At 41.3% G+C, this 234,814-nt stretch overlaps 1 protein-coding gene across 3 annotated transcripts; it reads right to left on the bottom strand.

Moving 5' to 3' along the window:
• Positions 1-9,922: 9,922 nt before the first annotated feature.
• On the bottom strand, positions 9,923-221,932 carry tcf4 (transcription factor 4). 3 transcript variants are annotated; one of them, XM_084572010.1, is made up of 20 exons: positions 221,385-221,932; positions 220,979-221,017; positions 217,114-217,186; positions 162,471-162,526; positions 161,455-161,530; positions 121,131-121,189; positions 99,455-99,581; positions 97,554-97,603; positions 48,862-48,967; positions 47,432-47,580; positions 47,021-47,168; positions 42,716-42,786; positions 42,472-42,550; positions 38,276-38,355; positions 37,696-37,905; positions 24,580-24,718; positions 21,557-21,710; positions 19,975-20,204; positions 17,915-18,099; positions 9,923-15,208 (listed from the first exon to the last, which is right to left on the bottom strand). In XM_084572010.1, exons 1-19 carry the CDS (start codon positions 221,484-221,486, stop codon positions 17,945-17,947), a joined length of 2,103 nt encoding a protein of 700 aa, XP_084428136.1. In that variant the 5' UTR covers positions 221,487-221,932; the 3' UTR covers positions 9,923-15,208; positions 17,915-17,944. The 3 variants fall into 3 exon arrangements, with proteins under 3 accessions (XP_084428136.1, XP_084428135.1, XP_084428137.1); XM_084572009.1 differs by having other exon boundaries at positions 17,949-18,099; XM_084572011.1 differs by lacking the exons at positions 97,554-97,603; positions 99,455-99,581; positions 121,131-121,189; ... (3 more) ...; positions 220,979-221,017; positions 221,385-221,932 and adding an exon at positions 76,724-77,169 and having other exon boundaries at positions 17,949-18,099.
• Between the last annotated feature and the right edge of the window lie 12,882 nt (positions 221,933-234,814).

Genomic DNA, 234,814 nt, shown 5'->3' with positions numbered 1-234,814 from the left:
ATTGTTCCGTATGCTTGAGAGCACTGACTGTTGGTTAAACAGCCACTGGTTGCTATAGGTGTCAGACTGATCACTGAGCTGCTTTGTGTTGAGCAACACTCACAACCACGCCTCACATTCCTCTGGAGCTGGAGCCAGGAACACACCCATCAGCAGGTTATACTATGGACCCAGACGCACATGCTCAAATGTACTCATGGCCTCAAATGGCACTCAGTAATCCCCTTTGTTCTTCTAGAAGCAACTTGTTGTGACGACGTGTTTGTGAAAAGACTTCAGTGAATACATTTGAGTGTCTGTCTGAAAGTTTTAGCGTCAGGTGTTGGCACGGTCAGACTCACCTGAGGAAGGTTTCAGGACATCTTCCAGTCAATCTGGACTAACAGAAGTGTGTGCGCTAACCGATGAACATGCCCACTCCTGATTTTGGTGGATGAAAATTCAGACAGAGGAGGATATAGTTTAGAAAACCAAATATAGCTGAAATGATTAGGCTAAATGTTAAAAGAGAGACACACATTTGGACAAAACTAGGACTGTCACTTTTTCCAAAATCTCAACATATTCCCATGGTTTCAAATAAAAGCATTAAGTAAATGACTTAACTTAATAGAAAGAACTATGTTCATTGTATTAATAACAGGAAATCAGGGTATAAAAGACTCTAGCAGTTTGACGGATCGGTTTCATAACTCCTACATTTCCCGTAAGGCCTCTCAGTAGTTTTTCTTGTTAGACCATTCCCTCATCTTTCATCTTTCCAGCTCCTAGCTGAGGTATTCGGGTTACAAATCAGAAGTCTAATTTAAATCGGATTTTAGCTCATTATTACTGACTCCTCGCATTTTGAGGAATAATCGCCCTGAAATGCCATTTTGTACTGTATCATGGAAGAATGTGTCCCGCTGTGTTGTCCTTGAGCAAGAAATAGACTGTGATAAGCATGTGATAAGCAAGATGTAGTTCTCTGAGTGTGGTCAGAGAACTACAAACTGGGAAAGTTATTACATAGTTTACATATTTCCGATATGTAGGAGACACTTAGGAAACCAATTATCAGAGATCTATCATGGGGAACAATGTTCTTTACTTGAATGATTGTAATGTTTGTGTGTCTTTTCCTAAAAGCAGTCTTTGTTGGAGTCTTGGGTTAAAAGACTTCAGTAACATACATAACATGATATGTCCAGGCGGTTCGGAATATGATGTTTTTTCCAGAGCTGCGGGGAAAATAAAAAGGAAAACTCAATGTTAAGGTTAATTTTATCATCATGTCAAGTGTCAGTCCTGCCCCTCACCCAACAGGCAGCTGTTCATGGCGTGTGTTGTGTCACTTGGTCGTCCAGGGTGTGGCTGCCGACGGGAGAGTCCCTGTGAACCAACCTTTACTCACACGCTGATAACTCCTTCTGCTGCAACAGCTTACATAAGACCTCTGAGGTGATGTGCTTCCTCGGTCATAGGTGCTAAGTCAGCATTACCCTCAGAGCTGTGTCTCAATCCTCTAGATCTGTGACATTTTTCTTCTTTTTAAGTCTTGCAGTTGGCTCCGGTTGCGTCTGTTGATCAGCACCTTTAAAACCATTGCGGTGTGCCAATAAATACAGTGCATTTCAAAGGTGGGAACGTCATTGTTTCTTTTGAATTGTCAAGAGAAAAGAAGAATGACGGATGGTTAAATGTTTTCAGAAATCTCTTTTTAAACACGCCTGATTTCTGATTGGATGGTTGGACATTGTAAGAAGCAGCCCCAAGAATTTTGCTAAATGCTCACATAAGCCTAATAACATACTAACATGCTAGCCTGTTGATGAGTAGCCGGTGTAACATCTACCATCCTCTCTGTGTTGTTTAGGGGTTTAGTACGTAACCATGCCAACATTTGCTAATTAGCTCGACAGAGCAAAGCTGAATGTATAACTGAGGCGGATAGAGATGTTAATGGTGAGCAGACTAATTACCACTTATCCTCTGGAGACAATGATTTTAGCAAGTGTCTGAGCAAACTATGCAAACCTCCTTATTATCAGAGTCGTGATGGGAACCATGAACCAAATTTTGTATCAACCGATCCATTAGACTTTGAGATATTTCACATGAGTGCATAATTTGATGCGCTGGTAGAGCTAGAAGTCACAGAATCACCGGAATCTGTAGGATTCAACTCGTGGGCAAATGTCTATTCCAGAATTTTCCAAGATATTTACGTCTGGAACAAAGCAGTAAAGCCTTTCTGCTGTGTTCAAACCGAAACCAACCTTTCTCTAGAGGGACATTCCATCTCCCACCTTTATTTAACCAGGTGGCTGAGCTGAAAACAGATTCCTCATCAGTGATGAAAGGTAAAACAAGACATAATCTAAGACCGATGTCAAGACTTACAAAATAGTCCATTCAAGCTATGTAAGAGAGCAAAATTACTATCATAAATAAATAAGAGGGTAGTGTTACTGTGAAGCAGCCGGGTCAGTCAGAAAGATGATTTGCTCTGGGTTTATTCTTATCTGATGGTGTAGCAGATGCACAATCTCTTTGCAAAGGTCACAGACCAGAGGTTTAATGGTTTGAACTCTGGTGAACCACATACCAGTGTCCTTAAGCAATGCACTTAATGTTAAGCTGCGCCCAGTGCCTGGTGCTGGTGCGTAAATGTGGGTGCATTTGTGTGAACGAATGGGTGGATTCATCATTGTGAATGTAATGATTTGAGTACCAACAGGAAGAAAGGTGCTGTATAAATACAAGACCTTTTACATGAAGGGCTGTGGTCCAGCGTTTCTTTTCCGTGACGTCACTATAACTACAGAGCTGAATGCTGCTCATACTTCTACATCATTTAATTCTCCCTAATACTCCAGCCTTTTCTGGAACAGGTCCTACAGCTGCTGTTTCTATTGTATCTAGAATACAATAGAAATCTAGAATAACAACACAGTAAAGCTTCTTTTCAGACCAGAGATCTCATGTAAACACCAGAGATTAGCCCCACTCTCAGTCAACACTTCCTGTAACCATGGGCATGAGTTTTCTCACAGCAGCTTTATTTTCCTGAGCATTTCTATACTATTGATGCTATCTAAACAACAACACAGGCCATATTATGCTTGTCAGCGCCCGTTCCACAGTGACTCACTTGTTCTGATCTGGTGCATCCATCAGTGGGACGCTGGCATGCCTCTACTTAGTAGCTCAGGTGAGATGATAATTCTTATCTGAACTATGTGCAGACCCCCGCCTCTCGCCCGATGACAGCTGGATAGGCTCCAGCAGACCCCGTGACCCTTAACAGGAACAAGCGGTTACAGAAGATGAATGAATGAATGAATGAATGAATGAATGAATGAATGAACTATGTGCAGGCAAAGATTTGAAAACGTGAATGAAACGTCAATTCAAGGTCATAACATTTTGTCCAGTACTTAGTTTGTAAACCAGACTACGGGGCAACTAAAACTAACCTGACCTGACGAGTTTGATACAGGAAAAAATCACAGGTTTAAGTTGCTGATATTCGTCATCTGGCCACCATGAGCACCCGTACCAAGAATAATAGCAGCCCACTTGATAGCGCTCGACATTTTTTTGCTTAAAACCAGACTTGTTTACATTTTGGTGACACTGGAGTAAAAGTCAGTGGATCTCAAATTCCCCACATTAGCATACATCATCCGGGAACCATTAACAATAATCCATCAAACAGCTGTTAACATATTTCCGCTTGTTTCACAGTGGTTCACAGACGGATGTTATCAAAGCCAGCTGGCCAAAAAACAAAAACAACAAAAAAAATGTTGTTAGCTTCATTCAGGTTAATCAGGTTATTGCCAACAAGATACCCCACCAACCAGGAAACCTTGTAATTCTGGTGAGTTAAGATGAAAAAATAAATAAAACATTTGGCTTAAAGTAAGGAGGGTAAAAATGTTGCAGTGGAACCACTTTTAGATGACCAGCTGCAGAGTCCTGGTCAGTGTTTACAAGGTGGGTGAGGTCAGATCTCTGCCTTGGATTCTTTTTTCCTCTCCAGCCTTACTGTATTGAGATACTTTCTAGTGTTGCTGAAGAGCCACCCTAACATTTAAACCTAAAATAGGACATTTTAGGTTTAAATGAGCACTTTGTCGTTTAATGAAAAAGTCAAGGACTTCAATTTTAACTCACTGTTGGTGAGAAAAAAATATTCCACTATCCTCCTCTGCAAGATGAAATTTACAAATTTTATTGGACTTGACTGATTTCTAAAGTACTTTCTCTTCAGCCCCGGGTAAAGTGACGTAATTCCCGGCAACAGATGAAAGCACCTCGATGACGCAAAACAACAAGTGTCATCCTGACATGAAAAGGCAATTTATTGCTATGACAATCATCATGTAAGAATGCGCGGCCTTTAATAGAGAATCTGATACAGAATCTGTCCGGGCTTGTTACACTAGACTGCTAGCACAAAGCCTGTAACACACAAGATTAACAGCAAGTGGAAACTTCATGTAGTCTGAGAATCAACAGAAATCAACTGAGGAAGCCCAATAAAATAAACTGGGAAGGTGGACATATTCGCTTCAGTTATTTGTAGACCACTGGATATTTTATTTTTGTTTCAAAACTGCAATATCTTCAATTACATACCCGGATTATATGTTACATATGCCAGGATGGACTGGGTGAACTGTTCTCATGGTGAAGCCAGGACAGACACTTTCATACTCAAAGGTATGAGAGTGACTGTATCGTTACAGTCTTTGGAATTCGGAGATAGAGAGAAAATACAGAAATAATTTTAAACTTCAATCTTATGTTGTTGTTCCCACAACATGAATTCATTTGTAGAATTTAGAATAAGGAGTGAAAGGTGGCAGTAGCTTATTTGGTCCTGTCGGAGAAATGCTCTGACAGAGAAGTATGAAGCTCACATTTTGAATTTATGATGTCTAGTCATTTATGATGTCTAGTCATTTATGATGTCATGTCAAGGTGGAAGATCCATGTATAACCGGCTAAAAGGCAGCCAGCAGAGACAAATTACTGATCATCACGCAGAGCTGGATTATATCATGTTACAATCATTTGTGTAATCTGTGGCATTAACTGTGCAATGAGACTTTTGTTCCCGAATTTAGCCTTTAAGGCATCACCTTCCTGGCTGGGGAAGGCACTATTACACAAACTCCTCTTCCTGTCATTTCATTCCATGAGCTGTTTTCTTTGTAAGAGATAGATAGATAGATAGATAGATAGATAGATAGATAGTTGGAAGGTAGGAAGGTAGTTACGTAGGTAGTTGGTGTATAGGTAGGTAGGTATTTGGTAGGTAGTTGGGAGGTAGTTCATAGTTAGGTAGTCGGTAGGTAGGTTGGTAGGTAGGTAGTTACATGATCAATAAAAAAAATATCGAAAAAGAAGAAAACTGTCCGCGACCCTTCACAGGACAAGCAGTTACAGAAGATGAATGAATGAGAACACTGTGTAAGACCGCATCAACAGTGGTTCTATGGAGGAACACACATCCACAGAATGAGAGAATGACTCTGACATAACGTTAGTAAAAAAAGATAGAGACACTGAAAACACTGTGTTTTAAAAATGGCACATTTATTGCTACAGAACGGTCATGAACATGAACCTCAGCGAACCACGATAAGAGGAGAACTAACCTTCAGCAGCAACAGTCAACTGCTGGGCTGCTAAGAAGAAGAATAAAACCCTCAGCACAGACGTCCAAAAGAACCTGTTACCCCCACCTCACCACCCATCTGGAATAAAACCAACATGTGACAATAACCTGGACAGAAAGAACAAACGGAAGGAAGTGAAGTAAGTAAAATGATGTATCGTCAATCAGAGAAGACTAAGAACATGTGTGATTCAAAAAATGTAGTGACACTCACTGGGAAGAAATCTGTATTTGCTGGGGCTTTTAAAAAAATGTTTTTGCATTTTAATTTTTTTCCATTGCTGTTGTGCTCGACGGCTGGTCAGTTGAAAATGAAAACTGTGTAGATGCTGATGAAGAGGTGGACGCAGCTGAACATGTTGTGTTAACCCTAAAATCAATGTACAGTTTGACAAGAAGCCTGTGAGGATGTGGACAGTCTGGTTATCAGGATGGCTAGACCATGACTCAAGATTTTTATGATGTTCTGCCTGTCAACAAAAATAAATGGCACAAATATACACAACTCAGTCTAAACTAGCCTAAATCCAGGGATGTACTCTATGTCCGCTGGAAGGCGAAAATTTACCACTGTTTATTAGCGGAAATGATTCATTGTTTAGTACGTCAATAGCACAAATCAACTCTTGGTGTCCTTGATGTTCTAAGTATCCCTGCACCCATCACCCAAATCATAACATTATTCCTGTGCAGGCCTGGTGGTACCTTCATGGTCACACCTCCAACACAGTGACGTGCGGTGAGGTTCGTGCAGATTTACAATTATGAACCCAGTGGAATAACTTAAATTTGCCATTCCACGCTAACTGGTTAAGTTTCATATCCACATGTGCATTCTTTACGCACATATTTGGCCAAAGGAACAATGTCAGTGTTATTTAGCCAATAGTAACACTGAGTTGTTAAATCTTTATAGTCTGATGATTTGATCCATTTTTATACAGACTGTCCAACAAAATGTCTTGTATCATTTACCACTTCCTGTTTTGACTGAGATTAGAGATTAGATATACAATCTTACATAACGAAAAGATCCCAATAAATGTGCCGCTGCCGTCCAGTTGACTCAGCGTAGAAGAAGAGCAGCAGCACGAAGACCGTGGCTGCTCGCTAGCGCCCTCTTCCATGAGGCAGAAGTACTGGCTGCCTCGCCTCGTGCCTTTTCAGCGCGCTTTAACGTCAGCTCAGTGAGGCTAAATGTGTTACACTCGTGAAGTACATTACCTAGGCTATGGAAAATGATGACTCATGACAAAAGTGTGCACAACCGTTATATTGGTGACATACAGAGAGTTAGCCACAGGCACGCGTCAAGAACACGAGCCTAACCCACTTTATGAGAGATTGCACAATCCAAGTTAAGGCTCAGCTGCCTGCTGCCTCAACTCCTGTCTCTCCCTGTATTTACACAGAATATACGTAATTCAGTGATTTTGACTATAGAAATGATTGAAATGACTGGAATCATTCATCAATCATCTGGAAATCACATTTATATCACAGACCAGTGGGCACGTAGTATGATTTATTTAGGTGAACAGCATCATTTATTTTATCGTTATTACTTCTCATGATGACAGGTGAGGTGCTGCCTCACCTGTCTCCCCTGACCACACCTCACTGTTTCAACACTTCAACACAATGGGGACTGCATCTCTGCGCTGTGTCATTGAGCAGGTTTTGAAAATAGAAAAGTAAAAATTCTGTGTGATTTCAGTAGCTTTTTCAGTTGGAGATATTTGTTGACCTGAAGCCGCATTCAGCTGTGATGCCAAAAGTCCTGTCCTTGTAGTTAGGTTACCAGGTTAGAGCTCTGTCTGTTATCAGCAAACCAAAGAATAAAAGATTTAGTTTCTGTGCTAAACTTGCCTAAATGTGTCCTAGACCTATTTCTGGCCTACTAGTCCCAGATGACACAAGCCAGTTAACTCTAGTCAAAGGCTGGGCTCTACACGGTCTTAACTTTTTACCGAGAAAACACCGATCTGTATATTTTACCTTTTATAAAAGTGTATTGTTTTGTACATCGATGAGGCATAACATTATGACCACCTTCCTAATATTGTGTAGGTCTCCCTTGTGCCTCCAAAACAGTTGGGACTCATCAGAGAATGGACATGGGCCTTCCGAGGGTGTCCTTTGGTGTCTGGCAACAGAATGTTGTTAGTGGGGGCCTTTGGGGGGAGGGGCCTCTGTGGATCATCCCACAGGTACTTGATCAGTTTGGGATCTAGTCAGTTTGGAGGCCAGGTCAACACAGGTTAATTACTTCTTCTGTCAGTGGTTTTAATGTTACGCCTGATCAGTGTATTTGTGCTGTTTACTGCTGACTGTATTCTGTTCTGCAATTTCCCCATTGCGGGACTAATAAAGGTTTTTCTTATTCTTATTTTTCTTATTCTTCATGCAACCTCTGGCACACGAATATCATTGGAGACCAATAAAGTTCTTAAGTTCTTTCTCATCTTGTCCTCTCAGTCATCAAGGTCATGGTTCAAAACTGAACAAACCACTTGGATGAGTAGCGAAAAGTTATCAGGAAACCCCACAAATCAACTTGCCTTGGTTTCAGCTTAGGTTTATGAATATACTCTAGAAATTATTGAAATTAAATGGACTTTTGTAAATTATAACCCAGCTCCAAATGTTTAATTTTAACTAATCTGCATTATGAAGTTAAACATAGGCTTTGGCTGTGATGAGTCCATAGGTTAACAACTACAGTTGTAATTCTTTAGGCCAGAGACAAATAAGATATGTGTAATCATTTTAGCATCATAAACCAAACTGAGCTGAGGACTGTCATTTCAGTCAATACTTTAAACGCAAATAACTTGTGGAAAACAATAATTGGGAATTTAAGAGAGGTTGTAAGTGGAGACAGTGGTGAGATGTCATAAAGTCAGCTTTGCCATCAATGGTTGGCATAAGACCAACACTTAGGATTGCCCCAAATAAGCTCTACACCATGTCCTTCGTCTGGAAAAAATAAAATAAAATTGTGCATTTACGCGCTTTTACTGTTTTTCAGTTGAGAAATTCAGTAATCTGGAATTTACTGAAATTCTTCTTCTGCTTGTTTTGATTTGATTGAATAATTAACAGCTAACACCACATTTACTAATCACCATCTCTACTATTACAACTTTCAATTTCACTTCGTAGAAAGTGCCAAGTTGATCTGATGAAAATGATTTAGCTTCGTTTAATTTATTTAATGGCTTTGTCAAACTTAATAAAAGTTGATACTAGTGTGGTTTAATAATAAATAAATGTGGTTTAATTTTGAAGATACTGATTTATGGTGCTGACATATTAATGCCTTAAGAAAAATACTCACCAAGACAGATTATAAATACTGAGGAGAATTATTATTATTATTTTTTTTCTGACAGTGGATATTTGTCTGAGATAAAGTTGTAGAGCTTAAAGGCTTCTCATTCTAAAATTATTTTCAGAAAACAAATGCTACATTTCAGATGCGTGCATCAGGTGTTGTGCTTGTGACACTGTTTGGTGCCCTTCTCATTGTTCTAACCAAATGTTAATTCAAGTTAGTAGATGTAAGAAAACTGAAAAAGTTTCTACAGGCTCATTTCCACCACTGGAGTTTTTCCACAGGGACCAGGAACCAGGAACCTTTGGAGGTAGTCAGTGTGATTCCACTGCAAGGACCGCTGTCTAAATTAAGTTTGTAAAGTAAATTCGTAAGTAAAATATTTGTAACCCCCAAAATGTCTCTGGTCAAGGGGTGGAACTTTCGAAATGGACAGGAACTTTATGTGTGGGGCATTTCTGATAGGTGCAGAACTCAGTTTATCTCATGTCAGTCTTTGCATCTTATTTTCAGATTAGCATGTGAGCTGCTATACAACTACTGCAACAAATAACAGGAGCTTGGAGCTACTGTTGTTGTGAGCCTCGTTATATTATATGTTCATATTGTATTGTTATATATCTTTTTTATGTAGTCTTCTGCTTTACCACTGCCTTCCTGGCTAGTGTGGAGTACTATCAGATGATTTTTTTTATTCTTCAGCAGATACATTTGCTAATCTGCGTTAGACTGCGTTGCAAATGCAGAAAACCAATGGTCTCGGGAAATCAAGTTCCTGGGGCTAAAAGTTCCACCAGACTGGGTGGGAATATGGCTCAGTACTGCTGGGAAAACAAAGGACAGGAGTGGCCATTTTGAATTCAACTCATTATTGCAGTAAAACTGGTACAGAGTAACAGATTACAAAGCTCATGGCACAGTCACTGAAAAAGAGAAATGAGGTGTGTATGTACAACAAGGAGGAAAAAGAAAAAAAAAGAGTTAACATTTTGGCTAATAGAAACACCAGGGGTAACATAAAAATGGAGATACTGAAATTCGGGAGATGACTTGATTATACAACAAAGAGAAAAATATGAAATAAAGCATCGCAAAAATAACATTACTTAAAAAATACATTTAGCACTTACACCGACAGATTCAATCCTAGTGTTTGACCTAGGTCCGATTCAGAGCAGCTTTTCCTTTTGACAAAAAGCTAAATTTTAATGGCAAACACTAAAAACGAATGACTGAAACTGCCTTGTTGCACACGATCTGATTCATTTTTGGGGAAATAGCTGATAAGATTGTTGCTGACGAGTCTGCTTCTTCTTTTTTTTCTTCATATATTAATCTTGAATCAGGTGCTGAGGGTCTTTCATTGAGTCAACATTTACAACCCATTGGAAAGAAAATAAATGCACAGGAGGCAGAGCCGGCCCACGGCCACCAGGGGCGCCAAAGTCAACTGCATTGGAGAACACTTTGGATTCCTCAGTCAGGATTTTGTTATAATTTACTAACGACTCTATGACGCATGTTGTTATCACCAGAAATGTTCAAATATTATAAGAAATTTTTATTATTGCAAAAAAAAAGAATAATGTCTTTTTTTAAATCAATTTTTTGAAAGTTAAAAATGACTTCCTCACATGGTGCAGAAAAATGGCTCAAATCGGCTCTGATACACGTGACTCTTGGTGCAAGCGAAGACAACAGTTTGACTTACACTTCAGATGGTTGGGCAACCAAAACCACAAACAGTACTTGAGCACCACTGATCGAAACTAAAAAGTTGGCACCTGGCTACTGTAACCGGACAAATACAACCTCACTAGAAATCAAAAACAAGCTCATCATCGCGATCGTCGTCCTTCAATGGCAAATCTCCACCCCACAGAAACCCCACAGAAAATGGTCAATGACTATTTACACAGATCTCTGCGAAAAATACAATTAAAAATGGTAATGTCATGAGGCATGGAGAATTAAACAAATAGCACGTCATCTCTTACGACGTCCGATTCCTCCCTCCAACCCTCAAAAATGTCCCCCACAGATATAAACATAATAATGAAAAAAACAAAACAAAAAAAAAATGAAAGAAAAGGATTTCTGAACTTTTGACCTCACTACATTTTCAATGTGACACATTTTTTCAACACACACTGAATTTTACTTTTTCATCTTTTAACGAAAAAACCGATACAACATATTTCTAAAACACAAAATAACAACAGTCTACATGTAAAAATATAACTTTTACATACACAATTTCAAAATAATGGTAAAGTTTGCCATTTTGTTGCATACAATTTACAAACGTCTGTGTGTTGTTGCCTTGGATAGAGAGCAGTAAAGTGGAGCCGATGGAACTCCGGTCCCATTTTGTCCTGCGCAGGGTGCCGTACTAGCGAGAGGGTGTTGTCATGGCAACAACAGAGAATACAATGAAGTCAGTTGAAAATTTATAACACTGAGGGGCCTCGCCAACTTCTGCCAGTTCAGTCTTTGAGAAAATAACTCCTCCCCAAGAAAACACTCGTTGCAAAGGAAAATAAAAAATAACAGAAAATGGCACCCTCATAATATACTGTATATATTTTTTTTGTACATTTATATATAGATTGATTTATTCAAATAGATTCTTTTCCAGTTTCCGTGCCTTCCTGTTGAGTGGATAGGATTTTAACCGCGTCAGAATGACCACCGACAGAGAACAATGCTGTCGGATAGCGAATTGTGTTGTTTTTTTTAATTTTTTTTTTAATTTTATTTTTTATTTATTTGTTTTTTTTTTGTTTTTTTTACATTTTCTGTAATAGACATGTAAACCAGAACAGACAAAAAAGTAATCAGAGAAAAGATTCTTCTTATAAAAGAGAGCGCGCGAGAGAGAGAGAGGGGGGAAAAAAAAGAAGAAAAAAAAAAGAAAATTTGTTTTACAACATACAACCACACACTTTGTACTGAAGACTACATTGGCTTACGGACAAGCCGATCAAATATTGATAAAAAGCTGATAAGCTATAATACAAGAAGAGACGCGTTGTTCACCATGGAAACAGGGGTGGGGCTTGAGACAGGAAAGTGGGGCTGGGGGGTTATGGAGGACTTTGGGGGATGGGGAGGACCGGGATAGGGGCTAGTCTTGCTAAGTCAAGCGTCTGTCCCATTGGCTTAAAGCCAGAACACGCTGTCTACTTACATATAAGCGTACAGTACATTAAATACAGTTTAGTTTTTTTTTTCTTTTTTTTATCCAAAAAATACTTTTTTTTCCTTTTTAGCTTTTTTTAAATTCCCAGGTCTGGTAAAAAACCTGACTGCATAGAACCTAACGACTAAGAACAGGTTTCCCTAAGCTTGCATCCTATTAAAAGACCAGGTAAATGTCCTCCTCTGGCAACTTGAATGATATGAACTCTAAAAAGGCACATTGGTAGAAGTGTGAATGTTCAAATTGCATCTGTGGGACCACTTAGGCAGGGCAAGAGGTTGGAGAGAGGGGCTAGGATTCTGTTTCAGGGCTCATAAGGCTAGGGTCAGCAGAGCACTGGGGATTAAACATTGGCATTGATTTAGACGACTTCCAAATGGAAGAAGAGGGGACTTCCAGACTGACGTGTTCTTGCGGATATTCCAGTTAGCGCTGCTTGTTAGTGGAGGGTAGAACTTGCTGTATAGCAACATGATGATTATCGAAGTTTCTTCCTGACATATTCACTCCCAATTTATTTATTCTCATTCTCAGTAATGATATGCGCTGATCCTTTGAGTCTTGCACCACTGCCAAGTCATTGTTGATGATTGCAAACCTGGCAGTACAAGACACACATGTCTGTTTGCTGGACATGATGTGTTTCTGGGGTCAACTCTGGCCCATAGCTAATTGCAGCTAATCGCAGCTGATGCTAAGGCCAAAACAGCCAAGACTGGAAACCCTAAAACCCTGCTCATCCTTGTAGTCATGTATGAGCCATCACATTTGGTCCTCTGACACAAAAGTCACTCAGCGAGTCTGACTCATTTAGCTATCTGGTAACCGATGTTTAAACTGAGGTGGCACGTGAAACCTTTCAGTAACAATCCTCGCCACTCCAGTTCACTACTGGTGTCTAGACGGTGCTCCTCCCTGACAAGAACCCGTTTAGAACTGCAGGATTCTTGACCAGATTTGAGTGCCTACAAGGAAATGCAGTACACTGAAAATGCAAAAGTTGTTGAAAGTTTTGCCGAGCACCACTGGAACACCATCAGACAGAGCATTGCAAGAGAACCAACTAAAAGAGACGTAGCTCATAGACCAAGGCAGCAGGTGTCAATCTGAAAGCCTCCTAAGACCCAATTATGGCACACTGAGGAGGGGAGAGGTCTGAGGCTGGGGTTAGAGGTTTAGGGTTATGAACAGCCAGACACTAAACCAGGAAATGACAGAATCTATTGAATCCGACGCAATGCTTTGACTACTGCTGCTTGCCCCACAGAGGAGAACTGTCTCCCCTCACCCTGATGATTGTTCCCTTGCTTCCCCTGCAGTGTCATAATCAGTTACACCTCTGGATTCAGTTTTTTTTTTGTCTCTCTTGAGCTTTAGTACCTTGGGAAGTTTAACCCCTTCTGTTCAGGCCTTTCCTCAATTCAAGAAGCGTAATCACAAATTCAGGGAATGTAGTAACGTGGAATAGAATTCGCTCTGATGCTCAGCTCAGCTGTGATCCACTCATCAATAGGTGTCCAGCAGTTGTTTGATTTCAGTGACAGTTGCCACTAGACCTCTGGCTGCTCTACCGTTGCTATCAAATATCGGAAGGACTCCTTACTTTACAAGTATACTTTGTCATCACCACATCATTCGTCCTTTCTGTCTTTCTACTGTCATACCTCCACCTTAAATAATTGAAACACCCCAGTCTCTCTGAAGTCACCCACTGATTGATTGATTGACTGATTGGCTGATTGATTGATTCCTCCCAGTAGATGCACATGGAGCCATCCGGGTTCAAATATCCAGGCTTGTTGTATTTGTGTTCAAACTAACAACATATCAGTTTGTACAAGTTTGCAGTCTGAAGAAAGTCTATGTGGCTATCAGCACGAAGCACTAATAAATACATAAACGTTAAAGTTCAGATTTGTTTTACACTGGCGGTCTAAAGGTTTGCACTTCAGGAGGGAATGCATTTGAAACGGAAGAACAAATGACCCCTTTCTCGTTTAGCCCTGCTTCCTTCTAGACATCTATGATAGTCAAGCATTTGTGAAGTTTCTAATCAGATCACTCTGCAATGCAAGCGCCTCCCAAAAGCAGTTGCAACAGATTTTGCTTCCTAATCTCTCCTTCGTTTCACTTTATACATGAAAATGTGTGTAAGGGGATGTCTGAGTGTGTAGCTTTCCTGGAATTTTCCTGTCCCTTCTTTTTTTTTTTTTTGTTTTGTTTGCTTTGCTTCTCTGTGTCTATCAATCTGACTGGTTTGCATCCAAGAGGAGATCAGGCACAGCTTCATCCACAGTGTGGCGTTAGATTGCCATTCAGTCAGAGATGCGCTGGAGCTGCATTCAACGACAGCTGCGCAAGGTTGCTTTAAAAAAATCTCTTTAAACACTTTGTGATATGTTTTGTTCCATTCTGAACATCCCTCCCCAAACCCTACTCTCCTCGCTGCCCGCGTCCAGTTGCACTTTTTAAACAAGTTTTAGTCATTTTTCTTTTCTCATATATATATATATATATATATATATACTATATATATTTATATAGAACACTTTTGTTCTTTGAAATTGGGAATGCTGATAAAACACGTAGTACAAGAAGAATTTCTTGGATGCTGTAATTCCAAAGACCTTTGTCCGTTGCTGTCACTTTGTGTCAAAAGCTGCCACTTTGTAGCAGCCTTGTTACGGCGGCCATTTTAATGTCTCCACAAAGAAGCATCCAGTTCACTTCAGCTGGAAATGCAAAGTGACGAAAGCATCTAATGTGACTCTGTAGTTCATGTTCTTGACAGAAGGAGGAGACGATGGCGAAGAGGAGGATCAGAGACAACAGACGAGAGGAGAGAAAGAGGCAGATCGGATTGGTCGAGCCGAAGTTCCAGAGAAACTGATTGGTCAGGCTGAAGAAACGATGGGTTTGATCGATTGCCTTGTTGTCGTGGAAATGCCGTCAGAGGAAGTGGTCACTCATCATCTTGATGAACTCTGGCACCTTGGACCTGGAGAGAACGAAAGAAAAAATTTTGGAAAGGAGGATTAGGGAGCCCTTTAACATACAAACTCAAACTCACCATGGAAATGTAGTGTCGTCCATAGTGGTTGACCCACGGTGAGTTCACTATTAAATACATGCCTCAGCAATAAAAGCTGGTCTAAAATATCTCAAATAAACTCTGACAGGGAACGTTTCCTTTTGCATTAGTGAACAGGCTGTCCTGGCGATAGCACCCGAGGAAAGGATCAACAAATAATTACTACTCATTCTTGGTGACTGTGGCTATTTTTATGAATATATCTTGATATATCTTTCCTTGGACTGGGCCTAACGTAACTAAGTCATAAAAGTGTCCTCATAAAAATAATTTGAATGACCAAAGGCACCGGTCAGACACCTTAAATACGACAGCCAAAAGGGTGTCACATGAATGTTTTTCATCCATCTAGAAGTCAACTTTGGATGTCAAGAGATAGACGAAAGTACCAACAATAAGAATTCTCAAGTTCCTATATCATGTCTGACTAGAATGTCACTGACAAAACATAAATGCTTATTCATGCAAATCAACTGAATATAAAATAGTTATAATAAAGGTTTTACAGAACATTACAAATTTGACACTAGTGTACATTTGTGACAAATATGAAGAAATTCCCTCAGGCAGGGTGGAACATGTGGACAGACATTCAGTATGTATGTACATACAATACATACATCATGCAAAAATCTGTAAATCTGTAGCATGGGCAGCAGAGGTGTATAGTAACGAAGTAGATGTACTTCGTTACACTACTTAAGTAGTTTTTTGAAGATCTGTACTTTACTTGAGTTTTTTTTTAATCAGGACTTTTACTTTTACTCTAGTACATTTAAAAGTTAAAAAATATACTTTTACTCTGTTACTGTGACATTTGCCACCTCGTTACTCATTACAAATTAAAATAGAAACATGATTAATCATCGAAGGATTATCTGGAATGGGCGTCTCTGAGAGGATGAGAGGAACAACGTACGCTACTTTCACGAGGTTAAGAGGTAAGGGCGGGATGCGCGGGGCGGTGGACATCAACATGGCTACCTCCGCAGTTAACGCTGATGAGGAAGACGCGGAAGGCGTTACCACACTGACAGCATCTCCTTCAGTAGAAGACGACAGTCACCCGTGACTAGGAGATAGGAGGCACTTTTTTGTGTTCTTAGGCAGACACGAGACACTTGATTCACTCACTCTACAAGTGTTTTTTTGTTTTATCAAACCACATCTATTTCATTCACCTGAAAGTGAAATAAAGAGAAAAAGGGGAGAACCATTTTTGGTTGTTTTGCTTCTTTTTACGCGTACTATAAAAATACTTTGTACTTTACTTGTACTTATGATACTTGAGTATATTTTTTCACAAGATACTTAAGTACATTTAATGTGAGCTACTTTAAGACTTTTACTCAAGTGATTTTCTTATGGGTGACTTTAACTTTTACCAAAGTCATTTTCAGTTATGGTATTTGTACTTTTACTTAGTTATTTTTTTCAAGTACTTTATACGCCTCTGATGGGCAGTGAGACAAATAAAATGTTTTGGTGTGTTTGGTCCTCTTCCTGGCACTTAATGTTAAATGTGCACCATTAAATAGTTCCCTTCACTGTAAAGGTGTAACAGAGAATACATTCTGCGTGACGGCTGGACAAACACTCTGTATCAAACACCTTTGATACTTCAAGGTGACAGGACAGCAACAACACAAATGCAGTTTGATTACAGGTGAACAGAAACAACACTACAGTACAAAACAGTAACAAACACACACAGTCACACATTAAAATCACACTTACTGCCAATCTGTTGTTAAAATGTACCCAGACCAGACAGAAACTAACTTATGTTGTTGGCTTTTTTGAAATTTAGAAAGCCTGCCAGACTTTAATGGTCAGGAAGGACGCACATCTACAAATGAATTCAAATGCTGGGAGAACTTTCTACCCAAACGGCATTTGATGTAAATGTGGTCTGTGTAAGTTTTAACCTTTTATTCCTGCATAAGGATGAAAGACAATACAACTGGAGGAACAATAAAGTGTAAGCTCTGTTTGTTTTGATTTAGTTAACTAAAGATCCAGAGAATAACTCCTTCTCATAAAAGAAGTTAAGAATTTATTTACAACAAACTGAGACACAAAAATGAAATCTCAGCTCTTACTTTTTTAACACAATCGGCACATGCCTTTTTTGGTATCCGTTTTAGTATCCAAAGAGTTCTATTCTATTCTGTTTTGTCTTATTTTATTAAGTTGGATGTGAAACGTGTGCTGGCGTTTTCTAGCTAGCTTAGAGTAGCTATCCACTATAAAAAAAACGTTAATTATATTTAAGTTTTGTGAGTCTCAATGAGATTTAAAATTATCCAGTTGTATTGTCATTCAAAATGGTCAAAAAATACATAGAGAACAAATGAATGAATATTTGATGGTTGATGGACAAATAAACTGTCCATCATTTCAGAAAATTTGGGACCCTGAGAACAGGAATGCCTTTTTCAAAACATGAAAATGAACTAGATTTATTCGGCTCTTGTTTGGAGCCCTTTTGTTTGCTTCTCATTGGCGATGGGATTTTTAAACTGGCTACAAAAGTTTCTGTACTGGTTTTTGAATTACTGGTTTAAGCTAAAGGTACAACAGCAGATTAGTTTATAAGTGAAATCTTCTGACCATTCAGGGGGGAGGAGATGTTGCTGCATTTTACATTTGTCCCAAGGGATTCGGCCCGTCGCCCATGGCGGCGGCGGCGACGTGGTGTGCTGCAGCCAGTGAGAGGGGAGTCCCGTCTGACGCCACGGTGACCTTCTCCTCCTCACGACGCTTCAGGCAGGCCGCCTTTGGGTTCAGGTTTCGCTCTGGACACAGGAAGAAAGGTCATTAATATTTCCTTGCGTTTCTTGTGTCTCTTTTACTCAGTGAGAGTAAAAGAGACACTAAAGCCTTGACACTTTAGCCTTGGAGAACACAATGAACAGACACTACTGCTGCCCCCTCCTGGAGACCCTGATTCATTACATATATAGACAAACTAATTTAGCACATCTACTTTCCTCCTTAAATTGTGATTATTTAAAAGCACATTGACCATCTGGATCTAGAATAGTTAATAAAAATGAATCCTGACATTCTGGATTTCAAAAGACTATAGGAGATTAAAGTGTAAATAATTGCTAAATGTATATTTTCTTTAATTTCTATATATTTCTTGGAATCAACACATTTCTTTTGGGAACTATTTTCAGCAGCAGATTAATGTACATTTTGTGTTTCCAGCAGAGGGAAAGGCTGATAAACCTCAGTGTATGTGTTCATGGGAAGGGAGATGTACTTCGTTACACTACTTAAGTAGTTTTTTGAGGATCTGTACTTTACTTGAGTTTTTTTTTAATCAGGACTTTTACTTTTACTCTAGTACATTTAAAAGTTAAAAAATATACTTTCACTCTGTTACTGTGACATTTGCCACCTCGTTACTCATTACAAATTAAAACAGAAATATAATTAATCATCGAAGGATTATCTGGAATGGGCGTCTCCGAGAGGACGAGAGGAACAACGTACGCTACTTTCACGAGGTTTAGAGGTAAGGGCGGGATGCGCGGGGCGGAGGACATCAACATGGCTACCTCCGCAGTTAACGCTGATGAGGAAGACACGGAAGGCGTTACCACACTGACAGCATCTCCTTTGGTAGAAGACGACAGTCACCCGTGACTAGGAGATAGGAGGCACTTTTTTGTGTTCTTAGGCAGACACGAGACACTTGATTCACTCACTCTACAAGTGTTTTTTTGTTTTTGTTTTATCATACCACATCTATTTCATTCACCTGAAAGTGAAATAAAGAGAACAAGGGGAGAACCATTTTTGGTTGTTTTGCTTCTTTTTATGCGTAGTATAAAAATACTTTGTACTTTACTTGTACTTATGATACTTGAGTATATTTTTTCACAAGATACTTAAGTACATTTAATGTGAGCTACTTTAAGACTTTTACTCAAGTGATTTTCTTATGGGTGACTTTAACTTTTACCAAAGTCATTTTCAGTTATGGTATTTGTACTTTTACTTAGTTATTTTTTTGAAGTACTTTATATGCCTCTGATGGGCAGTGAGACAAATAAAATGTTTTGGTGTGTTTGGTCCTCTTCCTGGCACTTAATGTTAAATGTGCACCATTAAATAGTTCCCTTCACTGTAAAATAGAATAGTTCATAAAAATGAATCCTGACATTCTGGATTTCGAAAGACTATAGGAGATTAAAGTGTAAATAATTGCTCAATGTATATTTTCTTTAATTTCTATATATTTCTTAGAATCAACACATTTCTTTTGGGAACTATTTTCAGCAGCAGATTAACGTACATTTTGTGTTTCCAGCAGAGGGAAAGGCTGATAAACCTCAGTGTATGTGTTCATGGGAAGGGAGGCTATGTAACACAGTGACTCACTGATGGGTTATTCATCGTTTTTGATCAAATATGACATTTGAGGCTTTGATATACATACATAACACCTCTTAGTTCAATACATTGTCTGTTGGCTTTGGTCTTTTTATGGAATTTACCCCCAATAAGAAAAAATATTAAATTAAACCAAAATCATTTATAATCAGATCTGTACAAACATTAATACATTCAAAGGCATAATGGAACTCTGTATAATGATTTTTTGTCCACAAACTAATGAGCAAATGAATGAATAAATGTAGTGAGTGCGTGAAACTAACCTCGGACTTGTTGCTCCAGACTGAGAATGACCGCCACGGCCTGGTGCAGGATTAGTAACTTGGTCTGAGGTTTGTCGCTCTTCAAGTGCAGCTGGACCATCCTGCCCAGCTCCTTGAACGCCTCGTTGATGTCGCGCACACGCAGGCGCTCCCGCGCGTTGTTGGCCATCCTCCGCTCCCTCTCTCTCTCCATCTTCTGCTCCGGAGACAGGTCCTCGTCGTCTTGGTTGCTACAGTGACGAACAACAAGCGCGGGGAGGAAACGAGGGAAGAGGAAGAAGGGGAATGGGAAGAGTTGATGATGAAGGGCCGAGGTTGCACTCCTCTGCATTAAGGCTCCTTTTAATACAAACTTGCTGCTGATGCAGCAGGTTCGCACGAGCAGACCTTCACAAGTTGAAGTGGGAAAATGTTTACACGGTCACAGAACAAGCTAGCTGAGCTCATTCTGAGCAAATGTTGGTATGTTTCGCATATGAGAATTTCTAAACCCTGTAATGCAGCATATATATATGCTTATCTCCAGCTTCAAAAGTTTTTGCATCATCATCATCATCATCATCATCGTCATAAACATCATCAATAACATGACCGCCATCATGTACATATTCTGGGTTTGGGGTCCAAATGTTTCTGATTTCATTCATCCTCCAGGTAAAATCTAACCATGATAAACAACCTGTTTATCTTTAGAGGGGTGAAGACTGCTTAGCTGCATCCGGGCCAGGAAAAACCAACAGTTTTCTGTCACTTCAAATTTAACCTGCTTCAGTGTCCATATTCAGTGGCTTTCAGCAAGAATATTCATCAAAAGATGAATGTTGTTGGTGTTGATTCCTGCACCCGAGGCAGCAAGGCAGCACTTCTTTGATAATATTGATCATGGGCCCTACTCTGTTGTGTGAGAAACAGTTAAAACCAGGCTCAAGACCATGGAGAGACTGACGGGATCAACCAGGAGCTGCGTGTCCGCTGGGAATCTCTGTACCTCTCTCAATAGAGCTGAGAAAAAGAAAAAGAGATACCTGGTGGACACAGAGACTCTGTATTAACTGATGTATTTAACTGCTTCTCATCACACTTGGTCACTTCATCAAAGTCCAGAGGCTGGTTCCCAAAACACTCACAGCTGTAAGTCCTTCCTCGTGATCTCTCTCTCCGAAAACTTTTTGTGTTTGTGGTCCTGTTCTTGAACGCACATTATGCGTTACCTGGGCTTGGATGTTGGCCATGGCTCAGTATGTTAATTAAGTCACATTAGATATACCATAATGTCATATAGTGTGACAAGAAATCATAATTCTTGTTGTAGTTTGTTTTTTCATGTAAATATGTATCTAGGTTTCTACTGAAAACTGAATTCAGTGAAAATGTTGGACACATGTTTGTCTACAGGCCAATTCAAGTCTGACATCTTGAGTTGTTCGTAAATCCTGGAGAGGTTTTTTTTATCAGTCACAAGTGGAACCAGGAAGGTCTTTAAGCAATTGAGGCATTTTGGGAATACGCGTGTCGCAGCTCAGCTGAGGGGTTTGATGGAAGCGAACGTCTGAGCGCTTGGCGGGGTTACCTAGATCTTGACCTCTCAATTGATTTTAGGTCCTTGCTGTCTATGTCCTCCTTCTTGGCGTCCAGGGATTTTGAGTCCTGCAGGAGGTTCTCGTCCCCCTCGTCCTCAGACTTGATCTCTGAGCTGACGGAGGAGGTGCTCTGGCCCTGAAGACCTCCGGACAGAGCTGCAAGAGAAGAAAGGAGGGGGTTTCAACACATAACCTATGCCTGCAGCATCCTCTGTTGTGTGGACGCTCACGTCATCGCACCAAAACTTTACAATTTATTACACACACAGAGGTCTCATAAATATTGGCAACTCTAAAGCTACCAATATTTGTTATTAATTTATAGGTTTTAACCCCTGTGAGGTTTTGCAATTGATAGAACCTTTTTTTTATTTTTTTATTATTAAGTGCACCATGTGTAATTCACTGGAAAAAGTCAAGTGTGTTTAAACTGCAGGAAATGAAGCATTACCCACGGCTAATGTAGCAATGGCAATTCTGAAAACAAAAAAAAAAGGTTCAGGATTTTTGTGACAGAAATACAAATGATTAAAATGAAAAGCTACTATTAGAAATGACCTACCCATGACCTTCATTCACATTTTATTGCATATTAAAGACCATCAAATGAAAACATCTAATTCGAGCTAGGACTACTGGAATCGCGTATGAATGTGCCAAAGTCAGAATGTAAGATTTTCCCCCTTCTTCCCGTTCTGCCAACATGTCATGAAAGCAGCATCAGGTCTGGCTGAACGCAGCTAATTCTCCGGTCGACCCCCAAGATGGCGGCATGCGGGAGCCATGGTGCAGCCTTAAAGCCTCTCTACCCTCTGACTGTCTCCCTCCTCTGCTGAACAGTGCGGTCTTTATTTGACGTCTGTATGGATCTGTCACTGGGACGCTGCCAGCCATCTCAGTCAACACAAAACACTCGAGCGCTGTGTTCCACCAGCACAGGCGCACACAAGCACACGCGGCCAACTGTCGGCCATTTTGAATCCCCTTCTGCCTGACTGGAGGCATTTTGTGTGCGGCTTTGAGCGACGGCTTGTGTTTGGTTTGCGTGTTTGCGTGTGCGCGTCTCTTTGTGGACAATCGGCTGTGTGTTTGCGCATTTTAAATTCCGGCGGTGAAATAGACGTTAAACTGTGAAAAGTGACTCTGTGCTTCTGAATGTCCGACTGATACCAGACGCAGAAAGACACTGGTGGAAACAAATACGAAATAGGGTGATGCACCTCCATTGTTTTTTAAACTCTCTGTTTTTGTCTTACTCACTCCCCTCCCTAAGGTTCTATGCTTCTTTACCTGCTGGCTTTCACCATAGCTGTGATCTCAGAGCCTGACGCACGCACATTTTAAGTTGGAAGAGTGTTCAAACTGGAATAGTGACATGCTGAATAGTCCTAGTACATCAGTAGATATCTTTCTCTGTATCTTTGTAGTTATTTTGGACCTTTTTGCCGTCTTGTTCCATTTTTTTGTGGTCCTTTGGTTTCGATTTGTTGCCACTGATAGTGGGTACACACTGTTGCATGTTATATGTCCCTTTGTGGCTGTTTTGTCTCAATTTGTGGTAATTTTGCATTTCTTTGGAGTTGATTTGAGTGTCTTTGGTTGTGTGCGTCTAGTAACTGTGACCTTAAAGCCAGAAATACAAGCAATCACTTCCTACAGAAACTCCAGAGGCCCCTTTGCTTGTTGGGCCCCTGGACCTATGACCTGTAGGCCTGTTTAGTGACCTCTAAATCTTCCATGATTTAGTCACTTGTAGTCACAGTAGAATATAATCACAATTATGTTGCAGTGGAGAATATATGAAATAATATAGAAAGAGAACATAAAAGATGTAAATAATTGAATCAATATGGACATAATATATTGCTGATATTAATATAAAAGTTGAAAGTTCAGAATTACTTTGAAATTTAGAGAGCGAGAGATAGAGGAAACCACAGCTTAGCCACTATAACCGTGTGTTTGCTGCCAACAATATTTTACTACTCTTTATTTACAGCTTCTACACACCCTCAGCTCTCTCTCTCTCTCTATGTGTGTGAGTTATGAACTGATGCAGGAGTAAGGAACAGCTTCTTTTTCTTCTGCCAGGCCGAGTGTGTTTCTTCCTCTCTCACCTCATTACACACTTGGCTGTGGCCGCCACTGGCTGAACTTTGCTGCCAGCAGAGTCATTTTCAGCCTTTAAAAGCGAGCTCAGGGCTAATTTGCTCCGCGGCGCGCTCATATACACGTTTCCTCCTCCATATTCATGTCGCACGCACCGTATAGCTGTTTACCCTCCTCATTAAGTTTTTTGCTGCTCGGGTGGTGAAGTGACTCTCAACTTCTTGAACTGGATTCAGAGGCAGCTTCCTCAAGCATTTCTATTAAATGCTTTTCATTGCTACTGCTCCAACATCATTTTGTATCTTCTCCCTAATATTCTGTCTGGATTCCTCATCTTTTTTTCATTCAGTCATCTTCAGTCATTTGTTATCTTTTATCTGGTGAGCTTCATTTTCCTCTTTTTCGGCTTCTATGTATTTGTTCTGGCATTTGACAAGCTTTTTTCTTTTCCTATTTTGTTCTCCTAGTTCATCTCGTCTCATCTTTACTTATTTTCAGCTCTTCTTCTTCCTAGCGTCGTGTTCAGTTAGAAATGTGCATTTTGAGTGTTTGTGTGTGCATGCACAAGTGCATGCTGGGACACCAGTCGGACGCCTGCGCCTACATGGAAACACGCGCAAAAACAACAGATGCTGATAGAGTTTGTCCATCCCAGCATCTTTGTTTCTTTGTCTGGTGCAAAGCAAAGACACATGTATGAATCAGAGAACTTTTGTTTGCTTCTTGTTTTTTTTCCTTCTGCATATGTGACTATGACCACAATCCCACACTGTTGATGCTGAGATACAGGAACTGATCTGGCGAGCTTCACCTTCCTCTTCTTCTTCCACTGTTGTTGTTTGCTTCTGTTCATTCCCATTTTCTTTCCCTTCAGAACACTGAGTCACTGTGAATGATGTGGCGGGGTGGTTCTTACCGCGGTACGGGTCGGGCTGGCTGAGGTCCGGCGAGGTGGCCGACTGAACTGGCAGCTGAGGCACCGGCACCTGGCCCGCCATCGAGTGTCCTGCGCGCAAACTGCTTACGCTGCCGCCATCTTCTCTGTGAGAGCCCACCTATGAAACAGAGGAGAGAGAAAGATGTAAGACAGATGTTCATACAAACAAATAGATGCTTCTAGGTCGGTCTGCAACTGGAAACAGCACAGAGACACATCTACTAACATCTTCAAAGTCCAGTTGTGGTCTAAACCTGCTTCATGTCTTATCCTCTCTGGGTTCTCTTTCTTTTACACAGTATTAGCTTTGATCTCTTCTGGGTATTTTCTCCTCTGACTGAGAATTGTAGGCCTTTCCTTTGTTTAAACTTCAATTTGGCATGTTCATCTTTCACTATTTCCCTACAGATTCTACTGAAAAAAGTGCAGTTTAGCAGTTAAGTTTTTACCAAGCATTACTCAAACAGAAGGAAGTGCTTTCATAGGGGACTATTTTCAGTAGCGGATTTGGGGCTCTGGTGAGTATTCACGGCAGCAGGATGGAGTTTGTTAAACTGAGTCAGAATAAACTACAGTCTGCACTCATTATTATTAGTTTCTGGACAACAACGGAGCTCAGTGACTGGATTGCACACAGCCTTCTTTAATGCGATCAGTTCACTGACGGTTTAGTTTTTTTCATGGCGCAACAAAAAGCACAGAAGCCGCCCTCAGTCAGAATTTTAAATTGCTCAGTCTAGCTTTTTTCTCACCGAGTATCTGGTTTTCAATATGCACTAATTCTGTCAACTTCTCCCACGGGTGTTTAAAATGTGATTCGAACTATTTCTGATCAGAGCTCTAACGGTTCTCTAGTGGGGCTGAGCAGATGATATCATACTGTTTGTAGTGAGGCTGCTTCTGAAAACTGCAGTAAGTGTATATCTTGTAGCTTTCAGGTGATCTGAACTTAGATTGCTACTCTGTAGCCTGATATTTGACATTTTACATAGATATTTGGCTAGATAAATACAAGTAACGTACCTTTTGTCCTGCACTTAACAGTGGTATCACACACATAATCCCCTAAATTAAGAATTTAAATCATTTATTTATGTATTTTACTATCATATTTGTAGATGATTCTTGTAAAAGAAAGGTATAATTTGAATATTACATTAGCCAGTCAAGGATTATGCTAAATTAATTTAGAGCAATTCAGTTTGAGGACAGTGGAGGACAGAAACTGTCTCATGACATCAAAAAAATAAATAAATAAATCAAATACAATGTTCTTGGGAAAGTAAAAACCTTCTTTCTTTCTTTCATTCATTCATTCTGTCTTTCTTTCTTGCCCCTCCAGATGTTGCAGTTCAGTCTTTGCCCTGTTGAGGGCATACTCTGCTTTTCTAAGACACTGATGATCTCCATCTGTCTCCCTCTCTCGCTCACACACACACACACACACACATCATTCCTCCCAATGTTTTTTTTTTTTTTTTTTAAATTCCAAATTTTCCAGACTGAGTGTGTATATGTGTGTGTGTCTCCATACAGGTTCATATCTGCATGTCTGACATGTATATTTACATTTTCTTTCATTCTTTTTTTCTTCTTCTTTTTTGGGGGGGAACTTAAGTGTGTCTCCTTGCTTTTAACGTGTTTTCATGGAAATACTGTACGTTTGCATGTGTGTGCTTTGCTGAATCCGATCCATCTGTCTACCGCACACACACACACACACTATCACGCACACATGACAGCACAACAACTGACAATTATCTTAATGCCCATATGTTTAATTGTGGGATTTCTAATTCCCAGAGCACCGAGCAGCTTCCAGCAGGGACTCACTGTTTTGGCACGAGATGGGCTCTCTTTGTGTGTGTGATGCCAGCTTCCTCATGTCATCCTGTCGTTCATAATGGTCTCTCTGTCACCCTCCCTTCCCTGAGCTTTGTTTTACTTTCAACATATCAGCAGCGCACTGATAGATACGAATCATGATAGATGTGCATACTGTAAAAAGGGTCTATATAAATGCTGGGATCAAAGCCGATTGGTAGCTGACGGGCAGTGTGGACGCAGAGTGGAGGGTCTTTCACAGTGTGATCATTTATTTTATATTACCTCACATGGTGCTCATGTTCTGTTTTGGGGGGTGGATTATTGACCAATTAGCAGCCTGTGACATATCCATTTGGCTGATGTCATTTTCGGTTAAAACAGAAGCATGGGGTGCTGAGAGGAGAAATCAATCTTTGTCACAGAATGAGGTGTTTTAATGCACAGTATATATTATTAGTTTTATTCCAACTTGTTTTTTAAGATCTATCACTTTTATCCAAATCTGTTTTTATAGTTCATAAGTTTATTGGCAAAATGGCTTCATTCTATCGTAGAAATCTGGTGAGTTCCCTTCTTTGTGACGCTACATACCTAGACTTTTTTTTTCTTTTTCAAACTTTTCAAATGCTGACTCAGGTGATGTCGCGTGAGGCAGTTTGTCATTCAGTTCCCCCTGGGCTTTACACATTTCTGTTCACATACGTAGTCCTCCCCGAGACCTGGAAACAAATGCTTGATGTGTAAAATCCCCCGTGTGGATCTATGAGCCGCCGATATGCTCAAAATAAGCAAGAACAACACTTTTCTGGCCCCAGTGTTGTTTTCCTTAGTGTTTGTCATTACACAGCAGTGTGACTTAGTTGGGTGACAGATCAACTGACACACACACTGCTTTTCAACCAGGATTGTTCTGGTTCTAGAAAGCAGGAAAGCAGGCTGACCCGTTGTGAACCAGCCTCTAATGACAAATGTGTATTCCAGTCTAAGTTACGCAAGTCAATTATGTATAAATGTACATTTTCTATCAGGTCTTCCTGTTAAACAAGCACCCACTGATGTTGTTGTCGCCATCAGTGATTCGGGTTCTGCTACTTTGTGGTTTTCCAACAAGAACCACATTTTTCCCTCCTGAACCTCTTTCTGGTGGGAGTGCGCTTGGAAATTTGGGGTTCCACGGGGTTCTAGGCCGATCAGAAATACATGCGACGGATTAAGTGTAAAAGAAGAAAAGAATGATGGGATTCTTCAGGAGTTGGCAAATCACAGGATTGTCATTGTTTCAGGAGCAGTGGGATAAGGTTGCAGATTACTACTTGTATTGTAGGAGAGGCTTTGTTAAAGCAGAGAGAATCAGATGAGATGGATATCACGTGTCTGTTATGTTGAGGTGCAAGCTATAGTCTATATAGACTTAGGAAACAGGACCTGCTGTTACTATTCTGGATAGAAACTTAAGGTAAGTTTAAAATGATATCTGGTCATGTTTTGACACGTACATTTAATATCCTATATACTGTATATGTGTTGCATGATGTGTGGATAAAGTTGTTTTGAAAATCAAATCCCCCTGTCTGTCTGTTAATCCAGCTGGCTGACAGCGAGATCTTGCCTGCCACATGCCAAACTCCCCTCTCGCTCCATGCAAATATCACAAAATGTCGACCGGCTTGCCAGCATGCACGCGTGTTTGTGTGTGCGCGTTTTTTTTTTTTTTTTTTTAACTGAGCCACCTCGGTCGATCCATCAACACGTCTGCTTGCTCCCTTATTTATTATTTGTCTTTCGCCTTTCTTTCTGTCTTTTCTTTCCGTTCCCTGCCTTTCATCACTGCCTCGACTCCCAAATGCAAAATGGCAGCAGAGTGGGAGACAGAGAGGGTGGCGTACATTTTTAATGGAGGGCTTTTATATTTTAACAAGCCTTCCTTCTCTCTTCCTTAATTTTGTTCAATGAGGAGTGAAGATGAGGAGGCAGACGGAGGAGAAAATATAAATAAATTACACATAAACTAATCTGCTGCTGGTGTAAACCCAATAGTTGCCATGAGGTGCAGTCACGCCCACTTTTCCACCATCCCTTAGGTTTAACACATCTGATTGGATGACAGATAGACCTGATCGTGCAGCCAATAATAACATAAAATAACGAAATATGCTTGTTTAGCTAATTTTGCCAGGCACTGCCACAAACTACAACTGATAGCTGTGAAAAAAGCTAGTAAGTGGACCATGAATTAGGAGTGTTTTGAGTAAGTGTTCACATTTGTTTTGGTTTGTTCTGCTTTTTGTGAGAGTTGAGATGAAAGACGCTCTGACATCTGCGATTTGATTCTTGGCCACTGGAAAGCACTCATGTGACGTGTGGTCTGAAAATCAAACCCAGTGTACAAACAACATTCATACATGGATGCCGTTAAAAGTGTGAAGCTAACATTGTTTTCTTCCTTTAAAAAGAAAACAGCTGTTCAACAGTCAACTCTCAAACCTCAGATGTCAAAATGTCCTTGAAAGCACCAGCCAAAGGAACGCTTTTCAAACAGCCACTGCGCTCAACTTCACCATCATGTCACATGACATGTTTTCAAAATGCCCCCTGTTTGTGTGTTCAAGAACCTTGCAAAATCTGAGAGTTGGGTGCTGTGTGCAGGACAAATTCATCCTCTGAACTACTCTGTCTGGAATACAAATGTTCACAAATCTTTTTTAACAACATATATTTACAAAAAATTTTTTTTACTGAAAAAATCCAACAAGTTTGGAACCACTTTCTTCAGTGTTGATTTTCCTATGCAGCATCAGTAAATGTAGGGCTTAAATGTGCAGATTTTGATAGCGACAAAGGAAGTGCAGACAGTTTATGAGAAACCAAATGTTGTTAGGGTGGGGGGCGGTGAACACTAACCTGAATGTACTGGGAGGTTGTCCGTTTAAAACTTTGAGAAACACTGTTGCAGACAAGTAAAAAAAAAGAAGCTATATTTAAGCTGTGTCCATTCTCTTATTACGCTTACATACACTGACCAGGCACAACACTACGACCACCTTCCTAATATTGTGTAGGTCTCCCTTGTGCCTCCAAAACAGTTGTGACTCATCAGAGAATGGACATGGGCCTTCTTAGGATGTCCTGTGGTGTCTGGCAACACAATGTTGCAGATACTTGATCAGTTTGGGATCTAGTGAATTTGGAGGCCAGGTCAACACCTTGTGCTGTTCTTCATGTTTTTGTAGTTGTTCCTAAAGCGTTTTTGTGTGTGTGTCTGTGTCAGGCTGCATCCTGCTGAGGATGGCTGCTGCCATCAAGGAGTGTCATTGCTATGGGGTGGGGGTGCCTGGTCTGGTCTAGGTGGGTGGTACATGTCTAAGTAACATCCATCATGAATGCCAGGTCCAAAAGTTTCCACTAACTAGTCTGCCGGTAGGTGATATCATTATTTTCCAATTAAGTATAAAAAAAACTGGTTTACACAGTATGATTCACAAGAGTGTGCTTTCAAACAGTAACGATAGCACGGGCTGATAGCATTCACATTACATGAGCAGATTGCTGTTCGTATTTGATCTGGTGAGTGTTAAGCTGATAAGGGTGAGAAAGGTTTCCTGGTTTAAATGGAAATATAATGAAAGGTGTGAAAATCTAATCAGATAGTTGTTCTTCAAAGGTTTTGACACAATACCGCTGTGGTAATACTTAGAAAGTACAGAGGTTGGATTTCCAGTCCTGGACACAACATTACGTGTAAATAATGTTGCAAATGCAAATAATGTAAATAATGTCATATAACTGAGAATATGAATTATTCTCAAGTTTTGTTTTAACAGTGGCATTTTATTAGCAGATTGATATATTAACAGATCACCTTTGTACACTATTTGAATTCTTTATAGACTATTATTGTTTCTTTCTTAGGGGAAAAATATAAATGTTATTCCGATAAAGCGGATTGAAATAGAAAAGAGTCATGCAGAAACAAAGGTAGAGGTGCTGAGTAGCTGTCATCCATAATGTTGTCGTTCAGCAGGAAGTGTGTTCTTTTAAAATGAGTGTGTGAGTGCAATGATTAACACAGGAAGATGAAAGAGAGGAGGAAAAAAAGGAATTTGTGGGTCAAGAGACGACACGCACACAGACGCACACAATTTGTCATGTAGTTGTAAACAGTAGGGACAAGCCTGCCTCCGCTGCTGCAGTAACACGTCAGCGGGAAGAAAAATAAACTGTCAATTTACAGACTCTGTAAATTTTAATATTTCACCCCGTATTAGTAGGAATTTTGCAATTTCCATTTGTCGCTTTCAATTACTGTTGCAAAAGAACCGCACCTTTGCAAAAAGAAATTCAGAGCTGGCTAGAAGGAGGTAGCGTGAAGCAGGGAGTCCACTTTGAAGCTAACCCAAAGACACCACACATCCAGATTTTATAACTCTAGAGCGGGCGCCATGAGGACTGTTATTAATGACGGCTCATCGTCATTGGTTGTCATAGTACCAGCGCCACCTAGTGGCCAAAGTGATGTTAAAGGAGCCAAATGAGGAAATGATGACACACTGAACCTACGCCAAATGTAAGAAGTTAGTCAGGTGGATGGATAGCTCAACCAAATGTTTCCAACCAATGCACATCTCATATGTATTTGATACAGAACATTCCATGGCTACTACTCAGTGTTTGTTACCATAACCACAATGGCAAAGCAGCGCTGTTTGTTTTCATCTCCAGACCAAAAGTCATCTTTTTGTGTTCTTTCTGTAACGTTTTAGTTCAAATTTGATTAAGATTAATCTAATCAAGATGTTTCTTATTAAAAGTCTTAACAAACAAAGGCAGAAAATATCTGCTATACTTCATAAAACATTATTTCTTCATACTTCATAAGCAGACACTTAAAATTTCTTTGCCTAAATGAGAAAAAACCAGGGGCATTTTCATACTTCAAGAAAGGTTCCTCTAATTAGCCGGCTTGTGTGTCATATGGATCTCATAATGACATGTAGGGGACACATAATCATTAAAAGATTCAATTTCAGAAGACCGTATGTCTCTGACATACAATTGCAACTGAAACAGATTATTAACAAGACTGGAGTCTACGCTGGTCTAAACTTTACACACACACATGCACACAGTGGAACATTCTCCAAACTGTACAGTCTCTTCTCTGTGCAAACTGCCTGAACACTTGACAGAAAGCACCTGCTGTAGCTATGTCAACACACACACGCGCGCACACAAGCACACACACACAGAGCTTAATGTTGAGGTTGGACTTCCATCATGGGCGAGAGGAAAAGTACAGCAACATTTTCCAATGGCGTAACATATACGTTGATTTATTTTTTTCTTCCGTATGATGAACAGAATGAAGGATGACAGAGTAGGGAATGTGTCACATGGAAAAAGACGATGGAAATATTTTACTGAAGCCAACACAGACGATCTGTAATAGCAGCAGTGAGAAGTATCCACAAATCGACACAGAAATTTGATATTTAATGCTGCCAGGTTGTAGCATCACAACTCTAAAGCAAATTCCTTTTTTTTTTTTTCTGTTTTTTCCCCATTCAGTAGGTTTTTCCAGAACATCATGTAATCAATGTAAGGCCTAGGTGGAAGCTTGGAAAAAAAAAGCTAGCAAATGATTGCTAGTCTCGATGTAGATTTGAAAGGCAATGGACATTCACGAACTGTTTCTGTACTTCACAGTCATATGACTTAATATATTATAAACACTTTGTTTGTGTGACAATGGGTCTTCTGCAGAATTTGAGCTGTTATTTGTATTTTTTTCACATCATATTCAACATTTTTGCAGCTTCACTGCTTTCAAGCACATTTTTAATTTTATTTATTGTTGTATTATGTTTAACACGATCCTATTGATGATGTCCAGATCATGTGTATGCCACGAATACGTTTATTGTTTTAAATTAAGCTCCCACCTATTACCCTAAATGAATTATTAATGTTATAATGTTTTCCTTTATATAAATACAATTACACTTTCGGTCACACTTTTCTGTACAAAAAGGTTAAGTTTAGCGTATTTTCACTCCTCGACCTGAGACTCAAAGCCATGTTGTATTAAACAATTATCAAGGTTGTTAAAGTTTATTTATCTAATTATATTCACGAACAAGAGGCTAAGCACGAATGTCCAGCGATCATAACCTCTTTTTCCCGCCATGAATATTCATACCACACTATGCAGCGTTAGAATAAAGAGCAGGCGAACGCTGAAACAACAGTATTACCATATTTCAGCGCCACATATTAGCATACAATGCTGTAATTTATTCCATCAGGAACGTATATGTTTAAAAGAAACATAGCAGGCCACATACTTTCGAATGAAATGCAAACATTTGAGGATGCTAGAGATTAAAAATAGAAACGAATGCTTTTCAACTGTCTTTTTTTTTTAATATGTTTTGGTTGATTACTTTAGAGTGATTGCCAGCTGAAGGTATGGGTTTATGCGTGATTTTATTTAGCATCACACGCTGAATAAATTAGCAAATAGAAGTCAAACCACACCTACTACCACGCTGAATGCTGTATATGGAATTTAAATAAATACATAATTTTGCTATTTTGGTGTTGATAGGGTTAGGACCATAACGCTGCATGACTATATGTATGTGGACAACTGCACATTACAGTATGTTATTACTGAAAATGTCATTCCACAACCATGGACATGAAAATGCTCTGGAGGGGTTTTCCATAAGATCTTTAGGGATTTAGGGATTTTGCAGAGAAGCAAACTATTGTCTAAAACTTTGTTTCCCTTCATTTGAACGGCAACTATTGTACAGAAGGTAAATGGGGGGAAGTAGATGTCCATTTGCTCAGAGAAGTGAATTAAGGGTGGGCAGAGTATTAAAAGGCATTAGTGTGTTTTACAGCAAAGTGATGCAGATTATGATCCATTTCACTTACTGTAACACTGCTTAATGGAGAGAGTGAAAGAGGGAGATGGAGAGAGAGCGAGCGAGCGAGAGAGAGAGAGAGAGAGAGAGAGAGAGATTCCTCGCTCTAAATCTCTGCCCTCCTTTTAAAGTCTCCCTCCCAACTGAGCCAGGATGTAGTAAAATTACAAGCGTGACTTAAACACATCATCAGCGGGCACACGGCGGAAAAGAAAACACATTCTCGGAGACTCTGAAGAGCTGCGCATTTTCATCCCCTTCAGTTTGTTTTAAACCAGATCGCATTCAGTCAGCTGTCACGTCACTCGCCGTCTCCGCTGCTCGACTGTTTTCAGGCAGGCTACTTTGATATCAGCCCAACGATAGCCCAAAATCACTTAGTGTCATATGAACATGCAGCGTGCCTAAATGAAAAAAACAAAGAGGCTATTCGAACATATGCATCTACTTCTGTGTTTACATACTTTAATGTGTGTTTATGATGCACTCATCTCTGTGTACTGGATCTGTCTCCCTCCCTCTCTCTCTCAACCACATCAGTCTGCCACCTGTTTTCCCAGAGTTATGACCTCAGCCTGCAGGCACTGCCAAACTACATACAGCTGTGTGGATGTATGTGTGCAGAGGGAGAAACGGAGCGAGAGAGTGAACTAAGTGTATCTATAGGAGGACGAAAACAGAAGTGACGGGAGATATGGGACAGCGTAAATATGTAGAAAAACAAGACAAACGAGCGTGTGTGTGTGTGAGTGAGTGTGAGAGAGCATAAAAAACACAGGAGGAGAGAGAGTTGTCGCATCTTCAAGGGGTTAAGTGAAACGGTGAAAACATCAGGAGGATAGATAGAGGAAAGCTAAAGAAAGAAAGAAAGAAAGAAATGTATGAACTTTATGAGAAAAACAGCCTCGGTGCAAACACAATGGCATCATTTTAGAGATGACTTCACTCCTTCCTCTCACTCTATTATTTCTAGTTTCCACTCGTTTCTTTTTTTTTTCTATAATTCTATGCAGTCTCTTCCTTTCAAACTTCCTGTTTATGTCGTGGAAACACTTTGCGTGCATACATGTGTGTGTGTGTGAACTACAAAGTACACACAGTACATGAGACACACTGTCTGAGGATGGAATTGTATCCTGGATAAAAAAAAAGTTTTTTTATCCAGCTTTTTATTTATCAAGTTTTGTTTGTCTACTCTAACATGAGGCACTAGCTCAACCTGGCCCATTTTCTTGCTAAGTTTTCACTTGCTACCTTTATTCTAGAGGTTCAGGAAGCTAGGAGTCATGCAAAACAGGCCGCAGGCAGCGTATTTTCCATCTGGAAAACCTGGACCAAAAAGCAGATGCACGCATTCTTTAAATCGTCTGGCTTCTCTCATTATCATGAAATAGGAAAGAATTGGATTCAAGTTTATTAAGAAATATGTAACTGAAACAAATGAAATATGGGATCCTTCACCTTCTACATAGTTTGGGGGTTCGGGTTCCCGAGATGTGATGTTAACCAGCCTCATGCACTCCTGCTGGCTATTTCGAAGTCTCAGCGTGTAGCTATAGAGCTGCTGTGTTTTCACCCCCTTTCGGTAATGAGTCTGTTTTTCTATGAGCCAATAATCCAGAGCCTGAATAAACACGCACACACACGGGTCCTAATGACAACACATGGGGCCATTTATGAGCTCCTGTATGTGTGTGTGTGTGTGTGTGTGTGTGCGCTATGTGCGTTTTAAAGAGTTCATAAGTAAACTGTGTTTTTCAGCACTCGTCTTTCACCTCGCTTTATTCTCTTTTTACGCTGCTTGCATACGTATAAAAACAGGTCTGGGATGTGTTTGGACTGAATTCAAGATTAGACCCAGATTAAAGAAGTTTGTAAAAATATTAAATCTCAACGAGAAGTAAACTAGAAATGTTTCCTTGGGCTAGACCTCAACATCACTTCATAAAAACAAATGCCAAATTTGTAGTCCAAAAAGCAGAGGAGGGCTTAGTTTAAAAAAAACAATAGTTACTCATGTATCCAAATACACTGTTCTCTTCTTTTCACTTCTTTAAAGTCTTAACAAATTCTACTGATGTTTCTCACAATGTAAAAATGATGGAACTGTAGCTTTATTTATATTCTGCAAACATGTTCTATCGGACTTTCATCAAGCTTACAGCAGTGTCAACAGTCTCATTGCTGCTCAATCTGAACAGCACATCTTATAAAGCAGACATGCCTTATGAAGTTACTCAAAACTGTCAAAAACTAAACTAAACAAATTATGGGTTCTTTCTTCTTCCACAGATGCCTTCTCCAAACATAGATGTCCCAAGTAGACGTCTAGGATTTGTGTGAATGAAACCGGCCACTGTGTCTGTCTGCATGTTGGCTCTGAGCAGGTAGTGTGCAATGGGTTTATCTGAGCTTGTTTGCTGAAAGCAGCAGTCTGCTGCTGTTAGGAACATGATTGCTGAAAGTGATGAGAGAGCCAGGCACCAAGTGGGCCTTTAAACCAAGAGCTAAAGCCGGCTACAGTGCTCCGCGGACCTGGAGGGTCGGTAAAGATTCTTTCGCTGAGTCTGGCGATTTTCTGTGCAGTTTCCGCCTCTGTTTTATTTTGAAACCCCTTTCTTCACATGTCAGTGAATATCTGTCTGAATCAGCCATCTGTGTATACAGTAAATAGTGTTTCCCCCTTCCAGTCACCAGATTGTTGCAGTTTCCTTGTTTTCTCTGTGCCACTGCTTCCTTATACCATGCCAGATTTTTGACTCCCGTGTTTAGCTTTAGATGATGTAATCTTGCATCAGCAAAGTAAAGCTTGTTTTGCTTTTCCAGGCCACTTCCTGTGTCCTGCATTTGGATGCTCTCTGGACTCAACTTTAGCCCACAGCTCAAACATTACACGTCATGATTCAATTCATTAGTATAAACTCACTGAGCACCTACCCTGTGTAATACAATAAAGGGGCTTAGCAATATCCCCCACCCCCCCAACTGTGTGGACAAAATATTAGGAACACCTTTCATTATAATGCAGCCAAGCATACCACCCCCTCATCAAAGACTGAAAACTTGTCAGGCTCGTAAAAGTGGATTGTTGCATTGAATTGAAGTACATTTCCTTGGTGTGTTGTCTAATGCTATGTATTTTATCTATTGTTGTACTAGATGAGCGCGGTTCTGGGAAGAAAGTAGCAGGAAAGACAAGATAGAACACACATGTGGACAGAGAAAGAGACAAAGGTGAGAGGACAGTGATGCAGCCCGGAGCTGCAGGAGAGGAAGACAGCTGGACAGACATGCGTGAGAAGAAGATAATCTCTGTGGGAGCTGGCCAGCACACACACAAACACACACACATGCAGATACACACACACAAACACTCCTCGATCACAGATGCTCTCCATAAACCAGAAAACAACACATCAAAGTAAATACTTTAACAAAGAACAGAGATGAGGGCCAAAGCTCCTGTACTACTGTAGAGGGAACACGGTAAAGCGCGCTTGCATCGCTGCAGACAGCTGCACTCATTAAAGCCACGTCGTGATTCACAACACTGTTGACCATACACATAGTGTCTAACAGGGATAATGACAACGTACCACCAAGCTAAGGGTTGAACATTGATTGTTTAGCCGATGAAATGTTGATTTTTCAGCATAAAATTAATTAATCAGCTTCTCCATTCGGCCCTAATCTAAGCCTAAAATGTGTCAAATGAGACAATTTCTACAAACCGCGGCAATTACCTTTTTTCTTTTATTAATTTCCATAAAATAAATAGGCCTCAAAAACTTCACAACGTAGGTCTGACTGAACATGATCGGGCATCAGGATTAGTCTCTCTCTCTGTCTTTCTCTCACTCTCTTTGTCTCTCTCTCTCTCTCTCTCCTCCTACATCTCCTTATGTCTCACAGCTGTTTGGTTCTTTATGTTTATTGTTTCAAGTTGACAAAAAAAAGCCCCCAGTCTTAAATATGGAAACCATTATAGCTGTCCCACTTCATGTTTTCCATTTAAACCTCCTCTCCTCTCACCTTTTTTCACTCAAACTATCTGGTAAAGTATTATTTGGCTTACAGTAAGTGACCTTGATTTTCCAATCAGTTCCATAACTGAGGATCAAAAACTTCACAAAGTATTTTTTTTGTTTGACTCCAGCCAAACTACAGAGAATGGCTTGTAACAACATCAGTATTTCATCTTAAAAATGTGTATGAACCTAATTTAACCAAATCGTACCAAATTGAATCGTACCTAACCTAACCTAACAACATTGCTCTACAACTACTGCTACTTAACCACGGCATCACCACAATATTATACCAAAAACTCCAGTCCTACCATGAGGGAGTGTCTGTTGGCTGATAGCAGTCCCGACCCGTAGCCGCTGCCCAGAGCACCCATGGCGCCGTTGTGCGTGTGTGCTGCCCCGATGAGGCTGTGCATGTCACCGTGACCGCTGGTCATACCCGTCGACGGTCCCACCGCGTGGCTCCGCAGTACATGGATGGCATCATCCAAACGCTCCAGACGGTCCTCAATACGACTTTGCTACAAGACGAAAGCACAAAAAAAGAGATAAGACACTCTCTAAATGTTCCTTCTACCCTGCGTTTGTCGGCCCAACCAGCTCTGACTCTTAACATTCAGCCAGGGATGAGGTTTTCATGAAACTGAAATGTCAATTGGTCAGGTAAAAACAATACTGGTTTTCAAATATAATAGGCGGTTGAATTGGAACCATTCGGAACCATTGGGAAAGTAAGAATAGGTAAGTAATGTATGCAAGTGAGAAAACTTTAAACGCTTATCCATCTCCACAGTATTGTGATGACATAAGTTTCAATGAATGGAACTTTAAAAAAATAAAATAACAAAATACAGATAACAACATCAGATTTTACAGCCGATGTGTGCATACCAGAGAGTGCAGCGGAGCCTCGTAGTTTGGCGATGATGCTCCCTGTCCGCCATTCCTCGACCAGACGGCTGAACTGGCAGCTAGGAGAAAGGAGACAAGGAAACATAACTTCTTAGTGTTTCTGCTTTTATTTATCTCGTTTAGTTCCAACTGACATCCCTTCATGTGCGTGTGGTCTGCGACAGACCCAGTGCATGCTGGGAAAGACTCCAGCCCCCTGTGACCTTGCAGAAAATAGCTAGATGTCTCTGTGTGGATTAGAGCCAAATCATCCTTTGCTTTTATACGTCAAAGAAAGAGGCCACTCGATGTGCAGCACCAAACACCAGACAAAACGTCTTTACACACGAGGAGACTCTCGTTGTATCCACTCGTGGTGCTCGGACATAATAGACACAAAGACGTGAAAGAGAAGACAAAAACAAACCAACTCATATCTCGGAACAAAAATGCTAATATCAGGCTTTTGTCTTTGAAAAGGTACAAGTGGCTGATTAGCATAAACTCTCCGCAGAATAAACAAGCTTTGTGTCGCCGTTCACCGCTGCTTTTGTGCCGGTCGCCGCTCAGAAGGGTCACATCTGAGTCGACAGGTCTCATTAGCTGGTAGGAAGAGGAGAGACAGCGACCTGTGTGGATTCACATTCATATGAGGCTCTGAGAGATGATGGTATGGTGGGGGTGGGAGTATTTTCAACAGATTTCAGAGGAAACAAGAATGGAACACTGGGACTACTCAAAGGGGTCATTGGTAAGCAGCTGCAGCTGATGAGCTAACAGCTGACATGCTAGCAAGCCATGGAGATGCTAGTGCAAGACAGCTATTGACATCAAAGGGTGTCAAAACTTTCTTGTTTTTTTTTTTTTTTTATTCCTTTTTATGCTGGGTATAATTTTTATTGTGTTTTAGTGTTCACAAGTAAACCATTTTGTGTTTTTGACTTTCCATGTTTTAACCACAAGCTAATAAGTTCCAACTGAAGGCAGCATTACCCCCTACTGACATTTTGGTCTCAGAAATGTACTTTACATTATTTCTTACTGAAGATCGCGAGCAATCCTTACTGATAACAGTAAGTTCAAATGTATGTACCATACTCCATCTGGAAACCATTCTTCTTTTGTGAAGCTGTTTACAGTGTCACAGCGAGAAGCGGTCTGAGTAAAAGTGACACACAGAGCTAATAAGCTAACAGGATAGCTCCCTCCGCTTCTGCTATCAAGAATCGGGTAGCGGATTACAAGATGGCGCTTCTTTCACTCAGTGAAAGCTGCTCAGTGGCACCCAATAAATCTCCAAAGCTCCCTCTGTACCCAGATGTTCGAGCACATTTTTTAAGTCAATAAAGCATGTGCTAGCGTCCCTCTCAGTCAAACTAGTAGACTTGCTGAATTCCTGCTGTCCCCACACACATATTCCTACAGCTTTCGCCACTTTGTAAATGCTGTTTGACCAAAGGATAAAATTTGCATAAAATAGATGATAGATGATAAAATATGCTCCATCTCCAGTGCTTACATTATACTTGGAAATATACTGTTTAGGCCAGTCAGTCACGCGGAAGTTGTAGTAATACAGTTTGGCCACTATGCCAAAATTGGCACACAACCCAGCGTAACAACAGCATAAAAGTAAGTTGAACTTGAGATAGAAATTTCATGCAGATTTACACTTTGTTGCAAACACCAGTGCAATCTAATGTGATACAACACATGAGATATAAATTCTACTTTAACAAAGCTTATATATCAGTTATTTCTGACACCGTCACACAGGTGATAATTCTACGTAAAGTGTACAAGTGTGTTCCTGTCTGTTTAAAATGCACATGAAGTAGATTTATCACTTTGTTATTATTATTACCATGTCCAGGCTTTCAGTCAACATAAGCTCCAGCAAATGTTCCACTACTGATCCTCACAGAGATTACAGCTTACAGCCTTTCATGCTAAATAGCACATCAGGCACTAACTTTGATGCACTTTGTACAGCAAACATTTCATCGCTAAATGACTTGAAAGTCGTGGACCTAATTAAAACTGATCAAAATGTAATGCTTAGTATCCATGGCCCATTAAATATTCAAAACCTTACCTGAAAACCATTTATTTTATTGGCGAGTTAAGGGGAGATTTGATTTAGCAAAAAAAAAAAAAAAAAAAAAAAAAAAAAAATGTCACCATGTCTCACCATGAAAATTACAAGCAATAACTAGCGTGTTCACGATGCTGTGCGAGGGTTAGGTTGTAATCCCAGCAGTGCTGGGAAGCACGGAACAGGTGAAGCACTTCAGATTCCTCCTCCCTTTTCCACCACTCCCGCTTCTCTCCCTTTGTTTCGTCTACTTTCCTTTATTCTCCTCTTTCTGTCCTCTCCACTTCTGTCTTTTCTTAACCTTCCGTTGCTCTCTCTGCCCTCACAGCTGATCTTTTCCTTGTAACTCTGATCCCATCTCATTAGCACATGTTTCTCTTTTTTATTGTCTTCCCATTTTGTCTTGCAGTCTTTTTTCTCCCCTCTCCTTTATTCATATTACATGCTCATTTCCATATGCTAATTAATGAATAATCACCTGGGTACATTCATGTGCAAATACAAATATATGTATTAAACGGCAGGGTAAATTAGTCCAACGCTGTAAAACACCCTCACAGAATTAGCCTTGGATATCAATTTGCATGAAGTTTGCTCTAATAAGCTTCATCTCTAATTTGTAAAAAGTAGAGTAACTCTGACACAATGATAAACACCAATTATGGTTTAGCAGGCAATATCCTAGGCAGCTATAATGACGAGAAGGAGGAGGAGGAGGAGGAGGAGGGGGAGGAACGGGGGCTTGTGTTTGCAGAGCTGGTAGGAAAGTGCAAAGTGGTGCTCGTAATTAAAGCTATCAGTCACAAGGCGCGGCAAAGAAATATCAAACGGTGTGTAGCAGCCACAATTAGAGACAAATTCGACACAACTATTATTAGGAAAAGTCATTTTTCACTTTAAGGAGCGGCTGGAGTTTACAGCATCAGCTGAGAGGAGGAATAATTGGTGGGAATAAGTGTTGGAGGGGTGTGGGGAGGAGACACAGCCGTTGTTAGTAGTTTTTTAAGGTCTGGCTTTATGTCAAGCTATTTCACCTGATTTCAACGAAAAGAACTCAAAAAGAATTATTTTTTAATGTCTATAAATAACCTTTTATTTTTAACATAATACTCTTATTCTTCCCAGAGCTGTATTTAAGTCAAGTCAAGTCAAGTCAAGTTTGAAAAAAAGCTGATGTCAAGTCTCAAGGTATTTGACAAGGGTTTAAATTAAGTTAGTTTTCATTTGGAACCAGGTTGAGTCATGTCTCACATCATTTTAGACAAGTTCAAGCTTAGTCTCAAGAGAAAAAAGTCCAACTCAAAAGTCAAAAGTCATTTTACACAGATATGTTAAAAGTCCAACGTTTTTAAACAAGGTCCAATCATGTCAGCTTCCAAGACATCTGAGAGCAGTTAAACTCACGTCATTTCAAAGGCTGAGGTCATTTGAGAAAAGAAAAAAAGTAATTGAAAACATGTTCAGGTCAAGTCTTAAGTTGTTTAAGACAAGTCATTTGAAAGTCAAGGGCCATTTTGGGTTAAAACTGAAAAAAACTAAACAAAAGTAACCTTAGAGGTTCATAGTCAAGTCCATTTTTAACGGGGTCAGTTCAAGTTCAGGTCAAGTCTTGAGTCATTTATAACAAGGTCAAGTCCCAGGTCGGGTCAAGTCAAGAGCAATCTGAGTCAAGATTAAGTCAAGTATTCTCTATTCATTTGTAACCACTCAAGCCCAATTCAAAAGAAAGAGTATGTTAAGCTGTTTGAAAGAAGAAGAATCTTTTAAAACAAGACTCAAGTCAAGTCATTTTGAGTCTTAAGGCATTTGAGTAAAAGTAAAAGTCAGCATTCTGGTCATTTGAAAGTCGTGTCTCAAGTCATCTGAAACAAGGTTATATTGCCTTAAGTCATTCAAAGGTAAGTCATTCTAGATAAGTTAAAAGTCAAGGCTCAAGTCATTTAAACCGAGTTGATGTCAAGTCTCAGGTCGTTTAAAACAAGTCCAAGTCCTCACATCTGTGATTTAGCTCTGCTTCTTCCACAGTGTTGGTTTAGTTCTGGTTTTTGTGAAAATGTGGCCGGTGTGTGGTGACTGGACCGTGCATGGTCCATGTGATTACCTGTGAGGGAGGGCGGGGAGCCGACTGGGGTGGAGGGATTAGATGAGAAGCTGTTGTTCGTGTGATCTGGAGAGTAGATCTGTGGGAAAGAAAAAAAAATAATAACTGTCAGATAGGCAAGAGTGGGGAAACAATGTGCCAATATAATTACAGATATCACAAAACACTTGAATAGAAGTTAAAAAATGTATTACAAAATGTGTGTGTGTGCATAGAAATGTGTGTGTGTATGTGCTGTACTTACCGATGCGAGTGCTTTCCCTAAGGCGTCTCCTGTCTGAGAGCTGCTGGCTGCTCCGCTTGGTGCTCGGTTAGCTGTGACACACACACACGTACATACACACACATACATAAACAGGGGAAAAGATGGATGTATCCGTGTGAATAGGGATATGTTAACTACATATTTAATTATTCAGCCCATCCATGGTGCACTTAAAGCAGCAAATATGTTCATTAGGACGGGAAACTGCACCATCAGTGTGAAAAGGAGAGAGAATGGAATGCTATCTTCAACCTAAACCTCCAACACACGGACTTTCATGAATTATTTTGCCCTCTTTGTCCACAGATTTTTGTCCGGTCTACATTTTAGCCTTTGTTTGTTCCTTTTTTCAGTGAGAAAAGAGGAGTGGAAGTTTTTTTTCCATTTCATGTTCAGTCGCTAACTGGACAAGAGCAGTCCGTTGAGTGACTGCAGGCTGTGCTGGATCTTTCACGAGGTTTCTGCTTAATGATTAAAAGTGGATAATGTGACAAAGCTAATATAATAGCTTCTCCTCGGCTCTGCTACCTCAAAGGTCAGCGCTGCCAAAGCGGTTTCTGAGCGGAGCAACTTCTCCGATGAAAGTTCACTGCAGCTGAACTCGCTAAAAGCTCTGCGGAGATTTTCTTTTTTTGGCCCCGCGAGGAAATCCGCTGATCACACAGCTGACTTCGCTCCGAAATTTATTTGCTGTTATAAATGGTTGCACAACCAGATCCTTATTCAAATAATGTGACAAGAATCAGAAACAGACTTTAATGGGGACCGACGTTCAACATCTATTCAAGTTTCAAATGTCTGACAGCATGTGTTTGTGTGGACTTTAAATACAACTAAATCTGTTTCACACACTTGAAGAGCGCTGAGGCCAGAGAGGAGGGAAGTGACCTCAAAGGACCAGATGAGCGCCCACACACACACACACACACACACACAAACTCTGACATGCTCACTGCACATCTCTCCCAACAGCAGATCCCAGATGGAAAGTTTACGCTCGCACACACAAGTTAGACATGCACGCGGGCACACACTGAGCACAGCAAAAACATATCCTTTCACGGCAAATGAATCCATTACAGTGATTGGCAGAACTGGACTTCTTTAAGCTGTTAGAAAGAAGAGAGAGACAGGTAGAGAGACAGACAGACAGACAGACAGGAGGCAGCATATGTTGTTGGGTTAAAGCCTCATGTCTCACTCATGCCACACCACTGGCGTAGTAAACCATCTGAGGGATTACAGCTACACACGCGCGCACGTACGCGCAAACACACACGCACAAACTCAGATCCTCGCTTGATGCATAATTTAGAACATATGCAGGAGAGGATCTTTTTTCATAAATGAGAGCTTACGGCCAGAAAGGAGGAGAGTTTTCAGCGGATGAAACTGGATTTCGTGTTTTTTTTTTTTTTGTCTGTGTCCATCACATCTTCAAAGAGAAAAATCTCCTTTTAATTTATGAATGAGAACAATATTTAGTTTTTCCTCAGTGTTTAATGTCCAGCACGCGCCATTCCACATGTTAATTGTTTACAGTGTGTGCTGTTTCATCAGAGTGCCATTACTGCAGTTAAAAGACTTTAACCTACTTTAATCATAATGGTACTTTTACCATGTACTCTTCTCCTCTCTGAGAATACCTCATTTATTTCCACATTGTAAAAAGACAATGAATCTAGCATTTCAGTGTGCATTCTGACTTTTTGAGCATATCTATGTCTGTAAATATTCCAGTGTGAGCACAACATATAGTAAAACCTGAGACGATCTCTCTCCAGCAATGCACCAAACGTGTAAGACCAAACTGGAGACCGAAACATACACTGGAGTATCAAGGCTTAATACGCAATGCTGCTTAAAAGCATTTCTGCATAATAGTGACTCTAAACTGTAGCCCATTTTCCACACAAGTTGTGACAGTAGACAAAGAGAATCTAATCAAACAAATGAAACAGAACTATTATACTTTTCTATTTATTTATGCAAGAAAACGGAATCATTTGTACATACCTATGAGGTGCTAAAGTAAGTGAACCCCTTGTTTTCAGTATCTGCTGTGACCCCCTGATGCAATTCAGAATTCATTGGTCCATCAACGATGGTAAGCTGTTCCTGGTCTAGATGCAGCAAACAGGCCCAAACAAGGACGCTAGCTAGCTTCTGACTTCGCCACATGATGTTAAGTAGACTGCAGGTGGGCACAGTTGTGTTTTTTTTGAAGAGCACTGACTTCATCCTTGTCATTCTGCCATGCACCTCATGATTGTTCAGTGTTCTTCTGATAGTGGATTCATGAACAGTAACTTTAGCTGATGTGAGAGAGGCCTTTAGCTGCTTAGAAGTTCCTCTGGGTTCCTTTGTGACCTTAACTGTGATCTTGCTTTTGGAGTGATCTTCGTTGGTCAACCACTCATACGAAGGGTAACAGTTGTCTTGACTCTCCATTTGTTCAGTCTGTCCGACCGTGGATTTGTGGATTCCAAACTCTTTAGAGATGTTTTTGTGACATTTTCCAGCCTGATGAGTAACAGCAACTCTTTTTCTGAGCTCCTCAGAAAGCTCTGCTCTCCGTGCCATCGTACACTTCCGCAAACATGTGTTGTGAAGACCAGTGACAAATCCCAGATTCTTTAAAACAAACAGGGCACTGAACAATCCTGAGTCTCATTACGCTGATCGGAAATACTGCTGAACAGATGGGACTCTATAGTTTGGCCGTGAAATTGACGTAGAGTTGCACTAACTTTTGCACCTCACTGATATGTAATATTGGCTCATTTTCCTGAATAAACAAATATCAAAGCATAATATTACTGTTTCATTTGTTTGATTGGGTTCTCTTCATCTACTTTAAGGACTTGTGTGAAAGTTTCCTGATGTTTTGAGTATGCAAATGCTTTTTAACAGCATTTAGTTTATTAGAATGAAACACACACATTTGGAAATATGTCCTTTCGATTAGAGACGGTCCCTTTCTTTTTCACCAGACAAATCTTCTGTGCCTGTCCTTACATCCAGTGCTCTCCAGCCTAAATGTAGGTATGTGACTTGGTTTGAAAGAAACAGAACATACCGATTATGCAGATGGACAGATGGGAATTACGCTGGAGGTGGTTTGTGAGGTTTCTATGGACATTTTCCATAGTGACCAGAGCTCTTGGTCTCTGTGAAGGAAGCTCACTTGTTTACTAGAACAAAATCAGAGCGATGCAGAGAAGCGGCTGTAAACACACTCACGAAGGCCGTGTTTAAGCCTTCATATGTGTGCACATGTGTCATATGCTTACATTTAAACAACAGCGTCATGTTTTTTATTAGGCTCATCTTGTGTTTACACTCATATGCTCTGGCTCGTGTGCGCGTGTGATATCTGTGCGGAATGTTGGAGATGTCTTTCCATGAAAACAAACTTTCAATCTGTTTCTTATTGCTGTCCCATTTGTTCTGCGGGACTCCAAGCAAGGGGCCCATATGGCAAGCTGTGTGTGCGTGCATGCATGAAGGTGTGTGTAAGTGATGCCAAGGTCGAGCCAAAATGGAGTTTAGGTGTTTATTTCAGTTTGGTTATATTCTGATTGGGACTGCCCAATCCTGATCAAGAAGTTTACTTTCTAAGTGGTTTAAATCCTATGAGTCTCATCACTCATCCTCACTGCAAGATGAAAATGATAAAAATGTTATGATAAGAGTAAGAAGTCTTATAAGATCATAAGGGATATGTCAACAGTTTACCCACAGCAGAGCTTTCAGAAGTTTTTTTTTATTTCTCCTGTCACGGGTCAACGTTGTTTAGTTCAGTCCAGGTTGCAAAGTCAGCCTCTAAATCACAGGTCGTACGAATGTTTTCAATTTAAAGTCAGGGGATCAAGTCTCTCAGTCAAGTCCAAGCAGTCAGCAGTCAGGTCAAGTCAGGTCTGAAGTCTGAGGTTTACAGCTCTGGTACTCATAAGCAAAAAAGTCAGTGAAATGCACCTTGCAACTTCACGTCATCACTTACTTTGAGAACGCAGAATTGCTTTGAGTTAAACATAACGCCATATTAGCGTGCTGATTGGCACTGAACACAGGCTCATGTTAAAATGGATGCTTTGATTTCCATTTAATTGATAACATGAAGCTTTTCTATTCTTTCATTCAACAGGTGTGCACTTTACAGTGACCTACTCCTAGTATGTCCTGTCAACAAGCGTTCATCATTCTCTTAGTTCTAAAGTAGCATTTGAAGCTCAGCGGTGACCTTGTGACTTCTATGCTTTGCTTCAAGAGCACAGGTCTTACCCATGGTGCTCTCTGTGCCGTTCGTGGGGGCGGTGCAAGAGGCGGTGCTGTAGTGACTGGCCCCGCTCCCGCCACCTCCCCCTCTGTGGAAGCTGGACATCGGGGGAAGGCTGGAGCTGATGTCTGCAGACGAGTGTGACGGGTAGCTCTGCAGCGAAACGGACGGAGCAAGATGCAACTTTAACATGATGACTGCTGTGATGACTACTTTCAGCTTACAGACAATAAAACACAACATAGCCAGATAAAGATAACTGGATAAATACAACATGTTGACTTTGGTGTTTAATATATTTGTCTTTACTGATAGATTTAAGTGATGGTTGTTGCTCTTGACAACTCCAAATTACAACCTTCATTCACTGTCAGATGCCGGTGTTTGTATAGGCTACGACTGACAGCTCTACTCACCAGTCTGTCGTGAGGATGAATCCCGCAGTAGGATGAGCTCTGTGCAGGGCCATGGGTTGAGTTCCCGCCCGCCAGCATGCTGCTGTGGTAACCTTGCTGGCTCATACTGCTACTACTGCTGCTCCAGGGATCACCACTGTGGTGACCATCTGACAGAGAGACACAGACATACACAGAGAGGAGAGGTTAGAGCTAAAGCAAGACAAGACATAACACAAAAAGAGCTTCCTCTCTTCTTGTGTGAAAATAGGTATTTACTAAGTAACTAAGGCTTTATGTGCAATAAATAATACATGTTTATGTGTTAATTCATAATTTTTTTTTTAAAATAAAGCACAGCTAGGGGGTAATTCCTACAGAAAACTAACATTCTAAGTGTTTGAGCTGGTAGTAGCCTTAATGTTGCTATGCTATCATGATTACGTTCAAGTCCGTTCGCAGTGTCTTTCTCAGAATCATTCTGCCCTAAAAGCGACACATAGCCTGTGTGCTCACATGCAGGTTAGTAATCTGACCCACTTTATGCAGTAACCTGATTTCAGAAGACATCCATGTAAATGGGACACCTGGTTTTCTTCTCGAGGTAAAAGGACAATAACCCTTTTAACACAGATCTGTGGTGGACGAACCTGACTTGCCATCACTTGCCTATCGATAGGTAGGAAAAAATGCTCCCGCAGTCCAATTAGTGTCGTTAAAAGAAAGAAGAAATTCACCTTTCTTTCAGTCTGAACGCAAATTTAAACAAAAGCATGCAACGACAGCATTTAACTTTAAATGAACATCTTCAAAACCTTTGATAGCACGATGTAACTCTGGTTGATTGAGTATGATCGTCTGCAAGAGGTAGGTAACGCTTTACAGTGCTGTCACGCAACACCAATTATGGGCCTTCAGCTATCCTACAGCTACCCTAGAGAAGGCTGGACTGGCATTTAGTCACTGGTTAGAGCTTTGAGAAATAAAAGGCTGAAAGTCAGACACTGTGTTGACCTCCTCGCCCTTGTAAGTAAAATTAGGTGGTTTGCTTTGCCTTGTGTTGCTCGACTTGCTTTATGTTTGGCTGTGTTGGTTAAGTTGTTTCCAAGGATGACTTCTGATTTTCTTCTCTGTAACAAACTATCTGGTGTGTCACCTTTATGTCTTTTAAAAACAGGGATAAAGGTGCATATTTTCAAACAGTCTCAGATATTTATGATGTTGCACACTCGTAAACAGGAAGCGCTCTGGAGATGCTCAAAATCACACTGGTACCATCCTATCATTAGTTCATTTGTTGACCCCAGTGTCCTGCAAAAGTTCAGTATAATAAAGTATTTATTTCAACAACTATTTATTTGTCTGCTACTCAGTATCCACAGTTACGGACACTGGTTGAGGAACCAAGCGGGAGGATTGACAAGGGACACATTTGTGTGTGCATGCGATACCTGGCATGAAGAAAGAGCTTGGGAAGCCAGTACTGGGAGGTTTGGACGAAGGATAACCCGGTGAGTCCCTGTTGTAGTCGGCTGTACTGGCAGACGGAGCGTACACCTGCAACGAACACAGAGACACGACGTTAAGAAAAAAAATCACAACTTCCATTCTCTCATCTTCCTCTCGGCAGGAATCAGTTTCAGGCAGACGTAGTTTCCAGTAAGGATGACTGACTGATGATGAAGTGACCGTCTGATACTTCAGCATCAAGCCTTCCAACACCTGATTGAACAAACGCACCACTTCCTTGATCTGTTGTTGGTCTTTTAGATTTTCCAAGTGGAAAAAAAACATGACAGCTACTCTAAAAAATCCTTGTCCAACTTCCATAGAGATACATTTCTGAATAATACACGGAGAGGTCTGGCAAGTTTTTATACTACATTTGTGAAAAAAACTATTTTATTTTCCCTTCTAATGTGTGTAGAGAATATATATTTATACATACAGAGTATATAGCCTATAGATTTAAACTTTTAAATAAAAAAGCAGCACAGCAAAAATGTGGCAACACAAGAGACAGCAAGCATAAACCAGCAGCCTGTCCTCACACAAAACAGGTGATGTTTTTTTTTTTGTTTTTTTTTCTCAGCAACACGGCGGCAGCATGAGAACACAATGTCTGAGTTTGGTCATGCCTTCGACTGGGGGTCCCCACAGCATGCCTCTGTGCATGTGTGTGAGTGCATAGCGTGCGAACACTCAGCCATGACGCTAGCTAGGGCTGCATGACGCAAACTCTGGAACAGCTGTTGGAAGTGCTCTTCTTTCTCTCTCTCTCCGTGTCCCCCACTGACTCACATTAAAATGAAAAGCCCCGCTCCACAGCTACACCTAATCTATCTCGATCCTCCACTAAAAGGCATAGATCGTTTCGTTAACTCCGGAGTATTTGCATACGGATGCAACACAGATGTGGTGAAAACAAGTCCGATGATAAAACACAGATGAAATGAAAGGAAAATGAAAAAAAAAAATATTACTTGGGGGTATTATAAAAAGAACATCATCTCACTTCCCACACTCCCTGAGAGAAAAAATTAAAAACAGAAAACAGCTTAAAACTGTTTGTCAGGCAAAAAAAAATTAAATTAAAGAAATAATACACAATTTCTGCACTAAGATCACCAAGCTGAAACACTCTGCATTTACTTCAAATGATCTTTAACAGAATACATCCTATACTCAGACAGATAAAGAGCCTTAAAGGCAGGCCTACAAACTACACAAAGAATTGTGTCCATTTTTTTTTTTTCCAGCAACTACCCAAGTATGCACAGCTGTGAAAAGTATGCAGCTAGAAGAGCTAGACGTTGAAGGAGAGTGGTGGCATTCAGCTCCACATTAGCATAATGTCTTTCCTTAAGCAAGTTCAGTTAGTTCCCTGCTAGTGAATTTTCATCATACGAGAAATGAGCCAAATAAGGGATGGACTGAGGATGGGATGGCCCTTCTTCTTTGACCTCCAACATCTTTCACTTCTGAATACATTCTAGCCTGACGCAGCCAGACTCAGTCTTATCAGAATGCGAGTCTGGTAATACTCCCTTTTGGATTTCCTTACGAGTCAATCAGCAGATACAGGGAAAATCTGAGCCATTTAGCTGTAAACAACTCCACGGTGCTCGGATGACATGTGTTGCTCGTCTGTCCGTCACCACGTGAAGCCCGTCAAAACGGTCTGATTGAGCCAGCGGATCTTTGCTAAAGTATGATCGGTTCCCAACTTTGTGTCGCAAACCAGCTGAGTTGGCAGTACGTCCTTACAGGAGCTAAAACGACCGATCACTGCCAGTTATGCACAGCTAGCTGCTGAAATCTGGGCGCTTCACCTCGACTATGAGCCTTTGCATCCTACAGATTAACATAACAACCTTGTTTGCATAGGGCTATGGAGATGTTTACACAAGGAAAGCATAAATCCCGCTAAATGTATAATGCATGGTTTGATTCCCACCCATCTCAGATGATGATAAATTAACTTGCCATGCAAGAGTGTAACTCCCATTGGCACACTGGAGATTAAATAAAGGAAAGGAAAAATTTATATATTGTTTTAAAGTGTTACAGAATTATCCAACAGATCAGGCATGCATTGGTTTCCATATGACACAGTCTGTTAGATTCCCATTGATATATTACTTGTTATTATATACGGTAACTTAACTGTGAAGGAACACTCCAGTGAGTTTCAAGGGTTTTTCGAATGAATGAATAGCTGCCAGAAATGACTTCCATAAGGAGCAAAAGCTTGCAGGCACACATGCACAGTGCACTGATCAAGGTTTCGGCTCTGTTTACTCCCTGAAAACAAGCACTCACGGAAAGACAACAACAACAACAACAAGCAGTACAACTGAGGAGCAGGGAACACTGGGAACTGTGGGAATCAAATGTTAAGGTCAGGAAACACCCGCCCACATGCACACGGACACAAACACACAACTGCAAGGTGGTCAGATTAGAGAGGTCGGTACCTTCCCACAATGCACCTCCATGAGTTTTAGCACTCACATGCTCCAGTTTCCACACGCACACACACACAGACACACACATAAAGCCACAGTCTGTAGATGTCATTAGAGCTCGACTTCCTCCTCCTCCTCTTCCCCTATGAGAACTGAGTTTGTGCTGTGATCATAAAACCACAGTTATTGACCCAAGACTACACACACACACACACATAGTGAAACACACGCACACACAGAGGCGCACGCAAACACACATGCTTGTTTTGTTCCTGTTGAAAATATTTAGATTTATGTCCCATGCGGTGCAGGCATATTTTCCCACTGAATGTGTTGTTAGACTGGTGACGAAAGGCTGCGATTTGTATGCGTGCATGCCTGTGTGTGTTTGTCTTAGTGTGTGTTACAGACAGACAGGAACAGGTGCAGAGTGTGTTCAAGTCTGAGGAATGCACAGAGACACAATAACAACCTCACTTCCTGCAGTCCGCAACACACACACACACACACAGACACACAGAGACACACAGAAGTATGAGGATTCCCACAGTTAGCTGGCAGTCCTTGAGCCAACGAAAGGAAACATCAACTGTGTAATTGTATCGAAAGTGGACACACCACAATCCCCAGAAAGTATTACCGTCCACAACAGAAGTCAGCGTATGTCTAATCAATAACCTTCATATGAAGATTTCTTTCTCATGGCTCATTTGTATATCTACACAAAAACCAATTACATATCATTATGTGTAATTGGTTGAAGAGTGTGTTCACAATATTTCTAAAAGAGTTTATATAATGAAAATATTTAAGAAGATCAGTGCCCTGATATGAAGAGCCAACGAGCAATCTGTCTCTCTGTGTACATAATATAACCAGCACTGTAGAGTTATGACCTGGACCGCAGCAGAAACAGCAATCAGTCAAATGTTTTAGCGCCGTGATGGAAGCAGCTGAGCTGGATCGCCTTCGCTATGCGACAAGAGGAATCCTCCTCTTGAGTCCTGTTAGTTTGAGTTGCGCTAGAACTCAGCTGAAACATTTCTGTTGTGTACACTCACTTGAAAACTGATACAACATTCTAATGTAACAGCTGAGCACTAAATCTTAGCTTCACGAAGGTTTTTTAGCAGTTGTTTTAAAAAAACAACGAGCTGTTGATTCAACTGTGTTTTCATTGTGGAGGCTGTGGTTTGTAGTGCTATTGAACTGTACTGCGTTGATTATTATTCAGTTTTAGTCAATGGGCTAGGTTACAGTTTAACAGCACCACGAGCTACATCCTCCAATATGATCATCCAGTTGGAATACCACCGTTCTGACGCTGTTTCAACGAAAACATTAGCACAGTCATAAAGGGGGATTTAGTGCAAGATTGTTATATTAGAATGTGTTTGTTTTCACCGGTGTAGCCAATGAACTGGCAAGTAGTGGCTGTACATGATCCAAATCGGTATTGTAAAACTACAATCTGTGTGGAAACATCAAATCAGAGCCCCAATAAACCACAATGAAACACCTACTTTATCAGATCCTGACAGAAATCAATCAAACAAACTCAATGCCATTACCGTTATACCGCTACAGAAACAAAAGACACCGGTGTACCCACTTGTTGTGCTCTGTGACAGAGAATAGAACCAGTGGTTATCTGTGCAATGGCAGAATTACAATATAACGGGAATCTAGTTATAATTAGCATGTTGAGTTAAGGACAGAAATTTTGTGAGTGACCACCAAAATCTAATTAATTCATCCTTGAGTTCAAACGAACTCTTCTGCCAAACGTTCCCAAGATAAAACATACTCAAAAAATGCACAAGGATGTACACATTTCTACATGCATCCAACCTAAACACATAATGCCTCTGACCACAAAAAACAACACAATCAGTGTGGGGGAGACTGGGCGCCCCCCTAATATAATGCTAAATCTCTGACAACACCAGATCTCTGTACCACAGTAAGAAGACAATCTGGATTTGCTGAAAAAACAAAAAACAAAACAATAAAACCAATTCATAGTATTAAAGACACAAACTAGTTCAACCTGCCTAGTTTTATGACAAGGACAGATACTCCTAACAGAAACCAGTTGAGCACATCGTGTAAAATCATGATCTATGGCACAGACGAGCTCCTGATAGAATTCAGTAGAAGTGGTTTAGTAATGCCCGACAGATTCGGAGAATCTTCACAGGACACGAAACATCGCAGATTTCATCAAAGCCCCCTTCTGAGTCGCTCCCGGCAACAGCGGCAGAAAATAAAGCCACATTCCACTGAAAACCGGTTCCTCATGGAGCTGACAACACGTGCTCACATGCAGAAAATGTATCGAGAGCGACCAGCTGTGCAACTCGCTGACCTGAAGTGAAGGTGGGAGGACGACGGAGACAATGTTTAAACTCGTAATTAGCGTTTGAACTCGGCGCACTGATGAATCTCAACACATCTAATCGAACAGAGAAAAAGGGGCTTCCTCAGCAGCACATTGTTACATCGAAGTAGATGGAAAAATGAAACCAATAAAGCTACTTAATTCATTTCTAATTCAATGTAATGTAAAGCCAGTTACTAGAAGCAAAGTAATAGCATATAATAAATAACAATAAGTGTTGTTTTTCTTTCTAATGTGCAGATAACGGAAGATGCAACGTAAGAAGCAGCGTTGTGACTGAGGGTTAAGAACAGAACTTTCTCCACTGCGTTTCAGTTCTAACTTGCTGACAGTGACGGGAATGCTGGTGGGCCCTGCAGGATATTCTTAGAAAGACAGAGTGGAAAAACAATAAACAGGACCAAATGAAAGGGAGAAAGTTGGATGCAGATTAAAACAAAAGGGCAAGCGGAAACAAGAGAGAGATATTTGCAGGGAGGGTAAAGAGAAAGGAAGAAAATGGAGGCTTTCTGTCTTTGCTCCGTGTTTGCTTCTTCTGCCAGTTATTGTCTCCAAATGTGGGGAGCATCTGTTCCACCTCCCCGCTTCAACCTCTGACTGTGACTGAAAAAGGAGAGAAGGCTGAAAAAGCTCCTCCTGCTCTTCCTCATCTTCTTCCTCGTTGTTTTTGGTAAAAGTCAAGTCGGTCGTTGTAAATCATCTGGAGAGCCGAAATGGACACACCTAAACTTGCTGTGCCACAGTAGATTCTCGTATATAGTTGATATATATATAAGTAAGTACGGTGGACTAGCGGCGGTGCTAGATGAAAAGTCAGTGGATCACCAGATCACAAATCCTTCAAATTCCTCCTCCGGGGACTTTGAACATCAGCGGTAAATTCCACGGCCATCCATCAGAGAGATGTTAACAGTTGTCAGACTAAGTGGTGGACTGAAAGTGTCCATGTGGATGAGCGTGACATACAATCTCCCCATGTCTGTAAGAGCCAGTGCAGACACCTGTGTGGACGTCCACGTGCGACTAAAAACGCAACACCATGCGGTCTGTCAGCACCAGGAAGGTAAACTTGATGTTTCCATTCCCTGGCTCTTCTTTCAGTAAGCACACAGGCACAATTTTTACTTATTTGACTTTCTGAAGTTTAGCCATAATAAAGGAGATGTTCTTCTGAAGGTTGCCTCCATGCTCTCCAGTCAATGAATGCATATTGTTGTAGTATGTATAGAGGATAAATAGCCAAAGGCAGGAATAATGAGTTGGCCAAGAACATCAATCACAAAATTAGGAAAGAAATAATAATAATAATGTTATTTTTTTTTGTCTCCATCTTCCATATGTGCACATCTTTATCATCCTTGTTGAAGATGATGTTTAGCAGCGAACTACCAACAACATTTGACCTAACAGCCGGGTCCTCTCAAGGCGTTCAGATCAATAAAGTTGTCTGAAGCAGCCTCATATTAAAAGACAGAGCCACAAAACGGCACAATGTACACAAGAGGTAAAAGGGGATGACGTTTGGAGACAGAAACAAAGGAAAGTCAAGAGTTAGCTGAGGAGGACGCCTTCTTATTTAGCGCTCCAAGCCTGAACTACACTGATGATTCTGTCCTCAGCGAGACACAAGACAAAACAAATTAGCATTTTGCTAAGTAAAAAACTATGTTCCTGGCTAGTTTCACTCCTCTCTCTCTCTCTCTGTGTCACACACATACACACACACACAGTTAACCATGCTTCATCCAAAGCAGATGTGCTGGAATGTGAACACTCAAAGGAGCAGTCACGAAACCTCTTGACAGACACACACACACACACAGAGTGCAGATATTCTCTCTCACACACACCCTCTCTGCTTCGCAAAAAAATGCACACATGCAAACACACACAAACACACACACACACACAGTCGGCTGCACCTGTGCCTTTCCAGTATTTTTTTCTCTCTCTCTCTCTCTCTCTCTCTCTTTGTTTCACTCTCTCCCTCCTCCTCACTGCCCTCTGCCTCTCATTTCTAACAGGCTGGTTTCACTTTCATCCCTTCTTTATTCACCTTCACACAAACAGTTTAACGCTGCAGGAACCGGGACCAAGGGAGGAGATATGAAGAGAAAGCAACAAATAAAAAACAATCCAAACTACATGAACAGTCAGTGAAGTCTCTCATCATTTCCCAAAGTCAAGATTTGCTGTTTTTTTAAGAGTGGGATTACTTCAAACAAAGCACCAGGCACATACATCCATCTATACCTCTACTGTACCTATTTCCTCATCCCGTCACCCCCACCTTCATTTACCACTCACGCCACTGCGCTCTGAGCCCATCCAGAGGCAGACGTGGGAAAAGGAATCAAACGCACCGCGGACGGATCAAACATTATTTTTTTTTTTTGGATAGGTGGGGGTCTGTTTTTTAGATGTATTTTTATAGCGGAGATCTGAGCCGCGGCCTCGGAATCCTCTGAAGGTTAATTATGTTCCTGATTCAAAACACATGGAGGGAAAAATTGTGTGTGTGTGTGTGTGTGTGAGTGAGAAAGCGGAAGGAAATCCCACCCACCACCTCCGAGCCGAGCCCTTTATTCTACCAACCTGCAATTGCACTAATGCGAACCAGATGCACACACACGCATGCACACGCGCGCGCGGAGTTTTGAGCACGGCCGCCTAATTGACTCCATATGATGCAGTGTGGAGGGAGGGAGAGAGAGAGAGAGAGATGATGAAAGAGAGAGAGATGAACAGAGAAAGTAAGGAAAGAAAGAGTAGAAAAGGATAATGGAAAAATACAAATTGAAATAAAAAAATAAACGAATAAGAAAAATGAATGACGGATACTAAAATAAAACAGAAAGATATTAAAAAAGAGAAATAAATTAGGAAAGACTAAATGCAAGACGGAGAACTGAAATTCAATTTGACAGCACAGCAAAGGAAAGAAAAACAGAATAAATGAGAATAAGGAGGAAAAAGATTTTCAAAACTTTTTTAATATTTTGAAAGCCATCAAAAAACAATTGCAATTTCACAGGCGCGGGCAGAAAGAGAGAAAGGATTGATCGGAGGAGGACTGCCTTAAAGAGAGAGAGCGAGAGAGAGAGAGAGAAAGAGCGCGCACACACACATCTGCAAAAATACTTGGGTGTAATTGAAAACATGCAGAGCCTCCACACACTCGCAGCGAGTTTCATGGACCAAAACACATTCTTCAACTCGCTTGTAACACACACACACTAACACACACACACACACCCGCTCACTCATTCACAATCTCACACGCTCCCTGCGGAGCTCCGGCTTCCTGTGGCTTGATTAGAGCCCCCTATGTGAAGACAAGTGGACTCAGCGTGTGTGTGTGTGTGTGTGAGCTTTAGCGTGGTGCACCTGTGACTGAAGGGGGGGTCGGGTTACTCAGACAGAAAACACTAGGGGGCCGGACAAGAGACAGGGAGCGAGAGAGGTGTGTGACACATGAGCGAGCGTGAGCGGCTGTGAAATATTTTTTTTGCATTCCAAAAAAGTGTGTGTGTGTGACCGGAGAATGAGGAGTGCGTAAGTGAGAACAGGAAACGGATAAATTGGCGAGTGTGTGTGTAGAACACTTCAAGGAGGAAAATGGCAATTCATGGTTTCCTCTCTCTCTCTCTCTCTCACACACACACACACACACACACACACACACACATTAGTTTTTCTTTGATTCTAACACAATCTATTGCTCCTCTCCTCTCCTCTCTCAGGCGGCAGACTGTTTATCTATTATTTACTGGCGTTCTCCCTCAGCAGTAACCCAGTTAGCAGCTCTTCTCCTCTTCAGCTTCAGTCGCAGGAGCTTCGCTGCAGCGACGCGGCGGCCGCATTTCCCCGAGCTTTCCTTCGCACTCGAGTTGTTGACCCCGGCCTGCAACTGTCGGATGGTGAGTCAAACTGCTGAATCAGCCCCTCCGCATCACATCCAACGGACAGGGTGTTTACGCTTCTGTTCGCCACTCCTAGTCACAGGCTTGTTTGGAAAAAAGAAAACTAGGTAAAGACAAAAAAAAAAAAAGGACAGAGGGGGGAAAAAGAGCTGGAAATAAGCAAAACGCCAAATAAACAAATCAGTAAAAAGAAAATCAAATAAACTGAAAAAGAGAAAGAAAAAGAGAAGCAGACTGTCCGGTTGTGTGGCATGTTTACACTGTGGCCGGTAGATGAATTCAACATGGCGCCTGGTCTTGCCAGGAGCCACAGCATCAAAGAGTCAGACAGCCAGTGAAATCACAGCGCTTTAATTGACCACTAATTACACCCAATTAGCTCCGAGACTGTGCGTGTGTGTCGTCAGGGCTCTTGTCGATACGCAGTATCAATATAGGCCGAGTGTATATACAGTATATGAGTCTATATTCAACTATAGCGTATCTTTTCATCAGAATCGAAAATAGGTTTTCGGCAGATGTGAAATGACTTTAACCCGTTCAAGTTTCCCCTTTCATTTTCCAAACATTTCCGCTTCCTCCCAAGTCCATCCATTCATTCTAACAAACGGCGCGTTGGCTTCATGGCCAAGTGCCCCCGCAACCATGCCTGGTCTGTACTGACCTGCAGTCCACACGAAAATCATTTATTAAGACGAGAAACATCTAAAAGCACCAAGTCTTATAAATTTTTTTTGGCTTTTTTGTTTTGACGAGAACTTACAAAGCCCCTCCCATCACACCTGCTGAAGCTTTTAACTCCTTCAGAATGGTCCTAGGTGTGTTGGGAGCCTCCATCACTGGTCTCTGATTCACACATCTGCCTTCCTTCTGTAATGATGGATTTAACTGAACTCTAGGGCTAGGGTTATTATTTTTTTCTTCTTATTACCCCTGACTTCAACTTTTGAACAACATGTTCTCTACGTTGCTGTGTTCTTTCGTCTTCATGGTGCAATCGTAGCCAGGAATACCGATTAACCAGCGGCTGGACGCAGGTGTCTTCATACTACAACCACACATTCACTGCACTTAGGTTCACTAACTGTGAGACTGTTATTCTTATGCAGTCACTTATTCTACATTCAATACTTTTAATTCATTGACATAACATTGTAGCAGTCAGTTTTCATCTAGATAGTAAGTAGTTTTTTAAGAGCTTTCGTTTTTCTTTTTGTAAAATCTAAACTGCATTGGCCGTGACTCTTTTATAAAGCAATGAAAGGGGAAGAACACCTTCTATAGGCGCTGTACAGTTTATCTTTTGCTTAATAATTGTTGAAATGGATTAATCAACTAACAGTTTCAGCTCTGGAGTCAATACACAGATCCTACGCCTCCTAGACACTGTCTAACAACCACAGGAGACGACAGAGGGCTAAAACAAATTCAGAAAGTGATCATCTGAACCTAACTCCATAAATCAATAGTTTCCTGATCTAAGCTCAACACTGCTGCTCATCAGTTTACTGATCTGTTTGTTTCAGTTTCACATTTCCTCCATACTGATGAGTCCCTGAAATGCATTACGTTAATCTTCTGTGTGTGTATGTGTGTGTATGATAGCACAACCTTTCACATCTCCTTTCCCAGGAAATTGAGTAGGCTCTTCTCATCTCTCTCTCTCTCTCACACACACACACACACACACACGCAGGATGATTTCAGTGATGAGGGAATATGGAAGCTCAAAGCAAACATAATGTGGCTTTATAATGTCCCCCCTGACACAGGAAATAGCCAGAGGTCTGGGAGTGAGTGTGTGAGTGTGACTGAATGGAGAAATACCCATCAGAGGGAGGAAATAACGAATCGCACTGCGGCTTTTCGGCGCACAGAGGGCTCCATGGCGACGCACGCGCGCTCCTGCACACATGCGCACACATACACACGTCGGCATGCTATGAAAACGACATATTTTTCAACAATTTCCCAGTGAGAGCAATGTCTTTCAGTAGGAAGGTTTCGAAGTTAAGGTAAGGGAAGCGATTAAATAAACGTCTCTGATAAATTTCTGTTCAGTTTAAAACTAAAATCTTTTGGCCGCATGTTGCCAGAAGACAAAACTTAGTTCAAGGCTTAAAAAGGAGCATTTCTATGCACAGTCTTGAACGCTTAATCACTGACCTCCTTTGCTCTGAAAACAGCAAAAGCAACATGACACACACGTCTAACAAAAGAAACGTGATGTGGAGTTTCCAGCTTTCAGACTGCTGACACTTAGCATCCACGTCAAAGGAACTATGATTAATCCAGCTGCTTTTTCAGGTAGGTGCCACTCATTTACGTACGTACCAATGCCAAAGATCCGGCAGTTACAGGTTGTTGATTCTAGATTACGCGTGTCGTCTGTGGTGGACGTCATTCTGCTTTTATGTCGGATACGCTTTAGTCAAATGTGTAGCATACATGACGGACACCACGGATCAAAACAAAAGAGAAGACATGGGCACTAAAACCAACACAATGTGGCTGATGAATTATATTTACCTTATCTATATAATATAGATAGACCTTCATGGTTGACATGGAGCATGATAAAAGACTCACTCCACTACAACCCTTTGCTTTTCTTAATCATCTTATTTAATTAGCATGCTTTAAGGAAATACCTCCTAATCTTTCTTTTTCACATGGTTATAGGAATCAGAGTTGAGTATTCAAGGCTAGAAGAATACTGCCTGACACACAGAGCATCTGTGTGTCAGCTTTGTGCAGATTCTGTCTTGGTTGAAATATACTTGGAATTGCAAAATACTTTTCAAGTTTCGCAATTTTGCACAACCACTTGTTGAGCAGTGAACCGAGGACCTTTGGGCCCCTGGGGGTCTGACGCTGTTGTCTGGGCCCTTTTTAGGTTCAGGATTTCACTCACTTTACTGTAAAATCCACCCAGGTCTGACAGTGTCGGGCCCAATTTATGATTTTTATTCTTTTAAAGATTTAAATATTATCTATAAATGGTCAAAAGGATTGTTAGAAGATCATTCAAAATGACATTTCTAGATGTTCCTAACTTTGCTGCTACTTTATTAATAACACTAATAATGGTTGCATATGCCACGGCAGAGATGTTGTTTTTCCTCAAACTTTATTTTGCGCATAAATGTGTGTGTGTGTGTGTGTGTGTGTCTGCATGCTTTCTCCATCTGTTTAAGTGACTAACAAGGCGGTTTGCATGTGTGTACACAAAGTTTCTGTGGGTGTATTTGTGTGTGTGTGTGTGTGTGTGCGTTGGCATGCAAGTTTTCAGTCCGGAGAACAAAAACATTTCTCCACAGGTGTCTGCTCTTTACAAGGCTCTTCCACACTCATTTTATTAGCCGCCCATTTTCCTTTCAACCACCGGGATGCTTTTTTTTTTTTTTTTTTCTTCACCACACCAACGTTTTTTTTTTTCCCCCTTCTCTTTTTTCGCCAATTTCCTTTGATTTAATTACTGCCACATGCTGCCGACTGCCAGTGATAGTTAGCGAGAGAGCCGCCTCGACCCCATTCAGCCTGTCATGGCAGAGTCTTGAAGACACAGAAAACACATGGAAATAACACACACACACACACACACACACACGACGGCCCGGTTAAGATGACAGATGCACAAACAGCTCTGGATTTATATACATCTAAGAAGTCAAAGTGAATTCTATTTTGAGTCCTAAAACCAAGCGCAGTCACCGGTCAATAAACAGCTCTGACGCCAAGCTGCTGCTAAAACCACAACGCTTCATTTTACAGTTTTATTTCTGCACCATTGCAATGATTCTGAAAGCCCACGGAGGGTAAGACAAAACGCCACCGAGCGTAAATAATCTCTTTATCCAACATGTCAACCTCCTCGAGCTGATTCACAGCCTTGTTTAAAGGCGCTAGAGCAGGGTGGATGACGGGCGAAGCAAGGAGCAGAATCCTTCGCGGCTTGTGCGACTTCGTACGTCTTGCTGTTAAATATGAGGAAAACGTGGTGTACTAAGTGAGAACGAAAACTAAGAAAGAAAGAAGGAGAGGAAAACGAAAGAAGCCATTCTCTTTGTTTCAGGAGGTAACAGGAAGGTAGAGGAGATGACAAGAACTTGGTGTTGAGCCATTTGGCTGTCTGACAGCTCATTAAGAGGTTTTATAAATAATCAATTGATGAAGTAATTAACAGCAGACTCTAAAGTTTCACTCGCACACTTACATACACAGACTCACAAAAAAAAAGGGGGGGGGGGGAGTGTGTACACCTACTATATTTATGACAGCGGAACGCATCCCTGAGAGACTGTGGGACTACATATTCTATTTATTTTACCCAAAGCAGTTTACAGTGTGCCTCTCTGCGATTAATGGACAACATACTCCACCTCCTGAGCCTCAGTTGCCCCGACCTCATTACCTCGGCTACGCTGTAAGGCGAAGCAAAATCAAATCTCATTTTTTTTTTAATGCTTAGGGATGATTCGCAATTTTAATAGCTATATTTCTGCAAAATAAAGAGGGCAAAACATTTTATAGGGCTTTAACTTGAAGTAGCTGAGCAAGCACTGAACAAAAATAGATACAGATAGATATATAATAAGAGCGTTGTAATCAGTTTGAGCAGAAGAGTCCGTGTATTTATTTGTTATTTCCTGCTGCTGCGTCAAAGCTTAGCTTTGCAGACAGCTGGTTGGCATGAAGAACTGTAGCTACACTGTTTGATAATTGGCAAGGACAGACTAAGAAGAGTCTCCCCTAACCAGTCACTGCCTCATCCTTAGGCACGATCTATTTTCTTTCAGTTTGACATATATTTGCAAAAATCCAATTCAACGTGTCAAGCAGGACGCTTATCTGAACTAGTACCAACCTGTTGCCTAACAGGACACAGCACTGGAGTTCATTACACCAGGAGAATGTCAAATTATAATATTTGCCAGTTAAACATCAACCGCAATTCAGACCGTAAGCTGTCTATTCAACACTGATTGGTAATTGATCCCTGATGTGGTTCCATCTTTCCATATCAACAACTCCGAAAATCCAATGAGTAAATGGAACATCAAAAAACGAGTGCGAGCAATCAGCTCGTCTTTCTTTCTTGGCACTTTGCTGTAAATAAACCGCTGCGAGGAGAAATCCAGCCTCACGCCAGTCCATGTGCCATCTCCGGGGAGCAGTTTGCAGGTTATCTCATTAAGCACTTCAACCAGAATGCCGCTTCACTTATCGGAATTAATAGTTTTTAAAGGTTAAAAAATGTGATGGGATTCCAAGCAGAGAAGACACAAGTTGTTGTGTTGTAACCACCGAACATCAGGTTTCTTTACAAAGGCCAACCAAAAACCTGCTATTAATAAGAAAATAATATGCAGATGAAGAAAACTGAGAAAACGCCAAAACAAAAGCTCAGAACTAAAGAAGAAGAAAAAAGAAGGTGACAAAGACGGACATATAGAGAGTGGCGAGCGTTTTCATTGGTTGTTTGCTGCCACCATGACAAACGCGCTCGTCACACGCACACATACAAACGTGTTCCCTCAGCTGGCACGGTGGCAGCTAGCCTGACAGCCAATCAAAATGCCCGTTGCAGGGCATGCGGCCAATAAGACCTCTGCTCTTCGCGGCAGCCAAGCTGTCAGGGTGAGAACGAGTGTGTAGGAGGCGGAGAGAGCGTGTGTGTAACTACACACACACGCGCGCTTATACCTCTGATCACGCTGTCAGTCACTCCTCTGTGCTGTTTAGAATGTCGTTTTACTCATTTAATCCATTCAGTTCTGTTTCTATTTCATATACAAAAGATGGCTTTTGCATTTATAGATGCAGAGGATTCGTTTGCTGTGAAGTGTATTTCTGTATCTTATTTTTTTCCTGTTGAACTTCTGTGCAGATCCAGTTTGGTTTTTTGTTACTTGGTGTTGATGAACACTGAACCCGCTCCCACAAATAAAGCTCCATAAATAAATAATCACTGAGTAAATAAATGGAACCGATGACACACACGAAGGTCATGAGCTAAACACATGTGCGTCACCTTGGATACACTCGGGACGTCCGGCCTGCTGAGATGCGGTAAACAACAAACTCTGCTGCAAAATACTGACAGATGTACAAAAACGGAACAGAAAAAAAAGCTTATTTGAGTTTTCTTTTAAAACTGCACTCTGTTGTGAAACAAATAAAATCTAAACATATGTGGTGAAACTTTGCATGGCTATGGTGTGTGTGTTTTTTATCCTGGTCTGTCCTGACTGTCTGCTTTACCTCCTCTAAAATGGCTGCCGTGGCATTTTAATCAGATCTGTGTATTCCAAGTCAGAAAGTTGGGAGCGCTGCAACACGACCAACGTCACCAGAGCGCTAGGTCGCGGGGACTTGGTTGCCGAGGCAACGTGCCGGCAGGCACCTTAGCCGAGCCAAAAGCTAAGATGGCTGCCATGGCATGTTAATTATTGAAGAGGGTGCAGAAGGAGAGTCGGGAGCAGCGAGCGCGGCTGTCGGTGGGATGCTGGGTCACAGCGATCCCGTCGCCATGGCGATGCAAGCTGGCGACGGGCACCTAGGTCTTGTTTCGACGAAGCATGGTAACGGAGCGTCGCGCGCATGCACCGACCCGAACCCACCTCTAAGATGGCGGCCGCAGGAAGTGAGTGACAACCGTACACACTAGAGTCAGGACTCAGGACTCACTTAAAACCAAACTGCAGTTAATCCAATTACTCTGATTGGTCAAAATGATAACAATTGCTGAAAGTTTGAGTTTCCAACATTTCCAACAACAGAATCAATCATATGTAAGTTTAATATTGGGAGGCAGTAAATCCTAAGTACATTCAGTATGTTAGATTTAGAGAATTCTCCACATTGCCAGTGCAAAATGATGACACCTATTGATAACCTATGATGATATGGATGAGGCTAACTCAGCGTGCTTTAAATTCAGCCATTCCCTCACTTAGCTTGACTCATTTACATTCTGCAGACGCTCCCGCAGCCTTTTAAAACAAACAACAGAGTGAGCTTCAGCTACTAATGTAGTCCTTAAGGGTCAGAGAGCCATTTTCATTTTTAATCATCCAAATAAAAACATGTCCGGCTCAGAGTCAGCGCGTGCTTAAAATCTGTAAAATACACCTGTTCCCGTTTTTTTTTTCTTCTCGTCATTATTATTTTACAGTAAAAGCTCCACGCAGCAGCACTGACAGTGAGAGAGCGGCAGAGCACTAAACACAGCAACATACATTACCACACTTAATCCTTCATCTTTGTCATTTTGGGTTTGCAGGGATTTTAACCCTTGACCTTTTCATGTTGAAAGAGGCTGCACAGCCATTAGACCATCCAGCTGCAGAGTTACATTACCGGATCTCTTCATACCATGCTTATAGCATGTTCATGAATAATTTTGAAGGTTTTTTTTTTATGGGTTTCATGGTGCTGAAGGAGACCAAAGACAGAAAAAAACCCAAGGACTGCCGGCTGCAAGTCTGGTGAGCTGATGACCTCTTATCTCATGAAGTAAGTGTTAAAAACTGTGCTATTTTTTAAGTCCAAAAACCCATACAGATGGTAAGATCTCCTAACACAATAACTATGATAAATGAACTGTGACAGCAAGTTTATGCTGAATAAATCACAAAAGATAAGCCTTATCTTTCTGCATGGATAGGATTGGATTATTTGTTTTATATAACACTCTCTGTCATTAAGCTACAAAGAATACCCTTTAAAATCTAATTAAGAGAGCTGAAAACATGAAAATGAAATGATCCACCACAATACAATTATGAGTAATGCAGTCAAGAAAAGTGAACACAGAGAACACAGTGTCCCACAGACGGTACGGTTGGTAAATGGAAAATGCTTTCTGAATTTGTTTCTATCATCTGATCTAAATTTGTACATCCTTTTTAGCAAACTTTTTTTTATCACAATCCAGCAGTTTCGACCACTTTACTTCTGTTTGATCCTGCTTCAAAGCCAGAAAGACGGAAATTCGAGCCGATGTAAAGAATATTTCGGGGGGGGGGGGAAGTAGCAACACTAAATCAGTAAATAGAAGCCAGAGGATGCGGAGCGCCCGCCGCTCGTTTCTCCAGCGATGTTGCGGCGTCAGAGGCCGTTCCAAGAGCCTGACAGCTTAAATCAAGCGCACCTTAAGCGGTTCAAATGAAGCGGACGGTCCCTCTGAACATCTGATTCTGATCCCGCTCAGCCTGGTGATCCATAAAAATGTTAATAAGGATTAGAGTACCGGGCCTCCTGTGTGGACTGACTCACCGCACTCAGGTCCTGTCTCTGCGGGGCTTGAAAACCTGCCTGTCTGCTGAGAGTCATCTTATTTATCCATCCATCTGGGGCTAAAGATATACTGGAAAATTACAGCCGCAATATAATAATAGGCTGTTGACAGAACAAACAGCACACTCATGCTTTAGTTGCTCTCAGCTTCGGCGGTGAAGGTAAACAATGTTTTTCTTTAGGGTGGTACTAGTAGAAAGGTCATTAATATAGAAGTGTTTTCTTTGGGGAAGCAGTGCGATCAGTCACTTATTGTACGTGTAAGCCCAAAGTGATGGCCGAATAATGGTCCCTTCAGTTTGACGAGAGGCAAAGTGAGGGGACACATGCAGTTACTGGGAACCAGCCTCTGGAGTGCAGGGGTTTTCTTGTTTAAGAATGAACAAGTGTTACAGTTCTCTGTCACAATGAGCGACACCAAATGATCTTAATCTGACAGATGCTTTTGTGCAAAACAATCCACGATAGGGGCATTAAAATCAGCTACCTTGCTCCCCGACTCACTGCCACACTGAACTGAACTGTAAAATGGAAAGTGACCACGAGTGAGAATCAAACGTCCCCTGTTGGTATCAGACTATTTAAAAGTTTTCAAACATCCCGGAGTCACTTTTACCAGGAGAGGGCATCCAGCTCTAGTTCTCACTCTTATACTCCAGCTGAGAACTGGAAAAGAACTACCAATAATTTCCATCATTGATTAATCTGTCACTTTAATCTCGTGTGTGACAAAGAATATCAGACAATCCTGCACACACAAAGGAAGGTACAGACAGCATATGTTTAGCATTCACGCCTAATGAATTTAATAACTAAAATAATTTGCAGATCAATACGCCTTTCATCCACTGATTAACTAATCGGCACCGTTTATACTGTACGACCTGAACCCGCGACCCCTCGAAAACTATCACAGGAGAAGAAGTTTTCAGCAGCAGTGTGGAGACACAGCCGGTAAGAGCCTCTAATAGCCAACATATGGAAGCTTGCTGGTTGCCAGCAACACAATCAGGACTGCATTATTTGGTCCACACTGGAGTAATAAAGGAGCCAGATCAAAGAGCTGATTACTTCAGCACTCCGGAGCTGCGGGATTCTTTTCTGTTTGTTCTTTCTTTATGTTGCCCTGTACTTCTCTTTGTTGTCTTTGACTCACTCTTGCTTTCTTTCTTTACTTCAGTTGTTTTGTACAGCCAGGTAATGCTCCCATTTTATGAAACACAGAGCACATGGGAGCTGGAAAGCGTCTATCACTGTGTGTGTTTCTTTATGTGTGTGTGTGTGTGTGTGTGTGTGAGCGGTGATGCCGTTGGATCGAGACGCATCTGAGTACAAACAGCAGCATAAAACAACTCTGAATGTTTGAGAGAGTGAAAACAGACCTAGTCCTAATGACTACCAGATATAGATAGATACATAGATAGATAGATAGATAGATAGATAGATAGATATTATTGTGTCACTGCCGTCATCTTCCTAAGGTTTGAAAAGCTTGACCTTTTTGTTCAGTGCAGAACCAAGCGTTAAAGCAGCGACAGCAGGGGTTGGATCTCCAAACTGCAGGCTTAGTTATTGTGTGTGTGTGTGTGTGTGTGTGTGTGTGTGTGTGTGTGTGTGTGTGTGACCTATTTGCATGCAGCCTACTAGTGCCAGCGCAGGACAGAATGGGCACCAAACCAACGGTCCTCTCAGCGTGGTACACCGACGATCACTACAATGCCCCAGTGTGTGTGCGTGTGTGTGAGTGTGTGTGCGCGCGCGTGTGAGATTGGCTGTTAAATTGCATGCCCTGCACAGATTGGAGCCCGCTACAATATAAATATATTCGCCGTTCAAAAATATAAAAAGATCATGTTGTGTTTTTCTGTTTTTCTTTTATCCGTCGTCAGTCTTGCGCGGAGCAAGGCACTGACACCGGAGCAGTAGGGGGGTGCAATTCTCCTCTCCCCTCATGAAACATGAAAACAAACAACACAACGTCGCAAACCCCTGAATGCTTACTTGTGTAGCGACTTTACAGTTATAGGAGACAGAAATTGATGATGCATTTGTAGACACGCATGAAGGAGATTTTAAGGTTGGAGGATTGACAGGGATGTTGAGAGGAGGTCACTGAAAACCATACTCCAGTGTTCAGCACCACAGAGGCTGCTTCAACGTAACTGTATCATACAGGCTGCTAAACAGACAACTGACTGGTTCAGGTTTTGGACTGGAGATCGAACCACCAGTCCAGTAACCAGTGGATGGCATCCTCTACCTTTTAAGTCTAACAAAAAAAGAACTCGAATACAAAGTGATGAATTGACGATGCTAAAACCTAAGATCAAATAAAAGATGCATGTTAATCCAGGACAATGTATGTCGATTAAGGGCCTTCACATATCCTGCACACTGCACTGTGGTTAAAGTTGGAGAAGATCAGTGGAAAATATTTAAGTCTGACTCAGAATGCTGCATTCAAAGGTACTTGTGAGGTTTAGCAGAGAGGACGAGCACATGCACTTGCAGCAAAAACTAAAATGGAAGCTTAATTTGCTTTTGCTGCCATTGTGTGTGAAAAAGACACAACAACAAAATAACAGTACATAATAAAAAAAAAATAACCTATAATATGCTGTGATATAGGATGTCTGAACAATCTAAGGAATGTTTCACATGATATGTTGAATGCGACGATGGTCACCTGAATGCACCATGTCAAAGACGCAAAAACACTCATCCATCTCTCTGACTGCACTCGGTATCGTAGCTATGATCCTCCTACAAAGCATTTCTGCCGCTGAAGCTAAACTGCTCACAGAGTGTACGTTAGCCGCCTGAGCTAAAACACACCGCTAAATGCCTTTCAGCATTACCGAGCCACATTGTGTTGCAGTTTTGTTGTCTTGTTGTTTAAAGTGTGACAGCTGTCCGGTGTTTATCAGCGAGTCCATGCAGCCTCCCTAAAAGCTCGCCACAGCATGACTGACCCACTAAAAACACACACACACACACCCACATGCGCGCACACACATGCTTAACAAAACGACAACAGCCCCATTTTCCACTTTGATAATGAAGACTGGGTGGGTTTTGTGTGTGCGTGTGTGTGTGTGTGCGGAGGGGCTCTACACTGTGAACAAGCGTGACAGCCGTGGTTTAAAGGCCTTACACACACACACGGGCGCGCGCACACGCACAGCTTTGCTTTATTCTCCGGCCAAAAATGTTAACTCACTTAAGCTTGCATTTCTGCTGTGAAGCCTGTTCTTAGTACATGAGAATAGGCTCGAACACACACACACACACACGTAAACACACGGAAAACTGCAGACACTGAAAATCACCAGCATTCCCAACTAAAAGTAACAGGAGTGAAGGTCTGAGTGACGGCAGCCAAACAGAAACCAAATACGCCTGATCACAGACCAAGCATGCAGGATACACCTACCCAGCACGGAGACTAAGTGTGCAGTGATAACGTAACACATACAGTGTCTAACAGCAGCGCGGGACATAAAACCCCAGCTGGGCTTTTGTTATGCTTTATGAAATTCAAGTTGAGTGAGTAAAACCCAATCCAAAGCACAGAATAAACCGTGTTGCAGTTCTTCTATTTATATACTTCTTCCAAAACACTCAAAGGAATAGGTTCAGCTTCTATTTAAGCCTTTCTTCAAATACGGTGAACCCACCTGCTAATTGTTGTCACATTTATTAACAGTAGCCACATGTATTTATGTTGTTTCACAGCCTGCACAATGTCATACATAAAAGAACTGAGATATATATATTTTTTTCCATTTGTTACAACATACACACAAGCAAAAATGCTCCGGCCCGTGCCATTCATTCATTCAAACCGAGCCAAAATGGCATCTGGTCACTGGTGGCAGACGAATTTTTATGTTCATCTGTAAAAATACTCAATTACAAATGTAATTATTACAGAAAGCATTACTCAACTATGTTCTAATCCCGTGTGGCTAGAAGACAAATCAGGGACTGAGTTATCAACTCCCATTTAGAAGAGGATATACATGATCCTCCTCGCGGTCCAACATGGCTGCTGGGTTGCTGGTTACTATACGTCCAGTTAAAAAGGCTTCTGTAGCCCGGCGGCCTGTGTCGACCCACAGCCAGCCGACCAGACGCGCACACACCATCGTCCGCTGCCGCCGCCGCCGCCGCCTGTGCCCGTCTGCCAGCTGACCACCTTGATGTTCAGAGGCTCGATCAGGCTGGCAGACGCTCAGTCAGACGCGGGGAATCAAACCTGCGACTCCGACACAAAGAGCTTCTCTTCCCGCGGACGGGTCGGCGTGGAAATTCCCAGCTATTTGAGGAATGCCGACGCATTCAGTCCACCTTCCCATATGGGACACGCGCACACACAGAGATGACTCAGTCTCTGAGTGTGTATGTGTGGACACTCATGCACATTACTTTGGCAGCTGCGACCTTGTACGTTTAAGTCAAGGGTTTATAGAGACAGTGGGAGAATATTCTGACCAGAGCCTCTGTTACAGAACCTGCGTACCATCAATGAAATACAGCAGACCTTTGAGTGTATTTATATTCCAGTTGCATTAAGACGCATTATCACTGGTCAGAAGTGTAATCTTCGCATTACAAATAAATTATGGGCCCATGTTGTGGATACAGAGATACGTATTAGATAGAATTGAGATTAACTGCAGAGCAGCTTCTGTGGACCTGGGTAAAGACACTAGCTTAGTCTATTGTGGATTCCTTTTTAGATATTTTGTTTTAGTTTGCATTGAATTTGTAAAGACATATGTATATATATTCCATATATATAGGATAAAAGTGAGAAAATTATGTATATTTTATCTTATAAATAATGGTGATAATGGTCAAATATATTCAATATCACACATGTGATTTGTTCTTGAACAAAATGTGTTTAAATAAATACCCAGGTATCTTGAAAAAAACTATGAGCGTCGAGTTTGTACGGATACAACCTGAAAATGAATTTACACCTCCAAAAACAGCACAAAACCGCCACATGTTGTTGATGCTGCAGCTCAAGCCCTTCTTCATACAGGCTGCGTGTCGCGTCCCACTGCCTGCAAACAAGGCGCCGCGGAGCCATTCAAAATAATGCAAATAGTAAAACAAACCTGGCTCTGCGTGATTTCGTTCTTTAACCTCTGAAACCCAATAACATCACGCATCATTTAAATCCCACAGACGCGACGTAATACATTAGCTCGCCGACCTGAAACCACATTAGAAAAACGCCCCAAAAATGGGAAGTCAGGGAGTAAATCTAAAGTTAATTCCGGAGCTTTGTAACAGATTTAAATTTGCTGCAAATTAACCAGGATGTACCAAATTACATTCAAAACACAAACACACACACACACACAAGGCAAGCCCTGCATATGCAAAGCGGGTATACAACAATGAACATACACCTTTATGCAAGATTAAACAAGAAAGCGTCTCATTATCGCCGATGCATCAGCAGCCAATCTGACATTTATATTTCCAACATGTGACAGCTATGACATCACTTACGGCCTGCTAATTACCCCCCCCCCCCCCCACCCTACATTAGTAATGAAGAGCAGAAAAATGCCAGGAGACAAGAAGAGTCTCCTCCTTCTCTGTTAAATATTTAAATCAAGAAATGTCTCGCACCCAAAAAACAGAAGAGGCTGGAAGAGAAAAAAAAAATCAACAGCCCTTTTTGTTTTAAACATGGAAAACGGATAAAGGAGGATGTTTTCGCGTGATTTCTAATAACTTCTTTCCACTGAACATTTCTCAATATTTTGAATAAAAAGTTACAGGACACTAGAACCATCTGATGACACTAAAACAAATTTTTTTTCTTTGTTATCTGACCAAAGGGCTTGACTTATGTGTGATTCAAATTTATTAAAACTAAAGGCAGAGATTTCCCAGAGTGGCGATCAGAGGCGCTTTCAAAAGTGTCGCATTTGTTAAGAGTACTTAGAGGTGCTTATATGACTATATGGGTTTTAAGTTTCTGTTCAATTCATAAAAAAAAAAAAAAAAAAAAAAAGCATGCCGTGTAAAGACAGCACCGTGTGTGTGTGTGTGTGTCCGTAAGCACTGCTTTGTGTATCAGTGTGTGTATCAGCAGCATCAGTGTCAGATAATCTGATGCAGAAGGATTAAATTTAAGCCTGAACGGTGTGTCAGGCTTTAACCGACAGGAGAGAACACACAAGCGCACAATGTGCACACACACACACACACACACACAAACACACGCAGACCTTAAAGCGACTGGAGGAAAACCGAGTGACCCTGCAGTGCTTACACAGACGCACACTCACTGAATGACATAAATGCGGCTTGGCTGCATGCAAAGAAAGGTCCCGGAGAGCGCAGGAGAGCGGGAGCACTTTAAACGAAACGCACTTTAAAACAGACACACGGATTACACACACGGTAAAAAAGTAACACACTTTTATTTTGGAATGATTTCATTTTAAATTGGTGTATGAGGGGAAAATTAGACCAAAAAGCAACAGACTGTAATAAACTACAAACACACACACTCATCAAAGACTGAGACAGATGTTTTCAGCATTTCCTAAAAAAAAAATCAGGAAGAAGAGGAGAAACACACACACACACACATCAAAACATAAATAACTAAGCTTAGGCATATGAGCGCACACGTACGCAGAAAAACTACAAAAACCCGCAATAAAATCATCTTTTTTGTTCAGACCGAATGACTCAAGCAGATGGAGACAGAGGCCTGAACACACACTCTCACACACACACACACACACACATACACAAAGCATCTATTTATAAAGTTATAATTGCATAACACGCTGTGCTCTAATTCCAGCCTACTGAGCACACAGGATGTCCACACACACTGCTGGCTTCACAAAGGCACGCGCTCATTGGTACATACGCCGCAGATACATACGTGAAGATCACACACTCACACTGTGCATTGTGTGTTAAAGAAAACCAAATGTATATAAAAAAAATAAATAATTGAACGCAGATATTATTTCTTTCTTTTTTTTTTTTTTTTTAAATGTGTGCCAAATATGTTCACGGCTCCAGGTGTGAGAAACTGAAAATGTTTCTGTGGGTCACAGCAGATTCGTTAAACTAACTAAATGAGTAACCGTGTAAGTATTTTACTATTTCAGTCTTTTTCCTTTCTTCTTTTTGTGACGTGAAAGGTGTGAAATAGATCATGAAACCATTCTGGTTTTGTTTATCTTGTGTGCGGAGCGATCAGATCACGTCCACACAAATTTAATTTACCAGATTTAGAAAAAAAAAATGAGATCGACATTTACGTTGGTTCATGAAAACAAGAATTTTATCAGCACTGTTCTGTTCTGAGCTCTTGACAGGCTGAGCTTTTAAACTTCTCTTTGTGTGAAAGGAGTCAAATTTCCCAATAAACGAAGGGACACATTCTCATGAAACATAAATGTATTCAAGGGAAATGTCATTAGCTAAATCTGAAAATATTTGAAAAAAAGCAAATAAGCTTTTGAATGTTTCTGTAAATTCCAAACAATCAAATATTATTTTTGCATTTATCTAAAATTGGAGTGTGTTCACAAAAACATTCAAAATCGAATTTACAAATTCATCCCAGTGAGTCGCATTCAGTGTTGTTTTTACCAGAAAAAAAAAAAGAAACTGCAGATGCTGAATAAATTGCAGACAAACCGAGTCGTCAGTTTAAATTGTTTAAAGTGTGTGTTTCCTGTAGCTGCACACTGAGACTGGACTGCAGGATTTTGGCAGGCTGCTTCAGGACTCTCCTAATTAAAACTTACTGAATATTCAAATGCTGTGTTAGCATAACAATAGCCGGCTGGCCGGGCTGCCTTTAAATGAGGCCTTTTGTTTTAAGCCGAGCTTTCTGCTGCCTCATTAAGCCGCCGGAGCTTAAGTTAGAGAGCCGACAGCCGCTATCCGAAGCTCGGGCCTCGGTCCTCTCCCCGCCTCCACCCCTTCCACCCACCCACCCACACACCCACTCCCAAATCCTCCATTCAGCCTCTGCACTGTTTGGTCTCGCCGGGCCGGGGTTGCAGCAGATACGTCCGTGCCTCTTCTCTCATACCCTAGCCACTCTGCCCCAGTTTCCCCTCGCTCCACTTTTCTGCCTCCGTAACACAGCAGCAGGGGCGAATCTGCTTTCACACAGCCACAGGTTCACCAAGACGACTCAAAGCCAGACGCAAAAATCCTCACAAGCAGACAAATATTACTTTATGTCAGCAATTGCCTTATTTGTGTGTTTTCTCTTTCTGCCAGCGGACAGCGGGCGTAAACAAGCTGTGACACATACAGACAGAGGGAGACAGGGGGTAAAGCGAAGATAGAAAGGAGCTTGGCACCGGATCAAGACCGTCGGCACAATGTGCCATCCAGCAGCCAGTTGCCAAACAAAGCAGTGATGCCATGCCGGGTGGCATCGCCAAACTAAAGCTCTCCGGCACCGAGATACAAAGAAGGCCCAAAGCTATGGCGAGACAGCAGGTACAAAAAGGCCCCCCGACCCGGTAGCCGAAAAGACCGGCGTGGCCATCGCCCGGACGGAACGAAGGCCGAAGTGCCGACAGGCGACGAGAAGACAGAGCACAACTGTTGGGTTTGCGGCGCGGTTCAAACAACTGCGGCTCTGTCTAAAATCATCTGATCGCAGATTACTGTCAGCTCGCGTCTTAAATCCACCAAATTGAAGGATTTTAACCACATAAAAACCAAATCAAAACAAGAGTCAATTTTGAACATTTCCACATAATTACCAACAAAACTAACCACATAAATACAGAGGATGCAAAAAACAGAAGAAGAATTCCATCAAGAAACTTTTATTAAATTATTTACTAAATTGAAATAATCTAATTCCTAAATTAGATAAAAGCCAGATCCGGGATATCATGGGAAAAAATGCATCATTAATTCAACATTTTCGGCCTAAAACCAATCACATGTATTTTACTACGAGGCAAACCAAACTATTAAATGCATCTTTGCTATTCTATAATAACTAGTCAATTTTGTATGAACAAATGTCCACAGCAACTGTTCAGAATGTGACTGATTAATGACCTCAGTGGGCCTTTAAGCTGCAACTTCCAACTCATTCATCTATTTTGCTGATGAGATGAGAAAGTAAAAAAAAATAAAAAATAATTGAGCACAGAAATTGTTTTTGTCTTTCTAAACTGAGTGTCCCCGTTTTCCCCTCATCCTCGCCGTCGTTTGCTCTTCATGTTCTCCCCCCCTCTGCTTTGAGGCTGATGCAAAGCAGCAGCTAAATAGTCGCGGCTGAGGAGAAGTCAGACAGACAGTCCGCTGACAGGTGGATCTGTAGGAAATCCTAGCCGTCCGTCTTCATTTGCACCTGCGACTCGCAGACATTCCTGCTTTTTACGGGAGAGAACCTGTGAAATTCATTCACCTCCGCTTCACTTTACACCCTGCTTCACCTACTGCCCCCCACCCTCCCCCACCACCTCTCTAAATCACTTCACCCTGTTACTGGTGTTTTACAGGTGGGGGTTACTGGGAGACAGACAGGTTCACAGGAGGTCAGACAGCGGCGTACCTGCTGGATGACTTTCTCAGATGGCATTTTCTTTCATTTCCAGTCAGCGGTTTTAGGACTTTCATACACTGGAGTATTTTTTTTTGGTGGAAAATGACGTTCATATGTATCATATCTATACACACACACACATACACATATATATAGCTAGATGTGTATGCCTCAATTTTCCATTTTCTGTCAAAATTAACATTAAAAAAAATCAGATCCTTTGCCTTTGAGCCATAGATTATGAGTAAATTTACAAATATAATGTTAGGCACAAAACATATGGAGTTCTGAGTTAAATAAATATATATATAAATATATATGAGATTCCTGAATGAAAACACAACCAAACCCCTCAAAGCCAAGCGTGTCTCACTCCACTCAAGAGCAACAAAAACATAAAGTCAGTTCAGTAATAATGCTCTTATTTTGCTGCATTTACGTCGATTAAAAAAAAAAAAAAAAAGAAGAAGAAGAAAGAAAGAAAGAAAGCTGCGTGGAGGATTATTTCAAGCTGAGCCTGGAAGCGCCGGATGCGCAATGACCGGGGACTTTTTTTTTTAATAGGTTCTGTAGGTTTGCAGTGTTTATTTATTTATTTTTATATGTATTTTTAAAAATATATCTATTAGCTAATATGGAACACACACTTTAAACACACAGTATGTAGGAGTCTGCACAAAAAGCCGTTTATCCAGGATGCTTCGCAGCACCTACTGTCACTCACTGTCCCCGCTAAACGCACACATTCACACACACACACACTTTCATATATTCCTCCTGATAAACAACGGCCACCCCTGTCTTTTCCAAAAAAAAAACATAAACCGCGACATCAGTCCGGACGCGCTTTGACGCGCGGCGGCAAACCGAATGCGCTGTCAAGTTGGTGCACAAATAAAAAAAAAAGAAAAAACCCCGACTCTCTTCACACCTCTCTCTAACTCCCTCACTCACACACTCTCTTACTCTCCCCTCTCTCTCCCCCTCTCTCTCCCTCTCTCTCTCTTTCTCTGTCATCTTTTCTTTCCTCTCTCTCCTCCTCCCTCCCTCGCTCACTATCCCTCCGTCTGACTCCCAAACCCTGGCGGAGGACGGGGTGAGGAACGGCGGAAAGGAAGGAGATGGAGGAGTGTGCCTTACCGCTTTGCCGTTGTAGTAGTACATGAGTGAGCTGCCTGTCATCCCGGGGATGGTGTACGCACAATACATCGTTCCTCTCCTCCGCAGAAAGAAGAAAAAAAGCCCTCTTTATTTCTCCCTTTTCTGTCTCTCCGCGTCACGCTCTCTTTTTGGTTTCTTTAGCCTACACTCCCCCGCCCCTTCTCTTTTCGTCTTCTCCACCTTTTCTTCTTCTTTTCCTTCCTCTGTTTGAACTTTTCTGGGGTTTGTTATGATCTCAAACTCTCGCCGCTCCGCTCGCGTGCTCCTGCCTGCGCGTTTTTTTCCCCGCCGACAATTCCTTCAGTTGCATTTTCCCATATGGCCGAGCCGAGGCACGCGGAATATGCAAAGTAGGCAGAGAGAGAGAGGGAGGGAGGTAGAGAGAGAGGTAGGGAGAGAGAGAGCGCGCGAGAGAAGTGCCCCTCCCCTTAATTCCCTCTCGCTGTCGGTGTGTGTCGCCGCACAGACACGCGCACACGCGTCAGCGCGCGAAAGGAAAGTGCGTTAGGAAACGGGGAGGTTGAAACGCGACACATAGACACGCGCAGACGCTCGCGGGCGCGCGCACGGTCGCCGACACTCTTTCAACTTTCCACAGTAGGCCTAAATCTGGAAGTGCACCCCCCCTCCCACCCCCCCATATCACCCCCCCTCCCTCGCGTGGAGCTGCAGTTCGCGGCGTCTTTGAACTCGCCGTATATTCACTTTTTCCATCGCTTCCAGACTGCTTCTTTCCGCATCTCCTCCTTTTTTACTCCGTTTTCTTCTCCTTTCCTTTCACAGTTCTGTTCCTTTCTTTGCCCCCTTGCCTCCTTTCTCATCTCTTGTTTACACCTTGACTAAAATTAGCCTAGGCCACCTTCACTGCTTTCTTTTCCCCTTGTTACCTCCACTGTTTTCTTGTTTCCTCCCTTTCCTATTTCCTCTCCTCCTCCTTCACTTGTTTCCTACCCCACCTTTCCTCCAATCTTCACTTGTTTCATCCGCCCTCCCACCACCTTCTCATTTCCTCCTATCCTCCCTTGTTTTCTCCTTTCATCTCCTTCTTCATCACTCGTCTCCTCTCATCTGGTTTCCTACTTACTCACCTCCTTCTCCCACGGTTTCCTTCCTACTAGTTTCCTCTTCTTACCTGTTGTTTCCACCTCCCTTAATCCCACTTTTTTTCCTCCCCTCTTGTTTCTTCCTTTCCCCTCATTTCCCCCTCTCCTGTTTATTGTGGTTTACCCATTCTTTCTTTGCATCCTTCTTTCTCATTCCATTCTCTCCACTCTTTCATGTCTTTTTTACTTACTCCTCCATTCTTGCCTTGTTTCCTCCAATTTCACCTTGCTTACTCCTTCATTTCCCCTCCACTTCCTACCCTTTTACTTCCTTCTCTCCTCCCTTGTTTTTCCCCCCTGTCATTTCCTTTTTTTCTCTCCTTACATGGAAAGGAACAATAATAATAATAATAATAACTGAAAAGAATTTTATTCCTACTTTATTTTCTTTATGTAAAAGTTACTGTAAGGAAATTGTACTCAAGTTGTGCTCCAATCGTCCTATGGGGGGCGCCACAAACACCCAAAAGCTGCTCATCTGACTGAATGTTAGAATTTTTTCTGGCACACAAAGTTACTTATAATATAGACAACTGGCGGTGATTGTTTTATGCAGCTCTTTATCTAAATATGAGTTTGTGTTCAAACAAATATTTTGTGTGAGGAGCTGCTCAACTGTTTGTTTGCAACATGATCACAAAGTTTCATTCAAACTTGTCAGATGGTACCCTGGAAATTAAAGGTAAACTTTACAATACCACGGTTAAGTCTGAGTGACATTCGCTTCTGGGGCACCGACTCCTCCCCAGACGGAGCGAAGGAAGGGCTGTGATATTTCAGGTCGCTAGAAATCGCGTCGCGGTAAGCCCTCACAAAATCCGTCCACGCCGAGAGGGGAAGAGAGATTAAAATAGATACTTCTCTTCCAAAAAAAAAAAAGAAGAAAAGTTTGGCGAACACGCAGGCTTGTTTACCACCCATCTACTGTACAATGACACTGTTGGTGTTCGCACTTTTACTTCGCAACATGCTTTGGTTAAAGGTGTCATTTAGTATTGCACTTCTATAAATTTGGCACGGTCACAATAGACAGATTGAAAAAAAAAAATGGTCAAAATCAGCCAGAATATTAGATATCTTAACTTTCTGTCGACCCGATTTGGTCAAGCTCCAAAGAAACTACATCATACATTTCCCATAATCCACATCTCATGAGGCTGCTTCCTCCTCGTATTGTTTGAACTCTGGCTCATCACACACAGTTATATTATAGCCTAGAGTCTCGGAGCACAGGTCAAGGTAACCGTGATGATATAACTATGACATTGTTGATTATTTTCTCAGAATTGACAAAGCTCCTCCAGAGCCAGGCGCGGCATTACATAACTATTTTCACAGCCTGAGCCGTCCTACAGCTGACAAGTAAACTGAGCCTTGGGTGTAAAATTGGGGAAGTGCCCTTAGAAAATACAGGAAGAAAGAGAGAGCAACATAGGCAATACAATGAGGAGAGGAGAGGAGAGAGAGGAAGAGAGAGAGGAAGAGAGAGAGAAGGTTACAGGCAGTCAACAAAACAGTAGAACAGAGTGATTCAGTCTTCCAAATTTCATATTAACATCGTCATCATTCATCCTATTCAAACAAATAATAGACTCCAAAACAAGCGAACAGACCTCCCAAACCTCTCTCTCTCTTCCTCTTTTGCCCACACTCTCTCTATCCCTCTCTCTCTCCTCTTCTTTCAGCTTTAATTTGATTAAAAAGCGAGCTGCAGGAAGGGGAGGGAGGGCTGATGCACATCTAATAAGTGGACCATCTGTCTGCAGCGCTGGCTGGCTCCCAGCATTGTACCCAACCAGACTGCATGGGAAATGAAGGGAGAGATGGAGGGAGGGATGGAGAGATGAAGGGAGAGGAGAGAAAAAGAGTCCAGGGGAGAAAAAAAATCCATAGAACCCCCTACCCAAAAAAAAAAAAAAAAAAAAAAAAAAAAAGAGTGACCCGGTTGAGGAAAAGAAGCAGAGGCAGCGTTTTTAATTTTGTCTGACGCTTGCTTGGTCAACAAACCTGCAGAGGAGGCGAAGAAGAATGAAGAGCAGAGGAAAGAGGGTGGAGGAGAGGAAGAAAGACAGGAGGGGTGAAGGAGGGGTGGAGGGATGAAGGGGAGCAAGGGAAAAGGGAAGGGAGAAGGGTGAGGAGAAAGGAAAGGGGTAAGTGGAGGAACCAGAAAAGACGAGAGAGGGAGAAGGACGATGAGAGAAGAAGAAAAAATGAGAGGAGAAGCAAAATAAGAGAGAGAGCAAACAGACAAGAAGCCAGGTGAGGAAAAGGGGAGGAAAGGAAGAAGAAGAGAACATGGGATTAGTAAATAAAAATGAGACAGAAACTGAATGGAGGAAAGAAATAAGCAAAGGAGTAAGGTGGAGAAAGGGAGGAAAGAAAAAACACAAAAAGGAAAGAGAAGAAGATGGCAAAAGGTTAAGCGAAGGGAAGAAGTAGAGGAGATGAGAAAGGATGGGGGATAAAGGATTGATTGGGGTTCCGAATCAGAAAAAACAGGCACATTGTGGATGTGGAGGGGAAAGAAGGGATGAGATTAGAAGGTAAGAGAGAAGGACAGACATCGAGCTGAGTGGTCATTTCTGTTTTAACCCCTTCAAGTGACCATTATTATAATATTACGCTGATACCATCACTATTTAAGGTGGACTGAAGATGTAAACTTGTAACACACCACCATCATCAAACCACCTGAAAGACTTCGATATTTCCCTTAACCTACCATGTTGGTTTTGTACCTAAATCTTCCAGAGGTTGTATTCAAAGGTTGGAACACAGGTTGGATGGCTTGTTGATTTTTTTTTAAATAGAACCATAGCGTAATAGTGTGGTAATGACCATCTGCAGAGGTTCTGCCAAACTGGCAAATTCCTGAATGATGAAATGAATCCAGCTTTTCAGTACTTGAACTTCCTCTCGTGTGTGTTGATTATCGTAGCTCCTAAAGCGAGCCGATGGAGCAGATGGAATTGTGGGATAGGTCTAAAGTCAGAGTAGACTTCCTCCTCCCCTTCCTCATCCTACCTCCGACCACAAAGAAGGAGAGTGATGAACAGGGAGGAACCTGTTCATCCTCCCTCCTTCCCTCCCTACCTTCTTTTCCAAACTTCCTCCCAGTCTCTCTCTCAACCATTTCCCTCCTCTTTTTCCTTCTTTCTGTCATGCCTCAAACTCCCTTTCCAGCTCCTTAAACCCATCTTTTTCTCCCTCTGTCCAATCCAATCACACCTCCATTCCCCATCCTCAATCCTACCTAGTTTTCTTCTCCTCCTCCCTCTCTCCTCTGCCCTCACACTCACCCCTCCCATTCTCCCTCTCATTTAAAATTGAAAGCCCCCTCTCGTTTTCCTCCTCTTCACCCTCTTTTTCCATCTTCCTCCTTTGCTTCTTCTCCTCCTACTCCTCCTCCTCGTCTCCACCTCCTTCCTCTCTGGTGGTGAGATCACGGTTAATCCCTGGTTGAATTATAATCTCACATTTCATTCCGATTTCACACTGACGGGATTTTCCTTCACATTACTGTATCCAGTCTGCCTCTCCGTCTCCTCCATTGTCTCTCTCGATATCTCTTGCCCTCTCTTAATATCCCGAGTTTACTTGTTTCCACCTGTTTCATGTTTCCCCTCGTCCTTTTCCTTTCGTCTTTGCTTTTTCTTCCCCTCTAATTTCATTATCTTTACCTTCTTTCATTCCTCTCTCCCTCCACTCTACATTTCTTTTGTTCTTTTTTTTTTTTTTTTAGCAATATCTCCCTTTATTTGTCTTTCTCCCTCACACTGAGCAGCACACTGGCCTCCAGGCTTGGGAACACTCTCTTGCTCTGTCTTTCTCTCTTTCCCTCAAACACACACACACACGCACGCACTCAGCACGACTGCACTTTGTTCTCTCCATACAGCCACTTCCTACCATAATCCTTTGATTTGAGTCTTTTTATGCTGCAGGTCTGAATTCACAAACAGCGAAGTTATCGGCAGGTTTGAAGAGTCGAGAGCAGGCGGCTGCACGCACGCACACAAGAAAGAAAACACAGAGATGCTTTGAAACAGAGGTATGTGTGCGTGACAAGCGCTAGCAAGCAGACTGATTCCGAGTGAGAGGCATTTTTTTTGGTTTCTAATGTCCATCGTGGATATTAAAGTATGTCCACATGACTGCTGTCTGCACCAGTGCAAAGTGCTAGGAGGCAAGCCATGACTCTTCATGCTGCAGAGCCACCATAATGTACAATATTAGTGACAACAAACAAGGCTCATGCCCACAGCTGGCTCACTGACACGACGCCATTAAATCACGTCGATTAAGATCAATGCTAAATGCAACAAAATGTCAAACAAAAAATTACAAAAATGAGTGCCTTAATGCATTTTTTGACATAATGCCTTCTAGTATCACTGGCAGCACCCTCCTTGCTACAGATATCTGTACTGTTGAAATCTATTTCAAATGATGTGTTGAAATGTTAAAGTCTTCTAAAGTTTCAAGTCTGTTTCACATCTAATAACAACAACAAGAGAAGATAATCTGAGGAGAAAAGATACTGCAAATCTTCCAGAAGGAAATTCACAGAACAGTTTGTGGGTCAGCAGCAAGAAGGAAGCATAGCGACCTGTTGGAGCCTTTAATTTATTGATGTATTCATTCATGTATTTGTTCTAATATGTTATTACTATTAATCACCACTTAATAAATAATATTAATTAATTTTCTTTAAATGGTTTTTGCCATACACACTGTATTTTCTGTGTGTGCATGTGCATGTGCGTGTGTGTGTGTGTGTGCAGGGAGGCAAATAGAATGTCTGAGAGAAGAGCGAGGAAAGACTTTCCCTCTTTGGTGTAATCAGGATCAAAAACCTGACGTGGCCTCAATTCTGACAGAGAAAATCAGACGCTAATTTTCCTCTAAAACAGAAAAAAAAAAAAAACTCATAGAGTTGCAGAGAAAGAAGGAGAGACTCCCAAAAGTGTTTGTTGAGGGTGTGTAAGTGTGTCTGTGATGTGAGTGTTTTAGTGTCTGAAGAAGGTGTGTGTGTGTGTGTGCGTGTGTGTGTGTCTGGCATCCATCAGAACCACAGCTTGCCAAAAAAGCAGTAAGCACAGTGCAGAGAGAGCAAGCAGGAGAGAGAGAGAGAGAGAGAGAGAGAGAGAGAGAGAGAGAGAGAGGCAAACAGGAGTGCATGCTAATTATGTATGCATGATTTAATCTGCAACTCAATAATATGCAAATATATTCATATGTTAGTTTCTTAATTAAAAATGCAAAGCAGCCCTTATGGTGATTTTTCTGTGATTTTTCTTTTCAGCCTCACAAACGGAACATTTTGAGAAATTCTACAAATTGGAGGGAAGCTCTTCAGCGGGGGGTTAGCAAAAAAAACAGAAAATAAGAAAAACTTCCCACTTCAACTTCCTGTATTTAGAGAATAGAGGTGGGGCTAGCGGTGCGCAACTGTTGAATGGCAGCGAACTTCACGACGCCACCAAGATATTTTAAACACTGTTCTGCTTGGTGGACGTTTGAGAAGTTACTTTGAAATTCTTCTGCAAGAAATATGGATATCTTATCTGAGCCAAAGTATTGGTCAAGATAACCAACATTCATTTCATGGATATAGCGTCAAGTTGAAATATGACTGCTTTGAGTCATTTTTGTGATGTACTGACCTACTGGAGTCAACAATGTGGAGTTATCGCTCATGCTGAGATAGCACTAGCTAAATTCTTGACTGAATAGCCATACAGCTCTGTGAGACTGACCTTCAGAAGGAAGCCAAAGTCCACAGAGACTCTTCTGTACAGCAATAACTTCCCATTATCAAACATGAATCTTAGCTTTGCCTGCAGCCAAACCAATTTCACAGTAAGAAACCCCCTTATATCCTATTATTTAGCCATGCTAGGAATGGTAGTGTCGGTTGGTCTATGTCCTCGAAGGATTGACGTGAAATATGGTAGACATTTATGAGCCCCAGAAGTTGAGGCCTACTGACTTTGGCGATCCTACTGAATGTAATATCTCCATCCAGCTATTATCTGTGCAGACATTTACAATAAGTCCCCCTCAATGTGAAGAGCAACAGAAATCCCCAGGCATAGCATCACATCTGGACTACATTCCGGCATTGCAGACATGACGGAGCTAGTCGTGACCTATTGACTCATTCATGGACTCGACACTTCTCTCAGGCCGTGACATTTAATCTACAACCGTGGACCGTTTATGAGAAACTGAAGATGATGTCCTTACCTAAACTTTTGAAGTGAGCCACGTGGTGTGCTGTTGAGGAAGACTCAACTAAAGCTGTGTGTTTAAACGTCAGAAAGAGTTCATTTCGGGTTTTATAAAAACCAAATGATAGCGTATGTCATTTCAAGATATTACGATACTATGGAGAGAAACTCAAAACCTCTTAACAAACCACGCCGATGGTCAACGTTGACCAAGGTCAGGCTGTTGGTAGGCATCCATGGCCTGATCTTAAATCTGCGGTGGAGTGCTTTGGTGAGAGAAATCCCTTTGATTGGTTGCTTGGTTTAGAGAACCTTCAACCTTAGAGAATACAACATGATTATCTAGAATGAATAAAGTTTAGACCAACTGATCATGATTAGAGAGAGGACAGCTCTGTACAACATTTTGTAGTTCTCCCTAGCCTCCTAACTCTAGTAACTCTTCCAGTTTCCTAAAGGTTATTTCCTCTCATCAAAGGTATGTGGATTTAGTACCGCACACCTGCAAAACAAATACTGCTATTGAACTGATTTTAGTTTAATCCCTCAACTGACCTTGTGTTTTGGATGCTTGCGGCCCATCAAAGCTCAGACCAGTTTCTAGCGCCTGACTTGGTGTGAAACCTGCTGCCCGCCTGCTGAGAGGTCCATCCAGCGCGGGAGTGCAACCTGCTGCTGAGAGAAAGCCCGCTCAGCACTTTGTGTCGAGGTATGCCTTACACAGAGCGTGCTCAGAATGAAAACAATGATTAAGGATGAAGTTAATCCACACCACCAGCACGCATTACAGCCACGCGTCAGGGTGTGTGTTTCGCGTGTGCAGCGAGGCTGATGTTCAGATCACTAAGACACAGGCTTTGTTGAGCCGGCGCTCTCACCAGAGCAGCCCGTTGTTTCCTTTATGCCTGCTCTTTCCTTTCTACAGCAACTCTTGAAAGAAACAGACAACTGTGATCACAGCTCTCTTGAGGAGTCATTTTTAGATCTAAAAGAGCCGATAATGACACATACCAGTTCATGATAATGTTTATCATGGTCAAAAACAATACAAGACACTTAACACAAAACCTCCTTCACCATTGTGCACAGTATATTAAGGCAGACTTTATCAAAATCAGATACCTGCATCCTAGTTTTCTGTGGACATAAATGGATTTTTCCAAACACTACTTAGTGGTGCATTCAAGGAAGCTTTGACTTCTAAGAACGGATAAGCAGCTGGGTGAAAAAGGACAGTATTTATGAGCAATTCTGTCAGAAACACAAACCCAGATGAAACAATTTCTGTGAAAATGCCAATGTAAATGGTTTCTTCTGCCATGTTAGAACAGACGTCAGAATGCCTTTGAACATGCCTTGTTCCACTGTGGGGGGTGACCATCTTGTTCCTGTCCACATTAAGTTATGTTTTGCAATCACTTAAAAGCAAAAAAATAAAAAACACACAGTAGATGCTTTCACTCCCTTAAAAAAAGAACAAAAGCTGGCATAAATTGTATCTTGGTGCTGCTGAGAATGGCAACAGTGAACTATTTAACACATTATCAACAACTTACAGCAGTTTTGTCACCACAAATGCAAACTGGTGTGTGCGTTTGTGACAACATGTGATTTCCATCACAGCCTTGGAGCAAATCAGAGCGCCGCTCTCTGCTCCCCGTTACGGCAGCCAAATATTTGGGCTCAGGAATGCACCAGGGAACGTTCACATCTGCAGCAGGCACTTGTGCGTGTGTTTGTGAAAGAGCGGGAGGGAGAGGTCTCTGTAAAAGCCAAACGTCGTTAGAAGGACAGAGAGACGGCAGACATCCTCAGGCCAAGGTTACTTCATTGAAAGGGAACCTTTGAAGCCGTGAGGCAGTAGTGCAAGAAAAACTGTAATCCTTTCTCGAAAGTAAAGGTCAGATGGTGCTATCAGCAACTAACTGGGAAACCTGGCGACTGCCAAGGATGTGTCCAGACCAGTTTGTTTGGGGGCCTATAGGAGCTGGGGATATTAATCCATTCAGATTTTTGCCTAATTTGTTCTGTCAGCTAACAGGGTAAGCAGTAAGCCTCCAGTAGACCACGATAAACATAAAGCCATCTAGCACACTTGGGCAAACATGTAACCTTTGTGATATGGCCTATGAAGAGGATTCCACTTTGGGCCCACTGCACGTTTTGGCAAAGCATTTGAAGAATTTTGCGAGTCAAAAGTTTAAAATCTGTTGAGATGGTTAGGGTTAAAGCTAACGTGCTAGGTGGTCTGTCATTGCAATTACCTACTAGTATGAAACTCAACACATTCATACCAATAGACAGCAGTGTTACTTGGCGTGTTATTCGTGCACTTGGGACGTTATGATAAAGATCCAAAGTCAGGTAACAAGACACGGAGCTAACATTAAATGAGCAGACTAGACTTAACCCTAACTTTGCTAAATGTGAGTGAGGCTAGGTTTCCACTGATCCAACAGCAAAGAGCTATTTTGCTTTCTTTATTTTGTAGTTACCTGGCTGTGGTTTCCTTCCTGGTGAACAAAAGCCTTAGATGAGTGTGGAGCCTGCATATGGCATGATATGGCATGGCACGGGGTGAAATTCAGTTGTAGTACATACAATGATGGATACCAGTCTGAGTCATTTGACTGCCCATGTGTGGGGTAGTAGCAGTAGTTAGCCTTCCAATTTACTGTATACTGACTAAAGAAGGGCTACACCATCAGCCTAGTAACTAGTAAACACTAAGACAATGTTGTCAAGTAAGTCAAAACTATATTATCTGACACAAAATGGCGGCTTTGGTGCAGAAGCGTGGGACATTTCGGGGATGAAAGTCAAGCAAACAGCTCATAGACACATGCGATGCACAACACTTGCACACAGACTTTTTTTTCTCAATTTAGCTATTTGTTTATCAGTATTAAATGTCATGCGAGAAGTTATAGACGAGAACAACAGACAAACAGACTCAGACTCTAATGGCCTTTCTGTAGCTTTTTCAAGTGGAATGAGTCACTGAAGCATCCGCAAAACATAACTGAACACACAGCTGCCTGTCGGCATGTGTGTGTGTGTGTGTGTGTGTGTGCGTGTGTGTTTGGAGCAGTTAAGCCATGAGGTCATCCCTGGCTGAAGCTGCCCTCTGGGTTTCTTCACAGTGAAGCGGCTGCTGTAGGACAACGGTAGCATTCACACCTAAGCTCAAGCCACTGCTTTATTTCTACTGACTGCATTACGTTTTTAAATCGGAGCCGTGTTTAAATCCCTGGCGACGCAAAATCGCACGCGCGCACACACACACTTCCAAAAAGAGGAGGTGAGGTCATTGCACGTTGCTGTCTCTGTGTGTGACACTCCATTTAGTTGGAGGCATAATCCCACTCTCTATGACTATGGTTTCAAATGTGGTTAAAGAATACAATTTAAAATATATACTACGCCTAGTGCAACTGAAAAATAACCAAAAATATGTGGACACAGATGTGTTTTCTGCACCTCTTAGTTTTAGTGAAGGAAAATCTTCACGTTACAGGATGCGGCGATGTTTTAGACAACAATGCGCGGTTCCAAGACTCTTTCCTGTATCAGCAGGACAACGTCCGCATGAACAAAGGCCAGGTCTATGAAAAAAATAAATAAAAAAAGGCTTCCCCCAGCTTGGTGTGGAAGAACTGACCTCAGCTCCATCCAACACCGCCGGGATTAGCTGGAACACGGAGTGTGAGCCAGGTCTTATCACCTAACATCAGTGCTGGACCTCAGTAATGCTCTTGAGGCTGAAAGGGAGCATATCCCTGCATCCAGGTTACATATTATGGTGGAAAGCCTAAAACTGAGACGAGTAGACAGCTGTGTTAGCGGCATAGAGTTCAGATGTTCTTATGCTTTTAGAAGAACCTGGAGAATGTTCTCTAAAAGCAATCATAGATCACTTGAATAGTACTTTTTACAACACATTATTTAAGGGAAACACGGCAGAAAGTGTGATCAGTCCAACATTATAATGTATCTGCTGTCACATGATACAGGAAACAGTTAACAGACAATGGAGTAATTGACTGATAGGGTCTGATACCTCCCTGTTGAGCCTGGGGCTGTCTGAAGGGGGCAGTATGGCTCACCAAACCACTTCCCTGTACCCCCTTCCAACCACCACTACCACCACCACCACCACATCCCTCCTACAGCACCCCCCATCCCTCCTCCACCCGCGGCCCACCGGGAACTGCCGGCTCTCCTACTGTGCCTTCTGCAAGACCTGGCTTAATTTAATTAACGCTGTCGACTTTAAACAAAACCACATCTGAGCCGAGGAGAGAGCGAGCGAGCGAGAGAAAAGAGAGAAGGAGAGAGAAGCCGGAGATAGGGGCAGATCTCCCCAGTCACCTCGCCGAGGAGGACTAAATAGAGAAGTCCGGGCTTAAAAAACGAGTCCTAAAAATGTTGACAATCCGGGATTCATTTTTTTCAAATCGAAAGGAAGTCAAGGTCTGTTTTCAAAGGCTGGTGCTGGTAGGGAGCCAAAGATGAGACTCTTCACACTCTGGATACTGTCATTTAAACCAAAATATTGAATACTGAACCTTCAGGTAAAAAAAATAAAAATAAAAATATGCAATTTCATGGCTGCTTTTTGGAAATCAAATCTTTAGCCTTGATCCTGAGTATCATCACAGGCTTTCTCTGTGTCCTAGTGATAGTGACCAATGATATACTGACACTGGGTGGATGAAATAAATTTTGGATTACTATCACAATGCACAAAATACCAAATGATGACTTTGCTTTCTTTCTCCCTCTATCATTGTGCATTTGTTTTTAAGTAGACTCAACACAACCACACAACATGGCACAGCCTTATACACACACGAAAAATAACCCCCTATGTTTCGTAGATGTACTGTTGCAATTATTTTGTCACTGTCCCTAAGAATTTGTGTTCAATTAAAAAAAATTAAAATAAAAAAAATAAAAAATTCTTAGAGACACTTTTGTGTTGTGCTTCCAGAATATATCGTAAAAAGAAAGAAACTTAATAACAAGTTAAACTCTTGGGAAATACTGATATATTCATATATACAGATTGATATATTTAACTTAAAGCACACGAGTGACCTCAATAAATAAAATAAAAGTGTGGTATGGTAAAATCTGAATCTGATTTTAAAAAAAAGAAAGAAAAAAAAGACAACTAATCAGAATAAACTGTGTATTCATTTGTTTCAATGTTACGAACCAAAAATAAAAATGAACAACACTAGCCTTTGAAAAAACAACATTTAATTATCTACTTTTGAAAAGATTTAAAATAAATAAATGTAATTCCTGTATGAGGCGATTTCAAGTTGTTAAAATTGAAAAAAATAATAACAAATCAACCATTTTAACATATAAACCCTGAATACAATCATGCTGAATTTCGTCCTGTGTGTGTGCATAAGTGTTTGTGTGTGTGCGTGTGTGTGTGAAGAATTCCTGAAAAAAAGGGGAAAAAAAGCAACAAATGGACTAAAACTGAACATTAAACAAGCACAGCCGGCCACGTACAATCCATCAGTTCATTTCTGTTCCGCTTTATGGGTTCATTAGAGTCATTTTTAGAGATAATGTTGACATATATGTGTGTTTTATTGTTCATTCAGTCAGCATTAGCAAAGCTCTGAGGACGAGCCGGAGACTTTATCAGCCCAAACAACAAATTAACTAAAACAATGATATCTAAAGGAAAAAAAAATAAAAAAAAATAAATAAATAAAAATAGCTGTTTTACTCCCAACACCAACAAAGAAAAACAGCAGCGAGACGGCACTCTGCAACCTGCTAATGTTAGCAACTGATGCCTAATTTCCTTTTGATTACAAAGACGTCCCACGCTCTCCTCTCAAGCGACGTTTAATTGTTTCTCAAAGTAAATCATCAACTCAGCAAACTAAATTTGACAAACAACAATAACAAACTTGCGGCGCGGGGAGATACACAAAAAAAAAGAAGGAGAAGAAAAAAAAAAAGAGGAGAAATGAATTAATTAAAAGAAAAAGAGCCATCGCCCGCAGTGGATGTGTAACAGAGATGAGAGAAAACAGATAAGACTTTTTTTTTTGCCTTAAATGATGTGCGCTCACGAGCCGGAGCATATGGGAGGGCAGCGACAAAACAGCAAGGGAAATAAGTTGAAGCACACTAAAATGACACTTGTCTATAATTGTATAAATTACTGTGGATGTGCACTAGCTGAAAATCAGTGTGTTTGAATTCTATTTAATATGATTTCAGATGGTAAATACGAAGCTCAGCGTGATCAGAAGGCTCTTAAAGACGGAGAAAAATGTCACGTTAAGATAAAATAAAATGATGAGAGAAAGCGGGCAAGTGTATAAGGGGTTGTCAAGTATCACTAACACTAACGTGACTCTTGAAACCGACAGCTGAAGTATGACGGAAGGTCAGATTAAGTTCAGTATATCGCAGGCTAAAATTTTAGCGCTCCTGAAGTCATCAGACAAAAGTGTACAGGTAAGCTGTCATCTGAAAAGTTGTGCAGTGCACAGATACATCTAATCTAGAGGAATAATCAGCCTGGAAAGCTGCTGCTCCTGATCCTAGGGGCCAAAAATAGATATCTGCAGGTTTCACGCAGCTGAAGTGTCGCTAAAATGATCGCACGGAGCACTTGTAAGGCGGCACTAAAACAATAGGAGACCGTGTGAAAAAAAGTCATGACAGACAGGGGCGATACTAGGTTCTGGGGGAAGAGGTATGTCTTCTTCAGTCCAAACTAGTGATCGGGCAGATAGAAAAGGGTCCCCTAGGTGGGGTTGTGGAGTATTGTTGATGCATTGCAGGGCCTAGGTTTTGTCATTGCTAAATATGCTAAAAGGCAGCCATCTGGGGGCCCCTTCCCTCATTGTTTTCAGCGGGCCCCAAGCGATTGCTAGATTTGCCTGTCCCAATGATGCGCTCATGATGACAGCGTATTTGAGCTCAAATGTTCACACAGCTTTATCCGTGTTTGATTATGAAGGAACACCCATGCAATACAGCCATACGAAGTCAAATGCGCGGTAAATATGTAGCTAGCTCACATGATTGGTCAAAATCAGATGTTTGATCATGTCATGAAAAATACACGTCCACCGTAGAAATGTACCATTTCTGAGGAGACTTCTAAAGGCATCACTTGCTAACAAGCTAACAGCTAATAAACAAACACAGCTATTTAAGGCTAGCTGGTGAGATATACCTGTATGTGAGAAGCTGAAAGCTAACTAGGCGACGTCTCTGTATGTTTTAGAACAGCTGGTCAAAACATGGTGACCAAATATGTCCGCAACAAAGATAACAGCACTCCAGCTTTAAATTTCTTTCACAATTTAACTGTAGTTCCTGTTTGAACAATGTGTCGTGTCACTACAGCTTTGGGAAGTGATGACATTTTTTTCTGGTCCTCACTTCTTCTAAGGACTTCTTCTAGGACTGATGTAACCCGATGTAACCCCTAATCCCGTGGCAGATTATTCTTCGGTTGTAAGATTCCACAATCCTTATTTGTGAAAAAGATAAATAAAATCATCTCCTAAATTGAGTCAAGGCTCATTCAAGCCAAATCAAGAGAGCGTCTTCGCTGCTGAGGTCACATGTAGGTTAACTGTTTTGTGTTTTGTCCCAGCAATGTAACAAGGTAGCTCTGTGACAGCATCAGACTACTGTACCAAGACAGGCCTCAGAAAAATCGACGCTTTTAAATTGGTTTTGATGGTCAAACGTGCGTGCTGTTTCCTCACAAAGACAACTTTTGTTTTTGGCCTTTCTGTGTTGCCATAGAATTACACACACACACGCACGCATTACAGGCGTTTCTCTGTTAAGTCGTGTTTGTAGTCAGAGCAGGTGCAGCCATTTCGTGGCTGTAGTCCATGTCTAGCATCATCATTCAGACGATGGTGTGAAATGTTGTATATTTGACAATTGTGTTTTTCTCGTTGAGCCATCTTCTTCATGCAAAAAAAATTAATAAATAAAATTCCTGCAGGAGGCTGCAAGTGCTGTTGTGGTATTATGGTATGGTATCTATAAATGTACAACACGTATTAATCTATAACATCGCCAACAAAGACACAAAGAATCCAGTTGCATTTATTAAAAAAAAGATACTGATCGGATAATCTTTAATCCTGTGATATTTTGTTCTGTTAATCTGCATTCTGTGTTAAAAAGATGTATTTTCAGAATATGTTTCCAAACATTCCATGATATATTTTACATTCTAACCACTAGCATACTCAATACTTATCCAATCATATGATTTAAATGCATTGTAAATGTAACAGATGTTTTTTTTTTAAGTGGATTTTAAATTTAAGTGACTATGTGCTGTTAAGATTGCGTTTATTATAATACCACACTTAATATTTACATACTTTTGCGAAATTTTAAATTTTAAACTATAATGTGATTTAGAAAGTTTCCTACATTACATTACATATGTCAGGAATGCAGAATCCACATTACTGACGAATATCATTTATCATATTCAACAAGCTTAATAGAAAATAAATATTCAGATAGGGATTTGAGCAAATCTTAACTGATGTTTAACTGACACAAGTGTCTCCTGCAGAATCAGCACACGCAAAACGGTTTCTGTTGATGTCAGAAAAATTACACAAATTATTAAAAAGAAAGAGAAAATCTGGAACTCCAGTGTGACAACTAAATACAAAAAAAAAAAGAAATCATCATCAAATCATTAAAGAGTTCAGTTTTCTGCATCGGAGAGATAGCGACAAACAGCTTTCTGTCTGCTGCTGGAAGCAGGAATGAAAACACATTTCATCCTCCTCGCCGTGCCGTTGCTGTTGGCAGCAGGTTTGGAGGCCGGACCATTCAGGAAAAAAATAAATAAATCGGAGAGAAGCAGGGAAAAAAAATAAAAAATCTCTGAACAGACACCCGAATGCTGAGCTTTAAAAATCAAATGGGGGAAACTCGCAGCAAATTCTTTGCGACTGATCCGAGTCAAAAACAAGCAGCTGACAAGCTTATAGGTTCAATCCCCGCAGCAAGACACCAACTATGAAATTCATATGAAATGTTTTGTAAGCTTTTGAGTACCAACAAGAGACAGTCTGTAATAAAACAAAAATATATCTGCACCCCCTGATGGATTTGTGCAACTTTAGCAAAAATAAACTGCTCTGGCTCGACAAATGGATCAGTTACTGCATGCAAACCAGAAATCTATGTATTGTCGCTCAAACAAAATAGGATATTAAATACGCAGACTTACAGGATAATTATGTGTTTCAGCTAAACATGTCCTATATGATTCCTTTCAGGGTAAGTTAGACTACTCAGAAATGCCATCAGTGCTCATGTGAGTCGTACTACACTTGTTCTGGGAGTTTTTATGTGGAAAACTTCATAAGCGTACCTGTGCAGGTGAAAGAACTGTATTAAATGTGGATCGAGATGAATATAAATTGAATTGTTCTACAATTCTAAAGAAAAGTTATATATATATATATATATATATATTAAATTTTGATGAATTTACATGATAAACTGTCCTGCAGAAATAGCAACTAGCCATTCCTCTTTGAGCTGCAACCACGAATACAAAAGAGAACACCCAGCTCAGATGACGTTGCTGCATTTAGTGTCAGTCCTAAAACATGGCGTCTGGTTCTTCAGTGTTTTGGTAGCAAACTTTAGAGCTCTTTTTTCCCCTCACTAAAATCTCCAAAACACTGTTGAACCCCAAACAGAAGTGAATATGAAAATGAACACCTGTCATCAATTGCACGCCTTTTCAGAATAAAAGCCAGCGCAAAGGCAATCCATTTCTCTGCAGTGGAACCGACGCTCTCTTTCACAGGCAGCAGGTCCTCTCCTTGTTCGTTCTCTCTTGATGTGAACGGGAGGAGAGGGTGGGATTACTCACATCACAGAGGTGGAAACAGAGAGGGTTACAGCAGAGAGAGGAGATGGCTCAGAGTGCCACAGACGTGAAGACAAAGAGAGAGATCCAATACCTGGATCACATGACTGTCGACTAAAGGCTTTACAATTGTACTTGTGCGTCAGACAGGATTGTGAGGTTATTGTGCAGCGCACAAATCATAGGGACGGTAGTCAGGAGTTTGCAAAGCTAAACACAATACTGAAGACGTCGCCGGTGGAAAAGTTTGAGCTGACAATAGAGTAACTCAACAGAATTATCAGAAACAAGCCATGAGACTTCAAATGGTTTGTGACAAAACCCTATTCATCAGATGACTGAGAACCAAAAAAAAAGTATTTTAGTTTAAGACCACAAACAACTGCGACACATGCAGATGAAAGAAAACATCTTTATTCTCCTTGACCTTTACTGAACATTCCTCTTCTTTGCCAGTCTGGTACAATGCCAGGCCTGAAACCACATGACTATAAGCCCAACTGTCACTTTTAGTTGTCTCCTGGCTGGTATGTGGATGTATGTGATTGGTTGGCCTGATATCACGTGATCAAGCCCACTTCTCAGGTTGCCCCATTGTTTCATATGAGCATGCATATGACTGTTTTCATTTAAAATAACATTTGTTTTTACTCCGTATAATATTTAAATTGCTGTTTGCAGTCTTTCTTGATAGCCGCCATCAAATGAAGGCCACAAGCTGAAACGCGCCGGTCTATTAAAGTTGGAAAGTGCTGCTGGAGTCTTGACCTTTTTATATTTCTTTTCCTCTTCCAAATGTCCTGGTAGAATGTGAAGCTGCACCAGGAATACAATTTCTACTCTTACATTTATGCCTCCAAATTGCTATGCAATACGTTTTGAGAGGAACATAACAGCACATCTTGGTTAAGTGGGGGCACTCATGATGAGGGATGAGCCTGGCGTGAAATGGATAAAGCTTGGTCAAGCTGGACGGAGTCTTTTCTGCTTTGGGTCGGTTTGTGCTGAAGGTCAGGACCAACTTTCTACCACAAAAAATGTTGGTAATTTGGACTGGCTTTCAGGCTTTAGAAGTTCTAAAAACTGCTGGTTGACATCCATGTTTTTTTTTCAGAACAAGAGCAGAATGTGGATTCTCATAGTATTAGGAAGTCATCTACCACCGAAACTTCCGGGCATTATTTTTCAGTACTTAAGTGTGTTGACTAAAATGTTTACTCAGTCATAACATATAAGCTCCTTCCAAGTATCAAAGAGACTGAAAACATGACCAAGTTGGGAAAAAAAGTCCATTTGTGGGGTTCAGGCTGAGTTTTATCAACACAATAATCACCAAACCAACCACCACCACTGTTTACTTTCTTTAGCCCAAATATAAATTTAAATTAGGAAAAAGATTGGGTTTCATTTGATACAAGAAACTCATTGCCAACTTCAAACCCCAATCAAAACTACCATCTTTCACACAAGTGTGGAATGCAGGACACAATGTCCTTGTCCAGTATTTAGTATGCCCACCATAAAAATCCTGACAGCATTGAAGACGTAAGGTCCTGGCTGTTTAAAGGTCCTGTGTGTAGGATTTCGGAGGTCCATCATATTATCATATTTATGTCTTTATTATTATGTAATATATGTGATATGTTGTTTTTTATGTTGGGTTTTTACTTCTATTCTATTCTAGTGGAGGAGCAGGTTCTCTTCCATGGAGTCTGCCATTTTTTTCCAGTAGCTCAGGATGGTCAAACCAAATAGTGACTCTAGAAAACTCTTTTATTTTTTTTATTTTTTTATTATACATGGAAAGGAAGAGTAAGGCGAAATGTAGTCAACTGGTTGCGGTCTGTGATCTCACCTCTAGATGGCACTAAATCGTATACAAGGGACCTTTAAAATTTTCACCGCTGCAAGTTAGACCGTCTTAGAATTTTGCCAGTTTTCATTAACTGAATAAATGCTTTTCTTCCTTTTTTTTTTTAATGCCTTTCCTCGCCTCTCCTGGCTTTCCGGTTTCCTCCTTCCTCTCTCTCCTCCTTCCCTTCCTTCACCCGGCTGGTGCAGGCTGATGCAGACACAGAGAGGTGGAGGAAAGAGGGCAGGAAGCGGGAACAAAGCGGGCCGAGGCCAGAGAAAGGCGGACTCCCGCCGAGCCAAAGAGGCGGCTGACACGCTGTACATTCAGCCGTCGTTAACTGGCCATTAATGAGGTCAAGACTGAGAGAAAAAAAAAAAACTGTCCACACGTTCAACACTTTGGAGTCAAAATTAGAAATAAATCTAATGAAGCTGCGATAGATCTATAAAACGCAAAAGGACATCTGCTCCATTTACAGACCAAGGAAATAGCAAATCATCACAGAATCAAAACATGCTAGATAAAAGTGAAATTCATTCCCATTAAAAACAAATGAAACGCGGAATAAATAAGAGCATATGATAACTGAATTTTTCTCACAGTCCAGCTAAGTCCAACATAAGCAACCGTTTAAGTCCACAAATATCCACACACTATCTCTTATTAATGACAGTAAAACCCCTAAAAGAGAATACTTTTGCCATAGTGTAGAACAGAAGGCCAGGAAGTCCTCAGAAATGTTTGGTAAATTGCTTAATCAAATGACTGATTAGCACAATTGTTGGCTATTTTCTATTTTCTTCAATTGATGGATGACTGTTCCTGCCGATTAGATCCAGCGCTAAGAGTTTCATTCAATAATTCCGACTCACTATCGCCCAAATAATAACCAATATTTTATCATCAGCATGAGAAATGAAACGTGGGCCTCTTTTTGCCAAAGACTGTGCTCCGATGCCGTTCATCCCGCAGATTGAAATGCAGAAGAGGAGACTCTTTGTCTGCTTTGTTGGATTATTTATTCTTAGAATTAAAGTCCTCGTCATCTGAGCTCCAAAAGCATCATCATCGTCAGCTACACGAATTCACAAGACAGGGTGACACGTGCCGTTTTTCTTTCTTTTTCTGCGACTCCTGTCCTTTCAGAGCAGCTAAAATACCACATCATCAGTGACGATCTTTAAATACAAAGGAAACTAAACATTTCCAACAAATATTGCCTGCTTACATATACGTAGTGTGTATTTACATTACCAGTTACTTCAGTTTTCAGTCAAAATTTAGTTTTAATATCTGCTACGAATCAAAAATACAATAAATATATTGCTACAAATGAACATTATTCCATCATTCCCGTGTTTCAGTACACTTAGATTTAAAAGGTATTTCTTCTGGCATGAAACCAATTCAAACCAGCCAATTCAACCCAAAATAGAAAGCGATAACAAAAAGGCCAGCAGCTGTTTGCGTCCGGTTCGGCTTCCAACTGCATCATCATCATCTTCATCTTCCTCAGATTCACAAAGCCAGGCTTTTTCCACACTACACAGCTTTTTCTGTCCAGCCACAAAACCAGCTTGGCGATTCTGAGGAGCATCGGCCGCCTTTTCTTCCCACTCACACACTCGAAGCAGCAATAGCAATACATATACACATACACATAGTGATTACAAAAAAAGGGCATGTTATCACTTACTGAAGATGGCAAGCCAGGAGGCACCTTCCGCACTTTTTTTGGGTGAATTTCTGAAAGAGAAAAAAAAAAAACTGTAAAACAATACGTGAGGGTTTACCAGGCCGGCTTTTATTTGCCTTTTTGAAAAGGAGGTCCTTGTTGGATTTGTTTGAATATAATCGATCAGCCAGGGAGGAAGGAGAGAGGCCGCCTCACCTTTCCCACCGCCGTCGATTTATTTACAAAGGAGGCTTTCACCGCAAACAAGCGCGACACAATGCAGATGCAGAAAATAAAAAGGCAGGACACAAAAAGGACAGGGCCGGGAGCTTTTTTTTTTCTTTCTCCCCCTTTTTTCTTTTTGGCTTGATAAAAGGAAGTAAGGCAGCTTTTGACATGTTTATATTATTTTTCAGGGTTTCTCTCAAGGGGAGCGAGAGAGCAGTCTATTAACTTGGAAGGTGAGACTTTGATAGAAAAATGAAAGAGAGTCTTTTTTGGAAATTGGCCCGGAGTTGTTGTACGCGTGTGTTTGTGTCCTCTCAAGGCTAACGCTACCAAGGCTACACCCCGGCCACTATTGTCCTGCTCTTTAAAAGCCTGCCCTGTATTTTCTTTTCTTAAACACCTCTTTGAAAACACACACACACACACACGCACAAAGACAGGACAGTCACGCAATTCTCGGCCTTCTACCATGTTACGGAAAAGCGAGGTTAAAATGTTTCTCACGCACCTCTGCAAATAGATTTAGAATGTAAATGAAGATGTATGATTATTTGACATTCTGCTTTATTTTCTTCTCTTTCCATTTAGTCATATGATGTTTGCAGGGAATGAAAGATCCATTCTTTAAAAGCCCAAAAAGCAGAGGGTAAGTACTTGCACAAGCACTGTCGCTGTAAGAAATGATCCAAACGTCTCAGTGTGTTTCATATTTTTAAGCCACCATTCACAAGAAAGAATTTAAAGACAAAGTTTCCGTTGTTTCGGGAATTTGTATCATTCAAATGTGTGTGTGTTTTTTTAAATTTATTGTGAGAGGCAAAAGGTTCTCCCAGTTTAACGCAACCTAATATAACCTAATGTGCTGACAGCTTTTAAATCTTTAAATTAAATACCCAAAGACAGAGTTTTGCCCAACTGATATGACTTTTATAAATAAAAGGATAAATTATGATTTTATTTCTCATCCAAAACAACAAAACCAGAGCAGTTTCCTCTGCCACAAGACGCTTCTGCTTTCTGATTGGTTCACGTGTGTCCACCGAAATCGTATGACAGCACACCTCAAGCTTAGTTCTGACCACTGTGTTTGCTTAGTTTCTCAAGCTAAGTTAACCCCTATACACCCGACGGCCTGAATAAAGGCTGAGCGGCAGTTCATACATGATGGCGACCGCTTCGGAAACAAATGTTACGAACAATCGCGTAAACGCGCATCCTTGCAATTCATACAGTAAATAAATAAGAGTTTCTTATTTTGCAAAAGGAGTTATTTTATTTTATTTTCTGGGCCTCATTTAAAGATTCCCCAAAGACTGATAAAATAAATACTTTCAAGATATAAGTCTGCTTTACTAAAAAGAGAGTGTAACGGTAACAAAAGTACTGACACTTCATGTTCTGGTAGTTAACTGAACGGTTAAACTATGGGTTAAATTGACTACAGACAGACTTGGGGCCCCAAGTGGGGGGTCACTTTGTATGCCGACAGTGTTGATGGAGATGGAGTGTGTGTGTGTGTGTGTGTGTGTGTGAGACCTCATTAGGTTTACCTCTAAACTAGTGACTGAGCGTGTGAATTTGTTTGTGATATCTTTATTGTAGGTTTAGCCTGTTATGTCTCTTCCGATGCATTCACTGGAGACAGAGAAAGCAGTGTAGTCTCTCGTGTATCTATGTCGTGTGCAGCCTCTCACCCATGGAGTCCATGTGCAGCGCTCTCCTCCGCGGGTTGGCGCCGTAGTGCTGGTAGTACTGACCGGCCGGCTTGGTGGGCGACGCCGCGCCGGGGCTCCCCAAACCCAACTCGCCACCCAGTATCGACTGGCGACGAGACATCGAGAGAGACAGTGACAGGAACAGAGAGAGAGAGAGACAGAGAGCGTCAATCTGACTGATGATCGGGCAGAGTCATGTGATCTTGTTGACCCCCCCACCAAGACAAAGAGGAAAATGGAGGTTGTGAAGATTGTAACACAAAGATGAAGCCACTCATAAATATATGTGGGTATAATATAGCATTCCTGAGGGAAAAAAAAAAAAAAGGGAATATAAACAGTACAAGAGTGAGGCAAAAAAACTCAAATATGTCTTTTTTAAATCCTCAGTAATTCCCTAAAAGATTTCTCAAACAGGAGCATAGAGTGCATTAGTTGGGGACTATTTTTAGTTGCAAATCAATACACACCAGTGGTCTTTAAATGGAGTCTGCAAAAGTCCAAATGTTGAGGTTAAATGTTACTAATGATGATCTGATAGCACGCTAAAGCTCAGCATATGCGAGCGGTTTCATCTGTGCTGGAATAACAAAACAATAAATAATTAATTATCTGAACTATTCAAATCTGAAAATGCATGAGAATTGTTTGACAATAAGGCACGCAACAAAAAAATTAAAAAGAACACAAGAATGTCTTGAGTTCTTAAGTGTCGGAATGATTGTGTGTTTGAACACAATGGCAGTACTGATGGAAGCTGCGTGGCTGTCAGCAGTGTTGAAGAACGTCCGAATGCTGATGTGAAGATATGGCACAGTAGATATGTGGAGATAGTCAGGATATCAAATTAAATATTAATCACTTGAATCTCGACAACAAACTGAGTGCTGTGGATCTTCAGTTGTATATAGTAGAAGTAGTCAGAATTTAAGTCCTATTCATTTGAAATTTAGATCAGAAAAAAAACAAAAAAACATTGAGATTGGATCCACAGCTGTAGATCCAAAATCAATCCAATCCACAAACAGGTTAATGAAAAGCAGTTAATGTGCAGCTTTGTAATAATGACTTAATAAACACTTCTCAACTAAAAGTCCACCAAATTTGAAGCAACAGAAGTGAATCACAGCAATGCTGCGGCCTTTTCACTGAAAGTGAGACGCTCTGCAACCTTAGAGAAAAGATGGCATAGTGTCCAGGTACAGGGATTATCTGGGATGGAATTAAAGGAGAGTTGAAGAAAGCTTCCATGTAGTGCAAAGGTTAGGGTAAATACCATTTTCAGTCTTTATGTACTAGGAGTTACGTCAACATCAAAATCAAAATTGCACCTGCAACCTCCAGTGTATATGGAATGACGCTAAATAATAAGAAAGTGTGTGCATGCTTCTCGTCACCTCTCGAAAAATCTGACATTCAAGTTAATGACAGTCATCTTACCACCGTGCAGCTCTTATATGTGGCAGTGTTTCTCACATCTACTATCACTCCCATGTCACAAGATGGTTGAAACACCATTTAGTTCATATTTGTGCGTGTGTGTGTGAGAGTGTGTGTGCATGTCCATGCATTACTACCTTAAGTAGTAGGTATATTAAGAAAGTAAAGTCAGTAATTATTTAGTGGTATCAGATACGGTAGTCCATGTGTGCTACTATTTAACAAATAAATGAATAAATTAAAATATTAAAATTCAGTTTTCATTTTGAAAATATACAACATATAAACTGACACATTTAAACCGCATTGACAAAAAGATACCAGCTTCTTTTCATTCTCAAAATTGACCCCTCAAAATATCGCACAGCAAAACTTCAACAAGAAGACAAAAACCAAATCAAAAGCGTCCCGGTTTGATTCTCAAGCCCTCTGACTTCCAGGAACAAAGCCTACCTCAGGCACCTCAAACCAAGCTGACGATGACAAATGAAACCGTGGCTGTGATGGCATTTACCTCCGTGGGAGTGACCTCATGCTGCTCGCCGTGGAGACGTTCACCTCACAGCTCAGAGCCTAACTTCTCCACTCTGCTGCCGTTTTCCCCTTCCTCCAGATCTGCGACTCTGTTTACGGCTCAGACTTAGCAAACCGCGCGCACATTGTCCCGCTAATTAAGTTCAATGATTTTGGCAGCAACAAGTGGTGTCTGGGCTGTTTCGGAGAGAACTCGAGAATAAAAGACAGAGAGACGGATGGAGAAGAGTTTTTTTTTTTTTTTTAAAGAGGCACAAAAAAGTTAGAGAGGAGGAAAGAGGTGAAAGAGAACCTGCCTCCCCTCCCCCCCGTCCTTTAAATAGACTCTACCGCTACTCCGTTAAAAGTGTGGATTTTTTTTTTTTTTCCCAGCTTTCTCGTTAAGTAATTAGTGTGCAGTGTATTTAAAGCAGAGGGTGGAGGAGTGTGTTTAGAGTGGGGGGTGGTGGTGTTTTTCAGCCTAATCTGAATTCTGATCAGCGAGTCCGTCCTTCTCTGCGGCTGAAAACAAGAGTTAGCTTGGCACTGGCGGGCCAAGGATGGCTTTTCTCATGCTAAACAGGGCCTAAGTAGGCCAATTACAGGGCCAGCCTCGGTCTCAGAGCCATTCTCCGGCTTAAAACAAAAGGACCCTTGTCTTAAATAAAGTCAGTCACACACACAGAGAGGGAGAGGGGAGTCAGACACAAAGGCACGCAGTCACACACCGTTTCAGTCATCCCGTTCCTCACTCCGTGCGCGCTTCAATGTGTGTGTGTCGTCGGGGGGTAAAAGGAGGTTCCCACTGAAACAAAAAGGGTCTCATTGATTGTAGTCGCTTTTTCATTCTTTTCTGTTCTTTTCATTCCTTCTTCTTCTTCTTTTTTTTTCTTTTTTTCCTTGTACTCGAGCATCGAGCCAGGCCGGACGGTCACCCCGGCAACTAGACAAGCTGGAGGAGAGCGAAAATACACTTCTGTCTCGCTGTCCCGGTCTCACTGTCTCTTTACCTGTTTGTTTTCCTGTCTCCGTTTTACTGCGCATGCTATCCGCTTATCAAGGCGGAGTGTTTCATTTTCATGAAGGCGAGTGACACGAATGACATCGAACATCGGAACATGGAAAGATGCTTTGACCTTTGACCCTACAGTATGGGTCGAGCCCCAACAAAATGCTGAATCCTTTGTCACCAATAATGAAACACAAGTGACAGCGGCTACTTCAGAACAAACACAGGACAAACCGAGGCATTCAAAAAGGCTTTTCAAAGACAGGAGATGTGTCTTAAATGGGTTAGGGTTAGTAGCATAATGGTGCGTTCACACTACAAGCAACGCAAGCTACAATTCAAGGAAGGGGCAGCTTAGAACGGAGGAGTGACGTCAGGTTGTTGCTCCGTATCTGGCTCCCCTTAAAAAAAATGTGCTGTAGCTTGTCACCCTCTCTGCGCTTAGCGTGAACGCACTATTCGGTGCTTAAGGACAGTCGTTGCACGTCTAAACACGCCCAAGCTAAACAGACCACCAAATACAAGGTTTCCTTGGTTAAAGGCGTGGATATGAGTGTAAAGGGTTGTCTGTCTCTCTGTGTTAGCCCTGTGATACACGGGTGATCTGTCCAGTGTTTAGCCCGCCTCTCGCCCACTGAGAGCAGAGACAGTCCCCCCACAACCCTCTAGAGCAGGCGTGCCCACACATGTGTTGGCTTGCGAACTACTTTAACAATGACCAAGTCAAAATGCTGGGAGAACGTGCATAACTCCTGTTCATAGCCCTTCTGTCGTCGATGTAAATTGGAAGGACTTAGCTCGCTAGTATTTTGCAGCAGCTTGTGTGTTTTACGCATGCATGACTGGCCGCCCATCAATCCATCATTGTATTGTACGTTAACCAGGTGTCAAATTTTGCAATTATTTAATTATAAACTTGACGGATTAAAACTACCAGAGAAAAAGTCAGAGGATCACCAAAGCTGCTAGGATTCAACCCCTGGGAATCGGGCATATCTTTACCACGTGTCAGTCCATCCATCAGTCATGAATGTAAGCATTAGATTCTTCACTGCCTTCTTCACAGCCAATCCGTGAGCTGTGTTGGTTTTTGTTTTTTTACATTATGTCAAATGATGTAGAAGGTGTCCATGGACAGAGTCAGCACACATTTGTTCGGTCAATCAGCTTACTCGTCGCGGGTGGCCACACAATGCTGTTGACATTTGGGAGGTGCTTGCGTCTGCTCTTCTGCGACCTGCAATTGCCAATTACTCCCCACTCAGAGTAGATCCACAGAGATTTATGTATATCTTCATAGTGTTTTAATTCCAGCCGTACGCTCCTGTATAAATCGCCAGGTTCCCTCCTCGTCGCTTTGTCTCTTTTGCTTCTGTTTTACTTTCTACTTTACCGTGTTTCCTCTCTGTCATTATCTTTCTCTATGTGTGTGTGTGCCTCTCGCTCCCTCTCTCCCTCTCTCTCACGCTCACACCAACAGAGGTCTGTTTCTCACAGAGCTGACTGGGCTCCGGTACCCAGCTGCTCGCAAAGACGATATTAACTAAGATAGATTACCAGAGAGAGAGAGAGAAAGGGGAGAAAGAGATGCATAGACACGTACCGAAAGACAAACTGTGGTACAGCAAGAGAAAGAGAGACCAGACTAAAATGCAGAACAGGAAAGGGAGGTTAAGCTCAAAGGAAGACGGAGATGGAAAGAGAGAACGCAATCTAAAAATAGAAGATGAGCCAAAGAAGGTAGAGAGACACAGAAGAGCATGACAATCGTGAAAAGTAATTGAGTAAAGTAGCCGTTAAGATCGATGACGACTGACTTGGCTCAATAAAAGTGGCATTTCTTATAAATACAATGCAAATGTTTTCCACCTCCCTCCTCCCTTCCTCACTCAGTCTCCTCCTCGCCCACTCAAGCCTCTGTCCTCGTGTGACTGAAAAAGCAAATGCTCACATGTCATCAATTTTCACCATTGCAACCATGAGAGACACACAGAGAGAGAGAGAGAGAGATATGGAGAGAGAGAGAGAGAGAGAGAGAGAGAGAGAGGCAGGAAGAAGTCATTAATTACCAGGAAGTGCTGGCGAGGCATTGGCGCACCTGTACGCCAGCTTTGCTCCAGCTGACGCGCACACGCACACAAGTACACACACATCCAGACACACATCCAACACACACTCCTCTGGGAGGGAGGCTCCGAGGCTGCTACCAGATAGTTAAACCACAATAAAATAATAAAAGCGGACTGGTACAGTCTGAGCGCTTAAAGCACGCAGCCAGTGACACAACCTGTAAATCAGTCCATCATTTGTTCGATTAAACACCTTAAACAGTGCAAGCATTAGTGTCCATCATGCATATTCCATTTACAGTCATAAAACATATTTATTTATTACATCTATGGTGACGTGGTCTTATTATTTATCCTATCATCTATTCTAATCTACGATACTCCACACTGACCTATTCAAACTGTCAGTAATTCACATTCTTAATTCTGTATACTATACATCGATCAGCCACAACATTAAAACTACTGACAGGAGAAGTAAACAACATGGATCATCAATGTTCTGCTGGGAAACTTTAAGACCTGACATTCATGTGGATGTTACTTAGACATGTAGCACCCACCTAGACCAGACCAGACACCCCCACCCCACCCCCAATGACACTCCTTGATGGCAGCAGCCATCCCCAGCAGGATGCAGCCTGACACAGACACACACACATACACACACAAAAACGTTACAAATGTTATGCCTGATCTAATCTATTTAGAAGCTACTCCCACTGTCAACGATGTACGTGCTGTCCTTATTCACAAATGTAAAATGGACATATACATAAACATTCTGGACATAACACAACTATACATTCTCCAGCCAGCCCTAGTACTGCAACCTCTGCATACGTGCACTTTATTATTATATCTTATAATAATCTTATGTAGTTTATATTATTTTGCGAGTACTTTATTCAGACTACTTTTCAGCACCTTTTTCTACTAGTGTGTTGAGGTAATAATTCCATGCTTCGATGCCAACTACATGATTTAATTGAAATAACAGTCGATGTGGTTTGCCAGCTTTATGGTTTAATGCAGCAAAAATAGCGAGCACAAGAAATAAATTAGCCTCAGAAGAGGCTTTATGCACAATTGAAAACACAGTATCAGTTGTGGCGAATGATGAATCTAGATAAATACCTTTCACATGGAAATGTGAAACACTCATTGATAGTTTTTTTTGGTACGTGAATCCCCAACAAGACTATTATGATAGAAGCTAATTATTCATTCATTCATTCATTTTCTGCAACCACTTGTCCTCTGGAGGGTCTCAGGGGGGCTGGAGCCTATCTATCGCAGGGCTAACACAGAGAGACAGACAACCATTCACACTCACACCTACGGCCAGCATGTCTTTGGACGGTGGGAGGAAGCAGGAGAACCTGGAGAGAACCCACGCAGACACAGGGAGAACATGGCAACTCCACACAGAAAGGCCCAGTCGGCCCATGGATTCAAACCCAGAACCTTCTTGCTGCGAGGCATCCCCGCTAACCACCGCACCACTGTGCCGCCCAAGACGCTAACTGTAAATACAAACTTTTCACACTTGAGAACGAAGACACTTTGACCAGCTCTTTATTTCCTGTTTGCGTCTCCTTGTTTTACGTCTGTTGAGGTGGCAGAAACAAATGCTCATTTGGGTTATTTTAGTGGTAAATTAGAAGCACTCTGTTGTTTAATTTGCGCGTGCTCTGCTGTAGCTGTAACCACACTCAACACCACACCCTGTGTACACTTGTACATCACTGCACCACACTGACAACTTAATCTCTTTGAGTGGGTGTTAGATTTCTGTGTAAATTACACCGAACAGAAGTTGAAATGGACTTTGGTCTCGGCTACAGGATGGCCCCTATGGATTAAAGACTGTATCAGGGGGCCGTATTCATATGGGGCAGTGTTACCTTTACAGTCAGTAATTCAGGAAATGACCACCTCAGACCCTGAAGTGTTTGGGCTTCCCTCGAGGCCTAGATTGGACAATACGTTAACAATATGGCAAAGACAAACAGCATTACCTCGTCCACAAAGAAGAAAAGTTATTGCAAGTTTTAACAGCCAGCTGCATCCAAGTTAGAGCCTGAGCCAATCATGTTGCAGAACCCCCATGACCGCAGAGATTTCCGAAAACACCTCGAGCTATGTGTGTCTTTGTTTGTGTGTGTTTAGAAGGATGCGAGAGCAAGAAAAAAAAAAAAAAAAACCTCCGGGACGGATCACTGCAAACACACACATCTGCACTAGCACTGGCAGCAGGGAGGGATCCACTCGCCAGTGACAAGTTCCTCCATCTTCCTACCGCTTCACACGCTAGCACACACCGGATAGCACACCCTCCGCTCAAACACACCAGTCTCACACACACACACACACACACACACACACACACACACACACAGAAGAAGCAGTTCAAAGCATTTCTCCTTAATTAGCGTTCAACGCTTGGCTTGACAAATAAATAGCGATCATTTAAGAACACTTAGAGAGGAATCAGACAGCACATTACACCTCACAATATCTGGCAGCTTCCTGAACGCAATTAGAAGGACGGGGTGGGGGCTGGAGGGGGGGTAAGAGACAGCGGTGAGGACAAAGTGAGGAAGAAGAGGCATGTAGGAAGGATGCAAGTAAAGTTGGGGACGCGAGTATGTGGCGTTCAAAGGAGATGAAAAGAAAGGAGGAGAGAATAGGAGAGGAGAAGAAGGTGAAAGACATTAGAGAAACAGAAGATAATGGAAAAGAAGGAGAAAGTATTAACTAAAAAATGGAAGTACGGAAGAGTTTGAAGCAGAGACGTTGAGGAAAGGTGAAATAAAGACGGCCTGCACGGGGAGAGGCTAGGACAGCGAGGGAGACAAAGATAAAAAATGAGGGAGGAAGAATGGAAGGTGGGAACCATGGAGGGAGTAAGGGGAGGAGACAGGAAGTGAATAAATGATAGATGGAGAGACAGATTTATATTTAGAGATGAAAAGAGAGATGAAAAGAAAATGAGAAATAGGCTTCCCTGCGGTGCCATCTTGAACTGATCACTCCCATCATGCCTCGGTCCCAGCTGCCTTCACTTTGTAGTTGTGGAGACATTCTAAGTCATTAGAACCAGGAGCAAACACAGACATGAGCGTGGAAACGAAAGGCTCAGGGAACGTACTGTATGTCCTCTTTTTCTGCCTCTGTTCTAACTGTACCTGTTAGGATGTAGAGGGAAGACGACAAGAAGGTAAAGCAGGCTCACCTGCAGTTTCTGAATCAGGCACAGTGCGACCGACTGCACTGATAGGCACTGGGAAAGCCTCAGAGTTTACTTTTATCATATCAATAAGTTCTTTCCACAGTTGGACTGTTATTTCAAAAACTAATCTTCTAATACTCATCTTAAAAACGAGCGCTACGTGGTGGCTATGCTAAGGACTTGAAAAATGGTGTAGTGGTGTGTGGTAAGAGACATACTGCGCAGTTTGGTATAGCTTTGTATCTATAGCTCCTTAAAAGACTGATATGATGAGATATTAAGCACCAATAATCAGACTGGTGCGTAACATATCAGTTATCATGACGTGCTATTTAGCACCAAGCTGATTATCAAAGCTCTCAGCTTCAGAGCTTTTCCCAGTCTTAATTATGACTTCAGTTTCGACGTGAAGTTATTTAAAGGAGTAAAAATTGATTTATGTGAAATAAGTAAAGTCGTCCTTTATGTTCTTTTTGCTCCGCCCTTCAGCAAAAGTAGGATTTCAGGACGCTTGAATGACTTAGACAGCTGCTGAGTTGGAAATGCACACAGTTCTTGTACATCCATGTTGTCCTTGCTTTTAGCGAGCTTACATATACCTAAATCGTGTTATACCATTCATAAATATATTCTTTGATAATCTCAATAATACTGAGATGTTCAAAAGAACAGGTTTTCACTGACTGACATTTATATTTATATTTGACAGGGGTTGGCAGTAAAATATCGTTCCCTTTGCTTCCATTGCTTTGCTTAGATTATACGGCTTCATTCAGTCATTCATCTTCTGTAACTGCTTGTTCCCGTTAAGGGTCACGGGGTCTGCTGGAGCCTATCCCAGCTTTCTTTAAATAAAATATGCATGGGAATATAGAACTAAACATGCACATCTGCACAAACCTGCAAATGTAACAAATGTATTTATCATCTGCTGTCTTTATTCAAGCAATAGAAACAGTCAGGGGAAGAAAGCAGGGGGGTGACATCCAGCAAAGACCCAGTCAGCTTGGATTCGAATCGGGAGCTGGTAACACCCATCCCTCTCTGCTATCAAGTTGCCCAACCTTCTGTAATCTTATCAAATGTAAACTGCCATAAACTGGCTGCAGCCTCATATAATACAATCTATTGATGGATATAGCCCCTTGAAACGGGGTCGTCAGTTGATGTGATGGGGGAATATGCCTTAAAAAAATAAATAAAAATAACAGCACCGGTGTGGTTGGAGTTCCAGGAAGATAAGAACGTGTTAAGCCTTTTTGGTGTTGTGCTTTCTTTTAACTTTTAAATCCATGCATACATTCCTTTGAAATATCCAAGGCCTGGGTTGCATTTCTTTCTCATTTAAAGGAAGTTCAAGGCCTGTGGGATTCAGGAAGTTCTTCCTTCATCTGTCACAGATAAGAATCCAAAAGGAGTCCTGCAGAACTGAACGCTGATGAAGGGAGCACACGTGAAAAATAGCAGCAAGCTTCCTCGCATCTCGTGTGGATCAAGACTAGATTGCCTGTCTGTGTGTGTGTGTGTGTGTGTGTGTGTGTATGTGAGAATTAGCACATCATTTGTTAGTGTATGTATGTCAGTGTGTGTGTGTGTACTAAAGTTCTGGCAGTATTTTGCACGCATGTGTGTGTGCGTGTGTCAGCTCTGTAGTGTAGCTGTGACAGCTCAGTTCTGTTCTGTGTCTGTTACCAGCTGTTGTACCTCAAGTGCAATTTCTGTGCGTGCGTGCGTCTAGGTGTGTGTATATGTGTGTGACAGCACATTGTTTGATGTTAGACACATCAGAGGGGGGAGAGGGTTAACATTACTGACATAGATGGAGAGTAGTCTCCTGCTTTGACTCCGCGATGCCTGACGAAAACTTGTTCAATACACAAGTCGACTGCCGCATGACTAAATCAGACAATATGATCACAACCAAGTACACCCACCAAAATAATAAGCAGGCATTGGGTTGCCTCCCAATGTTCTGTTTTAAAATACACAGCGGCAGTGATTGAATAAGTCACTAAGGGAGACCTGGAAGCCAGCCGGAACCTCTCCTGCCCACAAAGCATTTTTGGGGGAAAGTTGATTTGTTCTGTTCGGGGCTGACTATGCTCTGATCTGCTGGGCCAGTCAAATAATTTATTCAGGCTTTATGCAGAGATGGACAGAGCAGTAACAGTGATGTAAACATAAACGTCACCTACAACTAAATGCCTCTGATTGGTTGTAGGACTATCCAATTACAAGCAGAAGCATATATTTTTTTTCTCTGTGTAAACGCCCCGTAATGGAATCCAAATGGAGTGTTACCAGACTCATATTCAGATAAGGATCAAGTCTGGCTACTCCAGGCAAACCTGGAAGTACCATCATGTGGAAATACAGTCTTGCCATCAGAACTTTTTCAGAATCTCACCATAATTGATTTTGTCTGCAAACTGCACCTGGGCAGACGGGCAACACGACTTGCTGTGAAAAAGAATAAGAAAAAAAAATCATAACTGCTGTCCAGTTCCAATGGTTGTGTAACTATGGTGTTGGATATGCAGCAGAAACCTTTCTAATGTTTAACTATTGCTAACAGAATCCAAACATGTCACTGCCTTCTTATAGATTTTACTGACCTTATACCGTAATACATCTATAAGAGAGAAGTGACATGTTTAAATTCTATTAGCAGTAGTTTAACATTAGAAATGTGTCTGCAGCCACATTACCAGTCCTGTTGATGATGTACTTGGGCACAGAGCTATTTTAAACAAAAGACAATGCTAACATGATCGGAGTGATAATGCTAATATGCTATTTATTAGCAGGTATAATGTTTACAAAGTTTACCAGACAAGATAGCATGCAAACACAGCCTACTTTGCACCGAACAAAGGGAAAACTAGTGGGAACAGCAGCAGAACAAGTAGCAGCACACAGGAATGTGAATACCTTTACTGTACAGGTGATTAGTCGTCAATTATTGGTATTAGTACTGTTATTAGCCCAACTTTAGTTTTTACTGCAATCTAGCCACCAAGCTATTTTTTTTCTAAAAACACAGATATCTGATTCTGAGCATGCATCAGCTCTCAAACAAACAATAAACACATGAGTAATGTCGAGGACACGTGCTGGATGACGTCCGTAGAATCCATTCATGTCAGCGTGGCACTGTAAAGGAAATCACAGGCAAACCGAACGTCGCACGAGACTGGAACACCGGTTTGTCTTCAGCCAGCACTTTTGCGAATGGGTTTAACTGTTTAGCCAGCACTGAAACGAAATTAAACATCTCAGTTCGGTTTGATTAAAAACAGTTGATGATTGTCTTCAACGGCAACAGCAGGAACACAGCCGCTGCATCCCGTCATACCCACTCTGGGTGGTCCTGACACTCAGAACGCCCATGTAATGGATCGCACACGCATACGCGGAAAACTTTCAGCAGTCGTAGCTGACTGTCGGGGCTCACGGAGAGTGCACGGCGGCCCGACACCGCGTGTGTGTACGTATATGTTTGCGAGATCGATAGTAAAAATTCAATAATGTGTCGATCTGTGTGGCCGGCAGATGAGACTAAATGACAGCTGAGAGTCTCCAGAGGGGGGGGGGGGGGGGGGGAAGCAGCTGGATCCCTCTGTGTGAGTGTGTCGTGTGTGTGTGTATGAGTGTGTGTGTGTTCAGACCTGGAGAGCAGCTGTAAGTGGAACATAGCATAGATAGATAGACGGATAGACATATAGATAGATAGATTGATAGATAGATAGATAGATAGATAGATAGATGTTGTCTGTTGCTATGGTGACAAAGAGGAGGATGCAACAAGGCTGTCTGTCTGTCTCTGATTTGGAATCACCCAATCAGTATTCACTATCACTATTAGCATGTTGTTTGAATTGAATTACAGGTGCACATTATAAACTGTCTATTAAACAGCACAAACAGTGTTTTTCTTCCAGAATGTCGTGACACTAAAAGATTAGGCCAATCAGGACCAACTACGGCCCGCACATGTTTATTAATATTTCCCTGCATGTAACAGTCTTTGACTCGCCCTTGTTTTTTTTCTTCGTGGACCAGCTGTTGGGGGCTTGTACTTCCTGCTGCTACGCCATTGGTCCGAAAGCAGCCAATGGCGAGGGACTCGGAGGACAGACTGAATGAAGTGATGGTGAACACACACATACACCCTCGGCAACCGCATTCCACTGTAGGGCCCACGCACAGGAACTGTCGGCCTTCCAGAGGGAACGAACGCACACACACGCACGCATTCCACATATCTGCAGGAGTATTAGATCTTGAAAACAGACAGCAAATGTGAAACAGAGTCTCAGAAAGAGGGATGAATGCGGAAACGTTACAGAAATGACGCTTTAAATGGCCTATAATTTATTCTACACTTTTGGTGTGAAGCAACACCTTAAAGGCTCTCGCATTAGTCATGTTAAACCGCTCTTTCTTTACTTGTCACAGTGCAGCTCTGCTCTGAGAACACAACTTTGGCAGCTTTATTATTTTCTAGTTGCATCAGATCCTCCAAAATAACCGCGGACCATGCTAAATGTGTCACTTAATCTCCAAAAGCAAGGCTCAAAGCTTCAGTGTGTACAAGTCCTCTTTGTTCTCTTTGGTCACATTTTTTGTGAATGAAACTCGCCCACAAGCGAGCAGAGCAGAACCAGTGGCCTTACACAGCAATTTAAGAGACACAGATCATGGAAGTGATGAGATGCTGCCTCGTGATCACGCTGAAGCTAGTGAATCGCATTAAGAGAGCTCTGTTAAGCCAAAACAATCATCTGAGCAAGCCTCACAGAAAAACTAATAGAAGATGCATGAGTTCCCATGAGGTCCGTGGAAACAAAAAATGGAACTGGGAACAGTAAATTTCATAGGTACACATTTCATTTGTCTGACTCAGGCTGCTGGAGCCCGAATAACTCAAGATTTGCGAAGCGAAGCAGCAAACCAGTGCATGCAGTCTTCACACAACCTCAAGTCGCCTCTACTGGATGATCAAACACTACCATGTAAACATTCAGACACTTTAAAACTAAAGAGGAAATACTGGAAAGCAGAGCCTCAAACGTGGTTCCATACCTCAAAGATAGTAGGGCTGGGTGTTAAAAAATACATTTTTCGATTCAAGTCAATCGATTTATAAAATCCTTGGATCAGTTTTTTTTTTTAAATACACACCATACTCTGCATCCTCTCATCAACGAAATTAGATCCAAACCGTGACAGAAGCTACAACCCTGAAAGCTTGTCATGAGTTGTCATGATGTGCCATCCAAAGGTGGAATATTAGAGAAATATGACAAATATCTGGAAGCAATGACAACATTAACTTTGTGAATCTAAGTAAAAATGTTTTGAAACTGAAAGATCTCAAAATGAAGTGATAATTAATCAAATCAATTCAGGAAATCAGCAGCCGAGCCCTCTGTCATTTATAATACAGTGATTTGAGTACAGTTTCATGTTTTTTGAGTTGTTCCTGATGGCTGCTGCCGTCAAGGAGTGTCATCGCTATGGGGTGGGGGTTCCTGGTCTGGTCTAGGTGGGTGCTACACATCCACATGAATGCCAGGTCCAAAAGTTTCCCAGCAGAACATTGTATTATCACAAGATAGCCAATGTTATTCACTTCACCTGTCAGTGGTTTTAATATTAAGGCTGATCGGTGCATATAGGACCGAAAGCAGGGACAAAAAGAGAGTGACAGGGGGCAAATGAGAAGACGGACAGAGATGTGCAGAGACCACAGGGCTAAGTTGTGTTCAGTAATAATGAGACTCCCACTCTGCAGTCTCTTGACCCATCAGATTAGCGTGGAGGTCAGAGGTCAGCTTGTTTGAAGAGCCCTTGGAGTGTTTAAAAGATCAGATTACTGAGGATTGTGGAGGACTGCATTAAGAAGATGACAACAAGATGACTGCTGTTTCTGTAGGTGATTGGAAACTAATTCAGAATTGTCAGATTTTTAATATTATTAATCTCTCATGCATGTATGCATGAGAGTGTGTGTGTTTGAGGGAATAAATGTACGGCTAAGGAGCGCTCTGCATGTCTATGTATGTATGTGCTTTAATATAAGTGCATGTGTGTGCACCTGGTTTAATAGGTAAATGCAGCTTCTAAATGCTTTTTGAAACCTTGCAGAGCTTCAAAACTGAGCCTTCAGCACTTTTCACTGACTGATGTGAGATGTGTGCATTTGTGTGTGTGAAGGGTTAAAAGCTTGATTTTTTTTTTTCTGCATTCCACCAAGACCTCACATTCAAACTGCTGCTGCCTCAGCTCTAGCTGCTGGCCCAGGACTAACCTACTGATATGCGAGGCGATAACTGAATGACAGGCATGCTTTGGTGTGGGTGTGTGTGTGTGTGTGTGTGTGTGTGTGTGTGTAAGCATCCGACGGAGTTGCTTTGGCTCGAATGAACGACAGGGTGAAGGAGGAGGGAAAACCTGAAAGGGGGAGATGGTCACTGAAAAAACAGCAGGATAAGAAACATATAAAATGTGAGAGAATGGATGAAACAATAAAAGATGTAGAGAGGTGGCTACCTTCCGTGAATTTTGATAAACCCCCATAAGTCTACGAGGCCATCAATAATACAAAGGTCAATCATAGCATCAAGACGCCACAACTCTCTGTAAAGTTCCAAGATATGGGAATCACAGCCAAACTCTGAATCCTGATAAATAATGGAATGTGATCAGAACCTGCTGTAAACGGAACTTGAGACAATATTGTTTCGTCAACCGTTATTACAAATGTCTTTGGAACTGGAGGTTTCTTGAACATGAATTCAAATGACGAGAAATACAACAGCTGTCACATGCTACGACGTTGCGGTGAACTATCGATAATTAACAGCCTGATTTCACCTTAACAGACAAAAGACGCCTTCCACCAGGGTCTTTGGAGGTTGTTCATGCCACCTTCTGCCAACAGATCTTTTTCAGGGTGTTCGGAAGTTCTAAGGGGAGCAGAGCTCACTGTTGAGGGGTTGTACCTTGGCAGGAGGCCATGTTTCCCAACCCCCTGGCACCCATTCACAGCTTGCAGAAAGTTTCTATGACCCTGTCAATTTCCCAGTTCACTCTTGTTCAGTCTCTTCAGTGGATGCTTGTATCAAACAAACAACAAAAAATGATTGAAGACTGAGTTGAAGAAGAGCATTGGACTACGCTTCCCCAAATGGGCTGTCCACCTGTCTGTTTTTCTACACAAGGACTTGTGAGGTCTTACATTGTAATTGAAAACCGACAGCTTTACCCTAAAACTTGAAACGCAGTGCAAACTATCATCACAGCATTATATCTGAGTTCGTATGGAGTCCTTCCATTGGGAACTGATTATGCCCCATCATTGGATGGGCCAATCAAATCATCTGGGCTGGCTTTATGTGGTGATGGACAAAAGAGTAGGAGAAGCCAAGTGGTCATACACTGTAAGTCATCCAAGTGCCATGGAGTTCAATTTGTTTACAACAAATGGCTCTTGGATTGGTTGTTGGACTGAGATTATTTGAAACATCAGCGAAACAAACTGTCACATCGAGAGAACTTGAAATCTATTCTAAAAAAATAATAAAATAAAATCAGAACAGATCAGTATCACATTTATATTTTACAACCAAGACATTTTTTATTTATTTTTTTTTTTTTTGCATCAAGCAGCCCATGACAAATAAGATGTGTCTAATTAAGAATGCTTGCTTTGTTATCATAATTTACCCCAAACATCTTTGCGTATTTGTCTGTGCATGAAGCACTAATACATCTCACAGAAATTCTGAACTTTTCTTGAGAATTAGGAGTTGAAATTCGGTGCAAACGTTTATGGTCCCCACAGGATAAACCCTAATGGCTGACACTGGATGTACTGTACGCCAGCATCTGGTTAAAAGGGTAATATTTCCATTTTCTGATTTGGTTTACTGCTAAAATTCTTTCTTCCTCACCTATGAATCAAACCCACAATTCATTTTTATTTTAGAAAATCAAACACGGATGTACAGGGTCATGGATTAAGGCAAGATAATCCATTCTCCCAAACAGAAATTGGCTTACATGAACATAATGTCAAACTAAATAATGAAGTAAAAATGAAACGGCAGACCAGTCTTATCATCAAGTGCTTTTGAACTCAGCTGGAGGAAATTTGCTGCAATGGGCTTGTTAGTGAATGAACAAACAAAATTATAAAGTTTACATTTATGACTTCCATAAAAACTGGAGCCAACACCAGAAACTAAATTACAGCAAATCTCTGATGGTTGAAATCTATTTGGTTTGGTCAGAGATTGGTGAAATAAACTGGGGTCACTGGAAACCTTCCTGCTGTTATACAGTGTGAGCTCATCCTCCCCTCTAAGTGTTCTCTCTCTCTCTCTCGCTCTCTCTCTCTCTCGCTCTCTCTCTCTCTCTTTCACTAACAGCTGAGGATGAAGCCAGAGGATTTTGGACTTCAGCCCAGCATGTAAATTTATCTGCCATTTCCAAACAATTTCCATCAGGAGCCATTCAGACTGTGTAGCAGGATAATTTGACAGCAACCCAGTAGGAAAATGGCCAGTGAGGCAGTAATGTTTGATTTATTTCGTATTTTTGTCCTCTATGGTTTGCTGTAGCCGCGTACAAAGGCCACAGCTGGATATAAGAGGTGGTTATAAATAAAAGTTTGGCGAGTCTGTGATAAATGGAAAGGATGGATGGATGGATGAATCAAAGAGTGATCAAGTTAACAAACTGACTGTTGGGTGAACAAATGAATAGTAACCGGATGAATGAGTAATCAGACATATAAATGGATGGTTTTAACAAAAATGATCAGAGCAACATGTGGACAACTACAAAAAAAAAAATGAAAGCAACTACTGTATGAATGAATAAATGAATTAGTGTTCAGTTTGAGGGATGAAAAGAAGGCAGGCTGATTGTTTTTAAACCTTACAATGGTGAATAAATGAATGACCAGATGTAAAAGTGAACAAATGAGTGAACTAATGAGGGAGCCGATGGATTAACAGAGGCATGAGCGTGAACTATGTAAATGTGACTATGTAGATGCGAAACGAATAGATCAGTGAGTGAGGCAATCAGCGAATACATGCATGGACCAGTGGATGGATGACTTAATGATGAATTAACATAGACCCTTATATATGCCCAAGAAGTTATGTGTGAATTTATAAACGAAGATATTTAAGCACATCAAACTGATAAATGAACCATCTAAACCGAGCTGTCTAAATTATACATGAATGTTTGTGAGCATGAGTGAATGGATGACGAGGTGAACCAATGGAATTATGGTTAAACAAGTCAAAATAATAAAAAAATATACTACCAACTACCTAAAGGATATATGGGTTAATGAATGAATGAATGATCACATGGATAAATAAAGGGATGAACGCAGTAAATTATTAATTAACTATGTCTAATGAATGTAAACACAGATAACTTAAAGGGGAACTACTGTTTTTTACAACCAGGACCTTATTTCTGGCATAAAATCCGATCGTTTACTCACCTATATAACTTCTGTGTCATTTGTAGTCAATCGTGAGTGACTGGGGCACCGAAACACAGCCTTTAAATAACGCATTATCTGCCGCGAATCCCGTTCATTTCACCAATATTTTGTTATCGTACGCTAGTGCTATTCCCCGTTGAGTCTGGAGTTACCTGTTATCATCATCTGGGGTCTGTAGATTGACCTACAGACCCCAGATGATGTCTTCTGACCTGGATGATGTCATCTCTGACCCGCGACGGTCGGCTTGTTTACCTGTAATTTGCTACTGCTATTTTTTTGCAAAATGTCTGAATATTTTCAATCTACAGACCCCGGATGATGATAACAGGTAACTCTGGACTCAACGGGGAATAGCACTAGCGTACAATGACAAAATATTGGTGAAATGAACAAGTTTTGCTTTAGAGGCTGCGTTTCGGTGCCCCAGTCACTCCCATCAAATATCACATATCTCCCGATTGACTACAAATGACACCAAAGTTATATGGGTGAGTAAACGATTGTATTTTATGCCAGAAATAAGGTCCAGGTTTTAAAAAACGGTAGTTCCCCTTTAAGGTATAACAAAAATGGCGAGTGGCTGACAGCACACATTATTAAATTAAATATCTGATCAAACTCAGGAAACAGACAGAGAATAACTTGAATGCGTGAACACATGATTAGGTCAATCATTTGTATCTTGTGTATGAATTAATACATTAACAAATGGCTACGATAACAAGAATAAATGAAGGTTTGTAATAGAAAAAAATCTATTTAAAACAATTCAAGACTAATTTGGATTTCACAGCTGACCAGCTGATAACAAATTATTGAAAGCAAACAGGTGAATGAGTGCATGAACTACCTGAAGAAATTAATGCTCAGAGGACAATTCAAACATACTCCATCCACCAGCCATATTCAACCACATTCAATTCCACTTGCAGAAAGACATCTGCATGAAAACTATCCCACTTCAACGACACGTTTGGCACGAAGGAGGTATGATTTGCATCTTGTTTTATGCATGTGCGTGCGCGCGTCTTTGTTCGCGAGGTTGTCATGGCCAAATGCTGTCCTCATGACAGAAAGGCAAGTATCAAAAGGCATGAAGGCCTTTCTGAAGTCTGAAAACTAGCACGAGACCTTCAAATGCCACACTGAGATTTTTTTGCTTTCTTTTTTGCTTTTCCTTTACTAACGTTCACTCTGCTTTCAGTATCATTCACATTCAACCCGAACAGTTGCCCAGTTGCCCCGGGCAACCAGTTTTGGACTGACGTCAATGACTTAGTTTGGTTTGATCGGCCCTGTTGGCAGCCGCCTCTCCTGTTATTAGACAGATTTTCTGTATCCCCCAAACCAAGGTGTGGATAATATGGGTATTCCATTTATATTTACACCAAAAATCCGAAAACTACAAATATATATATATATAATTTCTATTTCCTTTCAAATCTATAGACAGAGAGTATGGGTGTACATTATATTTGTGCAGTGTGCGCTAAACCACCCATAGAAATCCCAGATGTCTATAACAAATTTCCAATGTCAGATAGCGGTTGTGCCGTATCAACCAGTCTCTGTAATATTCCAAGCACAACACGATCGCCGCACAATTTGAATACCGAACAGTCTTTGTTTCACTCCACCTGTCAGTGTGGCCGTTCACACACTTCAGAGTTAGAAGTGATTTGGCGAGCACGCGTAAAGAACTACTTCTGAGAAACAAAAACCCATCTCTCGTGCTCTTGACCCAAGCCTTAAAGTCAAATGGTTACATGGCTGACTGATAATAAGTCATTCCAGTTTACCGTGTTCCCATTCGCCAATATCAAAAAGAAGTTGTGCACTTGTTAAATTAGGTGAAAGAAGGCACAAAATTCAGACTCCCAGGTGTCTCAGATGCTGCATTGCTTGTGTTCCCCAATGCTACTACGAGACACATAACACTCAAACAAGCAATAAACAAGTTTGTCTTCGTCTAAAATTCATCTTTAAGAGCACAGCCATCATCAGTCTAAGTTGAAGTGATCCTGACCACACTTACATTAGGCTTACATTTGGGAGTTAGCATGCTAACATTTGCAAGCTAGCACAGAAGGCACAGCTGAGGCTAATGGGGATGTTTTTTTGTTTTCATTTTGTAGTTAATGAATTTCATCATAAATGAAAAGTCAGATACTGTCATTCACCGTTGTCCAATGGCTTACTGAGATACTCGATTGAATTGACCCATCATATGGGTTCCTCCTCTGGGAATGTTTGTATAAAGGTTGGCATGATGTTAGATGCAGAGAAATATTTTACAGTTTAAGTTGCTGGGGGAGCTAAAATGTAGGGGATCATCAGAAACAACCCTGGAGGATTTATGGCTCCTATGGCCCTCCATTCATTACTGCAGGCCGTAGAGGCAAGGGTAAAGATGAATGAAGCCCATGTCTTCTATATCTCCAAAGCCTATTACAAATGTTAGTTTCTAAATGTTAACACCAACACTATCATATCTGATGAGTTCCACAGCAACTTCAAAAACCAGAAGCTAAATAACGTGATCTAATTTCCCACAGTGATCCATCAGCTTTCATTGCATCTGAAACTTCAACGCCTTCAAAAGAAAATCCAGCATATCTCGTGTATTCAGAAAAATCTGTTACACGTTTTAGCACTGCTTTGGCTTTTTATTAACTAAATGCACTTCTTTGATAAGCTTTAATTGATAGATGTTTCAGATGAAAAGAAAAATAAATCCGTAACACCAGACTCAACACATCCAACAGCCTGCCCTGGAATGGATCATATGTGATTTTCTTCTTCTTTTTTTTTTTTCTCCCCCATCAAAATAGAGCGAGCACATCAAGCCTCTGTCTCTGTTTCCACGGGAAGAATCAAACCCCAACATCTGTATATCTTCTTAATTATCAACGTGCATCTTCTCATGGATGCATATGGTCCGTAAGATTATAGAGCAGATTCTAAACCGGAGCTACCACCAAAGTCCTCACAACACCTGCCACTACGGTCGCCGTTGCATTTTTCTTTGAAAAACAATAATCCTCAAAGTTAAGATGAATAATCATTTGCTTTCTGACACCGGGAATATGTGAAGAAGTAAGGCATCGCAATGGAAAGCATAAAAACATGTAACAGCTGTTGTTTATAATAGACCGAAGATTGACAAATAGCAAGATGAGAGTGGTCTATGAGAACTTTAAATGGTGGTGGATAAATACAGCATATGCACGCATTTAAAGAACCTGGAAAGTTAGAGGAGCTTAACTTTTCTGGGGATGAGCGCAGGTGTATTTCATAAACCTGGACCGAATGTGAAACAATAAACAAAAAAAAAGCTACAGAAAATCAACAAACACAAAATGATCCCTCAAAAATCCTAATGCTTTTAGGTACGTTAGCATTTGAAGCTGGCAGTTTACTTTATACCAATAACGAAATGAACAGAAAGACAAAATTAGCTGAAATACAGGCAGTGATTCCATAACTGTAAAGGGTCAGCACGTAGGATCTGGGGGCATCTATCAGCAGAAATGAAATAATTATGTTTTATTAATATATAATCACCTGCCACTGCAACTATTGTCTTTTTGTTAGCTTAGCATTATCACATCAGTCCTACATAGGGCACCGGTTCTCTGCTGCTGTATCTGCAACATTGCACCATCATCTGTCTACAAGATCTGTCCCAGAACAGAAAAACAAAGCAATGGCTCTGGAGAGGGCCTTACCTGCCATCATAAATTAGAATACAAAAAGACAACAAGAAAGGAAACCAAGAAAGAAAAAGTTGTAAAGCTGAGTGACATAAACAGTCTGCTTTAACAAAACAAGAAATTTGCAGTAAGGCTGACCTGATGGCAGTGTGGGTTGGATTCTCTGCCGTACGAGTACGAACTCCTCTCTGTTTTACCTGCGGAGGAAGAAGCAGAAGGCGGTTAGACACTAGAATCATCTTAACATCACAAATTAAACTACAATTAAAGAGCTCATTCACTACTTCATCTGTGAACCTGGCAGATCTACAAACCAAGCTATAGTTAGGAGAACTTTAATACACTGCACAGGCTCCATGGACCATTCAAATGGTTACACATTCATTACTACTCAGAATGATAGAAAATAATTAATAATGCACGTTTATGTTTTCATTTGTCAACCCATCCACCAATCACATTTTTTAACATTCATTTTTCAGTTAACCATGCTGACAACTAAAAGTTTTCAGAAAAAATTCAGACTTTTTCTTTTTTCACTTAATCATGTGGATTTCACCTCTAAGGTTAACAGTGTATAAACAATAAGCAGACATCATTTATTCATCACTTACATAAGCTGAATACTAAAAATTACATTTAATCCACTGTCAAGTTTACGCTTTGGAAAATTATGTTTGGAAAATTGTGGTAACATTACTTTCATTCATTCATTCATTCATATTTCACTTAATCACACAGACTGGCAGAAAGTTCAGTCTAATTTTAAACAGTTTCCACCGGTTATAATAGAGCTAAATCAAATAAGCACTCATCACCTATTCATTCATTCATTCATTCCTTAAACCCTCTGTTTACCTACAGTGACATGCACATGTAATGAACTGCTGATGGAACTCATGGCTAAATAACATAAGCAGGTTTCCTAACATTCATCCATTCATCACTTTAATAAGATGAATAGTAAAAGTTACATTTAATCCACTTTTGATGTAAATCTTGGCTAAGTTACATTAACAGGATAAGGTAACAGCCCAGACATAACACTCCCTTTGGATTTCATTATGGGGCATGTTTCAGCCACTACAGAGAAACAATTGGACAGTCTTAAAACCAATCAGAGTTGTCATAAACCAATTTAACTCTATTGTTGTTCAGAACGTGTATTACTACTCATCTGTCTATTACCGTCCACAAAAACGTTTTGATTGGCCCAGCAGATCTTGGCTGCGGCATAATGAGTTCCCAATGGAGAAACTCCGGTTGGGAACTGGATCATAGTTGACTTTTCAAAGTCAACTATGATCCATAGCTGTGGCTAAATTAAATTACCGGGGTAAGATACTATCAAATTCATTCATTCAATGACTTTTCTTACAATGGATAACACCAGAACCACTTTTGTGGTACTTCCTGTTACTGTAGGAAGGTGTTTCAGGACCACATTTTGAGAGAGACTAAGCTACTGCAGCACTTTTACTCTGGTAAACGTTCTTCCTCCCCAATAAAATGTTCACAGTTGTGCTATTTGTTAGTAACAGTATGAATTTTTATGCCACTCTTAGGCCAACAAGAACGCATGAACTTGAACAATATATTTGGGCCTTTCATCCATTCCTATGAAGGATAATTTATTCACATGTTGCTTAGGAAACACAGTGAGGATTTTCAGAAGACGACAGCCAAAGCTAGTTTTCTTGATCAGAGACAGAGTGTGTGTTCTGTATGTTTTCTCGACTGCAGATCCCCCAGCACAACAAAACAGACATCTGCTATGCCAGCAATGCATAGATCCATATACAGAGAGATGAGGCTTTATGCTACAAAAACCAAAACAGCACTTTCATTCTCCACTTTCTTCTAGGGGTGGATTTAGTTTCTTTGCGTGCCCAGACAAAACAAACTCAATATGAGACTAAACATACAGTCTTCAGGAGCCATACAGAAACACTCAGAAAAGATAAAAAAAAAAAAAAAAGGAAAGCTGCTTCATATCAGATTCAGTATGTGATGCTGTGCAGAACATTCACCTCAACTGGTAAATTTGTTGAATAATATCACAAATTCAGAAGGTTTGACATATATGGGACTAGTCTTCTCTGTCCTACGTTTGTCCCATTGGACAAGTGTCAGTCCTTAGAGACTCATTACTGTACTTGCTAGGCAACAAACACTGCTAAAGCACCAAAAGATGTACAGTATACTCTCCCAATATGTAACGGCCAATTCTTGAACAATGAATACTACTGATTCTGATACATGTTATGCAGACAATTTTCTCTGTTTTAGCTTGAACTTCACCAATAAAATTGATAAAGCTGAATATCAAGTGTATTCCAAGAGACAAAAAAAAAAAGAAAAACTTCCACATCAAGGAAAACTATTTTTCTTGTTGTTCTCCTTGATTTGTAGGACCTTCAACGACTTTTACATTTTTCAGGGTACCCTAGCAAGCGGCTTCAACATTTAAGAAAGTGTCCCACAGCATCCTTGAAGCCGCCTTGCAACCACCTGCCAATATGTCTTTCACTTAAATAGGATTCTTGGTGTTCCAGAAAGCGTCCTGCAACGTCAGGGCTCAGGTAATGTAGCTTTCTGATTGAGCACCTGCACCATTTGTGATGACTTTCACACAGTTTCAAAACCACATATGGAAATGTTTTATTTATTTTGTCCTCGGCCATTGCTTACGTTCGGAGTTGCTGGTGTGCAAATTTAAAGTCAAGTTTAAAGTTCTGTTGCATGAGTAGGATTCTGTACCACAAAAGGGGTTAGGGTTAGGGTGAGGCCTAGCTACCACCTGCCAACAGCTTTAGAGACACTTCACTACGGAAAACTTGTGAGACACCATGCGCCCATTGTTTTCTTCAAGAAACAATAGTTTCTCTAATTTTTAATACCAAAAATTAGAGAAACAAAGAACTGCGGATGATCTTTAAACACAGGTTGTTCTGTATGTGTAGGTAAACTCAACTGCTGAAGCCCTAACAAACATCTGATACGCGTTTTATAGACGTGAGAAAAAAGGCACCGTCACCTACAGTCAATGGAACATCTTTGGTCAGACATGTTGAAACATGTGTTGACTGAAATCAAACATCAGAGGACTTCTAATTGCAGGCAGAGGACTAATCAGCACACAACAAGAAGGTGAAGCCACCTTGGCAAGTAACCGACCTTCGTTTTAATACACAAAACCGAGTGTGTCTGGCTGTAAAAAAAGGTGTCTAATGAATTTTGAAAAGGCACCGACTACTGCTCGCCGCTGCGAGTAGACAACAAAGCTAATTTCCACTTCTAAACTGGCTTTCCTCTCCTGCGAGCTGCAGGACCACTTCGATGCCTATTTTTACCACACAGACCTTCTTTCTGGATAAAACCTTAAATCTTCAGCCAGTCTAAATATCAAACCACAGTTAGTGTGTAATTACATTCTGCTGTCGGTGCAGCCGTACGAGATGAAATGGAGGGGTTTTATAGCGAGCATGTGTGGAGGAAAATGAAGCGTGTACGTAGTGAAGGGTTGGAATCAGGCATGTATAGACCACCGCTGAATACGCGCCAACATGGTAGTCGATGCAGAAGAGGTTGATAATTACAGGCGTACAGAATAGGAATGCGGTCTACTGTGCATGTGTGAGAGTGAGTGTGTTTTTGTGTGTGACCGATACAGCGGCTTCGGCTTCAGCTACGACTGATGCCAGCTGGACTGGTTTGGCACGTATACAAAGGCTCCCACACACACACACACACCACACCACACACACAAAGTACTAGAAATCACTGGCGCAGATGCACGCAAACACACACACACGCACTTGTAATGTGTATGTTACAAAGTACATAAATTTAGCCTCCTATACACATATGTACACACGTGCAAATGCACTTTTGCATGGTACGGAAATATATCCATACACAGAAACACATGCATTTAGAAATACTATTCCAGTATCCCACCACTACACACACACACACACACACAGATCTTTTTAGATTTGACATTGCCTAAACCTCTGCAGAACACCACATCCTGCAATGAATCCAAAAATCTTTCAAGCGCTGCAAAATTAAAACGGGTCATTTCTCATGAAAATTCTACAAATAAGTCTAAATACGAATGGGCGCATAATTCGCAAGCTTATAATCCATAATAAAAGCACCCCAAATTTGTATATCTGTCAACACAATTTAAAAATAAACTTTGGATTTTTTTTTTTTTTCACTCTGTCACTCGTTGCTCGACGTTAAATTATTTAGCTGTCAGCTGAAAATGCGGCTACATAATAGGCCGCAGCTGCCTCCCAAAACGAAGGTCCCGAAATTCCGTCCAACATAAACACAAACACACGCGGCAAGGCAAATAAAAGAGGTAACAAATGATCACAAATCAAAAGATGCCTGACTGGCAAGAAGAAGAAGAAGAAGAAGAAGGAGAAACACGTGGCGCGTAGCAGTGATCGGCCCCCTCAGTCCACACTTCACATCACCTTTGTCTGGTTGTGGGACCTTAAAATGGAGGAGGGCCACTGTTGGCACGAGTTTCGTCCCTTCTGGTACAGCAGCCGCAAATAAAATGTCCAGTATGCCGCACTATACGTATTATTTACCACCTATAAATATGTGCAGCCTGTGACACATCTATGAATACACATGCACAGACACAAATGATGCTAAAGATTTGATAATCACTAAAGGACTGATACATAAATATTCATACACATATTAATAATATATATAATTTTGAATTCTATTTACACAATCCTTACATTTATGTTAGGACTGTAATCTATATATATAATTATGCTATTTAAAAATGCTCACACTCACACCTTTGCCTCAGAAAGGCTATTTGTGGTTGAATCATGCACAGAAAAATAATTGGCAGCATTATCGTGGGGATTTTTTTTTTTAATTATTATCATCATTTCTTTTTTTGTGTGTGTTTTTGTAAATCAGCACCTGCAAAAAATGTATGTGTTTATGTATGTATTTATTTGTCACCCCTGAGATTTTAAATTTTTTCCTTGAAAACAGTTCATCAAGAATTTATGTTAGATTTATTTTTGTTACAGTCATGAAAAGCAAAGAGTACATTTTTGATAGAATGTATACAATTTGTTGTAAAGTACGTCTTTGCACTAATAAAATATCAATTCAGTATATCAACAATATTATAGTGATATTCACTTCCAGAGTAAATCTGTAATGTTGATGTAAATTATTGAAATTTAGAACTGCGCCGCTTTCTTGTATTTTTGCAAGAATTGAAATATACAGTATCAGTTAAACTAGCAGTGACCTCTCTGCAGGCCCCCGTGCAAATATTACAAAAATAGATCCTGAAACGACTCTCTAACAACTACACAGGCATGGTTCTTTACTTTTGTTTCAACACGCCGACCTTTTCACCTCCACCCTCTGTGCAGGCTGAGCTCATGTATTACACACACAAACAAAAATCCCTGGTATTTTAATTTGCCTGTTAAAGAAAGAGAAGCATTAAGAGAGAGAGAGAGAGAGAGGGAGAGAGAGAGAGAGAGAGAGAGAGAGAGGCAGAGATGGACTACAGCAGGATGGGAAGGGTCAGCCACAAGATCACACACCCTGTCACAGTATGCTGTGAATGGACACACACACACACACCATCACACACACACACAGAGGGAAGCATTTCATTTCAGTGTCTCAAACCGGAAAAAGCATTTGGAATCAAATAATTTATTACAATAAAAAAATGAGAGTTAATAAAAAAAGTCAACAAAAATTATGTCTGAGAGTTGTAGTAAGAGGCCTTTGACAAATAATTGGTATTAAATCTGTTCTCAATTAATGTTCATAATTAAGTGATCTTTTCTCCTGATATTAATATTTTTTGTGCGTAAAAATAAATCAAACTATAAAATTTCCCAAAGAAAAAAATACATAAAATAGAAACATCAGAATTGTAGTACATATTATTAGTAGTAGTTTTTATTTTAGATTTCTTGTAAATGTATTAATAAAACAGATTAGGTTAAAGACTGCCATTAATTCCTGTACTGTATTTTGTCAATTGATCATACAGAAAATCCAGTTACATTCACAGTTACAACATACACTTAACAATGCATGTGCAGTATTTTGTTTTTTTCTGAATTAATTTCATTTTTATTTTTATTCTTCAGTCTGTTTCACACATAACGCTCACAGATGCTATCAGACTTCGTTGGATCAACTGCCAGCAGAACCTCCTTTCTTCTAGCCTCTAGTTTGTTTCAACCTCTTTGCTCTTCAGAATCAAAACACAACAACGGACCTCACTGGATTCCGTCTGATTGCGCTGAAGCTAATTTAGACAAAAAAAATAAATATATATATATATATATTTAAAATGTGAAAGTACTTTAAGGAGCTTTGTCAGCCTCTGAAAGTTATTCAGCAAACTCACTTTTTCCAAACTGTTCATCTGATCTGTTGATACTTCGTGGACTTCTTGGCAAGATCTTAAACATCATGGACCACCCTCTTGAATGAAACCATTTCAACCGTTAACAATAATGTTGGGAGCAGGAGATCCAGGGCATTCATCAAAAGCCTATAACGAACGTATACGCCTAGATAAATACAACAAATGCTTTTAGAACTATTTTTTAATTGCAAGGTCTTGTAAATAAGGAGACTGTTGATGTACCGGATAAATAATCCCACATTCCAAAATGATTGTGCCATGGCAGTAAATAAAGTAACTCAAAGTATGTAAAAGACAAGGCTAATATAGCCAGTGAAATAAAGCAGAAACAGAGCGCAGTATCAGGCCAGTACTCAACTTCCCCCCGCCTCAAAGCTGAAGAGCCTAATGACTCTGGGGACAAAGGATTTCCTAAGTATATCCATTGAGCAGCTATGTGACAGCAACCTTCTCCTGACAATACTCTTCTGCTTCATTGTGGAGGTGTGCAGTGGCTGCGTTTCATGGTCCATAATAGACAGCAGTTTGGTTCTTCTCTCTGAGTGTCCAGCTCCGTGCCAACCAAAGAGCCAGCTTGCCTGAATGGCCTGGAGAGCTCTTCTTAATGCTGAGATGTTAAAGGGACCCTGGCTTTTCCTCCCTCCTGTATGTCCTTTTACCAGCCCCATGGTCATCTAACTGCAGCACAAGGTACTTATAATTCCTGAACACCTCAATTTCAACTACCTCAATGGAAACTGGTGAGGTAATGACCTACAGACCTCTGACTGTGTGCCACCATCTCTTTGGTCTTGGATCTATACAGTGGCTTTGACAATGAAAAGTAGTCAGACAACTTCTGCATGTGACACATGTCGAGGGGCTGTATGGTGTTTTCATTATGCAGCATGTCCAGTGAAAACAGCATGAACCGGTGCACCCCTTAGTAACAGGGATGAGGCATAATGTGGGCATCCTATCAAGTTGTAGGCTTCAACCAACAGGAATCCTGCAGTCGCTGGCACAAAGTCTCTCCTCTGAGTAGGGGTTATGGTAGGGTATTTAGAGTGGTCAACAAGTGCAGGAAGGGGGGTAAATTGTTGCATTTGCAGTCCAGCAATGGTTGCCGTCACATCTATTCCTGCATCTGCTCATGGTGGACGATAAACACAAACAGCTTTGGCGTGCAAGAACTCACTTCGAAAGTAGTTTGGTCAGAGACGCACTGCCAGCAACTCAATAAAAACCTATTAGACACTCATAAGCCTAGATAAAGAGATTGGTACACCCAATAAAATGATTGTAATACAAGATAGTTAAAACGCTTTTTGAACTATTTTTGAACTGCAAAGTCTTGTAAATATGGAGATCGTTGTTGCAGCAGATAAATAATCCCAATGATGGCAGTAAATAAAGTGTCTAGAAGTGTGTAATAAACAAGGCTAATATAACCAGTGAAATGTAGTTTGGTCAGAGACCCACTGCCAACAATACAAGGTGTCATGCCCTGGGTTTAGCATCCCAGTATTAGCATCCCACATTAGTGTACCTTGATAGTTTTTCAAGGAAAACAGCATGTACACAACTAAAATCTGAAATTAGCATTGGAGACACCTATTTGATGATCAGTAACAAAACTTTCAGTGTACTCAGTCCTGGTCCTTTTTTGAGGTAACAGATTAACAGGTTCATTTTACAGCTTTGTTTCTAAATTCGCCCTTTTTACCTCCACGATTAGCTGTTACATAAATGTAAAAAAGCAAACACTGACGTGTCAAGTCTCAAAAGAGCCACATCAAAGACGATTCTAGGGGTCGGCTGTACTCCGTCATCCGCTATATTGTCTAAGGGGAACCCCACAGTGACATTTTTTTCCAGGACAACAAACCTAAAGAGGCTCATTGGCTGTGAAGAGCAGCTAAAGACGAACTGCCGCTCGTTAGAGTGTGCTGGCTGCAGAGGTACAAAAGGTGGAGGAGGGGAGGTCAGGCATGTCTGCTGTATAATGCCCACTGAGAAGTCGGTGAGCCACGAGAACCAAACCCCTGCTAATCCACAATGCCGAGACAAAGAGGGAACACAAATCAGCTCCATTACAAACTGAGCACTAATAGGAACCAGGAAGCCCAGGCTGCGCATTCTGATACAATAGTCCTGTATAAAAATTATACCTATTTTCAATGGCACTGAGATCACATCACATGTGATCCAAAGACAAGTGAACACATGGAGTTGAGGTATAATTATGTTATTGATTCTAGTTTTTAGTAACAAATTACTAATATATAAACCAGAACAAAGAACAAGGATACCTGACAAGTTTTAATTAAAGCTTCCATCCCAAGGGCATGCCAGTTGTTTAGCCAAATGCAAAAATCGATCAAATCAACACCAGACGAGGACACTGACACACCAGGAATGGCTCAGAAATGTCAGAGCAGCAGTTTTGGCGTATTCATTGTGTTTGTAATGTCCATCATGCAAAGCACACTGACCAGAAAAGCATTCTTCCTTCAAATGATCACTGGAAAAGGGAAAAGGGAGTCAGCAGTAGGCTGTGGATCTGGGTGGCACATGCAGGCCCAGAGTTGAGGAAAAGTACAGAACATCTGTTTACCTCATGGAGGAAGCTCGGAACTACTTTTCTGTGAATGTGACACTAGTTTTATTGTATTCAACCCCTTCACTCCTGCTGTGAGATTTCGCCACCTAAAAAAAAAAATTGCAAATGCAAATGGTGTCTTCTTTGCCTGAATACAGTTAAAGTGAACAGGGAGGAAGCTCCTTTTCTCCCAGCTAGAGAATCACACTCAGTCCAACACCAAACAATGCAGTGATACCTTCAGATCACTACAAAGCCTCCGTGTAAATAAAGGTTTGGTATTTTCTTCTTCATTAATTGGCCCTGCTACGATAATGTTAATCTTAATTAGTTTAATGAAGTTTCATTAACTGCAACACAACAAACAAGAGATTACATCAGCTACAGTGTAAACAGTAGTAACTGCAACCTCGACACAGGCCAGTTCGCCTGTCAATCATTCGTCAATCAGGAGCAGAGAAGAGAAGAGAAGAGAACAGAGGAAGAGTCACAAAAGTTGGGCTTCCTTATGTAATTGTTTAATTTAATTAATTTCAAGTGCAGTAAGTAAGGAAACGGTTGTTTTAACATGTTCTAAAGATCGATTGATTGATTGATTGATTGATTGATTGGTTGGTTGGTTGGTTGGTTGGTGGATTGGTTGGTGGATTGGTTTATTGGTTGATTGACTGATTGATTGATTGATTGATTGATTGATTGACTGATCAGCTAATTGATCGACTGATTGATTGATAGATTAGTTGATTGACTGATTGAGTGATTAATCGTTTGATCGATTAATTGATCGACTGTTTGAGTGATTGAAAATATGAGTATTTTTCCATTGATTCATCCTGTCAGATTTAGTTTAAACTCATTCTTTCATTTCAACCTTCTTATCGTTGTTTTTGTGGTTTTATAATCCAGCCTCTTTTCTATCCATCACATTTGACACCTGTCAGTTACTAGTTGTGTGTCCAGTTCATCAGACGCAAAAGAAGATAACGAGATGGAGTTGTTTCAGGAGTCAACGTCAGCGTCTAGACCCTTTCTTCTCAGAGGCTGAGAGACATGTTGAGTCTTTCTCGTCGCGAAAGGAAACACTCAGAAGACGTGATCTCCTCTGACACCCGTATAATGGGTCCATTTTAATAAAGTATGTGACTAATAGCGCGATTTGATGAGGATGGCAAAGATGAGATGAGAGGAAAGAAAGACGAGAGAAAGGAAAGCAGGAGAGGCGGGGAGGGGGGGGAGAAAGATGGATAGAAGAAGGGTTAAACACCCTCTTCCAACACGCTGTGCATGTGTGGATGTGAGTGTGTGCCATGGGGGGAGGGTTGGACTGCGCAGACATGAATCATTCTGAGCGATTCAAGCGTTTCCATGACACCGCCGGGCACCGGTCCAGAAGTTTCTACAAAGTCTGAAAGGTAGCAACACACACACACACACACTCTAACGCAAACACTCTGAAACCATCCCACCAGCGCTGAATTTGAAGCGATCTATATATTTATTCATGGCGTTGTCTTCCTGTGTAGAGAGTAGCAATTTTTGGGGGGAGGATCAACATTAATTTAACAGACGATGGTCGATGAGTAACCGTCGTCTAACAGACAACCCTCCCACCCCACACACACCACCACCACCACCACCACAACCACGACAGCCCCCTCTCAATCCCAGCAGGCATTGATTCCTTGGCACCGGAGCGAGTGAATACATCAAACAACAGATGAACGTATACGAGCGACGAGAACGACTTGAGAGGCGCAGCATCCAGCTCACATCTGTCGACTTGTACCTTCAGCCATATAAGAGCAGATCAGAGTGCTGATTGGACCACAACTCTTGGATTCTTCTGTTTAATATGCCTCTATTTATTTAATGTAGGAGGAGAGACAGTTAGATTGTGTCAAACACCAAAAAATTACTTAAATAACTTATTTAATACTGTCAATGGAGGATGAAAGTTACCTACAGAGGGGAGAGGTTATATTTTGATTTAATTTTTTTAAGTCAGGCCAAAATGAAACTTGTTTTTGTGATTGTTGTTTGTGATTCATGATATTTCCTGGAATGCTCCTAATATGAAATGCACCTGCTGTTTTTTTTTTTTTTTTTTCCTATTCAATTATTAAAAGTCGTATATTGAGGAAAGTAATGATTGTTGATTTCTGTGTACAACACACAATTTGAAATAACTAGCCTACGCGTGCAGCCCACGCAGGGCTTTTTCAAAGAAGTCAGACGCACAGTTTCAACACTGAAACCAAACTTATCCAAAAAATTACGAGTGATAGAAACACAGGAGTCTGAAAGCACAACAGCATTGTGTGTTTGCATGTCTTGCAGCATCCAAGAACAACATCTGCCACGAAAAACTTTCAGCAAGAGAGGACCCACACACACACACACACAAAAAAACATTAAGGGAACTGATAGACATCTGATCTTATAAACAGTAAACCATCAGTTTGTTTTCACTCCCATTTCTTCCTATTACAAGGCATCAATTAAGCCTTTAATGCTTCTAGAGCTAATGTCGCTAATGCTAACATGCCTCAATGTGTGCCACTTCCAGACTTCATCATAATTCATGCACTATTACCTGCACAATAAACACTAAGTAGTGTTTTACTATATACTAACTAATACCATTGAGATTCCTGGCAGTAAGGAATCGTCAACACAAACTGCCTTGATTGGTTTTATGCAAATAAGTAATACTGCCTTCTATATTCTATAAATACTAGATTAATTATTATGGGTATTGTATAACGGATTTATCCAGTCCAGACCAGTCGAGACTAGAAAAAAACATAGGGTATACAGTATATCATGCACAAGTTGAGAAACAAGAAGGTATATTAGACACACACCCCTTGACTCTGAATGCGACTTATTCCCAAAACGCACAAAAGAAAACGGAGAAGCTACTTGCAGATGGGGCCTGTTAAAAGCAAATGGTACGGTGATGGCAATGAGGCAGCAAACAAAATATAAGCCTTAAGTTCAGTGAAATGAAGTCAAGTCAGTCATGTATGGCCCAATACCACAAACTGTCTCCAAGGCAATCTGCAGAGCACACAAGGGCCTCCATCTGTACGCTGTCAATCAATTTTGTGTACTTGCTGTAAAAACGCTGTAAAATGAACTATTATTCAATCCACACAGCACACTGTTCCTGTGTAGCATGGCATTGAGTCTCTGTTGGGAACTATTTAGATTAATTCATTTTGGTGGCAATGGATCTTTGAGAAAGACTGACCCTTGTTATGTGGTCAAAATGTAAGAGTTAACACAATTTACAGCTTTAATTAGATTTTTCTATACACACTACACGTATAGATGTTTTCAAAAACAGGGTCGCTGTCTTTGTGTGGCAGCGACGCCTCAGACAGACTGAAAATTCAGCTGCAGCCATCACACTTGCTCCCTGTTCATGTGAATGAGACCGAGAGAGTTGGCCCCCCTCCCTCGTTACCAAACAGCCTTCATTATCCAAAGCCCCCCTTCCACCCCACACACACACTACCATCGGCACATCCCCAATACGCGCGCACACACACACACACTCATTCACCCCTCCTCCACCCTGGAATCAATAGACAAACAACACAAACAACAACGAGACCGCAAACAGGGCGACACCACCTAACCGTCCAAACAGCAGGACTTTTACACAACTGTTCAGACAAATGCTTAAAAAAATCACCGTGCTGGCTTTATGCTAGTGCAAAAATAATTTTTAAAAAAATTATAAAATAGTCATTACTATTATTTAACTTTACCTGAATTTCAAAATTTTCTTTCATAATCTTCGCGTCTGTCAAGGAAATCGATGTCGATTTGCACCACATAGTGTGTATGCAGTGCGAGCGTGTCACGGCGTGTTATCTGACTGTGTGTGTGTGTTGGTCTCAAACAATTCAGCTGCTGAAATGCGGCAGGCACTGCAGATTTTTGTTGGCTGGCTGACAGCACCGTGTCGGTGCCAAGCCCCGACGGCGGAAACGACTAAAAGACGCATAAGGCTGGCATTAGAGCCCCAAATCTTCTCTCCCCCCGCCCCGCCATCCCTCCTTCTCTTTTCTCCTTCCCTTTTTTCGCTCTGTGGCACGGCGTTTACTTTGGTCGGGGTCTTACTCGATTTGGCAATGTTCACTTCGCCGTCCACGAATTTACCAGTCGGTCTTTATTTCGCTCTGATCGGGTGGGAGGCGGGCGGGGTGTAGAAAACATGGCACCTGAAATGCAGCAGGAGGTGTAGGTAGGCTATCCCGTTGATGTGCTTTCCTTTTTTTTTTTTTGGACACGACCTCGTTCCCGACTGAACCCCCTTCTTGAGTGTCACCGAATGAGAATTTCGTAGGATTTGATTCTTTCCAGGGTTTATAGTTTCCCCGCTATATCTGCCGTCTTTGTCTTGAGGATTTCGGGCAGCACTTCCACAAATGCCTCGGACACAAAAGCATCTGGAGTTACATCCATGAGGCACCGAGCCCATGTTCCTGCTAAAACCTAAAACAAACAAAGAAAACAACACACTCCAATTATGCTCCCAAGACAATAAAACACAGCAGAAAGAAGACAAAAAATCTACTGTAACACATTTAGGATTACCTACAACTAAAAGCCTGATTCTGTGTTCAGAGTCCATTATTGATGGAACAATATTTAGCTGCAGAATAAACAAAGGCGGGATGCTCCAGTTGTAGCTGTAAATTGTGTCTGAGCATTGTTCAGCCGACAGATGACGACTGCTAATGTTGAATTAAAAAGGTTCTTAGAGGTGGATTTAGCACGTTTTCCTCTTGTCTTTAGGGTTGAGACGGAAGGCGAGCGACGCGGGGAGACAAAGAGCGAGGTAGCAATGAGAGAAAAGGTGTGAAATTCCGAATTAGCAGCACAATATGGAAGTATTAAAGTGCAGCACAATGAGCAGCGAGAGCTAGATGGCAGAGTGTTGTTCGCCGACACTGCCTAACTAAATAAAGACGGCACATTCAGGCTCACAAGGTTTCCATGTGTCAAACGGGAACAGGCCAAGTAAAGGAGTGGATGTTGGACGCGGACGCGGGTGATTTTATCGGTATAAAAATACACGTGTGCGTTTGCTGACATGACACTTCACTCTCACACTGCAGTATTCTAAAGTATCACCTACTTATGTTCAAGAGGATGACACCTTTTTCAGCTCCCACTCCCTTTATTTACAGTACCTTTTATGCAGACGTGCCATATATTGTTATGTTTTACTGGACGAAGTAAAAGGTTTTAACACAAGACAACAGTCTGTATATAAATGGAAAGATCAGAGTTTAAGTGTATTAAGTATCAAGTGTTTTAAGAGTCAGGGGTACAACCCTGTTGTCAGGGTGTGCTACTGTCAAACATTCCCAAACAAGTGAAATGTTGTCATGCTTATTCTTTTTCTTATGAGTGCTTAAAATTACATTTTAAGAAAAAAAAAAAAAAAAAGCCACTCCTATTATGACCGGGAAGCCAGACAAACTTCCACGCACCCATTTGTTTTGCTCACGAATCTAGTGATGTGTCGTTCGTGAATGAGTCGTCTCTAAGAGCCAGTTCTTTGCGGCGAATGAGAGGAAATGATTCCTGTCGGGGAGAGTCGAAGCGTCAGCCGCTCCTGAGATTCCATGCAGAACTTTATTTTGACGGGCGCCCCATGCGGCCAATCACATGCAAGGACAGACTAGGATCATACCATTGTGTTAAAAAAGCTTTGATTACAATGTTAAACAATAGTAATTGTATTTTTTATAACAAAAAAAAAGCATAAAAATAAGGCTTTTATGAAAACAGCATATGAAAAACTGCTTACCAACACACAAACCAGACATAATCGCTAAATTAGAACAAAATAAAGGCTCTGAATGAAACTAAATGAAGAGTCACATGGGAGCCATTTGGGGCTCTTCTATGGGAGCCGAGCCAAAAGAGCCGAATCTTTGAAAAGAGCTGGACTTCCCATCACTACAGGAATCCCTGTGTTGGGAACTGATCATCTTCCGGCTAAGATCTGATGGGCAAATCCAATCGTTTGGGTGGGCTTTATGCGGTGATGGACAAAGTAGTCATACGTGTCGTCTGAGCACCGTGGGGTTAAATTATGGATAACCCTTCACCATTCACGACATAAACCCAATAATACTTGTTGCTGTTGCTGAGAAAAAGGAATGCTGTTTTTGATACATAGCCTATTTTGGCTTGTTTGGGTGACAGTATTTAAATTTGGAAGACTAACACTAACAGAGTTAACAGAGCAAATGAAGGCAACACCTCTTCAAGAGGTAACAGAGATAATGACGCTAAGGGAGTTGATGTATCTAACAGCTAACAAACATAACGGAGCAAATGAAGCATTTTTGCGAAGAGATCAACATGAGGTCTAACACAGTTGACAAGTTTCCAAGGGCAAATTGACTCTGATCTGCAGTTTTTCCACAAGATATGCACTATGCAATGGTTTTTATTTTTACTTTTTTTAATGTAGTTAACAGTATGTCTTTCACCTGGTTTAAAAAAACAGATGACTTCAGCTTGATTTTGCCGAGGCCCAGGTAAAACCTGCCGCTGCGTTTTCTCCTTGCTCGTTTAACATCTCTGTCTCCCTCACCGTGGGAGGAGAAGGGGGGGGGAGGAGGGGCGACCCCGGAGAGATGGATGGTGGGTCAGGTGTTGTCAGACTGGAGAGGTCAAAGGTCAAAAGATCTCGGGGTTCAGCATCACACTCTGATTTTCTCCTGTCACTGTCATGGCTGTCTGTCCCTGATAATTTATCCTCCTCCGCCTCGTTCATTCTTTTGGGAATGAACGCTGTTATTTTTCCTTTTTCCATTTCCTGCTCGTCATTTGTAATTTATTTTCAGAGGTTTTGGATTCATTTGAAAAGCAGACACACAGTTATCCATGGGAGTGAAAGAAACAGTCTTTTGCCGATCATTAAAAAGAAAAAAAGAAAAAAAATCAAATGGAATATGTTATGTCAGCTAGTGATATTTCTTTTATATATTTCGTATTGTATATATTTTTGTCCACGAATAAGCCAGTTTTTGATGTGTTACCAAAAGAGCTTAGAACTGATGTCACGTCTGCTTGGCCTGGATACAAGATATATTTAGTTAACATGGACTGGTAGCGTCCCAGTGTTCTACTAGATCAGACATTTTATTTATGTATACTGGATTCAGGTAGATTTTTCAACAGGTATTTTAAAGTGACCCCCTAATTAGAAAATACTGCATTTTTTCATCACCAGAATTTCCACCACACTTTCTCCTCCTCCCTCCCACGTCCTGCCACCAATGACAGACCAATTCCTCCTCTTCCTCCACCCCAACTCCAAACTTAATCTCTGTATTTAGACAAATATGACAGCGTCTGAACACCTGGACGGGGGTAATGTGAGGGGTAGCCTATAGGTGTAGGTCTGGGAGCCGCATCACAGCACTGATGTGCTCTGTGTGATTTCAGCGCAACCACCTGGCTGCAAAATAATGACATATCTGCTCCCACACACTGTTCTGGAGCCAGTGATCAGAGGCGCTTCATCGCAGCGGGGCAGACCCCACCTGACATCACACGGCGAGGGAGAGGAGAGGCTGGTGGAAATAGATGGACGGGAGGAGAAAGGACGGGGACGGAGGAAGGAGAAGAGAGGAGTCATCCGAGCGCCTACGTAGAAACTCAAAGATGGCTGTCACCTACTTTTTTTTTAAACAAACAAGACTTTTGAAAGCTCGTGCCCATATTATCAACATTATAATAACAAAACCATCACTACTGTGGACTCCACTGTGCCTTAATTAAAAATCACTCACCACAGACCAAGTTTTTATAAGCTCAAATGCTCAAAAGCAACAAGGACAGCACTGCCGCCTGCTCAAAGGCAAAGAAAAGACAAGGGCATGTAAATAACTCAGTGACTGACAAACAAACCCAATGTACCAAATTAGGCTATTTAAGAATAAAACAATGTATCACCAAAAGGAAGTCAATAGGGCAGACCAAGCTAAGAAGAATAGTCACATGGGATCTAGAACTAACCTTTTACCGTATTTATAGAGCCTCTATAGATATGACTGATCCATCGCTGTTGTGGACATTCAGAAGAACAAAAGTCACAAAACTTACATGTGTAAGGTCTGGCCTATATCGGGGTAACTAGGGAGCTGCAGGGTGCTCATTTTAAATGTCCTAACCATAGATTATATATAATATGGACAATTCGGCCCCACTCCCTTGCTTCGGTCAAACTATTTTCCTGGGGATACAGGCACTGCCGTTTTGCGAATTTGGAGCCAGAGTCTCTGCAGTGTGGTCAATGACCCGGCCACACTTCCTCCAGACTGACACACGTTTTCGTTTAATTAATACTGCACTCTGCTCTACCTCCACCAGTTACAAAGAAATGTTTGATTATACACTGTACTTATTTATTTATGTATTTTTTCGAACTCTCACCGTTCTACAGGACTGCTTTGCAGCCGGTTGGCATGGCAGCTTGTAGTCTTCAACTAAAACGAGCAAAATGGACACTTGAGTATGCATCAGTATTATATTAACTATCTAAAATGTAAAAAAAAAATATGTATTTGACGTGTACTTCAGTGTTTTATTTTGGACCAAGTCCCATCCACTAACATAGAGGGGGCGGAGCTTATGACCTATACTGAAGCCAGTCACCAGGGGGAGCTCTACTTGCTTTGGCTTCACTTTTGAAGAGCTATTCCACCGTCTATCGTTATACTGTCTATGGTCCAAACTAAAAGTAGAAATTTGAAGCCTGTAAAAAGCTGTTTTGCCCACACCAGTCATCTCAGTGTATGCTGTATTACTGCTTTGTGCAGTAATACAGCAAGTCTTGACAACAAAGGTGGTGTGTCAGGTCAGCATGACACAACGTACCATAGTGGTAACAAAACAGGTAATTCTAGTTTAATGCTCGCTGTCATTTGGGTCTTATTTGGGTATTATTTATGCACAAATTCAACTCCACAGTGCTCAGATGACAACTATGTCTGCATCGCTGTCAGTCCTCTGTCCATCATCGACATAACATTTTCCACGTTTTAACTGTCAAGGCAGATTCGTTGCCCGTGTCACTCCCAACGGAGTGGTTTCAGACCAACCAAAATGTGTGGGCAGTGGATGTCAGGCTGACTTCCAAGCTGAGAACATCAAACAAAGACGTGTCCACATAAAAGCCTGCTAATCTAGAGCTAGAAGTTGTGTGACATTACTTGTGTCTTCAAACTATGGGCTGCTGCTTTGTTATGATGTGAAATGATGACACCTTCCCAATCCCAACTGCCTTGAAATGCTTGGAACGAGCTAATACAAAACATGCAGACACACCTGACAGCATTCCTGCCTTGCTCCACCCACTGATATAGTGTGGGATTTGAACCCGTCACCCTGGCAGATTTGGGGCAGTTTAACACTAACAGCTTGGTTTTTCAGCTCTTTGTCAGCTCTGTTGCCATTCAGTGCGTGCCAGAAAAAAACTGTGCCCACTGCTTTCACATGGCACTGTCCTGGAAGCGTGGAGGGGGGGGGTCTACCACTTTACCCTTGTCTGCTGCCATGGAAACCAACCAACGGTCAGGGCATTAAGGCTGATAAGTGATAGGGAAACTTTATGGGCCACTCTAGCAGTCTGGCTACTTTAGTTTTATTTTCTCTCAGGTTTCCTGCTCTCTGAACCTCTTTCCTCCTTCAGTTGGCTTTCATTTTTAGCCTTTTGCTCTTCGCTCTGATGCTCCTCCATCATAGAGGTCAGTCTGCACGCTATGTAGGATGACTGATGAGTAAGACCGTGCAAACACCTTTATCAATAATGGACCTTTCATTATATTCTTATTCTTATCGTTTTTATTAACTGACAAATCAGTTTGTCTATGTGGAAAACAATAAAGCTCCACCTTAGTTCCTCCCTTTAAGTCCAACCAGAGGATCTTTGGTGGTTTTCTGATCAGTGACAACTTCTGACGATGCACAGACTGACACACTGCGCTCATTCAGTCATACTGGATCGCTGAACAAATCAACCACAAAATGAAAGGAAAATCAATCAATCGTTCCTGATCGATTACCTCTCCCTGGGTTATTTAGGCATATCCCTCCTATTTCGTTTATTCATGTGTTCAAATGAAGCGTCCCGGCTCCTGTAATTATGCTGTGTATATGTGTGTGGCAGGGGGAGCAGGTGATTGGTTGGCAACAGCTGGAGGAAAAAAAAGGGGGGAACACAGCTGCAGGGCAAGAGGTGACGAGAGGAGAGGAGAGGAGAGGAGGAGAAAAGAGGAGATCCTCATCTCTAATTTCAGTATCACTTAATACATTACCACTCACCGCTGATTTGATGTAGAATCAACTCACTTTGGTTTTTGCACTATTTTGAGATGATCATTATGCCCTGACTTTGAAAAGAGACAAGTGGACAAAAGACAATGGACTCCTATTTTCATTTGTTATATTAAATTTTAAAAGGCTAATGAACAAACATCACGCACAGTGCTTTTTCCTTTTCAGATGATCATTTATGTGTTTTTTTTTTCTGAATGAAGAAGGCAAAACTGCAGGAGTACCCCTGTTGAGTATTGGTGGTCTTTAGTGTGACTCAGGCCGCATTACGTTCACACTACCAAAGGAACGTGGACACATGCGGACGCTTGCAATCCAGACCACCTCCAAATGTGGTTAGAGATCGGATCTCTCAAATGCCACTGAGATAAATACTGAAAGCAGTTCAGTTATTTCTGTCTGTTAAAGTCAGCTCAAATCAATAACATTCATAATGGACTGAATCTTGGATACAAATCCTGCAAAACGCAGAAGAACCACCAGAAAGCAAACAAAGATACACTATATTGCCAAAAGTATTGGCTCATTTGCCTTAACACGCATATGAACTTAAGTGACATCCCATTCTTAATCCATAGGGTTTAATATGATGTTTCCCCACCCTTTGCAGCTATAACAGCTTCAACTCTTCTGGGAAGGCTTTCCACAAGGTTTAGGAGTGTGTTTATGGGAATTTTTGACCATTCTTCTTGAAGCACATTTGTGAAGTCAGACACTGATGTTGGATGAGAAGGCCTGGCTCTCAGTCTTCTCTCTAATTCATCCCAAAGGTGTTCTATCGGGTTGAGGTCAGGACTCTGTGCAGGCCAGTCAAGTTCATCCACACCAGACTCTGTCATCCACGTCTTTATGGACCTTGCTTTGTGCACTGGTGCACAGTCATGTTGGAAGAGGAAGGGGCCCGCTCCAAACTGTTCCCACAGAGTTGGGAGCATGGAATTGTCCAAAATCTCTTGGTATGCTGAAGCATTCAGAGATCCTTTCACTGGAACTAAGGGGCCAAGCCCAGCTCCTGAACAACAACCCCACACCATAATCCCCCCTCCACCAACTTCACACTTGGCACAATGCAGTCAGACAAGTACCGTTCTCCTGGCAACCGCCAAACCCAGAGTCATCCATCAGATTACCAGATGGAGAAGCATGAGTCGTCACTCCAGAGAACACGTCTCCACTGCTCTAGAGTCCGTGCTTTACACCACTGCATCCAACGCTTTGCATTGCACTTGGTGATGTATGGCTTGGATGCAGCTGCTCGGCCATGGAAACCCATTCCATGAAGCTCTCTACACACTGTTCTTGAGCTAGTCTGAAGGCCACATGAAGTTTGGAGGTCTGTAGCAATCAGTGTTTGGAATAACGCCGTTTAAAGTAACGGCGTTAGGTAACGCCGTCATTTTTTCAGTAACGGGGTAATCTAACTAATTACTTTTCTCGTCGTTACAACGCCGTTAACGTTACTGGACGTTAAATGCGGTGCGTTACTATACATCGATTGAATAAACTGTGTAATCCGAACGCACCCCTGGCTCACCGCTAGTGAGGAGGTGGGTTAATAACGAGGTAAGCGATTATGATTGGCTAAGGCAGAGTCATGTTTCATGGTAGCCAATCAGAGCCAGTGGTTTTACACACATGACAGCACACGCGCCACACACACACACAACAGCTCAACAGAGATTCGATGAAGCAGCAGAGACGGCGAGTCAGGAGCAATCCGATGAAAAGTTGGCATTTTCAAGGTGGAGATATAAGCACTACTTCAATAAATAAAAAAATTCATTGTGGTCAAAGGGAGGAACGTGCATGTAATGTGTACATTATGTCCAGGAGCAAAGACTTTCTCGACATCCGCTGTAAGCAACTCTAATTTAATGAAGCATCTCACAACGACACACGCATTTACAAAGCTAGTGGCCAAAAACACCGATACCTCCACCACAGACGATAGCTTGCCGTCTAAACCCTACCGAAATATAAATATTATAAAAATAAATTTAATATAAATATAATTATAAAATATATATATAAATATCAAAAGTTATGTACAAACACCTGTCTGTTCTACTCATTTCAACTGACTTGTGAAAACTGCTCAAAAAAATCCAAATTCTTTGACATATAGCAACTTTTTTTTTTAACAGTAACGCAAATAGTTACTTTCCCTGGTAATGAGTTACTTTTATTATAGAGTAATTCAGTTACTAACTCAGTTACTTTTTGGAACAAGTAGTGAGTAACTATAACTAATTACTTTTTTAAAGTAACGTTCCCAACACTGGTAGCAATTGACCTCTGCACACTATGCGCCTCAGCATCCACTGACCACGCTCTGTCATTTTACCTGGCCTGTCATTTTCCGTGGCCTGCCACTTCATGCTTCCACTTTGCTATAGTACCACTGACAGTTGACTGTGGAATATTTAGTAGCGAGGAAATTTCACGACAGGACTTGTTGCGCAGGTGGCATTCTATCATAGTACCACGCTGGAATTCACTGAGCTCCTGAGAGCGACCCATTCTTTCACAAATGTTTGTAGAAGCAGTCTGCGTGCCTAGGTGCTTGATTTTATACACCTGTGGCCATGGAAGTGATTGGAACACCTGAATTCAATTATTTGGATGGGTGAGTGAATATATTTTTCAATATAGTGTATCTAAAGCACCATCTCATGTTGACATACAATTACTGTCTCTTGTCTTGATTTCCTGTTCCTGCTTTTTATTCCGTTCACTTTTCAAAGGAATGCAGACAGTATGAGCGTGATGGGAAGAAAAGGAAACTTCCTGCTCCTGTCTTCTGCTCTTTTCTATGAAAACCAAGTCCTGCCAACTGTTGTGTTTTTAATTCTGAGGTTGATGGTGATTGTGACTGGGATAACTGCGGGTTTTTGTATTAAATGAAAGGGATGAAAATTCAATTCCCTGTTTATCTGTTCACTGATTAGCTGCAGGGATTGGTTCAAAATCCTAGAACCCTCTTCAGTTATTATTGGCAGTACCAGTGAACATTGTTATTATTTGTACAGTTTCTGAAATTTTCCCTTTTCCTCACATACTGACCTGGGCCTTAATTTACCTCATCTGCAGAAAATAAGCAGGCTTTCTGACATGTCTTTATTTCTCTATTTTGTCTGTTTGATGAATATATTTGGTGATATTTCAGAATATATTTTAGTCCACTGTCATTCTTCATGTTTGAGGTATTTTAGTAAGTGGTAAAAACCAGAAACGTCCTGCTAATGTTTCAGTAGACAGAAATATTTATTTTATTGTAATGTTGCAGAGTGCTACCAACTAAACACACCTCCCTCAGCTTCTCTTTCCAAGAGTGCAGGAGAACGGACGGTGGTCGTGACTTCTGCATAAAATCCCCTCTCTAGAGCCAATGTTTGTCTGTTCTGGGCTACTATCAACATGGAAAATGGAAGAAGACCTGCTCCCTTGTGTGAAGTCTAAGCCAAAACACTACACATCAATGAAAACATTATACTTGATGCTAATAGGTCACCCAAAATACACACTGGACCTTTAAGGTAGTTGTGTAAACTGCTGACAGTCATCCATCTCCTCTCTTACTAAACTGGCAATGGTTGCATCATGCCGTTGTTAATCCATGCAGTCGACAAGGACTTCGTACTCATGTGACCCACTAGTTTGATGTTCCACTAATACACAATTCTGAAGCATTTATAAATAAAAAATTTTCTAGAAGGAGAGGAAGAGGCTTTACACAGTGTCAGTTGATCACGTCCCAGTCAAAGACTGAGATCAACACCTGTTGTGTAAAATGTACATTCATTAGATTCTGTTTCAGGTAACAACCAAATCAGACTGCTTGAATGAAACTGCCCAGAAGTGACCGCAGCATGATGAACAAAACTCACTGCCTCTGTGTGTGTGTGTGTGCGTGTGTGCATCAGAGTGTGTGTTTAGTGCATGTTAGGGCTGATTTTGCTTCATGATCCCTCATCCCACAGCCGAAAGCATCAGCAGCCATCATCAAACACACACACACGCACACATGCACACCGAGACAGCAAGCAGCAAGCTAGCGCTTAAAGCAAAACTGGGCTTCCATGGCCATCCATTATCACTGACAAGCTAAATGTACCATGGTACACCATATGGTACAGAGAAAGAAAGAGAGATAGAGGAGAGTTTGGAGAGATAGAGAGAGACTAGGGGAAAGTGGGGAGATGGGCTGTGTGAGAGAGAACAAGGGAGAGTTAGAAGAATCACAAAAAAGAGAGAAGAAAAAAGAGAGAGGATGTAGAGCATTACAATTAAGGTGTGTTTTTTAAGCTGCATTTTGCTCTGTGTTCTGTTTAAGTAATAATCTACAAAACAGTGGATAGATGCATTACTCTTCCTTAATTTGTATCATTAACTTCAAAAACTTCAGGTATTGTATAGTCATGTACCTTTCAAGAATATTTTCTATTAAATTTATACCACTGCATATTGATTTAGATCCTTATCTATTATTCTAAAACCTGGCCTTCATTTATTCTAATTTTGAGAGCAGAAGGAGTTTTGCCTGAAAATTCGCGGTGAGTCAGTTGCGCGTCTTCATCGTGTTAACAGCGCCATGGTGAACATTTATTTCTTTGTATCACAAAGCCGTTCAAAACACACAGGGCACTGCCTCCATTTGTCTAGCGCGAATTGAAAAGCCGAGGGTCAGCCTTCTCGAAAACCTCAAGCTGCCGACGAACAAATAGAACAAAACCCAAATTTCAGACATGGCAGCTTGAGTAAAAAAAATAAATAAATAAATCTGCAAAAGTAGCCCAAATCTGCACAGTAACGACAACTGCGGCGCAACCTGAATTCTTTTTGTTTTGTTTTTTTAATTTTTCTTCCTCCGAAAATTGGCGCCTGCCTTTAAACACGCACTCGCACACAGGGAAGAAGGAGAGATGGAGGCTGTTACCTAAAAGCTTGCCACAGGAAACATCTGTTCACACAGAACAGACACGTTCAGTTGAAAAAAACCACAAAGAGAGCACCTCTACACACACACACACAGTTACTGTTACAGATATCATTTAAAAAGTAACTGTGTGATACTAAATAATCCCGGTAGTAACACATTTGTTAGAGACTCTGTATTTATGCAATTCGACTGCAACACGAGTTTGATTATTTTGTAACTAATGTACAGCATGTATGTGCCAGGCCAACATAAACATGAAGCATCTACAGCAACGCAGCTGCAGGTGTAGTTGTCCTTCTAGAACATAGACACGCACTGTGATTTGTGCAGTCTATGCTGAGTCTGTACTGGGGTTAGTTCTACTTACTTAGCCCCCTGCACACACTGATGTCAGTCATTAGAGGTCAAAGGTCAGTTACGCAGCAGCCTCCCCCCTCCCCTTAAGGAGGATAAGAAACAGAGTGTAACTCAGAAGTACCGTGGATACGATGACGGAGGCCTCCAAACGCGTGGATTATAACCTGCACAAAGTGTCATTCATTTTCACTAGGTAGGCAGGCAGAGGTAGAGAAAAGAAAAGAAAAGAAAAGAAAAGAAAAGAAAAGAAAAGAAAAGAAAAGAGTGAAAGTGACTCAATAAAAAAAAAAACAAGGGATGCAAGTGACGTAAAAATGGAGTGAAAATGGAGGGAAGAGAGAGATAAAATGAGAGGCGTTCACGCTTTAGCTGCACCCAGCTCTTACTTCTCAATGTTTGAGGGATGGAGAATTCAACGTCCCGAACAAATGACCCAAACAGTTAGTCATTACATCTAGAACAAAAACCTGCATCTAAGATCGGCCAAAAACAACACACACACACACAAAACAGGACACATCGTACTTTCACTTTACAACATCCAAATGTTGAGTTCATCTGAACAAATGACTGGTTTGTTTCAGCGTTTTCACTTTTTTTTTTCTTCCTCTGTTGGTTCCTTTTGGATACCTCTCTTTCCAGGGCACACACACACACACACACACAGGGAAAATAACACACACACACAGCCAGTTTCACAACAAAGACTGAGACTGTGCCATGCTGCTGCAGAGGGGCCAGTGCCACGTTGGCAAAGCCCAGGGGGCAACTGCTATCTCGTGCCAACACTTCACACACACACACACACAAACACACACACACAAGCGTACACAGAGGACATATCAGTATTCTAGCAGCGTTCCAGAGTCGACTTCTGCGCCTGCTTTGTGTAGCTTCGTGTTCGACATTGCACACTTTTTCAATAGAAACATTATATATATTTGCATTTAATACAAATCATTGGCTCAGACACACCTGAAACATGCTTTAGATCTTCCTCTCTAGGTCTGTATTTTGAGGGAAGCGTTTAAATCCGAAGTGAAGAAAGAGTCTCACGTCTATGAATACCTTAACCTATTTTAGAATAAGTTAGGTCGTGCACTATTTCATCTTCCTGACATGTACCAGATAACATTGGTGTGTTTTTAGCTCCAGTTTTTACATTTAGATTTAGTTTTCATTGAAGCATAATGAAGTAACCGGGATTATTACTGTGCACACTGCATTAAATGGCATATTTACTATTCACTTGTTCACGCTGTTTAAAGTTTAATACCACATATATTTAATTTATAGCTTACTTTCAATGTATTTAAAGAACAACTTTCATTCATTCCAGTTTAACTTAACTCAATAAGGTAAATTTAGTACTACTGTGTGATTGGTATTCTCTCTTTCGTTTTTGACATATGTGTTTATTGCCACATTGCAACTACTCGAACAGCTAGCCTGGTGTAGCCAGACTCAGTTCTTTTCAGAATATGAATCTGGTAACACTCCATTTGGACTTCATTATATGGTGTGTTTAAACTGATACAGAGAAAAAAAAATACCTCCACATACAATTGGTTCGTCAGCCATTCATCTTCTGTAACCGCTTGTCCTGTGAGACATCAGTGCTAACCTCCTTGCCACTGTGCCACCCTGGTTAGACAACCAATCAGAGATATTTTGTTGTGAACAAATTCAACTCCATGGCGCTTTATCCCTTACTGAACAAAGCCTGGAAAAACATTTGGGTTTGCGCTGCGGAACCTTGCTGGAACATACTTAGTTCCCATCGTGTGTGGCCCAAGACCAGCTTTCCACCACAAAAACTTTGTGGGTAGGGGTAAGTCGGGCTGGCTTCCAGACTACTCCAAAAAATATTTGTCAAACTACACTACACATCTAAAAGCAGAATCCTTACAATCTTACTGATGTGCTGTAAATGCTTTTGCAGTTGAGTTAAACTTGTCAAGTTTAATGATAGGTTCTCCAAACATTACACTGATACATAGCCTTTAACAGCACCAAGTAAACCTTTTATACAGACCAGCAGATTAAACTGACACGTTGCAGAAAATTGTGAAGACAACAATAAGCTGCTGCCATAGATTGAGGAGCAAAGCATCATTATTAGCTGTGTTCAGGTGCCATACCACAAATACTGCTATCTGCCCGTGTCATCACACACCACATACCCACACTTGAGTGATAAGCTCTTGGTAAAGCTCTGACTCCACACTTTCACAGGTGTACAACAGCATCCTGGGAGTATTTGTCTAGCTCATTTGTTCTTCCTCTCCATGTTCAAGTCAAATAGATTGACTGACTATTAAATCTAAAGAACAAGTCCGAAAAATGACAAGCTGAAGCTGAGAACAAAGTGCGCTATAACCAGACACTGGACGTTCTTAAGCACCAAGTATGCAGATTTCGGACTTGCTTACTTGACAGCGCAGACTTGACATGTTCAACTCAGAAGTGCAGACTTCAGAGGAAGGGAGGATGCAGTAAAACTGAAACAGTCAGAAAATGTAGTCTGGGATACCAAATCCACACAAGTTACCTCCTGATCACTTGCACGCATGAGTACATTGGTACAGTACTTGGGCAGCCAGTGAAAACACTTCACAAGCACACAGGAAAATAAAGAACATAAGTACAGACAAGGATGCATATTGAGAAACGTCGGAGTGTTTTACCACCTGCAATCCAGTGTTTCAAAGCCCCATTCAACCAGGAAGACCAAATCCTAGAATGAAATACACTTTAGAGATTTCTACATGTATGCAGACATGTGCGCTCAAAGGGGAACTGTTGGGTTTCTCTCAAAAGATCTTGACCTTATTATGTAAAGTACCTTGAGGCACATACAGTATGAGATATGATTGCCCCCCCCCTCCCCCCCCAACTTTCTTTATCCTGCCTATTAAACATATTAAGCTTTTACCAATAGGTTGTTTTTCTAGCTGTTTGGAAAACCAGACCTGTTTGAATCACTGAACTTTAAGATGTGCACTGCAATCCACAGGTTTGGAAGTAGGCTAATATACATTCATTCATTCATTCATCTTCAGTAACCGCCTGTTCCTGTTAAGGGTCACGAGTCTGCTGGAGCCTATCCCAGCTGTCATCGGGCGAGAGGCGGGGTACACCCTGGACAGGTCGCCAGTCTATCGCAGAGCTAACAGCTAATATACAGCATGTCACAAATAATAATTATTACATTATTACAGCAATAATAATGAAAAAAGCAATGGGATTTTTTTAAGTTCTTATGCTGTATTCAGCGAAAAATGCCACCCTCACTGAGGTAGAGTGGATATAGAAGCCAAATAGAGGAGCACAAATAATATGTAATGTTGTATTTATAGCCAATTAGCATGTACCAAACCTTCTCCAAAAAAGTATGCCAATACCAATACTTTTTTTTGAACTGATCCACCCACCCACCCCAGTGTTTTCCTTCTCTCCACTGCTCGCTGCCCATACATTTATTTGTCTCCCTTTATGTTTTACACACTACTCTCACGTGTTTTTTCATTTTTTTTTTACCTGACTGTGCATGCTTCCCTGTAACTTTCTGCACCAACACTGCCTCTCTCTTCATTTCTCCATATCCTTCTAGCTCTCTCCGACTCTCTTGCTGCCTGTCTTCCTTTCATCTCTCGCCATCTGCCTCCCTCCATCTACCTCATCCTCTCTCTCTCGCTGACTCGCTCCTCGTCTCACTCTCTCTCTCTCCTGCCCCTCCCGCTCATCTCACTAAAAACTTGGCAGTGATCCCCGTCGTGTTTTTTTTTTTTCCTTTTCTTTTTTTTTTTCCTGCAGTACTCGTTTGGGGGATTGCGAATGAATGCGATCCAATCTAGACCTCGGCTAAGAGACATGAATTTTCATTAATTACAACCTTGTCAGCAAAAGCATTATGGGAGCTGAATATGAAAATGCTAATGAGGGGAGCTCATTTGCATATTTTTCTTTGTTGGAATGTCATTAATTATTACGTTTTATGATGATGAATGCAGCTGTCGATGGCTGGCCCTCCATGCCTAATTAGCTATCAGAAAATCCTCCGATCAAAAAAATGGATAGGGATCTCAAACTTTACCAGTCGTTTCGCACCTCTTTCACTTTCTTTTTTTGACATCCCATCAGTGTTTGTGTACTAACAGGGTTCTAGTGTAAATGACCAATTCCTGTTATTAATGCTCAAGATCAAAATAACTATATTGATCCCCAAGAGCCCTTACTTTTACTGTCCCTCGTATTGCTCCACCCTTTCCCTTATTTTTCCTATTTGTTGTAGTTATCAGTTTAGCGCTAACAGTTCCATCCTTTCCTTTGGCTCTAACTTTCTCCTTTAAGCGTTAAGTTACAGCTGGTCTTAAATCTGGTCTTGTAGACTTGGTGACTTGGTATCTTTAGTCCTTTTAGTCCTTAAGTCCCTTTCCAAGCTTAGATGTGCCCTTAGGTTTTTGTGTCCTGGCTCATTTTAATCTAGTTCTTATGTTCTTGCTCATTTAATACTAGATAGTGACCTTTAACTATACCCTTTATACCTTGCTTCCTTAGCTCTAGTCATTTAGGTATACCTCTTTTAACACAGAAACCCTAGCCCTGTAGTCTTGAAGCCACTTCATGTGCAGTAATCCGGTCTTGAGTATTTGTTCAAGCTCAATAAGCAGTTTTGTTCCATTTTTTTGTTTTTTCAATCTCGTCCTTTACCATTGCGTCTTTAGCCTTATCCTTTCCCCCATTCTTTTAGTCCTTGGTCATTTACCTAACCAGGGTGATTTGATCTCATCCCCTGTAGCTCCATGTTCTCAGTCTCAGGGCTTTTCTTTTGGTTTCTTTAGCTAAAATTATACAGTCTTAAAGCTCCTTTTCCCTGCCACATTTCATTTAGCCCAGATAATTCAGTTGTAGAATCCTTACTCGGGGCAGCTTTAGTTCTTTTTTTGTCTTTGAGTCCTAGATTACCTCAAACCTTTTTTTCTTTCAGTAACTTTTCCAGTTTCTTTTGGTTCCTGCATGCTGATTCATCAGCAGATTCAGATTTATAGTTAGTTTAACATTCTTACTTCAAAAGATACAAATACTTACTAGCACCTACTCTGAAAATCTGTGGTGTACTAGAAGAATCAGCTTGACAAATTCAGTCAAGTCGTAACTAGTTAGCTAGCAGGGTAGCAAAGATTAGCTAAATTTATTTAACAACCTTAACGACAGAATGATGAACCAGCTGGCCTGTCCATCCTTTCATTATCATTCAAAGCAAACAAATCAGATTCGAATTGAGAAATAAGTAACTCTGTTCAGTTATGTTGAGATGGTAAAGTTGGAAACGTGGACAATCGTCTACCTATGGCTGCTGCAACCCACAGCCTGACAACTTCCAATATGGCCGCCAGAAGATGCATTACCTCACCTTAAAGTCCCGTCCTAATGTCCCTCACCTTCCCTTCTTTTCCTTTTTCCACCTCTCTTTCTCTATTGTCTAAAAAGTGTAACAATGAAGACTTAACAAATCCCCCCTCCAAAAAGCTACTAACGAACACCCCCCTCTTACTTGGCTTAATGAATGCCAGGCTTAATTAGAGCACCATGATGTCAGACGCATTAATTATCAGTTGGCTTCGTTTCAGAAAACACACTGTCTCTTTCTCTGTCTGTCTTTCTCTCTATCTGTCTGTCTCAGTTTCTCACCACATCCATTTTTCGTTTTGTTCTTTTTTTCTTTTTCCTCTGCTTTCCATGATTAAATAAAAGATTCTCAAACCCAATCTTTCACGCAGATGTAGAATAAATGGAATTCTGCACAAAATGTATTTTTTATGTATGGTATTTTATATCTAAATCTGATACACATGTGATTTGTTTATACATATATGTGACTAGTGACTGTATGTATAGATATATATATACACACACTCTATGTGCTCCATCATTCATGGTTTGGTATACAGAACATGATGATGTACGGTGTAGGCAGAGAGAACACAGCAGTTGATATAACTACCCTATGTAAACTTTCTATTTCATTATCAGTATACTCCTTTTAGTTCTGGTCTTCCTTGCTTAAACCAAAACCGTAAGCTAAATCAGTAAGCTCAAATATGCTACAAATCTCAGTAAACCTTTTCATTTTTAGTGAAAACATCACATTGACTAACTCCTTATACGTCATTTAACCAAATATCAATATAAAAAAATATTGATTTGAGCAGCTTTAAACCTGGCTGAGAGTCTTAAAAAAAATATTTTCAGGCATTCCAGGCTTTGCTAGTGTAACGCAGCAACTAAGATATATTGTGTAGTGCAACCTGTTACTTTTAGGCCACATTGAATAGCTTTACCGTCCGCTTTGTGTTGAAGTGCCAATATCTGCCACCAGCCAAAATGAAAAGCATGCACTTCAATTCAGGTTCTTACATGCAAATGGTTAGATGTGTAGACCTGTACTACATGGCCAACAGTTTGCATGTATATAACATTACTATCAAATATGGTAAGTGAACATATGATCAAAATCATGGTTGTTCATATACAACCTATACTGGGGTGACTTTCCTTTGAACACCGGCTGCAGGGATTTGAATCCATTTGACTTCAGTATCATTAGTGCGGTTGGCCGCTGATTTTGTGGGACAACGTTTGGCTCAGATTCAGTGGTCGAGTTCACCCCAGTGGTGTTGGATTGGGTTGGACTGGAGGTTCATCAACACCACCCTGGAAGAACCACCTCTTGGTTTTGCATGTTGAAATGGGAAAGAATTTTTGTCACAATGTTTGAGACGCGCTACGTCTAAATATCATCGTCCACTGTCAAATTAAGACCCTGTACCATGACATACAACCCTATACCAAGAGATTATTTAAGGAAACTACCGTTTCAAAACCAATCGGTTTTAAAAAAACAAGGAAGTTTTTCTTTAAGGCTTGCAATGTGAATGTAGCCCGTGCCTCTCTCAGATGATAAAATACAGTTCATCTTTGGCCTCTGGGAGCCAACTGAAGAGCTCTTTCTTTCTCTCTCACTCTCACAATAAACATACTGTTTAATGCTGCACATCTCTATCTCTCTCTCTCACCTCTTACACACAAACAAGCACTCTCTCTCTCTCTCTCTGTGCCACACAAACACACACACACACACACACACCGTAGCGTGGCTGGCCAGATGGGACTCTTCCACATGACCAAGCCGATCAATCAACACTGAAGGGCCCAGGTGCTACTACGCACCATTTCACAGTCTGTCACACACACACACTCACACAAACACACACACACATGCCACATGCACACATACATAGAGACACTGCTATGCGTGCACACAGATATAGCAGTAGAGACATGCAGAGATAGAAAGATAAAGGACACACACACGCACAGTGTAACATGAGTGACCCAAGCTTGGTCTCTAGGGGCCTCATCTGGATGGATGGCAGAGGATGGAAAAGACAGACCAACAGATAGGACAGATAGACAAATAAGACACATAGAGAGCCAGATAGGGGGACAAACTGACAGTCACAGACAGACAGATAGCTGAATCATGTGAGGGATTCTCAGCAGTTTGCTCTGTACATGACTAAACCTGCACGCAATGTGTTTTTCAGTAACAACCAGATCGATTATACCTGTGTTTTAGGTAGTGTTAATGTTTGTGTTAGTGTTTGTTCAGGTTTTTCGGAGTAGTTTGTGGAAAAGGGCTTTGCTACATGGCAATGTTGGGTTTTGGGACTGGCACTGGAGGTAGTTTTATGGTCTTCTGTTTTGCTTGCAGCTCCATCATCATTCTGTCATTTTGTTTTTCCACGTAAACACGTAAGCCCAACTGAACTGCAGCAGGAACAGGAACAGGCCACAACTCTGTAATTACCACGGTTATGGTTATGTTTCAATTTGCCAGTGCTCTTGACCACATGCAGTTTTCTGTATGGACATGCAACAGACATATCAGGGGAAAAAAATGACATTTTCTTGGTGAAATGAGTCAATTCTGGCAATAAATCGAGGTAAACACAAAGATTTTGATTCCTCGATTCCTGCCTCCAAAATTTAACAGTATAGTTATTTCTTATAGGCTCGCTAGCTCCTATTTTATTCTTTTCCAAAAGTGACAACTAATTCTGACATTTATTCAAGAAACATAACATCGTTATTCATAAATTACTCCAAGACATCCCCATCTCCCAATCAGAAGCCCTGAAGTGCTCCCCGATGAACCGCTCCCTTCGCATTTCACATTTCCACCCTTCACCCTCTCGCCTTGACGAGACCTATTATTACTATGTCAGATCTAATTACACAGACAATTTACGAGTGACACACAGCCCCTTCAAAACAATAATATACTAAATACTCCGCAGTGGCTTACATTGTGCGTCTGTGTTAATGCACTGAAGTCAGCGCAGCACTAATCAATTTATGACATCCATTCAAAATAGGAGACGGTGGCTGTTCAGTTTCATTCAGTGAGGACAATTGAAAGAAGATCGTCAAGGGCGGGCCAGGAAATCGTAGCTGTTACAAGAAAAAATACTCTATTTCATTATGTTTTCATATGATTTTCTTCTTCTATTTTTATTATTAAGAATCTGGCTACATGGATTAATATATATTTGTATTTTTGTATTCTAATTGATCCTGTATTTTTGTCTTTTGTGTCTATTGGGATTCACCTCTGGATATTATGTAATTCTGTAATAAAATCACTAAAGGGGTATTAGATGTTTTGCTTTCATCCAACTATTAAAATGTATCTCCAGGAGTACATTGTGTTACAAAACCTTAACTCACGCCATGTGACTGAATTAAACGCAGGTCTCGTGAAATATTTTGTCATTTTGATCATTTGTGCCACCGCATTTTCTCCTCGTGTCTTCTCCTTTTCCTTTCGTCTCTTGTTCTTATTTAAAAATTCTAAGCACAAAGAGCCAGACCCAGCACAGAGAGACAGGGGGGCGACCTTGGCACCACACCCAGCTGAGGTCAGGGACTCCTTGGGTACAGAGGTAGACAAGAGAGCCTGGCCTATATGGAAAAAAGAGTGGGTGAACGTGGAGAGAGCAACAGACCGATGAGGGGAATTAATTAAAAAAATAAATGTAGTCAGGAATAAAACAAATTATGTTGGGAGTAGAAGATCAAAAGCAGGAAGAGCAGCGATGACAGGAAAATGACAGACCTTATCAACTTCAGATATATGAGAATGAGAGAAAGTTAGCAAACAAGATGGACCAAAAGAACCAAGGCAAAATTTGGAACAAGAAATGGTGAGAAGAAAGGAGTGAGAGTGAGCGAGAGAGAGAGAGATGTATTTCTATATAAAGTGTCCAGATGTGACCTCCTCAGAGGGGGGCCAGCCTCGTGGCTCAACACTCATTAATAAGGTCACACAGAGGTGAGACAGACGGCTGACTCACTGCATTTCAACACAAACAGCCAAAGGAGGAGCAGGGAGCCAAGATCATCAGGTTTATACGTTTTATTTACTCAACAGTTCTGCTTAATGCTGCATTTTTGGAATATAGATTACTGGAAATGATTTTCAGCACAAACCGCAGTGTGAACAATACATCACTGGCGAAAGCTTAAAGCATAAAGTTAAAAATACACCTTCACAGGTAATAGATCAATTAGGTAAGTGGAATTTTGTATATAATCAGGTACACACATTTGTAGTTCCCAAAGGTCCCCCTTCATGACTTTAGCAGGCTGACATTCATGGTTATGGAAATGTCTCAGGGGCTATGATGTGAAAGTTCCGCTCACAATCCTGTTACCCTTGGGGTGAGGTGAATCCTTAATTTTTCATCAGGCACCATGAGGTCAACATTTTGATTTGTTCATGAATACATGCAAACTAATGTACTCAGCCTTCAGTATCGCATTTGAGTCAAGGAAAACTTGTGTGTTGCCTCACACATTTAAGGAGAGACAACGAGATTCTGCTCTCTGATCTTAAACTTGAACCCACAATAAGAAAATAATGCCACAGCATACACTATAGGATATTATTAAGATTGTCATGTCAAACTAGAGAACAATGAGTAGAGTTCTTCACACAATCTTAAATGGAATGGATGTCAGCAAAACGGAGACTATGGTGAACCAACTTGTTTTAAATCTACTATCCAGACACCAGTCCAGTAGTACTGCACCAGCAAGCCGGTTTGTTCAAAACCAAAATTAAAAAAAGGTTGATTGAGAAAATGGTTGGGGAGACAGGGACTCCAGGTCTCTGTTCTTCAGAGAGAACTGGAGGTGAAATTTTGACCTGTCGCATTTAAAATCCGTCTCCAGGAGTATGCTAGCTAATCTAGTCTAAAGCGCTAAGGCTAGCTTTACAACACCATCAGCTGCTCCGTGTCCCTTTAGCCTGAAAGCCAGGCCGACTTCCCGATTTTTTTGTGGCAGAAAGTTGGTCTGGATTCACTCCATTGGGAACTGTTTTTGCTCTGGCAAAGATCTACCGGATCAATCGAATCATTTGGGTGGCCTTTATGAGGTGATGGACAGAAGAATAACAGCAACGTAGTCACACACGTCATCCGAGGACTGGGGAGTTAAGTTGTTTAGAACAGAACGGATCTGATTGGTTGTAGGACTACCCAAATGCATGTAGAGATGTTTTCTTCACAGTATCAGTTAAAAACTTGTTTGATATTAATTGGGATTGCTCGACACCTCAGATTAAACAATCTGGGTTGAACCTTGGTACGATTGTTGGGATTGTTGTGACTCCAAACACCTGTAGCCGGGTTATGACATTTGTCTGGTTTCACTTTTGGTGGAGTTTTGCTGGGAGTTTAAAACTGCTCAGTTAGATAAAACAAATAATTAAGACGCATAAGAAACTTAGGGTAAAAGCTCAAAAAACACTTGCATTACCCCGCAACTGTGAGGAAATTTGGGGACACAACTACACGTCAAATTTGTGCCTGCCAGAATGAAAGCAGCAGAAGCTAAAATGAAGCAGCAGCGCATCAGAATCTGACTAAAGTCGCATCAGATCGTTTATTTATAACAGAAAAGAATGTGCTTACAGGCTGAAACCACTGAGATCTCATTTACTATGTAGGTGACAGTTACAGTGTTGAGGGGGGGTATCAGGGTGGTGCACCTGCTCTGCAAAGCAACTACACACAGGTATTCACACAAGCGCATACCGAATAACCACATATACGCACAAAGACACACATGAAAGCTACAATCACACAATAGCTCTTTTACACACAAACTTAAACACAGCACAAAAACACTTTCACACAAATGCGCACACACAGATATCCAACCATATCTAAACATGAAAGCTATCATTACACAATCTGATACAAAGACGTCAAAATGAATAGCTACACACAGACACTGAAACCTTCGGGCGAGCACAAGCGCACAACTACGTCACCTAAAAATGAAAGCAGCATCACACACTCAGGTACAGGCACAACAAATGACAAGGTGAACTTGAACACACACATTGACACGCACACACAGACAAGAGCGCACACTCCCTCATTTGCACAAAGAGTACACACAGACAGAAACGTACGCACCCCTACGTTTAACCACATTAAAGTGCGCACACACAGAAGCTTACATCACACACTTGGCTACTGACACAGAAACCTGCCAACTTGCACAGAAACTCACACACAACCGCAAACCCACAAACACACACACACACATAAAAAAAACCCCTTTAATCGCAAATTCACACACAGACCCAATAATCATTAAACCACGCACACAATTTACGTGCACAAAAATACACACGCCCATGCATCGCACACAAATGCGCGCACTTATATATATTTGTAAGAGCAGGTCCGCATTTACACGCACATTAACAAATAAAAGACACACACACACATCTTCTGATTCTGATTGCTAGATCGCTGTGTGCGCGCGCGTCTCTCTGTGTGTGTGTGTGGCGGCAGATTAATCTAGTGGGGTCGCTGAGATGACACTAATCCCTTCGCTGATTATCTAGAGCATAACATCACTCTAATCTGTTGGTGGGGGGGTTAAGAAAGACAGACAAGGTTAGAGAGGGGGAGAGAGAGAGAAAGGGGAGAGTGAAAGGGAGAGGGAGGGAAGCTGTGTTCACACTCAACATGTTCAGGTCGGGTTCATTAAGCTCAGAAGTGCTTCTTTCTTCGCTGGTTTAAACCACGTCTGAAGCATAGTCTATACAGACTGCTGCCATTCACCACTAGATGCAAGGGATTGTGGGTAGAAAAGGGAAGTTCTGCACAGGTGATCCAAAAATGATGTAGACAGTATTGATACTGTACATTCTATTGAGCTGTTTAGATGATTCTACCAGTGAGACGTGTCATTCGATCAACAACCCTACAAACGCAAGTCAAAGAAAGTGGAAGACAATGAAAATCCTTTTTTTGTAGCATCTGTGCAGCAATATGGATAGGACACAAAGATCATGATAGTAAACGGAAAAATGCGTGTGTTGGTGTAATGCTAACCAATTTGTCATAAGAATGACTAAGAGAGAAGATCATCTAGGGCATTAAGTTTCTAACCATAATCTCAGTTTGATCAAATTAAAATTAGTCATTAATACACTTTAACTTCAATTACTCAGCATCTTATCTCCCAACTGCCACGTGCATGGCATTAAGTATGTAAAGAACTGAGAAATTTGGTCTTGTTCCCGAGGTGAGCAAGAACAAGAACAAAGTTTGTCCTGGCTCAAGTGCAGAACTCCAGCTAAGTCCTCATAGGGCCCTGCCACTGCAGCATACGTCACACGTGCTAAGCATTGCGGGAATTTGACAGAAACAACTGGACGACGAGACGCACTTTCATTATTTTCGGATGTCGGCCAGTCAGTTTGACTCACACACAGTATGCCGATCTCTTCCTAAGAGAGATTAGCGGTCACACTGCGGATATTAGTACCTGAGAGATCACAGAGCAGTGCGGTTGCTAGCTAACCAGATTAACCACGCCCACTTTCAACAGCCTTAAAAAGGAACTACTGTTTTTTACAACCTGGACCTTATATCTGGCATAAAATACGATCGTTTACTCACCCATATAACTTTTGTGTAATTTGTAGTCGTTAGGGAGATATTTAGATCTTTAGATATTTTTCCAATTCTGAGGTTGTGGATGAACAATAGCAGTAGCAAATTACAGGTAAACAAGCCGACCGCCGCAGGTGCGCATGGCGCTCAGAGATGACGTCATCCAGGTCAGAACGCAGATCTAAATATCTCCCAAACGACTACAAATTACACAAAAGATATATCGGTGAGTAAACTATCGTATTTAATGCCAGAAATAAGTTCCAGGTTGTAAAAAACAGTAGTACATCTTTAAGTATGTTTCTTTCAATATGACCCATTTCTGGATATTATGTATGTAGTGTGCAACCACACACCAGTTACCCAGAGAGACCTATGCCTCATGCGTTTCCATTTAAAGATCAAAATATACATTTTTATAGGTAACATCAATGGCTGTGTCCCAAAGGTGAGTACTATGTTTTAATGGAATTGCTTTAATGGAAGCATGTTTACATTTCTGAGGACTAATTGAGTGGTTTGACAAATCAAAGGTAACATCAAAGACTGTTTCTCACGCTGAAGTTGAGATTGGCCCAAATGAGGCGAGTAAAATTGTATCAAATGCGCCGAAAACCAACTCATCAACCGCTCTAGTAGGCGAAACGCAACCACGGAGCATCACATTACAAATGACCTACAAAGCTATAGAAGTCACTTGGCAACGACAGGACAAGTGGTCACCAACCTTAACTGATAGTCTATCAACTATCAAGCAACTATGTGTGAATCACCCAGAAACACCTTAGCATCAAACCGGCCACAACAGGGTGTTCATTCATTTATGAAGAGGAACTGGATTATGGACTCAAAGGTGAAGTGTCTCTTGCATTATGTGGTCCAATGGACATGTGCAGTGTCAATCCGGCCACACACACACACACACACCCACACACACAAAGAAAGAAAAGTCTATACAAACACTGAAAACAATCTGATTTTACCAGACCAGTGTACTGAGGAATGATTCTGTTAAACCAGAACAGTCACAAGTAGAAAGCAAACATGTTTTCTTGAAAACTCTTGGCAATGATGGAACTCTGTGTGTGAGTGTGTGTGTGTGTGTGTGTGTGTGAGTGTGTGTGTGCGTTCCATATCCCTGGCTGTCTCTGTCCCTTAGCGTTATCATTATCAAAGTAAATTGCAGCTCCCGTGTGCCAGATGAAGAATACAATATTTCCATTTCTTACTCCGCGTTGTCGGTTCCCTCTTGGCCCGTGCAGACACATACCATAATCACAACACTGTCACAACACATCGCACTCACAATGGATCACTCCAACAAGGAACCCTCCACTCTGAAGTTTTACATTTCTTTTGTTTTGCTTGTGCATTCACAACCAGGATTAAGTTCATTTGATAATGAAGAGAGGAAAAAAAATGATTTCACGGAAGTTTCAGCAAGACAGTATTAAAGATTCATGGACATTTGATCTCAACACTTGATCTTAACACATGCATGGACATATTAAAACTTTTAAAAAATGATCTAATTATAATTAAAACAAAACACTTGTGATCCTTAATCACCCCATAAGAAATTGCAGGTAATGAAGAATTTTAAGGCTCTTCATAAAAGAACATTTTGATAATGTAATGCTCGGGTTACACCTCCCTGTCAATTTGGCTGCATAACTACGGGCTGTAATTGGTCCGCTTGATAGCAGGGTATTTTCTGCTTTAGTATTTTCGGCTGCTTCCCCATCTCCGCAATTTTCAAACTGATTGTTTTGGGTCAATAAAGATGGAACACACAACACAAATGGCTCGCACCGGCGTAGGTTACGTGCGTAGGCTATGTGCGTAGGTTATGTACGTAGGTTACAGCATCTTTGACCGTTTTGGACATACAATGTCATGACTTCATAATCTTATCCCATAAGACATTTGTGTGCAGATTTCATAATTATGAATTCTTGTGGCTAAAACCCAATCAGTTGATTTTTGTGCCAAATGTTAATATCCTGTTCATGAGAACGGGATTGACAGAAGGACTGGCGGACAACCAGAATTTTAAAAAATACACCAAACACACATGTGCTTTAGTTGTCTGACAACTAAACAGAAAGTTAGAAAAAAATGTGAGCTCACTTTATACAAATGAGAAGAAGAGAGAGGGACGGAGAGATGGAAAAAGAGGAGGTAGAGTCAGATTGCTGAGAGCTGACATCTTCCATATTTGATGCATCCAGTCAAAGGCAATTAAGCTCTGTGTAGTGTGTGTGTGTGTGTGGGGGGGGGGGGGGGGGGGGGGTGCATCTGCATGTGTGCATTTCAGTGATTATATATAGTGTATGTGTGTGTGTGTGTGTGTGTGTGTGTGAGTGAGTGAGTGAAAGAGACTGAGAGAGAGAGAGAGGCAGATTATCTGTGTCAGTGGCCATTTGCTCACAACTGGCACCACATCGGAGAGAGCCAGAGGCAGAGAGCATCATGGGTAAATGAGCACACACTGCTTGGCGATTTTCCACACAGCGGACCAAGAGAGGGAGAGAGAGAGAGAGAAACTGCATGCCAGATGACCTGTCTCCTCCAGTGTATGCTAGTGTTTCACTAATTCTCCGCAGACACACACATACACACACTACTCAACAAAGCAGCAAATCCAAAATTGATGGCAGGGAAGCCTGCAGACTGTAAAATAATAACCCACACAAACTTAAGGTGCACAGTACCTGCTAGCCTGGAATTGGTGTACGGAGGTGAGAGGCTGTCGTGTGATGCCATGTATTGAGACCCATCCGCATAACTCTGGAGAGGGAGACAAGACAGGAATTAGATTTCCTTACAGCAGTGGCATCATCTGGAGCACTTGTTGACACTTGTTGGCTCTAGCAGCAGTCAACATACTGCTGAATGGACTGATCTACGTTTCTCACATGTCCATTTAAAAGCTGCACAGAAAAAAAAATCTAATATCTTGACACTTAATGGGAAAATAAGTGTGTCGCCAAGTGACGAGAGATTCTACCTTCACGTTCGCACACTAGATATGATGCTACCATATTAGTTTTAGCTTAGTCTCCACTTCATAAGTATTACAAGATTTTTAGAGGTGCTGGTAGGTAGATTTTATTTTACCTTTGAACGGAGAAAACTTCGGAATTGATCAGCGGTCTGCAGCAATTAAAACTTTCCAAAACGTTCCATTGTTGTGGCAGTTTTAAGCCACAAGGAAATAACCATTCTATTTCCCGTGCTTACCTACTGTATAAAGGTGTGTCTAACCCCTTCATCTCAGCCCTCAATCCCCACCATCCATGTCCCTGTCTTTTTTTCACTTCCTCTCCCCTCTTTCATTACAGGAACCGGGGGGAACAAGGAGTGGAAACTTCCTGAGACACATCCCATCCTGAGTCTCACTCCCTGATCTCCTAAGGCCATTTTCCGTTTCCACAGTCCACCCTCTTATCCCTTGCCTTCAACCCCTTTCATTTATCCTCTTTAGCCCCTTAGTTTAGTATCACCCTGTCTCAAATTGAGAAATGTCCAGAACCAAATAGCAGGTGGGAACAGCTACTGAGATAGAGCACTGAAGTTTGTCATTAAATGATGATATGTGAATGAAATGTTCACACATTGCTTCTGCTTCCCCAAAGACTGCATATCATTTTTTTGTCAATAATTTGTCAGCATCACTTTTGGGCCATAATAGTGAACTGCTACTGTAACAACTGCTGTAACTCGTTACCTTGGAAGAACGACTTCCACTCGCCCATGATGCCGCGCTCGTCCTCTCCTCCATATCTGCATCAGAGAGGGGTGGGGGTGTGAGAGAAGAGAAGACTGATTAATACGTGAATGAGAAGAGGCAAAACACAACACAGCGGGAATGACAGCTTAGGGTAAGTTAAAGGGTTGGTGATTTAGAGGGATTGTTTTAAAGCATCCCCTGCAATGAGCTGCATGCGATCAGGTGAGGCATAGGAATAGAAAGAGTGAAAAGAGTGAAATCCTGATCAGCATGACTGAAAATGAAACCAACAAGCATTAAAAGACTGTTCAGTAGGAAAAAGTAAACAAAAGGTGAGTTTAAATGCATTAAATAAAATAAAAAAAAATGCTGTACTTTATTGTACATGTTTCAAATCATGGGCATGTTTTCTTTTTTTAATGTTTTAGTTCATACTTGCTACACTGAACATACTCAATTTTCAAATTTGCATTTAATCACTCACATAATCAATGCATTTCAGCCTTAAACATGCACTTACAGGATTAAATACTCGGTATTATTACTCTGCTGTGTCTAACTACAACTACAGCAGCATAAATCACTGTGTCTCCACTCTCCGTGTCATTAAACATTATTGATTATGATTGTAGAGCCTTTATTGTGTCTCGGTGAAATTTAATGGCCTTTTAAGCCTCCTGCATACCACTAATCCCACTGTCATCGCACTGGATCAGGACGTTATATCTGACAATGTCAGGCTGCTGAGCGAGAGGTCACGGGTCACCTGATAATGGCGCTAGATGGAAAGTCAGGGGATCACCACAATTGTTACAATTCATCCTGTGAAGGGATAGGAGTGTGTGCCAATCTCATGGCTTAGCCATCAAAAAAATGCTGAGATATTTGTAAAAAAAAGATCTACTGCCACTTTTGTCCTCTGCATGTACCTATCCAGGTGACCATACTATGAGCTATGCAAGACACCCAGGGAGCAGATTGGGGGGGTTTAGGTGCTCGCTCAAGACAGAGGGGATCGAACCAGTGACCTCACAGTCCCAAACCTGCTTCTCTAACCACTAAGTCACAGCTCCCCCAAAGACAGAGGTTCAGAGACATCAACATTGTCAGAGAGAGAATAAAGGATATATTTTTTACAGGTGGATCAGTTCATTTAAGTCGCATGAAATGTGCAAACGCTGCGCTCTCGAATAACACACACACTCACAAACACACAGTCGTCTCATTCATTGTAACGCACAAATCTCTCCTCAATAGGCCCTCCATTGTGCCAGCGCGTGTATAGCGAGCAGCTTACATTCATTGTCGACTCATTTGGAATGTCAGCTTATCTGTGTGTGAGCGCGTACGTATAACTGTCTACGCGCGTTTAGCACAACAGAAATAAACTGGTTCACTTACAAAAAAACATAAATAAAAGCCTCTTGGAGTGAAGCCAACGGTTGCTACCTTAACCAAAGCACCTTTGGGCTACGTAATTGTACAATGGGATGGAAATGAATGGAATAAATGGAGGTAGTGAAAATTAGGGATAGGCTGCATTTGTAAAGCGTTAGCACGCGTTCAGCAATGATATGAGTCGAGGAAACGTATTCACTGAGCAGTGCGTGCAACAAACGTGAATGGTTGGATTAAAAACGCATACTTTGTAAACACACACAAAAAAATGCGGTATTGCTAATTTGAAACAAAAACAATTAATCAGTTACCTTTAAGAAAACATGCACCTAGGATTTAGCTTGATCTAGGAATCAAGCTAATTGGCACCTAGGAATTAAAATGAGCTGAATTTGTGGAACATGGAAATGGATGGATTTAGGATGGATTTGGAGAACAAATTGAGAGAGAATACATTTAGTTGTTTGAATTCGGAGAACATCAGAAATTTAGGAAACGCAGACTCAATCAATGGATTTAGGGAAGATACACTGCATTGTTCTGACAGAGGATCAGGTTCAGGTGAGAGGTTTAAATAAACACATTTAATTAGTATTTTAATTTAATTAGGATTTGAGGGAACACACACTTTAGTGAATGGAATAAAGGAACACAGTTTGTACTTTGGTAACAGACGTAGAGAACACACTGGATCAGTCTGATTTAGGGAACAGACACTTGGTTCTTCAGATTTAGTGAACACGCGTTATCTAATGGATTTATAGACGCCTTCACACCTATATTTCGTTACAATTCGGGGAGTAATGCGACAATGTTGCAAATAACTTTGGTGGTTTGATTCCTGTTCACAGGTTAATCACGATAAAGTTCTGACATACCCTCAACACTGCGTTCTCTCAAACACTTGTGTGATTGGTCATAAATTTGCAGAAAATTTCTGATGCCTCACAGCAAGAAGGTTCCATGGGCCGACTGGGAGCCTTTCTGTGTGGAGCTTGCATGTTCTCCCTGTGTCTGCGTGGGTTCTCTCCAGGTTCTCCAGCTTCCTCCCACTGAGGAACATGCTGGTTAGGTTCATTGGTGATTCTAAATTGGCCGTAGGTGTGCATGTGAGTGTGAATAGTTGTCTGTCTCTCTGTGTCTCGCCTGGGATAGGCTCCAGCCTCCCCGTGACCCTTCACAAGCGGCTACAGAAAATGAATGAATGAATGAATGAATGAAATCAGGGAATAATCAAATCGAAAGAGCAGCGAGCGTAGACACTGGCATTTAATGCTGCCCTGTGGTTCATGAACCAGTGTTCATCCATGTGTAGAAAACAACTTTTACATAGGTACTGGTTTCCCCTAGGCTGGATGTAACACTGTATATGATGTTAAGGCTCACACTTCTGTTGGATGCGCACTCTTTCACAGATGCATAAGGTAAACATCTTGGCTATACAGTATAATTATAAAGTACCTGGCCGATAACACTCAATAAAAATTGTCCAATGACAGAGGCTGGTGTCAGTCATGTGACTCTATGTTAACTTCTGTTGGTTCATGGGTGAGAACTCAACATGAACAATAACTTAAATCCAACAACATACAGTATGTTTGTCATTTGGGCTTAATAAACCGTACTGAAGGCGTCATTCATGTTTTCCTCCCCCTATTGTTCAAACTTACTGGTCTGTTGTGCTTAAAAAAGACAAATGGTTACAAAAATGGTTACAAATCTGTGTGTTTAGGACCATCCTCCTGCTATACATGGACGTAAGCACCTGCAAATGTCCCTAGCTGAACGCTTTACTGTCACTGAATTATTTTAAAGTAAGTATGCTGCAGAAACAAAATTCAGAAAAGAGAAAACACACACAAAAAAAAATGTATTATCATGTGTTGTGTCCATAGGCTATGAGTATAATATGTAATTTAATATAATATAATAATATAAAGACAAGATTGACCGGTCTCGCATGCAAACACATATTTCATTTTAAATAATACAAAGAGTGACTCAATGGTAATACTCGGGTACAGGCCTGGTTTTGTCCTCACAGATCTCACACACACATACACACATCGGCTAACTGTATTAATAGGAGTCTGTTTTGTGTCAGGCAGGTCTTAATAGGATCAGTGTGAGAGACATGGGGCTGTCTGTCAGTCTAAGTTCATTAACTGATGATAGATAACCTGCTTTCTGTGTGTGTTTGAGGGAGAGAGAGAGAAAGAGAGAGAGAGAGAGGTATGTATGTGTGCTTATAAGAGTGTGTTTCCCTGCTTGTGTGTAAATTCTCTCTCTCTCTCTCTCTCTCTCTCTCTCTCTCTCTCTCTCTCTCTCTCTTGTGTAATTTATAGCCCTCAATCGGAGGCCTTATCAGGTGCAGGACACATGGACGCCTCCTTCTCTCCTCCTTCTCTCCTTCTCCTCCACATCTTTCAACTCCTGCACACCGGCGGTGCATTTTTCTCTTCTCCTTTTTCCTCTCCTCCCTCTCATTCAATCTTCCCCTCCTCGTACGTTTCTCAGTACAGAGAGATGCTCCCTTTAATTGCTGTACTCCTCGTCCTCTTCTTCCCCATCTTCGCTGCCACTTCTCCTGCATCTGGACAAACTGTCTTCAAACTTTTCTCTTCTACTTTTAATTCATTTACTCCCTCTGCCCCTCCGCTGTTTTCCAACAGGCAGCATTTGCTCGACAAAAATACACATTTGTTGCCGAAGTGTCGAAAATAGCACAATTACTGAAACGCGACACACCCTTATTTCAGTTTTCTTAAAAATTTAGCAACTATTGTCAGGCTTGACTGGTTCCCCCAGCTGGTTGACAGTTCCAGTGACTTCTCATCTTACCCAAATTTAAATTACGATAGTAGATACATTATATATAACAAGCCACAACATTAAAACCACTGACAGGAGAAGTAAATAACATTGACCATCTTGTGACAATTCAATGTTCTGCTGGGAAACTATTGGACCTGGCATTCAATGTGGATGTTACTTAGACATGTAGCACCCACCTAGAGTAGACCAAGCACCTCCACCCCATAGCAATGACACTCCTTGATGGCAGCAGCCATCCCCAGCAGGATGCAGGCACACACAAAAACGCTTTAGGAACAACTAAAAAAACATGAAGAACAGCACAAGGTGTTGACCTGGCCTCCCAAAGCCCCCCACAACATTCTGTTGCCAGACACCACAGGACACCATCAGAAGGCCCATGTCCATTCTCTGATGAGTCACAACTGTTTTGGAGGCACAAGGGAGGCCTACACAATATTGGGTCATAATGTTATGACTGATCGGTGTATAAATCTGTTTGCCTTGATAACAGTACGTCACGACTGGCAATATCTTGGTGATTGTTTTAGCCTTGAACATAATGTAAAATGTATTGAGTCTTACCTGTATTTTTTGTATCTTTAATATGTTAGACACACATCAAAGTAATGTTGGTATACAGGAAACATCCCGTTCAACCACTGTAGTAATCATTACTGTGGTGACCAAGTACAGAAAGACATCTGTCCATCATTACTTCAGAATACGAGGGTTAGTCAACCCAAAAGATTTCAAAAACTTTGAAAGTTAGTCCGTCACAATGTCCAACATTGGTATGGAACTGCTTCTCAAGACCAAGAGCTGCCTCTGCTGCAGAGGATAAGCTCATTAGAATCACCAGCCTCAGAAATCAGCCGTTAACAGAACCTCAGGTTGGAGCCCACATCAATGCTCTCAAGAGTTCAAATACCAGACACATCTCAGCGTCAACCGTTCAGAGGATACTGCGTCAATCAAAGTTCTTCAAAGAAACCACCACTGAGGGAACCCAACACAAGAGAGAGGTGCTTGGGCTTAATAATGAAAGCACTTGAAAGGATAGGTGTGTCCAAATTGTGAATGTAACCCTAACTCTAACCTTAACACCTTAACTATCTAAGCCTAGCTATGAAATGGTTAAATGTGCTATACTTGCCAACTGATGGCAGAAAGCAAGGGCTATTAAGTCTGTAATAAAGAGCATGCAAATTGCATATAGCCTACTGTAGTGTATTAGGGCAAGAAAATGATGTTGGCAATTGAAGACTGCACACAGAGATATACACACACATGTTGATGATTGTAATAAATGGCTTCTGATTGACAGAAATGAGGACAGTGGTCATGCTGTGAGAACATCAAGCATGTGTGTGTGTGTGTGTGTCTGTGTGTGCGCACACCTGTGTGAGCTCTATAACCCCACTGTTCTCATCTGGTCTCCAACCAAACTCTCTAATTAACTGCAGGCCTGCTCCAGCCCCCAACATACACATGTCAAAGGGTGTGCGGTGATCAGGCACAGTCATCAGATCTGTTGAGCTACGTTTTAATTGCTTCAAAATCAAACACACTTGCTCACTGATATGTTCCTAAAAAGATTTTCATTTCTTGTTATTCTTTGTCGTGTATGAAAATTGCCGGCAAAATGTGGCCTTCGCTCTGCTTAAAGGTTCCACAAAATACAGCAGTTGAATCACAAAAAAAGAGCAATGTGTATTTACAGATGATTAAAAAGAGACTGTGATGGTTTTCTGACCTTCATGTTCACTAAGATAGTCTCTGAAGACATTTTTTTAGCCAGACTCTGCTGTTTAATCAAACAGTTTTATAACTTCCCAACTGGGAACATCTCAAACACTACATTTCCCGGTCTAACAACTGCGGTCGTAATGAGCTGTAACTGCTTTTATTGGAACTGACTCAAAAATGTAAGAGCTGTACCTCTAAATGAAAATCAAACCAAAACCCCTGTTGGTGGATGTTGCTGCTGTGAAATAATTTTATGTTGGTTTGGAACAAACGGCTCAATATATTCAAGGCAGAAGTGCCTTACACTGCAGTTCAGCCAATGCCCTCCAGGAGCTGCTGTAATAAAATTTGAACTTTACTGTAGCGAATTAGCCTGGAGGTCAGACCAACTGCCGCGTCCACGATTTATTGTGTGGTGGAAAGCTGGTCTGAAAGCCACGGATGGGAACCGGTTATGCTCCGGCAAAGATCAAGAGGCGCCAAGAGAAGAACAGTGACGTCATTTGAGCAGCGTGGAGGTGAATTTGTGTAAACACAAAAAGGACTGATTGGTTGTAGGGCTATCCAATTGCACGCAGGGGTATTTTTTTCTCTGCATCGGTTGAAACAAGTCCCATAATGAATTCCAAATGGAGTGTTACCAGGCTACCAATTAATCATCTATTACTGCTTAAGCTTGAGAAGGGGTTGTAGGAGCTTACCTCACCTGACAACAAGGAGGGTTCGAACCAAGAAACGTCTTGCTGTGAGGCGACAAAGCTGCACCACTATGCTGCCACACATTCGCTTTCTTTTTTATTGATCTTTATTATTAGGTTTTTACATTTCTGCTCCTTTCCCGTCACTGTCACCTCAGCTAGGTTTTCCTTTCGTTAACCTAGTGTCAGCTGCAGCTACATCCTATTTAAGCAAGTCTATTTCAGCTTCCCCTTTATACGGAAACTCTTTATCAAATGGACATTTTGACTTCTTTCAGCAGTCTGGTTCCAGCTGCCTTTCAGCAATGTATTGTTAATTGACACCTTCACTTTAACTGAACTGTCTTTTTCAAGTCTGTCTGGTGGATCAGCTTTCGGTACATCCGGTTTCTTTCCAGCATCTATCACTGTGACTTAATCCAGTTTCAGCTGCCACTTTAACTTCTCTCAGAACACAATTTTCATCCACCACTTCAATATTTTCCAGTAAATATGTTTGAACTCATTTAGTTATTGTATATATTTCATCCCAAACTCGAGATCAGGGCCTTAGTCACTGCTGTAGTATTGATCTTATATAATTCACAGTATTGGGGAAAAAACAGCAGCAGGAGTAGAACTGTAGCAGTCAACATGTAAAGATTAGGAAAATAGGTCATTCATAGTGCAATGTAAGTAAAATTAACAAGAAAGTAATGTTAAAATCCACAAATCTGACAGACTAAACAAAAGTCAGCAACTGTTATTTGAACTAACAAACTGAGAGGGCACAGGAGAAGGGAAGAGAGGAGGTGAGGAGGTGAGGAGGGAAGAGATAAAGGGTTTGAAGAAGGGGGAAAAGAAGATGAGGGAATAAACATGAAGAGGAATCAAAAACAGGGGAGGAGATGAGGAGAGAAAGAGGCAAGAAGGAGAAATTAACTAGGGAAGGAGAACCAAAGTAAAGAAAGGGGAAGAAACGGGGAACTGCGGGGAGGAGGACAGGAGGAGAGGAGGAGAAAAAGACAAGGAGATGAGGCATGCACAGAGAGCAGGCAGAGCCAGGCAACGATGGAGAAAACAATTAGTGAGAGGAAACGGGGAGAGGAGAGAGAAGTGATTTGGAGAGGAGGTGATGTGGAGAAAAAAAACAAACAAAGATCATGACATTATAAAACCAAAGCCAAAGGGTGGCGGGGGATGTAAAAACATGAAGGACGTCACTCAGATCTAATTCTGTCATTTTATGTAACACAAAGGGAAGCTTCTTGTACTTTCGCTGAGCTACATGTTATTATTCTGGTTAATTACACACAAACACACACACACACACACACACACACACAGTAAAGTAAGACAGTGAGATTTAAGTCAGATTACATCTCTGTATCTTCTCCTTTAAAGCTGCTTTACTGTCTAACCCCCACAATCCCTCTCTCTTTCTGAGTGTGTGTGTGTGTGTGTGCGCGCGCGCGAGAGTGGACTAGAGGAAGTGATGTAATGAAGGAAGTGGACCGTGTCCTGTTTTGTTACATGATTTCTGCGCTCTCTCCTCATCTCCCTTCTTTCTTTCATCTGCTCACCTCTTTTCCTTCCTTGCTTGCCTCCACTTCTTTTAACGTATTCAACTTTTCATCTTCTTCACTCCTTGCCGCTATCTCATCTTCATCTTCACTTCTTTCAGTCGCTCCTTCCCCTATCTTCTCCCTTTCTTACTTTTCTTTTCTCCTTTCCTTCTACTCCTTTCCCAAACTTCCATCCAATCTCTTCCTGTTGTTTTCTTTTCATTCTTTTACTTCTTACCTCTACCCCAGTTTTCCTCTATATACATCCTTTAATTTTCTTTTCTGTCCCCATTTTCTTCAGTCTTTGTTAGTTTTATCCCTCTCTCCCAGCTTTCATCCATTCCTTCTCTTTATTCTGTCCTTCTCCTTTTTGCCTCTTCGGTCCCTTTTTCATTCCCACTCTTTCATCTCCTTTTTCCTCTGCTCTATCTCTTCTCGTCTGTTTCCATCTTCCATCTATCCTCACAACTCTCATTGTCTTGCCTACATTCTTTCCTTTCTTCCTTCCTTCTATTCCTAACATTAAGAAATCAGGGTCAGAGAAGCAGCAGTTATAAAGACAAGATGAAGAGGAAAACATCCTCTCTCCAGACCCGCCCGCAGAGCCTTTGAGCAAGGCACGGCAGCAGATGGCACCCCCATCTGAACTTTGCTACACAGAGCAAAAAAAAAAAAAAGTACTCTCCTCCCGTCTCCGTGGATACAGAGCTCTGATGGAGAGGACAGTTGGAGATGAAGATGGAGATGCCAAATCTTTTGACATCTTGTTACCATAGCAACGGACTCTGAGAGGACGAGAATGACCATCATCAGGGCTACTACTGAACAACATGTATCTGATGCAAGAATAGATTTCAAATGATGGAGCTCCATTCACATTCACATTCCATTCACTCCATCCCTGACCGAGCTTTACTGGTTTGAGAATTTTTTCTTGAGAGAAAAGTTTGGTACCCAGGTCACAAAACGCAGGACCAACTGCTCGCCAATAAAACCTACAACGTACACTTAAAGCACTTAGTAAAAATGTGAACATGAACAACTCTGCCTCCCTCTAAAGTCCCACCTGATTCCCCATGCCTGACCTTTGACACTCCCCTCCTCCCTTGACACATGTGAAAGTGAAGGTAGAGGATGGAGTCAGATTCAGAGTGAAAAACAGAATAAGTGAAAACAGTAATTAAGTAAAATTCAATTCTATGTGTGGTATAAAATGTGGTATCTCTGCCAGAGAGGTGCGCGACTCGCAAGCAGTGACAGCGATGGTCAACCAGAAGGGATGCGGCGACGGATGACAGCCAGGAAGCTCTTCAAATCATTTTATTTAGACCGAATACAATTGCTGGTCAGACTTTTATCAGAAATATTGAATATTGATTGAACTGAATATTGAGTTTCAACACCTGGTCAATCTCTTTTACATTTTAGTGTGCCATACGCTTATTAGGAGCATTTTAAGATGGCAAAAATGCCAGAAAGAATTGCTTTAAGATCTACTCAGATTTATATTTTGTTGTGAAAGATGGCCAGTAAAAGTGTGTGGAGAGGCTCCTTAACATTAGACTTAAGACATAGTAAAAACCTCAATTGTAGGTGTAGTAAATAGGACTTAAGCAGCCTGCTGGACTGTGCATGTTGCCAATGAAGTAGAGCTTCTGCAAATCCTTAATAAACTTTTACCTAATCATACTATTTACCACAAAATAATAATAATAATTCACAAGCTAAAACTAATATCTGATAATAAAAAATATGACGGAATATGTGCCTTTTTCTGTGAACTAGAAAGTTATTTGATATGATAAGATGTTATTTGAATATCAGACATTCAAAGTACACGATCTCTTCGTACAGGTTGACTGTCTTCCAAAATGTGCGTCCCAGTCATTGGATTGGATAAGGGGCGTTTGCCTGATCTGATCTCTGGCAGTTGACGGTAGCCTGCCAAAACTAGCAAGCTGCCACAAGCCCTGTGGCTACAGGTGGGAAGAATATGGCATTTGAAGGCGCATCACCCTGGTAGCTATGCAGCCTCCAGCACGGTAAGTAGCTAACAATGAAGGTAAATAAGTCTCAGCTAAGTACTTTTCAAGTTGCGGTTTTGTACTACATGAAGCTGTTGCCTTCTGGTACGTTCTGTTGACTTTTTATTGACTAGATTAGCATTTAGCAAAGTATACTTACTAAAATGAATCCTTCTTGTGTATGCCACCTCTTTTATCTATCTGTAACATATGATCCTGCTTTATAAATTAGAAAGGGATATGTAGAATTACGCAAGTGCTAAGAGCGCTGTGGAGACGTGACTAAGACTACACTTTCATCTGAAGACAAAGACTGAGACTAAATCAAAAATGGCTGTCAAAATGAACACTGCTGCAGACAAAGAGAGTTAGCAAAGATGTTTTCTCACATTCTGACATTAATTAGCAAAGACAGTGTTTAGTATGATTTAGCTTCAATGGCTTGTGTTAATTTTAACTGGAAATGCAGCAGGACTCTCATGAAGTCTGGGAAAACCATGGAGACCTATTTAGTTTCTACAGTACATGGGCACAAATAAACTGCTTCCAACATGCAAATGCACTGAAAAGCAGTTTTGCCATGTTACCCACGAGCATCTGTTTTCGGGAGTCATCATGGTAGAGTTCTTCTCTGAAATCCAATGACGCAATGACGAGGCACTGAACACAGACTGTATAAATATGGACAACGTGTCGCCACTTCCTTGGCCAAACTGACGCTATTTTCCTGGGGATACGGGCAGCGCCATCTTGCGACTTTGGAGCCAGAGTCTGTTCAGTACAGTCCAAGAGTGGAGCCGCGATAATGATGACCTGGCCACAGTTCTGTTTAATTAATACTGTGCTCTGCTCTACCTCCACCAGTTACGAGAAAATGTTTAACGTGTATTAAGTTCGGCCTAAGTCCCATCCACTAATGGGGGGGTGGAGCTTATGACCTATACTGCAGCCAGCCACCAGGGGGAGCTCTACTTGCTTTGGCTTCACTTTCGGAGCAATTCCGCCATCCATCTTTATACAGTTTGTGGCACTGAACAACAACCAAGAATCAAACAAAACTCACAGTAATAATCCAAATATGAACACTGTTGTTGAGATGTTCATGCACGGTTCTGTGCACCTGTTGTAGTTGGTTTCATTTTTACTAGGAATGAATCTCATTGCGTCTTCTGTTCTAAATAATTCCCACACTTCTGACGATCAAGTTCAGACTCTTGCCCTAATTTTTCCACAGACTGCCTGTCAGCGGGTATCGCCATGAGTGGGGATGAACGCAAACACTGGGATGCACTGACGTATTCCGCACAAAGCAACATGGTTGTAGCCCCGAAATGGAACATGTCCGAACCCGACACACACAATATATGAGTGTAAAATGTGAAAATATACGGTTTGCTCAAAACTTTAAAGTAACTTGAGAGAAAATAAGGAGGCAATCAGGGTTCAAGGGTTAATGACGAGATTTTCATTCATGTTTCTTGCTCACACACGAGCACAAACTCACGCACACTTGCAAAGAGGCCAGCGCTTCCTGTCATTAGGCAGCAGAGCCGTTCTATAATTAGAACATCTGGACCCAAGTAGGTTTAGTGCCAGTGCCCTCACTCACACACATACGCACATGTTCAAACACACATGTGCAAACCATGCAGCCACATACAGGACTAAAATGAAAATAAAAAAATTTAAAAATTAAAGCATTGGGTGCGCTTTATATATCAATCACTTTTTTTTTTCGTTGCTTTGTGTTTTCTGCCGTTTTGTTAAAAAAAAAGCGCATTAAAGCAAGAAAACAAACAACAGCTTGGAGAGCTAATGGCACGCTAAATGAAGAGAGAGAGAATAGCTCATGTAGACAGAAAGAGAGAGAGAGAGAGAGAAACAGAGAGAAAAAGGGAGGGACGGAAAAGTAGGAGAGAAAAAACATTAGCAAGTTCAAACATGGCTTTCTTGAATAAGCCGCGTTGCGTGTTTTTTAAAGACAGGCAGGCTTCAGAGACTACAGATGCCTTTCCAAAAGAGATTAATATTGATGATAAGAAGGCCCTTCCTTTTTGTTTTGTTTTGTTTTTGTTTTTTTTGTTTTTTTTTTCCCCCATCTCTGTGGTGGAGGAAGAATAAGCGGCACAGGCAATTCCTTTGACAAACCCCCTCAGCTCTCCACACAGGCCCATGTGAAACCGAGCCAACTGTGGCTTAGATCTCTACACACCATCATAACCAGAGGAACAAAAGGAAAGTCACAAATAAAGGGGGTGGGGGTGGGGGGGGGGGGGTCTGTGTGCAAACTGGTCAGAAGCTAAAAAAGCAGCGGAGTTAGCGAAACTTTTATAAAGAGTAAGTGAGAACCGTGTGAGAACAACAGAAAACTATTTGAAAAACAAAAAAAAAGGAGGAAAGAAAGGTAAACAGGGTTTACTGAAGTGGTTACTGATTTAATTGGTACATGACTGTGGAGCCATGATGAGACGGTGTGTTGTTTCACAAGCTCAGATCTTAATCAGTTTAACCATCTTCACCAAAAATGGGAAGCTAAAATAAGAAGTACCAATGTTGCTATTTTTCATTTTTCATAATTTTTCTGCTGCTTTTCTGCTCAAATGCCCTTTAAATTACATTACTTTATACACTGGCACAAGGCACAATGTTTACTTATTTCAGGTTGGCTTTAGTATTTGTTCAAATCACTTAACAGAGCACCTTAAATCCTAACCCTCACCTCATGAATAATATTTGCTACATCCCAATGTGGAATGTAGAGTGTTCTTTACATTGTAAAGTGCATTTTGAGGTGTGGAGTTTTCCAATTTCCATGGAGTGTGTGTTCTGTCCCAGAAATGCAATTAAACATTGCCTTTTGGTTAGTGACCAAATGCAGAAATTTTAGGAATCCATCAGGATTTTATCAAAATATGCCAATCATGTTTGCTTGAGTGACACTCCACTGGTGACGAGATCACAAGCAACGCTGAACAAGTTTTAACTCGCAGTGTGAACGCACCATGACAGGACAGAATCAAAAGCCTGGTCTATGGCCGCGTGTCACTTTTCCATTAAGGAAAAGGCGTAAAAAAAAGGCGTTAAAAAATTAAGGCGTAGCTCCCGACTTTAAGCCATGACGTACACAGACTGCGATGGCTGTGATTGGTTCAAAAAGCATTTCCTTGCTCATGTGTCTCAGACCCCAGAAAGAGTACAGAAACTTATCCCTTGTTCAGCATTCTTCACAGCATCTAGTCAGACGTCTGCTCTCTGTTGTTCTAGGTTGATTTCGGTGAAAGTAACTGCTGATTTATGAAGTTCAACTCAAACATTCAGTTCCACTCACCACTGTTTGAAGTACAGACAGCATCAGCCAAGCTATCTAGTAGATAGATAGGTATTTCTGTAGGTTTCCACAGTGCAGTCTCTCTTTAGCTTGGGTTAATGGCAAAAATTTCCACAACAGGAATACCATAATACCAGAATAGTGTTTCTGAAAACAGGGGGTTGTCTAATAAAAGGGCTATGTTCTGGCTTATCTGGTTTATATTGACCACCAAACAAGATGAGTTTGACCACAGAAGCACATTGTTTGATTCCACCTGCAGCTTTAGCTGACCGGATCATTTTCTAATAGGAAGCACTCAAATTCAACTACTAGGCTAACATTCTTCATACTTAACCACATTGCATGGCAGCCATGACCCTTGACAGAAATACAACATATAGAGTCTGTCAACCTGAAATATGAATTCACAATAGTCCAATATGATATTCCTTGAGGGAAACATCTGCATCATGACTTATTTTCCATCTACTCATGCCTGGATTCCCCGTGAACGGACTAAGTGAGCGCAGCCAGCCATCAGTCAGACAGGTTGGCAGACAGCGAGGCAGTGAGACAGCCCCTCTGACAACAAGACAGACAGGCAGTGTTTCGGATGAGTTTTTGTCAAAGTGAGTCTCCGGGTAGATTTGTGTTTGACAATTCAATTAAGGCTTCTTACTCTCTGCGGAGGTTTTTGTGTTTGTCGGCGTTATAAAACTCTATCTCATAGACACCTGCCAGCTTAGAGCTAATGCAAGCAGAGGGATGGGTGAGCTTAATCACAGAGAGAGCGAGACAGTGAGTGAGGGCAGCACGGAGACTTTTGAAACTGGAGAAAGTCCAGCAGGTTGGCGGGGAAGAAGCGAAATGGTCTCTCAACAAGTGCAAAGAGGCCTAGGAAGTAAATCAGGAAGCAGCGGTGCTGAGTTAAACAAGCTCAGAGAATTGTACCTTGACATCTGCTTCTAATTAGTGAAAATAAAAAAACAGCGCTCAGTCTTGTTTTCTTGTCTTTCCTTATCTTTTATCTATCAGCAGCGGAAAAGTGGCTAGTGCCTCCCTCCATCCACCCGTTCTACAAACACAAAAGCAGATGGATAATTCATCTTGCTGATGATAATGCAGAAGAAAAAAAAAAAAATCACACTACTTCATTTTGTATGCATCTTTTTCTAAATTTGCTCTTCACTGCTTGAAATCACAGGTGTCCTATAGGCGACATTGTTTCTATCTAATTATTTTTAAACCAAAAATCATCCGTGCCAATGCAACCTATGACTAGGAATAGAGGAAGTATAACAGAAGAAACAGTTCTGTATAACTATGCATTTTGTTCACTGCTTGTGCCAGGAATCAATTAGCATCAGCACGTATAGAAATCCAGCTGTGAACACGTAAAGCCTTCATAACAAACTGTGAATTAATAAGCCTTGACCAGCTACGCCGCATCTTGAAAAGACGCTGCACATTGATGGCAACTTTTATTATCCGAAAAATGTAAAACACAACGGCACAGTATAGAGTACGACGCATTAGCACGTTACCTCAACACAAGTCTTTCTTCCAGGTTCAGGACTTCCATTTGCTTGCCCCATAAAAACTCCAGGGCTCTGAGCAGCTGGCGCTAAAGGATAATTCTGCACTCCACGCTAACTGGGAGGTTTCCTTCTTGAGATAATGAACATTCTACATACATTGCTTTGGTGACTCGTGCAGTTTCAGGCGCACACACACACACAACACAAAAACTCCTTGCGTTGAGCTCTTCATAACCTCTCAGAAGAGGTGAAGTGGTGCGTTTACTTAGGTATACAGCCAACAGCCAGCTCTGGGCATGGGGATTTAGCATATTACACAGCTACGTTTCAGTGCACATCTTTGCAGGCTAAGGCTGCAGTCAATCATGTTGCAGTCATTCATGCAATATGTGGAGTTTACTGAGACCTTTGTTTCCTGATTTTAGCCTTTAGAGCAATGAATCCTCCACTCCTCCAAGATACCACTTCGGCAAATTTGCGCTGCGACACGAAAGCGCCGAACTTCACTGCCAGTCAACACTTCCAGCAATGACTGTGCTGTAAAATTGACTTAAAATATTTCCGTATCCCAAAAATTGCCTATGTGCATGGTGTGCTGTGTTAGCGGTTGATTACTGCATAGTGGAACTACAGCTGTAGCTGGTTAAAGTGGAGCTAGCTTCTTTCTTTTTTTGAATCGACACTTGTGCAATGTAAACTCAAAGAGCGCACAATATTTTCCCAGCTCAACACATCTTTGATATGTAAAAGACACATCTTCACAAAAAAAGAGTAAATATGAAATTCAAATTAATGAGTCAAGCTTATGGACCAAGCTGGAAATACGTTTACAGTCACCTAATACACACATTGAGTAACTAGCACATTTTGCACACGATAAAGCTAAGCTAAGCTAAGCTAATCCATTCTTGGGCCAACAGTTAATGAACAGTGAATGAGAGTCTGAGCAGCACTGGTTTTAGGGTGACATCCTTTGGGCCTTTACAGGGCCAAACCACTTTAACTACCTGAGTGAGACCTCAGATGAAACTTAAACATGAGACCTAAAGGTTAAATGTGTCATCTGACACAGGATGCACACTGTCACCCTGACAGTTCACTGTGATGCAGGATGTACACTGTCAGTGTGACAGTGTACATCCTGCATCACGCCTTTATCTGATTTCATTAACACGAAAAACAACCTTTCCTCCTTTTATTCTTCCGCTTTCCCTCCTTATCCTCACCCCCCTCGCCACCCTCCCCGCTCCCTCTCTCCGCTTCTCCCTCTCCTTCACCCTTCATCTCTCCCTCCCTCTCTTTACTTTCTTTCTTCTTCCCTTTCATCTTCCGCCTCTCCTCGCTCTTTCAAGGCGTCCTGTCGTCAAGTGTAAACATGACTGAGCGCCGAGCCAGAGGGGTTTGACTCTTATCAGCCCTTCCTCTGCTCTTGTCCTCCAGTCACGCTCCTCCTGCTGATACCTCCAAGGAAACGGTGAGGATAACGCCAAAATAAGTACTCAGCCGCTGGAAAATGTGACAACTACTTTTATGAAACAAACAGTTGAAAGAAATCTGAAGAGGATCTGTTTTGTTTTGGCTTCAAAGGTGATGACAGAGAACATTTTCTGCCCTTTACAAGCTGAAACCTCTGTTGTAGAGTTGTTTTTATGTTTCTGACTGCTACACTACACAACACAGTGCTCTATGGTTCAGTCTGAGTTCTTGTTGACTTTGCTTCCAACAGCAGCAGCAGGCATTTGTTCCCACAAAAGTACTCCAAAAACTTTATCTACACTCACTCCACAGCTGCAAAGTCACAGGTAGTAAGATGAGATCTAATTACTTGTGAGAGTATTCATTTCCTAAACTCTTCTTTAGCTTCTAGTCTACATACTCAAAATATCACTTCACGTAGAGATGATACAGTCTTATACTCTACATATTCTTCACTGGTCATTGGTAATATCCAATGTACAAGATCAGATATTGCTGATCTTGAAACTGGCGTTAAATTGAAGCTACTTTAAAACTCATCGCTTAGTTTAGAAGTCAGACACACTTCCCTGCCCACAAGTTGTTTGTGGGCAAATATTGGTCTGGCGTTGCTCCGTTGGGAACTGATTATGCTCTGGCAAAGATATGGCATGTCATTCAAAGCATTTGGGCCGGCCTTATGTGGAGATGGACGGAAGAGTAACAGCGGCAAAGTCATCTGAGCGCCTTGGAGTTGATTTTGTTCCCAATAAAATGGCTCAGATTGGTTGTAGGACTATCCAGTTGCTTGCAGAGGCATTTTGTTTTATCATAAATGTGAGGTTTTCCTTTCCTCTTCCATTTTCCCACACTGTCAAAATCTGTCTGTCTTTAATTTCTACGTCACTACTGTCATCCAATGAACTATCTGCCCGTCTTCTCCGAGCCAACCATCTTCATCGTCCCTGTGCGTTAAATTCACTGTCATTCTGTCACTTCCTGGACAACCCTCTTTCTCCTCCCCATCTCCACCTCTCTATGGTCATTCCAAAAAGTCTTCATCAGAGGTCTCCTTCAGTCACCTGCCAACGTCCTCACATGTTAATATTTCCTAAATAAATATTGCATTCCTGCTTGATCTCTCCTCATTGAACAGCTGTTATCCCTTCACTCAGTGAGTCATTAAAACATCTCTATTTCAACCACTGCATCTTCGAATTGTTGGCAGTTTTACCAAAAATGACTGAAGCAGCAGCGAGACTGTGGTTCAGTAAATGTGCAGAAAAAAAAAATGTGTCGCCGCTGCTGCTGCAGTGGCTATGGCTGACATGACAAATTTGGGTGTCGCGAATCTTTGCGGTTGAGATGGGATTAAAATAGCCGCAACACTCACAAACCAACCACATGCACCTGTACAGGAAGAGCCCTGTGCATTAGTTATGTAGCAGTTGGTTTGTGGTGGTGATGGGGAAGTGAGAGCAGGGCTCAGGTGAATTCTTTCAGCCCTGGTCCGACCTGCTAATAATAGATGACCACTGAAACAAGCACGGCACTAGCAACCATTTACTGAGAAATCAGTCACGCGCAATCCTCTGTGAGCATACCTATACCTTGGAACTTCAGCGTATGTGATTTAGCCTTCTTAACTGCATAAATTTCCCCAAATACTGAACTGACCTGTCCTCTGAACAGTTCTCTTTGAGTGATCAGTGCATTAGCAGTAGAAAATTCAGGATACAAAGAATATGGAAGCAGATCCCCATGCTTAGAGAACAAAAACACAATATATCCAAAGTCATGCTCTGTGGCTTTTTGCTGTCAACCATGTTAAATACCCATTAATGAACCAAGAAATCACTGTCAGCAGCGTTTCATACACATTAGTTTATGTGCTGCAACTGACACATGTATTTAATTTTCAAACTAGCTTAATGATAGTTGCATCATTTCATTTTCCAACTAATGGTTTGACCATTGATGAAGGGTAAAATAAATTAGACAGAGGTGGGCCTTTGAGCTAAATGTTAATGTCAGCATGCTAAAAGATCAATAAGGCTAACATGCTAAGATTTTGTTGGTATAATGTTTGTCATGCATTTTAGTTCTCGTCTTTGTGCTAGCTTGCTAACATACGCTTTTTAGAACTAAACATACACTACATCTGAAGCTGAAGGGAATATCATTTGCTTTGTAGTTATTTGGTCACATGCTGAAGAATAAAAATCTATTACCAGCTTATGGCACAAGGTTATGAGTCCAAATTAAAATATCCACAAACTCAACCAATAACAGCTCTAACAACGGTAAGGTCAAAGCCAACAACCTTGGGCTCCATGGACAGGAGATTCTTGCAATCATGGAAATGCGATAATTTCACACCTCCACATTACCACTAAAGTGATACCTGAAAAACACAAAAAATAATATGGTCCTGACTGAAAAAAAACTATAAATTTAAGAGTGAAGAATGTATGTATCATTGAACACTGATGTTTATACTTTTTCTTCCCAGAAACTCCAATAAACTCCAACTGCATCTCCAATAAATTTGATTTAACAGAAATGAAGAATTGGCAATGGTACATCCGTTGAATGTGAAGCAGCATGGGGTTGTCTTTGTCCAGTCAATATTTTAGCTACACAGAGAAATGCTGGCCTGATATTCACTGAAACAATGGATGACACTTGGACCTGAAACCCTCCAGCAGCTTCCAAGTCACCAGACACCAATGTGTACTACAGACCAGGTGACGAGAAGGCAGTTATGGGGTACTGCACCAACTGTCAATGGTGATGCATCTCAGACATCTTGTTTTATGTGACCAGAAGTCGACAGCAGAAAAAAAAAGCAACTCTCGCAATTGAAGATGTCATTTTTTGTTTGATTAACGATGAATTGATCCTCTGAGTAGATTGTAGATTATTAGTCGACTGAGTAGATGAGTCCATTTTCCTACTGATACTACTACATACTATTATCACTGATCGATAATGAAAACCAGAAAACACATTCAAAACAGATAATAGAGAGAAATTCTCACACAAACGCGCATCCAGTGACTGTAAGTGAGACTGAAACTAATGTGTTTATCTGTTTCTTCCTTCCAGTAATTATTTAAAAGTATGTCAAGAGAGAAGTGGAGCGGGAGAACGAGCACCTCTTCCTCTTCTCTCCGTTTGCACTACAAGGCTGAATAAGTGGACAAAAAGTATTACAGCCACACATGTATTACCAGCCATTGTTTTCCTGAATACAGTCATGTTTTAACAGGAACTCAATTTACTTTGCTTGTTATTATCTTATTCTGTTCCTATATACATGAGGGTACTTCCCTAAATTATTTAGTCATTATTGTTTACTGTCGTTGGGAAATGTGGGAAATTCTGACAAGAATTGAGGTGGCATTTGTGACTTAATACTGAGTATTTGTTAACGATTATTGCGAGGTGATGCTTGGGAAGCGAGTGAGAGAGAATGCAGATTCCCCATTTTCTCCCCTGACGAGGTTGTTGCCAATGGCGACTGTTAACGCCGACTGGGGAGAGGTGCATCGTGGGATTGCCACCTGGATGGCACCTCCTTTTCTAGAAATGAAGAGTGAGAAGCTGCTAACAAGTTAGCATGTCTGCATTTGTGCAAGGCTGCAGGGACACGTACGCACACACACACACACACACACACACTTTGACACAAGCTCACATCGAAACAGCACCCACACAGAGCAAGAAACACAACACACACACACAGATAGCGCCTGCAGAAATTCTCTCAGTCTCTCTGCGCTTGTTGATGAGATTTCTACGGAACAAGAGTGTTCTCTTCCATTAGAGTGACAACACAAACGGTGCCATCATGGACATTTATACAAAACACTTTGACCAACAGAACTGGTTCGATCCATGTGTGCAACACAGTTTAAGACAAACATCGAAATAAAATTTCAATGGCACGCGATTGAAATTCGCAATCTACTGATCAACCGCTATCGGCATATTGGGCACCCCTGGTTTAAGGCACTGATTCAGAAACTTAAGATATTAGTTTCCACTGAGAACCTGTCAAATCAGAACAGGAATCATGTAGACATCAGCATCATAAATGGACATGTGAAGAAAAAAAACAGTCAAAACAAACGTGCAAAATGAAGAAGTGTATTCCCAGATTGTCCAAAGAAACTCAACTTTCATATTCTCATCTCGACTTCAGCCAAGATTTTTATTCTGAAAAACAAAGTAATTCAGAACGTGTCAGTGGTTCCCACAAACAGTTGGTTTGCGAACGGAACGCGTTCTCTGTTGGTCAAAAAGACTTATTAGAGAGTGACGCACGGAAAGTTCAACAGGCAGTTCACTGACGCCAACACTCTACCAGGTGTTGGGAGTACTGAAATTCAGAAAACACTGCCTGACCAGTCACAAACTACAAACAGGAACCTGAGGAGGTGGCCTAGGTATCACTACTGAGTCCCTGAATCGACTGGATTCCGATTCACAAAGCCCTGATTTGAATCAGTACCAGTAAATTTAGAGATATTTTTAGTTTTGAAACATGCATTCATTCATCTTCTGAAACCGTTTATTCCTGTTAAGGGTCGCGGGGGTCTGCTGGAGCCTATCCCAGCTGTCATCGGGCGTGGCGGGAGAGGCGGGGTACACCCTGGACAGGTCGCCAGTCCATCGCAGGGCTAACACAGAGAGACAGACAACCATTCACACTCACATTCACACCTATGGCCAATTTAGAATCACCAATGAACCTAACCAGCATGTCTTTGTACCCGGAGAGAACCCACGCAGACACAGGGAGAACATGCAAACTCCACACAGAAAGGCCCATGGATTCGAACCCGGGACCTTCTCGCTGTGAGGCATCAGTGCAACCACTGTTCCGCCCCTAGTTTGGAAACAATTTTACTTAAAACTAATCATTGGTTTTGGAGATATGTGGCATTCCCCCTAGTTTCACTACTTGCAAATGGCTTTGGTTTTGTCCAGCTCTTCTCTGTCGTCATGCTTTTTACATCCAATCAGCTTTCAGGCCTGACGGTGCTTTCAAGGTTATAGTTTTGGGATGAATCCTAGCAATATTTCTAACAAGAGAATGCAGGAAATGGCATATTAAAAAAATATATATATATATATCCAAGGATTTTATGAAGTGATATCAAATTGGATCTTTTTAAACACAGTCCTGAGAAGCATCTTACACAGGAGAAAGACCACACAGGAGATAACTCAGGAGATAATGTGACATCCAATGTCGAAAAGCAAAAATAAGCCAAGAAAATTATGGTTTTTTTTTTCTCTTATCGATACTCATAACCTTTGAATATTGTATTAATTGTACATTTTTCCCCATTTTTTGCCTTGTTCTGAAACTGCATATGTTTAGTTACACACACATGCATTTCATTAATACGTTTTATTCTGTTTCTGACCTGCGATCCTATATATCACAATATCAACAATAACAAAACATAAGCTATTTTTGTAGAGAAGTGAGCTTTTATTTTGAAACATTACATTCAGTAATGTAACCTGTGAAAAAATGACATCTGCCTGGTGTTAAAAGCTCAGTGTTTCATTGTCTTTCTCACGTTCTTTATTTGTCTCTCCACCACCACTAACCCCACCACTAACCCCTCCAGCCTCTCTCTCTCCTTCCCTGTGTAGGTCTCCCACCCCTTTGTCTCTCCGTGAATAGTTAATCATGCTCTGTTTTTGCCTTATTAAGACTTAATGCAGGGAACAACAGCTCTGGTTTAAATCAGGGGATGACTAAAATCAATAAATAAAAACCAACCTCTTTCTCTCCTTCTCTCCCACCCTCCCATTCACCCCGCCCACCCGGTGTTTGCTGCAGAATTGTATCCCAAGTCTTCCACTAACTACATTAGAGAGCAATTACAGCTTAATGGCTGTCGAGATCCATTATCGACATTCATCTAACCTTTAAATATTTCAACATAATACCACTTTAATTTGTGAAATGTAATGGAGAGACAGCGAGACAGACGGCATTCTCTTCTTTCCCCACAGTGTCAACCGTCTGTCTCTCTCTGTTTGTTTCTGAAGTTCTCTCTCCCCGCCTTTCTCCCCCCATACATTTCCTTCTCTTTCTGTTTTTTACCTTTTCTCTTCAACCTAGTGGGGGATGAAGATGCTATTGGTACGCCTTTGACTCTTTCTCATCCATCCCTTCATCCGTCCTCCTTCTATCCTACTCCGTGGCACAATCTGAGGATGTGTCGCTGAGATGGATATCACATCTGCCTCTATTGTTTCTATTGTTTCTCCTTTGTATACGCTCTCTGTGCTGACTGCAGCGAGTGAAACCTGCGCTAAATATGAACTTTGACCATCTTTTTTCTCGCTTTCGAAACGCGCTTCTTCCTCATTTTGCCTGCAAGCCCACTGGAAACCCCTGACGGACCCCCTGGGACGTCCTGAAAACCCCCCATCTTCTGTGAAAGCAACCGCGAATTCATGAGAACCGGTACGAGTGGATTCCATCAAGTGTACCAGCTAAATACAGTAAAATTTAAATGGGAAAGTCAAAGATAAAACTGAACAAACCAGATCGCATCAGAGTGAAACTGTTGAGATGGAATAGAATCTACCTAGCTAAAGCTACCTTTCACCAAAAAACTGCATCAGAAAAGCAGTTTTTCCATCCACAGGCTACTACACTAGTACAGGGCACTATACAGATGTAAATTATGAGATATATAAATTCTGTATGATGGCAGTGGGTATGTATGGTTTGCTTGATTCATGGTTACAAATTGACCAACCTTGGTTCTAAGTAAGTTGTCTGTTGTATTATTGACAAATGAGCAACATTTCTGATAAAGATATCTACCTGACTGACTCTACTACCAATGCAAATAATGCCTCTGAGTGCTTGTGTTCTTTTTTAATACAGAATTGAGCTCTAGCAAAGGAAACGAAGCAAAGAGGAAATGTAGTAAAATAAAAAAGGAAGAAGCATGGGCGAGGTGCTCTGTCCATCCGTTATAGTAAACCAGATTGTTTCGTACTTTGTGCAAGACAAATTGACAGTGTTTTTAGCAGCACTTTTCAGTTAGGCTAGTTGCCTTGTCTTTTTGTGCTAGTCTGTGGAAATAATTGACGATGCAATAATTATCCTGTCAACCCGATGTAAGTAAAGGGAAAGTATTAATCTCATATTCATTTTTTACTTTAATTATTTGGCTTGTAAAATAAAAATACAATATTGACTTTTTAATACGTATTAAGTATTTTCCTATCCACGGTCAGTTTGATTCTGATGTAAAACCTTATTCTCAAATAGCCCACAGTTGTGAGAAAGGCATGTAGAAAAATGCAAATGTCATCCTTTCCTAGTGAAGGAGACGTTCTTCCCCTCGAAGAATGAAGGGTCATATGGTTGTGATATAAAGAGAAACAGGATGTACGTAGATAGTCGTATGAAGCCGGCGGAAATTTATTGCCGTCTGACACAAATCCTGACCTCAGCTCTGCTTGAAGTGACGCGGATTCCGCCCCAGTTCAAACCAAACACCAGCAGCTGTTCGTGAAATTGATTCCGATTTAAACTCACATCAATACCACAGCGTCACGTGGCAAGGATGCTCACCTGTTACACGGTTACAGATGACAATGCTTACTATTTTTATCGCATTTTTGCATCACAGATGTGAAGGACCGCTTAAAAAAAGCACCATTCAATTGTACGGGATCAGCACACAGTCCTGAGAGCAAACACAAATAGTGATCCAAAAACATAAAGCCTATGCCTAACCATAATCAAATACTAACCAGTGTTAATTTTAACAGCAAATTTTGACTTAGTTTTAGTCATAGTCTTTTGACGAAAATGTCATTTTAGTTTTAGTCATAATTTAGTCATCTAAATCATTTTAGTTTTAGTCTAGTTTTAGTCTCTTAGGATTTTAGTCAACTAAATATATAGTAATTTTAGTCGGCTAAAATATAAAGTGTTAACGGTAATCCATGTTTTTTAGATTAACTTGTATTTCTGAAGATAAAATAAAAAACATCTGTTATGGAATGGTATTAATGTTTAAATGTGCAATGCTTACTGGCATAGATTTCACTCATTCTATTTGAACAAACTGCTATGGCTAACATGCTAACATGCTGAGCTACAGCTCGTTAACGTCATAGACATATATACATAGACGCCTCATTGAGCGGGTTGGCTCGTTGTGGCGATACGTCAACGTCGCCGCCATATTGGAGGAGGCAGCTCTGTCCCGCGAACCAATACGAGTCAATGGAGTGAACTTTATTAAGCGTCTTCTACAAAGTGCTGTAAGTTAACGCCTCTCATTTACATATTCACACACGAACGTATATAGTCAGGGAACCGATAGGAACCAAAAACAACGCCTGCAACGTTAACTACTCAGAATGTTACAGACGTTGTTTTTGGTTCCTATCGGTTTCCTTAATGTATACGTTCGTGTGTGGATGTGTAAATGCTTATAGTATTTTGTAGAAGACGCTTAATAAAGTTCACTCCATTGACTCGTATTGGTTCGCGGGAGCTGCCTCCTCCAATATGGCGGTGACGCTGACATATGGTCCAGCGCTCAAAGAGGCGTCTATGTATGTATGTGTATGTCTATGGTTAACGTAACCAGAATTGCTAGTTATTTCACCTGACCAAATTCGATTTGGGCCTCAGTTGTATTTGCACTTGATAAACCAAAACTACCGAGGGTAGCAACTCTTAACAAACTTAAAACACTGAACAGCACACAGTAGTAGATACCGTAGACAGCCATGACATGCATTTTGGAGCTAACGAGCTCACTAGCTTACCTTTGTATGGATTTCAGGATAACTCGCTTGCAAGTGTCGCTTCAAGTTCGTTGTGTTTTTACCGGCGATAGTAGGTCCACACGGTTTGCAATGCGTCATGTTTTCAGTAGGTAAACTGGAAATGAGTCCATATATCTTGCCTCCGTTTTCTCCCCGGCTGTGACATATTGCGGTGTTAATAATAAAAAAAAAAAACAACTGCGAGTGCATGCATATGATGAGCCTTGTAGCAGTCTACCGACCATCAGTGAGCGTCTACCGCTCTCCAGAGTTTGTTCTGATTAGTTGTCTTTCCAAGTCGTCCAGCTTCACCATCTAAAGTCATTCTGATTGGATTTCGTCCTTTTATATTATTTTAGTCTCGTTTTTATTCGTTGACGAAAATGTCAGTAACTTTCGTCATAGTTTTAGTCTTTGAGCATATTTTTTATTAAGTTATCGCAGAGAATGTCTAATAAGGGGAGAAATTCCACTCTCAGTGAACTTCCGGCTTCTGAACTGGTTGCAGTTCCACTCTGGTTCCATATGAGGGCGCTCTCAGGACGAGTGCAGAATGAATGGAGGTCTATGGAGCAATACCCCTCAAAATCCACTTTTCTCAGGATATAATTTTTTTGTGCAGTAATTTGAATATTGTACTTGAAAGGAGATGCAAAGAAATTACACATTGCTGGGTGTTAGATTTTTAAGAGTCACTTTTTTGCTTTAAAAAGTATTTTAAAATGTCAGTGACGTCATACACATCGTACGACCAGAGATACTGCTTTATGGCAATCCTTCAGTCATGGACAACACAGCTGACACAGATAAATACACGTGCTAGAAGAGCTTTTGTTTTGTTGTTTTAAAAGTTGTTACGTTGAAAAAAAAAAACTTGGGCGAAAAAGTCCGCCTTAACATTCTGGTCCCGCTTCGGATGCCACGATGCCGTCAAGCGGGATCTGGTCGTAATCAGTCCGTCACTGACCAATCAGCGTTCATTAGCACAATGCTAGCGTGTTATGGGCAACAACAACTCAACCTGTACGAAAACGAAAGGACATAAGTTCTCGTTCATTCAACTTTTGACCTATAACCCATGTTGAACTTGCAAAACCTACAATCAAATCTGAGATTTCTCAACGACAATCGGGTGGAAAAGACACATTTAGCCGTTTAGCTCCATAGACTCCCATTCATGTTGCACTCATGGCGATCGCCCCCAGTGGAAATCTGGTGGAACTGCAACCAAAATTTGTTACAATGGAACTTAACAGAGAGTGGCAAGGCTCTCCGTAGACGGGCTCTGGTTATCGTCTCGTTTTCGTCAGAGAAAAAAAGGTCGTTGACTGCAATTCACACTCATTTGAAAAGTTATCCGCTAACGGTAGCGCTAACAGAGGAACGGTCCTCTCAACGACTGTCAGTTAACTTCACCTGCAGTAACAGAGAGGAGGAGTTTGCACATCAAGCAGTTTGTTTGTGAATTTCATTGTCTAAAGTTGTTAGACCATTAGCTGCTATACATGAAATAGGCTTCGGAGACATACCGCATTTTTATTTATTTTTTTAATCACGACTACATTATCTTACAACGCTGTGAAGTACTAGTTTAAACAACGAAATTAACACTATGCTTATTTAAGAAAAAATACGGAAATATTTTACATTTAAATATATTTAACAGCTAAAAGAAATCATTAAAACTGAAGGTAAACTCACTTGTACCACTTACACCATGTCTGCTATATGTAATTTGGGTAAGTGGGTACTATCGCCCAGGAAATACAAAATTAAATACTATATGTATGGATCTTCAGCTAAGAAGAAGCTAGACTTAGCCCTCAGTACGCACATCATGACAGAGTTGATGGAGTGCTGATGGAGCACTCAAGAATAGAAGAATAGTATAGAAAAAGAGAGTCAACATTTATAAATCGTAAAATAATAAATCTCAGATTGGTTTTTAGTTACTGGCAAGAGCTTTACCAAATGAAAGGTTGCAAGAAAGACGGCAAGCTGGCCTTGTTGCTGCTTCATCAATTGATGCTTGGCTGTGTGAGCAAAGGTGTTGAGGTGCTAAACCAAGTCAGCCCGTTCCAGCTTCAACCGATCGCTAATATGTGTTGAAGGGGCTGTTTGGTGGGGGGAATCAGATTTTCTCTTTCTTTTTTGTGATTACAATTCTACAGTAGATCCCAAAGTTAGGGTAAGCAAATTAACTTACAAGTTGTCATACAGTGAAAATATCTGCTTGATTGACAATCTTCCTGGATTTAAAATGCAACAAACTTGGCCCCATGTATCAAAAAGTTAATTGGGAGAAGTTGTTTTGGAAAACCAAAATTGAATCAGCTAAACTCACTTGAACCTCCGACTTTATGGCAAACTATTGTTCCTCTGAGTGTATCACACACACAGAAGCACAACACACAACAACTAGTTCTAGTGGCGTGATAAGTAAAACATCTGCGCACGTGGAGGACGAGACAGTTTAGTCGGTTAGAGGCTGCAGAGAGAATCGTGGCAGCCTCAGCAGAGGGAGAATGCAGCTTGTTAAGAAAACAGGTAAACATTTTCAGTGCTAATTTGCTCCGGTTTGTTTGCCATCAGGCCAATTTGTATTGTTGCAAACCAAACTCCACATCCTACCACAGATGAGATTCATAAAGTGTGGCTGAAAACAGCGGCAATCCAATTAATTCACACTTAACATGCTACACGTGTGTGCGTGTGTGTGTGTAAGAGAGAGAGAGAGAGAGAAAGAGAGAGAGAGTTTTCCATCCTCTGAGAGCCTGCTGTTATTTCACTGGGCTGCAGTTATTTTTAAAATATCCACAGTGAGAAAGTGCTGCAGAAATAATCCCCAGGATGTCGTTTTTTTGTGATGATTGCAAGAAAAATCTGTGATGTGCCGTACGCGACCCACTGAACACCAACTACGTCCCAGCCTTCCCATTAAACCCAGCAGCCCTCACAGGTACTTATTCTGGCTATTTTATATGATGGTTACCAGTGTTCACACTGTTTTAAATGTTGCTTTGGGAGGTGTTGTTTGTACAGGAGAATTTAAAAAAAAAGTTGCAGACCCCTGACACATCCATTTCTTCTGAAATAGCTAGACCCTATGCCAGAAGCGTTGTGGCAAACCGGGTGGCAACAGCAATCAAACTAAATCAACATATCACTTATTATCAATATTACTATGAATATTTTTTTAAAAATCACTGCATATGTGAAATACATCAAGTACATCTTGTCATGCTCCTCACAGAAAATGCATCTAGTGTGACAGCACTGTCACAAATTAGGCAAAAACGTGGCGTTTGCACTTGCCAAGTTACAGGTTGAAGGCCCCACCATGATCCAGAATGTCTATTACAAACACAGATGTATTTACACCAGATTTTTGCAACAGTAATAATTTGTTCTACCATTTCAAAAAAAGCCAGATAAACAGCTGAACAGTATTTTACTGACAAGTACAATGTGTTTGAAGAAATTTCACTTCACTGCGGCAGAAGTTGAGCTACATCCAACTTCTGTGATAGTGCATCATGTCCTACAGTGGCAAAGCCATTAGTGACCTATGCCTGGTGAAACTGAGCCTGACCACATCTTAAAATGTGTGTTATGCTTGGTTTATACTCCGATGACTCAGACTCAGAGTTTATGCCATAGGGGGCCACACCGGTGAAAGCGCTGATACCTGTATGTTGGTGCGTCTGCACTGTTTTGTAATTACGCCACTATAACGCCAGGCAGTGACTAGTAAGTTGCACTGAGTGTCACTCTGTACTTCACACAACTGAGCAACTCGCGTTGGAGTTGAAGTTAATATATGTATAAAACACTTAAGCTTGTTACATACTCCACAAAAAGCTAGGCCTGTCAGGACAGAATGACGGCTTTTTCTTCTCTCACTAATATCTTTGGGGATTCTTGTGCCTTGTTCTCAACACATCAAACTGGAAGTAGGCGTGGTCAATGCGGAAAAGCAGGAAAGCTAGCAGCCACTCTGTGAACTCCCAGATGCTACTATTCGCAATGTGACCACTAATCTCTCCTGGGCAGAGATCGGCATACTGTGTGTGGGTGCATGCTTACGATATGACGGACAAGGTCGTCAAAACGACTGGCCGACATCCAAAAGTAATAAAAGTGCCTGTCGTCGTCCAGTTGTTTCTGTCAAATTCCCGCAATGCTTAGCACGTGTGACGTATGCTGCAGTGGGAGGGCCCTATGAGGACTTAGCAGGAGTTCTGCACTTGGGTTTCTTGTCAAGTATAAATGACCTGGCCAGAACAAACTTTGTTCTTGTTCTTGCTCACCTCGAGAACTAACCTGCTTCTTCCAAGTTATGGAACAAGCTTTACCCCTCACATACATTAGAATATGCTGCCAGATGGTAAAAGGTCTTGGCGCTTTTCTACCTATTGCCACTCAAAGCTGACAATGACACGTTTACCCACTCGTTCACACAAGGGTGCACACATCCATCCAGTGTCTTGCTCAAGGACACTTCGACATATTGAGATTTTCAGCTGATAGTGAAGTGATGAGAGCTACAATTAAAAGTACAGGTGCAAATTGGACCACCTTTCCTGCTGCTGTAACGCGTGAATTTCCCCGTTGTGAGACAAATAAAGTATAATTTAATCTAATCTAATCTAATCTTATGCACACTGTAAAGGACAGAATTCAAGCTTTCATCTGTTGTATACTTTAAAACAATACAACAGACATAACCCAGGAAGTAGCTCAGAAATGTCACACAGTCTTTGGATAATATGGATAATTGAAACCTATCTGCAGCTTATTTCAATTTACTTAAAACATACAGTATGTTTAAGCCATGTTTTATTCTCAGCATAAGAACACCACGTGGTGGAGTTGTTTCCACAACACATACCTACAGTTCGCACATGAACTTGTGTTTGAATGTTGGATGTTTAGGTGATGTGGACACTGGCAGAATTGCATGTGATGCACTTTTTCATAGTTACAAGAAAAGAAACCGCTGAAATCTAAACAGATACAAAAAGGTCACGTACACAAAGGCCATGATCCACACATTAAAGTGTATAAACAGTTCCTCTGGTGGCGTAGCAGCAGCGCAGCGAGCACGCTACGCTCAGGAGGAGGAGGAGGTCGGTTTACAATGAGTACAAGTGTATTGGCAGAGTCTGTCACACAGACAGGGAATGGTTAGTTAATCAAACACAGCCATGCACATGCACTTGAGCACACACACATACAAACACTCGCACACATGAACACCAGGGACTCCAGAGGTTTCAGGGACCAGATGTCAGAAGGGCAAAGCGTGACACTTGACTAAGAACAGGCCTCGCTGGAGGGAGTATGTGTGTGTGTGTTGTGTGTGGAGTCAAAATCTGCTGCACCCTATAACTGCATTGATCTCAAGAAAACACCCACCCCCACACACACACACACGAATACACTCTAAAGTGAAGGCTTCCCCTTTGAAAACCACATAATACATGTCTGGGCACGCAGGAAGGAGAGCTCTGCTGCTCTCTCTAAACACATTAAAGCACGTCCGTCCGTGTGTGTGTGTGTGTGTGTGTGTTCAACTGTTCAGAACGACAACAGCAGCGATCATCTAAAGACAAAACCAAATAAAGTTTCAAACAGGTCACAGGTCTTCAACGGAAGGTTTTTAACTAAGCTCGAAGCTTTAAGCTCCAAACAACAAATCACGGATTGTCTGATTTCAGTCACGTAATGGCTGAGGAAAAAAAATAAATAAATCAATCATAGAGCAGTGTAAAAGAGATGTCTGCATCACTTTTGACAGGTCGTTTCCAACTGCAAACAGAGCAGTGTTTCCCCTACCATTATATTAGGGGACGCCCCACGCCCCCGATGGCAGCCTCTGCCCCCTTTGAAGGTCAAGTTCATTTGATTTAATTGTATTTTCTATATGGTGCCAGATCACAGCAGAAGTCACTACCTTTCCCATAGAAGAGCTCTATAACCTGCTCTTTTATTAAACAAACTTATGTTATTCATCTTATTTCGCACGGATGAGCACACTCCCACCAACAGACAGAGACAGCGAGTCGGGAAATATGTCACATCAGCAACCCGAAAAACAGCCAAACTTGTAGAACGAACCGAGAAAAACGTTCAGATGTTTTGTTCAATGTACATTTCCGCAATTTCAAGTAATTGTTATATTGACTGCTGTCATTAAAAGAAACACACGTGTCCATCTGCCAATTAGAACCTCCCCCAACCACAAACCCCGCCCCCTCAAATCTGTTAACCTGTCGGAAACGCTGAAGAGCACCGTGGGGAAACGTCTACACAACGGAAAAGACAGCCAGGAAGAGAGGAAACTTCTTCGGTTAGTGCAATACATGAGTAACTGCAATTTAAATAACTGGAAGCCGTCTCGGAAAGCAGCATCAGTTTGTCACGATGCATCAGTGACAAGGTTCATGTCACATTTTTGGAAGAGCCGCAGTAGCTGTAGGTGGCGGTGACCATTTTCCAAAGTAAACCAATAATAACGTGCGCATGTGTGACCGCGTGCGCTTGCATGCACGTGCGTGTCCGTATTGTGTGTGTGTGGCTGTCAGACTACATCACTGGAGTCATTATGCTAACGGAGAACAGAACCTGCCGCCTCACATTTCACATTACTACTATTAAGAGAAAGCCGTGTGTTGTCTGCACGCTGCATCACACACACACAGAGGCAAAAAACAAGCTGAACAAAAAACGCATTCATGTGAGCTCACAAAAACACACAGTGGAAATAGTTGTGCATGGCTGGAGGAGATTTGAGGAAACAGCGGTCAAGCAGTGAGTGATGAAGCCAAATAAGCGGCAGATCCAGAGCAAATGCACGACCTTTGACCTACCGACTGATTGGAAAAGTGCCTATGACAATTGTAAGGCCCTTAGTGGTTTCCTGTTCTCTATCTAAACCAATGCGGAGTGTTTATTAGAAGTTAGACACGGAGTCACAGCTCAGCAGTGCCTTAGCAGCAGCCTGCAGGATACACAAATTGCACTCATGATCGGGCAAAGATAAAAATCTGAAAACTCTGCTTTGAGTGAACTGCGTTCCAGTAAACTATATGTCTTCAAAGGACACCAGGTTTCAGTTTGAGTTTCAGTTTAGCTTTCTCTCTGTGTGTTGCTCAGTCATCATTAACTCCCCTGACAGGGGATTATTCAGTGATCGACAGTTAAGACAATGTTTCTTTAAACTTAGCTTTTTTCCCTGCATGACAACAGAAAACCATGCTTCAGCTAGCTGGGTAGCACTGAATAAAACAAATACAACATCTTCACCTGTAGCATCTTGGGCTGCAGTTTTATCTCATCACAACGGCTCCCTATCTGCTTTTGCCAGCCAATAAGTAACAAATCACATCATCATAGATCCATTCATGTTAATTGTAGCAAGAGACTAATATATGAACAGAACTACGGATGGATTACCCAAACTTACATACAAGCTAGCATTACATTCCAAAGTGTCAAATCAATTTTGTGCTTTTATAGACAAAAAGATTTACCTTTGAAACCTTTAGACTGCCAGCAGCATTGATGGACTTGAGCAGAGGCCTTAAGTTGGGATATGTAGCAAGATGGCTGCTACAGCCACTGCATGCAGAGCTCCAAATTAGAAAGAGCTGAGTAAATGTGGAGCAGGGTCTGCAGACGCGCGAGCGTGGGCTGTGTTTGGGACAGAGAACAGTCACTACTTGTTTTATTGCCTCATGATGAACACCTGCAACGACTGAGGAGGGAGGAAAAAAAGAGGCAGAGGGCATACAAAAGGCTTACATCTAAGAGAGAGAGAGAGAGAGAGAGAGAGAGGGAGGGAGGGAGAGAGGTATTGTGGGAACGCCTATGTGTGCGTATGTGTGTGTGTTTCTGTCTCAGGTTACATTCTTACAGACGTGCTGCCACAAATGCGACCTTCAGTGGCAGCTCACACGGTACAACACACACACAGGCAGACATGGCATTGAATAATATTATCAAAAACTTTTGATAAAAGCTTTGGCTTTTTGGCACTTAAATGTACACCAGGTAATAGACTGCCTGAGCAAAAGTATGCAGACAATATACATAGACATATACCTATCAGCCATAACATTAAAACCACTGACAGGAGAAGTTAATAACATTGACCATCCTGTGACAGTACAATGTTCTGCTGGGAATCTTTTGGACCTGGTGCGGATGTTACTTAGACATGTAGCACCCACCTAGACCAGACCATTCACCCCCACCCCATAGCAATGACACTCAGCAGGATGCAGCCTGACACAGACACACACAAAAATGCTTTAGGAACAACTAAAAAAAACATGAAGAACAGCACAAGGTGTTGACCTGGCCTCCAAATTCACTAGATCCCAAACTGATCAAGTATCTGTGGGCTGATCCACAGAGGCCCCTCCCCTCAACCCATAGGACCCAAAGGCCCCCCACTGTTGCCAGACACCACAAGACACCATTTGTATCACGCTGACTGCACAGGTAGACCTATAAATTTGGAAAGACAACGTTGGGTTTTACCTGAAGGCAGTGTCCAAGCAGTTGACCAATACACAAAATATCTCAAAAGCCTTGTGTTGTTAAATACATAGTTGAATCCAAACTCAAACCTGGTGACCACAATACAACAGGACACACTACACACATCCATCAGATTAGATCTACTCTACTCTATCCTTGCCATATTGTCTTGTTATATTCATATTCATCCAATCTGATAAATCAAGTAAATCAGATATATATGGTCTTGATATATGGTGTATTTTTCTCTTTTAATCAACTAGACGGCATCCCCTTACTTCCAGTCTTTGTTCTAAGCCAGGCTAAACACTTTTTTTTAATTACTTTTTATTTTATTTTGCCTCCGTGTTCTTGCATGTTATGAGCACACACTCAAAAACACATGCTCTCACTTCTCAGTATGACATTCCAGAGTTCAAGGAAAGGCTGATTTCAATTTATGTCTGAAGTTCTGGGTACATCCTATTCACCAGAAAAGGTAAAGACTCCACAACTCTCACAGCCTAAACACCCACTCACTGAAGGAAACAGTTTATTGAGGAAACAGGGAGAGGAGCGCCTGTTTTCTGACAACACACCCTGGTCTCATAGAGAAGATTTAATGATCTTTGTTCCAGATTCCAGCTTCCAGAACACCTTTTTCCGAAAGGAAATAAGAACGATTAATTTATGGCAACAAGGTAGTCTTAATCAAATTCCACTGTTAAAACAAGAGTAATTGCCACATACAGAACTGATCACTGAAGCAATTAGATCTGTTTGCTCAGTCTGGAATGAAGTATCTCTGAAAGGTTCTCTGAAAATCAGGGTGAGCCCAAAAGGTCCCAACAAAAGTAATAAATGAAGGTCATATTCCGTGTGATTTGAGTCCAAACAAATAAGTCCTGTTGAGACAAGCCTGAAATGATTCAAGACAGTTGAAGTCATGTTTCAAGCTGGTTCCGAATGTCCAAAGCTAGGTCTCAAGTCAAGTCTCTCAAGTCTTAAGTCATTTACGACAAGTCCTAGTTAATTCATTTTTTTTTATTAAGAAAAATGAACTGATCACTTCAAGCTTGAAATTAAAATAGAATCACTACCTTATGTTTGAGAGCATATCCACTGCTGCCTATGCACTTTTTTGACCCAATAGTTCCAAAAACTGAAATATTAAATCTGCAGCTACTCATTCTAATGGTCTTCCAACTTTGTGGCAACACTTTGAAAGGCCCCATTCCTTTTGCAGCGTGACAATAGCTCAGTGCATACAGCCCATAAATTAAATCGGTTTTCCAGTTTGGTGTGGAAGACCTAAATCTTTCTGCACAAAACACAACCACAATTACATCTACCACTTCTGTGTTTGACCTTGGCAGCCAAACAAAACTGAGACTGTTTAGTCTCAGTCACTTACTCTGTGTATAAGTCCAGAGTCCATACACTCTTAGCAACGTAGAGTATGATTAAGATTTTGTAGATCAAACTAATGTTTGGATACCAACATACCAATGCACAATAATGCAAATGTGTTTATGTTTACTTTGTAGCAGTATGTAGACACACATCTTTCTAAATGGTGTTTTCTTTTTTATTTTAAAGCTCAGTGTCGTAAATCTTATTGATATACACCCCTGCCTTCCAAGAACACAGCAGCAGGGATAGAACTTCATAAAGCCGCATTTATTGGATAATTGGTCCTTCAAATGGCTTCAAGCTGTCAAAGGATGGCCATCCAACAGGCAGCAGGCTGGAAAATGAGAGAAAAAAAGGACAGTCTAGGGGGGAAAAAACACAAAAACCGAACTAATGTCCTCTTTAACGTCCTCTTAACCAAAGGCTAAAACCACTGTGTGGAAATGGAGGGTTTTGCCTGAAGTTATTGCAAACACAAAGCTGTCAAATAAGACAAACAGCCACTAATACACAACAGTAATTCCCAACTTTTTCAATTAACATTCTGCAGTGGTTCAGTGTAGGGGAGCAGCCAGTTTAAGAGATTAACAAAGCATCGTTTTGAGTCTGATCCTAGTCCAAACACAGTTGTTTACAAGTCTGTTTGAGACAAGTCCGTGTCAGCTCTTACGTCACTTACTCTAAGTCGTGTTTCAGCAATGTCACAAAGACAGTTCAGGGCTCAAGTTAACCCTCAAGTAAAGTCTGAGTCAATCCTTGAGTTCTTTAGAGTAATTCCTAGTCAAACTTGCACTGATTTGTCTGAACTTTGCAAAAGTATGTCTCCAATTAACTCACAAGACCAAGTCAAGTCTCAAGATTGTCAGAAATACTCCAATCGGGTCATTTCTAATCAAGTTCTTTAAGTTAACTCAAAGCCAGGTTTGCACTGCTTTCAAACATACTGTAAGTCTGTAGAAGCAAGTTAAATTTCAAGTCAAGTTTCACATAGAGTCTTTAGTCCTTTAGGACTTAGGACCTAACAAAAGGCAGTAAAGTTCGACTTTCTGATAGAATGCTCTGGTAGCGATGTTTCAAAATTGTCCACAAACCCAGACACCATTTATACCATTTACAGCAGCAGCAGGGTTCCTCCAAACCTCACTCTGTTTTTACTCTTGAACTACTTGCTGTTCATGCACAGTGAAGATGTTTTAGTTGCCTTCATGCAATGATGTCTTTGATGATTATTAACACCAGCTATGGCAACAGAACAGTGGGCAACAGGTGTGTTCAGTCTGCACCCCAAAAAATCGTAAGAAAACAGCTGTGTAGGTACAAACATCACTGTGGATTAACTAATGAAGTGAGAAACACAGATTTCATCTAATTGGAAATCATTCTGATTTAAAACGTTGTACATTCAAAGAAACCTTTGAAAGAGAAGGCTGTTTGTCATCAAGCTTAAACCGGTGTCAGGGAGGAGCAGAACAATGGAAGAGGTCGAAGGAAAAGAGGGGCAAGAATAGGGATCAGAGAGCGGGAAGGAAAAAAAGAATTAAAGAACAGAAAGAGAAGAATGAAATAAGGAAAAAGTGAGTGAAGGAGACAGAAAAACAGAGGGAGACAAATGTTTGGAGTTCTTGCTTTTCAGTCCTGACAGCGTGGAATGTGAGAAAGGAGATCAGTGTGGTATCGCTCTTTCGCTCTCTCTCTCTCGCTCTCTCTCTCTCTCTCTCTCTCTCTCTCTCTCTCTCTCTCTCTCCCTTGCGCTCTGTCAGACACACATATACTCACACACACATATAGACAGCCAGATGTTCTTTGGCCAATGAGGAAGAAGTGGTCTAGTCTCCTCAGGTCAACCCGCATGTGTCTCAGACACACACACACACACACACACACACAGAGAGAGAGAGAGACAGACAGAGAGAGAGAACCCATCTTCTTCTCTTCAGCTTTCTTTCCTTCCTGCATTCACTGTGTGATTTTGACAACCAAAATTCACAGTTTTATCAATGGGATACTCACAAACTGCAACTCAGTTCCCTGAGTAAAGCACTAAAGGGGACTTAATGCCATTGAGCAAGGCACTTATGCTGCTCAACAGAATTAGGAGCTCAGTTCAATGAAGCAGTACAACAGCACATGCCTTAAGCTGTGGCGCGGGATAGTTGTAGGGCGGTAAGGAAGTAAGGAGGGAGGGACTTGAGGCCTGGATATACCAGGAATTGGAAGGGACAGGTGCAAGCTGGTCATCTGAAAACAATGGGATGTTGGCTATTGCAGCTTTGCCGCTGATTTGGCCCACTTACCAACATGGCCGGCGCTTGCACCGCAAAATAAACATCCATAAATCCACTGACATCATAACAAAAGACAATCCCAGCCCCCAGACACTCTCTAAGACGCTCTCTAACCCCACAAGGCACTTGATAATCATGACGTCTTCTTCAGCTTTTAAAGAATCTCTTAATGGGTGAGTGAGTGTGTGTGTGCATTCATGCAGGGCTTGTAGACAGGAACCGCTAGCAGCAAAATCAGCACACTTTAGATGGTGTAAACTTCACAAAATGTAAACACATGCAAACAATTTAAAGTTACAGCCCACAGCATAATCCACTGAATCCAAAGAAACATCCCCCAGAGCATAATGGAAATTTTGGTTCAAATACTTGTAGCAAGAAAAGATGTCTACCCAACAGACAGACAGACAGACAGACAGTGAGAAATAATAGGGTTGAAAGTGATGAAGGATGCCAATACAGGTTAATTATTCTCTGCTCCCACCAGCCTCTGGTGGAAAATACACATGGTACTATTGTCCAGAGAGTCACATCAACATGTGACTTTGGTAAAATAAGATAACAAAGCAATGTCTGGACTACTTACCCGCTAGAGTTTTAACCCTTTAATATTCATACACTTTTGTTATTGTCAACTGAATGCCAGACCTTGAGTCTCATCCCCGCGCTATACATATAATTCCAAACCCCATCTTTTGTTCACAGAAGCATTTACATACTGCCCACCCTTCCTTCAGTTGATCTGTAAAAATGTGGTACTTTGTCAATGTTCAGTGGGTTTCACTTCCCAGACGCACACTCTTTTAGCATTTTGAGTGATTTCTTCAGCAAAAAAAATATTCTGTCCCACGATGTCAGAAATGTTAGCCGTTAGAGTGTCACTCAAGTGCTTGGGGACGTCACCAAAGTTCTTGTGGAAGGTTGCATTGACTGTGTTTATAACACGCGACCAGGTAAAGCGAGCACATATGATTGGCTGACGCGTCACTACGTAAGAGGAGTGAAAAAAATAATAAATACTGAAAGCCAGGTGAGCTTTCATGTCGTTTGTCAGACGTCACTGAAACTGAAAATGTGCTGGAACTTGTCACTATCTGACTGCTGGTGTAAACGCACCATTGATTGTTTGTCAAGCAGTGCTTTAACACTGCCATTGTTTTTAGTGGAAAACTGTAGCTAGAGATCTCGACAACCGCCTTTCATAAGCATCACTCATTTGTCTGTTTTAAAAAATATGGAAATAAAGTGTAACCCTACCCCTAATAATCCTGACGACAATAGTTAAACCCGTTGCCTTTTTCGACGGCCCATCCACTATTTTAGCAACTGAACCGGGAATTGACTCAGCCCCCTCCCTGTCTATGTGCCGACACATGCTATACATCGTTTCTTGATTGCTTCATGAATGCTTCATTTCTTGAGATTAGAATGACGCACACCACTTTGGGATACAATCACAACTGCAGGCTCAGTAAACATCTACGTCAGACCAGTCGCACACACATTGAGCCTCACAGTATTCCAAGAACAGATAAAACTCCAACAAATATGGTCCTGTTACATTGCCAAGGGCCCTGTAAATGTCCTCCAGTAAAACAGTTAATCCACATGAAGCATTTGATCTATAATGGCACAATGTACGCCACGGCAAACTTTCACAATTTCCGTGAAAAGCGCATATGTTCCATATAAGTCAGTTAGCTTGGATGTATTAGCCACACCGTCATACCAAAAGAGCTCTGCACTTTTGACTGACACCTCACTTGACCTAATAGATGACTGTTAGTCCGTGGCATAGTCTTTAGCAAAAAAAAAAAAAAAAAAAAAAGCAGTTGGACAAAAAATAATTAGGTGGACATAAAATCCCTCTTTCTCAGTGTATTCAAACTCCTATTACTCAGTGCCAGTAGCACTCATATTCTGATTGCTAGAAAGAAAAATTCTGAGCGTTACCTTTCAAAAGAGGCCAAAACCTTGCCTGTACTCCAAATGGTTCAAGAACAGCTTTAAATTTACTTTGGGTATGCCTCTTTTAGGCAGAAATTACAGGAATGTTGAGGGGATAAAGAGGTCAAATACAAGTCTTGCTGTCTACAAATGTCTTAAACTAGTTTTTAAAATAAAATAAAAAAAAACACTGCAAAATAAGCTGGTTTGACATTGAACTCAAACACCAATTAAACATCAGGGAAGAACTTCCAGTTTAACATGAGCACAGTGAAAGATGGTGGCACAAATGTACTGCTAGTACTGCTGTGCGTGATGGTTGTGTTGTTCATTTTCACGTTAACGTGGATGAACAAAAGCAGAGTAATACACACACACAACCCTAACGCATGCACCTCTCTCTCTGTTTTTTTTTTTTATTATTTCTGATTCCCTCCATGCACACACGTACTTACAGTATGCACACACACTCATACACTGTGTCTGGCCCGTCACAGGACCAGATGGCATTAGGGGTGTTCCAGACAATTTACAGTCTGTGTGTGTGTGTCTGCGCATGTATGTCAGTATGCGTGCGTGTGTGGAAAGAGGGGGGTTGGTTGGAAAATATAGCTCCTACACACGTACGTGCGCACGCACACACACACACACATACACAAACACACACACAGGGACTTGGCAGTGCCACTCTGGTGCCAGCGCTGCCAGAAACTGAGAATAAAACAAAAGCCGGGATGAACCACCGAGCAGCCTCACTCCTCTATCCCACCCCAGCTCTGAAGCAGATGGTTTAACCCACTGATCTCTCCGGTGTGAGGGTTCAGTGTGTCGCTGGCAAGTCAACTCGCATCATATTTGTGCATTAAACAACTTCAAAACCGAGAGAGGCTTCCAAAGACATACGAAAATCTGAAAATCTGCGTGTGAGCAAGTTCACTTCAGTCGCCCTCTGAGGTGAACGACTTGGGAGTGAGAAGGGCAGAAGAAGAAATGGAAGAAAAGCAGGAAGCATTGGATGACGATGGGGGAGGAAACAGGATGTTTTCAATTTAGAATTTAGAAATACAATAGCCTTGATACATTCCGGTTATACCACATACTGTATACTGTAGGTCTAGTTTTGATTCAGGTCACATTGTGGATATAGATTAAAAAAGGAAATAAAAAAATGATTTTGTGTATTTTTATTTGATGTGAGTTTCTCTACATTTCCATTATGTCCATCCTCCTTTACCTCCTTCTTGGTGTTTACTTTCTCATGTCCTTTTATCAGATGATGCAGAATATTATGTTTGAGACTTATGCGATTGACACTCACATGTGCTTGATATGACATAAGTCACTGGTATTACTGAGTAATGTAGAGCACATGTCTGAGACTGATTTCACATGCCGACATGTTCAACAGAACCAAACTACATGTTTTCTGTTTTTGCCTGCTGCAGTGGGCTGCACTCAAATCCCACACTTCACTCAAATCCAAATAAAATCATATTGTAGTAATCCGGGGGCATGATACACGATGTCATGAAGTCATGATACATCAGCTCTAAATGCTTTCTGTTTCCAATACAAAATTGTATAATAGCCATTGACGTGAAGACAACAATCACCTAGAAAATGTCTTAAAGTGATAACTATGAAACAAAATTACACATACAGGCATGACATATGACATGGGACATTAAAAACACTGTTATTACTGGAAAGTCGATTCCGGCATGCATCATGTTGGTTTATGTGGTTACGACGGAGTTAAAGTAACATGTCTCTTTGAGGTCACAGAGGAAGAAATGGAAGAGGAAATGTGGAAAAAGAGCAGGAAGACACAGTAAATGTCAAAGGTTGGGAGCACATACAAAGTAAGAAAAAAAAAAAGGAATAACAAAAAACACACCACATGACCGCAGGATGTTTTGCACTGAAAATACCCAAAAGAGCACCGATAAGAGTCTAATTAAAGAGGAGAAACTTTGCGTTCAGCAACTGGCAACAGTGCATGGACGACAAGCGAGTCCACAACTGCTTGCTGGTTCAGCTGACGAGGAAAACTGAAGAGGGGGAGGAAGATGAACGGTGGAGGAAGAAGAGAGAGAAGAGCAAAATAAAGGCAAAAGCTTGAAGAGGGAAAAGAAAGAAAACGGACAAATGTATAGGAACAAAATAGGAGCGGGTGACTGGAGACAAATTAAGGGGGAGGACTTATAGGAAAAAGCAGAGATAGAAGGCAAAGATGACGAACCAAATGATGACAAGATGGGAATAAGAGAGAAGGGAGGTGGAAAATATCCTGAAGAAGTGGAGGTGGAAGAGGAGCAATAGGACAAAAACGATGAAAAGGTGGAGAGAGGCGGTGATCCCCAAGAAAGGATGGTGTTATAGAGGGGGATGAAGAGAGGGCCAAATAGAAAGAAAAGAAAAAGGAGGTTGATGAACGTGAAGAAGGAGAAGAACATGCGGTAGGGAAGAGTGCAAGAAGGAGGCAGATGCGAAAGTGAAGTGGGATGGGAGAAAACGGAGATGGTGGAGGAGGAGGAGTGATGAGGGCCACCATAAGGTCACTGGTTTTCTACCTCCACCTAAACCCTACCACGCTTATTAGTGTGTGTACGAATGGATGGGTTGCAAATATAACCATCAGGGATCAATACAGGAAATAAAATTAAAAACTAAAAGAGTAAATAGGAAGTGAAGGAAGTGGGATGAACGGAACGTAGAGCAAAAAAGGATTACGATAGATAGACGATAGGTGGTTGAGTAAAAGAAGACAGAGGACGACAAACAGCAATAGGAAGGGCGTCGGGGCAGAAATAGTGAGGCAGAAGATGAGGAACCTGACATGGAAGAGTAGCAGGGTGATGAGAAGAACAGATGAAGGAGGAGGAGTGAGCGAGCGAGGAGGCAGAGGCTGGAAGGAGGAGGAAGACGTGGGTGGAATCGGCTGCTCTGACTGTGCCACATTTGATTTCCAGTCCTCCGTCTTCTCAATTAGCAGCCACCATTTCCCCATAACACACCTCTTCTTCCTTCACTTTAGCCACTTACACGCACAAAAACGCACACCTTCTCCCTCTCTTTCACACACACACACACACACAAAAAAACGCTCTGCAATACACCACACGCAAAACACAAGTTTTGATGTCGACGTTAAACTCCCAAAACAATTTTGCTTGTCACACACTTGCACTTACAAGCGTAAACACACACAAACACACATGCGCGCACACACACAGACGCCTCCCAGAATAAGTTGGCTGACTCTAATTGGAGTGGTGTTTGTTGCGGAGAGGTGTTGAGCGCCGCTGTAATTGCCAGGCAGGCTGGTTGACGTTCCCTGTCTCTTTATTTTTTAAGGACTGGGTAATTAGGCTCGGTGACTGCGATTGTGCCGCCGCCACCGCCGCCGGTACGAGGGAACAGGTGTGGGAGCCGGCGACCGAAACACGCGACACCTCGCCGACGTCACGGACCGACCGCGGAGCAAGAAGAAGAGGCTGTTTACCAGCAATAAGGATACCCGGAGCCGTGAGGTTTCACCAAAAGACACAGAAGACGGAAGACTGAAAACCATGATCACCGCGGGAGGGACGGGGGTGAGGGGGTATTCAGTCACCTTCAGCTGATTGGAAGGAGAGGAAATGAGCAGATTGTGTTAGCGAGCAGGAAAATAAAAGACACCTGTGAATACAACTAATAGCTCAACAAGCGTGTGAGCGACTCCTGCTCTGTGAGGATGTGCTCGGAAAGAGCGGCATTTTGTGCTAAGTGCTAACATGCTCACAATAACAGTACATTTCCATGTGCAAATATAATGTTTACCATTTGCTAATTAGCACTAAGCAACAAGGTGCAGCTGAGGCTGATGGGAATGTCATTTTGTAGGTATTTGTGTGCAACCACGGAATGTAGGGAAAAAAATGGACGACACGTTTCCACTTCCTACCAGTGGCGACACTGACACCAGTATCCTGGGATATGAGCGGTGCCATCTTGCGAGTTTTTAGCACTGTCTGAGATGACCCGCCTCTACTTGTTCTAGACTCACTTCTAGACTCACTTACTTGCTCTGCCTCTTTGCCACGTCACTGAGCGGTTGTCAGTGGCAACTGTCAATCATCGTGATGTCCTGTCTTGTTTTTATTGCGTCAAATAACTAACTAAAGCAAAACTTCTCAGGAAAATGGACACTTAAAGCAGTATCAGCGTTATATTTACTACCTAAAAAAAATGCTACATGCTTAAAGATGGTGCTAGATCAGGGGTCTGCAATGTCTTCCAGGCCAAGGACCCCAAAACTTATGGAGAGAAAATTGCGGGGGGAATATATATAAAAAAAAAAAATGTCTGATCAACCAAAACTTTTGCAACCCCCCTGCAGTACCTCCGTGTACCCCTAGGGGTCGCGGACCCCCTGTTGAAGACCTCTGTGCTAGATGAAGAGTTAGGGGTAGCAAAAAAAGCCAATCCTCTGGAAACAGCAGATAAGAATAAGTTCACGCTATTCACGTTACTGTGGACTTTTGGTCCAGATGTCTACACAATATATCTGACATGAGCAACTATTAGTTATGTTGACTTAGCCAACAAGTTCAAGAATAGTTAATGGTGTTTTCACCATATTATACCACAACTGCTGGTCATGAATGATGGCTTAAAGAGAGGCCGCGTCCGAAAGATTTCAGAAAATTATTCTCGGTATTGTGAGTATTAAGTCATTATAATTTCTTGTCAGCCATTTTTCGTTTACCTTTTTTGCTGTGTGCATAACTAATCAGCTGTCTGTCATCAACTATTACAAAGTAGCCTGGTTCCATACCACTCTACATGGATCACTTGTGATTTAGTTATATCTTGTTGCACTATGGATATATTAGGGGAGCTGGGTAGAGCACACCACTCTGCCTTGTTGCCAATTTGTCCAAGTGGTCACTCGTGGTATTGCAAAAAAGAGACATTCGCAAAGCTGTAAATGAACACCTCCAACTGGGTCGGTCGAGGAGGGTTGATATCTGTCAAACTTGGCCAAAGAGGCTTCCTTTTGTATCAGCACGACCATCATCACTGTGAAATGTATTGGCTGAGCGGAACCCGCAGGCAAGGCCAGCGGCAAGAGGAGTCACCACCTTATGGTATCCAGGTCTCCATGAGCCATCCTCAGTTGCTGCTGTTTCCCAAGTTGAAAAAAATTATTTGGGCAATCAGGTCTTCCTGCGGCAGTGCCAGAGGATGTGTCGAAAGAAAAATGTCCTCAGAGTGCGGATCACGTGGATGCAGCTGTACACGTTGTGAAATCTCTTCAATTATGATATATTACTTCACTCATATGACAAAGATTAATAGCGAACTAGATGCGATAACCATTAACAATTGTATGTCAACTAATAACGACCTTGATAGGATAGATATGTCACTTGCTACTGACAGGAATTGCCTAATATGAAAACAATGTCAGGCTGAGTAATGGAGTGAAATGAAAACGGAGTTCAGCCTGATAATCAAGATTTCAAAGATAGGTGCAGAAAATAAATATCTGCTGATAGAGTTTATACATATTCAGCCTATGAAATAATATAGAAAATCTTAATTTTGCCGTCTTCCAAACCACTCTCCATAGCTAATGTCTAGTTTATACTTCAAGCATACAAATCAGACAGCTAACCAGCTGCAGGTGTACAACAGATGCTTCTAAAAACATCCACTTTTGACTCCAGCCAAGAGCTGATGAAAGCCGGCAATTTAACAGAGGCACTCTGTCGACCTTTAGTCTGCTTATCACAAAGCGCTTAAACGGACGAAGCCATTTCATTTTCACATTTGTAGCCGACTCTGATATCCAGTTATAACGGTTCAAATTCAGCTTTTCGTTGCAACGTGCAACTCGCCAAAGCAACTGAAACTAAATGCTAACAGACACACATTTTATGAAACACAACCAGAAGACCAATGGGAGCTGTTCTTTGCTGCACAGTTATCCCACAATAGTCCGCAAGAAGTAAGCACGCTGGATTTAAACAGCTCAATTTGACTAGTTTAGAGTCATAACTGAAAAACAGAAAACTGATCTTAACTTAAAAGCTCAGCCCACCTCAGCGCATCGCAGCATCGTCTTTGGGGAAAACATATGGAGCTCCGACTCGGTAGCGAGCCGGCCCGTCGAAGCAAGCGGCACGTCAATCTCCTGAGCTTTGAGGAAGATTTATGAAAAAAAAACACACAAATCCACGCCGAGTACTCACAGGCGCTAACCTTGAAATCACTGCCATTATTAGCAGAGTCATTATTAGCATTAGAAAAGCAAATGGGGCTAATAATATTTGCCATTATGGCTAAAAACGCCTATTAATCCCTAATCCGCACCACAATTAAGAGCATGGCTGGGTGTTTTTGTGAGTCGTTCTGCATCGCCTTGCCGGGGAAACGAGACAATTTAACAGCCTCAGAGGCAGAGAGAAGGTGGGAGGATGAGGTATTAAGCAACTGGCTCCCGCTCTCCATCTCTATTTTGAAAGCGATCAGCCGGAGTGTTTTTGAGTGACGGGCGTAACGGAGGCAGATTTGACTGAATAAAGACAAGAGGGTGGCGGTGGGGGCAATGCTCGCCGAGCTGAAGCACGTTATCTGTCTCGGTACAAGTGCATTAAATCAAACGGGAGAGGGAGATTATTAAAGCAACCCCCTTTTTTATTTTTTTCTCCGCTGTGAACTGTGACTTAATAAGCTATGCCAATTAGGGCATTAACAAAAATCAGGCGTGCCATCGGGGCTGTATCTGCCCTTGCCCAAATTTCTCTGCTAATGCGTGAAGCTCGCTGGCAGGGGCGACGGCACTGCTGTGTTTTTCTGTTTGTCTTTGGTTTTGACAAGAAAAGGAAGGAGATGAAGGGGGTGGAAGGTGGGACAAAAATAAAATAAAACAGGATAAAGCTCATTGATTTGGCAATCTTTTGCAAAGCGGCGACGTCTTGAAAGGAGAGGCCTCGTGGTATTCTACATTTTTCAGTGTCAAATCCAAGGAGAAGGAAAAACACCAACCATGTATCTCTTTTACTAAAAAGTATTCTGTCAGTGTAGTCAAAGCGACCTGAAATTGTTAGTAAAATCTTCAAGTTACCAAATTTTTTATTTTTTTTTCTGTTAGTAATTTACAAGTACTGAATGTGTGTTCATCTCCAGCTGACACTAATCCACAACATATACCAGATTCAAATCGTGGTTACTTCTACAATATACTACTACACTAGTTGCACTACTTGAACTGCTTATTCTACGATATATATGACACAAAATACACACACGAATATATAAATATACAGTTGTACAGTGAATTACTTCTTCTTGTTTAAGTAACGTTTGCTAAAAAGTCCAGAGTCCAGCTGTTTTAGAAATCCAAACTGAGCCTACATATTATTCTCTTTTCTGGATGTTTTTGTCTTCAGTAGGAGGCAGTGGGCTGCAGACGGAGAGGGAAGTCAGAACGTACTGGAAGACAGTGGAAGACAGACAACTAATGTTGTTGGTTTTAATCTGCTCACTCGTTGGGAGTTGTTGACACACAATACCAGAAATATCCTTTCCCTCTTTATTTCCCTTCTCTTTTTTTTACGTTTGATCTTCCTTCCTTCCTTTTCGTCCTTCCTTTCTTGTGTCCCATGGAAGACAAAGTATTTCCCACCTTTTTTCATTTCCTTCATTCCTTCCTCTCCTCTGTGACTTGACCTCTTGTCATTCTGTTCTTTCTGCTCTTTTTTCCTTCTTCTCCTCATTCATTTGTCCTTCATGGTCCCTGTTTCACTTCCTCATTTCTTCCATTGCCCTGTCCCTGCTATCTTTGATCTTCCTGTTTTCCTTCTTTATCTGTTTGTTTTTGTTTCCTTCTACTCTTGTCACCTTTCACACTTTCATTCTTTCCACCCCCCTTTGTTTCCTTGCCCTCTTTCGTGATTTCAACTGTTCAACCTTTTCAGTTCCTCCTTAGATTCCCTCGCTTGATTATTCTTTCCTTTCTTTCTTTCGTGATCATCATTCGTTTGTGTTGTCTTCCCCACAGTGTCTTTTCTTTTGTTTTCCCTCGATCCTCTTTCTCCCTTCCTGGTTTCCTTTCTTTGCCCCCTTGCGTCTTTCTCCATTCTTTCATTCATTCCTTCCTTTTCTTTCTTTTTTTCAGTTCATTACCTTGCTTCCCTCTTAACGTTGGTTTCATTTTCCATCCTCCCTTTCTATGTACATGCATCCTCCCTTTCATCCATTATTCCCTTCCTCCTACTTCACTTCCTTTCCTTTCCTTTCTTCCTTCTTTCCTGTTATGTTTTTCCTTTCCTTTATTTCTTCCTGTTTTCCACTTGTTATTCCAGTTTACTCCCCCTTCCATTCTTTCTTCCATTCTTTCATCCTTCTCAGTTCCTCCTTAGGTTTTCTTCTGCCTTCCATCTACTTCCATCCTTCCAGTCCTCAAAGCCTTTCTTTCTTCAACTGTCCATTCTTCTCTCTATATTTCCTTTACCTTATTCCTTTCCTTCCTCTGTTTAAGCTTTTCTTACTTCCTTCTTCATCCTTCTTTTCCAGCTCTTGTTCTTTCTTTTATTCCTTCCTTCCTCTGCTCTTTTATTCCTTTTTTGTTACTCAATTTGTTGCCATGTCATCAGTACTCTTCTTTCTTCCATCTTACTTCATTTCGTAGTCTTTTTTATTTCCTCTGTACTTTTTGTCCCTCTTAACTTTCCTTTCTTGAATCTTCCATTCACGTGCTACCATTTATTCGTCCTGGCTTCTTTTATTTCCTATTTCTTGTTCTTTCTCCCTTCCTTCCTTTCTCCCTGTCTTTGTTTCTTTCTGCTCAGGAAATGTTTCCCATCATATATTTGTGCCAAATTTATGGGGGTAATGGCTTGCTCTCCCGCCCCCGGACCTCTCCCACAGATACCACAAACACACAAACACTCTTTGGTCTTAACTCCACACACACCTGCCCACACACACTTGCTCGGTTCAATAAAAAATAAATAAATTAACTCTTCAAATCTCTCACGCACATTTCCACGCGCCCCTTCCAACACCACTGTCAAGGAGACAAACAGAGGATCTAAGAGGTTATAACACTGTTTTTCTTTTTCTTATTTAAAAGAGGAAAACACCAAAACCAGCCAAGACCAGAAATAGACAAGTGGCGGTGGTGGTGGTTTTGACAGGCAGAGTGAAGCCGCTCGCTGAACGGCTTCATCCAGGAGGAGATTAGAAACACACACAGAGAGTTTGAAGTGTGCATTATCTTTCCAGGGATGATCCCAAAATAAAACAACAACGACTGCAAAATCTCCCAATAATTAAAATGCCTAATCCACTTCCTGGTTGGTGATGACCGTGGGCTGAGCGTGTCAGCCAGGACTGTGAGTATTTATGTTTAGATACTTTTGTGTTTTAACACGAATTTATGGACAAAAACACAAGGGCTGACATGGAAGACGGAGTGCGTCTCAAAATCTAAATGTATTCACAGCATTGTGCGAAGGCTGTCATATTAGAATTCAGTGTCTACGTGAGGACATGTTTGGTAAAAAGTCAGTCCTCAAAAGCATCAGATCAACCAAATCCTTAAACATATTTTTAGTCCTCTGTCTCTCTGACTGACTGAGACGTTATTTTTACACTGTCTTGTGCGTCTTTCCAGGCTTTCGTCCTTGTTACATCCTGCTTGTGATGTTTTCTTCTTAAAGCCCGATTTGGCAACCTCTACCTAGCCTAGAAGCCAGATCATTTCTTTTTTTTTTTTGACAAGAGTTTGTCTGGAACCCCTCAGCCGGGAACTGATTATGCCCCAGCAAAGATCTGCCACACCAATCAAATCAATTGTGAAGGCTTTATGCATTAATGGACAGAAGAGTAACAGGAACGTAAACAAACACGTCATCTGAGCACCAAGAGTTGAATTTGTTTACAACAAACGGGATCTGATTGGTTGGACGACTATCCAGTTGGATGCATAGTTTTTCTTTCGCTGTATTGGACACAATGAAATATGGTGTGTTATGAGATTATAATTAGAATTCAGTCTGGCTACTCTAGGCTAAGATAGTACAACAGTTAATTTCTAATTCACAATTTTGGTTGTAGGAAGCCAATTGGTGCCCCGTGTTGAAATATAGATGGCATGTTATCAATAGGGGTTGCACAACTTTACAAGTTTTTGTAAAGTCGACTATTATGTGGTGAAAGTCGAGTCGACGTCAACTAGTCGCCATTGAAATCACTAATATAAACACAGTAGAAAGAAATGCTTTGCAACAATGAAATCTATATCCTTGCGTTAAACATACTGTAGCATCTCACACAAACTACGTAGGCTTTTCTGCAAGTTTACCAAAGCTTGGACATGGGCTGCTGTCAACTGTAGCCCTCGTCAAAACCATAAACACCGTCAGTCTGACACTTCTAATATGCGGCAAACTCTCAATTCAAGCATAACTTCCGTCTCTCACGTGGTGCATTCACTGACATCAAGGACAAAAAACACTCTCTACAACCACAGCAACAATGTTAAGTGATAGAACACTACGGAACTGAAAAACTGTTTCAAACCAGTCCATTATGCAGAAATGTAACGCCTGTATAAACTGTCACCATCAATAGCATTTAATAGTACTCAACAGCCTGTTGGAAGATGGCATAGCGCAGCCGGGTTAAACAAATGCGTTAAACACTTTTCCACGTATAGCAGTTAAAGGTCCAATATATTTGACAATTAAACTCACTCACTGATTTGCAGCCTCCTTCTCTCTGTTACCGCGGGGTGTTTGGTGAAGTTGTTAACTGACTGCCGTCGAGAGGATTTGGACAGTTCCTCTGGTAGCAATAGCAGATTCCTTTTCAGATGAGTCTGCATTGCAGTAGTACTTTAGTTGTATTTCAGGACTCACTTACATATTCTGCATGTCAAGGTAGAATGGACTTCATCTTTACTTAAGTATTTCCACACTTGAAGAACCACTGCTAGTTTGCTGCAATGACCCACTGGGTTCCTCACCTGTCCTCTCTGAAGCGTCCGTGTTGTTACTGTCACGTCATCAGTGACTAGTCGACATGATGCTTAAAGCATCAGGACACAGCAGTAAAGTCGACTAATGGACCAATCTGTACAAACCCTACTGGAAACCAAAACATCTCGGTGATACCACTCAGAGGACAGGAGACAATGGTATAAAAAGTGGCCCAAATTACTGCAAGCCTCCTGAAACATGTTTTACCAGCAATTCCAACTTTGTGAACTCTATTCACTGGGTACAATTTACATTTTCCAGTGTCACAAGTTCTTTATTCTCAGATACAATGTGACTGAAAGAAGAACTGAAAAAATGTTGCCGGCCTTCAGATGTCTATAAAAATGAAATGAAACATCAAAATATTTCTGACAGTCAACTGTTAGTGTAAAAACAGTTAAATTAATAAATTGAATTGGGCATATAGAGCATAAAGAAAATAACAGACTAGAGTAACAAAGATTAATCAAAGTTTATTTTTTAAAATGTCTCTGATATGTAAACCAAAGCCATGACTATTAACCTATAGGAAATGGACCCCATTCTGTGTTGGCATGTCCCAGCCTCTGGCCTCGCCCCAGCCTTTGGAAACCGCTGCTCTCATGGTTGTGTGGGTCTATAGAGTTCTAATTAGCTGCATTCACAAACAGCACCAGGCTCATCAAAATGCCGAGGCCTGCAGAAAGCCACAGCAGGGGTGAGCAGAGCATGTGTGTGTGTGTGTGTGTGTGTGTGTGTGTGTGTGTTGTGTCATCTTGTACATGAGAGCGGGATGTGTGCGCAAAGGAAACAGAGTGTGATTTGTAGATCTGTATAGGGGGATAAGTGTATGCATGCATGTTCCTCCAGCAAAAGACAAAAAAAACAATATGAAGATAGACATGCAGCACACCTAGGGCCTAATAACCGCAGCAAATTCTACAAAACCCAAACCTTTTTTTTTTTTTTGAAATCGTAACGTTTGTCATCCCTCCTCACATTTGTATGCACGGCACGGGAGCAAACAACATCAACGAAACGGCAGAGCACAAACAACAACAAGCACACAACGAAGCAGTAAACAAAGAAGATGCCTCGCCATCTCTCTGTTTCCCAGCCAAGTAACAAAATGGCTTCCGAACGTCGTTCAGAGGCAAACAACATGAGCGGGAGCAACGGAAACGACGTTCCCGTGTGGACGTTTCACAAAAGGCTTTAAACGAAAATGTTCGTCTGGTCTGGGTTTAGGCTGCATGAACTTACAACCTGGTCTCACAGCAATACATTCAGACCGATACATTCAGCCACGTAAAATCTGTTTTACAATAAAGGACTACAACACATACAGTGAACTATTATTTGATTCAATTACACCATTTCAATTATCAATGTGCAGCATTAGAATGATTCAGATTCACTGAGTAGCTTCTGCTTTCATCTTGTCTATTTATAAAGAGGTTTTTTTTTAACCCTTTTTCATTCAATTGGTGAGGCCAGAAAGGTGGAGGGACTATTATCTTAAAATCTATAAAATGTCTACATAAGTAAATATGCATTTACATACAGAATCTTACTAGCGACTCAAGTCACTGAGAAACTATTATTCACATGTTTGCACCTCTGTTGGCTAGGTAACAAGTCAAGCTTGGTTTATTCAGGCTACATGCAAACGAGGTCCAGTTACACATCAGTGCTGCATGTGATGGTAATGCACTTGCATTGTTTGGTAACTGCCAAAGAAGCCAGAAAAAGAACTTGCGGACTAATCACCGTTGTAGACGATAAAGGAGACATATTCATGGATATGCCTAGAGTGCACTTAAATCACCTCCTGCGATGGTTTGAGCAAACAGATTTCAGTCTTTCTTGAATGCTTCATGGACATGTAAAGTATGAAGTAGGTCTACTACCAACTCTCAGTCCAGAACTGATAAGGCATGGGTACCTAGGACCTAGTCAAATTGGTACCAGTATGGAATCGGTCAGATATGCTCAAGCATCCACTGATAAATGTAAGTGCAGCTCTACCTTTAATAACACACTAAAGGTTGGAAAGCTCAACAGGATATAGCTCAACAACAATGCTAAAAGAACACTACACAGACACGTAGGCTGCATGTAACAATGGAATAGCTAGCAAACTACTAATATGCCATATACTGGCAACTTTCAGAGTTTCCAAGACAGAGTAGCTTTCTACTCCACTGGCACTGCACTCAAACTATTATCCCCAGCTCAAGTTGGTGAGCATTTGCTTCTCTAGATCAATGCGGTCAGACAGTTCAAGTCGAAGTGACACTTGTTATAAAAGGAAGCACCTGCACACTAAATAACTACAAAAAGTTACAACTTGGCTCAGGTTTCAACACTGTCAACTTTACCCATGTTTTTTTTCTTTTTTTTCTCCTTTCAACGTTAAGCAAATCTCTGCTCTGAACTCAACGGCATGCATTTCAAACAGTTCCTCATATTTCTCATGTTACATTTTTTTTGAAGCATTTACTTGTGTGTATATTTTAACTTGCCGCTGTTAGCATCAATCAACTTTTAATTCCTTGAGAAGGACCCCAGTGAACAATACAGTGAAACAGGAAATCATGAGAAGGATGTCTTGATTCTCTTGATTCTTGATTCTTGATTCTTTTTTGAACTAATAAATGGCACATTGTGAACTCATGTGCTTAATCGCACATTTCAGTCCCATCACACTGAGAAAGACATCAGAATAGCTCCAATAAGTAATAATAAGCAGTACCGGCATCGGTGCAGTGTTGATCAAATCCTAAATATACCCATTCTGTAAAACTGACAGCAGAATTCATTTTCATTCATTTTTTTTTTTACTCAAGACTTAACTAAAAAAGTCTTGATCAAAGTGACCATAACTGACTGACTGGATGGAAGGATGGATTAAAGAGTAAAATAACCTAACACTGACAAACACATTAACAATGTGGCTGCCTAAATGACTCCACCAATAACACTCAACATACAGTACCTACAGTTTCAATGACTCATTCTCTGACTAGTTTACTACCTCACCTATGCATAATGTGAGTGTCACATTTACTGACTGACTAACTAATTAACCAGAATGAATGAATATGAGCAACAACATATCCGACGGACGTCTGACTGAACTGACTGCGCAGCTAAACGTTACCGTCAGATAGAAGATAAGCAATCAGTGTCATCGATATCCGCGACAAGTCATCTTTCATGACAGGTAACACCAAACGGTGCCACTTAAACTTCAAAAAAAACAAAACAGGTTGACTGATCTCCACAACACACACACACACTGGCAGGAAAGAATGGGAGCACCAAATCAGAAAAACAGGAAATCTCCTCCAGGAATGGAGCTTAAGCGGCTGAAAAACAAACGTGTCCACGAAAAATGAAGAAAAATCACATCGGCACCTCATTTTTGTGCCGCAGCACTCTTGTATCATTTGCTGTAAAGCAGGAATGAACGTAAACTTCAACACTGTGATCTTGTGATCTGCATGGTATTAATCCACCACTATAAATAGTCCCCAGTGAGTGTGCTACTTCCTCCTGTTTGAGTAATGTTTGTTGGAAATGAGAGTCCCTACCTGTTTCGGGAGTTTTTCTTTTATAAAAACTTAATTTGTCAGCTCTTTTTGCCACAGACATGGTAAGAAACTACTGAGCGAGGACTGATGCATAATCACAGTCATAAAGTCAAACCAAGCCATCTGACTGTTGGAACAAAATGATGTTTAAAGCAAACTTTAGTGGAGAAAATACCAGCTTAACAACAAGGCCAATATATTCAAAGGATACATATATACATATGTATATGCAATAGAAGCATGTTATATTTTTAAACCACCATTTTTCAGGTCTCCTCAAAATATATTAAAAGAAAATCCACAGAGAAAAAAACAGCACAAAAATCAAAAACTGCATCTGCATGTACAGAACATGGTAACCCCCACAAGAAAATTCAAATAGCAAGCAAAGCAGCGGCGAGCAGGTGTAAGAGGAAGGAGAGGAAGGGGCTGAGAGAAAGAGAAGAAGAACGAGAAGGAGGGAGAGAAAAAAAAAAAAAAAAGGAGAAAGCTGACGTACTTGAGCCGGAGAAATGTCCGCTCCCCAGGGAGGTCGGCCCGTTCTTTCCACTGCTAACAGGAGGGGAAAACATCTACAAGACAAACAGAGTGCACATTACCTCCGAGAGCACTGACGCTACAGACAGCAAGACACATCTCTACAGGAACATCACTGCAGCTACACATGAAGAGCTTCATTCCAAAAAGGCCAGGGCAACATTTGGCTGAAAACAGCTGCTGACAGTTTCTAATCTCATTACACTGTTGCTAGGAAGTTTCGTCAATTCGGTGGTGACATGTGTTATGTCTCATTAACGCGTTACGTCTGCTTTTCAAATGGTTGCTATCTCATTTTGGAAGGAAACTTTGTTCAGGAATAAAATGCCCATTATGACGAGGGCTGGGTACTGTTTCATACTGAAAAAGAAGAACAAAATCAGTATGTAATGCCAATTGAAAAATAACATAATCTTCAAAATCCCAGGATCAAGCCTCAGGAGTGCCAAGTCATGACAGGTCTCAAGACTTCTCAAGTCATAACTTGTAGGTCAAGGTCAAGTTCGGAATCAGGGCCCATGTCAAAACAGAAAGGTCCCAAGTCCTGTATCTGCATGCATAGACACTGAGTCGGGGGTCAAGTCCTTGGTCAAATCTCAAGTCTAGACCAAGGCTGGTATGTAATTTAGAGGTCAAGTCACAACGTCAAATCCCCAATTCAAGTCCAACAGGTCCCACCTTAAGATTAACACACCCCGAGTCAAGTCCTACATCAAGACAAGGTAGTCTGGGGTCATTGGAGATATTGTGGAAAAGTGTCAGGTCAGCCCCCAAGTCAAGACAACTAACTCCCAAGTGACCAAGACAGATGCAAGTACAAGTTATGTACCAAGTCATGGCAAAGTCCTGCTAAAGTCTTGTACTTTTTGTGTCTACTTCTAACCAAGCTATTCTACACTTTTACAACAGAGTAACACGTTTAAACAGGACCTAACACTCTGCAGCAATGATGGAAGGCTTTTGAAAAATTGTGTTACATATAGAAAGCTCTTGGTGTGCTGTTTCAGTAACAGAGTAACAGTTCCTTTCAAAGTCTTACATCCAAATGTACAACGACTTGAGGTCTGAATGTGACTGGCTGCTATAATGGCTCTATAATTTGGGGCTGAGTGTTGTGTCAAACAGCTAAGAGCAATCAATATCAAATTCAAGGTCGATCTGGAAGTTTTTAGTTGAGATTTTACGCCAAGTATTCAGATTCATGACTTGGCTGACTCCAGTCCAGTCCACGATTTGAGTCACTAGCTCTTGATGCCATCTTTTTGTGCTTTCTTGTTTTCCGTCTGATACTAAAGACACCTTTTTTGTCTGTACCCAGTCCTTGTCATTAGACAGGCTCTCGGCTCAGAGCTGATCATTGACATGCTTTGTGAAGCAGAAAGTAATCAAATGCAAAACTCTTTCTTACTTTAATCACCAGCTCACCTCAGCGAGAAATGTGTTTTTGCCATTTCGGCCAAATGTTGGACGGCTTATTTTGGAATGAAACGCTTCATGTCTACATCATATCAGACTTAAACATATGAGACAATCATCAGAATTAGTCACCATCTGGTCTACACATCTACAGGAAAATCAAGCCCACGTTACGACAGAGACTGAAGCTGAATGCTGATTCCTTCTGCGCTACTGTACGAGCTACTGTAAAGCTTTTTAACAGAGCAGCTCAAAGTATCAAAGAGAGACATCTGACCCCGATAGATAACCTCCCTGGATAACATCAGGCCTGTTCTGGAGTGGCTGATGGTGAGATAAAGGGTTTGTGAGAACGATCTAAGCTTCACACATTCAGATGCTGCATGCTTTTTCTGGAATTGACGTAAGAGCATATTTCGGTTTTCTTTTGAATCAGCCAGAATGAAAGTAAATAACCTGTCTACATAATATTTGACCTGTCACTGCTCTCAGTGCAGCCTGTTGGGCCTGGAAGTGTGCAAGCCGGGTGCGGAGGCTGCATTCGATCGCCCTCACAGCTGCGACCAAATAAAGAGGAAAACGAATGTTTGGGAGATAAACCGTCTAATTCCGATTAGCAGCGGGCCTATCGATAACCCGGTCTAACCACGGTGTCAGCTCGTGGGCGCACGAAGACAGACGATCGCATAAATTAATGTCCGGCCTGCATTTCTAATGAGAGAAGACGCATTTTAGCTGCTGCTGCTGCTGCTGCCCTCCTTTGTTTGAATTTTTCAGGAGACAGATTTTAAGACAGGCTGATTGACACTGTAGAAATCCTGTGAAAAATAGAAATAAATAAATCTAACATAAGAAAATACCTACATTGCGAATTGAATATCAGTTAGTGAGTTAGGGGAGTTGTTTGTGCCACTAATTCTTTTTGAATCAATAATATAATATTTGAGATAGGACAGTTAAAATATTCCTACAATATGCTTCGGTTAGAATAATTTATGTGCGCGGTACTCATTTACAAATTGAATTATCTTATCAAGCAAAATGTCGGAATAAATAATGACTAATAAAGTCAATAATGATTTTATTAGACTTTCACACCTCTAATGGATATTAACCACAGGCCTATAGAGGTCTTAAACAGCAATCCCACTGTATTTATGAGAAAAGCATACACCTGTATAGCTAAAAGCATGTGCATTTTACTGAAATAATCCTGATATAGAAGAATATTTTCCACCTGTGGTACACACCTCTGATCTATATTTATTGTTAGCCTTTTGTTAAGACAGTGTAACTGCACTGTTACAGGGACTGCTGTGTTTATGGTATGTCTCTCTTGGATTTATATCGTCCTCTAATATCAAATTGCTATTACATTATACTGTTGAGGTTGCAATGTTAATAACTTTAACAGCTAATAAAAGCCTTTGGGTTGCAATCCTTTATATTTCTGTAATATCTTACATAGCATGCAGGCCTCAGCTGTGCCTTTACATCCCTAAAGGGACTTTAATGTTTTAGTTATTTCTTTTTAAATACATACAAGTGCTTTGTTATATGCTAAATACGCCTTCTACAATATATCTAAATTCCTCCAGTATAGTCGCATTGATTGCACAGGCCTTGGCTGGGATCTTATTTGTTAAAAGCCTTAATTCTATTATAGCTAGCCTAATGCAGGTGAAACTGTCATTTTCTTTCCTGTATTTGCATCTAATGCAGCATCCCTACACCCAGCTCTGTAATGCTCATGTTTTTGGATATCAATAGCCTATGTTCATGCTGTTTCTCCACGTTTCATTAAGGGATTAATAAAAGTCTTTTTCTTTTCTTTTTTTCCCTCATTTAAGGGGTGTTTCTGATTTTTTTTTTTTTCTTCCCTCCTCCTCTTCAGACCAAAGTTGCTCCCAGAGGAGGAGAGGCGCAGAGAAAACATGGCCGTGAGCGGGGACCCTACTTCCTGTCCGTCAAGTTCACCACATTGGCTGTTCTTTAAAAAAAAAAAAAAAAAAAAAAAAAAAAAAAATCTCACACACACGCACGCACACCCAAACTTTAAAACGGAGTCACGGGTTAGGGTATTTAACAGCCTGCTGCAGGAGCATTTAAACCGCGGTGCGAAAGTGTGACACATTGCCCTCTTTACGGCTGCCGTCTAGCTGTCTGTCATGCAGGTTCACGATTCAACATCAAGTCCCTTTTTTTTTTTTTTTTTGTGCATCTGAAATAATGCGTTCAACACGGTGCAGGGTGCATGGGAGCAGTCAAACTCACACAGATTCAAAAAATAAATAAATAAATAAATAAATAAAGGAAAACATTTTCTAAATCATGTCATGGGCAAAAGGAAAATAAGAATCATAATCAGGCTACACATGAATGAAAAAAGGACTTAAAATGAGGTATACTACCATGGATGTTGGGAACATTTTCAAATCGCTGTTTCGCATCTATAAGACAACAAAATTACTAATGCAGCATCACAATTCTCTGCACACACACAGAAAGCAGAAATTAAACAAACACAAAACCAACAATATGCACTGACTTTCTTTCTTTCTTTCTTTCTTTTTTCTCTTCCTGCAAGTTACTCTACATATAAACAACTCAACTTTTTTTTTTTTGTGCAAACAGTTTGAAAGACTCAGTGAGGGCTAAGATATGCAGGTTATGTGCCGTGCAGCTCATACATTAAGATGTAAACAGTAGTCGCTATGAAGCCTACAGGACGCGTTTCTTTTCCTCTACGCCTTGGACTGACATGATACTAGTTATTATATTCATATTATCAAACGAGGAGGAGGTGGATTGCCTTACCGCGCTGAAATCCAGTAAGTCACTCAGTTCCTTGTCTGTCCCCAAAGCTGCCATCCGCTGTTGATGATGCATTTTAGCAAAATCGCACGGACCTAAAAACATGGAAACAAATGGAGAGACAGATAGACAGAGGAGGGTAGGTAGACAGATTGATAGATGGAGAGATAGAGGGAGGGAGAGGAGAGGAGAGGAGAGAAGAGAGGAGGAAGACCTCGGCTTTTTTTTTCTTTTTGCGCTCCGCTCCGCTCCCGGATCGCCTTTTTTTTTTCCTCCACAGCGAAATAAATCCAGTAAAAAAAAAAAAAAAAAAAAACAACCTCAAAGCCTCGAACGCAAATCTAGTTTTCTTTCATCCTCTCGGAGAAGGGGGCTCAGTCCCGGGTTCTCGGTTTGGCAGCAGGAAATAAATCGCAAGAGAGAGAAGAAGAAGAAGAAGAAGAAGAAGAAAAAACTGACAGGAAATAAAAGAAGGGGGGCGAGAGAACGGGAGTCTTTTTCGCGTGTGTGTTTTTTTTTGGTGTGCGTTCCCCCAGCCGAACAAGTCCGACCTCCCCGCGCAAAGACGCAGTTTGTCCGCCGCGGCTGACTGTCGGGCTCACGCACGATATAAATAAATAACACGCCACGATTCGGGGAGCAGTAACATCACCTCCGAAATGTGTTGTGGTTGTTTTGTTTGTTAGTGTGTGTGTGTGTTTGTGTGTGTGCGTGTGTGCGCGCGCGCGTGTGTGTGTTTTGTGTCAGCGGAAGAGTCCAGGCAGGGTGAGCGCTGCTCCAAAGCGGGCTGAGGGTGCCCTCCGCTCGGCTGCGGGTGCTGAAGATCCCCGGTTGCGCAGGACGGATCCCATGTGCGTCTGGCACAGCCTCGGCGTAATAAATGTGTTCGTGCGGCCACCTAGCTTACAGTCTCGTCTAACACCACGCCGAGCACCAAGCTGCCGCTGCTACAGGAGACAGCGGAAAATCCACGGGAAAATTAAATGATTTTTTTTTTTAAGAAAAAAGAGAGGAAAAAAAAGAAAAATTGGTTTGTTGCCGAATGATTGGCTGAGTGCTGAGGCGATTGGCTGCTTTCATTTGTGCTGGATTCAGTCCGGTTGAGAAAAGGTGATTTTTATTTTTCCACCCTCAAAAGTTTGGTAACGGTAAAGGTCCTTAAACTTAAACAAAACTTTCATAATAAAATCTTTTTAAATTAAAAACAAAGATATGCTCAAGGCTATTTATTATTTCATAAATTAAATTTGTTTGTATTTATTTATTTTTATTCATAGTACCGTGTGGTACTTGCGTTGTACCGTAAGTGTAGCTATACATCTGCACATGTATGCATGCAACTTTCCACATGTGTAGGTAGTTTATCTAGGTGTTTTATTTATAGGCTATTAGACTAGAGGCTGCACTGAAACAAGTGCAGTGTTTGACCTGCATGGTAACCCCCTATGGGTCACTACTTAAACTACAAGAGCACCAAACACTCCTCTCTGGAAATACTTTGCAATACATACTCTCTCTTTTTTCTTTTTTCTTTTCTTTTTTTTTTTTTTGTGCAGCCCACAGCCTGCAGGTATAAAATGACTGGCCTATTTCTGCAAATTACACCCTGCATGTGCAGGTTTCTCTCACAGAGAAAATGCCAGAAACACACACACACACACACACACACACACACACACACACACACACAGGTGCAGGCAAAACATAAAGGCTGATTTGTTGACTTTAAAAGTGGCCCTGCCTGTCGGCCCTTCAGAGCGCTTCACTTTCAAACTAGCTGAAAGTCTCGTCACAATTTAGACAAAAACAAGGCAAATAAGAGCGTGGGTCCATTCGTTCTCGGCGCTAAATGCGAAATGCAAGCGTGTTGCAACCTGAAGGCTGCAAGTAGTGGCCACACCTGAAAGAGAAAATACACGGCATGCGCAGGATTTTGCACAGACGGAGCTAAGACGTGTATGTCCAAGAGCTTTACACAGTCCCTAATTTGGAAAGTTTAACATACATTTCACCACACATCAAATATATTCTACAGATTGTTCCTTATTCTTGTAATCTGTGTTGAAAACCATTGTAAATAATTTACAATGAATTTAGCACAGAATTTAGTGTTTTGAGTTTTTTGATTTTTTTGAGCACATACTACATAAGGCACTTTATTTAGATATTCTATGCATAAAAGTTCCAGTGGGACTTGTTCAATTTCATCATATCTTTTCAAGTGGGAGATAAGTTAGAAATGGCCAGCTTAAGCATAATAATAATATGATAAGAGCCTTTCAGATGATGAACCCTTCCCTGTTCAACTCTGGGTTCGGGTTAAGTTAAACAACAAATTATTTTGCTATCAATAGTGTGAGAACTAATAAACAAAAGCAGTTTCTCCACATGGGGCAACCAATCACAAAAAAAAAGAAAGAAAGAAACTTTTTTCTGCCACATTCAACCACTGTGTCAGCTAGCCGTCACATAGTCCAGTCAGCATAAAGAACTGCTGGCCCGCCCCTTTCAGGTGATTTGCAGCGTGAAATCACCTGAAAGGTATCGTTTTGACAGACACTTTTATTCAAACTGCAGACGCTTTGCTGCAGTCTGAATGGTTTCTTGGACTTGCACTAACATGCACATGTATTTGTGTTTTTTCCCAATCACTGGGGCAGCCAGTTAGGTTTACGTGGAGAAGGTAGTAGTCAGGAACATATCTAATTTCAGTGAGAGGGTAACTGATCATTTTGCTGGTTTGAAAGAGAGATGTGCAAAATGTGTGTTAAAAACTGTTATTTAAATAGTGTGACTGCATGTTTTGCAATAACTGAATTATAAACGTTTGAATTCATTGCACATTTTAAACTCCAGCGCCACTGCTCTTTATTCTAGTTTTGCTGCACCTAAAAAACACATGTGAGATACTACAGGAAAAGCTGTTGTCTTTATATTGAAAGCTGTTGAAACATAGACTGTAAATAAAGATGGATGACAGAACTGCTCCTCAAAAGTGAAACCAAGGCAAGAAGAGCTCCCCCTGGTGTCTGGCTCCAGTATAGGTCATAAACTCAATCTCCTCCATGTTAGTGGATGGGACTTGAGCCAAATTAAAACACTAAAGTACAATCATTTTTCATGGATGGTTTCTGTCATTAGGTAGTTAATATAATAATGATGCATACTCAAGTGTCGCTTTTTCTGATAAGTTTAATTTTAGTTAGTTATTTGAGACAGGATGTGACGTCGTGTTGACTACAAGTTGCCATGCCAACCACTCCATGAAACGTCCAGTAGGACGTGAAAGTGGAAAAAAATAAATAAATAAATACAGTGTTTTAGCCAACATTTCTTTGTAACTGGTGGAGGAAGAGCAGAGCGCAGTATTAATTAAATGAAAATGCGAGTGAGTCTAGAGGAAGGATCATTGATAACACGGCTTCACTCGGCTCCATTGTCAGACAGTACTGCGAAGACTCTGGCTCCAAACTCGCAAGGTGACGCCGCCCGTATCCCCGTTAATCTAGCATCAGTTTGGACTACGCAACGAAGTGGGGACTCATTGTCCATGTTTATATACAGTCTATGCGTTGAACAAATTAATAGCAGCCATCTGGTGGTTGCTGGTGGTATTGCTGCTTGAGTTAAACTTAAATTGTTCAACGCAATGTGACAATGTCTAGTTAGCCATCACAACAACATTGCCCAACAATGTTCTCTCTTACAGAGTTGGCATGAGCCACCGCTGGTAGCTAGTAACATACCTACGATAGAGTTTTTAATGATGTAGTAGCTTACTGTTACCTTATGATCAACACATCTAAGTTCAGTAACACCTGCTAGTAAATGTCCTTTCATGCATTAACACTAACTCAAGTGCAGAATCAGAATTTGCCATGAAGCTTTGTCGCAGATGGAACGTTGAGTGCTACTGTTCAGCTCTCTGTGCAGCCATCAGTTTCCCACTTGTCAATGCAAGTTGTAAACATATGACTCTTTCCCATTGTTACCCTCCCTCAGCGGCTGTGGCTCAGTAGATAGAGCAGGTTGTCCACAAACAGGTAGACTTGTCGGTGTGATCCCCGGAACATGCCACATGTCGAAGTGTCCTTGAGTAAGACACTGATCCCCAGTTGTGTAAATGTGTGTGTGTGTGCTTGTGTGAGTGAATGGGCAGGTGCATCATTGTGACTGTAAAGCACTTTGAGTGCCAATAGGTAGGAAAGTGCTATATAAAAACAAGACCATTTACCATTTACAAGCTGCATCACTATAGTTACAGTAAGAGGCACGGTCTGTATCATTTACATGTGAAACAAGCAGACAGAGGCCCCTAAAGGCCCTTGCTAATAGTATGGCTCGGCCTTGTAGAGAGGGACCTGTGTCAAAATTGGACACAGGTCAATAGGAAACTAGAGCCAGCTTGGTCAAGATCAGTCTGTTTTACATCCCTTGGACCCTCACAAAGAATATCACATAACACCTCTTGTTGTAATTAAAGGTGAAGTGAGAATTACCTGATTAAAAGATAGGACAGGCTCATTAACCTCATGTCAATAATCAAAACATTTATAAAAAAAAACTCAAGCAAGTTCTGCTGCCTTAGCTTTAGCTCTGTTTTAAATATATCATGACCTGGATGGCTGAGAATCCTCACAGACATAGCAACTATCTAGATTAGAAGGTGAAACATTTGGCTGAAGCTGCAGCTAGAACAAGAGTGGTTATAAGAACACTGGCTATCATGTGGGCAAAAATACAACGCCAGTGGAATGGTGATGTTTCTCAGCAATGTATGCCAAAAAGAAAATGTTAAGAAGGAAGGAAGAGAAAAGACAAGAAGAGAAAAATATGAGGAAAAAAAATTTGATTTCTCCTCTATGTTTTGCTAGTTTGTGTTGTGCCATACGTCCTCTTCTCTGTGACTACTATAGAATATTGAAAAGTGAGCATTACAAGCATTTCTGTTCCTTTTTTCTTTCTTTCCTGAATTCATAGGCTGCCACTAAAACATCTTTGATAATGAAAAACTATCTGAAAATCTCACGGCTTCTCTTCCCTTATCAGCATGTGAATGCAGGAAAGAGTTGCATCACATTAAGCTACATATTCTGGTTTAGTCTGAGCTTTAACCTTGAAACAGAACAGGAACACACAGTTATGGTCTGACATGGAACATCTGGGTCAAAACTGAACTGCAAAATCAACCTTGATAGATAATGAGCTGGGACAGAGGTGCTGAAGGACACGTTTCCTGTTCAACTCTCTACACCTAAACCAGCATATAAGTGGTTCGTTCCTAGGAGGTATATGGTACAGATGACAGAGTGCTATGGCAAAAATATATGGTTATGGGAAGGACCAACACACGCTGATGAAGTCACATGGTTAACTTAAACTATGTTGACTATGAGTTTCAAGCAGAACTGTGTCCTGTGTTGAAGTCCAAAGTTGGATGATCCATCAGTCCCCAGCCACCAGCACATTTATGCTTTGTAAAAGTGTCACCTAACTTCCTCCTTTACTCCCATCACCAATCACTGTGGACCTATGGAGGCTTTGTCACTTTAAAGTTCATGTCTTTTGGGGGCATTTGCCGACACAGCTAATGAATGAGGCTGATATAATAGACCTTTTCCGCTGCAGCAGTAGCAGCATTTTGACGTATCACGGCAGGACAAGCAGAGGTGTAGATAATAACCTTAATCATGGCTGAATTCCATTTAGGTGTGCGCGGTTCAGGTGCCTGGTGTTATGACTGCTGACTCACTATCACGGCTTACACGTGGATGGATCCCTGAGAAAGGCATATGGATGCACATTTCCAAGGCAACAACACATAGAATAGAGTGTGGACAACAAGTAATGAATGAATGTAAGTTAGGCAGCGCATGCTGTAGTTGTTGGCAAGATGTTTTTCCTAGAACCACATAGACACAGAGCAAATATTGCATCCGACTTCAGATTTTGTTAAAATGCCCAAAGTATAGGTCTTCTTGGTAGGATAGGAGAAAAAACTTCTCAACTTTTTCAGGAGCCAGTGACAAAGGTCTCACAAAGGAGATTGGTTAGAGTCACGTCCAATTCCACGGCTGAGTCGCCTTGAGCAAGTGCCTAACGCTTGGTTTAGAGCCCTGCAACTGGTCTACACGGAGCCTACGCTGGTGAAATCTTTTATACCGGAATGCAGGTGTGTAGGCACTGTTCTGTAATTACGCCACTAAATCACTAGGGCGTGACTCGTTAGCTATGTTGAGTTTTACTTTTTACTTGGAACAATTGTCGTTGGAACCCAGTGACACGTACTGGAGTCCAGGTAGATGAATGTGGATCGACAGTTACATTAAGTGTTGTTTTATAGAAGATGGAGAAGACATCAGTGTAGATGAACAATACAATGCATTTTGGACCAATTGCAGGCATTGCAGTTTGCGTCGCGGCAACACATACGTTACATTTCTGGGAAGGTGCACGTCAGGTTACACCGTAGGGTGCAGCATAGGGTTCAAGGTAGGGTCTGGAGCTAAGCCGTAACCACCCTGTACCCTACGATGTAGAAGTGGAGCGCAGCTATGAACTAAGTTTAATCCCCAAAGTGCTTCCCAAATGTCACATACATGTCAGCCCACTGCTATGAGTGTGCTCTTTCTTGTGTGTACAAATCATAGACTGTAGAAAAAAATGAAGGCAGAGAATGTGGAGCTCCCCCTGGTGGCTAGCTGCAGTATAGGTCATAAGCTCCACCCCCTTCATGTTAATGGATGGGTCTTGGGCCAAATTGAAACACTAAAGTGCACCTCAAATAAAATGTTTTATTGTATTAATGAAATACAAACACCTGTCAGTCAAGCTGAAGTTTGGTCAGGCCTATGCAGTACTGCGCAGACTCTGGCACTTTTTCTGCAGGCTATGGTACAAATGGATGGGTTAAACGCACGTGAGGGATTAACGAGGAACAATTACAACAACAAAAACCTCGTTGATTCATAAAATATGACGACAAAGCAGCGACAAATCAAGTCCCTAGCACTTGAGCAACAATCTACGTGTTTCTACGACTCCTACAGACATATGACTAAAGACTGAGAGAAAGACGGGAAGGAAAGAATGTGGTGATGGTGGTCAAGAAAAAAGCTGGGCTGAGTCACTGGGAGGAATTAATGCAATAAACACACACACGGACACCGATCGCAGAAGAGCTCGCTCCTGCAGGGAAGCTGTGCAAGCATAACATACACGACAGACATGCAGCCGCACATGCATATTCATTTTGTCGTACCCCATCTCACTCATGCACAATCATGCACACACACTCGCGCACATGCACACACACACACACACACACAGCCCCTCTGTGGTCTCTAACAATGTGTTTTTGCCAAACACCTGTGTAATCGTACAGCTGTGGAGAATGCTGGGAAAAGACCGGGGGAACTGAACACCATACAGCTAATACCCTTTGATTCCACCCGGATGACTGTGAGTGTGAGTGCGTGTGTGTAAGTGTGTGTGTGTGTAAAAGTGTGAGCGGTTTTGGAGAGAAGGGGAAGAAAACTGAAGAGTGGATAAGATTTGGCTCAAGTTTGTTTAGTGTGTTTTCTGGTGAGTGTGTGTGTGTGTGTTTAATGTGTCCCCAGTATCAGAATTCTGGAACATATCTCTATCCTCTCATCTAAAAACCCAGATCAGTCACCACAGAGAAAAAGCTTTTAGTCCTTTTTCTTGCTGTTGTTATTGTTGTTTTTTTCCTTTTTTGCAGAAAACGTGCAAGTCTGTGAACTTTTTTTTTTACCCCCCTCCTACAATTTTCTATTTTTGTATGTCTCACACCAAACGGTGTCAGATCTTCTAACAAAGTTCACCCTAATATAAAGGCAGCCAGAGTTCACACTACATACATGATAATTATATCTAATGACGCAACACGGTTATCTAATATCTACAGTATATCTATAGTATGCAACCACACTCTTCTGATATGTGCAGGTTGTTCTCTGAATGTGGTGAAACATTTGCCTGCTCTTCCTAGCAGAACTAATTAAGTGCAGCAACATGGGGAAATTTGCAAGCATGAACTCCTCTTTAGGTCCTGCCTTAACATCAAAGTGTGGTCCAGGTCCAAACTTTGACTTCCCAAAACTTAATTGACTTGCTCCATAACCATTGCATTACATTTCACATTCCCTCTCAAAGTTCTTTGGTTCCTGGCAATGAGAGCCTGTCATGGTTACACTGCTATCCTTTAATCTTCATATGTAGCACCAGACTCCATTACAGTCTCCTTAGTCCAATTGTTAGCGAGAGCTCAGAAACAAGAAACGAGCCACAGCAAAAACATATACCGGCGTAATATGGAATGTTTTTTGTTTTGTGTTTGGTGGTCTGAGCAAATCTTCAAACACGCATCTTAAGAAATATATGATCACAGCCTGTAACATTACACAATCTGCCACCTTTATAAGATACTGCCACGAAGCCGCTGTTAGCATTAACAGCTGTTTGATTAAAGTCCTTGAAAAAAATTCCTTGCATGATGAGTTCAGCATAAAACTTCATTCCTTTACTTGCCAAGAGCTGTCTCCCATGGTGGTAGCCTCCTCCGATGTTAAATGGATTCTCTTTTATTTCTGTTACTTCTTTTCTTTGCCACCAATGGTGGTTTCTTAACAGAAGCGAGTGGTAGTGATGGTAATTACTTTTCCGTTTATTGACTGCACGTCCTTCAACCTGATGGAGAAGAAGTTAGAATTGCCCTCGAGACTGAGGGCAGGCAGGGCTACACTGTTACTAACTATTGCGTATACAAAGTGGTGTTACAGATGGAAGCTGGTTAGCCTGCAAACTTCAGTGGATACCTCAGCAACACTATTAACAGATGTCTTGGACACCACCAAAAATTGTACGAAGTAAATATACAATTCTGCTGTTGCAGCATCATTTTAACCCATTTTTACCAACTATACTTTGCATTTTAATCATCATCATTACTCTAAAACGTACTAAAAGGGATTTCCTTCATTGTAAACACTCTTGCGTCGCGATGAACTGCGTTTCACGTCGGTCGAATGTCATGTTTTGACAAGCTGGTCCTGGGCTGATGCTTTAGCAATGAGCTACGCATTTCCGACTTCCACATCTGACTGCAATGTGGCTGTTCGACTCCACCTGCTCACCTTGGTGAAAGTGACGATTGTAGCAGTTAAAAGACCTAAGGAGTAACTGAGGATCTTTTCATTTGGAGAAACCCGGCAGGTGTCAAATCTCACGTGTTTAAACTTCTCCCCTGCAGAATTCTTGGTCTCCCTGAGTCTGTGAGAGAGAGAGAGTGAGAGGGTGGATGTTTCGACAAGGCACAGGGCGTGAGTGTGTGTGTGTGTGCGCGCGCGTGTGTGTGTGTGATAACCATGGCCTGGGTGTTTTTCGGGATAAGGGGGCGGGTGCCAAGCAGATGGTAGCAGTGGTTTACACAGGTGTCTCCAGTATGTATTTACTGTGTGTGTATGTGTGTGTGTGAGAGGGGGGAGAGAGAGAGAGTTTGAAGGAGGCAGTCGGGGTTAAAATGAGGCCACTTCCTTCTGTTAATAAAATTATCCCCTCAGTAAGTACAGTTTTATGAGATGATTGAATTCACCAAAAACTTATTTAGCTAGAAAATATGAAGAATATCTGTAGATAAACTAAGTCAACTTTAATTAGTCAAGGTAGAAAAGTTGGTGCATAGATACAAGAATAATTCCCCCAGAGGGAAACGACTGCATCGCACAAGTTATACAGTACAAAAGTTCATTTTACACTTCTTTTCTGTTTTTATTACACCTTGGGTCATGTCAGTGATGCCGGATGTATGCATAATCTTGTTTAAGAAATGCTGCATCTGTTCTTCATCACTCACATTTATATTAATTTATGCGTCCATATTCATGCAAATTTATTTCGGCTTTACCCGCCCAAAAAGAATGAAGCCAATTAGTTTAAAAGGGAAAGGACATTTCTCACGAGGAAAACATTTAAGTTCCCACTGCAGCAAAAGTCAAAGCACCCTTCGACCGTGATCAGTCATTCCAAACTTTTAGTATCTACTTTTATTCTTAAATCATAGACTGTAGAAAAAAAGTGAAGCCTGAGAATGTGGAGCTCCCCCTGGTGGCTGGCTGCAGTATAGGTCATAAGCTCCACCCCCTCCATGTTAATGGATGGGTCTTGGGCCAAACTGAAACACTAAAGTACTTTTTATTCTTGAATTATAACAGTCTTGTGTAATCAACAGCTTGGACTTTTTCTGTTATTTTGCTACGAGTTTCAGATTTAAAAGTTTGGGTCTTCTTGCATGTTTTTCATGTTTAACTTCTTTTAGATTCTTGTGCTACTTCTGCTAGTTTTACATCCCGCATGTGTGATTGTTTGCTCCGCCCTCGTTGGGTTCACCTGGGGTCCCCTTACATCATCAGCCCTTGTGTGTACAGAGTCTCTCCCCTGATCAGTTTGTCTGTGTATTTGTTCTATAGTATAGTCACAATCAGGTTTCTTTCACCTATCCTGTAGGTTTTCCCTGGATGGCCTTACTCGTGCTTCGTTGTTAGTTTTTAGTGTTCCCTGGCTATTGGGGTTTTTGACCCCTTGAAGAATTCATTTTAGTTTGGACTTTGTTTGGATAATCTTGCCTCAACTCTACTGCGCATTTTGTTCTTGGGGACAATTTCAGACAATAAACCCTGACTCAGGCCTGAATTTGAACCCCTCTTTCGTAGAACACAGCTATTCATGAGGGCCTCTACAGGAAGGCATTGTCCTCATGGGCACAATAACTCCTGGTTTTCTGGCCTTGCTAGCCTCCAGTCTGGTGTCTGCTGTCCTGCAAGCACCTAGCCTGCTGTCTCCTAGCTTGCCAGCCACCTGTTTACCTCCCTCGTTCTGCTGGCACAGCTCCTGTTCTGGTTCCACTGTTGAGGTGTCCTAGCAGCTCCTGACTCCTGCACCAGATATCCAGCCAATCCTACTGAACCTCATAGTCGTCACCCAGACGTTCTTTGCCCTCGCCACCGGCCACGTGCCAGACCTCCCGAGTACTGGCCTCCCAGCCGATCTCTGGAGGGTGATTGTCTTTACTGCTGGGCTCCTGCCTGGCCTCCAGATGGCCACCATTGCTGAACCCCTCTAGCGTCTTTGCTCCTAGTTGTTTAGTTTATGTTAGTTATGATTCCTACCCTTCTGTCTTTTCCACGTCTTTGTCGCCATCTGTGTCTTGTTAACCTCTCCTGTCTGTTACCAATTGGAGTTTCCTTGTCTCAAGTTGTTGTTGTTTTTTTTTTTGCCTCCTATGTTCCTGTTGATATCCTGGTGTCTCCTTGTTCCTTGTTGTTTGGCCTTTCTACCCCTTGTTTGAATTCATTCCGTTTTTGATGGACTCCTTATTGGTCTACCTACCTTTACACTGCAGCATGTTACCTCCCAAAGTGAGTTGGTCATTTGAGTTTTCATTTCCTCGTCCTGCCTCCTCCTGTGTCCTGCAGTGTCCAACCAACCTTTTGTTGTGACAACTTCCACAGATTTGTGGAGAACCATTCTTCATATGATTCTGTCCAGCTCTTTTTGCTGGAGAGGTTTTGATGCTCCATCTTCAACTTTGACTTTCAAGTCAGTTCACTTGGCTATGTAGTTTTTGGGATTATTGTCATGTTGAAAAACTCCTCTTCCAATAAACTCTTTGTCCTATTATTGAATAAAAAGGCTAATCAATCTCATATTCATAGTCATATAAACGTGTCATCTTTACAGACCTTTTATACTCACATAGACCCAATTCAGTACACACCCCAGGGCCAGCACTATCCAGTGACAGGGGTTACCTGTTCAAGTCCACATGAAAAAATGCTGGACACCCTCTCACAATCTGGTTTCCCACTTACCCAGGTAGTTCCTTACCATGTGGAGACACATTTCATGAGACACAACACAGACCAACACAGAGAGTGTTGGATATGTTATGTTTGTAATCGCTTATTAAATTGACACCGTACTGTCAAACTGATTTCAACATGGCCTTTTATGCAATGGACCAGTCAGAATTGTTTATCTAAAATGGGACAGCTCTGTTGCTCTGATAAGCTGTAGGTCTGTCCAGTTGCATCCAGATGTATTTTGATCTACGCTTCTTGGAAATCCAAAATGAATGGAGAAGTTCCAGATAGTACAGAACACTCCAGCCTAAAAACAATACATTATTGTAACATAAACCCATTTGAATCATTGTATACAGCATATGCCAAGTCATTTAGATGGTAGCAGATGCATTTTGTCTGTATTAAATACATGACAACTTTTTGTTATTCCGAACTTCTCAATCATTCAGCAAATGTCAGTGTAGTCGATCTTACAGAACAGCTGCTGTTTGTCTACTGATGTCATGACGGTTAAATGATTTGATATGAAGCTCTACAACGTGGTAACCAACACAGTATTTAACAGCTCCAATCACATTTCCATCTAAATTCAGATGTCTTTATTAGTATCATTTGAACCCATGATTACGTGCTATAGATTTACTGGACATATCAAAATGTAATTTCCTCATTTCGTCCCCCTGGACTGTAACAGAGAAAGGGTCTTCCCCCTCCGTCTTTCACTGTCAGCTCCTTGGGCTCTCCGATGTTGAACTGAAAGTCTAAAAAGATCATCTGGTAAAGCTCCCTACCACCTGTCTGTACTCCTCCTCCTCATCCTCACTGGTGCAGCTCATGATAGTGGGATCATCTGAGATCATCTGCAGAGGTGACACATTCAAGATTTAAGGTCAGTGGTTAAGATGAAGTAGAGTAGAAGTATGGATCCTTGGGGAGCGCTCATTATCCTCATCATCATACTCAAAACCTTTTTTATCCATTATCACCTTTATCATATTTGGTCATCATTATCATCATTAACATTTGCTCATCAGCATCATGACAAGTCTCGTTACTGCTCACCCTTCTTATCTATTATGTTCAAGTAAAAATGCATCATCAACAACTCATTCATTATAGTTTCATATTATAGTATCAGGACTGTCATCATCATCATCATCATCATCGCCTTTGTCTTCCTCACGATCACCATCCTTTAAATCTTAAATTTTCATTATCATTGTTTACAAATACATCATCATAATCAGTGTCACTAGACATGTTTTAATGTCATCATCATCATCATCATCATCATCATTCTTTTCAAAATCCTAATCCTAGTAACAATTATTAAAACCATTTTGATCACTGTTTTCACTGTGATGATGCTATTGTCATCATCACCACTATCAGTCATATGGTTATCAAGATCTGATAATGTCTCTATTCACACTAATTATTGTTGTGACAAAAAAAATCCTTCCTCCTCCCACCTTTCTTCTTCTGCCTTTATACAGCAGAGAGGTCCATCCAAAAAAATGCTAAAATTGATATTTATCTAAAAATAATGGT

The sequence above is a fragment of the Chelon labrosus genome (assembly GCF_963514085.1).
Source record: "Chelon labrosus genome assembly, chromosome: 22".
Classification (NCBI taxonomy): Eukaryota; Metazoa; Chordata; class Actinopteri; order Mugiliformes; family Mugilidae; genus Chelon; species Chelon labrosus.
The sequence above is the reverse complement of the archived record's forward strand: the minus strand, read 5'-3'. Positions and strand labels throughout refer to the sequence as shown.

What these genes read in the sequence shown, in the direction of transcription:
- tcf4 (XM_084572009.1), bottom strand. Translation starts at nt 221,486, where the DNA reads ATGTTTTTAGGTCCGTGCGATTTTGCTAAAATGCATCATCAACAGCGG. An exon ending in ACTTACTGGATTTCAGCGCG is followed by an intron (nt 221,018 to 221,384) that starts GTAAGGCAATCC and finishes GTTGTCTTATAG; the next exon opens with ATGCGAAACAGCGATTTGAA. An exon ending in GCTGCACATGGACTCCATGG is followed by an intron (nt 97,604 to 99,454) that starts GTGAGAGGCTGC and finishes TTTCTCTTTCAG; the next exon opens with AAATTCACCCAAAAAAAGTG.